Below are 227,048 nucleotides of genomic sequence, written 5' to 3'. Positions count from 1 at the left end.
GAAAGAAGAACCAAAAAACCCCAAAGTTAGCAGAAGGAAAGAAATCATAAAGATCAGATCAGAAATGAAGGAAACAATAGCAAAGGTCAATAAAACTAAAAGCTGGTTCTTTGAGAAGATAAACAAAATTGATAGACCATTAGCCAGACTCATCAAGAAGATAAGAGAGAAACTCAAATCAACAGAATTAGAAATGAAATAGGAGAACAACTGACACAGCAGAAATCCAAAGGATCATGAAAGATTACTACAAGCAACTATATGCCAATAAAATGTACAACCTGGAAGAAATGGACAAATTCTTAGAAAAGTACAACTTTCTGAGACTGAACCAAGAAGAAATAGAAAATATTAACAGACCAATCATAGACACTGAAATTGAAACTGTGATTAAAAATCTTCCAACAAACAAAAGCCCAGGACCAGACGGCTTCACAGGTGAATTCTATCAAACATTTAGAGAAGAGCTAACACCTATCCTTCTGAAACTCTTCCAAAATATAGCAGAGGGAGGAACACTCCCAAACTCATTCTAAGAGGCCACCATCACCCTGATACCAAAACCAGACAAAGATGTCACAAAGAAAGAAAACTACAGGCCAATATCACTGATGAGCATAGATGCAAAAATCCTCAACAAAATACTAGCAAACAGAATCCAACAGCACATTAAAAGGATCATCCACCATGATCAAGTGGGGTTTATCCCAGGAATGCAAGGATTCTTTAATATATGCAAATCAATGTGATACACCATATTAACAAACTGAAGGATAAAAACCATATGATAGGGCTTCCCCGGTGATGCAGTGGTTGACAGTCCACCTGCTGATGCAGGGGACACGGGTTCGTGCCCCGGTCCAGGAGGATCCCACATGCTATGGAGCAGCTAGGCCCATGAGTCATGGCCGCTGAGCCTGCGCGTCCGGAGCCTGAGAGGCCCACGTACCGCAAAAAAAAAAAAAAAAAAAAAAAAAAAGATAATCTCAATAGATGCAGAAAAAGCTTTTGACAAAATTCAACACCAATTTATGATAAAAACTCTCCAGAAAGTAGGCATAGAGGAAACTTACCTCAACATAATAAAGGCCATATATGACAAACCCACAGCCAACATCGTCCTCAATGGTGAAAAACTGAAACCATTTCTTCTAAGATCAGATACAAGACAAGGGTGCCCACTCTCACCACTCGTATTCAACATAGTTTTGGAAGTTTTAGCCACAGCAATCAGAGAAGAAAAAGAAATAAAAGGAATCCAAATCGGAAAAGAAGAGGTAAAACTGTCACTGTTTGCAGATGACATGATACTATACATAGAGAATCCTAAAGATGCTACCAGAAAACTACTAGAGCTAATCAATGAATTTGATAAAGTAGCAGGATACAAAATTAATGCACAGAAATCTCTTGCATTCCTATACACTAATGATGAAAAATCTGAAAGTGAAATTAAGGAAACACTCCCATTTACCATTGCAACAAAAAGAATAAAATAGCTTGGAATAAACCTACCTAAGGAGACAAAAGACCTGTATGCAGAAAACTATGACACTGATGAAAGAAATTAAAGATGATACAAATAGATGGAGAGATATACCATGTTCTTGGATTGGAAGAATCAACATTGTGAAAATGACTCTACTACCCAAAACAATCTACAGATTCAATGCAATCCCTATCAAACTACCACAAGCATTTTTTACAGTACTAGAACAAAAAATTTCACAATTTGTATGGAAACACAAAAGACCCTGAATAGCCAAGGCAATGTTAAGAAAGAAAAACGGAGCTGGAGGAATCAGGCTCCCTGACTTCAGACTATACTACAAAGCTACAGTAATCAAGACAGTATGGTACAAAAACAGAAATATAGATCAATGGAACAGGATAGAAAGCCCAGAGATAAACCCATGCATATATGGTCACCTCATCTTTGATAAAGAAGGTGAGAATATACAATACAATGGAGAAAAGACAGCCTCTTCAATAAGTGGTGCTGGGAAAACTGGACAGCTACATGTAAAAGAATGAAATTAGAACACTTCCTAACACCATACACAAAAATAAAATCAAAATGGATTAAAGACCTAAATGTAAGGCCAGACACTATAAAACTCTTAGAGGAAAACATAGGCAGAAGAGCCTATGAAATAAACCACAGCAAGATCCTTTTTGACCCACCTCCTAGAGAAATGGAAATAAAAACAAAAATAAACAAATGGGACCTAATGAAACTTCAAAGCTTTTGCACAGCAAAGGAAACCATAAACAAGACGAAAAGGCAACCCTCAGAATGGGAGAAAATATTTGCAAACAAAGCAACTGACAAAGGATTAATCTCTAAAATATACAAGCAACTCATGCAGCTCAATGTCAAAGAAACAAACACCCAATCCAAAAATAGGTGGAAGACCTTAATAAACATTTCTCCAAAGAAGATATACGGATTGCCAACAAACACACGAAAGGATGCTCAACATCACTAATCATTAGAGAAATGCAAATCAAAACCACAATGAGGTATCACCTCTGATCAGTCAGAGTGGCCATCATCAAAAAATCTACAAACAATAAACACTGGAGAGGGTGTGGAGAAAAGGGAACCCTCTTGCACTGTTGGTGGGAATGTAAATTAATACAGCCACTATGGAGAACAGTATGGCGGTTCCTTAAAAATCTAAAAGTAGAATTACCATATGACCCAGCAATCCCACTACTGGGCATATATCCTGAGAAAACCATAATTCAAAAAGAGTCATCTACCACAATGTTCATTGCAGCTCTATTTACAATAGCCAGGACATAGAAGCAACTAAGTGTCCATCGACAGATGAATGGATAAAGAAGATGTGGCACATATATACAATGGAATATTACTCAGCCATAAAAAGAAACAAAATGGAGTTATTTGTAGTGAGGTGGATGGACCTAGAGTCTGTCATACAGAGTGAAGCAAGTCAGAAAGAGAAAAACAAATACTGTATGCTAACACATATATAGAGAATTAAAAAAATGGTTCTGATGAACCTAGGGGCAGGGCAGGAATAAAGACACAGATGTAGAGAATAGACTTGAGGACATGGGGAGGGGAAGGGTAAGCTGGGACAAAGTGAGAGTAGCAATGACATACATACACTACCAAATGTAAAATAGATAGCTAGTGGGAAGCAGCCGCATAGCATAGGGAGATCAGCTAGGTGCTTTGTGACCACCTAGAGGGGTGGGATATGGAGGATGGGAGGGAGATGCAAGAGGGAGGGGGTAAGAGGATATATGTATACATACAGCTGATTCACTTTGTTGTACAGCAGAGACTAATACAACATTATAAAGCAATTATACTCCAATAAAAATGTTAAAAAAAAAAAAAAGAAAAGTCCTTAAACTCCTAAGCTCTGGCCTTGACCCGTCGTCCAACCAGACTGAGGGGGCATGCTTGCCCCGTTTCAGAGCCCAAGCCATGTGAGACCTCAATGACTTAACCTGTCGGGAGAATGTCTTTGTTTTCCTGATTGTCCTGCAACCTTGGTTGAGGCACTCTGGCCTGTTTGTTCATCAGTAAAATGGTGGAGCTGCCCATTCCTTCTCACAAGCTCAGGTGCCTGCTCCACATGGGATGGGGATGAGACCATAGAGAAAACCATGCTTTTGCAACTAAACAGTGATGTGTCCTGTCTATTCCAACAATAGGTTAGATGTCCATCTTCTCACCTGGCCTCAAGTTCCCTGCATTCTTTTTTTTTAACATAAATTTATTTATTTATTTATTTATTGGCTGCATTGGGTCTTAGTTGCTGTGCGTGGGCTTTCTCTAGTTGCAGAGAGCGGGGCCCACTCTTTGTTGTGGTGCGCAGGTTTCTCATTGCAGTGGCCTCTCTTGTTGTGGAGCACAGGCTCTAGGTGTGCAGGCTTCAGTAGTTGTGTCTTGCGGTCTCTAGAGCGCAGGCTCAGTATTTGTGGTGCACAGGCTTAGTTGCTCCATGGCATGTGGGATCTTCCCGGACCAGGGCTCGAACCCGTGTCCCTTGCATTGGCAGGCGGATCTTTAACCACTGCGCCACCAGGGAAGTCCCCAAACCCATGCTCTTTCCTCTACACCATGCTGCCTAATGTGAGATTTTGGGAGGGACAGCAAACACAGTTCCTCTCTCCTTGACCCTATCCCCGGGGGCCCCAGGATCCTGCTGCAGGGAGGCACATACTTACACCAACCCTCCTCCAGAGGCCCTGAGCTCCCCTGCTGTGCTGACTCAGTGACTCTGCTCAGCTCAACCTGGCCTGTGAGCATTTGAATCCCCAGGGCTGCTGCCCACTGTTCACTGCTCCATAACCAGGTGGTGCCCAGCCCAGGGCCCCAAGGTCCAGCCACCAGAAGGGAGTTGTGTTTGGTACTCACCTGCTCACTGCGGAGGGTTCTAAATCTGCAACTCAGGTAACTGGGAAACAAGTGACTGGGACTTACCAACCCCAGGTTGCTGGGGCCAAGTGCCTGCTGAACCCGGGTGCTAGGCTGGGTTGGACTCTGCCCACCATCAGCAAAACCACATTACCCAGGAGGCTTAGAGGACAGATGTTCTGGCTAACTGGATTTGCCAGATATCTTAAGGCTGATTGGCAATGCCTTTTAATGCCTGGCTTTAATAGCAAAAAATTAGAAAGACCAAAATGTCCAGCAATAGGATACTTGAATATGTAAGTTGTTCGTTTAATGGAATACTATGAAGTCATTCCAAATGTTACAAAAAAAGTTCAGCAACTGGAGAAATTGTTATATATATATTTTTTAATTTTATGTATGTATGTATGTATGTATTTATTTGGCTGCGTTGGGTCTTCATTGCTGCTTGCTGGCTTTCTCTAGCTGTGGCGAGCAGGGGCTACTCTTTGTTGCGGTGCTCAGTCTTCTCACTGCAGTGGCTTCTCTTGTTGTGGAGCACGGGCTCTAGGAGCGTGGGCTTCAGTAGTTGTGGCACACGGGCTCAGCAGTTGTGGCTCGTGGGCTCCAGAGCACAGGCTCAGTATTTGTGGCGCACGGGCTTAGTTGCTCCCTGGCATGTGGGATATTCCAGGACCAGGGCTTGAACCCGTGTCCCCTGCATTGGCAGGCAGATTCTTAACCACTGTGCACCAGGAAAGTCCAGAAATTGTTATATTAAGTGAAAAAGTTTCGTAACAGTAGGACAGAATTAGCCCTTGTTTGTAAATTTTTATTTTTTTAATTTTTTTTATTTTTTGCGGGATCTTAGTTCCCTGACCAGGGATTGAACCTGGGCCACAGCAGTGAAAGTGCCGAGTCCTAACCACTGGACCACCAGCGAATTCCCGAAAAGTATTTCTTGTATATAGATATAATAGGAAAAACATGAGAAGACACTAAAATGTTAACCATGCTATCTTTGGGTGTTAGGATGACAGATGACCTCTTAAACATAGATTTTCTTTTGCTGAAAAGATGGTACATTTATATGCTTCGAATTCAAATAGTGCAGAACCTTGTAAAGTAAAAGTAAGTATCCCTCCCATCCCTGTCTCCTAGTCACCCAGTCTCTCCCTGCAGGCAACCTGTGGGGTGCTGTTTCCTATATATCTTTCCAGATATTTTATGCACATAAAGTATATTTTCCCCTTCCCATTTTATGCGAAAGAGAGCACGTCTACACCTTACCCCCAATACTTAGCAGCTTAACACATTTCTTGTCTCAGTTTCTGTGGGTGGGAAATCCAGGTGCAGCTTAGCTGGGTATTCTGTCTCCACACCTCTCATAGGCTGCAGTCCAGGTGTCAGACAAGAAATGTGTTAAGCCAGGTTTTGGGGTGATTATTACCCAGCAATAGATAACTAATATAGACATGTAGGCTATCTCCAGTCTTTTGCTATGATAATATTACATTTGCTTGTTAATATTGTGTTTTTCTGTTTTCTTATTGCATTACACACCCATAATCAGGTCTACTCTGCCCACAGAGGATGGTATCTTCCTGTCATTCCTTGCTCAGAGAAATCAACAGATATTGAGCACCTACTGTGTGTCTATGATACATTTCAGTAGTTTCCAATTACCTATGGAATAAAGCCCCACCCCTTGGCCTGTCATTGAATACCTGCCATATTAGGACTTTCCTTTTTTTTTTTTTTTTTGCGGTACGTGGGCCTCTCACTGTTGTGGCCTCTCCCGTTGCGGAGCACAGGCTCCGGACGTGCAGGCTCAGCGGCCATGGCTCACGGGCCCAGCCGCTCCGCGGCATGTGGGATCTTCCCGGACCGGGGCACGAACCTGCGTCCCCTGCATCAGCAGGCAGACTCTCAACCACTGCCCCACCAGGGAAGCCCCCATATTAGGACTTTCTTAATCCACATGGAGGGAATGGGAACTTCCATGTATTAGGCGGGTCTTAGGTGCCAGCCCTGTCAGCAGCAGCACTCAAGATCAACCTGATTGGGCTGTGCTCCACAACGGGAGAGGCCACAACAGTGAGAGGCCTGCGTACCGCAAAAAAAAAAAAAAAAAAAAAAAAAGATCAACCTGATTAAAAGCACGGATGCTAGAGCCAGGCTGCCTCGGTTCCAACTTAGCAGCTATGTGACTTTGGGCAAATTACATAATCTCACTGTGCTTCAGTCTCATCACTTGTAAAACAGGGATGAGTATCTATCTCATAGGGCTATTGTGACAATGAAATGAATCTTTAAAAATTATTTATTTATTTATTTTGGCCGCACGGCATGCAGGATCTTAGTTCTCCGACCAGGGATCGAACCCGTGCCACCTGTAGTGAGGACGAGGAGTCTTAACCACTGGACCGCCTGAAATGAATTTTGTGTTAAGTGCATAGAACAGTGCCTTGCGCAGAGTAAGCAGCACATAAGCAACAGTTGCTGTCCACATACAGGGAAAGTGAGGCCCCAAGGAGCAGGTTAAGTGACCTCCCAAGGCCATACAGCCATTAAATCTGTCCACTTTTTTAAAAAAATGTTGGCTGCATTGCGTCTTCGTTGCTGTTCCCGGGCTTTCTCTAGTTGCGGCAAGCAGGGGCTACTCTTCATTGCGGTACGCAGGCTTCTCATTGCGGTGGCTTCTCTTGCTGCGGAGCACAGGCTCTAGGCGCTCGGGCTTCAGTAGCTGTGGTGCTCGGGCTCAATAGCTGTGGTGCAGGGGCTCAGCTGCTCCGTCGCATGTTGGATCTTCCTGGACCAGGGTTCGATCCCGTGTCCCCTGCATTAGCAGGAGGATTCTCCTTTTCAAAATTTTTAAAATTTTTTGCTGCGTTGGGTCCTCTTTGCTGCACGCGGGCTTTTCTCTGGTTGCGGCGAGCAGGGGCTACTGTTCATTGCGATGCGCAGGCTTCTCATTTTGGTGGTTTCTCTTGTTGCAGAGCATGGGCTCTAGGCGCACGGGCTTCAGTAGTTGTGGCACATAGGCTCAGTAGTTGTGGCGCTGGCTCAGTTGCTACACGGCATGTGGGATCTTCCCGGACCAGGGCTCGAACCCGTGTCCCCTGCACTGGCAGGCGGATTCTTAACCATGCGCGACCAGGGAGGTCCCTGTCCAGACTCTCTTCTCACACTGACTCCATCTCCAGTGCCCTTCACTCACCTCTTCTATTAGTTATCTATTGCTGCCTAATGATATTGCCATCATCTTGGCAGCTTGAAACACATTTACTAACTCAGTTTCCGGGGGTTAGGAGTCTGGGCACAGCTTGGCTGGGTCCTCTGTAAGGCTGCACTCAGTGTTGGCAAGCGGGGCTCATCTGAGGATCAACTGAGTAAGGCTCTGCTTCCCAGCTCAGGTGGTATTGGTAGCATCCGGTTTCGTGCAGACCGCTGCCCTAAGAGCTTCAGCTATTTGTTGGCTATCGGCAGAGGCTACTTTTGCCACCTTGACGCTGTGACCCTCGGATTAGGGCAACTCACACAACATGGCAGCTGGTTTCTTTAAAGCAAGACAGATGTTGCAATGCTGTCATTTAATCATGGAAACAACTTGCTGTAGTCCGCCTGCCGCCGCAATGTGTCCAAGACCTCCTGCTGTACAGACAGCAGCTCAGGTCTCAAAATCCCCAAACCCAACACCCATCTCTTACCCCCACCCCACCAATTTGGAAGCTCCAGTCAAGGGTGTAAGTGAAGAGATGCCTGGTTTGGTACTGGGAGTTTTCCTGGGGACCCTGGTCCCATAGCTGGGATTCCAGTTGGTGATGGAGAGCACCAGACTATCCCCTGCCTGCCAGAGACCCCTCAAGGGGCTTTTCAGGTTAGATTTTTTGACTGCTGTTTCTTCATCAGCTGCCTTATCAGCACCGTTATGAGTAATGGTTCTGGATACGTACCTGATTCTACATCAAGGTGATTAAGGTCAAATTATAGGCACCTGCTAATGCTTCATATGGCTCATCTGAGTGACACCTGGCTTAAGGAGCCTGTGGTGACACATTTACCAGTAGAGAACCTAGATCAAAGCCCAGGTCTGTCTGCAGGACGCAAGGGCTTACCTTCAATGGTATATGCTTCTGGTTAAGGGTCTCCTCTAACTCTAAGCTTCCTCTTTCCTAACCTCTAAGCACTTATAAAGAAGATGGGGAGTTATGGGAAGCAGACACAAGGAGGTTTACTACTCCTGAGAATCCCTTGATGCAATTTCCTTTTCCGTATTCAAAGGACATGAGGATCCTCAATTCCAATGTTCTTCGTCCTCCCTTACACAGTTTATTAGCCAGAGCGGCCATTTCTATAACAACAATAATGCAGCTTTCTTACAGAACCCACAGACATGACAAGCACCAAGGCCTTTCTCTTATTTTTTGGCCTCTGTGTGCCCAGACACCCTTACTATTTAGGAAGATGCTTCTATGGGGAGGTCTTGGTGGGAGGCAGGACTCTCCTCCCACATTAGAATGCAAGGAGCCCAGAATGTCCCAGAATGGCAGAAAGACTGTCTCTTCTATGTGGAAGGGAAATTGCTGGCTGCCTCAGGGCAACAGGGCCAAATTCCCCTATTTTGGCCCGGTTGCCTTAGGGCAACGGGCCAAATTCCCCTATTTTGGCCAATCTGTCACCGTGGACGCAGACTTTTAAGTCTGGACAAACGCTCAGTGGTGAGAGGTGGCTGAGGCATCCTGGAGGGTTTAGCAGCCATGCCGCCAAAAACACTTCCATCTTTGACGTACACTGACAGAGTAGAAATATTTATTTTTTATCTTAGAAATCTGGTCCCACAAAGGGGCCAACACTTTTTTTCAGTTCATCATCTTTACCCTTCAAAAAAAGAAATCTTTCAATCAAGAGGTAACGTATGTCGATAAAAGCAATTTTAGAAGTGTGCTCAGATAAAATTATTTCTTATAAAATTATTTCTCATAAACCAGGCAACCCTAGACTTCCAGTTGCTTCAGAACTCTTTGTCTGTCATGTACAGTCCCTGAAGGAGAAAAGAAAGAGGTTGTCTGCAGACAAGGCACTTCAGAGACCACCCAGGAGAAAACCCAAGTCCGCCAGGAACTGCACTGTGAGCTCAGAGGGCTACCAGCGAACGGAAAGGCCAAAGCCCCACCTCCATGAGAACAGCTGCCACGCTCCAGCCCAAACACTGTCGCACCTGGTTTCCAGCGCCTGCCCGGCCTGGCAAACACGGAAACCAGGCCCCACAGCCGAGATGAACACTGACTGCTTCCTGGGGCTCGGAGCAGCTCCTGTGACTGACAGTGAGGAATGCTTTCAGAGGCTCCTGCGGGCGCAGACTACAGAAGCAAGCCTTTTGCAAAGACAATGAGTTAGTGCAGATCAGCATGTTAGCAAAGCAAGTATCAAAAAAATCTTAAAAGTCTGGTTAATACTCTTGCTTTCCCTCCTGATTATCTGTTCAAGCTGCAGCCTATAAACCTGCCAGAAATCAGGAAGGAATCCCTCCTCTTAAGGCACCTGACTGGAATGGCTACAGCCAATGGGAGTGAGGAAAGCCCCCCTCCAGACACTGATCACGTGACACCTGTAACCCCCCCCCCCGCCCCGAGAAGGGCTGATCTGAATCCAGGCAGCACACTCGACCCCTTCTTTTGCTTCAGGGGCTTGTGTTTAACACGAGTCTTCGCGATGGAAGAAGTCTCAGAGTCTCTCTCGTGTCAAGAGGACAGACAGGGATAGGGATCCTGGAACTCTTCTCCTGTGTTCTGGCTGCACACTCAAATCCCAGGAAACAGCGTGACATGGTGCCAACTTACTGCCTAACACGCCCAGTCTGTCAGGAGAGTTCAGGCAAGGAAGAGGAGAGGAGAGAGTCACGCTCCAAACAGAGGCTGGCCAGGGAGTGCTTCATCCTCCTTCCTTCCACCCAGATGAGGCAGCTCCTTTCCAGAAGTTGTATGATGAAAAAGAGTTGTGCTCAGGTCAGAACTGGACCCAGCCCGTGCCTGGCTGAGGCTGGCTGGAGGTCGACCTGGAAAGGTTAGATAGGGAGGGGTGGGAGATTTCAGATATACGAAAATACAAAGCAGATAAAATGTGACTTCTTTCTGGGCAGAAAGAGCTCCAGAAGGCCAGTCCCCGAATGTTCTAGAACAGGGGTCAGCAAACTACAGCCCAGGACTAGACCAAATCTAGTACTCTGCCTGTTTTAGTAGGTAAAGTTTCATTTGTACAGAGCCATGCTCATTCATTTATATACTGTCTGTGGCTGCTTTTGAGCTACAAGAACAGTGCTGAGTAGCTGGAACAGAGACCACATGGTCTGCGTAGTCTAAACTATTTGCTTCCTGGTCCTTTATAGAAAATGTGTGCTGACTCCTGTCCTAGAGCTTGTCCACATAAACAACTGTGTCACTAGTATTTAGCATCTCTTCACCCTGATGCCAAGTAAAGGCTTGAAATTTTAAGGAAGCAGAAAAGGCAAGAGACCCTGCCTCAGAGGTCCCATGACAATGGGCCAAGGCCAGAACCCAGGTTAACTCTCAGCCCAGTATCCTAGGGTAGCTGCAGGGGAGGAGGGGAAGAGGGAGGTACTGGTGAACAAGCCAAAGCACTTGGTGAGGTGGTTTAAAGACCAGAAAGAGTTGCAGAAGGTGGCTCCAGGCCACCCAGCAGTGGACACCAGCAAAAAGCCTTCCCGGAGAGAAACATGCCTCCCAAAGTGGGCACTCTGGGGCTCTGTCCTCTGGCTGGCCGGAAAGTGTCTGAACCAGAGCTGTTGCTCCCAGGTTGTTGAGAGAAACAGCCTTGGCCCCCAGTCCCCCACAGAGAATGTGACCGTCCTCACCCTGTGGATTTGGTGAAGTCTCCCCAGATGTCGGCGGTGGCAGTAGCGGCAGGCTTGGGCTGTGGCCAGGACACAGTGGCACCTCCTATTGATGTCCCCAAGTCCGAAGGGAAGGGAGAGAAGAGAAGGAGACAGAGGAGTCAGAGACCTCCCCTCCTGGTTGTCTCAGTGACCCCGAAATCAGACTCAAGATTCCAGGTGGCTGAGAAAGACATACGCAGAGAGACGTGCTTTGGGGCAACAAAACACCTACAAGCAGCCTCATTTCCACTGTCTTCTTACGAGCCCTTGAGGGGCTCCTAGAGACAGAGCAGAAGGCCACATACCCGGTGGAGGGGAGGGGTACCAGCAAGGGCGAGTCACACACCGTCACCTGTACCTGAGGCTGACCTCGTTTCAACCGTTTATGTTGGAAACCTGTTTAAAATTTACCATCTCCCGCCCTGACCTCTTGGATGGAGAATGCCCACCAAAACCACAAGGTCATCTTCCTATAAAGTCCTCAGTCCAGAGTCTGCATCAACAAGCTGAGACAATTCTATGCCAGACAAGTACCAAGTCCTGGGAGCCAAACTGGTTAGGGGCTGGGGAGCGCCTTCCAGAAGTAACAAAGAAGTGGGCATCTGTGTGTATCTCTCTTTTTTTTTTTTTAAAGTGTGTGTGTGCACAGTATTTTGGGGAGCTGAGGGCTGCACTGTAGGCTTTTGGCCTTTGGACCTCTCCCACTATTATACTTGATCCCTCAATTTCTCTTGTTATATTGCCAGTTTATACTTTTTACTGAATATGTGAACTAGTTTCTACCATTTTACTTTGTATTTTCTGTTTACCTTGCTTAATTTCTTTTCTAATTTTCCCACTTTTCATAAGAATGATAAAGTTTAATTTGTTCCTTTCAGCTTTTTTTTTCATCCCTGGGCTGTTCTGGAAGCTACAGATAGCACTGACAGTCTTTCCACATCTACTGCTTAGAATGCCTAAGCTTCTACCATTTTTAGTTATACAGCCGTGTGTATCTCTTCACTGGAGTGGGTGGCATGACGGGGCAGCAGTACCTGCTTCTGTCTTTCTGGCACCTCCCCCAGTGCTGCCAGCTGTCCCTTCTGAAGGCCCTGTGCCTGCCATCCTCCCCCTTCCCACCAATTTTCTATGTCTAGGGACTTCCCTGGCGGTCCAGTGGTTAAGACTCCACGCTTCCACTGCAGGGGGTGCAGGTTCGATCCTCGTCAGGGAACTAAGATCCTGCATGCCGCGTGGTGTGGCAAAAAAAAAAAAAAAAAATTTTTTTTTTTTTTTTGCTATGTATAATGTGCTCTGGGCTGGGAAACCAGATAAAACTAGGGCCCTCCACAGTTGAGTTTTGCAGTTCACCAAGTGCTTAAGGGACACTGTCTCATTTGAACCTCATCACAGTCACTGGAGGAAGACAGGCCAGGACCCGCTGTTTGACTTTATGCAGGTTACTTAAGTCTCAGTTTCCTTATCTCTAAAATAGACAGTAACAGTGACTACTTCATAACACTGACAGGTCTGAGGATTAAATAAGTTAATACATGTGGAAGGCTTAGAACAGGCCCAGCAAACAGTGACGATAACGACAACATCACTGAGATGAGAGCTAACATTCAGCGAGCGCTTACAATGTTCCAGGCGTTGTTCTGAGTGCTGTACGTGGACTGGCTCATTGGATCCGCACAAGAAACCTGTACTGTAGGGATCATTACTACCCCCACCCTACAGATAAGAAAATTGAGGAACAAAGTAGTAGGCAATTTTCTGAATTTGAACTCAGCTAGTCTGATTTTGGAACATAGAGTAAGTGCCCAAAAAATGTTAGCTCTTCACAACTCTCATTACCTGACACCATTTTGTTCGTGAACATGCCAACTGCCTGTCTTACACATTAAAACATAAGGCCTTGAGAGCAAGGACTTGGGCTGTGCCTGTAGTACCAAAAGGGCCTCAAACACTACCTGGCACATAGCAGGAACTCCATACTGGCCATTAAAAATGCACCAGCAGGGCTTCCCTGGTGGCGCAGTGGTTGAGAGTCCACCTGACGATGCAGGGGACACGGGTTCGTGCCCCAGTCCGGGAAGATCCCACATGCCGCTAAGCGGCTGGGCCCGTGAGCCATGGCCGCTGAGCCTGCGCATCCGGAGCCTGTGCTCCGCAACGGGAGAGGCCACGACAGTGAGAGGCCCGCGTACCGCAAAAAAAAAAAAAAAAGAAAAAGCACCAGCAATGGAGGGCCGGCCTAAGACAGTGGCTCTCAGACCTTAGTGAGCACACAAATAACGTTAAGTGTGCAGAGTCCTGCCCCTGTCCCTGGTGATGCCAAGGCAGGTGGTCCTGTGACCTCACTCTGAGAATAACTGCTAGGGTCCAGGCAGGGGTGCTCCCTGACTGCTACTCCTGCCACCCTCCTAGATTAAGGTATTCCCCACAGGGCTGAGGTTTGAAGCCTGACCTCCAGATAGGGGAGCCAATGTCCATGACCCTTAAAAGGGAAAGAAAGCAGGCTTCTTGTCTGGATCCTGCCCCCCATTCCCCCAAGATGTTGGTGAGAGCTGTGTGGAGAAAGTGGGCTGGTGACAGTCACCCAGCCTGGGGAAGGCCAGGAGCATCAAGCCGGGCTGGGCAGGCAGGGCGGGGACGTTGAAGGACTGGGCTGGCATCCCAGCACTGCCAGTGGCTGGCACTAGGCACTAACTTCTGGAATCCTAGGGTCTCTAAAAGGCATTCCCTACACCCTGGAACAAGCACCAGTGCAGCCTGCTGGGGGAGCTGCCTCTCAGCTTTCCAGCACCCAACAGCCTCACTGAGGAGCGTGCTTCAAACTAAATCTCCAATTTTATTTCCCACCACTCACCTTGGAACACTTATGCTGCCTTCATCTCCCTAAACACACCCAGTGTTTTAAACATTAAAAGTCTAAGCCTTATTCACGCTCTTCTTCTGTCTGGAATGGCAAGTGTCCCCAGCCCCAATCTTCTTCCTTCAAGGTCCAGTTCAATGCCACCTCTTCCATGAAGCCTCCCCAGATCACGCTGGCTGGTAGTTAGTCTGGTCCCCATACGTCTGGTCTCTGTGCCCATGACTCCTCTCTCCTATTACACTGAGCTCCCTGTGAGCAGAGACCATGTCTCCATCACTTAACTCACTCACTCAATGAGCAGCCTCTGAGAACCAGGAACCCACATGCTGATGATTTCACAGCAACAAATGAGTTGTAGCCCCTGCCCATCAAGGGGGACAGACGCCCTGAAGGGGTAAGTGGTGGGAAGAGAGGAAGCCCTTACCTAGTGTGGACAGGACCAGCTTTGTGGCACCCACCTTCCAGTTTGTCACACACGGGTACTAAGTGTGACCAGTGTGAGCGAAGGAGGGAAAGCCATGGGGCCCCAGCTGCCAGAGAGGAAGAAGAAGCCAAAGGTGCAGGTTTAGCACCAAGAACAGTCACCCTCGAGCACTGACCTGAACTGGGAGCAACTGCTGGCTGGACGATGGATGCCGCCACAGACAACTGCTCCCCAGGGGGAGGGATCAGGGTGGAGGTTTTCCCCCCTGGGGGAGGGGGAAGCAGGCTCAGTCCTCCTGTGCTGGCGGGCCGGGCTCGGGGAGTCCCAGCTGCTCCTTCCTTCTTCTTCATGTTCTAAAGAGAGGGGAGGAATGCGAATCAGTCAGTTCTGCTGGAGTGCCTCTGCGATCAGAAAACTTCAAGAGGAGGCCCAAGGTGACCCCTGGGCCCCAAACGTCTGTATCACCAAAAGATGGTCAAGAGTCATCCATCCAACACTCCATTGTTATGGGGTGTATTCAATGCATCACAATTCTAAAGCTATCACAAATGCTTTTAATTTAAAAACTCAGCACCCGACTTAAACATCAGGGAAATGCAAATCAAACTACAATGATATACCATTACACACCCACCAGTACGGCTAAGATGTAGCATATCAAGCACTGACAAGGGTATGGAGCAACCAGAACACTCATATTCTGCTGGTGGAAGTGTAACCAGAGAAAACCACGTTGAAAAACTGAAAGAATCTTTAAAGCTGAACGTATGAACTGACGCCCCTGCCATTCCACTCCTACATGGACCCAAAAGAAATGCATACACATGTGCACCAAAAGACACACATTTGAACATTCACAGCAGCACTACTTGCAATAGCCCCAAAATGGAAACTACCTAAATGTCCACCATCAGTTAAATGGGTAGATATTGGGATACATTCTCATAACAGAGCATGTCACAACGAGAATAAAGCAACTACACAAAACAATATGGGAGCTCTCACATATACTACACTGAGTAAAGGAAAGGAGTCATACACAAAAGGGTATGAAGTGTATGAGTCAATTAATAAAACATTGAAAACAAAACCTAGGGTGTTCAAAGTCAGCATAGTGGCCACTCCATCCTGTGGGAGAGAGCGGGAGAGGGGCTTCCAGAGTGCTGATAATCGTCCACTTTCTTGATCTGGGGGCTAGTTTGTAGGGGTAAACCCGGTTTTTAAAAATTCACTGAGTTCTGCATTTATAATGTGTGTACTTTTCTGTACGCATATTATATACTTCGACAAAACATTTAAAAAAGTAAAACAAAAACCTGAACACCCAGGTGAACCAGAAACCAGAGCAGCTCAAAGGTGAAGACAACGTGGTTCCCACCTCATCAGGAGAGCAGCAGCTTAATCACGTGCTGAGACCACAGCCTGAAGGCAAAAGCCCTCAAAGACCTGGGCGTGAGCCCCGCTGTGCCAGTTATTTCTAGCTCTACGACCCTGGGCAAGACCCTCAAGCTCTCTAAACCTCAATTTCCCCACCTATAAAAGGGGAGGATGTTTAATTCACATGAGAAGTACCTAAAAACACTACCTGGCACACAGCTGATGCTCATTAAATGTTAGTTTCCTCCCAGCAAGATAGAGATTCACATCCCCAACAGTTCACTGGACATGACCTGGATTTTCTCTTAAGGGCCAGCTGGCCAACTTCAAGGGTCCCAAACCATCACCAGCATGAAGCAGAAAAGAGGAGAAAGAGATAGTAAGTAAAGAGGAAGAGCGTTATTTTAGGGTTACAAACTTTCTTCAGAAAACAAATCCACAGGGTCCTTGGTTCCCCCGAATCACTCATCTCCACCCCCATAGCCAGGTAAAGGCCAAGTCTTGGCTGTCCAGCCCAGCTCGACCTTTCCCTCTTCTCAACAGGAGCTAACGGGGGAAAGCCAGATGTAGGGCAGCTCAGGACAAGACACAGGGAGCCAGGACAACACCACCAGCAGAAGCTGCCCATGACTCCCAGCGCCCACCCTTGAGGCTTTCCTGCCCAGAGTGCTACCAAATCTTCTTTCCTCAAGGCTCAGACCAAGACACAGCTTGGGATGAGCACACTGACCCCCCACCCCACCCCGGCCCCCAAAAGCCAGGACAGAAACACCAGCTCTGGCAGCAAGTGACCGATGTTCCTCAAAGCAGAGGCTTGGCACATGCCGTTCCCTCTGCTTGAACCACCCTTTGACCCCTCTTCCCTTGCTTACAGGTCGCTTCTGCAAGGCAGCCTTCCTTGGCTCCCCCTAACTCTGGACGGCATGCTCCTCATCTAGAAGCTCACGGCACTGAAGACACCCCTAGGTGGTAGAACCATCCCGCCATGTGGTAATCACACCCAGACTCCCCCCATCTCAGCTCAACTCAGAGCTCTATGACAGCAGAGCCCTTTCGTTCGCCCCCAGCACAGTACCTGGCACTGGGCAGCTGCTCAATAAACATGTGCTGAACTGTGAGAAAAGAGTGATGGGCTCTGCACTGGGCTTGGTGTGGTGGCCGTGACAGCCAAGTGAGGGTGGGACTCACTGCAATGTTGAGCTTGATGGTCTGGCCCTCCTTGAAGCTTAGGTCCAATTTGGGACCTTGATCTGGGTTCTCGGCTTGTTTTGCAAATTCACACTGCTGTTTCACCCACCTGGGGAGAGAACAGGAAGGAGAAGGTGAGGAAGAGGCGAGCTGCCCTGCACTCATGCACTCACTTCATTCATACCTGCCACCAGTCCAGGACGAGGCTTTTACTGCAGCAGCAGGGTAGAAACTGAGAGCAGCTTGGGAGTTAGGTGTGAATTTAAATCCTAGTTCTGACGCATAAGCAGCTGCATGCACATCAGTTTCCCCATCAGCAAAATGGGATGACAACTCTCTATGCCTTAAAGACTGCTATGAAAATCATGAGGTCACTTATGTAGAGAGTCCTAACACTGGCCTTTAGGAAATCTGAGAACCTGGCCATCTCCTCCTCAGCATGTGGCATGAAGACTAAAACAAGTTCTCCACATACCTCCCAGGGGCTTAAAAAGTAGATGGTGAGACAGGACAAGTGCCCAGAAAGTACTGAAAACAACCAGAAAGGTCTCCTACCTTCCATACAGCACCCCTCTTAGGAGCCACCCGAAGCAGAGAAGAGCTAGAGGGGCCCACGAGAGCAGCTGCACACACCCCGCAGCCAGAGGTGGAGGCCTGCAGATGGCCGGGGAGAAGTCTTTCCTGCCCATTTAGCTTCAGAAAGGACCACGAGGGTGTGTGCTGAGTGGCCTGGGAATCCGAGCACTGCTTATCACAGCATGGAGGGACAGGCCCAGAAAGGCCAAAGGAGCCTGACAAGGACTCTGGCCACTCAGGGGCCTGATGAGGGAAGAGATGTGACACCTCAAAGGCTGGGCCAGCTGACTGGGGTGGCAGAGATGCACCTCGGGTAAAGGAAATGACTTCAAAGCAGAGATGAGGACTGGCAGAGCGCAGAGAAGGTGACCTGCCCCAAAGGAGAAGTGAGTTTTCCTGAGGCTCTGCTGGCAGACATACCACACACAACCACCTGGCTATCCTAACCTGGGAGACCATTCTGTCCGGGGAAAGAGGGAGGAGGCATGAGTATGTGTCTCCTGGAACCACTCACTTGAAATGGTCCTGCAAGGCAACATTGAAGTCAAAGGCATCACCTCGGTCCCCGAAGCCAATTCCAATAAACGCCCGTCGCCCTGGGGGACAACACACGATCAATCCCACTTCCCAGAGGCAGAGAAAACCCTTCTCAGAGGAAGAAGCTCCAAGTCCCATGCGTACCGTTGCCATCTTCGATGCGGATAACGAAGTACCTGCTGGAATCCATCACGCTCTCCACAGCTGTGCCTGGAAACTGATCCACTGGGGCCTGAGCAAAGAGCTCCCCTGAAAGCATAAGGGAGGGTGAGCCTTGAGCACCCCCCAGACTGTTTCTATCACACGACTGGGGCCTTTTCCTGAGAGGCAGATGGGCAAACCTGACTCTGGGTTTCAAGTCAAATCCACTTTGGCCGAAGGGAAAACAGAGGAATATAACCAAGGAGAGGTTTATGTCAGAGGTGGCTTACAGGTCAGATCCAGCTCACAGTTTCAGCATTTTCAATTTAACTGCCAAACGCTTCAAAATCAGATTACTTGTAAAATAATCCAGATGTCTGGCTTCTCTTAAAATCAAAAGCTCTAGCAACGCTGGGCCTCCATTTCTACATGAGAACGATGGGCTGGAGCTGCTGGCCACTCATTCCACCTGCCTCAGCCATTCACAGCCACGGCCCGTACCCCCAGGCCCTGGCTCAGGTAGATCACACCTTCAAAAAAGACCTGGTGCCTGAGGCAGGCCTCTAGAGGAGCAGGTGAACCCAGTGGAAAGCGGGGAGGGTTTTTGCACTCACAGAAGAATCTGAGTGGATTTAATCTAATCTCAGGCCAAAAGAGCGACTGCTTTTAAAAGGAGCTCTTGTGAAATACATCCCCTTATTAACGACGGCTCTCCAGGGTGCAGTGCAGCACACACCTTCTGTGAACATTTACGACTGGCATCATTTTTGCGTGTGCTGATCTCAGTTGATGTTATATTTAACCAATAGTTTCTACTAAATCCTATGGTTCAGAGGTGACTGTGTAATTAAGGCTGAACTGAATCCAAATCGGTGGCCTGAGTTTGTAGCTTCTTGTTAATTCCTCTGCCCTCTCTAGTTTGGTACCTGGGGACTGGGATTCACCTGGATGCCTTCAGCCTAGAGCAGTGATTCTCCACCATGGCTGATTTGTCCCTCCCTTCCACCAAGGGACATCTGGCAATATGTGGTGACATTTTTTTTTGCCACAGCTTGGGGGGTGCTACTGGCATCTAGTAGGTAGAGGCCAGGGATGGTGCTAAATATCTTAAGTGTGACTTAGACCACAACACGCAGCTGGCCCCAAATGTCACTAGTGCTGAGGCTGAGACACTCCGGCCTGGAGTGACTGGAAAGTGAGAGACGAACACGACCCAGTGGGCATGACCTCAAGCCAAGAGCATCCTGGGGTGGGTCCTGCAGGTGAGGCTCAGCTTTGAGCAGTGGCTGGGACACCAGGTGTGTACCTTAAAGGCAGTTCCCAAGGCCCCTAGAGAACAGGTGTTGCCATTCCCTTGTGACACCACCTGGGACATCCCAGCAACTCTGACAGCCAGAGTTCTCTGGCCTAGCCACAGCAGCTGTCCCTTCAAACTCCTCTGCCACCAACGCTCAGTCACGCTCAAAACAAATCAGTGCTTTGGGTCACCTTGCAGTTCACAAAGCATTCGGATAAATATGTGCTCACTTTATATTTCCAACAACCCTGTGAAGTAGGAGCTAATGTGATCCCCATGTCACCAAAAAGGAGGCCAAGGTGCCAAAGGTCACGTGGCTTGCCCGAGGTCCCACAGTTCAGACAAAAGTGATGCAGATCTGAGAAGAGGCAGCCAGTTTTGCCTATGAATCTTTGCATTTTATCTGCCCCACAAGGAAAATCTCTACATGTTAGAAAAAATAAATGACCGAACGCGGGGGCATCTGACTGAGCAAGCCCTGCGCCCGATTCCTGCTCTGGCTGTGGGGCTGGCACTATTCCAGGCCATGGTGCCCTCCACAGCTCACCCAGAGGCCCCGGTGGTGCAGGACTTCAGAGGGATTTCACCGAAGGTGAGAACTGCCAGCTGCCCCAGCCCAGCCCAGCTTGGCTTGTCCTCTCACCACAAAAAGAGCTGAGAAGGACAGTTTCCAGTTCTTTCAGTTAATGGGTGTGGTCAGTCTGGGAAGTTACCATTTGGTCGATAAGCAGAATTCCTGATTAAGACCCGAGCTCAGCAGCAGAGGGCTATGGGTCTTCACTCGGCTTATCTTCCAGGCAAGCTCCAGAGCTTCCTACTTGGGACCAACCTGCAGGTCTTCTCTCCCTGGGCTCCAAAATTAGTATTTTCTTAAGGATGCCCAAAAGAACAGCTGCTTGACAGGAAATACTTCCTTTTAAACTAAAAGCTGGGGGAATGGAAGCGGCTTGTAAGCATACCCGGGCCTTTGATTTCCAGGACAGGGTGCCATGATCCCTGAGTGGCTTGGCCAGGCCCGGGCTGCCCATCCCTTCACAAAGTGGGAGGTACGGTACCATGCAGACCTCCCTTGCCTTTACCTGAGGTCCTGTCCTCCAGCTTGATGTAGGCCACCTGCCCTTTTGCAGTGATCCGCAGCCGGCCACTCCATGATGGCTGGTCCAGCTGCCATTCCGCAGCCCTAAAGGGACAAAAACCATTGCGCCTCTGCCAGAGGTTCCTGCTCCACTACTCCGATGCTGGGGGTGGGAATGGGAAGGGCATGTGGGCTGCTTGCTCCAGACCAAGGGTTGACAAACTTTTTGAGAGAAGAGCCATACGATCTCTGTCCCAACTACTCACTCTGCTGCTGCAGAGGGAAAGTAGTCATGGTGCATGCGCATGTGGGCGCTTTAATTATTTTAACCAAATATTTTCTACTGAGCATGGCAATATTTCAGTGAAACTTTATGGACAATCTGAATTTCATACCATTTTCACATTATGGAATATTCTTTCAAATTTTCCCCAATCACTTAAAAATGTAAAAACCATTCTTAGCTTGTGAGCCAAACAAAAACACAGTGGGTTGAAGTTGGCCAACCCCAGTTCCAGATTATAGAGACTGTCTCTGAAGTAGGATTCCAGTTTTCTTTCTGTAGAGAAAACAGCTACCAGGGCCCATGGTTTGTCTATGACACTGCTAGGCTGCAGTGGTCAGAGCAATCATTTGGGGCCACTGAGACCATCTCGAAGGAAAAGGAGAGAGGGGAGCAATCATCAGTAGGAGAGCAACAGGACATGTGGGATAAGTGAATGAGCATTCAAGAAATATATTCTCAAAGGTAGCCTAAGAAGAAATAAACCCAGGAAACCACGGACTTATCACAATGGCCTCTTTTGGCTCTTTTAAAGTATTAACTTCATATTTTAGTTCTAAGAAGCAGCTCAGTAAAACCCCCCAAAAGCAAAAACCTTGGGTGTTTCCAAGAGGCTTTTCTTGGAAGTCCCTTAGCATATGCCAGGACTTGGAGAGACACCATTAACTGTGGACGCAGACTGTTTTGAAGGCCACACAAATGCAGACTCTCGATTCACAAGTCAGCTGACTCAGTTTCAGTTCCTCTTATTCGGGCAGGAGGCCTTAGACTCAAGATAAGCAGAGTTCTGAGGCTGAAGTTCAGGGATTGGCAGTTTCCTCTATGCCAAGCTAGCCAGCCCTAACACTTGGTAACCTCGATCTCCTGGGACCAAGAGGGACCAAACTCATCCTACTGAAGGGGATGGGGGCGGATGATCACCTCTGGTTTGATGGTCCATCTCCAGTCTGACGACAGAAAGCAAAATGCTTTTTGTTATTATTACTATTGTTGCTTTCATATTATTTTAAAATTATGTCATGGATGTAGCAGGTGTTCAGTAAAGTATTTGTTCACTAGAGAATCAGCTATAAGGGCTTCCCTGGTGGCATAGTGATTGAGTCCGCCTGCCAAGGCAAGGGACACGGGTTCGAGCCCTGGTCCGGGAAGATCCCACATGCCGTGTAGCAACTGAGCCCGTGCGCCACAACTACTGATCCTGCACTCTAGAGCCCGCGAGCCACAATTACCGAGCCCACGTGCCACAACTACTGAAGCCGCATGCCTAGAGCCTGTGCTCCGCAACAAGTCACTTCAATGAGAGGCCCGCTCGCCACAACTAGAGAAAGCCCGCGTGCAGCAACGAAGACCCAACGCAGCCAAAAATTAACTAATAAATTTAAAAAAAGAAAAGAAAAGAAAATCAGCTATAAGCCCACATTAACACAACTGGAAAGTAACAAGAGGCCAGGTATGTGGACACTCCACCATTCTTGTGGTGCAGGCCAATCCTGTATTTCCAACTAACTTGGACAAACATTGCTTTCAAGAGCCCCCCCACCCCCAGTGGCACAAACAGCCATAGGCCAGGTTGTCTGTGTCAGGTACATCTTATTTTCTTTTAATATTTTTCTTCTTTTGACACATGGTGACAAAATGCAAACAGTACAAAGAGATATCAAGTCAAAGGAAGTCTCCTTCCAATCCCCATTTTCCTCTGGTGGGGTAGTTTCCTGTGTTCCCTTCTACACACTCTACGTTTACAAACACGGGTATCTATTTCTCTCAGGTGAACACTTCACCAGCGAAGTACGGATGGATGCTTCCCAACTGCCACAGGCTGTGATAAGAACTGCAGTTCGTGCCAAGGAAGCTGGGCAGGGAGGGGTCCCTGGGCTTTCAACATCAGCTTAAAACTACCCGGGACGGGTTCTTCTGACCGATTCTGGGCTCCCTTTCTTCCCCTCGGGGATTTCTGCCAGTGACAGAGTGCCTTTCCCGAAGGCTTTTCAAGGATCCCTTCAAGGCCATCGGTTAGCTCTGAAAAATACAGGTCTGTGACACCACCACTCCTGACCACGTTTAGGGTCCCTGGCAGCCCGCTCGGCGCCAGATTCGGCTTTCACGCCTTCCCCGCTGCCGGGAGCCCCATGCGTCAGACTGAGAAAGGCGAAAGTCTGGGTCCCCCTCCCAGCTCTGGCCTCGAACTGGAAGAAACCGCAGCATTACCTCCCCCCGCCCCCCGCCCCTCGCGCGTCAACTGGCAGGGCCGTCCTCAGCTCCCACAGTGGGCGTGTCGGGGGCGACAGGGAAGGGGTTAGGTGGTGGCTAGCCTGGCCCAGCGGCGGGTGGTCACCTGTAACCACGGTTGGTGGCCCGCGGCGGGATGCGGTAGACGTGGACCTCTGGCTTGACACAGAGAACCGACTCGTACTCGCCTCCCTCCATCTCGACGCCCGGAGCCCGCCGGACTTCCGGCTCCTTCCCCGCCGGACTTCCGGCTCCTTCCCCGCCCCGCGCGACTCTATGACCCATGTCAGGCTAGAGCGGCAGCTCGCGGGCCTCGGCCGCGCATCGCTCACGCGCCCTCTGCTGGAGGCTCTGGCTCAAGAAATGCGGCGGACGGACCTAGGAGCCAATTTGATGCGGAGGGGAGTAGGGTTGTCTGGGGGCTTTCTCTTCCACAAGGTCTCGCGGGCCGCAAAGAAAACTTTAATACAGATCCCACTGCAATCCGTTGTCTGGTTGTGGGTCATCCCCATCGCCTCAACACTTACACCTGGTGTCCAGTTGGCTGAGATTTAAAGCTGTAGCTACCTAGACAGCTCAGCCTGACACCTCACTCTCCTCCAGCCTCCGCTTCCCTCTGCTTTTCCTGAATGTCCTGCCATCTCCTGACTCGTAAGCCGCAACTGAGGCTTTTCCTCCTAGAGAAATCCTTACCAGCTAAATGCGATGTCCCTACCCTGCCACCCTTATCCTTACCCACTGTGGGCCCAGGGCCCCTGTTGCCTAGACTCAGCAAAAGGTTGTATTCAAAGAAGCAAAGTTTAGTAATAACATAAATAATTTTAAAAGTATCCCAGTCTTAACTTGTATTTCTCACAGAATCTTATAGGAGTTACAATGTCTAACCAGAGTCAAATTCTCAGAATCTCTTCTCCTCCTCTACCATTCTCTCATTCATTACACAAATATTTAATTCAGTGCTTACAATGTGCCAGGTCCTCTGTGGGGCACAGCTGATCCCAAATTCACTGATTTACTGAATGATCCCAAACTTTCTCCACCCCCTTCTTCCCTCTCCTCTCTCTCTCCTTTCACTCACTCTTTATAAGCTCTTTATTATAGGATTGATCTACCCTCTTAAAGTTAAAAAAAATTATTGTGGTAAAATATACATAACATAAACTTAACCATTTTAACCATTTTAAGTGTACAATTCAGTGAAATGAACTACATTCACCACTATGTATTTCTAGAACTTTTCATCATCCCAGACCCTATACCCATTAAGCATTAACACCCCATTTCCTGCTACCCACCCCCGCCCCTGGTAATCTCTATTCTACTTTCTGTATATGAATTTACCTATTCCAGGTACCTCATATAAGTGGAATCATACAGAATTTTCTCTGTGTCTGCTTATTTCACTTAGTAAAATGTTTTCAAGGTTCATCCATGTCATAGCCTGTATCATAATTTCATTCCTTTTAATGGCTAAATGATATTCCATTGTATGGTGTAAAAAAATTAATAAACAGAAACTGCAATTAAATAGGAGACCAGAATGGGGAGCTCTTACACCCTGGGATGATAGCAGAGCCCAACAGGAAGAAGAAAGACTCCTTTTCTGGCAAGAATTCAGCCAATGAAAAGCCATGAACTCTTTGTTTACTGTATCCTTCTTTTTCCCAACTTCCTTTCCCCCTCTATAAAAGAGTTCTGCTTCCCTTGCCCTGAGGGAACTTGCACATGGCTGGCCATTGTTGCAGACTCTGAGTTGCAATTCTCTGCTGATCTCACGTAAACCCATCTTTGCTGGAGAAATTCTGGCGGTCTATTTATTTCAGGTCAACAATGGATACACCACATTTTATCCATTCATCTGCTGATGGACATTTGGGTTGTTTCCACCTTTTGACAATTGTGAATAATGCTGCTGTGGATTACTGGTGAATAATACCTGTTCAAGTCCTTGTTTTCAATTGTCTTGAGTATATATCTAGAAGTGGACTTGCTGACCCATATGGTAATTCTATGTGTAGCTTTTTGAGGAACTACCAAACTGTTTTCCACAGCAGCTGCATTTTCCATTTCCACCCGCAAGGGTCCCAGTTTTCCACATCCTTGCCAATACTTATATTCCATTTCCTTTGATAATAGCCATCCCAGTGGGTATGAAGTTAACCTCTCTTTACGTGAATTGATTTAACTTCTAATTTCAACTTTGCTCCTTACTCTGATTCTGCACAGCAAAGAAGAAATTGAGAAGTGAGATTTCTTCCTCCTAGTTCTTTGTTCCTATCTCATTTTCCTAAAGTCCTGGAGTGGCAGAGACAGAATTCCCCTTAGAAGCTGGAGGGGAGAGATGTTGACATGGGAGGGGAGGGCACACTCCCACACTGACAATCTTGTCCCCTCACATTCTCATCATTCTGTTTACATGTCTGCTCTCCCACTAGACTGCAAGCTTCTTCTTTGTTTCTTAAAGGTTTTTTATTTTATTTTTTGTGGACCATTTTAAAAGTCTTTATTGAACTTGTTATAACGTTGCTTCTGTTTTATGTTTTGGTCTTTTGGCCACGAGGCATGTGGGATCCTAGCTTCCCGACCAGGGATCGAACCTACACCCCCTGCATTGAAAGGCAAAGTCGCAACCACTGGACCGCCAGGGAAGTCCCTAGACTGCAAGCTTCTTGGATGCAGGACCCTGTCCCTGCCTTTGTGAACCCCTGTATTCAGCAGCACAGGGTCTGGTACAGAGTAAGTGCTCAGTGAATGAATGGGTAAATGAGTGTGTGTGTGTGTGTGTGTGTGTGTATGTGTGTGTGTGTTCATTTGGTTACATCCCAAAGCCAAGGGGCAATTTGGGAATGAGGCACTGTGTTTCCTCTTTCACACTGTCTTTGCATAAGTATGTGCTGCACAACAGCAGGGGAAAATAGGGTATCCCAGGAGTAAAGCACCTGGACCCTTTGAGTTGGAGAAAATTTCAGCTGGGAGAGCATCTAGGACCAGCTCTAAAGAGCTAAACTTTGGGATAGCATCCCCCATCAGCACTAAGTTCCATCACTTCCTCTCTGGAAGCCAAGCAGTGTGAAGGTGGCCCACGGTGACTTTTTTTTTTTTTTTTAATTTATGGCTGTGTTGGGTCTTCGTTGCTGTGCACGGGCTTTCTCTAGTTGCGGCGAGCCGGGGGCTGCTCTTCGTTGCGGTGCGCGGGCTTCTCATTGCCGTGGCTTCTCTTGTTGCGGAGCACCGGCTCTAGCTGCATGGGCTTCAGTAGTTGTGGCACATGGGCTCAGTAGTTGTGGCTCGCGGGCTCCAGGGTGCAGGCTCAGTAGTTGTGATGCACGGGCTTAGTTGCTCCATGGCATGTGGGATCTTCCCGGACCAGGGCTTGAATCTGTGTCCCCTGTCTTGGCAGGTGGATTCTCAACCACTGAGTCACCAGGGAAGCCCACGGTGACTGTTAGGGCCTCCCCATGAAGCTGCCCCTGGTAGGACACCTTCCTCTCATGAATCTGGAAGGGAATGCTCACTCCGTGCCAGGGGGCAGCCAGGCTTTACAATGCGTTCAGAGCACTTCCTGTTCAGTTCAGTCTAACAAAGATGGGCGTTGAACATCGACTATAGGCCAGGTGCTGAGTGATGGGACCACAGAGATGAGGCCCACCCAGCTCCTGCCTTCATGGAGCTAACGGAGAGGAGGAGACAGAGAGAAACGTGGAGTGAAAAGTGCTATGATGGAAGAAACCACAGGTGTGGGAGCGAAGAGAAGAGAGACCCCACTCAGCCTGGGGGCAGTCAGGGAAGGCTCTCTGGAAGAGGTTACCTTGACACAATAATCCCTGTGAAGTAAGCAGAGCAAGGATTGTTATCCTCATTGTGTAGTGGAGCCACTGAAACGGTGACCAGCCCAGGGAAACCACACTGTCCTCTAGCTGCAGGAGGTCAGACAGTCCCTTGCCTTACCCTCAAATCCCAGCCACGTGGCTAAACATGCCTGAAATGCATTTCTAAGGCTCTGCTGCCGAGAATAATTGGGCCTACTGGCTACTCGCAGGTTAAAGACGTTGTTTGCCGAATGAATTCAATTCAACCCAACAGGCAGAGTATAGGCTCAGACAGAGCCCATCTCACGTGGCAGGAGACGACAGCGGTGCAAAATCTCGCTGTGATTCATCCAGGTGCTTTCTGGTAGGTCCAGGGCCAAGGTGGGGGTTTGAGATGAGCAGTTTCCTGGATGGCTTTGTGAAATATATATGATAGGTCACTTATCATCTTTCCCTGCTGTATTTTCCTGCCATCATAGATATTTCTAAGCGAAGGGGAAACAACTTATAAAAGGGCACTCGATAACACAACAACCTTGAAAAAAGAAAAACGTTGGGAGATTCACACGTCCCAATTTCAATACTTACTACAAAGGGACAGTAATCAAGACAGTATAGTACTGGTACAAGGATAGACCATAGATCAATGGACTAGAACTGAGAATAAACCCTTACATTTATAGCCACTTGACTTTCCATAAGTGTGCCAAGACAATTTGATTGAGAAAGAATAGTCTTTTCAACAAATGGTGCTGGAATGAGATATCCACATTCCACATGCAAAAGAATGAAGTTGGACCCCTATCTCACACCATGTACAAAAATTCATTCAAAATGGCTATAGACCTAAATGTATGAGCTAAAACTATACAACTCTTAGAAGAAAACATAGAGAAAAATCTTTATGACCTTGGATTTATGTTATAATAAAAAGAATCTAATAGATTCTTAGATATGACACTAAAAGCACAAGCAACAAAAGGGAAAAATAGATAAATGGGACTTTAACAAAATTAAAAGCTTTGTGCTTCAAAGGACAAAAAATTGAAAGTACAATTCACATAATGTGAGAAAAATTTTGCAAATTACATATGTGAAAAGAGACTTGCATCTAGAATATACAAAGAGTTCTTACCATTCAATAATAAAAAGACAAATGACACAATTTATAAATGGACAATGAACCTGAATAGATATTTTTCCAAAGAATATACACAAATAGCCAATAAGCACATGAAAAGATGCCCAACATCATTAGCCATCAGGGAAATGCAAATCAAAACCACAATGAGCTATCACTTTATACCCACACCCACTAGAATGACTAGAATAAAATAAAAAAGACATAGTAAGTGTTGGTGAGGATGTGGAAAAATTGGAACCCTCATACATTGCTGGTGGGAATGTAAAATGATGCAGCCACTTCAGAAAACAGTATGGCAATTACTCAGGGGACTAAACACAGAGTTACCATATAACCCAGCAATTCCATTCCTAGGTATACACCCAAGAGAAATGAAAATATATCTTCACACAAAAATTTGTACACAAATGTTCATAACAGCATTATGCATAATCCAAAAAAGTAGAAACAACCCAAATGTTTATCAACTGATGAACAGATGTACAAAATGGGGAATTCCCTGGTGGCCTAGTGGTTTGAATTCTGGGCTTTCACTGCCACGGCTCAGGTTTAATCCCTGGTTGGGGAACTGAGACCCCGCAAGGTGCACGGTGCGGCCAAAGGAAAAAAAATGTAGTATATTGGCCATAAGAAGAATGAAGGGCTGATACAAGCTACAACACGGATGAACCTTGAAAACATCTGCCAAGTGAAAGCCAGTCACCAAGGACCACATATTGTATGATTCCATTTAAATGAAATGTCCAGAATAGGCAAGTCTGTAGGAACAGAAAGATTAGTGGTTGCCTACGGCTAGGGGTGGGGTGGGAGGACTGAGGTGATGGCTAAGGGGTGTGGGGCTTCTTTTGGGGGTGATGAAAATATTCTAAAATTGGAGTGAGGATTGTCCAATTCTGTGAATATACTAAAAGCCATTGAATTGTACACTTTAAGTGGATGAGTGGTACAATACGTGAATTAAATCTCAATGAAGTTGTGAGGAAGAAAGTGCCCTGAAAGGGGGACAGAGTCTATATTGGCCACCCCCCCCCAACTCTATCCTCAGATCCCATGCCTTTCTGCTAGGGTTGGGGCTTCCCCTTCTCATCTAGATTCTCACAGAGGTTGTAAGCTCCAGATGGGGATGGAGAGGGGGCTGGATCCCCTCTGGAGCCTCTGCCCCCTTAAAACTCCGGCTTGTGGAATACTGGGGCCTGAGAATTCTGAGGCTGAGACTGCGCTTTCTGAGGTGGAGACAATGCGGGGCGTGTTTGAGGGGTCTGGGAGGGGGGCAGATTTCCCCCAGATGGGTCATCTACCTCTGGGGCAGGAAGGCTCAGAGGAAAGGGGAAGGCTTAGGGAGCCCTAATGGGAGAGAAGGGAGGAACTCCAAGGAAAGAGAGAGGGGCTCGGTCACAGAGCTGACCTCTCTGTGCCAGGTGAGAGCCTAGGTCCTTTGGGAGGCTGGAGCTGCACCTGGAGTGGGGGTCACCTGGGAGCGGAGGCTTGTTTGCATTGTGGGGATACAGGCCCAGAGGGTAGGACTGGAGGGTAGGCAAGGTTGGGAGGAAAGGAGAAGGGAGAGGGGATTCGGGTCAGCAGCTGTTAAGGGCACCTCCCCTGTGCCCCTGGTAAACTGTGAGAGCCACCGGACCCCCAGTGTATCCCCAAGGCCTGATGTCACGTGTCTGTTAAACAATTGGTGATTGCATGGGTGAGTGAGGGAATGAATTAAGCTTCTTTGGAGGCAAGATAATATGGTGAGATAAGCAGTCTTGGGAGTCACACAGGCCTGGGTTTGAAGCCGGTTCCTCTGCAGATTTGCTGTGTGGTATTGGACAAGACTCTGGGCTACCCTGAGCCTCAGTTTCCGTATCTTTAAAACAGGGCTGAACCCACTGACCTCAAGGACAGGGTGGTTAGAATACCGTTGGCAAACGTGCCCAGCAAATAGAAGGTTCCTCCATGGATGGTGGCCGGCCTGTCATGATTTAAAGTGGAAGAAGCAACATCAAGATCCTCAAGGTCTCACTGAGGGGGTAGGGTTTACCCTTAGAAACCAGTTAACAGTGAAGAGAGGTCCGTGGCGTCTCTGTAGAAAGGGTGTTGATGTTGCCTCAAAGGAATTCAGAGGCCGGAGAGAAGGCTAAGGTGGTTGGAAGCTTGGAGAAGAGGTGGGAGCTTGAAGGATGGGGTGGGAGGTGCTGGAGAAAGAGAGAGAAGTGGGAAGCGAGCAGAGAGGCTGGGGGATCTGCAGGGTTAGGATCGCAGGAGTCTGCCCAGATTATAACAGAATGTTTGTGTAGGGTATGGCAGTACAGCCAAATAGGAGGTTGGATAGGAGAAGCAAAAGTAGAGACCCTAGGGCCTCCCTGGTTGCTCAGTGGTTGAGAATCTGCCTGCCAATGCAGGGGACACGGGTTCGATCCCTGGTCCGGGAAGATCCCACATGCCGCGGAGCAACGAAGCCTGTGCACCATAACTACTGAACCTGTGCTCTAGAGCCCGTGAGCCACAACTACTGAGCCCATGTGCTGCAACTACTGAAGCCTGCGCGCCTAGAGCCCCTGTTCTGCAACAAGACAAGCAACCACAATGAGAAACCCACGCACTGCAACAAAGAGTAGCTCCCGCTCACCGCAACTAGAGAAAGCGTGCATGCAGCAGCGAAGACCCAACACAGCCAAAAATAAATAAATAAAATAAATAAATTTATTTAAAAAAAAAAGTAGAGACCCTAAGAAAGGCTTTAGAAAGGGATGTGTCCAGGGCAGGGTCAAGATGCTTTGGTGAACTACCTATTGCCATTGGTGACTTTAGGGCCCCCAAGACAGACGTCCCCCACTCCTATTCCTTAGCTCCAAGAAGAACGGAATTTTCCTCTATAGCAGCAGCAGCCGTGACACTCTTGGGCTCTCTTTATTTTTGTTTTGTTTTGTTTTTGGCTGCGCCGTGCATCACGCGGGATCTTACTTCCCCGACCAGGGACTGAACCCGTGCCCCTTGCAGTGGAATCGCTGAGTCCTAACCACTGGACCACCAGGGAATTCCCTCTTGGGCTCTCTTTAAAATGCATCTTAGGATATTAAGGGCTCTGAGAAATCCTGCAGGAAAGAGCCTATTTCATTTTAACTCAGCACTTTCCGGACACATTTGGCCTCAGAACCCCCTTTTTTTGTGGTGTACCTCATGGGACAAATATCCCCAAGAACACCTGTTAGGAAATGCTGCTGTAGGGAAAAGTGTGTGGGTTTTGGGACCCAGTAGGCCATGGTTTGATTCCTGCTCTGTGACCTATTTAGTGTTGGACCTCGGGCAAGTCACTTTGTTTCCCAGAGCCTCCTTTTCCCCAGAGTCATTGTGAGAATTGGGGAAAATATGTGGGTAAAGCATGTGGCTAGCTCTCTGGTCTTGCTGCATGCCTCTCCTGTGCCAGGCCTGGTCCTACCTCTTCCCCTGAGCCAGGCTCTCTGCATGACAGACTCCACGTGGGCTGCTGAAGAGGTAGTTAGGTAATGGGCTTGGTGGAACTTTGATTGGATGTCTTTTCTGGGAGCACAGCATTTGATGCTCCTCACTTGGTACCCTCGTTGGCCCTGGCACCATGGGCAACAGAAACGCCCAGATGTACGTGGGGTGTAGGATCAAGGCTCCAGAGGCCCAGCCAAGTCCTGGCCTGAGGACTGCCAGCAACAGGGCTGGTGTTGAGCCATCAGAAGTCAGCCAGGTAGGGACCTACATCTCTACTCCCAGCAGCCACCTTTCCTTTCCCCTGCCCAGGTTTCCTTCCCTCCCCAGCTGCTTTAATTAAGCCTCTATTACAAGTGGCACAAAGCTCAATTCAAACTGGATTGGTCAGGAATGAGAACACATCAGCTTGCGTAACTGACAAATCTACCTGTAGACTTCAGGTATGGCTGGATCAAGGTGCTCAATGAGTGTCTCTTGGCTCTGCCTTCCTCTGCGGCATTCCCAGGCAGGCTCTCTCTGCAAAGTGGCAAGAATTGCCCTGGCCACTCCAGGCTTAAATCTTCCCATCTTACATCCTCTGGCTTAGCATTCCCAACAGGAGGAGAGCCTCTTTGCAATAGTTGAAGAAAGTCTCTGGTATCAGTGTCACTGGCCCAAGTTGTAGTCATATGTTTAGCCCTGAACCAGTCACCATGGCAGGGCAGAGTGGCCTGGATCTCTTAGTATAATGGAACCAGAGGTGGTACTCAGCTGGCTCCGCCGAGCCACATGGGCCAAATGGAAACAGGAAGTTTCCCATAAAAGAATGTTGGCTTTGTTACCAAAAGAGAGGCTAGCTGGGTGAGCAAAACAAGAATTGCCTACTTACTTCCATGGCCTTTAGCCTCCCCATCCCTTCTATCCTTTATTCCCCTGACAGCTGCTCAAAGCTTCCATCCATGACCCTCCTCATCCCCTGGCCTGCAACCTAAGCTCTCATTACTCTTCTTGGCCTCTTTCCATCAAAAAAAAAATTTTTTTTTAAGTGCCAAGTGGCATGAATTGAAGAGCACAGAGAAGAGCTTCCTTTCTGTGTCCCCAGAGCCAAAAATGTCACCATAAAAAAAGTCACCACTCCCTTGGATTAAGTATCACCCTCTCCCTGTAGCCTCTGTTATAAATCATGGCTTCTCCTAGGCCCCTGGAGAGGGCCTGAAATGGGGGTCTTGGAAGGAGGCTGGGGTAAACATTCAGGGCTTCCTTTACCTGCCCATTTATTTTTCCAATGCGCATAGTCAGAGGGTCTCAGTGCCACCACTTAACCAGCTGTATGACCTTGGGCATGTCACTGCAGCCCTTTGAGCCTCATGGGCTCATGTGTGTCATGTTGAGGATTAACTGGGTTAAGTCCCTGGAGGCACCTGACACTGGCCCTGCCCCGTGGTAGATGCCCTTAGTGTTGGCTCACAACTTGTATTATCAACTGATTGAGCCAGGTTGCCTGGAGTTTGCTGACTCAGGCAAGGCTTGGAGCTGCCTCTAAGTCACTGACTCAAGGTCACCCCACTAGAGAGTGATGGGCATCAAAACCCAGCTCCAGAGCCTGAGCTCTGAAGTAGCGGAAATTGTGGAAGCCTCTCTCAGAACTTGTGAGGGTCTTGAAGTCCCCCAGGGCACTCTGTCAAGTTGTCCTCAGTGGCATCCCCTTGGCCCAGGTACTACTCTGGACTCCAGGTTCACGCTGGAGCCATAGGTGCTGACCGAGCCTCTCTCCCCCTGCCCCTTGTCTCCTCCTTGCCTCTCTCCAATGTCTTCCCCAGTTAGGCATGGGATCTCCCCGTCCCTGAGGCCAGGACGATGCCAGAGAGTGGGAGAATCCCTCCAGAATGGGCCAACACTTGAGCCAGTGCCATGGGCATCTTCGTTCTAGGTTGTGTGTACAGATGCTGAAGGGATAGACAGTGGGAAGCAGCCCTCATCAGAACCAGGAGAGCCAGAGGACGGGCCCAGACACAGAGAGGCATCAGAGGAGGGGTCTCCAGAGCTCAGCACCCAGGAGCTGATGCCTCCGGGAGGGCCAAGGTGAGCCGGGGGCTTCCCAGAGAGCAGCTCCAGGAGAGAATCCCCTGTGACTCACCTGGTGGTGGGGGAGAGGAGGGACAACTTCCAGGCTAAGGTGGATCCACCCAGTCACAGCCCCTGTACTTCTCTTTCATAGCACGAATCACACTAAATAATTATTCATGTTGACCTTTTGTCTGAGCTCCCCCACTAGACCACAAACTTCTGTGATGTGTCTTGTTCAAGGGGCATTTATGTCTTGTTTAACCTCACATCCCTCATGCCGGAGACTCTGGCTGTAGCAGATGCGCAATAAATACGTATTCACTGAATTCATAGAAGAATGAACAAAAGAGAGGCTGCGAGACACAGAAACACACATTTATGTGGAATTTTTGTTATTACTTTCTAAATATTGTATATATCTTTAAGCTTGCCTACAGTGAGAATATATTCTTTTTAAAAAGAGAAAATGGAGAGAGAGCCAGAGAGAGGCAAAGTGAAAGACTTGGGAGACTGGTCAGCTTATCATTTAAATTTGATTATAACCAAAAACCTCTAAATAATCTCTTCTACACGATAAGTCAAAGCCAGGTGTCAGCACCCCTGAGACGCGCTGTGCAACGTGCTGGTGGAAATAGAAACCATTTCCACACATCTGCTTACACAACTTGGCAATTTGTTTAAACTGCTTTAAAACTGTCTTTACCCTCATCTGTTTCTAGAAATATCTAGGAAATAAGTGCATATTCAGGCAAAGTTTTATGCACAAAGATTTCCACATTATTTTAAATGCTAAAAAACTGGAGACACCAGTGTGCACTAAATGCTCACAATAGGGGGATGGTTAAGTAAATTATGATTATCTATAAAATAGAGAATTTTAGGGGACTTCCCTGGCGGTCCAGCAGTTAAGACTCCATGCTTCCACTGAAGGGGGCGCAGGTTCAATCCCTGTTCAGGGAACTAAGATCCCACATGCCACACAGTGTGGCCAAAAAGTGAAAAAACGAGAGAGAGAATTTTATACTTTCATTAAAAAGCATGCTTATGAGAGATTTTTGGCATTGGAAAAATTTAGATTATACTGTTAATTGAAAAAAGATTGCAAAATTGTATTCGCAATATAACTAGGTAAAATTATGTAATTATTGAAGATGGTATTTAAATTAATCCCCATTAAAAATATGTATGTATATCCTTAGGAAGAAGCCTGCAGGAAATACTCCAGAATATTAAAGTGAGATCAGATAGGTGCAGATTCAAATCCGGACCTGTCAACTTCAGCTTAATGACCCAAGGCTCAAGTCTTCCGACCTCTCTGAATCTCAGTTCTCCCTGATCTTTCTTTTTTTTTTTTCTAAAAAGCAATAAGTAATAATAAAAATATTAAATCCTAACTCTCTTAAACATTGACCTCAAAGTGTCTGTGATTGGGGGAATTCACGTTAGTCCTTTATTCCTTCTCCTAGGCATTAAGTATGTACCTATGGTGTGCCGAGCCCTGTGCGGGTGTTCTGGGAACTACGAAGAAATATAAGAATGTAAAACTCTGCCCCAGTTTGGGAGCTGAGGTGTCCCTTTGTCTGTTCTCCCCAAGATGAAGCAGTCATCTTTGGCCCCCCAGGAAGGGCCCGGGGAGCTGCAAGCAGGCCAGGATCAGGCCACGCCAGGAAGTGAGCTGGAGCTGTCCCTGCAGCACAGGAAAGGCTGCAGCAGCAGAGCTCATGGAAGGAGACCGAGGACCAACAGGGGAGCCAGCAGAACCTAGGGACTGTGGAGGGTCAGTTCCCTGAGAGCCGCCAGGTAATGTCCATGGAGTCTGGGGCAGGAGGGTATGGAATGACTGACCCACAGGGGAGGTGAGGGAGCAGGGAATTGTTGGAGGAGATGGGGGGCTCTGTGTAAAATTAAAATCGGGACATGCTGGGTTTAACAAAGCTCAGACAGCTTTTCATGAAGATGGCGCCGAAGGCAAAGAAGGAAGCCCCTGCCCCTCCTGAAGCCAAAGCCAAAGCAAAGCCTTTGAAGGCCAAGAAAGCAGTGTGGAAAGGCGTCCATAGCCACACACACACACAAAAGAAGATCCGGACGTCACTCACCTTCCGATGGCCCAAAACACTGCGGCTCAGGAGGCAGCCCAGATATCCTCAGAAGAGCCCCCTAGGAGAAACAAGCTTGACCACTGTGCCACCATCAAGGTCCCCTCACCACCGAGTCAGACGTGAAGAAAATAGAAGACGACAAGGGACTTCCCTTCCTTGTCGGAGTGGCGGAGTGGTTAAGAATCCGCCTGCCAATGCAGGGGACACGGGTTCGAGCCCTGGTCCCACATGCTGTGGAGCAACTAAGCCTGTGTGCCACAACTCTACTGAAGCTCGCACGCCTAGAGCCTGAGTTCTGCTACAAGAGAAGCCACCACAGTGAAAAGCCTGCGCGCCGCAACGAAGAGTAGCCCCTGCTCACCACAAGTAGAGAAAGCCTGCACGCAGCAACGAAGACCCAACACAGCCAAAAATAAATAAATAAAAAGAAAACAAAAGAAAGGAAAATAGAAGACAACACACTGGTGTTCATTGCAGATGTCAAGGCCAACAAGCACCAGTTTAAACAGGCTGTGAAGAAGCTCTATGACATTGACGTGGCTAAGGTCCACACCCTGATCAGGCCTGATGGAGAAAAGAAGGCATATGTTTGACTGGCTCCTGACTATGATGCTTTAGATGTTGCCAACAACATTGGGATCATCTATACTGAGTCCAGCTGGCCAATTCTCAATATAAAAGTTTTCACTATAAAACAACAAAAACAAAGCTCAATTTTTTTTTTTTAATGCTAGGGTATTCTAGCATCTGTTTCTTAGCTGCTGAGCGCTATGGCACCCTGCAAGATGTGGTTAGTTAGAGTATGGTGCCCTTTCCAAACTTATTTGACTGTAAAATATCTTTTAATTTATTTCTATTTTAAGATTTAAGGTTTTTTTTGTTTTTTTTTTAAACAGCTTCAGTAAGGTATAATTGACATACACTTGTGCATACTTCAAGTATACAATTTGATGTTTTGGACACATGTGTATACCCACGAAACCATCACCACAATCAAGAAAACAAACACATCTATCACCCCCCAAAATTTTCTGTGCCCCTTTGTCATCTCTCTTCCCATTCACCCCCAGCCTCAGGCAAACACTGATCTGCATTCTGTCGCTATAAATTTGTTTGTATTTCCCAAAATTTTCCATAAATAGAAACATACAGTATCCACTCTTTTAGTCTGGCGTCTTTAAATTATCATGATTATTTTGAGAGTCAGCTATGTTATTGTGTGGATGAATGCTTTATTCTTTTTATTGCTGAGTAATATTCCATTGTATGGATATGTCACAATTTCTTGTCCTACTATATAGCAGAGGGAACTATATTCAATATCTTGTGATAAACCATATAGGAAAAGAGTATGAAAAGGAATGTTTATATATGTATAACTGAATCACTTTGCTGTACAGTGGAAATAAACAAAAACCAGTTTCTTCATTCTTTCATCTATTGATGGACATTTGGTTTGTTTCAACTTTTTGACTACTACAAATAAGACAGACAGAAACATTCATGTCTATATGTACATGTACTTTCATTTCTCTTGGGCAAATAAATGCCTAGGAGTAGAATGGGCCATATGGTATTTGTATGTTTAACTTATTAAGAAACTGCCAAACTTTTCTCCAAGGTGGTTGTACCATTTTACATTCCCATCAGCAATGTATGAGAATTCCACTTGTTCCACATCCTCCCCAAAACTTGGTATGGTCAGTTTTTAATTTTAAGCATTCTAACAGGTGTATAGTTGAATCTCACTGTGGTCTTTATTTTCATTTTCCTAATGACTAATCATGTCAAGCATCTTTTCATGCGCTTATGGGCCATTTGTATATCTTTGGAGAAATGTCTATTCAAATACTTTGCCCATCATTTTAATTGAATTAGTCAATTTATAGTTGAGTTGTAAGAGCACTTCATATATTCTGGATACGAGACTGTTATCAGATCTATGATTTACAAATTTTTTCTTCCATTCTATGGATTGTCATTTCACTTTCTGACCTTTTTTTTTTACAAAACTGGGTTGTTTTTTTATTCTTGAGTCTTGAGAATTCTTATATATTCTGAATACAAGTCCTTTATAATATATGTTAATTTGTAAATGTTTTTTCCCAGTCTGGGAGCTGTCTTTTCCATTCTCTTTTTTTTTTTTTTTGCAGTACGCGGACCTCTAACTGTTGTGGCCTCTCCCGTTGCGGAGCACAGGCTCCGGACGCACAGGCTCAGCGGCCATGGCTCACGGGCCCAGCTGCTCCGCGGCACGTGGGATCCTCCCGGACCGGGGCACGAACCCGTGTCCCCTGCATCGGCAGGCGGACTCTCAACCACTGTGCCACCAGGGAAGCCCCTCCATTCTCTTAACAGTGACTTTCAACGAACAGAAGTTCTTAATTTTAATGAAGTCTAATTGATCAGCTTTTTCTTTATGGCTGTGCTTTTGGTATTATTTCTTAGAAATCTTTACTCAACCTGAAGTCACATAGGATTTTCTCCGATGTTTTCTTTGAGAAGTTTTATTGTTTTAGGTTTAACATTTAGGGTTATGATCCACCTTGAGTTAATATTTTGCATACGGTCTGAGTGATGGATTGAGGTTCATTTTTTGCATATGGCTGTCCAACCATCCCAGCACCATTTGTTGAAGACTATCCTTTCTCTGCTGAGTGTGCACCTTTGTCGAAAATCACTTGACCACATACGTGTGGGTCTCTCTACTTTGTTTCATTCATCTATTTGTCTATCCTTATTCCAACACCACACTGTCTTGATTATAGCAACTTACTAAAGTCTTGAAATCAGTTAGTGTAAAAATCCCCTTTGTAGGGAGTGCCGTGAAGGACTCTTGTTCTTTGAAACATCCCTTGGGAAATCCCATTTAAAGAGGATCATCTCACTTTCTCCAGGCTCCCATTCCACCTGCACAGAGAAGCCTGGATTATGACTTTGGGCAGGCCCTGCCTCCTCTGGGCCTCAGTGTCCTCATCCCTCAAAATGAGGGAAAGTGGGCAACCTTCTAGGGGTGCTGGGAGAACTCAGTAAGATAATGCTTGCAGTGTTTGCTTGAGTAAGGGTTTGATAGCTGGTCTCTGGGTGAGTGTTGAGGGTCACCTGAGAGCCAGGATGGGGCTTGCCATCTTGATGTCCTTGTCCTTGGCAGGACCCAGAGTGTCAGCCCTTCCCAGGTCACCTGGCCGCCAATGAGTCAGACATAGCGCAGCCAACAGAGCCCTGTTGCACCTTGGGCAGCCGTGGACAGCAACTGGGGGACAAGCTCCCCAAGGAAGTGGACACCCCACCCATCAGGCCACAGGGTGCTCTGCCAGATCCTGGCTCAGGGGAACATGAGGACAGTCCCCAGGAAGCAATGTCCCTAATGCCCACGGCAACTCTGGAGGAAAAGACAGCCCACTCTTCCCCACCATCTATGCCAAGACCTAACACATCCAAAGAAAGGTAAGGCATCCTCTGATGGCCCCCCACTCCACTCCCTGACCCCAACAAGACTGCTCTTCTGCTAAGCTACAGGGGAGGTGAATTCTAGTCCTGACCGCTCCTGATATGATGTAGAACTTGGTCAAGTCATGCCCCGCTGGGCCTCCATTTCCCCATCTGTATAGTAGCTCTAATACCAGAATTCTTTGTTCCATGGGCCTATTCTTCAAGAGCCACCTCCCCACAGGGGATGTGAGGGTACGAGGAGCCTGTCTGGGATTAGAAGGCCAGGGGAACTAAGCTGGGGCGCTGGACCTGAGTGTCCTGGGGGCTGAGAGAAGGGGCAAGCCTTGAGCCGAGCCCCTCCCTCACCTGGGAGTTCCTCCCTTGTTTAGGGACAAGGCTGTGGAGATCTAGGCAGCACTGGGCCTGTAAGTAGAGCCACAGTGGGGATGGGGACACGGTGGGCTGGGGATCAGGAGGATGAAGGGGGCAGAGGCAGAAATGGGACAGTATTTGGAGTCAAACTGGGGAAGGTGTGAGTGTGTGCCTGTGTGTTTGCATGAGTGTGCACATGTATGTGCATGCGTGTACATGTTTGCACATGTGCATGTGTGTGCATCTTGGGTGGGGGTCAAGGAGGCTCTTACACTCTAGAGTCCTTGGATTCACCCCAGGTCGTGGCTTTTTCCACATCAGCACGGATTTCTTCCACCCATTTGCTCTCAGTCACAGCACACAACCCAAAGCTTCCCTGAACACCTGGGAGGCTCCCATCCCCCTCCCAGCCATCTCCACCTCTGCCAACTCTGCCACTTCCTGGTTCTTTGATTTGACTGGGCAACCTGTGAATATACAGTCATCGTCTGCTTGGTGGAATGGTAGGTTGGAAAAAGAGAAATCAAAAGAGCCTTTAGGGAGTATAATCTACAAAAATATTGAACCACTATGTTGTATACTTGAAACTAATATAATATTGTAAATCAACTATACTTCAATTTAAAAAAAGAGGCTTTAGGTTTGGGGCCTGAGCAACAAGTGGTGTCATTAACCAAGGTGGTGACACTGGGGAAGGAGCAGACAGGAAGAACCTAAGGTTCTGCTTTGGTCATGTTCTAGACACCCAAGAAGAAATGCCAGGAGGACGTCTGGAGTTAGGAAGGACAGAGAAGTCAGGATGGGAGATGTAAATGTGAAAAAAATGGGGATAACATCTAGGAGAGTGAATATAGAGCAGGAAGGCATCTGAGGACAAATCACTGGGTCTCTACCACATTTAGAAATGGAGGGGCTTCCCTGGTGGCGCAGTGGTTAAGAATCTGCCTGCCAATGCAGGGGACACAGGTTCAAGCCCTGGTCCGGGAAGATCCCACATGCTATGGAGTAACTAAGCCCGTGTGCCACAACTGCTGAGCCTGTGCCCTAGAGCCCGTGAGCCACAACTACTGAAGCCCATGCGCCACAACTACTGAAGCCTGTGCGCCTAGAGCCTGTGCTCCGCAATAAGAGAAGCCACCGCAATGAGGAGGCTGCGCATGGCAACGAAGAGTAGCCCCCGCTCGCCACAACTAGACAAAGCCCACGTGCAGCAACGAAGACCCAATGCAGCCAAAAATAAATAAATAACTAAAAAAGAAATGGAGCGAGAGCAAGGAATAGCCAGCGAAGGAGGCTGCCGAATACTCAGGGAGGGAACCAGCCGGTGAGAGAGTGGGAGTCTGGTGAAGAAGGCATTTCCAGAGGGGTGGAGTGGTCATCTGGGTCTATCACCGCTCAGTGGTAGGCTCTGAGGAGGGCAGAGATCTGACCACCGCCTTGCAAGAGTCTAGTTGGGGCGTGGTGGCAGAAGCCGGACTGCAGATAGGAGGAAAGTGGAGATGGAGTACAGCCAAATCTTTCAAGGAATTTTGCTCTAAAGGAAGAGCAGAGAACTGGGATGGTAGTTGGAAGGCTTTGTACTGTCGGGAGAGTTTTTTCTTTTAAAGACGGAAGATAATACAGCATGTTTCCATGCTGAGGGGAATCATCTGGCGGAGAGGGTAGTGCTGATACTTTAGGAAAAGCGGGTGTGTGGTGAGAGCTACGTCTTTGAACGGGAGAAAGGGCTGGGCTGGAGCCTGCGTGGCGTGGCCTGGTTGGAGGTGGGCAGGGGACAGCTCATCCCTCTAATGGGACGGATGCAGGAGGTGCTGCATTTGCTGAATGAATGAGTGGGAATTTATTGAGTGCCTACCACAAGCTGGCTGCTGGGTCAATATGGATAAAAGAGGCAGATGAAGTCCTGCCCTCTGGAAACTTACTTCTGGTCAGGCAGGCAAACAACAGGCACGGACAGGGCCGTTGCAAATTGTGTTGATTGCAGTGAAGCAAATAAACAAGTGGTGAGACGGGGAGTAACTCGCTCAAGACCACAGCTCAGAGAGCCAGGAGCGGGCAGAGCCCAGGTCAGGGGTTGGGAGGACACGGGGGAGGAGCCCAGTAGGTTGCAGGGGAGAGGTGGGCCTCCCCAGGGGCCCAGAGAGGGAGGGGCAGGGTGAGGATCCGCTGCAGAGTGGGTGGCTGGGAGAAGTTTTGTGAGACAATCTGGCTGGCCGGAGGCCTCCCAAATCCCCTCCCCAGTCCCGTCCCCAGGAGGCGAGGGACATCGGCGAGAGGAGGGAGATGGACCATACCCAGAAACAGCCTCAGGAGCCCGCAGGGGCCACGGGGGCCCAGAACCTTGGCAACCCCCGGCCAGGCTTCATGAAGTGCTTGTTGGAGGTGGAAGAGGAGAAGGCCACGCATTGGAGGGTCACCAAGGCCTGCACGCTGCCAAACTGGAAGTCCCCCAGGACCCTGACCCCCGTGCCCGTCTCTGCCCCGGTTGGCAACTCAGCCCCAACCCTGCCTCAGACCCCTGCCTCGGCTCCTGCCATGGCCCCATGCTGGGCCGACCGCCAGCCCCTGGGCCACTTCCTGCCTCCACGGGAGCCCCAGCTTCAGTGCCCGTCACGGTCCTGCCGGTCCCTGCATCAGACCTGGGCTGGAGGACATAACTTTTGCACCACAGCGGGGAGAGGAGCCTGAACTACCCCAAGGCACAGGAGGAGCCACCCCAGAAAGGGTGCCTGGGGTCAGGGCCTGGTCCCAGGGCCCCTGGCTACTCTCTTCCAGATTCTTGTCCCTGTCACTGCACCTGTCTGTTCCCTCCCATGTGTCCCCCCTCCATTTCCCCTCACTTCTGTCTCCTCTCTGTCTTTCCCAGCTCTTGATCTTACATATCTAGTCCCCTTTTTCATTGCCAACCCCCTTTTTCTTTCTAACCCCCTAGACTCCCCATACCTCTGCCTTGCTCCTCCTCTGGGTCACTCGTAGACTCTCCTGACCTCTTAAAGCCTCCCCTGGGGTTCCTCCCATGACCCCCTCTGCCCGGCTTCCCATCACCCGCCCCTAGCTTTTGGTGCAGGGCCGGGGTGGGTGGCCGGATGTGTGCCCTTTGCCCAGGCTCTGTCCTCTGCAGGCAGGAGCTGGAAGAACACTGCCTCCTGAAGGTGTGTCAGACCTGGGAGGAGAGGTCGGAAGAGCACCTCACACCGAAGCAAGAGGAAGGTGAGGGCGGGCCTGGTCAGGGGAGCCCCTTGCGGGGCAGGCAGAACCCTCAGTCCTTGGGTTTATAAGCCCAGGGTGAGGGACAGGGTTGCTGATCATGCTGCTGCCCTGCTACTTACCCCAGCCCTGCATTTGGCTAGTGGGGTAGGAGGCTGACCCAAACTCTCACACACCTCTGGGTCGGGGAGCCACAATCCTGCTGGGTCCTCTCACTTGGGGCCCAGTTCTCTTCCCTGTTCCAGAGCCACCTGTCTGAATGAATGGAGCAAGCCCTGCAAAGTTCTTTCATTTTTGGAGACGTTTGTGCCTACCCCAACCCAAGCCCATGCTATTGGTCCTCTGCAGAGGCCACCTGGATGGGACGCAGGGCTCTAGAGCCTCCACCTGTCCTAGACCATCCCTCACCATTTAACAAGACCGCCCGCCCTGGACATGTTACCGAACCAAACTGGGGTCTGCTTGTCCACGCGCAGTAAAGTCAATCTACTGACACCGGGTTGTGGTGAAGGAGAGGGCAGCGTTTATTGCAGGCTCCAAGCAAGGAGTCCAGGCAGCTAGCGCTTAAAAGGCCCAAACTCCCTGATGGCTTTCAGGGAAAGGTGTTTAAAGAGAGGGTGAGAGACAGGGTTGTGGAGTGCGTGATCAGCTCACGGACATTCTTCTGATTGGTTGGTGGTGAGGTAATCGAGAGTTGACATTATCAACCTGGTTCCAACCGGTCTGGGGTCTATGTGCTCGTGGTCAGCATACAGTTAACTTCTTCCACTTGGTAGGGGTTTCAGTATCTGCAAAACAGCTCAAAGGACATGATTCAGAATATTATCTATAGCCCTTGAGGAGGAACTAAATGTCCTTGACTTTGTTTAATGTCTGAACTATTATTATTTTGCCTTGTTTGACTGTTTTCCTTTCTTTCTGCATTTTCTCACTTCTCTGATTAAATCCATTCTTTGGAACTTGGGGAAGGCCTAGGAGGCTAAAGTTTTTCTACAAACAAGAAGAGGCAGGCAGAGGACATGGGAGGTGGGGGGGGGGTCTGTCCCAGGAAGGCCCCATAGGGTCCTGCTCAGTTACACACAGGTCCCCATTTTCCACTGCATCCCACCTCCACCAAAAAATGTAAAAGTTCTGAACATCCACCCTGGGCAAGGCACTGTGCCCTTTGCTCCCCATCGTCTTTGGGGTTGGGCCCCGTGATTCCACCTACCTGCGCTTTGAGGAGTGATTACCGCTTCCTCTGGGCTCTGGAGATGGCCTAATCAGCCATCCACATCCACTGCCAACCCAGCCACACCTGGCTCTGGCCCTGGATGAGGAGGTGTGTGCCCTCCTTCCACCCTCTGCTCTTCCCCAAAGTCTGGGCCCCAGGCAGGGCCAGAGCGGCCCCTTCTTCTGCCTTCCCAGAATGCACTCTCTGGCTCCCTAGGACGCCATCCTTGAAGTTCACTCCTTTTAGCATTAAAAGTCTCTAGTCATTTTTGGAGGGGCTTTTCTAGGTCCAGCGCCCACTGCCCCATCTTCTTGAGCTGAGTTCATGGACAATGTGCCACTTTGGCTTAGAGACTCAGCATTCTCCCCAAGGCTCAGCCCTGTCTGGAGAGGAAAGAGCTGGCTACCTGCTCTGATGGTCCAAACCACCCTGCATTGGGGATGATCTTACCACTTTTGAGAGCTGTTCAGTTTTCCTTTTTCAGCGTGCCTGCCTGTGGCAGCTCACCACTTAGTCCAACCCTAATCCCAGCCCTACCTCTTCCCCACATTTCAGTTCTGTTCATCAGAGACTTACTGAGTCTGCAATATGCCAAGCAGTGAGTTAATACAACCTCTCTGGGAGGGTGTACTGTTGTTCTGTCCATCCTACAGATAAGAAAATTGAGGCCCAGAGAAGCACAGTGACTTGCCCATGGCAACTATATTAGCTTGCTCAGGCTGCCATAATGAAGTACCGCAAACTGAGTGGCTTAAAATTTATCTTCTCTTAGTTCTGGAGGCTAGAAGTCCAAGATCAGGGTGTTGGTATGTTTGGTTTCTTCTGAGGCCTCTCTCCTTGGCTTGCAGACATCTGACTTCTCCCTGTAACCTCATATGGTCTTTCCTCTGTGCATACGCATCCCTGGTGTCTCTTGTGTGCCCAAGTTTCCTCTTAAGGACACCAGTTAGGTTGGACTAGGGGCCACCCCAGTGGCCTCATTTTAACTTAATCACCTCCTTAAAGGCCCTATCTCCAAACATCATCACATTCTAAGGTATAGGGGTGGGGTGGTATTAGGGTTTCAACATATGAGTTTAGGCGGCAGGCACAATTTAGCTCGTAACAGCAACCCAGCTTCTTAGTAAATGGTAGAGCCAGTCTTATCACTAGGTCTGTTGATTCTAACCTGGATTTTGCTGTGGGCCGTGAAACCAGACACCACACATGTTATGACCAGGACACGACTTTTCTATCAATTGGTGCTGTTCTGGGACTTTCTCAGCATTGTTCCTGGTCCTCTGCTCTGGTCCAGAGAAACGAAGCTGTCTTAGAGGCTATGTCTATCCAGATAAGTAACTGCAGAGCCCCAAAGCCAAGGCACAGACTCAGAGTCAGAAAGATCTATCTGGTCCTCTAACCTCTGAGCCTCAGTTTCCCCATCTTTACCAGGGAATAAGCATTCTACTCTTACCAGGCTGTTGTAGGAATTAAATGAGAACATGGCTATAAAGAGCTGAGCACAGTGCCTGGCACATAGCAGGGGTGCCCTAAAGTGGGCATGTTCTGGTGCAAGGTGAAGGCAGCAAACTAGCTTAGCTTTTGCCACACCAGCTGAGCCCTTGGTCTGATCTTGTACTAGAGAGTGAAGTGAGTCAATGGGCCCACACCCCTCCACTTTCACTCTTCGTTAAGTTTGTCCCTCCACTCAGCCATGGTGATAGAGAAGGCTGGACAGGGGGTGGTTGGAGCGGATGGGATGAATGGTAGAAACATAACCCCACTGCCCACCCCAGCCTTCCGCAGCTACTTTTGAGATCTCCAGTGGTCATGGCGAGGTGGATGCACAGAGGCTGGAGAACATCCTGCTCCTCGTGGGCATGTTCCTGATGCCGGCCCAGGTGGAGGATGCCCTGAGGAGTGCTGATATCGATGGTGAGTTGGGGGAGGCTTCATCCTGAACCCCAGGCAGGGTCAGGTTCATGGGCAGCATGAACAGGGCTCTGCGCTTACAGGGTCCTGACTTTGGTTTAATGCTCTGCTGTTACAGTCTAGAAATTCTTGATAATTTTTGAAAGAGGGGCCCTATTCTGCATTTGCATTTTGAACTGGGCCCCACAAAGGATGTAGCTGGTCCTGGCCCCAAAGTTAGGGCTCCCTGAATACCTACTCAGTGCCAGATTCTGGGGACCCAGAGATGACCAAGACTTATTTCCTGACCTAAGATGTAGGTGATCTCTGAGATCACTCCTTCCAGAGCTTTGTGTGTGCTTCATCGGACATTCCTCCATGACTTGCTCACTCATTTTACCAGCTGTATGACCTTGGACAAATCACTGAAGTTCACCAAGTCTCAGTTTCCCCACCTGTAAAATGGGGCTTACAGCAATACCCATCTCACTGGGCTGTTAAAATAATTAAATGAGATAATCCAGGCAAAGCATAGAGCACAACACTTGGTGCAAAGCATGCATCCGGGAGACATTAACTGCTGGTATTATTCATTCACTAAATATTTATTAACTGCCTACTGTATATCCATTCCTGTGCTGGGCACTGGGAATAAAGACATATGTAAGACCTATGAGACCTGCCCTCGAGGTGCTCACACAGTCAATGACACAGAAGGAAGAGTTGCCAAAGGAAGCAGCGCTTAAGGTGGCTTGGAGGAAGGGATCAGGAAGGAAGGCTTCCTGGAGGAGGTGATGCCTGAGCCAAATTGTGAAAGATGAAGCTGGAGTTAGGCAGGGAGAGAGGAAGGAAGAAGGGCATTGCTGGTGGCAGAAATAACCTGGACAAAGGGAATAGGGCACAGGGTGAGAAGCATCACATGTGGTTTGGTTGGCTAGATGCAGGGAACACAGCGGAGCTGTAGGGGGACTGGGCTCCTGACTTCTGAGTGTCAGCTCTGCTTCCTCCATCACTGCCTGAGCGTGAATCCTCAGACACAAGCTAAGAATTGACCTCAGCTCGGCCCCTACATGACCCCAGGCAACAGCCTACTTTTGTCTATGCCTCAGGTCTCATCTGTGACATGGGGATAAGAGTATTAGGCGACCCCCCCACCTCCTCCCCCCCCACCCCCCCACAAGGGTGGCTTTAAGAATTAGAGACCACTCATCAATTTGTCAAGTAGTTCAGAGAACATTTGCTAAGCACCTCTCTGTTTTAAGCCCTGAAGACACAGTGCAGAACAAAACAGCCAGTTCCTGTCTCCCAGAGCTTCAGTTAAATCCCAGATCTTATGAGTGTGTGGTTCAAGTACAAGGGTTCTATGACAGTGTCCATCAGGGGGTCTGACCTGCACTGGTCTGACTTCCCTAAGGAAGTGATGGTCAAGGGGGAGCATTAAGTGAAAGAGTTGGAGGGAATTCCTTGGCAGTCCAGCAGTTAGGACTCCGCGTTTTCGACTCTGCGTTTTCACTGCCGGGGCCCGGGTTCAATCCCTGGTTGGGGAACTAAGATCCTGCACGGCCACAAAAAACAAACAAACAAAAACAAGCAAACAAACAAAGAGTTGGAGGGTGGTGGAGAGAAGTCTAGGAAGAGGAAGCAGCATACGCAAAGGCCCGCAACAGGGAAGAATGTGGCCCCTGGAGGGAGAGCAGGTTAGCGCTGGGGAGTTTGGTGCCAGGTGAGGCTGGAGACAGGTAACGGGGAGGTCTAGCAGGACTCTGAAGGCCGAAGTGGGAAAACTGTAGGTACAAATATGTTCTCATGCAGAGACTAGCACACTGTAATAAGAGTTGCTGGCATTTAATGAGCGTGTATTATATGCATGGCCCTATTCTGAGCACGTTGCTTCAACTTCTCTCCCATGAGAAAGGTGTTATGGTCATCCTCACCCTATAGATGAGAAAACTAGGGCTTAGGGGGGGTTAAGAGACTTTGCCAAGGTCACAAAGATAGTAAGTGGTACACCTATGACATGAACCCAGTCTGCTGCTTCCAGGAACTCCTGGGAGCTTCTAACCCAGGAGATTTTAATTTTCACCTTCTACTTTCCTGTGTGCACCACGGTCTCTGCATTGAATATGCGTTACTTTTATAATCAAACCCAATGAGTAAATGCTAATAACCGCGCCTGGGTCGCAATGCCCGAGCCCGCTGTGAAAGGCCCCGGCCACCCTGTATTCTTCTGGCCTCCACAGGAGACGGCCACGTGAACTTCAAAGACTTCTTGGCCGTGATGACAGACACCAAGTGCTTCTTCTGCTCTGTGGGTGAGCAGGGGTGAGCCCAGGGCACTCAGAGCTGCGGGGAGGGACTAGGTGGCTGCCGGGGCCGTTAGGCATCCAGGGCTGTTAAGTGGTAACGGCAGCCACCATCCCATGCCCCCAGAAGAGAAGGCCCTGACGGACATGGCTCCCCCAAACCCCTGCACTCTGCTCTTTGAGATCCTGTCCCTGCTGGTGGAGATGCTGGCCTTACCTGAGGCAGCCTTAGAGGAGATCACCAGGTGAGTAGGACTGGCTGTTGGGAGTGGAGGGTTGCAGACACAGAAATGGCACCTGGCATTTTGGCAGCTGAGGACTTTTGATAATTAGGACTCTTAGTTGCCAGTGAAACCCACATAAAACTGGCTTACACAACAGGGGAATGTATTGGCTCACATCACTGCTCAGGGCCTCAGGAATGGCTGGATCTAGGAGACCAGATGATACCATTCAGGCTTTCCCTCTCCTGCTCATCTCTGCATTAGCTTCAAGCTCAGCGAGGCTCTTCCCACAGTGGGAAGGATGGCAACCGGCAGCCTCTACTCTACTCATACCCTCCTTGTTTTGCAACCTCATCAGCAAGAGGAATACCTTCTTGCAGTACTCATACAGCAGTCCCAGAAAGGGAATGTGATAGGGCCTGTCTAGGGCTAGAGAACACGAGGTGGAAGCCTCCCCGTGTTGCCAGAGTGGGCTGGTGGGTGGTTAGTGGTTCACCTAAGGAAGAGACGGCTGTGTACAAAAACAACACGAACATTCGAGGGCTAGAAGCAGAGGGTCAAGGCAGAATGGCCCACCTGGTCTCTCTTGCAGCACACAGAAGCTTGTCCCTATCGCTCAGAAAGTTGGATCATTTTTTCCTGCCACAGACCAGGCTTTTTCGGCAGGGGCCAGAGGAGGGGGAATGATTGCAGGCTGTTCCACTAAAACCAACTTAGCAAACCCCAAAGACAAGAGATCTTTCTTCCTCCCAGCATCTATAAATCACTAAACATATATAACTCTGAAGACGACAAATGTATGATTTTAAAAGCAATAAAACAAATTCCCAGGTATCAATTTCTCCAGTTTAAAAACAGATAATTCCAGTAATCTTGAAGCCCCTGTGTGCCCTACCCCAATCACAAAATACTTTCTCCCTAACAAGAACCAACCCTTATTCCTTGGCTTTTTGTTTTAAAATTTCACTGCTTATTTTTTCCCGTATCGTTTATTGAAAATGTCATACATATGGCAAAGTTAAAAGAATTTTACAGTGAACATTTATATACCCACCACCTAGATTCTACTGTTGCCATTTTGCCATACTTCTTTTGCCATGCTTCTATCCCTCTATCTGTTCACCGATCTATATTATTTTTTATTCATTTCAAAGTAAATGATAGTTATTTCCCTCTAAATACTTCAGCATACATGGCATTAGCTAATGATCAATATTTGTATAGAGCTTCCCCCCCCCCGGCATATTGTGAGGTATAATGTACATTCAGTGAAATGCACAGATCTTAAGTGTATCATTGAATGAGTCTCAACCCATGCCCACACCCCAGTAACCTGAACCCCTTTCAAGATATACAGAACTTTACCATCATTCCAGAAAGTGCCCTCATGACCCTTGCCAGTTGGTCCCTGAACCGCCCCCCCCCCCACCCAGAGGCAATCACTCTTCTAATTTTTTTTTCCATTACAGAGTGGTTTTGCCTGACAACTTCATATAAATAGAAACAAACCGTATATAGTCATTAGTGTCTAGCTTCATTCACTCAGCATAATGCTTTTGAGATTCATCCATGTTGCTGTGGGCAGCAACAGTCCACTCCTCATTACTGTATCCCATTGGATGAATATATCACAGTCACCGTTCGTTCATCCATCCTTTCATGGGTAGATTTCTGAGCTGTTTTCAGTTTGGGGTTATAATGAATAAAGCTGCTATTAACATTTTTGTACAAGTCTTTGTGTGGACATATATTTTGTTACTTGGGTAAATACCCAGAAATGGAATTGCTGGGTCATAGGATAGGTGTATTTTACTTACAAGAAACTGCCAGACTTTTCTTATCTAAGTGATTCTGCCATTTTACACTCACATCAACAATGTACGAGAGTTCCAGTTGCTCCACATCTTGTGCAAATCCATACTGTCAGTCTTGCTAGTTTCAGTCAGTCTGGTGGATATGCAGTGGCACTTTTTTTAAAAAAATAAATTTTATTTACTTATTTATTTTGGCTGCGTTGGGTCTTCGTTGCTGCGCACGGGCTTTCTCTAGTTGTGGCGAACGGGAGCTACCCTTTGTTGACGTGTGCGGGCTTCTCATTGCAGTGGCTTCTCTTGTGCAGAGCACGGGCTCTAGGCACACGGCCTTCAGTAGCTATGGCATGTGGCCTCAGTAGTTGTGGCACACGGGCCCTAGAGCACAGGCTCAGTAGTTGTGGCGCATGGGCTTAGTTGCTCCACGGCATGTGGGATCTTCCCGGACCAGGGCTCGAACCCGTGTCTCCTGCATGGGCAGGCAGATTCTTAATCACTGCGCCACCAGGGAAGCCCTGCAGTGGCACTTTAAAATTTTGACTCACACTTGTTTGTATTCCTGAATACTTATTGTTTAGCTTTCCATATTTTTTACCTCTATCAGAGTGGACTCATACTATAAGTCCTCTGTTACTTGCCTTTTCTTCTCAGTGTTATGTATTTGTGACTCATCCATGTTCTTATGCATAGCTGTAGATCATTTATCATTTTCACTGCAACATACTGTTATCTGGTATGACTACATCACAATATATGTATTTGTTCTGAGATGGACATTAGGTCTATGTTCAGTTTCCAGCCATGGTAGCAACAGTGTTAATATTCTGTATATGTCTCCAGGATACCTGGGCAAGAGTTTCTCCAGAGCAGCAGTTTAAAAAGTTTTTGGTCTAGGAAACTGTCAATACTTTTATATATGAACTTAAAACTGAGAGATCTAAAAAATATCTATTATTTAATGAAGATAACCCCATTACGTTAATAGAAAAAAACATTTTAAATGAAAAAATGATGACATTTTCCAAAACAAACAAACAAGAAAGTTAATGAGAAGAATGGCATTGCTTTACAATATTGAGAATCTCTTCAGTGTCTGGCATAAAAGAAGTTGGCTGGATTTTCCTATATGCTTCTGCATTCAATCTGTTGCAATCTGTTGTTTTGGTTGAAGTATATGAAGAAATCCGGCCTCACACGAATATGTAATTGGAAAAAGTATTTTAATAGCCTTTTCATTTAATATCTCACATATCATGGAGGTATTTTTCTTTGATAGTACACCAAACTTGACGAGCAGTAGTGTCTTAAAAGTTGGTTGCAATATGGAATCTGATGCCATATCTGTGAACTGTTCGTTGTACTCTTTTATTAAAAAAATATTTATTTATTTGGTTGCATGGGGTGTCAGTTGCGGCCGGCAGGCTCCTCGGTTGCAGCTCCAGGGCTCCTTAGTTGTGGCAGGCGAACTCTTAGTTGCAGCATGCATGTGGGATCTAGTTCCCTGACCAGGGATTGAACCTGGGCCCCCTACATTGGGAGCACGGAGTCCTATCCACTGCACCGCCAGGGAAGTAGCCTCGTTGTACTCTTTTAAATAAAAATCTATTGGTCTGTTTTGTAGTTTAAATGGATCTTTTCCCATGAATGGCTTTTGTAACATGCATTGTTCATTTAGAACATATTGCGTATCTTCTAAATGTTGACACATTTCATTGTAGTTATTCTATATATTATATGTATAATTATTAATATCACTCCTAATGTCAGAAAAGTCTTTAGGGAATTCCCTGACGGTCCAGTGGTTAGGACTTGGTGCTCTCACTCCCGGGGCCCAAGTTGGATCCTTGGTTGGGGAACTAAGATTCCACAAGCCACGTGGCATGGCCAAAAATAAATAAATAAATAAAATAAAGTCATCCTTGCTTTAAAAAAAAAAGTTTTTAAATATTAGAAGTGTTGTGAGGCTACAGTTCACTCATTTTGACTGTTATAAACTATTCTGTGTATGAACATGCATATGATACATACTTATTATAATGGATTTTTTAAAGTTTTATTTATTATTTATATTATTTTGGCTGCACTGGGTCTTCATTGTGGCACGTGGGCACTCAGGCTCTTTGTGGCGGTGCACGGGCTCTCTAGTTGCAGTGTGTGGGCTCTAGAGCACTTGGGCTTAGTTACAGTTATGTGGGGATCTGAGTTCCCTGACCAGGGATCGAACCCGGGCCCCCTGCATGGGGAGCTCAGAGTCTTAACCACTGGACCACCAGGAAAGTCCCATGATAATGGATTTGCTTTCCCAAATTCTAATTTTTTACTTGAAAGCTTTAATTTTGTCATAGGTAACAAATGCTGTCAGTTGTTTTCCTTGAAAGGATGGGCTAACTTCATCCATTTTCGAGAAAATATCTGCCAAAATACGCAAGGCTGCATAACCATAGTTTGTCCTTTTTTCAAGTAAAAAATGACATTTAGTGTGTAGGGGAGGTAAAATTTTCCTTTACCCTCTTAGAGCTTCCAGCTGGGACTGATGTAAGACAGACTAACAGGAGAAAAGCATACAAGTTTAACTTACATGCACATGGGAGCCCTGACAAGAGTAATGAAGACCAAAGAACTGACAAGCCCGAGGGGCTTGCATACAAGGTTGAAAAAAAAGAGCAGCAACTGTAGAAAACTAACTAAAATATATGGGCAGGGGCTTCCCTGGTGACGCAGTGGTTAAGAATCTGCCTGCCAATACAGGGGACACGGGTTCGAGCCCTGGTCCGGGAAGATCCCACATGGTGTGGAGCAACTAAGCCCATGCACCACAACTACTGAGCCTGCACTCTAGAGCCCATGAGCCACAACTACTGAGCCTGTGTGCCACAACTACTGAAGCCCACGCGCCCAGAGCCTGTGCTGTGCAACAAGCGAAGCCACTGCAATAAGAAGCCCGCACACTGCAACGAGGCGTAGCCCCCGCTCGCTGCAACTAGAGAAAGCCCGTGCGCAGCAAAGAAGACCCAGTGCAGTTTAAAAAAAAAAAAGTATATATATACATATATATACACATATATATATATATATGCAGAATGAGAGAGATAAGAGTTATTTTAACCATGTCTGTTTGTACAGAGTTCTCTTGGCCTGGACTCTTCTTTTTTTTTCCCTTTGGCCACACCACATGTATACACTGGCCCTCAGCAGTGAAAACACGGAGTCCTAACCGTTGGACCGCCGCGAAATTCCCTCTTCCTCTCTTGTGATAAGAATGTTTCTTCCTCCTGGTTCAGGGAGGGCAGCTTTCACCTGGGAATTTTGTCTCCTGCTTTTAGAAAGAAAAAGTCAGTGGACCCTTCTTGCATCTATTGTTTTTCAAGTGCCTTGAACTCAAAATAATCAACATGCCGAAGTGGCACATATTGGGGTGGCATGTCCTAAACTCCTTCATTTCCTCCATCTGGCACTTCCCTAGAAGTTTCATCTATTAAAAGCTGAGTTGGTGGCCGTGGAGAAAAAGTCGGGTTAGAAGTTGCAAAGAGATCTGTGAAAGGGGGATGAACACAGATCGGAACAAGCAGAAAAGAACAAATCTAAGCACATGATCCCGTATTGCCCTGGATCCGTCTCTTAGTCCTGAGAACAGGTCAGTTCAGTGACAGTCGGAGCTCACTTTAGGAGGCAATGGTATAGGTGGGAGTAGGGCACCCACCTAACTTAGGCCTTTATATGGTGAGCTGCTAGCAAGCATTTAATGAGGGGCATTTCTTTGGAAACAAAAGAGAAACAGAGGTTAATGGTTAGAATAAATTGTAAACTCAGTTTTTGAGGCCAGAGGGCAGTTAATTGTGAGATTCTTACATGTCAGTCTCAAAGCATCTTTAGATGGTGGAGGGACTTCCCTGGCGGTCCAGTGGTTGAAACTCTGCGCTTCCACTGCAGGGGGCACGGGTTCGATCCCTGGTTGGGGAACTCGGATACCGCATGCCACACAGTGGCCAAAAGAGAAAAAAAAAAAAAAAGGTGGAGTGAGGCTACCTCGTGGCTCTCTGATGAATTTTCTGGCTTGCAGTTTGAATGTCTTTGGTGACGGCACTGGGTGTTCCAGTGAGCAGACAGCAGCAGGCATACAGGGTTGTTATACGTGATCTGTTGCAGTGATTTTTTCTTATTGAAGTTTATATTAAGTTGCTTTAGCTTGCAGGGCATTGGGAAAAGGGCAGTCCTAGTTTTCAGTGATGCCAGGTCAGGAGGGTGGAGGGAAACTAGAAATGTTGATTACTAGAAACGTTTATTCACTTTGTGAATACACAAAGTGGCAGGAGGAGCCAGTTTATAAAGAAGACAAAAAGCTCAAAGTGAACTGTTCAACAACCTACAAAGGTGTGTTATAGTTTTTATTGAAACAAAGAATTTTTCTCTCCACAATCAGTTCCATTTTTATCAAATAAAGACTAATTTGTCTGTATTTTTTTGTTATTGAAGTGTAGTTGATTTACAATGTTGTGTTAGTTTCAGGTGTACAGCAAAGTGATTCAGGTCTATATATATACTAATATATATATTACTGTGTGTATATATATATTAGTGTGTGTGTGTGTGTATATATATATATATATATATATATATATATATATATATCACTTTCTTTGTGGACAAATCAGGCAAGTATCAGAAATCACAAAGAGTTCCCTAGTGGCCTAGTGGTTAGGATTTGGCGCTTTCACTGTGGAGGCCTGGGTTCAATTCCTGGTCCAGGAACCATCCCACAAGCTGCACAGCACGGACAAAATTAAAAAAGAAAAAAAGAAATCACAGAGGCAAAGAACCTAGAAAGTTAAATGTATGGCTCTCTCCATTCTTTTTTACTTTTAATTTACTGTCATGGTTGACATACATCAAACAATGCACTTTAACTGGGCATTTTGTTCTTAGGTTGAATTCATAGCATTATAATGTTAAACATCTGGTAGAGATAACATATGCTTGTTTGACTAGTCTTAATTTATATAAGCTTTTTTCCCTTTCTTTAAGCCAATTAGATACAGCTCTCTTACAAGTTAATTTTTATCAATACCATCTGGAGTAGAAAAACATTACCTACATATTATTTATATATATATATATATATGTATATATGTATGTATGTATACATAAACATGCAAGACCCAATGCAGCAAAAATAAATACATTAAAAAAATAAATAAATCTATTAAAAAAAAAGGAACTCGTTTCATTTCTGGTGGGAATGCAAAATGGTACAGCCACTTTGGAAGACAGTTTGGTGGTTTTTTTTTTTAATTCATTAATTAATTTCTTTTTGTCTGCATTGGGTCTTCGTCGCTGGGTCTTCGTTGCTGCGCATGGGCTTTCTCTACTTGCGGTGTGCGGGCTTCTCATTGCGGTGGCTTCTCTTGTTGTGGGGATTGGGCTCTAGGCACGTGGGTTTCAGTAGTTGTGGCATGCAGGCAGAGCACAGGCTCAGTAGTTGTGGCGCACAGGCTTAGTTGCTCTGCGGCATGTGGGATCTTCCCAGACCAGGGATCGAACCCGTGTCCCCTGCACTGGCAGGTGGATTCTTAACCACTGTACCATCAGGGAAGTTCCAGTTTGGTGGTTTCTTACAAAACTAAACAAACTCTTACGATATGATCCAGCAATTGTGCTCCTTGGTATTTACCCAAAAGAACTGAAAATTAACTGTGCTACACCTACACAGTGGAATATTCAGCACTAATAAGAGCCATCAAACCATGAAAAGACAGAGGAAACTTAAATGCATATTGCTACATGAAAAAAACTGATCTGAAAAGGCTACATATTTTACAGTTCCAACTATGTGACATTCTGGAAAAGACAAAACAATGGAGACAGTAAAAAGATCCGTTCTTACTGGAGTGAGGGGAGAGGGAGGGAAGTAGAGCACAGATTTTTAGAGCAATGGAACTATTCTGTATTACCATAATGGTAGATACGTGTCATTTCACATTTGTCACAACTCATACAATGTACAACACTATGAGTGAACCCTAAGGTAAACTATGGCCTTATGGTAATAATGATACGTCAGTGTAAGTTCATAAGTTTTAACAAATGTACCACTCTGGTGGGGGATGTTGATCATGGGGGAGTCTGTGGGTGTGTGTGTGTGGGGGGAGGGCAGCGGGTATATGGGAACTCTCTGTACTTTCCACTCAATTTTCTGTGAATCTAAAAAAGTCTATCAAAAAAAATCTTAGTTAAGAAAAAGAAATACACTATAAATAGAAGGTCCCTGCACCCAAATTAATTGACCATATACACTTGGGTTTACCTCTGGATTCTTTATTCTCTTCCTGTGTCTATATTTCTGCAAATACTACATAGGTCTTGATTACTACAGCTTTATAGTAAGTATTCAAATCAGGTAGAGTAAGTCCTCCAACTTGTTCTTTTTCAAAGAGTTCTAGATCCTGTTCTATTCTAGGTCCTTTGCATTTCTATATAAATTTTAGAATCAGTTTGTCAATCTCTATAAAAGAGCCTGCTGGTATTTTGTTGGGATTGCATTGAATCTATATGTTCATTTTGGGAGAAATGACATCTTAATAATAACAAGTCTTTCAGTCCATGAACATGGTATAACTCTTCACTTATTTAGGTCTCTAATTTCCAGCAAGATTTTGTAGTTTTCAAGATATAGATCTTTTACGTATTTTGTTGAATATATCCATAAGTAGTGATAAGGTGCTGAGAGTTTAGACCTCTGCAAAGCATGAGAGTTCATGGTTAAGAAGTTTAAAAAAAATATATATATATATATATATCCATAAATATTTAATATTTTATACTGTTGTAGATGTTTCCATTTTCCTATTGCTCACTGCTGGTATTATAGAAGTATAGTTTATTGTTTTATATTGATCTTGTATCCTATGACCTTGCTAAATTCACTTATTAGTGCTGGTAGCTTTTTATAGTAATTTCTTAAGATTTTTACACACACAATGATGTCATCTGTGAATAAAGACAGCTTTACTTCTTCCTTTCCAATCCATGAGCATTTATTCCTTTCTCTTGTTTTATTGCACTGGCTAAGACCTTAAGTAAAACAAAAGCAATGACAGCAAACATTTTTGCCTTGCTCCTGATCATGGGGGAAGCAATCAATCTTTCGCCATTAAGCTTGATTTTAGCTGTAGGATTTTCATAGATACTTTTATCATGTTGAGGAAGTTCCTTTCTATTTCTAGTTTGCTGAGAGTTTTTATTATGAATGGGAGTTGAATTTTGTCAAATGCTTTTTCTGCATCTTGAGATGATTTTAAGGTTTTTCTCTTACATTCTGTTAATATAGTAGATAAAACTGATTTTTCAATGTAAACTAACTGCATTCTTTGGAAAAACTCCACTTAGTTGTAATGTATTATCCTTTTAATATATTACTGGATTCAACCTGCTATTTTGTTAAGAATTTTGGCACCTATGTTCAAAGGAGATATTGGTCGTTAACTTGCTTTTTGGGTGATATCTAGTGTTCCTGTTAGTATAATGCTGGCATCATAAAATGAGTTATGTGTTCTCATGTCCTGAAAGAGTTCATGAAATCTTGGTATTCAGTCTCCTCTAAAGGTTTGATAGAACTTACAGTGAAGCCGCTTGGACCTTGTTTTCTTTGTGGGGAGGTTTTTTTGTTTGTTTGTTTTGTTTTAATTGAAGTATAGTTGATTTACAATGCTTCAGGTGTACAGCAAAGTGATTCAGTTACATATATACATATATTCTTTTTCAGATTCTTTTCCATTATAGGTTATTACAAGATATTGAATATATTTCCCTGTGCTATACAGGTCCTTGTTGTTTATCTATTTTCTATATAGTAGTGTGTATATTTTAACCCAAACTTCTAATTTATCACCCCCCCCCACTTACCCCTTTGGTACCAATTAGTTTGTTTTCTATGTCTGTGAGTTTATTTCTATTTTGTAAGTTCATTTATACCATTTTTTTATTTTCCACATATAGGTGATATCATATATTTTCTTTTCTCTGACTTCACTTAGTATGATAATCTCTAGGTCCATCCATGTTGCTGCAAAAGGCATTATTTCATTCTTTTTTTATTCCATTTTATATTTTATCATCTTTATCCAGTCATCTGTTGATGGACATTTGGGTTGCTTCCATGTCTTGGCTATTGTAAATAGTTCTGCTATGAACATTGGAGTGCATGTATCTTTTTAAACTAGAATTTTCATCTTTTCCAGATATATGCCCAGGAGTGGGATTGCTAGATCATATGGTAACTCTATTTTTAGTTTTCAAAAGAACCTCCATACTGTCTTTCATAGTGGCTTGCACCAATTTACATTCCCACCAATAACGTAGGAGGGTTCCCTTTTCTCCACACCCTCTCCAGGCTTTCTCTTTCTTCTTGAGTATTTTTGGCAGTTACTTCTACATAATATGGATGTACTACAATATTTTGGTTAATGATTTTTAGACTTGTATCTACTGACTTCCTGTTATGGTAAGAATTTAGCTGTCTGATACAACTATCCCCTCAGCTTCTCCTTCCCCATTCAAATATATTATCATTTTTTTACTAAATGTTTGGGGTTTCTAATATTATGGCTACACAATTATTCACAGCTGGGCATTTTTTATATAATGATTTCATTTCCTTTCTTGTTTTTTCATTTCCTAAAAGTTGACAATTGCCTTTTTTTTTCTTTGTATTCACTGACAATTCTTGTACCTTCCTAGAGCTTCTTTTTCTTGGAGGCATTTTCTAAATAATTCCATTCTTCTCATTTTTGGATTAATTTCTTCTTAGGCATGCTGAAGAGCCGTCATCTTGGGAGTCTGTTGTCATCCTAGAAATTCTTTCTTCCTTTCCTCTGATTGGAATTCTGTCTACTGGATCACATGTCTTACTTTTCCTTGGTTTGCTTACTCTTTCTTGGTTTGCTTACTCTTCATTTGATTTGCTTAAAAAAAAAAAATAATGGGAGCAGGTTTCACCAGTAGCTTTTTGGGGTTAGAAAGGCAGTAATTCAGCGACAGGTATGGGAATGCCAGCCCTTGAAATTTCTGTCTTTTAAGCTATAGTGATCCAATCTAAACTGGTTGTCCTCTATAGCAGTTGCACTGCCATTGTGGGATCTCCCTTCACCATCTTCCTTTGTCTTTCTCCTGTGTTAGATCTCTTATTTTCTGTATGTATATCTTCCTTTTCTTTTTGGTTTATGCCCTCATTTTGGAAGAACATGCCCTCCAGTACCTTCTTGAGAAAGGATGAATGGGATGCAAGAGTTTTGAGATTTTGTATGTCTACAAAAGTGTTTATTCTACCATCACACTTACTGAATAGTTTAGCTAGGTACAGAATTCTAGATTAGTGTATTCATTAAGGAATAGACCCCAATGTACTATAGTTCAAACAATATAGTTTATTTCTTTCATATTGATGGCTTGGAGGAAGCAGGCAGGAAGGCAAGGTTGCTCAAGCACCCAGTTTCTTTCCCACTTATTCTTCCACCATTCCCTAGGTCAATCCTAAGCCAATTTACCAGCAACACATCTAAATTCAAGCCCACAAGAAGGGGAAGGAGAGGAAGTAGAGAGCAAGCAATTTCCTTTAAAATTGCGACTGAGAAAGTTGCACACACTCTGCTCATGTCCTGTTGGCCCCTGTGGGGTGAAGTTATTTTCTAGTCCATCTTTTTACTCAGGATGTTGCCTTTTCAGGTTCTAATTTTACACAGGGGTCTAGATCCAATCTCCATTTGAGGGCTCTGGTATTCATTTTCTATTTTCTCTGTGTGAAGCTCAGTAAAACCCAAAATTCCAGGCTTCAGGGATAGGCAGAGGCCCTAGCAGAACCACCCGCTTAAGCCCTAAGGGCTTCCTAACACTCTGAGTAGCATGCCTAGCCTTCATCACTGCCTACAAAGTCCCAGGTAGTCTGGCCCTCCCATCTTGCTGCCCATTTCTACCCCCTTCTCCCTCACACACAAGCTCTAGCCCCTCTCGGTTCCTAGAGCTCACCAAGCTCTTTCGCACCTCCTGGCCTTTTCACAAACCATTCCCTCTGCCTGAAAGAGGCTTCTTCCCGATATCCACTTAGCTTGCTTCCTCCCCTCATTTTGCTCAAATGCTACCACCTCGAGACTTTCAGACTACTGTGGACAAAATAGCTCATCACTACCTCCTACTCAGCTTTTACTTTCTCTCAGAACACCCATCACTCCCCACATGGTACCATAATTTATTTACTTGTTCATGGCCCAACTCTCCCACTAGATATGTGCCTAGGTAGTTGATTTAGAAAGTGATACCAGGGAGCAGAAGTGAGGGAAGGGACATGAACACAAAAGGAGGAGGAGCCAATACAGTGATGTGCCACTGAGGCAGCCGTCCCCAGGATCTTCTGAGACTGAATGGTGGCTCAGAACCGTCAGGGGAAGAGACAGGAGCCTGTATACCTCAGCTGCTGGTTCCTTTGTCAAGGGTGCCCCACACAGGTGTTTAACTCCCCTGCACTTCTGGGGCGCACATGTGTCAGAGAGGCTCTGGAGCAAGCAGCAAGAGGTAAGACCTGAGGTGAGACTGTGCCAGGTTGTCCCTGTGCAGAGCTGGTTGAGGCCCATGTAGAAGTGGTTGCTGTGACAGTGGCTGGAGTAAGAGGTGGGGCTGAGAGATGACACAAGGACCTTATATGAATATCTCCTGCACTGCTCTTTCCCAAGCATTTAGGTGAGTGTCCAGCATACAGTAAACACTCAATAAATATTTGAATGAATGAATGAATGGTGCTGCAGTCTAGTGGGGAAAAGGCAAGTAGTGATGAGTTAAGAATATTAAGTGGGCTGTGATAGGGTTAAGTACAAGTTGTCAGGGGGACTATAGCGGGAGCCTAACTCGTCTATTGGAGGAGAGAGGACTTTCTGGAAGAGATGGCCCTTAAGCTGCAATCTGGAAGATGAGGAGGAGTTAACTGTACAGCTGGCTTACAAAGCACTTGACACCTAAGTAAAAATACCAGTGATAGACATCATGGGCAACATTTACTAAGCTCTTTCCTTGAGTCAATTTGCTGAGTGCTTAATGGGTCTTGTTATTTAATCTTTGTTTTTAACCCTATAAAAACGTTGACTGATCTGCTTAGAGGAGTCAAGTGACTTCCAATGACTGGTAGAGATAACCATTTCCCCCCACTTTACATAGGGGTGACTGAGACCCAGAGCAGGGCAGTGACTTGCCCACAGTCACAGGAAGTTAATGGTTGAGCCAGGACTAAAACCCAGACCTCTTGTGGCCCTGCTCCTGAGCTGGCCAGACAGAACAGGGGCTCAGAAGAGTGAGGGAGGAAGAGGGTGAATTAAACACGGCTGGGCTGAGCTGGGTGGCACTGCCTCCCCAGCTATTACCAGAAGAAGCTGAAGGAAGGCACCTGTAAGGCCTGAGAGATGGAACCGGCCATTGGCCGGCTGCAGTCCCAGAAGCTTCCCTACAACCCACAGCAGGCAGACACCTTGGAAGTCCCAGAACGAAGAGCCATCAGGATCCTGAGCCAGCTGATGCAGCAGAACTATGGTGAGGGCCCTGGGTGCCCACACAGCCAGGCCCAGGAGCTGAGACATGGTTTCCCACTTTGGACTTAACTGTGTGCCATCAGCCAGCTGGCTGATGATCACCACCCATCTCCAGCCTTCTGCACACTCTTTCCCCTGAGCCTTAGCCCTGAGCACAGGTTGGTCCCAAGAGCCTGGACTGAGAAGCAAGAGTGCTTAGCAATCCCACCTCATCATTTACTGAGCACCCTCTGGGGTCACTCACTATGCTAAGCCCTTTGCAGACATGCTAGAATTTAATCCTCATAATCACATATTTACCCCACGTATTCACGATGAGAAAACTGAAGTTTAAGCAACTTGCCCAAGATCCCACAGCTAGCATGTGTCAGAAAGGGGAGTTTATACCCAGCTCTGACTCCAAAACCTGTGCTCTTTTCTCTGGGCAAGGTTACCTTCCCATAATAGTAGACTTCTACTGTGTGCCAAGTGATGGGCTAGAAGCTTTCTAGAGTCTTCAGAGTGTCTTCTGCCAGGACTCATCCCAAAGACATGTGCTCCTTTTTAAGCAGGTATTAGCCCTTACACTGTTCTCAGCATTTAGCTGAGTACTTTGCATATATTACCCCTTTAATCCTCATCATTAACTCTGAGGCGGATGCCACCATCAACTCCAGCTTATGCAGAAGCTCAGAGAGGTAAAGTTACTTGCCCAAACCCACCCAGGTCGTTATGTGGCAAAGCTGGGATTTCACATGGGTCTGCCTGCCTCCCAGGACTGGACGTGCTCTGAAACATTCCCCTCTCCTGCCTCTTCCACCTTTGCCAGCTGCCAACCTGCAAAGCTCCTATGCCCAGGTGCCTTGCATCCCGCTCTGCCCACGGCTGGACAAGAATACGGTCCGCCGGAAGCAGGGCAGCCACTACATGCTGGAGCTGTGTACCCCCACCGGCCTGGGCCCTGACACCCGTAGCCTCTTCTTCCAGACTGGATCTCAAGGAAGCAGGTGGGTACCCAGAGGGCAGGGACCGCAGCCCAGGCCCATCCACCTCCTTCCTTATGAAGTCCCTGGCCTAACCCAAGTGAAATCCATCCTTCCAAGAGATGCCTCAGAGACTGTTGTTCCAAGGAGGAAAAAGGGGGAAAGGATGGAAGGGGGAAGAAACTAACCTTTGAGAGTCTGTGTCCCAGGTAGATTGTTCCTAAGTCAGGGTACTTACGCCTTTCTGTGCCCGGGACTCGGTAGCACTACCTGCCTTTCTCATGCAGGGGGTTTAAGTCCTTTGCCTGAGTCTGATTCCATGTTAGGAGTAGTAGGAAACAGGCTTAGCAGCTGGGTGGAGGGAAGCTTCCCCGGCAGCAGTCCTCTTCCAGGCATCCTGGGATAAAAGAACACTGGACTTGGAATCAGGCCTCTGAGCCCGACTGCTGGCCCCATCACCTCCCTGGGAAGGACTCCTCTCCCCTTGGGCACATGGGGTGGCTCACTTCCTCCCACCCCTCTCCCCAGGGAACCCAGCTCTGACAGCCAAAAGTGGCTCAGTTCTGTGCCGGCTCAAACCCACTGACCCTGCGGAGTCCTGACTCTGGGCAGCTGTTCAGGGCCTGCAGATGGACGGGTCATCAGGCAGGGACTGCTGCTGGATTTTGCTTTTGTGGTCTGGTAAGCTAATAAACAACAAGAACCTCAGCCTCTGTGCCTGGTGCCAGGGAAGGCCCCAGGTTTTCACCCTTCCACTCGGCTCTCAGAGCGGAGGGCCTCAGCCTCCCTCAGGCTTCGGAGCCCCTGAAGCAAGACTTGCCTCAAAACCTTGCCGAGGGTCAGGAGTCCTGCTAGAGGCGGCCCTGGGTTCAAAGTCTTGACCTCCTGTGCACTCTCAAAGCACAGAACTGGGACTATTCTCAGATGGGTGCCTCCACGCCTTGGACTAGGAGTCCCATAAGGGCAGGAATTCTCTTTCCCACTTGCTCGAAGGGAATGGTGAACATAAGGGAAGTACCTGGGAAAGACCCTGGCCCCTAAAACGGACAGACCCTGTGGAAGGGCAGGAGGGGCCTCAGCCATGCTCTCACAAACAGAGGGCCAGGACCCAGGGGTGCCCTTCCCTTGGAGCCTAAGCATGTGGGTCCGTGGCCCCAATCCATACACCACCCCAGTCCTATTACTCAAAGAGAGAGCCCCTCCCTAGGACTGAGCAGAGATAGCTTCCCAGTGGTTAAACAAGCAGCCACAGCAAGAGGTTAGGAGGCCAGAAACTGAAATGAGGACAAGGTTCCGACAAGTTTAAAACATGTATTTAAAATACAATTTATAAAATGCTTAATCTGCCGACTCAGGAGCCCGCAGTGCGGGGTGGGGTAGGGTGGGCAGCTACCCGCTAGACCAGCAGAGCAGGACTGCAGGGGTGCGGCCCTCCCTCCCATGCCCTTCTGTTCGGATACCCAAGGGGCCCATATGCACCCCTGGGATCACATGGCCGAAAACAGGACCCCAGAGGTTTCCAGAGCCTCTGCCTACCAGGGAGGCTGGGGCAGCCCTGCCGGCCCATCCCTGAGCAGAGCATCCCCAGACGGGGCAGAGCAGGGTACGGCTGGGCTGGGCAGGGCAGGGTGAGGCAGTGGGCTCTGGAAGGGGCTGATGGTAGCAGATAGGGTGTTGCCTCCTGCCTGCAGGTGGGGAGCACCCTGATTGAGTGGGCGGAGAAGGGTTGGTCACCAGGCCCAGACCCCCAGCTCCTTTGGTTATAGGCTGACATCAGAGTAGTGGCTCATGGGAAGCGGTTAGCTGGAAGGTCTGAGGCCTGGCTCACGGAGTCAGGGAGGAGCTGGGGGAAGGGGACAGTACCATGAAGGCAGATAAAGGGGCAGCAGCCTCAGGTGTCTGCCCCCAACTCCCCTGGGGTTTTCCAAGCCAAAGCCTGCAGCTTACTTTTAAAAAATTTAAAAAAAAAAAAGCACTTAATGAAAGTTAGACAACTACCCCCCACAAAAAAACCCCAAAACAACCACAAACACACACACAAAATCCAAACCGTTCTCTCATCTCCCCTCCCACCTCCCCCCAACACGATAGTTTCCTGTTTTCATTTCTTTCTCTTTAAAATTGTGCCTGTCACCTCTCCATCTGGGAAGCCAGGACATGACCGCTGGTGGGTGGTGGCAGGCACACAGCGGGCAGAGCCCCATCTTTGGCTGGAGGGAGGTGGGAGCATCAGTCCCTACTACATCCTTGATCCACAGACACCCATCAGCCAGGCTTCCCTTGGCTCCCACTAGAGGAGGGGAGCAAGAACAGGTGGTCCCAACAGCTGAGCAATCAGCACTTCTGGCCTTCCCACCTGGCCTACCTCTGTACCTTCTCCAACTGAAAAGGACAGGCTCACCTGGGGCCAGAAACCACTATCACATGAGGGATGGACACTATCCGTTCAGAATGCGGAAACTTGGTCAGGGCGGTGGAACTGTAAAGACAGCAGCAACCTTCTCCCTTGCCCACTCCTGGAGGTCATTTCCCCTCAGAACACTGTTCTGCAGGTTCTTACTGACTGAAGCTTTGTTCCAGCTCTGCTCACGGACAATATCCTGGCTTCAAACAGTTATAAGCCTGTGCTATGGACTAGTTACTGACTTAACCGACAGCTGACCTTTCCTCCTAATGGGAAGATGTAGTGGGCCAAGGCTTGCTGGGCCCGGCTGACATCCCCACAGGGCAAGGCTGAGAGCCAGCAAACCAAAGGTGGAGCGAGCCTCCAAGACCTAGCTTGCCACCTTGGCCACCACGAGCTGCCCTGATCACAAATGTCACACCAACCACTCCAAAATTCATCTGCTGAGCAAGGAGGCCATCTGGCTGGCTGAGGGACATAAGGCGAAGTGCAACGGAAGAGATCGGACAGCCTGAGAGGGGCCAGATTGTACACACACAGCTGCTCTGGGCTGGGCCCCCTAAGCCTCTTCCACCTCGAAGAGCCAAAGCGAATCTCCAGGCTCCAAAGACAGAGGGGAAACTGCCTTCATTCCAGGCCCTTGCTCTGGAAAAAGGAGTCGAGGGTAACCTAGGCCTATGGGGAACCAGTCTGTCATTACCAATCTTTGCAATGCACAGCTTGTCTTTCCCCAAATGTTATTCAGAATGGTCTGCTCCCAAGGTAGTGATTTCACAAGGGAAATGTACCGGGTAGAGTTACCGAGCTGATGCCATCAACAGTGATGGCGCTCCACAGACCCTTGAGAGTTCTAAGCCTTGCTGGAGTGGGAAGACCCACCTACCTTCTGACCACACTCGGCAGGAGGCTCAGAGTCCTGGAGTCAGACTCTCTCCTGGCTTTCCTTGTGCTGACAGCAAAATACTGAGCAAGGCTCGCAGCCTCACTCCTAAAGCCCGGGAGTGCAGCCTCACTCCCTGCCCTCTTCTAGAAGTAGTAAGCCCGGCTGGTAGGGAACCACCCTGAGGGGTTTTGGAAGGGAAAGTCTGTTCACTTTCCCTGTCTCCCAAAATACTAAAGGTGAGGGGTTGGCACCCTCCCCAGGCTCTCTGAGCCTATAGAGCTGGCCCAGTCTCCAGGTAGGGCCCAGATGCTCTGGGACTTAGCTGGGGGGAGGGAGGTATAGGCATGGGGTGCTCATCTGTCCTGGGCTGCAGAGCCCTGCCCCTTTTCTCGGCGGCAGTAGGAATACAGAAGCTAAGCTCACCAAAATCCTATTGGTTAATGTTTCTAGTGGATTGCCCAGAAACATTTTTAAGTAGACTACCAAACTACCCTTTCTTAATTAAAAATTCATTAAACTGCTAAAACCCCTCCCATGTACTTTGTTTTGCAAATCAAATATTTGTATAAACAAACAAAAATAGGAAGGAAAGAAAAAAAAAAAAGAAAGGATATTTTCAAATGGAACTTGCTTTTAAGTGATGAAGACATGCACTTGAGGGTGGGTGGATGTGAGTTCTCATTTGTGTTTTGAAATCCCAAATTAATGAACATGATAAACTGTTATTGCTGGCACTGGCTTCACCCCAAGCGGCCAAGTGGCACTGTCTGACTCTACTCTGAGTCCTTGGTGGGTCCTCCCAACCCTCCTCTAACCCCCACCTTTTCCCTTTCCATTGACTTGGGACAGCCCTTGTAGAAGTGCCAATCACAGTGGGAAGGGGGGGAAGGGAGGTCACAGTGCATGGGGTTCAAGGTCACAGTGGGCGGAGCAAAGGGGATCACAGTGCACGTAAGTCAGGTCGTTCCCTCTGCTCAAGTCCAGCTGTCTGCCACGGCAGTGCGACCCGCAGCGGACGACCCAGGAGGTGGTGACGGCGGTGGCGGCGGCATCCTTCCCTGCCCGCGTTTATCTGCGCTGTTTGAAGCCTTGTGATCCATCAGGACCCAAAGGCTGTCTGATCACATTGTTAGGTTGCCTGCTGTCTTCGGGTTGGGAGATCCTGGTTGGCCTGAAGGGAAGAAGATCAGAGTGAGGCCTGAAAAAGGGTATAAAAGAGACCCCCAAATCTTAAAATCAACCAATTCTGCACCTGGGGCAGAAGTCACAGTGGCTATTAGCCAACGCTGGCTCTCTGAGCCTGCTTCTTTGGCAACCAGACTCAGTGCAGCTCCAAGCTGGGAAGCCCCTGAGAGCAGGTGGGGTGGACGGTCCATGTTCACCTCTAGCACCTGCAGCACTCTTCCCCACAGGTTGGTTCGCCATCATTCACCGGAGGCAGAGGAAGTGCTCCAGGGCCCATCCTCTACAGAGGCAGTGACCATGGATAGCATATCTTCCACAGAACTTCATGGCACAGACTACCCAGAGGTCCGGCCAAGGTAAACACCTCTAACCAAGAGCTCACCAGAGTGACCTGGCACCCGCCACCGCTGCTCTCCTGCTTCTCTCCAGATCATGGGATTAATGGTTGACTCATATTACTGTGGAAAACTAAAAGAAAATAGACTTTTTCTACTTTGCCAAATGAAGGCTTACAGGAGAGATAACAGAAGTCCATCAAAATAATGAAGGCGTAGAAATAAGGTACAGATTAGCACTTCAAGTCCCAGAATACTCCTTCCAAGGAGGAGTCTCAAAGTTAGAAAGAGGCTGTTTCAACAAATACTGCTTTACCAGGAGATGACAAACTTACATAATACAACCTCTAGGACTGCAAAGAAAAAAAATGCCAGGAATAAAAAAGAATTTAGAAAATTCACAGAAACATCACATTGGCCCATTATAAGACCCAAAAGATAACATCCAGAACCCACTTATTTAATTGCACAACAAATGGATGAGGCAGGTACGATCATTATCCCATTTTTCAGAGTAGGCTACGAGGGCACAGAGGGGTTAAGTAGGTCTAGGTTAAGCAGAAGTTAAGTGGCAGAGGGGGACTTTCCCTCTGTGGCGCAGTGGTTAAGAATCCACCTGTCAAAGCAGGGGACACAGGTTCGAGACCTGGTCCGGGAAGATCCCACATGCCGCAGAGCAACTAAGCCCGTGCACCACAACTACTGAGCCTGCGCTCTAGAGCCCTTGAGCCACAACTGAGCCCACGTGCCACAACTACTGAAGCCCACATGCCTAGAGTCTGTGCTCCGCAACAAAGAGAAGCCGCTGCGATGAGAAGCCCACGCACCGCAATTAAGAGTGGCCCCCACTCACCACAACTAGAGAAAGCCCGCGGGTGGCAATGAAGACCCAACGCAGCCAATAAATGAATAAATAAATAAATAAATAAATAAATTTATATTAAAAAAAAAAAAAAAAAAAAAAGAGGGCTTCCCTGGTGGCGCAGTGGTTGGGAGTCTGCCTGCCGATGCAGGGGACACGGGTTTGTGCCCCGGTCCGGGAGGATCCCACATGCCACAGAGCGGCTGGGCCCGTGAGCCATGCCCGCTGAGCCTGCGCGTCCGGAGCCTGTGCTCCGCAACGGGAGAGGCCACAACAGTGAGAGGCCCGTGTACTGCAAAAAAAAAAAAAGAAGTTAAGTGGCAGAGATGGGCTCAAACTGGCTGATTTTGACTCAAAGTCCATGCCTTTACCCTGTATGCCACACTGCCCCCTGGTGCCTACAGAGGCAGCATGCCAGCAAAGCTTTCAGAGCAGTCCCGGAGCCAGTGCACACAACAAACCAGCTGTACCAGCCGGGGTGGGCAGCTGTAGCCACGATGGTTCCAGCCCTGGTTCTGCCTGCTTTTCACTACTCTGCAGGCAGCCCGGCCACTCTCCTCCTCCTCCTCCTCCTCCTCCTCAAGGTGGCCTGGTGGAGTGGTCAGGTCTGGCTGGCAGGTCACCCCTGCCAGCTACACTCACCGGTCGAGGATGGGTTTCTCTTGCTCCTCCTCGGGGCTGGCGCTGCCCAGGATCCGCTTCCGGGCCTCCGCGTACTCTGCCTCCCGCTGCGCTAGGGACTTGACGGGAAGGGCTGGCCTGCTGGTGGAGTTGGGGCTGCTGACCACACCGTTGCTGGTGGGCCTCTTGAGGATGCGAATCTGTGGAGGGGGCCCCGTGGGAAGGCTATCGTCCTGAATCACAATGGGCACTTTGGGAGGAGATTTGGATTTCCTGCTGACAAAGAGCAAACACAGCTTCACAAGTCCTATCCTTGACTACAGAGGCCCCATCCATGTCCCACACCCACCCCTCGCCACTTTTCTCTCCCTCCCCCTCCTAATTCTATTCGTTATTCTCTGGCCTCTGACCAGACATCAGAATTCTCACTCTTCAAGAAGGGTTTCTCGAAAGAGCAACCTTGCCTATTAACCTCACGCAGCCCACAGGTCTGCTCCTCAGACCGAACCCCAGGCAAGCGGGGCAGGAACACCAGCTCATTCTGGGACTTCTATCCCCGTGTTCGTCAAAGTCACATCAACCACTGTCGGGCCCCTGCGGCAAAACACCTCTTGTCCAGGATCCAGTGGCCTCAGTTAAAACCCCAGCTTCCCTACACAGACCAGCGTGTAACAGGCCGGTGCGGCGGGAGCCCCTTAGCTTGGGGATCAGCAAAGTGTTCACTCCCAGTCAAGGTCCCACAACATATGCTCAGACCAAACACTCCAGCTCCGCCGTCCCTGCCTGGCATCAAGACAGGATTTACCAAACTGCCTCAGCCTCTGGTGAGTGTCCTGTGCCTCCCAGAGACAAGCTACTCCAGACACTGGATGGCCTCTTCAGAAGAGCTTCTGAGCAGAGACCTCTCCCTCACCAGGGCTCTCCGGTCTGCTGGACGCGGCGGGGCTGGGGTCAAGGACGACCCTGGAAACAGTGCTTGGCAGTGCTCAAAGGAAAAGCACTGTCCAAGGCTGGTAGATGTGCACATCGGGCAATGTGTCCACAAGGGGTGGAGGAAAACGACACAGGAAGGGAAAGAAACAAAAGCCACAGGAGAACAAGGGATCCAGGCAGGAACGGCCACCCCTCGACAGCCACAGAGACCCTCCCCAGAGCAGTCAACTAGCTTCTCTTCAGAACCAAACAGCGCTCAGGGGCCTGTTTTCAGAGCCTTGGTTGTCAGGAGGAGTAGGTACTGGAGGGCCGCTGCCGGGGGGCTGGAACAAGTCTTGGGCGGGACAGGACAGCATGGCCAGGGGACTGTAACCAGGCGCTAGTGTGGTTGCTGAGATGAGCAGACAGACAAGGAGCCAGCACTTGGATCACAGAGGCAGCGAGCCAGGAAAGTCAGCGGACGGGCAGGGCACCCCCAGTTCCCTGGGGATGACTGTGCAGCCCATCAAGCAAGTCCAGAGAGGCCCTCCCCGCCTCCTCCCTGCCGCCTGTCCCTGCGGGAAGCTGACAGGTTACCAGGGCAAAGGCAGACTGCTGAAGTCAACTTTCACCTGCTTTGGAAACCCACTTCCTCTGCTGCCTGGGTGGGGGAAAAAAGCTATCCTTAAAGGTCTTGAAGAATTCCCAAGAATCTTTTCTTCCAGGATACCCTCGTAATGCGCCAAGTCACCAAGTCACAGAGGGCCCAGGGAAATCATCTGTCCAAACTCCTTGTGTCACAGAGAGAGAAAGTGATGTCAAGAAAGGGAAACAACTTGCTCCAAACCTCAGAGTCAGGCCTCAAGCCCAAGCCTTCTGACTTGTCACCTCCCACCTCACACAGGGTGCCCACTAAGACAAGAGGCAGGTGCAACACTCCAGCCTCACTGCCAAAGCCGCAAGCCACCGTGTCCCTAAGGGAAGGGTTCGCTGCCCAGGAGCCTGACCTGCCTGTATCTAACGGCCAGCTGGAGAACACCACTGACTGCCCAGCTCTCACGGCAGAGAGCATGAGCCCTCAGACCAGACAGCAGCCTTACCTCTCCTTTTGTGTGATCTTCAGTTTTTTTTCCAACCGTCTGTCTATTTCCTAGAGGAAAAAAATGTATATAAAAAGTGGAAAAAAAATCTCTCTCAAATAAAAACTTACGCCTTTATTTTCAGAGCTAAGGGCAGTGTCCTTTCTGATCAGGGACATTACTGTGTCCTTTGAAGTAACGGATGCAGCCCTCCCTTTATGAGACTCCAGGATTTGGGGTCCTGACTCCCTGCAGGTTCATCTCCCTCCATCCCCGTGGCTGCGGTGAGAGTTCTAGACCTCATCATTCAGCTGGGTTCTTTGCATGGCCTCCAACTGGTCTCCTGGTCACCAATCAGTCCTTCACAGAGCCACTCGTATCAACTTTCTAAACGTAAGTCTGACTGTGTCACTTCCCCACTTAAAACACTTCAACTGCTTGCCGGATCCAGTACAAGCTCCTAAGCATGCCTCGCCCACACATTCCCTTAGCTTCTGTTCCTGTGCTACACCACAGCAAAACCGAACGGTGGCAACCCCCAGAACCCAGCATGCTGATCTGCCTGCCTGCAATCTCCGCCTCCTTGCAAACTCCCATTTATCCTGCAAAACCCAGCCTGAATGTCCACCCTTCTTTCTGAAGTCTTCTTTGATCCCACACAGTTAATCACCTGCTCCTCAGACATAAGCTCCCCCTTTTACATTCCTTCATGATCATATGTGTCACATTTCTTTTTTTCTTTTTTTCTTTTTTTTTCCGGTACGCGGGCCTCTCACTGTTGTGGCCTCTCCTGTTGCGGAGCACAGGCTCCGGACACGCAGGCTCAGCAGCCATGGCTCACGGGCCCAGCCGCTCCATGGCATGTGGGATCTTCCAGGACCGGGGCACGAACCCGCGTCCGCTGCATTGGCAGGCGGACTCTCAACCACTGCTCCACCAGGGAAGCCCTGTGTCACATATTTTATGATCTATTTTTCTTACTCGTATGGACTTGAACTCTGTGAGTAGCACCTAGCAAAAGGCCTAGAACAAAACAGAAGCCTAACATCTGTGGAACTGGATGGAAGTCAGAGTCCTCAGGCACTCAGCACCAGGAATTCCTCCACAGCCTCGTGTACGAGCCTCCATGCATGGGACAGGGAAGCTGTGCACAGAGCACAGCCCAAACCTCCAGGCTCCTTGGCTGTCCCACTGCTTTTTCTTAAAAAACGTTCCACCAGCCAGCAAGGGGAAGACCATCCAGCTACTGGATTATGCAAAATTATGTATTTCTCTGGAGAGTAGATCTATAACAGTGGTTCTCAACCAGGGGTGACTTTGCCCACCAGTACGTGTGGCAACGTCTGGAGACATTTTTAGTTGTCATTACTGGAAGGGAGCTGCTACTGGCATCTAGTGGGTGGAGTCCACGGATGCCACTAAAATCCTACAATGCACAGAATAGCCCCACAGCAAAGAATTATCTAGCCCCAAATGTCAACAGTGACAAGGCTGAGAAACCCTGACTTATAAGATGGATGGGATTTTCAAAGGAGTCTGTTACTTGCAAAATGTTAAGAATGACTACCTTAGTAAAAAGTTTCTGAAATTTGCTGAGTTCCATCTCAGAGCCCAGCGTGTAGCTAGTTTTCACAAACGCTCTGTATTTCCTGTGCAGTTCAAGCTGGTTAACCATATTATTCAAATCTTCTACATTCTTACTGATTTGTTTGATCTATGGAGTACAGAAAGAATCAAGAATTATTCCTTCTAGTACATTAAAGTTTATCACTGTGAAGTAATCTTCTTTACCTTAAACTCTATTATTTCACATTAATAAAACTATGCCAGTTTTTTTTTTTTTTTTTTTTGGTTAGTATCCCCTGGAATATGTTTTCCTCTCTTACTTCTTGTCTCTCCATGTCCTTATTTTTGTTTCCTGTAAGCAAGATGAAACTAGCCTAACCATATGAAGCTGAATTTTAAATCGAGTCTGACACTCACACTCATTATGACTGATGCTGAGTTGTGTTTAAAATTTTTTGTTTTTTATGAAAGACCCAAAGTATATTTAGGCAAGCACAACAAACTGTATTCTGAGGCACCATCAACTCTCTGGAGGGGGTAGGAAGCCGCAAGAACAAAAACCTCTCACTCAAGCATGGAACACAAGTTGGCACCCAATGGCTGTTTAATGACTGAATAGAAATGGTGCACGGAGGCTAAGAGAATGACCTAGATGTTTTCTGTGAACAGAGAGACATGCACTCAAAGAGAATCTATGCCACAGCACAGTCAGTAATGTAATTTTTCTAAATTTTTGGATTAATAACAGTGTTACTGCCTGAGTAAATACTATGTTTCACATTAGTCTAATGCCCACTACCTTTTATGGGCTTTTCACAAACAATGTGTAGTTTTAAAATTCCACACTATCATTCTGCTCCAATCTGAAGATGAGACTTCCTATTCAAGTTTCTGCATCATAAATGCAAGGTTTCACATCTGTGGGATTTAGGTGTCTTCAAATGGTCAAAATCAAGTGCCTCCACAGGTGGGCAAGTAACCAAACTCCATATGCAGGCAGCACAGTGAGGGGGTGAGGGGCTGTGAGGCACCAAAGAACACTCGTTCCCCCTACAGACAGGCAGCCAAGCCCTGGACAACAGGGCCAGAGCTGCTATTTTAGGAGATTTTTATGGGAAAGCTCTAAATTTTTAAACGTCATTACATGAACTCTGGCTTTCCTATCTCCTTAAGGGCCAAATAAGACATAAGAGGCAAATGGGCCTAACACGTTAGCTGATTTTTAAAAACACTGTGGAAAAATACACATTACAGTGGCTGAATTTGAGAGGTCCCATCCGGGTTTCCTCTCAGGAAGGCAAACTGCTTCCTTCTTTCTCTAGGGCCTTAGGGAAGACGGGGAATCTGCCCAAGCCCAGCAAATACAGCTCGGGTGGAAAGGAGCCCTTCAAGAGGGCATACGGACTATAATGCTTAATGTAGCTGTTAATACAATCCCAAACACTCATTTTCTGGCACACCAACCCTGTCTGATAAACAAAGTAGCTTGTATCCGTCTCTGTCGGATGAGGGCAAGTTGCTCAGGGAGGTGAAGGAACTTAGCCAAGGTCACAAGGTGGACATCATGGAGGCAGCCCTAGAACTACGGCCTCTGGAGACCCTGCCTCACCCCCAGGGGGGCTCAAACCCTTGGAAACGCTGCTCGAGTCATTAGATATCGACCCCCTCTTCCGTACAGCCCCTGAATCCTACACAGCTCCCTGGCACCCCAATAACTAATACTCTCATCAATTTCCATCGCGTCAGACAGGATGGTTTATCAGAGTTGAAGAATTCTTCCGTCAGATGAGAGGACAAGATATGAACCCAACAGCTCTGGTGGAAAGCGGGTCCTGGCCGTCTCCAGATGGCCAGCTGTACACCAGCATGCTCAGAGCCGTCCCAGCAGGGGAGGGGTGTTCTGCCAGCAGCTGGAGAGGGCACTGCATCTCACTCTGGAGTCTGTCCAGGTATCACGAGTCAGTCCATTCTCTCCTTGGACAAGGCTTTGCAATCAATCTGCCTTCAGACTCATGCTCTGAAGAGCTGGACCAAGTGGAAACTTTCCTACAGGGTGCACTACAAGGAGAATGCTTGTCTCCTCCAGAGATGCAATAGCCCAGAGGAATTAAACAGGCCTCAGAATGTGTGAGGAAGCGTCTAGATGTGGGCCCCAACAAAGAATCTAGTTATCTAAGGGCACCTTCTCTTTTTAAAAGGATGCACAGAGGCCCGGCCCAAGGTCAAGGCTCCTGTGTTAGAGGACCAAGGACTTCTGTGTTAGTGAAAGAAACCCATAAGCTCATCACTTTATAACTCAGCTCTGAGTGAGGAAGCGTCACAGGGGCACAAGGCAAGTTTTAGGGGATAAGCAATCAGAGGGGAGGTGCTAAGAAAGTTTGATTTCCTATGGCTTCTCCTTCCAGAAAAGCTCTTTATTGTTTGTCAAGTAGCACTGAAGAGACTCCAGAAGATGATGCTCTCTGCTAAGTGGGGTGGCCTCCTCTCTTTGGGTCAAAATTCTAAACAAAAGATCTCTTGTTACCAAGCGCAGGTATCTCTTCTCCTGTGGAGCTACCCCTCTGCAAAAATGAGGTACATCCTTCTTGGTCTGAGAGAACAAGCGAAACCATAAAGAAAGCAAGCATGGGGGCAGGAGGTCATGAAGAGCCACAGTGGGGAGCGAGGTGGTTCTGGACGGGCTCGTCCTCATGGGAGGCAGAGGGGAGGCCACAGCCACAGCCACCGGGTGAGCGACACAAGACATCAACATCTGCAAATTCAGCTCACCCAGGGAAGCAGCACAGCTTCACTGGCTGCCGAGGACCTTAGTCTTGCAATGATTATGCTCATGTGAACCTCCAGCAGAGAGCCGGGAATGGAAGCATGGGAGGGGAGGAGACGCCCCAAACAGCCTAGGCCGTGACCCAGGCACAACCTTCAAAAGGAGCAGTGGCAACAAAGAGGACCAGGATGTATGTGCAAGGGCAGGCAGACTACAGTGAGAGCCTCACTCTTGTAACACTGAGAGGTGCACGAGAAAGGAAAAAGGAAAAGTGAGAAGGTAAGAGGTGAGGAGAAAAAGGCAGAAGAGATAAACAGATAGGTTATTCTGGGCGTTGGTGCAAAGTACAGCAAGTACAGCACCACTACAGCTTACTGTCCCAAAAAACAGACTTTATCAGCTCACCTAGGGAGGGTGAAGCTGACTCATACTAGCCACACTCGCAGGAGACAGAGTGAACAAACCCAAATCCTGATCTGTTACACCAGGGGGTGTGGGAGGAGGTGTCCTGTCCCTTCTGGAGCCTGACCTCCGGCTACCAGCTCCCCAGGGCCCCCACCACACCGTGTCCTGCTCCACCACAGCACCCCTCTCTCTGATAACCCAAATCCTCTGGTCGCCATTGCAGCCAACGCAACTCCAAAGAATCCAAGTAATCTTGTATTGAATGGAGGTCTAAGAGGTCTTGGCTCTGAGTTAGGAAATACCATCTTTTTATCAGCAACAGTTACTATTTAAGTGACTTTTCCGGACAATTTGCCTCTCTTTGTCAGTTTCCATTGCAGAAGAGGATCTTTTCTGATTTTCCTCTCCGATTCAAGGAATAACGACTGGTCTTGGGCTCCCTGTGAACCACTATGCCCCACAGGCTCATCTGGTCTCGTCCAGCTATCCCAAATTGGGGAGCACATATCTACAAGCAGACCACTGGGGGGATCTGAAGAGATAGGAGTCCTGAAAGTACAAGTGTTTCTCTCAGAACCAGAGCCTGACAGGTCCTGATGAAAAGCAAAGAGAAGACGCTGTCAAGGAGCTGATGGTGAGACCACCTTCCAAGTACGTTCTGGCTCCCGAACTCCCACCATAGCAGGAAGTGCCCAAGCGGGGCCTAATCTCTTTAAGTTTTGGGCAGGACATCAGCACCCATTCCCCTGGCTAAAAGACAGCCTGTGTCAGGGCCTCCTGGAGAGCAGCCTCCCCAGAAAGGTGCCTGTGTCTCCATACCACACACAAGGATGGAATTCTGGCTCCTTCCACGAGGGCCTCAATTTCATTCAGGAATAAAGCAAAAAGAATTCATGGGGAGAACCAGCAAAATCTGGTCTAAAACCAGATAAGAAGGTCTCTGTAACTTTTAAAGTACACCACTGGTCATTTCAAGTACAGATGTGCAATCCATAGAGACTTTTCCAAACAACCTTCATATCAACGTGTGTAACTCTGTGCTTCCTCCCTGCCTTGTTTCTCGACATCAGTGGCATGGCAGTGACACTGTCCTGCCCCAGTGGGGTTGGCCGTCTCCAATGCTTCTGCTTGTTCTACCTCCCCCGACTAACTCCAGGGAGGGAAGCACCCGAAGTCATACCACCCCAGGTTTGATTTTACAGTGATGCTTCAGGATTACTGTCAAGTTCAGAAAATCAACTCAACTCCTAAGCAAACATGATCGGGTTAATTCAGAAAAAGCAAAAGGCAGAAATCAGAAGTTGAGAGACAAAGAAGACCTGTGGGGGCACAGCTAGGCCATCAGCTGCCTTTTTAATACAGACGCAGGTTAGTCTGTTTGAAGGTTCCATTTCCCGCAAAACATTCCTCCTTCCTCTGTTCCTCCCACAGCAAGGAAAACATTCCACTTTAATTACGTGGGCCACTGTAGGGCACAGGATATAGTTCTAAAGCTCCCTCCCTAAGGAAGTCTACGCTTTGTTAATGTATCTCAAGGCCATTTTCTTTTTGCTTTACTGTGATAAAAAAAAAGCTGGAGACAAGCATTTATGGAAAACCTACTACAAAGTAGGAGATGTGCTAGAAGCTGGAAACCCAGAGATGAGTAAGGCAATCCCCGCTGATGAGGAGAGCCTAGCCAGGTGGGAGAAGACAGATAAACCACAGTTGCCATGTTGGTTGTATCAACAGTGTTTTGGAAAGAGAAATGAAGGGGGGACGAGCCTGCCATGATAAGTCAGGGAAAGCTGCAGAAACTTAAAGGACTAGAGTTATAAGGAGAAGAGAAGGGGCACAAAAAAGTTGGGGAGAAAGAATGAAAACATGAATAGAGGGAAAGAAAAAAGGAACCCCAAATATGATACTTCTTAAATGGAGATATTCAAATCTAGAAAGGTATTTGATAATGGACCCATCTCTTTTAAAAAATCTAGGCTTGGAAAACCATCTGAGATTACTTTAGCTGCAGTCAGCAATGGTTCGTATTATTTGGGGACTTCCCTGGTGGCACAGTGGTTAAGAACCCACCTGCCAATGTAGGGTACATGGGTTCAAGCCCTGGTCCAGGAAGATCCCACATGCCACGGAGCAACTAAGCCCATGAGCCACAACTACTGAGCCTGTGCTGTAGAGCCCTCAAGCCACAACTACTGAGCCCACATGCCACAACTACTGAAGCCCGTGTGCCTAGAGCCTGTGCTCTGCAACAAGAGAGGCCCGCGCACCGCAACAAAGAGTAGCCCCCGCTCGCCACAACTAGAGAAATCCCGCGTGCAGCAATGAAGACCCAAAGCAGCCAAAAAAACCCCCCAGAAAAACAAAACATATTTGGTATCAACACTACTCAAAAAGCTACTGCACGGGCTTCCCTGGTGGCGCAGTGGTTGAGAGTCCGCCTGCCGATGCAGGGGACACGGGTTTGTGCTCCGGTCCGGGAAGATCCCACATGCCGCGGAGCGGCTGGGCCCGTGAGCCATGGCCGCTGAGCCTGTGCGTCCGGAGCCTGTGCTCCGCAACGGGAGAGGCCACAACAGTGAGAGGCCCACGTACCACAAAAAAAAAAAAAAAAAAAGGCTACTGCATAAAATTAGTTGTAACTCCTAGGGCCAGCAAGATATGAACTGGAAGAACTTAGGCACACCAGAAAACCACGAAGGGCTTTGGGGTGGTACGCTGTAAAGATCAAACAATTCGTACTTGCTCGTAAGGAACAACCACTTCCTGCTTTCTTTTCCAAGTTCGCTACAGCTTTCTGGACCTCTCTGCGCCCGCCCAGGAAGAGGGAATCCTTTGGGCACACTCTCTCTTCTGCACTAGATCCAGCTATACCACTCAGTGCAGTGGTGACCGCCACGTGTGGCTGGTAAGCACGTGACACGTGGCCATTCCAAACTGAGATGTGCTTTAAGTGCCAAATACATAGCAAACTTCCCAGACTTAGTACAAAAAAAAAAGTGTAAAATAGCTCATTAATATATCTTCAATATTTAGATGTTGACATGATACTACTTTGTATATACTGGATTAAATTAAAAATATTAAAATTAACCTCACTTGTTTCTTTATACTTTTCAAATGTGGCTTCTAGAAAATTTTACATTACCTATGTGGCTTGCATGATACTTCTGTTGGACAACACTGCTTTAGATCTAACCTTAGAATAAGATGTGCCTCTGTTGTACATTTCATCTGTCGGCAACTAGTGACTGAGTGCCTTAAGGACCCAAGAGGCATGGTGTGTATTGATGTGCAAGACCTACTTTGGTGGGTCCTATTTGTCATGTCGGCATAACAGCAACTAGCACTCATCCAGCACCCAATGTTTGGCTCAGGCCCTGCTCTGGGTAACATTCACCACCTCACTTCAATCCAGCTCTCTAAGCCCCACTGTCCCACTGAAACTGTTCTTGTCGAAGCTGCCAAAGACATGCAGTCATTGGCCAGAATCACTGGTAAATTCCAAATCTTCACTTGGCTGCGTTGGGTCTTCATTGCTGCACGCAGGTTTTCTCTGGTTGCGGCGAGTGGGGGCTACTCTTCGTTGCAGTGAGCGGGCTTCTCATTTCGGTGGCTTCTCTTGTTGTGGAGCACGGGCTCTAGGCACACGGGCTTCAGTAGTTGCAGCACACGGACTCACTAGTTGTGGCTCACGGGCTCTAGAGCACAGGCTCAGTCGTTGTGGCGCACGGGCTTAGCTGCTCCGCGGCATGTGGGATCTTCCTGGACCAGGGCTCGAACCCGTTTCCCCTGCATTGGCAGGAGGATTCTTAACCACTGTGCCACCAGGGAAGTCCATTAATCAGTTGAAGTAAGCTTTTATATATAGAATGCATAAAGCATTTTCTTTATTCAGTCTCCAGACACTACTTTCCTGGTAGTTCCCTCTCACATTCCATATTTGATTTCTCCTATAACAAGATAGGTTCTTTTTCCTCTCCTGATCCCTTGAGGTTGGAGAGTTTGCCCCTTCTGTATCCAAGCTGGCTTATTAAGTGATCTCATCTAGTTCCACAGCTTTAAAACCATTGATACACAACTGCCAACTTGACATTCCCACCTGGATTTCAAAAGGTACCTCAACCTTTTGTGTCCAAAACCCAACTCTTGATTTTACCCAATCACCCAAATCTTCTCCTCCCACATTCCCTTTACCCACCCCATTTCAGCAATTCCAGTCTTCTAGGGATCAGGCCAAAGACTCTGCACTCTTCTCGATGCCTCCTTCACACCCACATCAGCAAATCTTGTTGGTTCTATTTTCAAAATGTACTGTGAATTTTCTCAACACTTCTGCTTCTGTGACCACCCTGGTCCAAGTTACCAACAGCCCCTGAATGGTCAGTTGTAACAGCATCCTAATTAGTCTCTGTGCTTCCATTCTTGCCCCTGCAGTTTATTTTACACACAGCAGCCAAAACTACCTTTTTAAAAACCAAGTTAACTTCTGTTTAACACCCTCACATGGCTTCCTATTTCAAGGTGATCTCCACCATGGCCTCCTATTCTCTACTGCATCTAGCTCCCTGCTACCTCTGACCTCATCTCTTGCCACTTTCTCTTTCATCCATTCCTACTAGATAAAACAAGCCTTAGAGCCTTTGCACTTGCATTCCCTCTGCCTGCAAGGTACTTCTGCAGCTTCTACCTGGCTTGCTCTCTCAGCCTATCTTTATTTGAGAGGCCTTCTCTGACCATTTTTAAGAAAAGGTACTCCTGGGGAATTCCCTGGTGGTCCAGTGGTTAGGACTCCATGCTTGCACTGCCGAGGGTCCGGTTTCAATCCCTAGTTTGGGAACTAAGATCCCGCAAGCCGCACAGCGCAGCCAAATTTAAAAAAAATAAAAATAAAAAAATAAATAATAAAAAACAAAAAAGGTACTCCTGCCAGTCACTTTCTATGCTCCTTTATTTGCTTCATTTTTCTTCATTGTGTGTGTGTGTATAAGATATTATTATCATTTATTGTCCATCTTTCTGCACTAGAAAGTAAGCTTTATGAGAGCAGAAACTTCATTCACTACAGTTGTCCGGAGTGCCTAAAACAGTACCCAACACATAAATCAAGGAACAATCCTATGAAACAAGATTTTAGCAATATATCCCCATTTTACAAATGATTTACAAACCAATTCAGAGGCGGTTATGTAACCTGACCATGGTTCCACAGCTACTATGGGGTGGAGCCAGAATATAAACTGGGTCTATCCGGATCCAAAGGCAGTGACACTCTCCATGTTCCAAATAAAATCTAAGGCTGCCTTAAGCACTTCACAGTAGTGGTGGTGGGAGCGCACTCTGCAAACACTTGCCACAGGTATGTGTAAGGAAGGCACCAGGTCCTTCCTTCACCACCCTAATCCTCACCACAACTCAAGCGATGTACAGCACCCCTGCTGCACGCTCAGAGGTTAACTGACTTGCCTAAGGCTACGCAACTAGTAAGTGAGAGAACTGAACCCTAAACCTCAAGAGGAGGAAGCAAAAAGGTTCAGGAGTGTGGCTGGTGTGTGGCCGCAGGACCTAAGAAGTAGAATAAAGACTGACAGGGATCACCAACCTGCCTGCCTGCGCACCCCAAGCCAGGTGAGTGCAAGCCCACAGTTCCCGAGGAAGGACTACAGCAGAGCTCAATTCCAAAGTCCAGATCTTAAATCTAAGAAGTGCCCCAAAGGAACAAATTTCCAGAACAGGCCTAGCAATTTAGATGTATCCCTCAGAAACTCTGTAACTTGCCATCTTGAGACGATGTATTATTCTGCTTCGAGTGCCTCTTCAGAGGGTCTCCATGGGGGAGGGAATCCACAGTCCCTTACCTTAAAGGAGTGGAACAGGCAGGGGTGGGAGTAGCGGTGGTGAGCCCAACCCCTGGAATAAAACAGGAAGCAGAGTCTAATGGGGGTCCCCTTTCTCCATGTTTATTATTGCTTTCTCCTTTCCCTTTTCATACAACACTAAGCAATACAACTCTTAGAGTAAACAACATACAAATTAGTCCTCTGGGGCACCAAGAAAGAGACCCCTCAGCCAGTCCTGTCGCACCCTAATGGGAGAGAGGCCACACTGTCAATGGCTGGAGAGCAGCCCTCACACTCAGAGCAACAACACGCTCTGCCCCAGCATCGTCTTTGAGTGACGCTTTATTTACTCAGTGCTTTGTTTAACTCTCATCACCAGGCAAGGCAGATTTTATTCATCTAATTTTACAAATGAGGAAAACGAAGCTGAAAGGTAGTGATGAAATAAAAATTATTTTAAGACAAAACAGGAAAAATTTAAACACAAAAGATTCCTCTGCCCCTTTGGGCCCCCTCCCTCCCCCTCTAGTGTGCATTGTGCACCTGTATTATGCATTAACCACACCTTCCCAACGGCAGAAATACCTGCTGAACGGTAAAGATCCACTTTTCTTCTGGTGTCGGCTATGCACCTCCTTAGTAGATACCATTCCTTTCTCAATCCTGTAAGGAGTCAGAATGACCTACCACTTGCCTTGTACATGCAGACATCTTTGGTGAACTTTATGTACAAGGCCAATATATCAGTTTCCTTAAACACAGTGATTGGTGCAGAACAGACTGGTCGGACAACCTGGGGAGATACTGGGCTGCACCTAATGCAAGTTCTCAGCTTAAATACTTACTTATGACCTTATTAACGTTACTAGCTCTATTACTTGTATTCTATCTGTTTTACAAGATTATAATTTTTTGCACTACCAAGTGTATGACTGAGACTCCAATAAAATTAATGATGACTAGGTCACTTGAAACAATTGACCAGATATACAGTTCTGTAAGATCAATGACTGTAATAGTCTAACCCTAGATATTGGAAGAAGCAACAAGAGGGAACCATTTCCAGGACCATAACAGACTAGTAAGTCAGGTGGTCCAGAAGCTTTTGGTTACTGTTAACAGGGCCTAGTCGAATAATAGCACATTAAGGGGCCTATCAACAAAATCCTCACCTGACCTGGGAATGAGCATTCCTAGTGCCATGGGGCAAATTGGTCAGGAAACGCCTCCCAAACCTTGGTTGAAATTAAGACCGAAAGGGAAGGGATTGTACAATAAAGAATGTTGCTCACCATCCAGTTCTACAAGAATCAAGCCATTAGCCACTGCAGTCACTGACCTACAATACACCTGAAAAGAATTCAGGGTGAAGATCAGGATGAGGCATTTTGTGCTCTGGGAAAACTGGCAGAAATGGCCCTCAGATATTTTCAGGAGCAAATTTTATGGACCCAGTTTCTCACATCTTCCCATACTTAGAAAGCACTAAAACCATTAACTGAGATTACCTGTTCCTCGTGGATAGCAGTAACCTTCTACCAAGGTGTGTGCTTGAAGTACATGCACCCCTTCGCCAAAATCACACATCTACTGGCCTCTCCCTTTACCTCTTCGGAACTGTTCTCAGAGCTCTCTGAGAGACTGTCTCCGGGTTATAATCCTCAGGTTGGCTAGAATAAAATTTTCCATTTCTTTCTTAGACTGACTATTGATTAATTTTTTCATTGACAGTAGGTAATGACTTGCCCCAAAATCAGACATGGCACTTGAACCCTTAGCCTAGACTTCTGACTTCTCCTGCCGTGGATGGTGGAAGTGCGTCATTGACTGGCAGAGGCAACCTATTCTTTCTTGCTACCTTTTAGAATGAAGACAGCAAGTCTCCTCTCCCAAAGGAAACATTAGGCAAACAGACTGGGGGACGGAGCAAAGTCGCTATTACCACCCCCCAACACCAGGTTTTATTCAAACACCCAAGGGCGCCTTCACCAAAGGCTAGTTAGAATCACACACTCAGGAGGGGCAGCAAACAATGCCTCCAGGGCCAAGTCAATCAATAAAACAGGCAGGACAAAACACAACAGGTAACACAATACATAGGTAGGTAATATGCGGTGGGGACTATGGAAGAGAGGAGATGAGAGGAATCAAGACCCAGGTAAAGGCATTCAGATTCAATATTTAAAAAACCATGTGCACCCCCAAAAAGTCTATAGGTCGAATACCCGAGGGCTGGCAGTGTGAAGTACAGATAAAGGGATCCTAAGATGGCAGAGATGTTCAATCTTCTCAAGAGATCTGAGCAAAAATTATTTACATTCTCTCTCTCTCTGCTTGGCTAGATGTTAAAAAGTTATTTCCCATTTATAATCAAGATTTCAGGGAATTCCCTGGCAGTCCAGTGGTTAGGATACCGCACTTTCACTGCCAAGGGCCCGGGTTCAATCTGTGGTTCAGGAACTAAGATCCTGCAAGCTGCGTAGTGCGGCCAGAAAAAAAAAAAAGATTAAAAGAAACCTTTCAACCAGCGTATCACTTGCAGTCACTGTTCTTAGTATTAACAGCTAACAGCAGCATTGGCCTTCTGGCTCTTGAGCACCGAGTTCAAGTTTCTCAGATACACAAAATTTATTAGCTCCTCATCCAGAAGCAGGAGGTCAATCCTAGGCAAAACAAATACAATACTTCAAAGGAACTAGCAACTAAGCACCCTAAAGCACTGAACTAGTTAAATATCTGCCAAGAAGCAAAGGTAAACAAACTGTCCAAAAAGATCCCTAAGTGTAGGCTCAGGATGCCAAAAGCCTCGGCTGAGACGGACCATGTGACTTCCTCTCCTGGACACTAGGAATGATAGTACCTACACTTCACGAGGTCACTGAAACAGAATGGGGTAATGAACGTAAAAAGGCACTCCACCTGCCCAGTAATGAGCTCTCAAGATGCTGTCTAAGAAGCCCTTTCAGAAAGGCCAGTGGGATTTGGGAGTTCACAGGTTTATAGGCAGTGTTCATTTACCACCGAGATGTGCAACTAGGTAGCAGAAACAGAACTGACAGCTGAAGGGTCGCGCATGCTTTTATAAGCCAAGAAGGCCAGAGCATGAGGGCTGGTAATTTGGCTCTCGACATCTATAAAGAGTAACGACAGTCCTGACCTTTTCAGACTCGAGTCATAACTGTCCTGTACAATCTCATCTAAGGATCACACCCCTGAAGAATGCAGCTTTTTCAAAAAATCTTTTTTTGGCCACGCCACACGGCACGCAGGATCATAGATCCTCAACCAGGGATCAAACCCACATCCTCTGTGTTGGGAGCATGAAGTCAACCACTGGACCGCCAGAGAAGTCCCAAAGAATGCAATTTTAACTGTACATATTTATTATTCCTTTTAGAAAGGAATGACTATTTCCTGTGTTCATTTTATAAGGAAAAGCGTTTTGGGTTTGGGGAGTGGATAACTTACCGTGAGGGACATTTTAAAATCTCTTACCCTCAGGGATAAGACTCTTTATGTACACACTGACCGCTGTTAGGATTTGTTGCTAATTTCTGTGGTGGCTGGTTTTAACCTTTATCTTGCATAGAGCTGAGCTGGATGTTAAGGAGAAGGATGCTTGGCGGAGGCTAGCATAGTTTAAAAAACCCTTGGGAAGAGAAATCTCTATAGCTACCACTTAAAAAAAAAAAACATTTCATTCTGTATTTTGGCCACAGATAGAAGTAGCTAAACTCAATCTTCTCCTAGGAAACCAACAAGTCAGTAGTTGTCTTGACAGGAAAAAATTTCTATTTCCGTGGAAAGTGTGCAGGAAAGAACCCACTCCACCTTGTGAACCCACTCCACCTTGTGAACTGATACAGCCAGAAACTGACATGAACTGTGGGAGGCCCACTACAGTGTAAAGGGAGAAACTGGAAAGAAAGGGCTGGCCCCAAGAATTCTTTTGAGTCACCAGATCTAGACAACAGTGTCTTTTCTCTTGGAGGATTTTACCAAAAGCTTTAGAAAGACACACAATTCTGTCCTGTTGTAGAAGGAAAAGCAACTTTCCGAATTCCAACCCACAGCACCATGGCAGTTCTCTTGTACACCCTGAGCATGCTGGGAACAAGACCCCCATGCAGCCTCAAAGAAAAGAGCTGAGCAGTTACGAGTGAAAAGCTTTCTCCAGAGTCCCAGGGACAGACGGCTCAGCACAATCATGTCTAAACTAACTGCTTTATAGAAAGTCCCTTCTGAAGACATCAGTGCCTAGAACTCCATCTTTCCAAAAGGACCAGAAATAGCTTAGAAATGGTTCCTTTGGGCATGGTACACCTACATTTGTGCTGATAGCACAAATCTTAAATGCCTTCTTTACTGTAAGGACAGACGTAAGGAAATCAGCATCAGGTAGCCCCAAAATAGCTAGTATTTGCCCACTATCCACAGCCACTGTACACCTTCTGTGATGACAGCAATTACAGGTAGCACTGAAGACCCCAAAGTGAGGTGGCAGCCACACTTCAGGGAGAATGGCCTCTTCTCTAAAGAAAGATAAGCAAATCAAAGCTCTTATCTCTTAAATTAAAAACTATGTCACTACTCTGCTTAAAAAAAAAAAAAAAAAAAAAAAAAGCCTCCAAAGCTCCTTTCTGCTTTCAGGACAAAGTCCAAGCTCCCCAGAACCAAGTACAAGGAGGCTCTTCCTGATCTGGCCCCTGCATACCTCTCCGCATACCTCTCGGGCCTCATCTCTTTCCACTCAGTCCTGCCAACATCCTGCCCTCCAGCCAGAAGGAAATACTTGTAGCTCTCCCAATGCTGCATACTCTGCTCTCACTGCCTCCTTGCCTATGTGTGCATTTGTCCTCCATTCTACCTGCCCCTCTCAGACCTACTACTGCTTAATTCAACTGGTCCTTCAAATCCTATCACCTTTTCTACAAGACTGTCTCTGATCCCAGCCACGGTACCCTGTCTGTGCCTCTTTCAAAGAAAGTGCTGCCCCACTTGACGCCTCCACTGGACTGTGCTGTGCCTAGTACCTGGAATACAGCAGGTATTCCATGTTTACTGACACCTTACTAGAGACTTATATACCATGCAGTACTGCTGAAGGGCTAATGTTTAGATGACTAGCTCAATGAGGGTAGAAAGTAAACATAATTTAAATTCTTAATCCAGAAGACCAGTGTCCTTTAACTTACGCAAGATGCATTTCTTTCCAATTAGCTACACGACTTGCCCTTGCGAAAAAGAATAAAACGCAACTTTTGAGATGCAAGGAAATTTAAAAGGTTGCCAACACTTTATAATAAATACCAGTCCAATTCCATTTATGTACCATCTGTCTTCCCCTAGGACTGGGTTAGCTCATTACCAACAAGATGGACTAGGTCATATCTTTTTTGTGTGTCTAGACAACAAGTGAATATAAAGCTTCAAACTATCAGAAATTTGAACCTGAGTCCATTAACCAGCTTTTAAGAAAGCTTTGATTTTAAACTTTTTCCCTTCTCCCTTTTCTTTTTCCTCCTCTAAATTCTACCCCACGCTTACACAGTAATAATTAACCAGGACCAGATATCTGAAGACTGTAACCTCTGATAACATCACTGATGCACAAGTCTAAGCTGTTTTCAGAACAAGATGACCTTTGCAGGCTCCACCTCCAGACCACCAGGTCACAGACCACTGGGCAGGAGGCACATAGACCACAGACAGCCTGGCTCCTGGAACTATGATTAAGAAATGTCACAAGAGCATGATTAACCACCAGCTTCCCCTCTCTTTCCCCTTTAAAAGATCCTGACTAGGGAATTCCCTGGAGGTCCAGCGGTTAGGGTGGTTAGGGCTCCATGCTCTCAAGCTGAGAGCCCGGGTTCAATCCCTGGTGAGGGAACTAAGATCCCACAAGCTGTGCGGCTCAGCCAAAAAACCCAAAAAACCAAAAAACAACAAAAACAGAAACAAAACAAAAAACCAACTCTTAACTCAAAGACCAGTTGGAGTGCATCTGAGACTTGTCTCCCACTTCCTTGCTTGGCACCTTGCAATAAAATCCTTACTCTGCGGCAAACACCTTACTTTGCTGTGCCCTGGGCACGTGAGCCCTTCTCGCCTTTTCAACTTGAGCAAACTGCTGATCTGATTTCGGGGGGAGTAAGGATTACAAAATACTGTACACTATTTGTCCCTTGAGATGTGCTTAACACAAGGACACAATTTAGAGTGTGAATCAACATTAACTCAATTCTACATTTTCATTTCTCCCAAAGGCAGCATATTTTTAAAGAAGCATTTCCTCAATGGAATGTAAGTTACATTTTTGAACTGTCCTTTTTTTGAGGATGTAACTCCTTGGGAGCACAGGTAAAGGGACTATTTTATATCAGGTAAGTGTTCACCATATTAACTAAAAGCAAAAAGCACTGTATTTACAGAATATTTGAGGTGTTTCTCAAAGTCAGTCTTCGCCTGAAGGACACAATAGAACTTGATAATGAGTGTTCTGAAAATACAAAGGAAACAATGACCTCACATGTACTGACAAATAAGAAAAAAATTCTAGCATGATGGCAAAATTCTTTTGTGGTGTTGGAGGACAGGATCACCAAAAGCCTCTACTTTCAAGGATAAGAACTGCCTCTAAATTATATAAAGTTTAAATGCTCACTTTTAGAATTAGTCAACCCCATTTGCTAGTCTTGCTATCCTGGTGTTTCATTTTTTTGCAAGGGGTTGTGTATGTGTAATTTAACACTCATTACCATATATCAGTTGAGAGACAGGGTAACCTGAAGCTAAGACTTTTACGTATGCAACCGGGTACGTCTGAAAGACGCTGTATAGTTAGTTGGTTTCCCAGTGATATGGACACTATGCTTCATCCCCTCCTTCTAAAGTGCACATTTACAAGACCCTTTGTGAAATTCGCAAAGGGAATCAAATTCAAGAGAATCTTCAAATATAAGCCCAAAACAAACATATTAAAAATGAAAGTTAATGCCCAACTCCCAAATTTTCCATAGGTCCCCAGGTGGGAGACAGCAAAATGCTAGAGAAAGAACCCAGCTTTGGAGTCAGGTCAAAATCCCAGCTTCCCAATTACTATCTGTGTGCCTTGAGCAAGAGAGGTTACTCCCTAAACCTCAGTTTCCTTATTTACTAAAGGAAGGTAATACATCTACGGGTTATTTCAATTAAATAAAAGCTATATAAGGGAACTTGCATTTTGGCAGTACTGCTCATGTCAATGAAACAAGGTTTGGGTTCTATTTCTGTACCTGGCACTTTTAAAGGGTTTTAGTAAAGTACAGTACAAAGAATACTGGACGAGCACCAGAAAGATCTAAGCTAAATCTTACATCTCTGGTGTTTATTCAGCTATAAAATGCAGGAGTGTGCTAGCTGATCACTAAGCAGCTTACTAGTTGTGAAAAACTAAAGCAATCCTCAATTTCTGAACCCTATCTTCATTTTTGTTTATTTTCTTATTCCTTAACATGAGAAACTCATGTCCCTTTGAAACATGTGAGGAAAAACAAAGAAAGGACAAGATGCTCAAGAAACTTCTCATTCGAGTCATATTCAAACTGTAGGCCAAGCTTTTTTTGCAGGGAGCAGCATGAGGGGTTCTGAATGATTCACTCACATTCGTGGTAGGCAATAAACGCCCCTACCGGAGACTGTAAATTCTCTGGCACAAAGTCACTGCTAAGCACGCTGTCTAGCACAGAGCAGACACTCCAAAATGCTTGTTGAATGAATAAATACCTAGCTGACACCTGTTGCTCGCTATAAAATCTTTCGATTGCTCTCCTTACTCAAGTCAAAATCCAAGAAAGATGGTCGGCACATATAAGAGCTGTACCGAATACCTTCTGAACGAATTAATTCTTCAAATCCTCAATTATGCTAAGTGAGAAACAAAGACCTTGAGAGAAACGCTGAACCACCACCGGGAAAAACTTCAACGCCAAAGGTTCAACATTAAGGAAATGTTAAGGGAGAGGATCCGTTTCTCGGCCTCTTCAAGCGTTGACAAGCACCCTTAAAGGCGCTTGGGGGGAAAACCCCAGCTCCTGTTGTTCTACCCCGGTACACTCGGCTCTCCACGCCCTACTCCCGACACACAAACCTTCACGGTGGATGTCACTCGAGCCAGCACTGAACAGACACGAACACGGGGAGGACAAAAAGACATCTCCCCACCTTCACAAGGGTCACCATAGAACCACATACTCTGAAATGACCAAATTAAACACGAACCTAATGGTACTGGCTATTCGGCTTAAGAAAAACTAATTTCCTATAGCTTGTGGAGGTAAACAAAACTCCAAAAACCAAAGTCGAACGGTCCATTTTCCCCCCTCCTCTCCCAGGAATGCGCCTACTTTACAAACCGCACCCCTCCCCCCTCGACCCCGGCGATCACACTTCGAGACCCTTCCCCGGTGCTCAGATCGTTGGGTGGGCCTCGGGGACAGAGGCTGCCCGCTGGGCTTTCGGTTTACGGCGGGGTTCCCAGGAGACGAGCCTAACGCGGGCTCTCAAGAGTAAAATTGAAAGAGGAAAAAAACCCCAGACTCGCCCACCGTGGCGTATGGCGCAAAGCAGTGGGGGATTTTAGCAGAGTTGAGGGGTCCAGAAATGACTCAATTTCCTCTTCCTGCTCTTCTGCGGAGCCGGGCTTGCCGCCCCAGGTCCGCGCACCCCCTCCCCACATGGTGTGTCTCTCCTCTTCAAAGCACATGAACTTTAAAATGGTGCTTTGGGCGGGGGGAGGGCCGACTGGGAAAGGATCAAAGGAGCTTGGGGCGGGTTAGAGGGCGCCTGGAAAACAGGCCCTGGGGGGCGGGTGTGACGCCCCGGGTGACGTGCACATCGCTAAGGGGGTGGTGGGTGAAAGGAGGCGCACCGGGCAAAGGGGTGGAGGAAGAAATGGAACGCGGCCCCTTTAAGAGGCCTTCACGGCGCTCAGGGGCCGGAGGCCTCTCCTTCGCCCCCGGCCCGGCGTGCGGGGCCTTTCCTCGGGGACAACTATCCCCAGACCCACTCCCCGGAGGCTTCCCTCACGCCAGGTCCCGCCCGGCCCAGCCCCGGGGCGGCGGCTCCTCCTTACCCCGCTGTCTGCCGCCTCCTCCCAGCTCTCAGCGACCTCCTCATCTTCCATCTTACTCGCCGCTTTCCCTCCTCCTCCACCCCCTCTCCGCGCCTGCGCCCTGAGGCGCGTCTCCGTCGCGGGCGCCAGCGCGCAAGGCTTTGCTCAATGAGCCCCGCCCCCTGCCAAGCCCGGAAGAGGCTCCACTCCAAGGCCCAAGATCATTCAGGAAGCCATCTTGGGAGAGGGCAGAGAAATCAGAAAGTTGCCATTTTTCTTAAGGGCAACGTGATTTTTCTCTCTCCCCCTCCCCCTCCCCCGCCCTCCCTCTCTCTCTCAGCGGGAGTCCCTAGAACCATCTTTTCTAAGGGCAAACAATTACATTTTTTTAAGTCGTAGGTTTTTTTTTTTTTTTTTTTTTGCGGTACACGGGCCTCTCACTGTTGTGGCCTATCCCGCTGCGGAGCACAGGCTCCGGACGTGCAGGCTCAGCGGCCATGGCTCACGGGCCCAGCCGCTCCGCGACATGTGGGATCTTCCCGGACCGGGGCACGAACCCGTATCCCCTGCATCGGCAGGCGGACTCTCAACCACTGCGCCACCAGGGAAGCCCTAGGTCGTAGTTTTCATAAACTGCAGATTATGCTTTTTCAAAATTCTGAAAACATTTTTATACTTCCACAAAGTAGAACAGGAGATAAAACATTGACTAGCTTAAACTGGCTTTGACTCCTTAAATAGGTTATTGATTAATCAAGCCTTGAGGGTTTTTTTTATAGACATTATTGCGCATGTGCAAGGCCGGAACCCACGTTTCCAGGATGACCCCGGAACCAAGAATCTTCAGTCTGGGGAACTCAAACAGTAGAAATGTTGCCATCGGACCCCTTAACCAGCTGAAGCAAGAAGTCCTTCAGTAAGGAAAATCCGGCTTCCATCTGCCATAGTACCTTGTTTACCATATATGGACTGCTTTGAAAACTAGCCAATCAGCTTGTGCCAAGTTTGAAATTTCCCTAACCCTTTAAATTTTGCCCCAAACCCTGGCTGGGGGAGACAGATTTGAGCCCTGCCTCCTGTCTCCTTGCCGGTCGACCTCGCAATAAAGCTTTTTCTTTTCTCAAAAGCTGGTGCCATAGTATTGGCTTCTATGCGCGCCAGTCGGTGAGCCCTTGCTCGGTGAGAATTTCTGGCGATCGCAAACGAACTAAGCTCCTGTGATCGCCTGGCTGAGGCACTGTAGCCCCCGGCTGGGTGTAGGCCCTCGTCACCGACCCTGAGTGGCCACCTAGACCCGATTTGTCTAGAGGCTCGGCTGTCGGGTTCCTGCTTCCCGCAGCAACTGCGCTCCAGGCTCCTCCGCGCTACTTTCACTTTTGGGGAAAGAAACATCTGGATCTTTTGGGTGAGTAACCTCATTAAAACGCGCTTGTGCCTAAATTGTCTAATAACAATTATTAGACAATAATTGTCTAATCAGGATTGTGGGTTAGAGTCCCACTCTAAGGGAGACAGTATGAAAGGTTCAATCCGTGGTCGGGGAACTAAGATCCCACAAGCCGCACAGCGCGGCCAAAAAAAAAGTTATAGCCACCGAGGTACTCAAAAGATCCGGTTAGAATCCCAGGCCTTTGAATTTCTTTGTCTATGTCTGACTGTTTTGTTTGTTAGGAATTGGCTAATAGGGTTAACTATTGGATGACCACAGAAAAACTTTATTGAATCTGTTTTATGTCATTTTGCTGTGGTCATCCTGAGAAAAAAACCCTTCCAAGATGGGGAATGATAACAGCGTACCAGACGGCACTCCCTTGAAAAGTGTTCTTTGAGGTTGGTCAGTGTTTACCTATAATGATGAAAGAGGTATGAAAAAAAAGAAAATGATTTTCTTTTGTAACACTGCCTGGCCCAAATATCTACTGGAGTCAGGGGAAAAATGGCCCCCAAATGGGTCTTTGAACTATAATACTGTTATACAGTTAGACTCGTTTTGTAAGAGAAAAAAAATGGGACGAAATCCCATATGTAGACTCATTTATGTCTTTATATAAGAGGAGAAATATGCATAAGGCATTTATTGATAAAATGATGGGTCAGAGGGAAGAACCTCACAAAAAACCTGTTTTACCTGAGTCAAAGTCTAATGACGATCCAGTCCCTCCGTCTGCACCTTTTGCAGTAGCCCGACCTGGGCACTTCCTTCGGTAGCCCCTCCCTCAGCACCTCTTGTGGTTCCCACAAATCCTGAAGGGGATCTTCCTGCAGGCAGTGCCAAGGCTTTTACCAATCCTGCTAGGGCTGCTGGTCCGGCTCTGTACTCGCCCTTAGCAGATGGTCACAAAGGAACGGTCTACCCTCCCTGTACCCTCCAGGGTATTCAGTTTGGCCCAGGGAACATTCTACTGTAGGCGGGACAATTTCCGTTAAGGCAGGTCCCAGCAGGCTTGGATGACCAAGGCCAATCCAGAGCACTTGGAATCATGCATCATCGTTTATCAGTCATAGATTTACTTAATTATAAAGCTAAAATGCCATCTTATCAAGATGCTCCTAGGAATATGGAGAACTCTTTACATATATTTTTGCTGTTTTTCCTCCTAACTGGGCTGACATACAGACCCTCATGTGTATCCTCCTCAGTCCGGAGGAACGCAGCATGATATTAGCGAAGGCCTTCCAGGAAGCCGAAAGGCTTCATGAATTAAAACCAAATAATCCAATCAGAGCTCCAGGAAAGCAGGAACTGAACCAGAATGGGATCCCCGTGACCCAGGGGATCAAGCAAGGCTGAATCATTATAAAGATTGTTTAATAACTGGACTGCAAAAAGGGGCAAACAGCTTCAAGAGGGTCCAGAATGTACAGCAAGGGCCTTAGGAGGGCCCATTCACCTTCCTTGAAAGGCTTTATGAGGCTTTCCAAAAATATACTGATATTGATCCAGAACACCCAGATAACATGGGACTGGTCAATTTAAACTTTATCAGTCAGAGTGCCCCAGATATAAGAAAAAAACTAGAACGACTGGAAGGGGGATCATGGACACCAATGTCTCAGTTGGTCCAGATTGCTTTTGAAGTGTTCAAAGGCCGATATGAAATTTGGGAAAAGCAGGAGCAATGCATCGAGCAATGCATGGTGAGGCAGGTTGCTCTGCTCAGCTGTAACCAGTCAAGACCCAGCAGGACGTATGCAGGAGAGAACAAACGACCACGGGTAAGACCCTGGGGACCTCCAAAACCTAGCGGGAAAGGCCATCCATCTGTTGGGCCACAACAGTGTGCCTTTTGTAAACAGGAAGGGCACTGGAAAAGGGAGTGTCCCAAAAACAGACAGCGCCCCCTCTCCCCCAAGATAACATCCATTACTGGTGTATCTGGGGAAGTCTCTCAGAAACCTTTTCTACAATGGCTTGAATGTCATGTAGAGAAAACACATGTAAAGTACAGCTTTGTGTATGTGCCTGGATGTCATAGTCCCTCATCAGGGCAAGAGGTACTAACAAATTTAAATGACCAAGTGGGTTTCTCAGCAGAAAAAGTAGACACCAAAGTACTCCCAGGTCAAGACTGCGCCCTCCAAGCTGCGCCATTACAATTGGGAGACAAGCCTCAACCAGATGTCCCTGAAGAAATTCTTCAAAAGGTAAGAGCAGAAGTTTGGGCTGACAGGACACCAGGAAGAGCCAAGACAGCTGACCCAGTAGTAGTAAAACTCCATCCAGGTGCCCATGCTCCAAAGTTAAAGCAATCCCCTTTAAAGAGGCACCCAAAGGAAGGTATAAAGCCTCTGATAAACACTTTTTTAAAATGCCAATTAATCTGACCTTGTCAGTCCCCATATAACACTCCCATCCTGCCAGTACAAAAACCTGGGACTGGAGATTATCGTTTTGTACAGGATTTGAGAGCTGTCCACCAAATTGTAGAGGATGTACATTCGGTGATGCCAAATCCTTATACTTTGCTTACAACTTTATCTGGAGACTTTTGCTGGTTTACAGTTCTGAACTTAAAAGATGCCTTTTATTGCATACCCCTAAGTCCTGAGTCCCAGGAACTGTTTGCCTTTGAGTGGAATGATCCAGAGACTAATATAAAACAGCAGTATTGCCGGACTGTACTTCCACAAGGATTTAAAAATGCCCCCACCGGGCTTCCCTGGTGGCGCAGTGGTTGAGAGTCCGCCTGCCGATGCAGGGGAAACGGGTTCGTGCCCCCGTCTGGGAGGATCCCACATGCCGCGGAGCGGCTGGGCCCGTGGGCCATGGCCGCTGGGCCTGTGCGTCCGGAGCCTGTGCTCCGCAACGGGAGAGGCCACAGCAGTGAGAGGCCCACATACCGCAAAAAAAAAAAAAAAAAAAAAATGCCCCCACCATCTTTGTGGAGGCCTTAGCCAAGGACTTAAAGGATCTCCAAATAAATGAAGGAATCTTACTCCAGTATGTGGGTGATATACTTACTAGTGCTAGTATAACTAAGGAAGCTTCAGACCAAAATACAATCCTCACTTTAAACTTTTTGGCAGACTGGGGATATAAAATCCCCAAGGGAAAGGCACAAATTTCTCAACCAGCTGTAAAATATCTAGGAATTGAGTTATCAAAAGGAGAAAGAAACTTGCCAGATCGAAGGGAAGCACCCACCACCAGAAAGCAATTGAGAAGATTCTTAGGAATGGCTGGGTTTTGTCGTATTTGGATTCCTGACTTCGGACTTGTAGTCAAACCTCTACATGAGGCTCTCAAAGAAATGCCAATGAGCCATTAAGCTGGACTGCATGAGTCATTCCGTACCATCAAGGAGAAAATTTCAACAGCCCCAGCACTTGGTCTCCCAGACATTAGAAAGTTATTTGATCTTTTTGTGCATGAAAGACAGAGCATGAGTCTTTGGAGTGCTAACTCAAAATTTAAATACTGCCAGAAGGCCAGTAGCTTACTTTTCCAAACAATTGGATGTTGTAACTCAAGGATGGCCAGTTTGCCTCCGGGCTGTGGCTGCAACCTGTGACCTTTTACAAGAAGCTGAAAAATTTACCCTGGGTTGTCCTACCACTATGCACACCCCACATGGTGTGCAACTTTTACTCGAACAAAAGGGCCGATCTTGGCTTACTTTGGGGAGACTGGGCAAATACCAGGCCATACTATTTGACAACCCAAAGGTAACATTGTATCTGCTTTAAACCCAGCCACTCTGCTCCCCAGAAGAACCTGTTCACGATTGTACATGAAAAACAGAAGAACCTGTCCATGATTGTATACGAAAAATTGAAGAAGAGTATTCTAGCAGACCTGACCTGCCTGATCAGCCTTCAGAGAATCCAGATACGGAAATGTTTGCAGTCGGGAACAGCCTCGTGGATCGTGGACTCCGAAAAGCTGGATATGCAGTAGCAACTCATCAGGAGGTCGTAGAAGCAGAAGACCTCCCTCCAGGTACATCTGTCCAGAAGGCAGAGCTTGTAGCCCTCAGGAGAGCCCTGCATCTTGGAGCTAAGAAAAAGGTGACCATTCATACTGCTTCTAAGTATGCCTTCTCTGTCATGCATGCACATGGGGCCATGTGGAAAAAGAGAGGTCAACCAACATCTGGAAAGAAAAAAATTAAACATGCAGAGGAGATACTGACCTTATTAAACTCTGTTTTAATGCCAGAAGAAGTAGCCATAGTACATTGCCCACACCAAAAGACTGATAGCTGTATAGCTAAAGGAAATAATTTGGCTGAACATGTAGCAAAACAGGGGACCAGAGCCAAACACCCTAGCACTCATTCAAAGTGTGGACCTGTCCCTGTTTAAGCCTCAGTATTCAGAAATGGATCTAGAGAGAGATGATGAATGGGGATTTCACGCTGACTCTTGAGACATAGATGGTGATCAGTACCAAACAAACAAAGAAGGCTGGATATATAATGAACAGGGATTAGTGCTTACACCCCAACATTTAATGGAAAGAATTATTACTCATCTACATCAAGGAACCCATTACGGGAAGGATGCAACCTATCATTGGCTACAAAAGTTTATTGTTAGTCCATAAATGCAAAGGACCATCCAAAAGGTAATACAAAATTGCCTGATTTGCACCAGAAACAATCCTAAAGCTGGGCCACCTCCAATATTCAAAGGGGTGCAAACCCGAGGGACAGAACCAAGAAATGCCTGGCAAATAGACTTTACTGTTATGCCAAGAGCCATGGGACATTATAGATATTTGCTGGTATTTGTGGACACCTTCACAGGATGGGTCAAAGCTTTTCTGTGCTGGAGAGAGAAAGCTTCCTAGGTAAAAAGGCCTTACGAAAAGAAATTAGCCCTCATTTTGGGTTGCCTCTTTCAATTCAAAGTGACAGTGGAGGAGCTTTCATAGCCAAGGTAACTCAAGGGGTATCTGGGGCCCTCGGACTACAACAGAAGTTACATGCTTCGTGGAGCCCTCATGACTGAAATGATGAATCATACCTTAAAAGAGACAATCACCGAAGTATGTCAAGAAACCAACTTCACTTGAGATAATGTCTTAACAGTTGTCCTGCCGAGGGTAAGAGTAGCCCCTAGAAGCAAGCACCACCACTTGAGCCCTTATGAAATGTTAATGAGAGACCCTTCCTTAAGACTAAGTATTATTGCTGTCTTGAAAGTGATCTCCTTGTAAAAGAATTAGATACTATAAAATGTGTACGGTCTCTTGGTGCTATCTTATTTTCTGTATATAGATATGCCTGTAGCCAATTAACATTTCCCGCAGACATTCCTGTGCACTGCATAAGCCCAGGGAATTGGGTCCTTCTCAAACTTGGAAAAATTACTGCCCTGAGGATCAACTGCAACCCAAGTGGACTGGAGCCTATGAAGTCCTCCTGGTTACACATTCTTCAGTAGAGCTAAAAGGAGTTAAACCTTGGATACACTCCTCCGGAGTAAAAATAGTACCCATTTCTAACCAGCACCCCATTGTCCCCTTTACAACTCCCAAACAGGGCACGCTCTCCATGGACAGGAGGAAGCAGGAGGACCCAACCTTCCTAACACCAGAGGGGCCTGGAAACCCACTACTGATTTCTCGGCCCCTAATTACACTTGTGAACCCTTAACTGAACTTAAGTTACTTTTCAAATAGAAACAGGACAGATAAGTCTCCACCTGGTCAGGAAGAGAAGAGGACATCTCGAAAGTAGACAGCTCCGCCCAGAAGTCTGGACCAGGCCGATATAAATCCAAATTCAGTCACTAAGAATGTTAAAAATAACATGTTTTCACTGGTTCCCAAAGAATATGGTCTGTTTTTGGAGGACTGTTAAAATTAGGAATCATAGTTCTGTGTATCATGGGGTTAATCTTTTTACTCACCAAATTTTTTACTTATTGTCTATCTCATATATTTAAAAAGGCCTCCCCCACTCACATGTTGATTGCCCAAGACTTAAGCATTCAAAGTGGGACTCAAAGTGAATATTTACAATCAAGTGCAAAAACAATTTTATTCCTCTTATAAAAATCTATGCCCCTTCTCAGCAGGAAGCAGCTAGAGCAGTCATCACCCTATTTCCCTTAAGATTGAGGAATGTACAAAGTAAAAAGGGGGGAATAAAACAGCACATAAAACATTGACCTGCTTATCCTGGTTTTGTCTCCTTAAATAGGTTGTTGACTAATCAAACCTTGAGTTATTTTACAGAGACAGCACTCCCATGTGCAAGGCAGGAACCCATGTCTCCAGGATGACCCCAGAACCAAGAATCTTCAGTCTGCAGAACTCAAACAATAGACATGTTGCCACTGGAGCCCTTTACCAAGCAAGAAGTTCTTCAAAAAGAAAAATCCAGCTTCCAGCTGCCCAAATAGCTTGATTCCAATCAGCTTCTGACCGTCAACACTAGCCAATAAGCTTGTGCCAAGTTTGAAATTCCCCTAACTTCTTACATTTTGCCCTGAACACTGGACAGGGAGACAGATTTGAGCCCTGCCTCCTGTCGGTTGACTCACAATAAAATGCTTTCTTTTCTCAAAAGCTGGTGCCATAGTATTCGCTTCTATGTGTGTTAGACAGTGAGCCCTTGCTTGGTAACAAAAGGATGAAAAATATCCGCTGGTGCATAAAACATTTTATTATTTCTATCTGGTAGAGTGAAAATGATTACAGTATTTCTGGCTCATAAAGCAGTATTCCAAGCAACTATTAACACTAGTTTATATCCTCTAGCTTGAGGTGAAAACATTAGTTGTTTTATCAACATTAGTTGATAAAATTGTACCTGAGCTGGATGACCAGAACTGCTGAAGTTTTCCTGAGTCTTTAATGACAGATACGTACATTAACTTCGAAACTTACTTTATGTGTCTTCCTAAACAGTGTTCTTTTTTTTTTCTTACAGTATAGAATTGGAGACCCTGGACTTTAAAGTTCAACTTTGGACACTTCCAACTTTTTTTTTTTTTTTTTGCGGTACGCGGGCCTCTCATGTTGTGGCCTCTCCCATTGCGGAGCACAGGCTCAGTGGCCATGGCTCACGGGCCCAGCCGCTCCAGGACGTGTGGGATCTTCCCAGACCGGGGCACGAACCCGCGTCCCCTGCATTGGCAGGCGGACTCTCAGCTACTGCGCCACCAGGGAAGCCCTGGACACTTCCAACTTTAACATGCTGTGTGATCTTATGGAAGTTGCTTAGGATTTCTGTGCCTCAGTTTCAGTTTCCCCAAGTGTAAAAAAAGATAATAATAATAGCTCCTTCAAAGGTAGATTGTAAGGATTAAATGAGTTACTCTGCTAAAAAGCTTAGGAAAATGCTTAACCCATAGTAAGAGTTCTAAAGATTAGCTATTATCATTATGGAGGTGTCTTGCCTACCTTAAGAAGACTTATAATTCTCACTTCTCTAGTTATCCGTTTTTCCCCAAAACACAAAAGCAGGAGGAAAAGCAAACACCTTGTGTTTTTATTCTCACTGACATGTTCCTGTAGGCCTCTCAGTATTAAAACCATATCATTCAGTAGTGTTGCATTTGGCTGCTATAATCAAGTTATCTGACTTAGAATGGGTTTTTTGAATGGGTTTCTTCTTGTGTTATTAGCATGCCATTAATCTTTCTTTTTTTAAATTTATTTTTTGGGGGCTTCCCTGGTGGCGCAATGGTTGAGAGTCCGCCTGCCGATGCAGGGGACACGGGTTCGTGCCCTGGTCCGGGAAGATCCCACATGCTGCGGAGCGGCTGGGCCCGTGAGCCATGGCCACTGAGCCTGGGCATCCGGAGCCTGTGCTCCGCAACGGGAGAGGCCACAACAGTGAGAGGCCCGCGTACCGCAAAAAAAAAAAAAAAAAAAAAATTTATTTTTGGCTGCATTGGGTCTTCCTTGCTGCGTGCAGGCTCTCTCTGGTTGTGGTGAGCAGGGGCTACTCTTCATTGTGGTGCGCGGGCTTCTCATTGCAGTGGCTTCTCTTGTTGTGGAGCATGGGTTCTAGGCATGTGGGCTTCAATAGTTGTGGTGCATGTGCTCTAGAGTGCAGGCTCAGTTGTTGTGGTGCATGGGCTTAGTTGCTCCGGGGCATGTGGGATCTTCCTGGATCAGGGCTCGAACCCGTGTCCCCTGCTTTGGTAGGCAGATTCTTAAGCACTGCGCCACCAGGGAAGTCCACCATTAATCTTTCTAAAGTGACAATTTCCTGTTGAGAAATGTTGCCATTTGTATTCCTAATGATTATTATAAATTGCAGTCATGTATTAACTCTTACTAGTCTTTATTTAAAGTAACATGCTTACTAATTTTCTGGTTTCATGACTTCCTGTCTCTGGAATATCGGTCATCTCTGGGTCTGTCCTCAGTCCACTGTTTTTACCTAGATGCTCATGGTGTAAGCCACCCACTGTTGGTGACTCCCAAAGTTGACTTACAGCCCTGAATTGACCTGGTGTTTCCAATGCATATAGCTAGGCTTCTTATTGGCACTTCACATGGCTATTCCACTAGCAGCTCAAATACTCTATTCTAAGATATCACTAATACCGTTAATGGCCTGACCAACTTCAAAGATGAAAGATTCTGTCTTGGGCTTCCCTGGTGGCGCAGTGGTTAAGAATTTGAGCCTGTGCTCTAGAGCCCGTGAACCATAACTACTGAGGCTGCATGCTACAATTGCTGAAGCTTGTGTGCCTAGAGCCCATGCTCTGCAACAAGAGAAGCCACTGCAATGAGAAGCCCGTTGCACTGCCCGCGCTCAACGCAACTAGAGAAAGCCTGCATGCAGCAACAAAGACCCAATGCAGCCAAAAATGAATTAATTAAATTAATTAAAAAAAAAGATTTTGTCTTGTTCACTCTCTGGAACTATATTTACTTTGAATACATCCTCCTGTGAACTCATTCTTTTAAGTAAATTATCCTAACTGAGCCTTGGCAGCAGCAAGGTGGATGAGAGCATCAATCAGTCATCACCTACATCTAGTTTTTCCTAATTGCAAGTCATGAAGTCGTTTTAGGCTTTGTAGTTGCAGTATGTTGCCAGCAGAGGGAGACAGTTTCTTGCAATTGTGTTACATTTGGCAATGAGCCTTAACAGGAATTTGTTGGGCATTTTTTTTCATTGTTTCTAATATTCTCCAATTATCTTTTTTAAATTAATTAATTAATTTATTTTTGGCTGCGTTGGGTCTTCGTTGCTGCTCGTGGGCTTTCTCTAGCTATGGCAAGCGGGGTCTACCCTTCGTTGTGATGTGCTGGCTTCTCACTGTGGTGGCTTCTCTTGGTACGGAGCACGGGTTCTAGGCACGTGGGCTTCAGTAGCTGTGGCACACAGGCTCAGGAGTTGTGGCTCGTGGGCTCTAGAGCACAGGCTCAGGAGTTGTGGCACACGGGCTTAGGTGCTCCACGGCATGTGGGATCTTCCCAGACCAGGGGTTGAACCTGTGTCCCCTGCACTGGCAGGTGGATTCTTAACCACTTCACCACCAGGGAAGTCCCATGTTGGGCATTCTTAAGACTGAATCTACTAAGAGACTAAAAAGATAGAGATCTTGGAGCTCGTTTGAGGTTGCTGCAAAGGAAATTGCTTTTCTTCCACCAAATGGATAATCAAGAGGCCAGCCCTAGTTAATCACATAGGCCTCCTGGGCAAGTCCCTTCCTCATCTGTAAAATGAGGGGATGGAACCAAGTAAGGTCTAAAATTGAGGAAGTGGTGGAAGTTTCTTTCTCCAGGGGGAGAGCCCCAAAAGTTGAGGCAGGGGCATAAACAGGCCCTGGCAGAGACCCTAAAGCATGAGTTTCTCTTTCTTGTGAAATATGTTTGTTATACCCTTCATGTTTGGGTCTTAGTGATTTGCACTCAGAACTGCAGGTACCTTTGATCTATCACGTGAAACACTCTGGTATGTGATAGGAATATAAGAGCAAAGCCCATAGTGAGAAAACTTTCCATCTGATTTCCAAGCTGGGGCTATGTAGACAGTTAAGAAATAAATGGCAACCTACCAATATTTAAAATGTACATGCCTGGGCTTCCCTGGTGGCGCAGTGGTTGAGAGTCCGCCTGCCTATGCAGGGGACACGGGTTCGTGCCCCGGTCCGGGAAGATCCCACATGCCGCGGAGCGGCTGGGCCCGTGAGCCATGGCCGCTGAGCCTGCGCGTCCGGAGCCTGTGCTCTGCAATGGGAGAGGCCACAACAGTGAGAGGCCCGCATACCGCAAAAAAAAAAAAAAAAAAAAAGTACATGCCTGTTGAGCCAGCAATTGCATTTCTAGGAAACTTCCCTGTAGATACATTGGCTCATATGCAAATAAAATTATGAGTATATTCATTGCTGCTTTGTTTATAATCACAAAAGACTGGAAACAAATGTCCATCCCTAGAGGATTCATTTTAAAAATATATGGTCCAGGGCCTCCCTGGTGGCGCAAGTGGTTGAGAGTCCGCCTGACGATGCAGGGGATACGGGTTCGTGCCCCGGTCTGGGAGGATCCCATATGCCGCGGAGCGGCTGGGCCCGTGAGCCATGGCCGCTGAGCCTGCGCGTCCGGAGCCTGCGCGTCCGGAGCCTGCGCATCCGCAACGGGAGAGACCACAACAGTGAGAGGCCCGCATACCGCAAAAAAAAAAAAAAAAAAAAAAAAATGGTCCAGCCATGCAAAGGAATAGAATGAATTGTTAACTTAGATGGTTCTAAATAAACTGACATTAAATGATCTCGAAGAACTATAGTTAAGTTTAAAAAAAAGCAAGATACAGAACAGTGTGTATAGTTTGCTGCTATTTGTAGGCTTATTTATTTATATTTGTATGTGTGTATTTGTATATGCATCTCTGGAAAGATATAAGGGACTTGTAACAGTGGTCACTTTGGTGGAGAGGCAAGGTTTACCAGGTAGCTGGGGGACTGGTAGGATGGACTTAATATTTATTATATGTCCTTTTGTACCTTTTGAATTTTGTTTTATGTATATATATTATTTATTCTAAATAAGTAAGAACATAAGAAATGAATTTCAGTAATTGATTGTTGGGATGGACTCTGGATGATACTTATGAGAGAGACCATAGCCACTCCTCTCATCCTAGCCTCATATCTTGTCCCCTTACCTCCAGTCATGTCCCAATCTGTCTTCACACTGCAGAGAGAGATTGTTCTAAAACACCATTTCATCACATATCCTCCTTGCCCCCAAATCTCCATGACCTAGGAGGTAATACCCAGTTTTCTTCCTGATAGTCCAGGCCATATATAAACTGACCTCAATCTTATGTCCTCTTGTCTGTCAGAAGCAACATTGTGTAGAGTTCAATAGCAAAGGCTTTGAGGTGAGACCACCTGGGTTCAAATCCTACCCATGACCATGAGTTGAGTCACTTAATCCCTGGGTGCTTCAGGTTCATCTTCTGTAAAATAAGCTCAACAATGGCACTTACTTAGCAGTATTTGGTACATAATAAGAGTATACAATATACATCAACTGTGATTATTATTAAAGACTTTGCTTTAATAATAATAATTTTGTGCTTATCACAATTGATAATTTTATATTGGCTTATTTACTTGTTTATTGTCTGTCTCTCCCAGTAAACTGTTGGGCTCTCCATGAGGTCAGGGACTTTGTTGTTTTATTTAATAGTATATTGCTGTACATATCACATGGCTTGGCACGTATTAGGTGCTCAATAAATATTTGACTGAATGCCCTCTTAGTTTTCAAATTCCCAGTTCATTCATTCAACAAATATTTAGCAAGTCCCTACAGGGTGCCAGTCTCTATAATTATGCGATAAAGCACTGAACAAAACAGACAAAAATCCCTGCTGTCCTTGAGCTAGGAGATTCAGGGTGGAGTGGTTTCTGTATTTGAACATGTTCTGACATAATCTAGCAGTTCCAAACCTAACTGGACATCAGAATCCCTGGGGAGCTTTAGAAGAAGTCTGAGTCAGTGTCTAAAGTGAGCCCTGCAACCTGCATTTTTTTATACGAGTAAGATTTTATTTTTGTCACTGTTAAGAGTCTGAATTTTAAACAGATTCTTGGACTCATGACTCATATCAGTTGGCTCATTCAACTTTAGTACCTATCTCACCCCCAGTAGCTTTTCCAGAACTACCACCTTCATCATGAAACTCCAGGAGTTTTCCCAATTCAAACTTGAACTTCTTCAGCATTTTTACTTTATTGTTTATTTATTTTTATTAAAAATTTTCTTATTGAAATATAGTTGATTTACAATGTGTTAATTTCAGGTGTACAGCAAAGTGATTCTGTTATATATATCTGCATTTTTACTTTTCTAACAAAGACATCATGGAGTGGATAATTAGACTGGTAAGGCTCATGTATTTTCCAATGCTGTCTGGAATCAACTTATTGACAATTTCTATCTAGTCATTTGTCTGCATCATCTTCTGGATTTGTCAGACCCGTTGGTGCTGAGAGTAAGGGGTCTTCTGAATCTGATTGTTGCATTCTTTTAGTAAAGCCAAGAGAGAATAGACAAGCAAATAACCATTGGTAGTCTTGACATCAACATGAGTTTCAATCACAGTCTGCTGTTTTCTTGACCATGGAGCTCATTTTGTCACAGGTATGATCCATGCCATGGAAATTAAGCAGTTTTTGCCCTGAACATCTTCAGTAATCAGCTTGAATTTTTTTTAATGCAACTTCATCATTCTGCAGATCAGGAAGGCTCACTTCAAAAACAACAACCCCTGAGGCCATCAGATGGAATTTTGGTTCCCAGAGGTTTGGTTTTTTTGGTTTTTTTAAAGATTTTTTTGATGTGGACTAATTTTAAAGTCTTTATTGAATTTGTTACAATATTGCTTCTGTTTATGTTTTGATTTTTGGCCATGAGGCATGTGGGATCTTAGCTCCCCAACCAGGGATCAAACCCACACCCCCTGCATTGGAAGGCAAAGTCTTAACCACTGGACTGCAAGGGATGTCCCCCCAGAGTTCTTATGACTAGTGTTTTTCCAATATTTCTTATATTGAACATAGCTGGTGCTTTCACATCATACCAATCTTTCTTAGAAAACAGATCAACCACTTTCTTCTTGGTTCCCTTTTTGCTGCTATTCATAAGGTGCTTGTTCTTGCTGACCTCCATGGTACTGCTCAGAGAGCCAAAAGGTGGAACCTGCATTTTTAAAAGGAAGTGCTCAAAAGCTGGTCCAGTGTTTCTAACATTGAGTCTACAGGGTACTTGGGGGTCGGGGTGGGGGGGGGTTCACAAGTTCTATGACAATTTTTAAGCTTGGGATTTTTAATGATACAATTTTCATATTTATTTATATTTATAATTGCCAAATTTCTCTTCTGCAGTGATATTTCCTAACTGAAAGACTTGAGTTTCTTAAATCAGTGTTTCTCATACTGGGATTCCATGAGTGTTTACCCAGGGGTCTTTGCATTTTTCAAGTTTGCGGAACACAGATCTAGTGCTTTCTAGTGTGAGGTTGACCCAAGTTTGTTCGATAGCATCTTGCCTTCCCAACTTGAGAGCAGACCTGGGTTCTAGCCCAGCCCTATGTCCTAAGAGATGTCCCAGAAGGTCCACTTTATCCCAGGGTGGTGGGCTGGCAGCTCAAGGTTGCTTCATTTTTAGGTGCAAGGGATGAAGACTGAAGCCCTTGGGCTCTGTATCTCTGGCATTTCCTTAGACCACATGCTGTGCAGGTAATTCATGGAGGTTCTCACCTACATACCAGGTTGCTCCCTTGGAAGGAGGATTTTGCTGGAACCAGTGATAGTGATACTGGAAAGTACAAGAGCTTGGGAACCGGAAGCGCCTGAGTTCAAATCCTACCTTCCCACCCCAACTCCCCAGATATGTGGCTTTGGGAAAATAACTGATATATCCCGTGCCTCAGTTTCCTCATCTGAAACATGGAGCTAGTAACAAGTCACACAATGGTTGTTACACAGTTATGGGAGGCTTCGGTTGCATAACCAAGGCACTGAGTTTCCTTCAGTTGACATCAAGAGCGATTGTGCTCATCGGGCCCTCGGGGTACAAATGAATTAATTCCTGGTCTAACATCTATCATAGACTCAAGCCGTTGGGAAAACTGCTCAGTTGTCCCTAGCAGTGCAGAGGAGGGTGAGTGCAGTTCTAATGGCGTTTGCAGGCACCCGAAGAAAGCGGGCGCGGAAGCGCGAGGTTTCCTCACTCCAGCTTGGCTCCCCCAGGCGGCGTTCCAACCTCGGAGAATCTCCCGGGGACCAGGGGGGTGGGGGCGGCGGGCCGCGGCGTGTACCTTCCCAACATGGCGCCCCCCATAGGCCGCCTGCCGCGGTCCCGCCGCACTGACGTGTGTGAGCGCGCGTGTCCTGTGTGCCGGTCCCCGGCGCATGCGCGCTCCGTGCGGTCTTCTCCCGGCCAGAGCAGCAGGAGCGGCGGTGGCGGCGGTGACGGCGGCGGAGGCGGTTGCGGCGTTAGAGTGGAGGAAGATGGCGGCTCGGAGCGGATGGGTGTCCCGCCAGCTGTGAGGAATCCCGAGTGCGGCAAGCGCGGCCTGGGGCGGAGCGCCTCTGCTCAGGTCCTATCCCCGGCTCCCTCACCTTCTTCGCCAGCGGAGCGTACCCGAGAGCGTGGCGCTGGCTGGGCCAGGTGAGGCCTCTTCCTCTCCCGGGGCCGCGGCGGGGAGCTGGCGGCTTATGCCCTTTATGCCACGGGTCCGGCGCAGGCCCTGCACCCCGCGCGGGGGTCGGTGCCAGCTAGCTTGGGGGCCTTGCTGTAGTCATTCTCGGCCTCCCCGCGTTAGGCAGGGCGGAGGAGAACCCCTTTCCAGGCAGCCCTTGGAATGGGGGCGAACCCGGCCTCTCCCCTCTAGCACGGCGGTTTTCGTCCCCTCACCGGAGCCACGAAAGGGTGTGTGACCAGGGTAAGGATGGCTTTGGGGTGTCAAATTATCTTCCACCCCACCCCCAAATCTTTAACGCCTTTTGAGAGGAGCCGGAGTTCGGTGCCCTCCAAAATTGGGGCTGCGGCGAGGGGCCAGCATCTCTGAAGCTGCAAAAGGAAGATTTTGGAATTGGCTTAAAAAATGAAACACAAGCAGCCTTTCCTACCCCTTAGATTTTTGAGGGTTCCCCCAGAGAAGTAGGAACTGCGGATCTCCTTGATTGAGATAGCAGCCCACGTTGTGACCGTGGAAGGCTTCTGGTGAGAACTGGTGCAAAGGGAACCGTGCAGGGTGGGAACCAATTTGTAAACGAAGAAAAAAACAGTCGGAAGATCTTGATAGTGTCTGGAAAGTAACTTCGGGGCTAATGAAGTCCTCTCGATCCTTTGAAACCTTTGGATTGTTAAGATTCGGAATACCCAATTGCTTTTGTCTGTTAATCTCCCGAATTTTATTAGGAAAATAAAAGCTTCATTTCTCAAGTGCCAAAGTCTTTGGACTTTTCTGTGGTGGGATTCCTATTGCTCAGCGTGAAGATTCAGACATTACCAGTTCTCGCTTGCTGGCAGGGACATTGTACTATACTTACCCTTTTTGAGAACAACTTTTGTTGTTGTGGTTCACATGCTAATTTGGAGACTTTGATTTTGTTTCTTTCAAGTAGGGAAGCCGGTTTGAAGCCTTGTGGTCTCTTCCGTGAGGAATGAAGGCTTCAGTTGCAGTTGTGCTACGGGGAATTGTTGAGGAGGTAGCATTGGCTTGGGCACACCAAATACTTTTTATAAATTAAATTTGTTTTGCCTGTGTTTAAGAATGATGACGTCATGGATTTAAAGGGACAAGGAAAATTTGAGAGGAAATAGCATCATTTAGAATTGAACATTTAAGATTCAGACTATACCTTTTACAGTGAATAGTGATGCTCTGTTTCAGATCCCTAATTTTGAGCGTATTCATGTGTATAATCTGATTGGTTTCCTTTCTGTTGTATGTTGTCATTGTATATTCTGTAACTGTTTGCTTTTGACAAGCCCAGTATGAATATATTACTTTATCTACATTGACCCATGGGTGTTTTGTCTATTTCAAAAAGCTTTTAATTGTTAAAATGACAAGTGTTTAGTTTAATAGTAGCTAATTTTTTGACCATTTTTTTCTTTTCTTAAAGCCTTTTCCATAGAGATTTGTACATTTTCTTAGTGCCTTTGCTAAGGGCATAAACCTAAACCAACAACTTCTCCATTGTAGGCCATTGGAGAGCCACTGTACATTTCAATTTGCTAATAAAGATTCATGAAATTAACGCAGTAAAACATCCTGGTGGTTTGACATTATACTTCTTGGCATAATGTGTTGCATTGTTGTGCTAAATCATCATCAGATATTGATGCAACTTCATGACATCCGTGACATCATTCACTCTCCAGCATTTTGCCTTTTGCAATTTCTTGCCTTCTCAGAGTCACAAAAAAAAGAGGATCAGGAAAAATAGCTTAGGATGCTTCTTAAATGTCTGATTTCTAGAAGAGCCTTCTCTAATACTGCTTTATATAGTTAAAACCCTTCTGTAGGACTCAGAGCTGTGTAATTGCTACCCATTGTGAAAATACTAGCAAAACCTCTAGGTTTTACAAGAATATTGAGGTACCAAGGAGAAGTTATCTCAAAGATGAACAAATACGTGATTATCTTTGTGATTTCACGGTTGTTTTAGTCTATATAAGACTAGAAGCCATTTGTTTAAATAATGCCCTTCCCATTTCACAAGATTGTTAACGTGAAACAAAAGAGTAATGTTTGTGAAAGTGCTTTGTAAAATAGAAGGTGAATGTAAGATTGATTATTCAATCACCAGTTTTACGAAAATACCTACTGAGAGCCCTCTGTGTGCTGGACATTTTGGGAAGTAGGTACTGATGATTCTAACAGCTTTTGGTCTCAAGTTGCCTGCAGTCTGGTCGGGGAGCCAGACTGAGAAACTAGTTAAATATATTATAGTGTAAGAAATGCACTGAATCCAACCAAGGGAGTCAAGGAAGGCTTCTCAGAGCCAGGATGTCTTTCCCCAACCTTTCCTGTTATTCTGCAGAAAAATATGCCTTTTGTGAGCAACCTGCTTTTTATAAAAACTTAAAAATTTTCTGTCACGAGTTCTTTTACTCTTTTATTCATTCATTGTCATGACACTTCCCACACAGTATGCCCCAGTTATGGTTTCTGCATTCTCAAAAATCCACCAGAGTCTTGGGAGAACCTTTCTGAGAGTGAGTCATATGCACAGGCAATAAACACAAACATTGCAGCTGCAATTTAAAATATCTCCGATTACTAAGTGGTGACAGCTCTAGAGTGGTGATGCTTTTATTTTTGTTTTGTAAACTGGCACGAGAAGTACTGTATGATTTGAATTTCATCCCATTCAGTTAATAAATGTTTAGTTGTCAGTCCCTTAGAATGTTGACTGTAAGTGATTATTAGTACTGTCTCTGGTCTCCCAATAATAAATAAAACAAGAAGGTCCTTCTCCTTTTGAGGTGAAGCCGACAGTTTAAGCCAGAAGTATACTAAACTATTTTATAGAATCTATTTATGTAGATTGAGGCTGCTTAGCATCTCTGATATTAAACTTCTCTTCAATGCAAGTTCCTCATCTTAGTGCTGTGGTATTTTATAATTAATTTAGCATGTTGTCACCTACATTGCAGAAATTTTATGGATTTTTGGATTGAGTGGAATCTGTAAGTGGTGCAGTATTGAACCCATACCATCTGTATCTTAACATGAGTGCTTTAAGGTAGTGGTTGACAAGAAAGTGAAGGTGATGTGTTTGTTCATTCTTCTATATTGTGACAGTTTGTCACATGTAGAAAGATACAACCTACAGACAAGTCATTTTAAAATTGCCCAGTATGAAGCTCATAACACTACAGCTTATTTTTAAAATTGTTTCTTCTGGGCTTCCCTGGTGGTGCAGTGGTTGAGAGTCCGCCTGCCAATGCAGGGGACACGGGTTCGTGCCCCGGTCTGGGAAGATCCCACATGCCGCGGAGCGGCTGGACCCGTGAGCCATGGCCGCTGAGCCTGCGCGTCCGGAGCGGAGAGGCCACAACAGTGAGAGGCCCGCATACCGCAAAAAAAAAAAAAAAAAAAAATGTTTCTTGTGACATTCTTCTAAATGTCTTGTAAAATTAGTGGTACTCTTGTATAGCTTAATTTTGCACTTACTTACTCATGCATGTATTGGAAAGCAAATTTGCTTTGAATTCTGATTCTTCCTGTATTAAGTTTCTATTTTTTAATTTCTAAAGTTTTCTCCTAGGCTTTTTATTTAATTTTTTCTAGTGTTGCTGTTCTGTTTTGCTTCAAAGGTGGAAGTATCTTGTGGTCCTTTGATGCTTGTTTATATATATAAATCTGATAAATGTACAGATACTATATAAAGCAATAGTTACTTGTAAAATTTTACGACTCTGGACAGTAACTTAGCTTAAATAGTAACATATTTTCTCTTGTCTCCTAGTAATACATAGATTTCAGGTAGTTCATTTAATTTCTTTTTTTTTTTTTCCTAGCTGTGTTGGGTCTTCGTTGCTGCGCCCCGGCTTTCTCTAGTTGCGGCGAGCAGGGGCTACTCTTCGTTGTGTTGTGCGGGCTTCTCATTGCAGTGGCTTCTCTTTGTTGCGGAGCACGGGCTCTAGGTGCGCGGGCTTCAGTAGCTGTGGCACGGGGGCTCTAGAGGGCAGGCTCAGTAGTTGTGGCACACGGGCTTAGTTGCTCCGCGGCATGTGGGATCTTCCCCGACCGGGGCTCGAACCCGTGTCCCCTGCACTGTCAGACGGATTCTTAACCCCTGCACCACCAGGGAAGTCCCAGTTCATTTAATTTATATAAAGGCAAGCAAGTTCCAGTTTTAGCTACTAATATTCCCTTAGAATATTTAACATTTAGGATACTTTTATTTCAGCTATTTTAAGGAATTCACTGGTATGGCATACTCTTCCAAATTTGTGTTTCCTTTATTATTCTCATCTTAAATGTTTGATTCATGTTACTATCTAGAGAACAAGAATTTTTTTTCCAGAGTGAACCTCTTGGTGCATTGTTTGGAGGAAGATTGATGTTAATTATAAATTGATCAATACAGTTTTACTAAATGTTGCCTCTCCCATCTGCTGGTTTTTCAGATGCAAATCAAGGGAAAATGGAATTTATCCTTCTGTTTCAGTATTTATTTTTAAAGCTTTTTTGCTAGTAGTCTTGCTGTGTTTTGCCAGAAAGCGACAGTGTCTTGTCTTTTCTTGGTTGATCCAGCAGTGTTATGTTTGCAGTCTGTTCTGCAGGACTGCTGTCTTAGCTTTTGCTTTGAGATACTTAGATAGATCCTTCAGTCTAGTGAGAAGCAAGCAAGCTGCTGTCTTCCTTATTACTGAATCTGAAGTTTTACTTTCCTGTGGGTCCTTCACATTTTGATTTGTCTGTCTTCCTTACGTCCCCCCACCTTTTTGTTTTTTTTCCAGTAAATGCAGTTCTCTCTTCCAAGTGTGTTTCATAAATCATAATGGAATTTTGGAATATAATTCCCCATAGAGCTGCAGAATGATGTGTGCGTTAGAATTTCACATTTTATTTAACTTATAAGTAACAATGGTAATGAATCTTGAAGACATTATGGTAGGTGAAATAAGCCACAAAAGAACAAATATTGTATGATTACACTTGTATGAGGTACCTAGAATAGTCTAATTCATAGAGAAAGTAGAGTGGTAGTTGCCAGGGGCTGAGGAGAGGAGGGAAAGGGGAGTTACCTTTTAATGGATATGGAGTTTTAGTTTGGGACCAAAGTTCTGAAGATGGATGGTGGTGATGGTCGCACAACAATGTGAATGTACTTGATGCCACTGAACTGCATATTTGAAAATGGTTAAAATGGCAATTTTTATGTCAAGGTATATATTAACACACACACAGAGGAAGCTTAATGGTTTACATGTGCTCTGTGGGCTGGCTTGATAATTATTTATTTCAGTATAGTTATTAAGATCATAGGCTTTGACCCCAGGTAGACCCAGGCCCCTACCCTAGTTCTGTTACTTTCCTTGGGTATGCACCTTAGGTTCTCTAAGCCTCAGTTTTTTCATCTATAAAATGAGGATGATGCCCACGTTTTGGGACAGTTAAATGTGGGAATACGTGTGAACTTCTCAGCACATTGCCTAGCATATAGTAAACACTTAAATATTAAACATTATTATTACATTGTTTTATGGAACATTAAAACTGGGACAAGGGGAACTTGTCTCCTGGCTTCCTCATAGCATAGTCCAATGGCATACTTGTCCTGAATGCAGACATACCTGTAGCAGGAATACATGTTTTCTGGCGTCCCCTGTGCTTCCCTTTCTGTATTTGATTGGAGAACTGGGCTTATTCATGTCTTCATTTGATACTACTGCCCTTATGTCTCTTAAATCCATCTAGATGCGATCTTTCTTTTATGCCTCTTGGTTTTCCAGGGACTTCATAGAGCATATCCTCAAACTCAGCTGTCCACATGTTCACAACTGAGTCCATTGTTTCACCTCTTACCTCCCTTAACATAAAAACCTTTACTAACCAAGTTCCCTTCTCAATATTCCCATCTCTGTAGATAGAATACTTTTATTCTGGTCTGATAGACCATGAAACTGGGAGTCATTTGTTAATACCCTTTTTTTTAAAAAAAAATCTTTTGTGTCCTGCCATGTAGATCTGTATTATCGTCCTCAGTATCCCTTAGGTTTCCCTGCTCCTCGTTATACTTGCTGACATGACTCTAGACCAGGCTTTTATGAGCTGAGGGCAGACTGAAGTATTGCTGTAGTTCTTAACTAGTCTTGTTGCCAGGACTCTGCTACTTACTAGTTGTATGACCTCAGCCTCCCTCATCTTCAGAATGGGAGTTACAATTCCTACTGCATGACATACGCGTGCAATATTTAACTAAGTGTCTAACATATGGTAAACACTGCATAAGAAGTATTTGCTGTTATTTGAGTTTTTCTTCTTGGTAATTTTTGGAAATGATTAAGATTGAAGTGACAGTATTATAACAGACCAATCTTAAGGGACTACGGTCTGAATGTTTCCCCTCTGATCGGGAACCTATGGTAACTCATTACTGCCTACTCCCTTACTTATCTTTGAAGCTCTCCATTTGGCCCTCATTGTACCTTTCCAGCCTTATTTTACATGATACCCATCATGCAGTCTGTTCAAGCCAGACTAGTCTCACTGCCTCTCATGTATATCATGTTCATTTTTATAACTGGAATATTCATTTTCCTAGGTAGGAGGCATATTTTTCATTAACTACTCTGTCCAGCTCTGTAGAGTATCTCCTGTGTGCTCCACCACTTAACCACTGTTGCCCTTGCACAATTAGGTGAAAGTTAATATCCAAAAAGAAAATTACTGTGCTAATTAATTCCTGCCAAATACTTAAAAGGGATATATCATGCAGTATAATTCACATGTAATATTTTTAGTGTCTTATATGCACATTTAGTACTTACATATTAGGCACTCAAATATTCATTCAGTGTATGCGTTTGATTCTTATGGGCTGATGTTCTTCATGGGCTTTCTGAGGCATTGCATGATCTTAAGTGTCTGTTGAGTCTTTTTTGCCTTTTTGTTCATTGGTCCATTCCTTCAAAAAACATGTATTGAATGCTGTGTGCTAGGCATGGTTCAAGATATTAGGGTTACAGTGGACAAAATAGGCAAGGGCTCTGATTTCCAGGATCTTACATTCGAGAATGAAGAAGGCAGTTAATGAATGAATGAAACTTCAGACAGTAATAAATACTACAAAGAAAATAAAAGAGAGTTAGCTAAAAGGAAAGACTAGTTGAGATTGGTTTAGAGAAGGCCTCAGTGAGAAGGTGATATTCAGGCTGAAAGACACAAGGCAGAATGTTTAATGCTAAGTTTTGGGGACTTAAGGAACAGCTAGCGCAAAGGTCTAAAGTACGAACCAGGATCTAGTTGGGATTCTCAAATTGCATTTGGCTGTTGTTTAGTTTTTGCTTCATAATCTAAAATAGCCTCCTCCCCTTCCCCCCGTTTTTTTTTTTTTTTTCACTCAATGACACTGACTTTTTGAAGAGACCATTCTGGTTCTCTGGTAGACACTTCCACATTCATGATTTGTCTTACTATTTCCTTGTGTCAGTTAATTCCTCCCTTTATCACCTTTTAAGATAATTGACAATTTGCAATCCTTTGTGATAACTTGTGTATTCAAATTGTGTCACACTTGATGTCAGCTTTTGCCATTATAATGATGCTGAATTTGATCACTTGGTTAATGTGCAAGTCCTAGATCTTTCCATTGCAAAGGTTTCCCTTTACATGGATCAAGTAATCTGTGGGTAGCAATTTAATACAACACAATTACTCTGTTCCATCTTTCACCTGTTGGTTTTAACGTCCCTCAGAGATCCTTGCCTGAATCAGTTGTTTCATTGGAGGTTGCAAAAGGATGATTGTTACTGTTGTATTCCTTCCACATTTATTAGCTGGCTAATAAATGAGAATCAACTGAGAATTAACTACTAAACGTCTCTCCTAATAAGGCAGGGTGTTTTGTTTTGTTTAATTCTTTGCTTTTCATTGTAAATTTTGAAGAATTTACAATGAAGAATTGGTCACCTCAGTGGTAGCAAATGAGTTTCTTTTCTATTTTCTGTATCATTGTAGGCACGTGAATTTTTATGTATTCATTATTTTACAGTTAGTTACAGCCATTAGTCTCTTTAACGCAGAACTTTCACCGGTATGAGTGTCTTCAAGCTAGTGTTGTGTCCTTTTGATGTGCCCCGTGTGCCCTTTGGTGTTTGGGTTGTTTTCTCTTGCAAGATTTTCTAGGTGCACCTTGTACTCTCTCTGTTCTTGACCCGAAATCAGTCATTTTTCTAGGAAGACCTAGTTACTTTTACAGAGAATGCCATTAGAAACCAAGATCTGAGTGCTAGGAATGCTCATTGCTTAGTGGGTCTTCATTATTTCTAGGTCCTTTCAATGGCAGAGATAGAAAATATGTTTTTTAGAAATCAAAACTTCATATTGATATTTCCAATTTAATTTGAATCTTTACAGGGTTCTTTTCTTTAGATTTTTTTTTTTTTTTGCGGTACGCGGGCCTCTCACTGTTGTGGCCTCTCCCGTTGTGGAGCACAGGCTCCGGACGTGCAGGCTCAGCGGCCGTGGCTCACGGGTCCAGCCGCTCCGTGGCATGTGGGATCTTCCCGGACCGGGGCACGAACCCGTGTCCCCTGCATCGGCAGGCAGACTCTCAACCACTGCACCACCAGGGAAGCCCTTCTTTAGATTTTATATTTGTCTCTCCTTAAACTGAAAATCTTATTTTTTAGTACTGTTCACGTTTATTTGTTCTATACTACAGTATACATAACTTTTATTTTTATTTAAAATTATTTATTTATTTATTTGGCTGTGTCGGGTCTTTGTTGCAGCATGCGGGATCTTCGTTGCTGCGCACGGGATCTTAGTTGCAACATGCGGGATCTAGTTCCCTGACCAGGCAATGAACCTCGGCCCCCGTGCACTGGGAGCGTGGAGTCTTAATCACTGGACTACCAGGGAAGCCCCCATACGTAACTTTTAAAAATATAGTCTTCAGGGCTTCCCTGGTGGCGCAGTGGTTGGGAGTCCGCCTGCTGATGCCGGCGATGTGGGTTCGTGTCCCGGTCCGGGAAGATCCCACATGCCGTGGAGTGGCTGGGCCCGTGAGCCATGGCCGCTGAGCCTGCGCGTCCGGAGCCTGTGCTCCGCAATGGGAGAGGCCACAACAGTGAGAGGCCCGCGTACCACCGAAAAAAAAAAATATATATATATATAGTCTTCATGTTGTTACTAACAAAATTACTGAGGTAAATTTAAAATTTATTTGCCATTCTTTTTTTACCCTTAGAACATTCTGTCAACATCCAGTCAAGAAAATGGAAAACATACTAGATAGTTCAAATATAGGAGATTTAATATAGGTTACAAGACTGAGAGAGCGAAATAGAGTAGTGCAGGGTGACTTAGAGATTAATAACTAGGCTGAAATTGGGACTTTCCTGGTGGTCCAGTGGCTAAGACTCCATGCTGCCAATGCAGGGGGCCCAGGTTCGGTCCCTGGTCAGGGAACTAGATCCCACAAGCAGGCCACAACTAAGAGTTTGCATGCTGCAACTAAAGATTCTGCCCGCTGCAACAAAGATCCTGCATGCCACAACTAAGACCTGACACAACCAAGTAAACAAATAAATATTAAAAAATTAATAAAGTAACTAGGGCGAAACTATTACCTCAAGAGTTGGGAACAAAAGGGATAGATGGTATTACCAAACCTTTTAAAGAAAATGGAGAGGGGGTCACCCACGACCTCGAGCACTGCTGCCACTTTCAGATCTGGGACCAAGAGGGGGAGGTGCCAAGATAGGCCACATGGCTGGTGCTTGGATCATCCTCTTTCTAATTTTTATTAGTTTCTGGTTTATCCTTACAGTGTTTCTCTTTGCAAAAATAAACAAATATCTACATATATTCTTTTTTATCCTTTCTTATACAAAAGATTGCCGTATTATATACACTGTTCAGCATTTCTTTTCACTTAATATATCCTAGAGATTATGCCTTATTGGAACAGAGGTAATCCCTAGTCATATTCACAGCTTCATTGTGTGGATGTGCCAGATTTGTTCAACTAGTCACTTTTTGATGGGAATCAGTAAGTAATGCTTTACACACTGATCTTTTAAAAATAGATTTTGGTGGGAATTCCCTTGCGGTCCAGTAGTTAGGACTCGGCACTTTCACTGCTGAGGGCCTGGATTCAGTCCCTGGTTGGGGAACTAAGATCCCACAAGCCATGTGGCGTGGGCAAAAAAAAAAAAAAAAAAAAAAAAAAAACCCTACTTTAAAGTAGATTTTGGTATGTGTGTTAGAAAGAGCATTGAGCTGATAACAGGTTCTGTTTTGCCACTAAATACATGACCTTAAGGAAGTCACCTACGTTTTCGGACTTCAGTTTCCTCATTTGTAGAATAAGGGTTAAATTGCTCCATAATCTCTAAGATGTCCTGCTATAATATTTTATATTTTTCTGAGAGTTTTATTAGCCATATTTTAAACCTATTGCTCAGTAAAGTATGTAAAGCATAGGAAAACTATAAATGAGAATATAAGGTTAAGTTTTAGAAGTACTACTGAGGGTTTTCTAAACTTGAATCTGCTCAGGTACTTGTTAAAAAAATTAAGATTCCTGGACCCATCCCTGTTTTCTGAAACAGTCTCTAGGAAGTGTACCTACTAGGTGATTTTTTTTTTTTTTTTTAATGATCAAGCTTGTGAAACAAGATTTACTTCATGTGCATATGTTATTGTCCTTTAGGTTTCCTGAGGATAGGAAGTAGTCAGGACATTATTTACCCTTCATGAATTCCTTTGCTCTGATCACCACCAGAAGAAATATCAGTAGAAATGAAAATTTCCATTCTCTTACAGCATCTTGTCAAAATGTACTATGTTTTTTGCAGAATATTTTTGTGTCAGTGAGGTTGCTGGTTCTATATGCAAACTGAGAGATTTGATAGGAATACCGTACAATTGTAGAGTGATTTGAACTCTGCTTCCTGAAACACTGTTTTCACCATGCTTCTCATTTGCTCACATTTAGTGAATTCCTTCCTAGAGACTTCAGAACATACTGGGTTCCAGTTCTGGTTCCTTTTCTTTTTACAAAGCTGGCTAATTGTGGGCAAATGAATTTATCTGGGCCTCATAATCTTCATCTGTAAAACATAACTGATAATATGTCCCTTACAGAATTGAGGTAGGGTTAAATGAGGTAAGGCGCTTGGCACAAACTCTTAATACCTGTTGATTCCCCTTCCTCTCAGCTAGTCTTGACACCAGCTGCATTTTAATGATTTCTTAAGAAGTTGGTACTCAGAGTCCATGGACTGGCAGCATTGGCATCACCAGGGTTAGAGTGCAGAATGTCAGGTCCCACTCCAGGCCCACTGAATCTGAGTCTGTAGTTTGAGTTGCACATTAAAATTTGAGAAGCATTGGAACCGTAAGAGATTGTCTTTTTGTCTGAGTTCCTAATGATTTCGTTGTTCTTTTTACCTTTGGCAGGTTGGTTTTGCTGTGCACTATTAGCTAAGGCTATTTTAGATCAAATATGTGAGCACATGTTCAGAATAAAAGTTCACCTGCAGAAGTATTTACGTATTATTATTAAATACTATTAAAAGTTAGGTTTAGGGCTTCCCTGGTGGCGCAGTGGTTGAGAGTCCGCCTGCCGATGCAGGGGACACGGGTTCGTGCCCGGGTCCGGGAAGGTCCCACATGCCACGGAGCGGCTGGGCCCGTGAGCTATGGCCACTGAGCCTGCGCGTCCGGAGCCTGTGCTCCGCAACGGGAGAGGCCACAACAGTGAGGGGCCTGCGTACGGCAAAAAAAAAAAAAAAAGTTAGGTTTAGGTAGATTTTTTTTTTTTAATTATTTATTTATTTATTTATTTATTTTTGGGTGTGTTGGGTCTTCGTTTCTGTGAGAGGGCTTTCTCTAGTTGCAGCGAGCAGGGGCCACTCTTCATCACAGTGTGCGGGCCTCTCATTATCGTGGCCTCTCTTGTTGTGGAGCACAGGCTCCAGACACGCAGGCTCAGTAGTTGTGGCTCACGGGCCTAGTTGCTCTGCGGCATGTGGGATCTTCCCAGACCAGTGCTCGAACCCGTGTCCCCTGCATTGGTAGGCAGATTCTCAACCACTGCGCCACCAGGGAAGCCCTAGGTAGATTTTTTTATAGTGAGAAATTCAGAAGAGTGCATACAATATGTGCAGTGTAAAGAATCATTATAAGCAAACATCTGTGGAACCGCCATCCAGGTCAAGTGATAGAATATTGCCAGTGCCTCAGAGGTACTTCCAGTGTACCCCTCTTTGATTACAACCATTTCCTGTCTTAGAAGTAACTACTGCTTTGTCTCATGATAATTTCCTTGCTTTTCTTGATAGTTATCACCTATGTGTGTATCTAAACAGTAGTTTAGTTTTGCCTGTTTGTCAACTTTACATAAATGGAATCATACTTCGTGTATTTTTTTGTTGTCTTCTTCTGGTCAATATTAGAGATGTATCCATTTATTGTATAGAGTTTCTTTTTAAAGTAGTAGAGCACAAAAAAATGCTGGCAAGTTTTGAATAATTTTAGCTGTAGTATTAAACCTTGATTTTTTTTAAAGAAAATAAACATTAATTCAAAAAGATATATGCACCTCAATGTTCATAGCAGCATTATTTATGACAGCCAAGATATGAAAGCAACCTAAGTGTTCATCAGTGGATGAATGGATAAAGAAGATGTGGTACACACACACACACACACACACACACACACACTGTAATACTACCCAGCCATAAAAACGAATGAAATTTTGCCATTTGTGACAACACGGATGGACTTGGAGGGTATTATGCTTAGTGAAATAAGAGTATTGTCCACCTCCTTTTAGCAGCTACTTAAGATTATGGTTGTGTCATAATATGTTTGTCTACTCCCCTGTGAATGGACATTTGGCTTGTTTCTATTTATTTTTTAAATTTGCTGTTAAAACAGTGCTGCATAGAACACCTTTTTTGCAATTGTGCCAAGGTTTACTTCAGACATATTTATAGAACTAGAATGTCTGAGTCATCTGGCCTGTGCATTTAAAATGTTGATAGATAACACTTTAAAAAAGATGTTAACAGGTATGGTTTAGTTTTTCTTGACAGTCCTCAGCTTGATCGGAAATTTTGAATTATTTTTATATTAAAATTTATCTTTATTCCTTTGTCATTGATCCATTCTATTCATTTACCCATTGTCTACTACTTGCTAGTTGCTGAAGGCAGTATATATATGAATTAGACATACTTGCTGAGAAAGATGTGTACTTGATTATATATGGTAGAAAGTGAGAGGGAAATATAAAGGGAATTCAGAAAAAGAGATTCCTTCTAGTTGGAGAAATCAGGGAATGTTTTCCACAGTAGGTGGTGCTTGAGCTAGCCTCGAAGGATGGGTAGATTTGCACGTAGGAAATTGTTTCCCAAACAGAGAGCAGCAAGGACAAAGGATTTTAGAGGTAGGAAGGAAGAGGCTCTACTGAGATTCAATTTGGCTGAATGATAGAGGACTAGACTGCAGTAGGGAGAGATACACAGAAAGAGAGCTTAGACCCAGATAGTGTTGACTTTAAAATGATATACCAGCTGTGGAAGACAGTTCTTCAAAAAATTAAACAAGGGACTTCCCTGGTGGCGCAGCGGTTAAGAATCGACCTGCCAACGCAGGGGACACGGGTTCGAACGTTGGTCTGGGAAGATCCCACATGCCTCGGAGCAGCTGGACCCGTGCACCACACCTACTGAGCCTGCGCTCTAGAGCCCGCGAGCCACAACTACTGAAGCCTGCGCGCCTAGAGCCCATGCTCCGCAACAAGAGAAGCCACTGCAATGAGAAGCCCACGCACTGCAACGAAGAGTAGCCCCCGCTTGCCACAACTAGAGAAAGCCTGCGCACAGCAACAAAAACCCAACGCAGCCGAAGATTAAAAAAAAATAAAAATAAAGAGTTACCGTATGATCTAGCAGTTCCATTTCTAGGTGTCTATCCAAAAGAATTGAGAGCAAGAACTGAAACAGATATTTGTATATCAGTGTTCATAGTAACATATTCACAGTAGTCAAAAGGTGAAAACAGCAAATGTCCATCAATTGATGAAGGGATGGAATGGAATAAAATGTGGTATATACATACAATGAAATATTATTCAGCCTTCAAAAAGAATGAAATTCTGACACATGCTACAACATGGATGAAGCTAGAAGATGTTATGTTAATAAGTAAAATAAACCAGACACAGAATGACAAATGTTTTATGATTCCACTTACATGAGATACCTAGAGAGTAGTCCAATTCATAGAGACAGAAAGTAGAATAGTAGTTACCGGGAGCTGAGGGGAATTAGTTTGGTTTTTTTGTTTGTTTGTTTTTTGCAGTACGCGGGCCTCTCTGTTGTGGCCTCTCCCATTGCAGAGCACAGGCTCCGGACGCGCAGGCTCAGCGGCCATGGCTCACGGGCCCAGCCGCTCCGCGGCATGTGTGATCCTCCCAGACCGGGGCACGAACCCGTGTCCCCTGCATCAGTAGGCGGGCTCTCAACCACGGCGCCACCAGGGAAGCCCAGTATTTTTTTTTTTAATGTGACTTTATTTGGAAATAGGGTCTTTTTAAAAAATTTTATTTATTTTTGGTTGCACTGGGTCCTAGCTGCTGCGCGTGGGCTTTCTCCAGTTGCCTCGAGCGGGGCTACTCTTCCTTGCGGTGCACGGGCTTCTCATTGTGGTGGCTTCTCTTGTTGTAGAGCACAGGCTCTAGGCGCGTGGGCTTCAGTAGTTGTGGCACGCGGCTTCAGTAGCTGTGGCACGTGGGCTCAGTAGTTGTGGCTCGCAGGCTCTAGAGCGCAGGCTCAGTAGTTGTGGTGCACGGGCTTAGTTGCTCCGCAACATGTGGGATCTTCCCGGACCAGGGCTCGAACCCGTGTCCCCTGCATTAGCAGGTGGATTCTTAACCACTGTGCCACCAGGGAAGCCCGGGAGGTAGTATTTAATGGGTATGGAGTTTCCATTTGGGATGATGAAAAAGTTCTGGAGATGGATAATGCCATTGAAATGTATACTTTATTTATTTATTTATTTTTTGTGGTACGCGGGCCTCTCACTGTTGTGGCCTCTCCCACTGTGGAGCACAGGCTCCAGACGCGCAGGCCCAGCGGCCATGGCTCACGGGCCCAGCCGCTCCGCGGCATGTGGGATCCTCCCGGACCGGGGCACGAACCCGTGTCCCCTGCATCGGCAGGCAGACCCTCAACCACTGCACCACCAGGGAAGCCCCGAAATGTATACTTTAAAATGATTAGAATGTTAAGTTTTATGTGTATTTTACTACAATAAAAAATAAACACAAAAAAATGCAACGTTAAAGACCTTGAATATTAAAGAATTGGCACTGAGGACTCAATGTTCTAGATTTGCACCATGAAGGTCAATCCTGAATCGAAATAAAGGATAGATTGGGGAAGGAAGGAGTAAGCAGTGGGAAAACCAGCTAATTCTCTTCATTGCAGTAGTTTAGTTAAGAGATGATTTTGGCCTTTAGCGTAGCAGTGAGGTAATTGGAAGGAAGAGATAATATGAGAGAAATCTGTCAACTAATTAGATGTGAGAGGAAAGAGAAAAGGAAAAATAAAAGGGGACTTCTAGGTTTTGAGTCAGGTAAATGGAAGGAAGGAAGATAAGCGGGTAGCTGGGAAAATGTTCAATAGGAATTTGGTGTCAGCTGTCTAGAAGGCAATTGAAAATAAGATGCAGAGAGGTAGTTCAGGAATATCAGGCCTAGAATTTTGGAGTGATTAATTTGTCCATCTGTCTGTCCATCCATCCATCTTTTTGAGCAAATGTTTCATTGAATTTGCCTTATACCAGGCAAAGAACATGGACACATCAGTCTGTATCCTCAAGGATCTCACAGTCTAGCAAGTTGCTGTCTTAGTAGTCATATTTGAAACCATGTGATTCTCTAAGGAGAAAATGTAGCAAGGGCAAAGAAGGCAAAAATGGAATTTTGGGGTCCACCTCAACATTTGAGGTATCAAAGGAGAAAGGAACCTCAAAATGAGGGGACAGAGAGATAGTAGACAGCAAGGGGAACATATATAGTCATCAAGAAGTAAACTGAATTTGAGGAATCAAAATAGTGCTAAGATGAAGTTGGAAAATTTCAGAAATTTCTTTAAAATGAATTTGAAGTTTTGCTATTTTTATTTTGTCCATGGGAGTGATGACAGTGTAATCTTGTTTCCTTTTTCTCTTTGCCATTTTTTATATTTTTTGATCCATAACTGATTGAGATAGAATTACATTAGTGTGCCAGTCAGCTGTGCTTTCAGCTTTGGATTTCTGCTGTTATCAGCAGAAATTCCCACTTGGAACTTTTGTCCTTAGTTTTTACCTATAAATAAAATATTGTCGGGACTTCCCTGGTGGCGCAGTGGTTAAGAATCTGCCTCCCATTGTAGGGGGACATGGGTTCGATCCCTGGTTGGGAAAGATCCCACATGCCACGGAGCAACAAAGCCTGTGCACCACAGCTACTGAGCCTGTGTTCTAGAGCCCGCGAGCCACAACTACTGAAGCGTGCACACCTAGAGCCCATGTTCTGCAACAAGAGAAGCCACTGCAATGAGAAGACCGCATGCCGCAACTAAGAGTAGCCCCTGCTCACTACAACTAGAGAAAGCCTGCGTGCAGCAATGAAGACCCAGTGCAGCCAAAAATAAATAATTAATTTTAAAAAAATAAAAAAATAAAATAATATATGGTCTTCCTTCAATCTAAATTGGCCTAGCTCATAATATACTTCTTTTTTATTGTGGTAAAATATACATAACATAAAATTAACCATTTTAGCCGTTTTTAAGTGTATAGTGGCATTAAGTGTATTCACATTTAAAAAAACTTTTTTAAAATTTTTAATTAATTTGTTTATTTTTGGCTGCGTTGGGTCTTTGTTGCTGTGCGCGGGCTTTCTCTAGTTGCAGTGAGTGGGGGCTATTCTTTGTTGCAGTGCCCGGGCTTCTCATTGTGGTGGCTTCTCTTGTTGCGGAGCACGGGCTTTAGGCACGTGGGCTTCAGTAGTTGCAGCACACGGACTCAGTAGTTGCGTCACGCGGGCCCTAGGGCATATGGACTTCAGTAGTTGCAGCACATGGGCTCAGTAGCTGTGGCGCATGGGCTCTAGGGCGCACTGGCTTCAGTAGTTGTGGCTCATGAGCTCTAGAGTGCAGGCTCAGTATCTGTGGCACATAGGCTTAGTTGCTCTACAGCATGTGGGATCTTCTCAGACCAGGGATCGAACCTGTGTCCCCTGAATTAACAGGTGGATTCTTAACCACTGCGCCATCAGGGAAGACCCACATTTTTTATGTAATAATAATACCTTTCTTTATTCTTACTGCTTTTTAAATCAAACCTCTTTCCTAACAAGTTTTCATCTTTCCCACATAGAAAATTGATTCTGTTTATTTAATTTCACTATAATATTTAACTTATTTAATTTGAAGTACCTAGTAGGTTGATTCAAGAATGATACTTCATATGTGGTAAATATACACAATGGAATACTACTCAGCCATAAAAAGGAATGAAATGTTGCCATTTGTAACAACATGGATGTACTTGGAGGGTATTCTGCTTAGTGAAATAAGTCAGAGAGAGAAAGACAAATACTGTATATCACTTATATGTGGGATCTAAAAAAATAAAGCAAACTAGTGAATATAACAAAAAAACAGACTCACAGTTATTGAGAACAACCTAGTGGTTACCGGGGGGAGAGAGAGGGGGGAAGGGGAAAGGGACAAGATAGAGGTAAGGGATTAAGCAGTACAAACTACTATGTATAAAATAAATAATCTACAGGGATATATTGTACAGCAAATTGTACAGGAAATATAGGCAGTATTTTATAATAACTATAAATGGAGTATAACCTTTAAAAAGTGTGAATCACTATGTCGTACATCTGAAACTTATATTATACATCAACCATACCTCAATAAAATTTTTAAAAAATACTTCATTTTCCTTGTTTCTTTGAAAAAAGAAATATAATGTTTTATATTTTATACCATATTATACAGAAGAATAGTTTTGGGGCAATACATTTTTTTAATCTTTCAACTAGCTTTATCAAGTTTCCTTTTCCCATATTTGTTTCAGAATTTTATTTTATTTATTTATTTTTGGCTACGTTGGGTCTTCATTGCTGCGCGCACTTTCTCTAGTTGCCGCGAGCAGGGGCTACTCTTTGTTGCGGTGCTCGGGCTTATTGTGGTGGCTTCTCTTGTTGCAGAGCATGGGCTCTAGGTGTGCGGGCTTCAGTAGGTATGGTGCGCAGGCTCAGTAGTTGTGGCTCATGGACTTAGTTCCCCCAAAGCATGTGGTATCTTCCCAGACCAGGGCTCGAACCCATGTCCCCTGCATTGGCAAGCGGATTCTTAACCACTGGGCCACCAGGGGAGCCCCAGAATTTTTTTTTTTTTTAAAGAAAATATAGGACACAGGTAGTAGTTGAAACCCTATGTATTCCCCTTCCAATCCCAATTGTCTTTATCTCTCTCTAAAATAACCATAATGAATTAGGTATTTATCATTCCCATGCATGTTTGTATATTTTACTATATATTCATGTATTCATAATACTATAGTATATAGTGAATGTATTGTTATGCAAGTATTGATATAAATGACAGTTTTAAGTTTAAAATGAGCAATATTGCACAAATTGCATTCTGTTTTACAAAGTAATTTTTGTGAATGTGAAAAGTGAGTTGGTGGAGCATGTTGTTTTTACTAACATATGTAACTTTTTTTTTTTTTTTTTAACTAATGACTTCCCTTACATTTAAGGTCTAAGGGTAATGTAACTTGCTTTAAACTGAAAGTATGTGGTTTCTTAAGATTAATTTATTTTATTTTTGGCTGAGTTGGGTCTTTGTTGCTGCGTGCGGACTTTCTCTAGTTGCGGCGAGCGGGGGCTACTCTTCGTTGCGGTGCGTGGGCTTCTCATTGTGGTGGTTTCTCTTGTTGTGGAGCACGGGCTCTATGCGTGCGGGGTTCAGTAGTTGTGGCTCACGGGCTCCAGAGTGCAGGCTCAGTAGCTGTGGTGCATGGGCTTAGTTGCTCCGCAGCATGTGGGATCTTCCCAGACCAGGGCTCAAACCAGTGTCCCCTGCATTGGCAGACGGATTCTTAACCACTGCGCCACCAGGGAAGTCCTGAAAGTATGTATTTTATGAAATGTATATTTAATGAATATATTTATTTCAATATATTAACTTTTTAAATTAGTTTAATGAAAAAGCGTATCCATTATTACTTCAAGTGGTTTCTGGACAACCACTTTTGCCAGACCAGCAGAGGGGGCTCAGCAGTGTACAAAACTGCCAGTGTCTATTCTGACTGGGAAAGTTTTGCAAATTTAGTTCAGAATATAGAAGTAGAATAAATAGAAGAGTCTTGGTGATTCCATGTCTGCATATAAATGACTACATCTCAATTATTACAAATTTGATATCAGTATCACTGCAAGTGAATGTTATTAATAGTAAAATTCTTGTGTAACATCTAAATCTTCAATGCTCTTTCTCCTCCCTCCTCACCCCCTGCACTTATATGTGTGTGTGATTTCACCCCCTGCACCTATATATGTGTGTGAGATTTTGCATTTCTTTCTAAATTAGTTTCTGGTAGGCAGCAAACATTTGTAGAATTTGGTGCAATTGTTTTGTTCGAATTCTGAAAATTAATTTTTTCCTTCAGTTTTTTTAAGTTTACAGATAGCTTCTTGTTCTGGCCATAACACTATGTAAATAGGAAGTAATAACGAAGGTAATTAATTATGCTAATCTGCTGTTACAGTTAAGAAGCCTTTATAAAATTAAAATAAATACTTAGAAATATAACCATAGGCTTCCCTTAAGTACTTCTGCATTTCATAAAACTTGGTATAAACAACTTGTGGGTAAGCTGATCTTAAAGGAAAGTTTTCTTTAAAGTTGTTAGGCTTCCTAAATTGGAATACTTTAGTCTAGAAGTCAACTATGGAGGGAAATAAGAGAGAAGAATATTTCTTCTCTTCTAGTGTAATATAAGCAGATGAGCATTAGTATAAGTAAATTGCATAGGTTTAATTACTTTATCAGTAAATATAGTTTCTATACTAATTCTCTGTAGAGGATCATAATTAGAAACTTATTTGAAATGTGAAAGAAAATATTTATTTATATACAGCGTTCTGTTCCACTCAGAAGGCAGGAATAGGAATATTATTTGTACAAAGTAACAGTAACAAACTCTTCTATCAGAATGAAACTAGAGATTATAAAATCATTTGGAAGTCAAGACATAGATACTTTTTACATGATGAAAAATAGTTTCAGGAAATTTTAAAGATAACAGCATGAGATTTGTAATTGTGGGATGATTACTTGTCATTAAAAGGTATAAAATACATACATATGTAGTATTATTTCTGTGTATGCCTTGTGTGTATAAAGACATCTCCAGTGTTCTCTGACTGAAGGATTATGCTCATTGGAAACCCAAATCAAGTGAAACTGATCATGAAAGACTATTTTATGTCCCTTTGGACCTGTAGTATGTGGTACTGCTTTCCAGTGGAAATTTCTTTGCTAGGCTTAGAACTGCTGGTATAAGTGATTGTAAAGTGCATATTTTTCTTTGAATAATTTTTGCCTCGTTGTGTAACAATATGAGGACACACTGTTTTGCTAACCAGTGGGAAATAAAGCTAAATATGTTTACATCTTTGTGCTTATTAAAAACATTGATTCATTCAATTTATTGTTTCAGAATATACAACTGCTTTTCTCAAAGGAAACTTTAATAAGCATGTCTTCTGGTAGAAAATTGGTATATATGGTAAAACAAATGTATTTGCACTACTGGCTTGTTTAAAATGTTCTATTAATATTGGTACTATAACCATTAACTTCTGCAAATAGAATATAAAACAAAATGCAAGGAATATTTGAATATTTACTATATGCGTTACACTTTTCCGAGAGTTTACATGTGTTAAAGCATTTAATTTTCACAAAGCCTCTATGAGATGGGTATTATTATTACCCACATTTTATAGATAAGGAAACTAAGGCTTTTTAAAGAAACTCTAAAATATTGCTTTTTTTTTTTTCTGGCCGTACCACGTGGCATATGGAGCTTCCCCGACTAGGGATGGAACCTGTGCCCCCTGAAGTGGAAGCTCAGAGCCCTAACCACTGGACCACCAGGGAATTCCCAGTAGTAGCCTTTTTTTCTTTTTTTTTTTTTTTTGCGATACGCAGGCCTCTCACTATTGTGGCCTCTCCCGTTGTGGAGCACAGGCTCCGGACGCGCAGGCTCAGTGGCCATGGCTCACGGGCCCAGCCGCTCTGCGGCATGTGGGATCTTCCTGGACCGGGACACAAACCCGTGTCCCCTGCATCGGCGGGCAGACTCTCAACCACTGCGCCACCAGGGAAGCCCAAGTGGTATACTTTTTATAGCTCTTTTAATGTCCTTGTCTTCTAGTTCCATCTGCCATTTCAGGGTTTTGGTTTGGGTGTCTGACTTTTGTTGTCTTTCTTTTTTTTATATATAAATTTATTTTATTTATTTATTTTTGGCTGCCTTAGGTCTTCGTTGCTGCATGCGGGCTTTCTCTAGTTGCGGCGATCAGGGGCTGCTCTTCGTTGTGGTGGGGGGGCTTCTCATTGTGGTGGCTTCTCTTGTTGCAGAGCACAGGCTTTAGGCACGCAGGCTTCAGTAGTTGTGGCGGGTGGGCTCAGTAGTTGCGGCGCACAGGTTCAGTAGTTGTGCATGGGCTTAGTTGCTCCGTGGCATGTGGGGTCTTCCTGGACCAGGGCTTGAACCCGTATCCCCTGCATTGGCAGGTGGATTCTTAACCATTGCGCCACCAGGGTAGCCCCTTGTTGTCTTTTTTTTTTTGCTGTACGCAGGCCTCTCACTGTTGTGGCCTCTCCCGTTACGGAGCACAGGCTCTGGACGCGTAGCCTCAGTGGCCATGGCTCACGGTCCCAGCCGCTCCGCGGCATGTGGGATCTTCCCAGACCGGGGCACGAACCCGTGTCCCCTGCATCGGCAGGCGGACTCCCAACCACTGCACCACCAGGGTAGCCCTATGGGCTTCTTTTAAAGAATATTTAGAAACTAACAAAACATTGTAAATCAACTATATTTCTATGAAATTTTTTAAAAAAGAATATTTAAAGGCAGCTGTTTAGGATAGACCATTCAGTTGACCTTTGGCTCCAAGGACAAAATCTCACCATCACATTATTCTTTCTACCTGGAATTTAATATTATAAGCTTTCTTTGAATACATTTGTATTTTGCACAGTCTTCACTTATTTTTATAAAAATGGTACAAAATACTGCATTTTGACATTTCTTGTTTTTTTTTTAAACCAGACAATTGATACAGTATGCAGAATCAGCTTCCCTGAGCTTATAGCAAATTTAAAGGAAGTCAAAGATAGAAATTAGTTTCCCTGACTCCACCCTTTTAAATGTGGACTCTTAAATTTGAATTAGGGTATTAAAAAGACTTTCAGCCATCATGGTATCCATCTGAATACAATATGATACAACACATATAAAAGGGCAGTTGGCATTGGCAATTTTCACTTGTTCCTGGACGCTGTATCTTACGGCATATCGTCTGCCTAAAAGCAAAGTTCTGGCTGTGCATGTTGCATCTTGATTGGCTTTTGTGCTCTTGCCTTTGTCTGGACTTTATTGGAAACTGCAACAATATGTGAAATATGGGTTTTAATTAGGCAAGTTGTTAATGAGCAGAGTTGTAACTTGTGAAGTGGTGAAAAGTAGAAACTATCTGTATTATTTATCTAATGTTGCTTAGGTCTTATAGGCCACCTAACTCAGCAGATATTTATACAACTCTAAGATAATGAAGATACTGTACAAAATGAATAGAAGGCCAGAAGCGTACTTAATTGGCTGGAGGGGATGGGAGAATCCCCTCCAAAAGAAAGAACTCAAATAATGAATAGGAATTTGCCATACTGGCAAGTAGGAGAAGGGATTTGAGGAAGAGAGGTGGCCAGCAAGAGCAAAGACCAGAGATGGGGAAAGAGTTTAGGTTATTTCAGGAACAAGTAGCTCAAAATGACTGGTATATTTATTTTATATTACCTGGTAATTTCATTCATTTTATTAAAATGTTCATATTTTTGATGGGAAGAATTAAACCAAATAAGATATATTTTCCAGGGTTCAGGAGGGTTAACTATTTACTTTCTGTCCAGGTGACATTCTATCAGAATTTCTTCCATTAAATCTTTTCATCTATTCCATAAATGTTCTTTTTTTGGAGAGAAATACATGTATTTGATCTCATTCAATAGTAATAATAGCAATCTACTTTCCTGCTATGTTGGAGAAATTTTAAAGTTTTAACCTATAAATGCAATATTATTTTTAAGTATAAGCAGAGCTCTCGGTATGTGAGGTTAAATTTACTGAAGATGGCAGTGACATTTTGATATCATTTGTTTCCTTCTCCCTCCCTATATCTGCTTATCATCCCAGAATCAATCAATTTATCAGTAACTTTTGGGGGGAAGCAAAGGCATTCCCAAATCAGTGGATCTTTTCTAAGGAAAAAATATGCTGCATCAGGCGTGACTAAATATTAAAAATGAGGAGATATAACCAGTAACTAATTCTATGTATTTCCTCTAAGTCCTTTATTTATTTATATTTTAATGGGTTTGCCTGATTTCTTTTCTTTTTTTTGGCTGCGGGGAGGCGTGTGGGATCTTAGTTGCCTGACCAGGGATCGAACCCACACCCCCTGCAGTGGAAGCACATAGTCTTAATCACTGGACCGCCAGGGCAGTCCCCCCTCGAAGTCCTTGAAAATGTTAGTTTATTTATTACTTCCTACGTACTTCTGTTGACATTTTCGTTATGGGGTGTTTTAGAGGGAAGGTGTCTTAGCTCAGGCTACCATAACAAAATACCATAGGATAGTTGGCTTGAACAACAGAAGTTTATTTCTCACAGTTCTGAAGACTGGCAAGTCGAAGATCAAGGTGCTGGCAAAGCAGTTGTCATTCTGAGGCTTCTTCTTTTCGTTTGTACGTAGCTGCCATCTTCTTGAACACTCACGCTCACACAACTGCTTTGGGGAAAGAGAGTGAGCAAGCTCTTTGGTGTCTCTTCTTATAAGGGCACTCATCCCATTATAATGGCCCTACCCTCATGACTTCACCTAACCCTAATTATCTCCCAAATGCTCCATCTCCAAATAACCATTACATTGAGGTTAGGACTTTAGCATATGAATTTGAGGGGGGACACAAACATTCAGTCTGTAACAGATGGTAATAAGAGTTCCTCATCAGTATTTTATGTTTTTATCACTTCAGGACTATTCCCAACGGAAATGAATAGAAGATCTTAAGAGTTTGCTTAATAATGTGATCAAAATTGAGCTTCGGAAAATCCTCTCAGAGGGGTCAATTGAGGCCTTGCCTCCTTAATACTGATATGCTTTTGTCATACAGCTCTTTTACTATCTATATTTTGAGTTTTTATTTGCACAGAAGCTGAATATATATTAATAAATGTTGATAGCTCACTTCAGCAAAGGGAAGAATAGTTTGTAAGCAAGGCTGTTGTGATTTAGTTATTTAATTCTTAAGTCAGCTACTTAAACTAGCAGTCTAGTTCTGGGTGTGCAAATGTAAAGGAACGCTTGCGGGGGTAAACAAATGGGCAGTCATATGACAGTTGGAAGTGAGGTCTTGGGTGCCATCTTGATGCCTTGTAATGGAAAGTACTGGTTGGTTTTCATTTCTTTATTTTTAACCTTCATTTCCCCATTGTGAGTTTCCTGGCATAGATATACATGAAAGTTTTATTTGCCCGAGGTATAAAGAGTGAAGTTACGCAGCAGCCTTCTGGTTGAAATTATTTTCTAGCTCTCTCAGCCTTAGCGCCATCTTCTGAGAAACGTCGCACTCTGAGAGTCAAGTGGAGGAAGCAGTGAATAGGCACAAAAGAAGAAAGATGAGTCAGAGGTCCAGATAAACCGCTAGCTAGTGCAGCATGGAAGCCACAGGAGCAGAAACAAGGAAAACCAGAGGCCAGGGACACTGGTGCAAATTGTTGGATTGCATGCCTAACATCTAGAACTTGTCTCAGTGGATCTAGAGCATCCATTGCCATCTGGTTGCCTCCACCACATTTTTTTAAAAAATATTTATTTATTTATTTATTTATTTATGGCTGTGTTGGGTCTTCGTTTCTGTGCGAGGGCTTTCTCTAGTTGTGGCAAGTGGGGGCCACTCTTCATCGCAGTGCGCGGGCCTCTCACTATCGTGGCCTCTCTTGTTGCGGAGCACAGGCTCCAGACGCGCAGGCTCAGTAGCTGTGGCTCACGGGCCCAGCTGCTCCGCGGCATGTGGGATCCTCCCAGACCAGGGCTTGAACCCATGTCCCCCGCACTAACAGGCAGACTCTCAACCACTGCACCACCAGGGAAGCCCCCCTCCACCACATTTGAGAGGCCCTTCTTGCTCATACCAAATCAGTCCCCTTTGGTCCTTTATCCTGGACCTGTGACATTCTGGACTAGTTCTGTTCTCAGTGTGGTTGAATATAACACATGTACAATAAATCATCTCTTTTGTTGTCTTAGCTGAAGAAAAAAAAAAGAAAAATTATTTTCTATCCACTGTAAAACTAGCTTAGTATCAACCTACATTGTATGCGCATAAGAATTTTACCTAAGTGGAGACAAATTAGGAAGATGAGGGAAATTAAGCCACACCTACTGGAAGGGGGAGAATCTACATGAATCATTTGGAAATTTGCAAGGGAGATTTCTCTCCCCTCTTCTTTTTTTTCCCCGCCCCTTTTTCAATCATTTATATTAGTATGAACTCATGGATATTTATTTTGTGCTCAAATTGTTTCAGCGTTGGCCATCAGGAGGTCTTTCATTTGTCTCTCATGTTGTTTTGATATAATCCCATAAATGTTTTGTTTTTGTATCACATCCTTGCTTTCTGGCACTACAAAATTATTCAGGCTCATTGTGTATAGTTCCTAGTCCTAGTTCTGCCATTCCACCAAGCAGCCGTTGTTCCTTTTATTGGAAAATGGTATTAGAAATCAAGATCAGGGGACTTCCCTGGTGGTGCAGTAGTTAAGAACCCTCCTGCCAATGCAGGGGACCCGGGTTCAAGCCCTGGTCCAGGAAGATCCCACATGCCTTGGAGCAACTAAGCCCATGTGCCACAACTACTGAGCTTGCGCTCTAGAGCCCGTGAGCCACAACTACTGAGCCCATGTGCCACAACTACTGAAGTCCACATGCCTAGAGCCCCTGCTCTGCAACAAGATAAGCAACCACAATAAGAAGCCCGTGCACCGCAATAAAGAGTAGCCCCCGCTCACCACAACTAGAGAAAGCCCGCACGCAGCAACGAAGACCCAATGCAGCCCCCCCCCAAAAAAAAATCAGGATCTGGGTGCTAGATATACTTATTGCTACTGGGGGTGTTGTTGCTTCTAGGCCCTCTCAGCTGACAGTGCAAGGATATATATGTGTGTATACTAACCCCTGTATATATATACATCTGTAAATATTTCTATATGTAACCATCTATATTATATTGTATCTCTACTCTGATCTATTACCACATGATCATTCTACACTCCTTCCCTCACTTGTCTGTAAATTCCCACTCCAACACAGTGAGAAGCTTAGCTCCTGCCATCCACCATTCATCTACTAATTGTTCAGCTTCATTATACATACATAGGTATATTAGAATTAACTGTGTTTCTGTGGGAAACGAGTTCAAGTAGAGTCTAGTGCTTACATGCAGTTCCTTTTGCATTTAGTGTTACAGATGCCACTCATGTGATCAGCAACTTTTCGTCCACTCATGACTGTTTTATATATTTGTAATACAGTTAGATTCTTTAGTCATAGTCTCACTCCTTCCTAATAAGTTTTTTAAGAATTTGCATACATTAAGACTCTGTGCTGTAAAATTCTGTGGGCTTTGACAAATGTGGGTTGGGATAGTAAGTTTTACTTGAATTTTTAAATGCTTTTAAAAATGGTTTGGCCAAAACTTTAAGTCCCACTTCTAAATTGCTATGATTCTTTTTTTTTTTTCTTTTTTTGGCTCCACTGTGCGGCATGCGGGATCCTAGTTCCCTGACCAGGGATCGAACCTGCGTCCCCTGCAGTAGAAGCGAGGAGTCTCAACTATTGGACCACCAGGGAAGTCCCAGTGCTATTATTCCAATGCTTATCATTCTTTGTGGCCTCCCTTTAATGTTTTTCTTTTGGGACTTAGCACTATTAAAAGTTGGCAGTTGGTCTTCCCTGGTGGCGCAGTGGTTGAGAGTCCGCCTGCCGATGCAAGGGATGCGGGTTCATGCCCCGGTCCGGGAGGATCCCACGTGCCGCGGAGTGGCTGGGCCCGTGAGCCATGGCCGCTGAGCCTGCGCATCCGGAGCCTGTGCTCCACAGCGGGAGAGGCCACAACAGTGAGAGGCCTGCGTACTGCAAAAAAAAAAAAAAAAAAAAAAAAGTTGGCAGTTTGGGGCAAGGGAGTGGGGGCTTACTTATTGGTTTGTTTTTTCAGCTAGGCCCTTGGCAACATGCAGATTTCCATAAAGGATTAGTATGTCTTCAAAAATTCCAGGCGTCTTAGAATCTGTGATTGAATGATGGCAGTTATTTGTAATCTGTCATAGAATAATATCCTGGCATTTTCCCCCGATCATTTTAAAGTGTCATCCCTATTGTTCATTTTACAGTTTTATACTTAGTTGACTCATTTGGTTAGCAAGGAGTTCAGGTGCAGCAAGTAGTTCAGGATTTACTTTTATTTCAGTAGCTTCATCAGTGAAGAAAAACCTATTTTATATTGTACTGCCAACTAAGGCAAACTGTCTGAGTAGATGTGCTTTTGGTCACAAGGAGGGCCATGTGAAAGAATGGTCTGATAAGAGTTCTTCAACACTAAATGCTTCAGGAGTACACTTGGCAACCCAGAAGTGAGTCACTAACATTAAGCTCTTCAGTAAGGGACCTTGTGATCGTCATTCATTTAAAAAGTATTTATATTGGTAAGGTAACTACTAATGTGCTAGATGTACAAAGATGAATATGACTTAGTCTCTGCTCTCAAGGCGTGTACAGTGTAGTGGGGAAGAAAGGAATCTAGTGGAGAAGAAGCAGGTCATAGACATGGGGGCTGTGTAAGTGAACAGACTTTTTGGTGACATCTGTTGGAGATTAGAAGAGGTTAGTTGGCTCATCATAAATTGAAAGTTTTCAGAACAAATAAAACTTGTTCAAGGGCATTTACCCATTGCTTAGATGACATCCGTGTAGCTCACCTCTATGTTTTGTCACTAGTCTAAGTTTAAATTGTATGGTAATAAAAGCTATAGCTGATTCTGGCTAGTGAGACTAACTCAAGTAGTCCTATTACAAAAGAAATGGAATCAGTGGACAGAAAGGTCTCACAAAGAAAACTCCAGGGACTTCCTTGGTGGCACAGTGGTTAAGAATCCATCTGCCAATATAGGGGACACGAGTTCAAGCCCTGGTCCGGGAAGATCCCACATGCCGCGGAACAACTAAGCCTGTGGGCTACAACTACTGAGCCTGCGCTCTAGAGCCCGTGAGCCACAACTACTGAGCCCGTGTGCCACAACTGCTGAAGCCCGTGTGCCTAGAGCTGGTGCTCCTCAACAAGAGAAGCCACCACAATGAGAAGCCTGCACACCGCAACGAAGAGAAAGCCCCACTTGCCGCAACTAGAGAAAGCCCGCGTGCAGCAACGAAGACTCAACGCAGCCAAAAAATAATTAATAAATAAATAAACTTTCTTTAAAAAAAGGAAAACTCCAGGCCTATATAGATTTGCAAGCAATTTCTGCCAAATAGTCAAGGAACAGATAATTCCAGTTTTATGTAAACTCTTCCAGAGAATGGGGGCGAAAGGAACAGTCCCCAAATCAGTTTATGAAATTAGCATGATTTTGATTCCAAAACCAGGAATGGACAGTACCCCGGTCCGGACAGTTCCCCGGTCCGGACAGTTCCCCGGTCCGGGAAGATCCCAAATGCCGTGGAGCGGCTGGGCCCGTGAGCCATGGCCGCTGAGCCTGCACATCCGGAGCCTGTGCTCCGCAACGGAAGAGGCCACAACAGTGAGAGGCCCGCGTACCGAAAAAAAAAAAAAAAAAAAAAAAAAAATATATATATATATATATAAAATAAACTGTGGCCTAATTCAGTTTATCTGAGGAATGCAAGCTTGTTTTAACATTAGAAAATCAATTAGTAGGGTGGTCCAGTGATGGTCCTATGGTTAATTAAGACTGTACGCTCCCAATGCAGGGGGCCCGGGTTCCAATCCCTGATCAGGGAACTAGATCCTGCATGCTGCAACTAATCCCGCATGTTACAACTAAGGCCCCGCGTGCCGCAACTAAGATCCAACACAGCCAAATAAATAAATAAACAGTTTTAAAAAATCAATTAATATAACTTATTTCACCAATAGACTAACAGGAAACGATATTTTAATAATTGAGCAAAAGCATTTGATACACTTTTAAAGCCCCTTTATGATTTTAAAATCAAGTCAAATTAAAATCACTTTTTGCATACACTGCAGGTGGGAGTGTAAATTGGAGGTCACTTTGAAAGACAGTTTGACATTATCTAGTAAAGATGTATAACCTACACCCAGCAATTTCACTCCTAAATATGTACTCTAAACGTTGTTTTTCAGCCTGTGGCTTGCAGCCCATTAGAATGAAGACAGTTTAGTGGCATTTGACCAACCATTTTCTTAACTGATAAATACAATAGAAAATATGAGTGTACTTTACTGTAAGGGTATTATTTTGTGAAACTTATTCCTAGCTATGTATCTGTGTATGTGTGGGTAGACTGATTTGTGAGGTAAAATGTATTTTCTTATTGTGGTTGCTATTAAAATTTGAAAGCCAGTATTCTAGAGAAGCTAAAAAATGCTCATTATTTCATAAGAGCAAAACATTGGAAACAACTGATTTCATTCAACAAGGATAAGTTATGACTGATTCATACAACAAGGTTTTACACTGCAGTGAAAGTGAACTGCAGCTACGTTTAACAACTAAGCAGTGTATTGCTTAGGAATATATATGTATATTTTTTGTTAAAAATTCTTTTTTTTTAAATTTTTTAAAAATGTATTTTATTTATTTATTTTTGGCTACATTGGGTCTTCGTTGCTGCATGTGGGCTTTCTCTAGTTGCGGCGAGCAGGGGCTACTCATTGCGGTGGCTTCTCTTGTTGCAGAGCGCGGGCTCTAGGTGCACGGGCTTCAGTAGTTGTGGCGTGTGGGCTCAGTAGTTGTGGCACACAGGCTTAGTTGCTCCACCGCATGTGGGATCTTCCCGGACTAGGGCTTGAACCCGTGTCCCCTGCATTGGCAGGAGGATTCTTAACCACTGCACCACCAGGGAAGTCCTATGCAGTTTTTAAAAATTGTGGTAAATTTACATAACATGAAGTTTACCATTTTAATCATTTTTAATTGTACAGTTAAGTGGCATTGAGTACATTCACATTATTGTGCAACCATCACCATTATTCATCCCAGAATGTTTTTATCTTCCCTGACTGAAACTCCATACACATTGAACAATAATTCCCTGTTCTCCCCACCCTCTAGCTCCCCTGGCAACCACCATTCTACTTTGCTGTATAACTTGAGTACTCTAGGTACCTCACATAATCGGAATCATGTGGTACTTATCCTTTCATGTCTGGCTTGTTTCACTTAGCATAATGTCTTCAGGCTTCTCCTTGTAGCATGTGTCAGAATTTCCTTCCTGTTTAAGGCTAAATAATATTCTGTTACGTGTGTATACTACATTTTGTTTATCCGTTATCCACTGATAGACATTTGAGTTGTTTCTACCTTTTTGCTGTTGTGAACAGCGCTGCTATGAACATGGGTATACAGATACCTGTTTGAGTCCCTGCTTTCAGTTCTTTTGGGTATATACCCAGGAGTGAAGTTGTTGGATCATATGGTAATTCTGACTCATTTTTTGAGAAATTGTCATACTGTTTCCCACCGTGGCTGTACCTCTCTATGGTTTTGTCTGTATGATATATCAATATTTGGCTGTTAAAAATAAATTTTAAAAAGGCAAAGCCTCCTTCTTTCCCTCCTCAGAGGTGCTGCTCCTAACTTTGATGTGTGTCTTTCTAGATCATTTTTCTATGCATATATATATATAGATATAGATACCTATGTGGATATACAATTTTGATTTGTTCCTTTGTTGTTGTCGTTGAACTGGCTGTGAAAGAGTTGTTCAGGTGCTCCCTTAAAAATAAAAATACCTGGGGTACAACCCCCCAGAGATTTTGATTAGGTTGGCTTCAATGGGCTTAGGAATCTGAATTTTAATAGTTCTCAGACAATTCTGATGGGCAGCCATTGGTTTATTATTTAACATAAGTGGTATTATATTAATCATATTATTTTGCAGTTTTTGGAGATCTTTTCATGTCAATATATGCTGGCATACCCACATTTTAAAAAACGACTGCTTTAAATTCTATAGCTTAGATATAGCTTAATTTACATAGCCATTCTTCCATTAATGGACTTTTATTTTCCTCTTTGGCTGCACTACGCAGCATGCAGAACTTCCCCAACCAGAGATTAAACCCGTGCCGCCTGCAGTGGAAGAGCTACGTCTTAACCACTGGACCACCAGGGAAGTCCTATTAATGGACTTTTAGGTAGTTGCAAGTTTTTGTCATTACAGAGAAGATGCAACAAACCTCCACTAGTGCACATGTATAGATGTTTGTGTTGGAAAGATGCCTGAAAATTAACTTGCCGAGTCAAACGGCAAGTCAATACCACCAAATCCAATACATTACTGAAATTTTCCTTCTTCTGTATGAACTTTTTCTTCTTCTGAAGAAGGAAATACTTATATAGTTGACCCTTGAGCAACAAGTGTGAACTGCACAGGACCACTTATACAGGGATTTTCTTTTTCCAGTAGTAAATACTACAATAGTACACCATCTGGGGGTGGATATGGAGGAACCGCGTATAAGGAGGGCTGTTATTGGGTTGGCCAAAAAGTTCGTTGGGCGTTTCCGTAAGATGGCTATAGTAGCACTTAGTTGTCTTTAACTTGATTAAAAACAATTTTGTTAGATTGTATTGTGACAGCTGTCATATCAGTGTGCACTTTTAAAAAAACCCATCAAAATTAGTGAATTTTTGTGTAGCCATTTTAATATTGAAGAATGGAGAAAAAAAGCAACATTTTCGGCATATTGTGCTTTATTATCTCAAGAAAGGTAAAAACGCAACTGAAACTCACAAAAAGATTTGTGCAGTGTATGGAGAAGGTGCTGTGACTGATCGAATGCGTCAAAAGTGGTTTGTGAAGTTTCATGCTGGAGATTTCTCGCTGGACGATGCTCCACGGTCCGGTAGACCAGTTGAAGTTGATAGCGATCAAATCGAGACATTAATTGAGAACAATCAACGTTATAGCATGCAGGAGATAGCCGACATGCTCAAAATATCCAAATCAAGTGCTGAAAATCATTTGCACTAGCTTGGTTATGTTGATCGCTTTGATGTTTGGGTTCCATATAAGTTAGGTGAAGAAAACCTTCTTGTGATTCTCTACTTAAACGTAACAAAAACGTTCTGTTTTTAAAACAAATTGTGACGGGCGATGAAAAGTGGATACTGTACAATAATGTGGAACAGAAGAGATCATGGGGCAAGTGAAATGAGCTTCCACCAAGCACACCAAAGGCTGGTCTTCATCCAAAGAAGGTGATGTTGGGACTTCCTTGGTGGCACAGTGGTTAAGAATCCACCTGCCAATGCAGGGGACACAGGTTCGAGCCCTGGTCTGGGAAGATCCCACATGCTGCGGAGCAGCTGGGCCCGTGCACCACAACTACTGAGCCTGCGCTCTAGAGCCCGTGAGCCATAACTACTGAAGCCGGCGCACCTAGAGCCCATGCTCCGCAACAAAGGGAAGCCCCTGCTTGCTGCAACTGGAGAAAGCCCGCACGCAGCAACGAAGACCCAATGCAGCCAAAAATAAATAAATAAATTTATTTTTAAAAACCCAAAAAACAAAGAAGGCGATGCTGTGTATATGTTGGGATTGGAAGGAAGTCCTCTATTATGAGCTGTTTCCTGAAAGCAAATGATTAATTCCAACAAGTACTGCTCCCAGTTAGACCAACCAAAAGCAGCAGTTGTCGAAAAGCGTCTGGAATTAGTCAACAGAAAATGCATTATCTTCCATCAGGATAATGCAAGACTGCATGTTTCTTTGATGACCAGGCAAAAACTGTTACAGCTTGGCTGGGAAGTTCTGATTCATCCACCACATTCACCAGAAATTGCACCTTTAGATTTCCATTTATTTCCATCTTTACAAAATTCTCTTAATGGGAAAAAATTCAATTCCCTGGAAGACTGTAAAAGGCACCTGGAACAGTTCTTTGCTCAAAAAGATAAAAAGTTTTGGGAAGATGGAATTATGAAGTTGCCTGAAAAATGGCAGAAGGTAGTGGGACAAAATGGTGAATACATTGTTCCGTAAAGTTCTTGGTGAAAATGAAAAATGTGTCTTTTATTTTTACTTAAAAACTGAAGGAACTTTTTGGCCAACCCAATAGTTATATGCAGATTTCAACTGAGTGGAGGAGGGTAGACACCCCTAATTCCCGCCTTGTTCAAGGATCAGCTATACAAGAAGTTCTGTGCAATAGCAGAAATACTTGTATATGTTGATATATTTAAAAGAAACTTAAAATCAATTGCTGTTTTTTAATTATGGGGAAAATATTCATTTAATGATACAGAGCTGATTATGCAAAGTAAAATGAATTTGATTTTTTAAAAACTATTCCTTCTGGGAATTCCCTGGCGGTCCAGTGGTTAGGACACTGCATTTCCACTGCACGGGCCACGGGTTTGATCCCTGGTCTGGGAACTAAGATCCTTCAAGTTGCATGGCGTGGCCAAAAATAATAGTAATAAAATAAAACTTAAAAAAAATGTCTTCCTTCCATTGAAATAGATCTGCAGTGGATGACTGAACTAGAAAGATGTTAGCCCTTCTTAAAACTGAAACCATGAAGTGATGATTGCTTTAACTATCCTTAACTCAGGGGAGACTTTTGTTTTCCTCTGGAAAAAGACTTTCTTCTGGATTTTGAAGAGTTTTCTAACTTAGATCATTTTGGAATGAGGTTTGGACTTGTTCCTTTTTTTCCTTTCTCTTTTTTCTTTTTTAATGTGTCATAACATCTTATGTTTTAAACTTTAGCTTCCATGGGGAGTTTTGAAACTGTGGTTTGACTGTAATATCCCTAATAACAGTAATAAAATTTGATATATTCCATTGCAGTTTAAAAGAAAAAAAGGTGCTACAGTTAAGTCTTGTTAAAAATACAGACCTTAAGAATTTAGTGGGGGAAACACATGATTAAAAAAGCATTATAAATTCACCAGCCAATGAAACAAAAGAGCAGCTAAGCTATTTTTGAAAGAAATCAGGTTACATTCATCTTTCATGCATTCTTGCCAGTAGCCATCATTGTCTCTCTTTTTCTAGCATTTGGAAATGGTTTCCCAGCATGCTGGGAGTTTTAATTTAAATTAGCCTTTAAAAAATTTCAGAGTGTATAACTTGTTTAAGTTGTGGAATTTTTTTTCACAAAGTAAATAAGTAGAAAAATGAAATAGCCTGACATAGTAGTGAAATAGTAGTCCCAAAAATATTGGTTCAGGTTCATATTGTCTTGAGGGTTTGTGCATGCGTGTGTTTATAAGGTTTCCTTTCTTGGAAGGAAAAGCCTTTATTCAGAGATTATGATCTTCCAACTTGTTCAGGTTTTTAAACGTCCTTTTATGAAACTATGATGATATTAGATGGTAGGATTTGTGGGTGTGGGTAGGTAGGGTTTTTTTGGGTTTTTTTCCTGCCTTATTTGGGAAAATAAAAAGTTGTCGACCCTATGTCAGTTCAAGAAAACTTGCTGGTCTGTGAAATTCAGAGGTCTGGGAACCATTGTGATAGAACCTTTCCCCAAAAGGCTAAGAGAATCCTGATATGCAGTGGTTTTGCATACTCCTCCCTTGTTTTCAGAATGAGGGTACATAATGGCAGAAAAATCAGAACATCTTAAAAATAGTAATGACTTGGGACTTCCCTGGTGGCGCAGTGGTTAAGACTCCACGCTCCCCATGCAGGGGGCCCGGGTTCCATTCCTGGTCAAGGAACTACATCCCAGATGCATGCTACAACTAAGAGTTCGCATGCCGCAACTGGGGAGCCCATGTGCCGCAAAGAAGGAGCCAGCGAGCTGCAACTGAGAAGCCCATGTGCCGCAACTAAGACCCAGTGCAACCAAATAAATAAATAAATATTTTTTAAAAATAGTAATGATTTGCTTAAGTACTATACATTTAATTTATTTTTAATTTTTTTGGTTGCACCGCGCAGCTTACAGGATCTTAGTTCCCTGACCAGGGATCAAACCCGTGCCCCCTGCAGTGGAAGCATGGAGTCTTAACCACTGGGCTGCCAGGGAAGTCCCTTATGCCCCATTTTTACCCTCTAGTTTTATTTGTCTTTAACCATCTGAAATCTGTGATTTTATTATTTTTCATTTAAATTTATGATACGAAGTTTCTGTTTTTTTCAATCAGAATATCTAGAAATGAACATTTACCTTTTGTTGACTCGAAAATGAATTCATAAAGCTTTGTTTGCTTATTCATTCAGCAGCCTTTTGCTGAGTGTGTACATGAATGCAAGAAATAGAATTATTTTCTTTTGTGCCCTAAGGGGAGAGGAGGCAGACAGACAACAGTATAGTAATTGCTAGTATGAAGGCAGGTACTTAGTATTGTAGAAGCACAGAGGGAGAGGTAGGTGTGCTTTGAGCATTTCTGCAGCCTGGTGCAGTCAATTTTGAGTTAACACAGTTTACTACTGTTACAGTGTGGTTATTTGCCTCTTTTGCATTTTCTTACTTTCCTAAATAATTATTTTCAAGAGGAAAATAATTTCCAAGCCTAGAAAATTGCACCTTTTCTCTAACTCTCCTCTGATTTGTCCTACACTTCAAATGAAAGCCTTTTGTTTAAAATCACTGTTACAGTTAAATTATTATCATTATTTTTTATAAATTTATTTATTTGTTTATTTTTGGCTACATTGGGTCTTTGTTGATGTGCGCAGACTTTCTCTAGTTGCAGCGAGTGGGGGCTACTCTTCATTATGGTGCGTGGGCTTCTCATTGAGGTGGCTTCCCTGGTTGTGGAGCATGGGCTCTAGGCGCATGGGCTTCAGTAGTTGTGGCACGCGGGCCCAGTAGTTGTGGCGCACGGGCTTAGTTGCTCCGCGGCATGTGGGATCTTCCCGGACCAGGGCTCGAACCCGTGTCCCCTGCATTGGCAGGCAGATTCTTAACCACTGCGCCACCAGGGAAGTCCTACAGTTAAATTACTACAATTAGAATTACGCTATACTTTGTATATTATTACTGTCTTCTCTTAAAATCTAAAAATTCAAGCTCTCACGAAATATAAATTTGAGTGTTAAAGTTTTGTTATACTTTTTTCATTTTGTACCACATGAAACATTTTGCTGAACCTAGAGTATATGGTTCTCCATATGGAATTTTCAGAACCTAGAATATCTTCATTGATGATTGAAACCAGTATATTTTTCTCAACCGTTTATACTTAGTAAAATCCTTTGGCTGCTACATATGAATATGGGGAATGGCCCTGAGAACTGGACGTTTCTGCTACTATTCTGTAACAGTCATAAAATGCTTTCATTTAACATCAGCCATTGCAAAGAATAATAAGAAAGTATACTGTTGGGTAGTTTGGGAAAATACTTTATTTTTCTGTTTCATTAAAGGGACTCTTACTTGGATAACACAGAGATGAGTTAACCATTTAAAAAGAACAAACGTCACTGCAGCAGATATCTGTTATTAAATTTGGAATGCTTTCTAGAAACAGCTCTCTGAATTTACTTGTCAAAATAGCTCACAGTTTGCTAATAGCAACAGTAGTTATGCCAAATTATTCTATTTCTAGACTTTTTTTTATATCAAAACATTGACTGTCAGGAACTAAGTAGTCTCCAGATTATGAGCTTCTGTTAATGTAGATAAAATAAGTAGTTTGTACATGTGGTAAAATGCCCATAGACTAAAAAAGTTTTTGCCCTTTAAAAAAATTTTTTTTTCTCATTCTTTTAAAATTTATTTTATTTTTGGCTGCGTTGGGTCTTTGTCGCTGCACGGGCTTTCTCTAGTTGCAGCGAGCAGGGGCTACTCTTTGTTGCAGTACACAGGCTTCTCATTGCGGTGGCTTCTCTTGTTGTGGAGCATGGGCTCTAGGCACACGGGCTTCAGTAGTTGTGACACGTGGGCTCGGTAGTTATGTTGCATGGGCTTAGTTGCTCCATGGCATGTGGGATCTTCCCAGATCAGGACTCGAACCCATGACCCTGCATTGGCAGGCGGATTCTTAACCACTGCGCCACCAGGGAAACCCAGTTTTTGCCCTTTTGTCCTAAAAGTAATTCTGTAAGTGGCAAAGAATATCGTGCAGGAGACAATAACTTGAAAATCTTTCATCTTTCCACCTTCCCCCATTTCATTCTCTGGGATGCTACCTATTCTTCAAAGCGAAAATGCTTGCTTCTGTGTTACTTCCTTCTCATACTAGTTGGAAGCCATCTCTTCCTTTCCTGAACTGCTAGAGCTTCTTGTTTGGTACCACAGTCTGTCCTGTGCTGGTATTCTTTATGTGTCTTTGGCACTTACTGGGTTAATCTCTTTAAGAGGAAATAGTGGCATGTCTTCTTTTTGTAACTCCCATGAGATCTAAGCACAGTATTTTCACATATAGCAAATGTTCCATTGGTATTTATTGAGGGCATGAAGTAAGGTAGAAATTTATATTTTACCATTTTTTCACTTGTTGTAACTTATTCATTTGACCTAGTACAATGATGATAATAATGGTGGTATATTAATAAGAAGAAGACTTATTATCATCTTAGATTGGATCATATTGTGGTCTGTAAATCTTCATTCAACAGTATTTTCTATTTTCAAGGATAGTATTTAATACTTAGCTCACAGGACTTCCCTGGTGGCACAGTGGATAAGACTCCACGCTCCTAATGCAGGGGGCCCGGGTTTGATCCCTGGTCAGGGAACTAGATCCCATGTGCATGCCATAACTAAGAGTTTACATGCCACAACTAAGGAGCTCGCGGGCCACAACTAAGGAGCCTGCGAGCTGCAACTAAGGAGCCCACCTGCCACAATGAAGACCCAGCACAACCAAATAAATAAATAAATATTTTAAAAAAATACTTAGCTCCCATTAGTGTGGCTGGGGTGGGTAACTTCATGAGTTCATAATGATGTCTGTGCAGGGTTGCTACTTTGCCCCTGAAGCTTGAGAGGCCCTCATGCTGACGGATGACTGTGGGTGCTTTCCATTCAATCCAGCTACGCATTCTTTAGTTAAGTCTCAGTGCTTTTTCTTAACATCATCATTAAGGTTCTTCCTTAATTGCATTTTTTAACCTTTTGAAATTGTGAAGAATAAGCTTGATTGTATTTTAAATGTTCAATTTCCTTTCAGGTAAGTGAAGTGTATTCTGATTTTCTTGAGAAAAGAAAATGTGTTTACTCCAAGAGGATTGTCAGATGTCTAGTTGTGTAGAAATCAAAGGTACAATTGGTCAAATATTGTACTAGGCAGTGATTGTTACATGGATAACAAAGTAGTTTCATTCCCTTCTTGAATTTCTTTGAATCGATTTTAACCCTTCACAAGTTAATCTGTTTCCTCCAATAGGTTCAGAGGAGTTTGTTGCCATCTGCTGTCTTTACAGAATCTTTATGAAGTAGGTGGGGAACTTTCATTAGGGATAGAGAGATTTTCCTGTCTTAACTGTGTGACTTAGCCTGGGTAACAGATCATTATTGTTAGAAACAGTAGCCGGATCTCCCAGTCTCAAAGTCTTAACCTTAATTTAAACCCCAGAAGGGCAAAATATTTGGGTTTTAAAAATTGGTTTGTATTTAGTTGGATATAGTGTAGTAGTTTTTCAAAGGAAAAGGTACAGCTGGGCCAAATAAATGGTTTCTCTTCAGTACCATCCCTCTTGACCCAGCAAAGGGTCATTGGGTATGGCTCAGGAGTCTGGCAGCAGACTCTCAGGCCAGTGTACACCTTTTGGCATGAAAAAGTGAAAAACTGTTTCAAAGTGTCTCTATATCCTCCGGGAGTATGAGTGATGATTTCATTACCTAATCATGGACATGAAAATGAAGGGCTGTGCAAATTGGTGCAGGGCACGTAATTACAGAGGATTTGCATCTGAGCCCATACCTGTGTGTTCTCATTGGAATCTGTGCTCAAAGCCAAGTTAGTCAAACATGCCCTCAGGGGCATGAGGTTTGCTGCTTTTATGGACAGTGAAATGGTTGAACGATGAGAATTGCTTAAAACTTGGAATTACAAAAGTGTGAGTCCCTTTATTTAAGCTTGCTAATTGTACTTTGAGAAGGTTTGGAAAGAGTAAGAAGTTGTTTTATTGAGCCAAACAGGTTTATTTTGCTTGGGAAAAAATAGTAATATAAATAACCTTTTGCAGCCTTCATTGATTCAGTTTGTTCAGAAGCAGACCCTCAGCTCACAGTCTGTCAAGATGTGTAAGGGAGCAGTTGTATTTCACATGCTATATTTAATTCAAATGTGAAAGATGCAGGAGAACTCAAGGAATCTGTTTCTTTGGACTCTTTTCCTTGGTGAATTTCAGAGCTGAGTGAGGGTTAAATATATGAGAAAGTCAATAAATAAAGGAATATAGTCAATGGGAGATGAAAAATGATAACTTGCAGGGGAAAGAGTAAGAAGGATTGTGGGAAGTGATATTTTTTCCAGTAGAAAAAGGCACTTTTGTGGGAGAGGGGCCAGAAAAATTCTAATTATTGTTTTCTGTTTCATGTAACTGTACTCTTTTTTAAAAGATTAGAAATTTTATATTGGAGTATATTTGATTAACAATGTTGTGTTAGTTTCAGGTGTACAGCATAGTGATTCAGTTATACATATAAATGTGTCTATTCTTTTTCAAATTCTTTTCCCATTTAGGTTATTACAGAATATTGAGCAGAGTTCCCTGACAGTAGGTCCTTGTTGGTTATCTGTTTTAAATATAGCAGTGTGTACATGTCAGTCCCAAAATCCCAATCTATCCCTCCTCCCCCCTCCCCCCATAACCATAAATTCATTCTCTAAGTCTGTGAGTCTGTTTCTGTTTTGTAAATAAGTTCATTTGTATCATTATTTTTAAGATTCCACATGCAAGCGATATCATATGATATTTGTCTTTCTCTGTCTGACCTACTTCACTTAGTATGATAATCTCCAGGTCCATCCATGTTGCTGCAAATGGCATAATTTCATTCTTTTTAATGGCTGAGTAGTATTCCATTGTATATGTGTACCACATCTTCTTTATCCATTCATCTGTCAATGGACATTTAGGTTGTTTCCATGTCTTGGCTATTGTAAACAGTGCTGCAGTGAACACTGGGGTGCATGTATCCTTTCGAACCATGTTTTTCTCTGGATATATGCCCAGGAGTGGGATTGCTGGATCATATGGTAGCTCTATTTTTAGTTTTTTAAGGAACCTTCATACTGTTCTCCATAGGCTGTACCAATTTACATTCCCACCAGCAGTGTAGGAGGGTTCACTTTTCTCCACACCCTCTTCAGCATTTATTGTTTGTAGATATGTTTGTTTGGCTGTGCCGTGCAGCTTGCAGGAACTTAGTTCCCTGACCAGGGATTGAACCCAGGCCCTGGACAGTGAAAGCATGGAGTTCTAACCACTGGACCACCAGGGGATTCCCTATAGATTTTTTTCTTAATGATGGCCATTCTGACTGTTGTGAAGTGACATCTCACTGTAGTTTTGATTTGCATTTCTCTGATAATTAGAGATGTTGAGCATCTTTTCATGTGCCTCTTGGCCATCTGTATGTCTTCTTTGAAGAAATATCTATTTAGGTCTTTTGCCCTTATTTTGATTGGGTTGTTTGATTTTTTGCTATTGAGCCTCATGAGCTATTTGTAGATTTTGGAGAGAGACTAATCTCTTGTTGGTTGCATAGTTTGCAAATATTTTCTCCCATTCTGTGGGTTGTCTTTTCATTTTGTTTATGGTTTCCTTTGCTGTGCAAAAGCTTTTGAGTTTAATTAGGTCCCATTTGTTTATTTTTGTTTTTATTTCCATTATTCTAGGAGATGGCTCAAAAAAGATATTGCTGTGATTTATGTCAAAGAGTGTTCTGCCTGTGTTTTCCTCTAAGAGTTTTATAGTATCCCGTCTTATATTTAGGTCTTTAATCCATTTTGAGTTTATTTTTGTGTATGGTGTTAAAGAATGTTCTAATTTCATTGTTTTACATATAGCTGTCCAGTTTTCCCAGCACCATTTATTGAAGAGACTGTCTTTCCTCCATTGTATAGTCTTGCCTCTTTTGTCGTTGATTAATTGACCATAGGTGTGTGGGTTTATTTCTGGGCTTTCTATCCTGTTCCATTGATCTATATTTCTGTTTTTGTGCCAGCACCATAGTGTTTTGATGACTGTAGCTTTGTGGTATAGTCTGAAGTCAGGGAGCCTGATTCCTCCAGCTCCATTTTTCTTTCTCAGGATTGCTTTGGTTATTCAGGGTCTTTTGTTACTCCATACAAAATTTAAGATTTTTTGTTCTAGTTCTGTGAAAAATGCCATTGGTAATTTGATAGGGATTGCACTGAATCTGTAGATTGCCTTGGGTAATATAGTCATTTTGATATGTAACTGTTCTCTTTAGGGTAGGAGTTAGGGCTAGAAATGGAAAGGCCTATCCTCTAGCAAGTTAAGCACGTGGAAAAACAGTTCACTGAAAGTAGGGCAGATGTGGCTAACTAGGATTTTTTATTTATTTATTTATTTATTTTGCGTTACATGGGCCTCTCACTGTTGTGGCCTCTCCCGTTGCGGAGCACAGGCTCCGGACGCGCAGGCTCAGCGGCCATGGCTCACGGGCCCAGCCGCTCTGCGGCATGTGGGATCCTCCCAGACTGGGGCACGAACCCGCGTCCCCTGCATCGGCAGGCGGACTCTCAACCACTGCGCCACCAATGAGGCCCTAGGATTTTTTATTTAACACAATTTATAGTGAACCTATCACAATACTTCTCTACTTTTGAGGAATGGAGGGAATTGCTGCTGCCCTCCCTCTGCCACCACCACTCTCCCCCAACTAGGGGGACTTAGGCTACTCCCCTACCTTTTTATTTTTGGCTGCGTTGGGTCTTCGTTGCTGCACATGGGCTTTCTTTAGTTGCAGCGAGTGGAGGCTACTCTTCGTTGTGGTGCATGGGCTTCTCATTGCAATGGGTTCTCTTGTTGCAGAGCACGGGCTCTAGGCACACAGGCTTCAGTAGTTACAGCACGCAGGCTCAGTAGTTGTGGCACGCAGGCCCTAGAGTGTGTAGGCTTCAGTAGTTATGGCACGTGGGCTCAGTAGTTGTGGCTCACAGGCTCTAGAGTGCAGGCTCAGTAGTTGTGGCACATGGGCTTAGTTGCTCCGTGGCATGTGGGATCTTCCTGGACCAGGGCTCAAACCTGTGTCCCCTGCATTGGCAGGCAGGTTCTTAACCAGTGTGCCACCAAGGATGTCCCTCCCCTACTTCTAATTAGCCACCAGTTGTTCATCATCATCAAGATTCTAGCTGCCACTTTGCTAGGATACATTGCAGTATCATGAGCTAATTTTGTAGATAAATTATGTTGGGAGCAGTTTCATGAGTTTTGAGTCATGTTTTTCTTAATGTGATCATTCTTCCAGTTTTTAAGATGCTGTACATAATTAGTATGTGAATTACAGGAGTGGTAGAGATGAGGTTGGAGGTTTCTTTTCTTTGTTTTCCTCGCACCACCACCCCCCTCACCTTTTGGAACATTTCAGATCTTTCTCAAGGCCCCAAAGTATATTTCAGGGTCACTCTTCTCTTCCTGTTATTTCTTATCCTTCTCATTAGTGCTGGAGGGAATGCTGGAAATTTGTAAGGTGGATGGCATAGTGAATGGTCAGGGTAGGTGTGTATGGTCAAGGGAATAGATGTATTAAAAAATTATAAAAGGAACTCAGATGCCCCTTCAAGAAATGACTTGCTGCCCATTTGTAAGGAATGTAGCAAAAGAAAGCTGTCAGTCCTTTCAGGGTCTGCCACAGCATTGGAAACAAGGTCATGCCCTTCTCAGGGCAGGCAGTGGTGGTGAGCAGAGCAGTGATCTAAGAGCCTCACCTTCTTGCCCAGCACTGGAGTCCTCTGCTGGCCATTCTCCTCCCGAGCTCTCTGTTGGACAGGCTTCGTCAGATCTGCCTCATGGTCTGATGGCTCCTCCTGCTAAATCCTATTCTTTTCTTCTCATAAGAGTTCTCCCCATTAAACCTTTTTCATTCCTAATTTTATTTTAGCATCTGCTTCCTCTAGAATCTAACCTGTGACACACTTCTTACATAAATCACCCTGTTTCCTTCATTTTACTGTTTTTACCTCAGGCTTTGCACGAAACATCACTGGTGTGGTATAAATGAATTGTCTGCCTCTGTGTATGTTTTATTTATTTATTTATTTATTTATTTATTTATTTATTTTTGGCTGTGCTGGGTTTTTGTTGCTGCGTGCGGCTTTCTCTAGTTGCAGTGAGCGGGGGCTACTCTTCATTGTGGTGTGCGGGCTTCTCATTGTGGTGGCTTCTCTTGTTGCAGAGCATGGGCTCTAGACGCGGGCTCAGTAGTTGTGGCTCATGGGCTCTAGAGCGCAGGCTCAGTAGCTGTGGTGCACGGGCTTAGTTGCTCCGCGGCATGTGGGATCTTCCCAGACCAGGGCTCGAACCTATGTCCCCTACATTGGCAGGCGGATTCCTAACCACTGCGCCACCAGGGAAATCCCTCTGTGTGTGTTTTAACTTGTGCTCTTCCTAGAAAATTCAGGGAATACAGGTAGCACAAAGACATTTAAAAATACCCATAATATATTTTTTTAAATTAACCTCCACTAGAGGTAACTGTTAATAGTGGCTTATTTTGTTAAACTTTAGAGAAGTGTGTTAAGTGTTCACCTGGGTGAATTTTTCACAAACTGAACACATCTGTGTAACCATCACCCAATCAGGAAGCTTTACCACTACCCCAGGAGCCTCCCAGTCGTTACCTTTGGTAACCGCTATCCTCACTTGCAACAACATAAATTACTTTTGCCTAGTTTTGAACTTGATATAAGCATGGTCATGTAGTATGTACTGTTTTGTCTTCTTTGCTCAGTATTATGTTTAAGAGATTTACCCATGTGTGTATCTGTGGTTCCTTGCTGTATAGTATTCTGTTGTGTGAATGTACCACAATCTACCTGTTCTTTTGGTGGTGGGCATTTGTATTATTTCCAGTTTTTCACTCCTTGGATCTGTTATGATGTTTTCTAGTATAAATATTGCCTTGTGTTTGGTATTATAGCTAGTTAAGCCTGTTATTGAAATATTTATTATCCTCTTAAGTGAATTACCTTGTATAGAAGCTAAAAAAACCTGTCATTTCTTATTCCCATATCCTCAGAATATTCTTTTTACTCTTTTAGGACCCACAGTTTTTTCTTCTACATTTGAGGTCTTGAATTATATTACTGGCCAAGGGAAGCTAGTTGCTGTTCCCTTTGCTGTCTGCCAATCAGATCCTTGAGTTAGAGGAGTTGTTGAGAACAAGTTTTTTGGTTTTATGGTTATACCAGAACTCGGCTGTCACTCTGGTTTTCAGTGGAGAGAAAAAATACCATCAGAAGCCTTTAGGGATTTATTAGATATTTGGGATGGCCTTGGTATTTGAGCTGTACTTGATAAATTAAGGTGGCTCACAGCTGGTGTGGGAAAGTGCTAAAGGACAGATTTCAGATTGAGCATCTAAAAGAAATCATGAACAGCTTGGATGCCTTGCCTGAGTTATTTCAGAACTTCAGACAGTGTATACTGATGTTTGTTTCTTTCCCACTGTAGCTGTCAAGTGGAATGTCATGGCCAGCTCCTCGGACAGTGAAGATGATAGTTTCATGGCTGTGGACCAAGAAGAAACTGTGCTGGAAGGGACAATGGAGCAAGATGAGGAGCCCCACCCAGTACTGGAGGTTGAGGAGACTAGACATAATAGGTCCATGTCTGAGCTGCCAGAAGAGGTTTTGGAGTATATCCTGTCCTTTCTTTCACCATACCAAGAACACAAAACTGCAGCCCTTGTCTGCAAACAGTGGTACCGACTTATTAAAGGTACTGTGGAAAGTGGAAAGTTTTATTTATTTATTTAAAATTTGTTTGAATGATTTATTTTTACCTCCCAATTTCATTTTCTCTTTTCTCCCTTAAATTTTTTGTGGTTCTAAAATTTAGTGTTAGACGATTAGCACTGTACATTTTTCTTTTCTCTTTATCCTGCCTAATTTTATGAACAGCTTGAATATTATAGTATTTAATCCAATTTCCAGTTTTAAAATGAGGATTCTTTTTCTGCATATTCTTGGAGTTGATCTGGTAAGTTGTATTGTTCTTGAATAGGTAGAGTAGGGATGGATATGGATTGACAGTAATAGCTCACCTTCATATAACTCTTACCATTGTCAGGACTATTATAACTGCTTTACAATCCTCATAGCGAACTATGAATAGCTTAAAGTCACTAATTGTGGCAGATGTGGGATTATGAAAGCATTTACTGCTTGATTTTATCTCTAAACAGCACAGGCCCTATGTATGTCTTTTACTTTTTAAATGAGTTTCTCTTTTTTTTTCCCCCTCCATTTTCTAATCAAGATTTCAACTTTGGCTAAATGTTGAGGTCACTAGTTGTGCTGTAGTTTTAATTAATAGCAGTTATTTGGTTTCACTCCATTTTAGGTGGAAAGGGCCCATTTTTTGAATGAAGATGACCGAGCCAGTTGAATAATCTTTGATCAAAGCAAGGGTTGTATCAATTTTTTCTTTCCTGTTGGGGACAAGGCAGCCAGAGATACGAGAGAGAAAAACCTTTAGATCGGAATCAGTCTTAAAATCTTTTCCTCAAATCATAGTGATTCTCTGAGGATTAGGGTCCCTGTCATTCGTCCAAAGTCCAGCCTAGAGGGCTAATGAGGACCAGCTGTGTTGAAACTGATTGCTGGGTCCTGCGCTCATCTGCTCACAACTGATGACACTGGTATGCACAGCCTGCTTCTGTTTGCAGAGTTAATGGACTCCTCAGGAGACATTGCCTCCTTACACTGTGGAAGTAGATGGTTTTACCTCTAAAATAGAGGTGGAGAATCACAGACGAGGGGTGGTGATCTAATCAAATATATGAATTTATTCTTAGGTTTTATTTGGCATTCTTATCATTTTGATCTTTCTTTAAGAGAGAAGAACCTTAACCTAGTACTCGCAGTCTTAGATCTTCTGGGGGAAGTCACTGCCAAGACAGCTTTTTTTCCCCTCGATCATTACGTGTCTGTCTTTTATTCATTACTGCCTTACCTCATTTCAACATTTGCAAATCTGTATTACTTCACCAGTGCATAGTTGGCAGTATGGTCACACGTTAAAAATGGGCATGTCTTTTTTTTTTCTTTTTTTAAGCATCTTTATTGGGGTATAATTGCTTTACAATGGTGTGTTAGTTTCTGCTTTATAAGAAAGTGAATCAGCTATACATACACATATATCCCCATATCTCCTCCCTCTTGTGTCTCCCTCCCACCCTCCCTATCCCACCCCTCTAGTTGGTCACAAAGCACTGAGCTGATCTCCGTTTGCTATGGGGCTGCTTCCCACTAGCTATCTGTTTTACATTTGGTAGTGTATATATGTCCATGCCACTCTCTCACTTCATCCCAGCTTACCCTTCCCACTCCCCCGTGTCCTCAAGTCCATTCTCTACATATGCGTCTTTATTCCACTCCTGCCACCAGGTTCTTCAGAACCAAAAAATGGCCATGTCTTTTTTTTTTTTTTTTTTTTTTTTTTTTTTTGCTGTACGTGGACCTCTCACTGTTGTGGCCTCTCCCGTTGCGGAGCACAGGCTCCAGACGCGCAGGCTCAGCAGCCATGGCTCACGGGCCCAGCCACTCTGCAGCATGTGGGACCTTCCTGGACGGGGGCACGAACCTGTGTCCCCTGCATCGGCAGGCGGACTCTCAACCACTGCGCCACCAGGGAAGCCCGGCCATGTCTTTTTAATATTCCATTTCTTAACTGTGAGTTCAACCAAGGGATAATGATCATCATTAGAAAACATGTTCTGTTATCCTGCTTAAGGATCCACTAAGGTAGCATAAATTCAAGAATGATATACTCTTTCAAAATATAAATAATTGGGACTTCCCTGGTGGTGCAGTGGTTAAGAATCTGCCTGCCAATGCAGGGGACACGGGTTCGATCCCTGGTCCGTGAAGATCCCACATGGCGCAGAGCAACTAAGCCCATGCACCACAACTACTGAGCCTGCGCTCTAGAGCCCGCGAGCCACAACTACTGAGCCCACGTACCACAACTACTGAAGCCCACGCGCCTAGAGCCTGTGCTCCGCAACAAGAGAAGCCACCACAATGAGAAGCCCTTGCACCGCAACGAAGAGTAGCCCCTGCTCACCACAACTAGAGAAAGCCCACACGCAACAATGAAGACCTAACACAGCCAAAAATAAATAAATTTATTTTAAAAATTATATATATATATAATTGGTTGTACTCTTCATTCAAAATATTTCTCTTTGAAATAAGAAAGTAATTTCATGTGTTGGGAAAGCAGATTGTTCCAGAGGTATAAAGCTCGCACTTTTTTAAAAAATAGACTTTACTTCTTTAGAGTGGTTTAAAGTTCACAGCAAAACTGAGCAGGTTCCTAGATTTCCCGTATACCCCTGTCCCCAGACATGCACAGCCTCCCCTACTTTCAACATCCCTCACCAGAGCGGTACATTTCTTACAATTGATGATCATACATTGATACATCGTTGTCACCCAAAGTCTTTAGTTTACATAGGGTGTACATTCTGTGAGTTTGGACATATATATAATGACATGTATCCAGCATTATAGTAAAAACTCTGATTTTTTTTAAAAACAGCTTTCCTTAGTTATAAATTCATCATTTCATAATCCACTGTCAGCTAATTATTACTCCTTGTTTAAGATGGAGAATACTTGGTTGCCGTGGTCTAACCATAGATATTTACTGAACAGCTGTTATATTCCAGAGACTGTTTTACCACACTTTTTCTCACAAAACTAAATTATCTCCCAGCCCCTTTGCTTTGGAGTAAATAGCACCAACTATTTTGATGTGTTGCCTCATGACACGATGTAAAGGGGAGCAGATTTTAAGTGTGAGCTGATTTTGTAACCTTGAGGGAGTCACTTAACCTTGGTAAAATGAAAGGATTAGATCTTCCAGTTTTGAAATTCTGTGATTCTGTTTTCTGTCTTTGAATGAAAAAATCAAAGAAATTTGGAGTTCCTCAAAGAAACATATGTCTTATAAAAGTGATAAGAATTAATAGCTGCAGTTTTAATAATTTGATTTACAAGTGAAGAGTCCAGGCTGAAGCTTTTGTTATTTTTGTCTTTAGGTGTAGCCCACCAGTGTTATCATGGTTTCATAAAGGCTGTCCAGGAAGGAAACATTCAGTGGGAGAGTCGGACTTACCCTTATCCTGGAACCCCAATCACTCAGCGGTTCTCACACAGTAAGTATTTACTGTGAAAGCAGATCCCATCCTGCCTGTGGTCGTGTTTCCAAAAGCTATTTTGGAGGCTTGTATTTTGTCTGACTTCTTAATGAAGAAAATATTAAATAAGGGTTTATATTAATTTTACAATCAGAATTAGGGAAGAGCATGAGCCTAAATATATTGTAGGCACTGTGATATAATTTTATATTCTGCTTTTTCATTGGATTTTTGTAGTATCTCTACTCCAAAGAGGTCAAGGTGTTATGCTTAGGTTTTTAAACATTTGACATCATGTAAGAGGAAAACAAAGGAAAGGCATACGTGAGGGTTTTTCTGGGATCCTGCTTAGGGAGTAGCCAGAGCTTAGCACTAATTTTTGCAATAACTCTTTATCTTAACATAGTGTATGTTCAGCAAACACTGAATTTGACTAGGGTCACACAAAAATTTTGAACATGAAGGATATTGTTTATAAAATACAAATTTAAGTAGTAAAATTATAAATAAAATGTTTTGGCAAATAGACAATTTAGAGTTTTTGACTTCTAGACTTTTTTTTTAGGATTTTTTAAAAAATTTTTATTTATTTATTTTTGGCTGCGTTGGTCTTTGTTGTGGTGCGTGGGCTTCTCTTGTTGTGGAGCATGGCCTCTAGGCACACAGGCTTCAGTAGTTGTGGTATGTTGGCTGAGTAGTTGTGGCTCGAGGGCTCTAGAGTACAGGCTCAGTAGTTGTGGTGCACGGGCTTAGTTGCTCCGCGGCATGTGGGATCTTCCCGAACCAGGACTTGAACCCATGTCCCCAGCATTGGCAGGCAGATTCTTAACCACTGTGCCACCAGGGAAACCCTGACTTTTTCTAGAGTTAACTCTCCATTTTAATTGATTTTTGTAGATGCCATTTTATTCTTTTTTTTTTTTTGGCTGTACCCACGCCTTGCAGGATCTTAGCTCCCCCACCAGGGGTTCAACCCAGGCCCCGGCAGTGAGAGCACCGAGTCCTAACCACAGGACCACCAGGGAATTCCTGATACCATTTTATTCTGTTAGTGATTTATATCCCTCCATCAAAGTGAGACTGAGATGTGATCTATCTTAGGCCACAAAAGCTGTATTTATTAATGGTTTTACATAAAGAAAGTTCATTGAGAGGAGAGGGAAGCCTCTTAGAAAGTTCTCAGAATTGCTGCTTTAGTTATATTACTTCTGTATTCAGAAACCTTCAGGACTTCCCTGGTGGCACAGTGGTTAAGAATCCGCCTGCCAATGCAGGGGACACGGGTTTGATCCCTGGTCCGGGAAGATCCCACATGCCGTGGAGCAACTAAGCCTGTGCGCCACAGATACTGAGCCTGTGCTCTAGAGCCTGCGAGCCACAGCTGCTGAGCCCATGTGCCACAACTACTGAAGCCTGCACACCCACAGCCCATGCTCCATAACAGGAGGAGCCACTGCAATGAGAAGCCCGTGCACTGTAATGAAGAGTAGCCCCCGCTCGCCGCAACTAGAGAAAGGCCACGTGCAGCGACAAAGACTCAACGCAGCCAAAAACAAATTAATTTTAAAAAAAGAAAAAAAGAAACCTTCAGTGTCTATTTAGTGCCTACAAGATAAAAACTTAGTCTTATATTTAAAACCCTCTTTAAGTTGACTTATTTCTAAATTACCACTTCATCTCCCAACTTTTCCCAAGAGCTTTCCTCTTTCAAGTTGTCACTTTGCTGTACTTGATTCTTCCTCTCTAGAGTATTCCCATCCACTTAGCTGAAGCCTGCTTCTCCTTGAAAACTCGGTTGAAGTTCTAGCTCCTTTGGGAAACCTTTTCTCAACTCTCTAGCCCACAAAAAAATTTTTCCTGTTCTGAGCTTATGTCTGGAATACTAATTTGGCACTTAACTCACATTGTCTTTCATTGTTAACTTGTATGTTTGTGTCTTTTTTTTTTTTTTTTTTTTTTTTTGCGGTACGCCATCCTCTCACTGTTGTGGCCTCTCCCGTTGCGGAGCACAGGCTCCAGACGCGCAGGCTCAGTGACCATGGCTCACGGGCCCAGCCGCTCCGCGGCAGGTGGGATCTTCCCAGACCAGGGCACGAACCCATGTCCCCTGCATCGGCAGGCGTACTCTCAACCACTGCGCCACCAGGGAAGCCCTGTTGGTGGGCTTTGATACTTGTTTTTGCTTAAATTTTTTTTTTCATTTCCTTACTTGGTATTTTCATTTCCTTACTTGATATCCAAGAAAAGGTGTCTCATTGTCTTTCGTTGTCTCTTTCGGTCTGTCTCTTTATTGTTTTCTTCCATCAGTCTCTACATGCTATCTAACTGGCAAACTGAAGAGGATTATTACAGGGAATGGGCAGTTTTCAAAATAGGTTGAAAACAAGGCATTCCTTTAATTTTTTTCCTTAGCTCCTTCAACTTCCATCTCTGTATTTCTCCCTTTAGCTCTATTTTATTCCTTATGCCTAACTCATGTGGAGCTTGAGATCCACATTTCCAGTTCTTTGCTCATACTGCCACAGAGATTCACAGATGTTTCATATTTAGTGAGCCAAAAGTAGAATTCAGTAGTTTTCCCCCCAATTTTGTCCTTTCTCTAATTTAGTTAATAGCATTATCATTCTTTCAATTATACAAGCTTGAAATCTTGGATTAATCCTCAATTCTTCTCCCTCCCTCAACAACAAAAGTCAAATCTTGTTGATTCTGTTCTATCTCTGCAATCTCTCTCATATCTTTCCTTTTACCACGCCCCCCATTACTCACACTTATGACTTAATCATTCCATCTTTCCTAAATCTTTTCTTTCTTTCTGTTTTTTTTTTTTGGCTGTGGCATGTGGGATCTTAGTTCCCCAGCCAGGGATCGAACCCGTGCCCCCTGCAGTGGAAGCGTGGAGTTTTAACCACTGGACCACCAGGGAAGTCCCCCTAAGTTTTTTCTAAACAATCTTCTTGCCTTTCTTCTCTCTTCTTCTGAACCTGGTCTAGACACTTGGCAGCCATCTCCAAAACTGGGGACAGTGCCACCTCGTAGGGCATCTGGAAATGTGTAAGGCCATTGTTTATTGTCTTGACTGGAAAGTACTACAAGCAGGTAGTAGGCAAGGACCTACTTGGGTTGCTAAATGTCGTGCAGTGAATGGGACGGTCCTGCACACAAAGAATTGACTTGCTCAAAATGACAGGAGCTCCTGTCGGGAAAAACTGCAAATCTGAACCATAAAACCAGCCTTGTCACTCCTCTGCCCAAAAGCCTGAGCCTTTTTGCACTGCATGTAGAAGTTTCCACCCCACCTGGCATTCACCAAGCCTACCTTTTCAGCCTCACTGACTCACTGCTGCATCCTTACACAGCCAGGCTCTACCCACACGAGATTCCTTGTTTGTCTTAAACTTCCCTACCTCATGGCTTTGCTTCGATGCCCTGATTTCATTTTCCTTTCCCCTCCCATTCCTCTTTCGCCCCTAGACTTGTTCGCCCCATGTTAATTGATTGAAAATGTCCTGACCTCTAAAACCCATCTTGGAGACAAAGCCAAAAGCCACCTTCTTTCACACTACTCTCAAATTCCCCACCGTGGAGATTAAGCTCTTCTCTTTTTCTGCTTATACTCGTTTAATACACTCTTCATACCTTCTTCTTAATGTTTATTACCATCTGTCTTTTACCATAATTATCTGTGTAAGAGAGGCTGCATGCAAAGGAAGAACTTTAGACTTGGGAAGCAAATTCCTTGGCTCCTCTAACCGATAATTTCCTCATCTGTAAAATGCATATGATAAATTCTGTTTGTGCCACAGGGTTGCTAGGAAATTTAATTGAGGAGACACTTGTAAAAATATATTTTAACCTGTAAAATTGTAGGACGATGATGATGTCTTCTCCACAAGATTGTTATCTACTTGAGGACAGTCAGGCTCCATGTCTTAGACATCTGTGCACCTTTCACAACACTAGGTTCATAGTTGACATCTATTAATTCTGTGGAATTGTATAACAAAGATACGAGCAATAGAGCTTCTTTCTTATGTAAAAGTCTGGGACAAAAAAATGCAGGGAAAGTAAAATGAAGCCAGTTCTCTTGGTTATTTGATGAGTGTGTGCATGGCCAATCATGCAATCCTTGATTAAGGTAGAATGTCCCTTTCAGATTGACATAGGGGTCTGTTGAATCCCCAGCATTATGTTTTGAAAAACCTTTTAGTGTTTAGGCTCCAAATATGGTCAGGTCATTCCATACACTTGCTAATCTTGCTCCTGCAATAGCCAGCAGGCCCAGACTGGATAACCAGCCTTTCTTATTCCATAGTTACATAATTACAGGCCTTATCAAGTATGTCCTGGCTTGTAGATGTGAGACACATGACAGCATAGTCTCTAAGCATGGGATAAATGCCTCAGGACCTTTCCCTGGAGACAAGTGAGGGAACAAGAGAAATTTAACCTCTGGAAGTGCAAAAATTAGAGTTCAGTGAACATTAATCTAGTGACTACCAGGCACCATGGAAAATATGAAACAACTGGAAGACCTTGAACTTCAGAGGAATATAATATAGTAGGCTTTGCTTGTTGTGAGTGTAACTGTGCATATTTGACTTGTCTTCGAGTAGGGATTATTAGATTTTAACTTGAGGTATGTGACTTGCAATAGTTGTTCATGGAGCAGTCAAGCACATTTCAGAAAGCTTGAAGAGATCTAGCAGTTGGAATAATCACATTCTCAATGTTATTTCTTAGCAGAGTAGTCATACCGTACTACGAACGGTAACTTTTGTATAGCACATTCCAGTGGTCTAGATATTCTGAAAGGAGAATGTTCTGTTTGGGTGGAGAACTTTGGTAAAAGGAAGTATTTACTTGAGCAGTGGTATTTGCTTAAATTCTTAATTTTTTCTGAAAGGCTCATTGAACTTGGGTCCCCAACCCCCACCCAGACCAACATGTACGCATCTTAAATAAAAATAGGCAAACAGAGTTCAGTAGGATGCTTAAAATATTTGAGTGTATTATTGATGGCTGTTTCTCATTCCCATTATATCTGAGTTCTAAACATAGCTGCCTAAATTGACTCCCTTCCTCTCCAAGCTTTGTTGGTAATGACTGCTGGATATTGAAACTACAGTGTGTGAAACTTGTCATTCCAGTCCCATTAGCTTTGCATAGGGTTTGGGCTGTACCTTCCTCTTCCAGAAACCTTTGTTTGCTCAAAGAGAAGCAGGAAAATGCCAATTGCCTTATTTTAGTATAGGATTAAAATACACGTGGTAAGGACCTCATGGGGCCCAGCTGCTGGCTAGGTTTTCAGTCCAAATAGAGAAGAAGAATGTTTGCTACCTCTTTGAAAAATAAAGGCGCTGTGCTTTTTTGCTACATGAAGGAAGCAGCTGCCAAGAGTTGATCTTTGAGGAATAGTGGGACATAAATGAGCTACTGACTGTTTTAGTTATGAAATCATGGATTTGTCTTATTAAACATTGTTATAATGAACATCAGTTAAGGTTTCAGAAGCCAGAGGACATTGCTAATTTCTGTTCTGGGGTTATGGATTATCAGGTGGAAGAGAATGTTCTTTTATGCCAGGCACCAGTCAGTTCAATTCAGAATTGCCCCAGTTTGTTGGAGTAGCTAGTTCAAAAAGGTATGTATGAGAAGACCAATATACCTGAAGCTCACCTCCTTTAGTGGAGATTAAAGTGTGGCTTCAGTAATTATCCTTTTTGTTTGTTTAATGTCATCTAACTTGATCCTTTGTTATTTGCAGTTCTCAACAAACCTGAAACATGAGCAGTGGACTTATATGGGGTTTTGCTTCTTTTTTTTTTTTCTTCTTCTTTTTCCTTTGGGCAATGCTGCTTGCATGATTGAACTTGGGCCATGGCAGTGAAAGCACAGAGTCCTAACCACTGGACTGCCAGGGAATTCCCAGGATTTTACTTCTTAATAGACTTTCTTATTGGGATGTTAATTAAAAAACTGATTTAGATATGGATTAGAAGTTATTTTCAAAGGCAAAGAAAGTCAGTAGGAAAAAAAGGGGGATGGGGGAATTACTTGGCAGTCCAGTAGTTAGGACTCGGTGCTTTCACTGTGGGGGCCCGAATTCGATCCCTGGTCAGGGAGCTAAGATCCCGCAAGCCTCAGGGCACAACCCCCCCCAAAAAAAGGAAGAAAGTCAGTGGAAAGTGTAAGATCATTTAAACCTTCATACACCATTGTAGCATGTTTGAGTTCTGGGAGTAATTAAGTATTTTTGCAGATGTGAGCCTGTTGATGATTAAATGGTATTTCATTTCTCCACATCTCTAGTTTCTTTAATTTCTTTGTTAATTTGAAAAGTCTGTAGCTCTGTTATTGCACAGCATCAGAGGTCAGATTTTTTTTCCTTTAATTTTATTTACTTATTTATTTTTGGCTGCTTTGGGTCTTTGTTGCTGTGCGCTGGCTTCCTCTAGTTGCGGCGAGCAGTGACTACTCTTCATTGCGGTGTGCAGGCTTCTCATTACGGTGGCTTCTCTTGTTGCAGAGCACGGGCTCTAGGCGCGCGGTTTCAGTAGTTGTGGCTCAGGGATTCTAGAACTCAGGCTCAGTAGTTGTGGTGCACGGGCTTAGTTGCTCCGCCGCATGTGGGAACTTCCTGGACCAGGGATCAAACCCATGTCCCCTGCATTGGCAGGTGGATTCTTAACCACTGTGCCCCCAGGAAAGTCCCAGATGTTTTGGTTTTACTCCTTCCACTGGCTGAGATTACTGGGTGTAAGTGACTGAACACATTGCTTTTATTATCTCTTAACTCATCCAGTTTTTGGACTTGGCTTTCCTAGTGTAGAGAGTCCTTAAAGGCATATCAAGTGGGCTGAGTTAAGAAAAAATAAAAAAGGAGGGTTATTCCCAGAGCTAGTATATATCACAGAGGTAATTATAGCAGTGATGTTTCCCTTTTTCTGAACTTAAATAGTGGTGCCAGAGTTCAGAAGAGATCTTAGAAACCGTGGTGTGCTAAACTGAACAAGACCTACAGATAAACTAGATGATCACTGAAGCCATGCACTAGTGGGTTGAATCTCTGAATTTCTTTTCCCTTTCCCCTTTCTTTTATGTGACGCTTAACTGTTTTAGCCTAGTTTCACATTGAGAGGTCTGTTTTTCCCAGTGGTATGCATGAAATGAAGTTTTGCTCAGCCCTTTTCCTGAAATACAAGATGGTAAATGCAGGACTGGAAGGAGCATGGTCATCTTTTCCAAAGGACAGAGGCTAAATGAACTTTCCAATGAGAAGCAAGGTGGCAGAGCTTAGCTTTCATGTCTCCTGTCTAGACTCTGGCTCTGGTCTTTCTGGTTTTAGGGGAACAGCCCCTCTCACAGTCATTGACTCTTTTCTTCGGAATAGTACTCATTGGTGAGGTGTATATAGTCACCTAATTAAAAAGGCTTTTCTTAGAGACCTTGGTGCTTTTTAACTGTTACTTACTGCATTGGTTTTCTATTCAGCACCAACCAGTCGGCCTTGGTGGCTTTTGGATACACACCTAGGAGCTTGATGACTTTCATGTTTTTTCTCTCAGTTGTTTGGGGACCATACTACTTCTGAGATCGCCGAGCTACATTGGTTCTGTATGTGTGGTTACTTTATGGCATGGATTAAAATTGTTTTCTTTTCTTTTGAAATTTTAATTTTTATTTATTTATTTATACATACAGCAGGTTCTTAAAATTGTTTTCTGTCATTCTCTTTCATATAAAGTCTTGTTATTGTTTTGTGCCTCATGTTTCATTTGAAAGCAAAAGCAATAAGAGGAGGACGGGTGGAGAGAAATGGGAGGACAGAGTACGTCTGTTAGCGCCATCTTCGCCTAGCCCTAGATGATAATAATGCAGATTTAGATTAATTATGCAGCTGTGCTGAAATTTCACTCATTGAACACCCTTAATCTGAATTCTTGTGTTCTCTTGCTAGAATTATATTGTCTTATTTAATGATATCATTGTCAGTTTGCTTAGTGTGCTCAGAAATAACATAACATTTCCATAGCTTTTCTCTGGTCCTTATTTTAAAGGTTAATGTGATATTGATCAACCTGAAGACAGGAGGCTGGTTATAGAAAGGTTGATACCTGGGAACAACAGCGGAATGTGTGAAATAATTGATCTTTGAAAGATATGGGCTACAGTTAAGGTTTCGAGTGGCTTCAGAATTAGACATCAGTTATTCATTTATTGTTTTCTTTCTAGGTGCGTGCTATTATGATGCTAATCAGTCTATGTATGTGTTTGGAGGCTGTACCCAGAGCAGCTGCAATGCTGCCTTCAATGACCTCTGGAGACTTGACCTAAATAGCAAAGAGTGGATCCGACCTTTGGCTTCAGGTAAGAGAGAAAATGCTGATCTTTGCTTCCTTATCAGGTAACCCCCTTTGTCTGGAAACTCTACCTGATCCTTTAGGTGTTGGTCTCAAGAACAGATTACTGGGGCCCCAGATCCTTTGTCAAATCTGCTTGTAAATGCTAAGAGTAATATGCTTGTGTAAGGGCTTTGAATTTTTTTTTAATTATACTTTATCATTAGTATTGGTACCCTGCCAAAATTGCTATACTACTGTGTGAATTCATTTGTGTGGTTTTCTGAAGTACTTGTACAGGTGCGATATGTTCTTTGGTATGAAGTTGAAGTAAGAGCAGAAGCACAGTCGTGAGAACTGTAGTTGACTGACAGAAGCTCTTGTCCCAGGGCTAAGATCTCTGAATATCTTGTTGTTGCCAGCTCAGGTATTTGGGGAGTGTATGGAACATGCCTCTGCTGGTTACTTTTAACAGCTCAGGAGTGTGGGAAGATTCCACAGTAGGTACATTCCTGCACAGTCCCACTATGCCAAAATTCTGGCAGAAAGAAACTAGATTATTTTCTCTTTTGACCTAAGCTTTCTTGGGGAAGAAACACACACACACACACACACACACACACACACTCACACACACACACACACACACAGTTTTTGCACTCACGAGGCGGGACAGTTTGAAAAGGCACAGTTATAAGATTGGAGGGGCTGGTGTGATGGAGAAATAGAGTCCACTGAGTATAAAGTATTCTGCTAGATGTGTTGGCAAGCTCTTCCCAAACATTCTTCATTGGCTTTTCAAGGTTGGAATTCACTCTAGGACTAAGGAGACTTGGGTATCCCTTGGGCAGATTCCGTACTTATTTAGGTCTTGATTTACTTTGGTTACTAAACAGAAGACAACATGGTGTATTAGAAAGGTCACTGGACTAAGTGAGGACACGTGAGTTTCATTTCCTGGCAAAATCACCAATTCTCCATGTAACTATGAACAAGTTACCATATCTTTCTGGGAGAAATACGGAGGAGGAGCAGAAGATGCTGTTTTTAAATGGGTCGGGAAAGCTGATTTATGTTTCGTTTATTTCTGTAATGACTACTGTGAATGTCTAGGCCAGGGGCTTAAAATCGTTTCATGAGAAGAAGCTACATTTTGCTTCCCCAAAACTGTAAGTTCCTGTTTCTTTCCTCTGCAATAGGCAAATATATAGAAGGGAGGAGCATACTGACAGTGGATAGTCAGAAGTGGGGCTGGGTTTTGTACAGATGAAATTCTTTTAAATTATTGGAAAGATAAAGAGATGTTAATCATTAAAATTTTTTGAAGATTAGTATTATTTTAGAGCCTTTAGAATTTTGTACTTTGGAGCATTTCCTTTTCTAGCACTTTGTCCTTTATTGTACTTAATGCAATATTGATTAAAATCTAGAATCACAGATTCTAAAATGCAGAGGGTCTTTTTGGCTTAAACATCCAACTGCCCTTGTACTTGTTGTCCAGGCCCCATTTCAGAGTAGCTTTCATGTTCCAGTCACAAAATACAAATACTGCCTTTCTCTGTTTTGTAACCAAGCTTTATGCCTTTGATAATTTGGCATGGGTGTTGCTCTTTCTTGTAGACATGGAGCTCTGGACCTTCATAGCCTGTTGGCATCTACTTTGCTTATTTTTCCTTATTTCTCCCTCTAAGATAGACATGGGATGTTTTGTTGTTGTTACTAACTACTAAGTTTAAAGGCAATGCTTTGAAATCCCCAAGGTAGAAGTATCAGAGAAATAACTGACTTTGTAATTCAGATTCTACAACGGATCTGATTTTTTTTAATTATTATTATTATTATTATTATTTTTAGCTGGGTCGGGTCTTAGTTGCAGCACGTGAGATCTTTTCACTGCGGTGCAGTATCTTCGTTGTGGTGCACAGGCTTCTCTATAGTTGTGGCGTGCAGGCTTCTCTCTAGTTGTGGTGCGCAGGCTCCAGAGTGCACGGTCTCTCTAGTTGCAGCACGGGCTTAGTAGGCCTGCGGCACGTGGGATCTTAGTTCCCCGACCAGGGATCGAAACAGCGTCCCCTGCACTGAAAGACGGATTCTTAACCACTGCACCACCAGGGAAGTCCCCGGGATCTGAATTTTTTAAAAATACAATGTTACCCAAGTCTTAAGTTTCTCAATAAAGAAAAAAATTGCCATTAAAAACAAAAAACAATGTTAGACTGTTCCATTTTATAAAATATATTAGCTCCTGAATGTTTAAAAGTAATTTTCTAACAAAACGTCTCAAAGAATCTAGTTTCTGCTTCCCTCTAATCTACAATTAGAGCCTAGTTTTAGAGGGGTGGAAACTGAGCTTCTTGCATGTCTACTTTAAAAAAAAAAAACCCACAGTAATTTAATAAAGAGTCCTGTGAGATTCTCATTTAGGCAGAAATCCCATGGGAAGATTGCCTGGGGAAATGTTTCTATACGCTGTCATGAGTCGCAACCAAAATTACTTCCTAACTGAAACATCAGTGAGTCTTTCTGAATAAAACACAGTTGTTGGGATGTCTTGGTGTGCCTGACTCACCCATTTTAGTGCATGGTGGTGGGTAAGTTAGATGGTAGCTGAGGGGAGGGTGCTACCCCCACCCTTTGGTACCAGATGTGACGTCTTCTAGCATTTAATTATTTGCAAGTGATGGGTATCTAGGGTGATAGGTTTTTTTTGTTTTTTGTTTTTTTTTTTTTTTTTGCAGTACGCGGGCCTCTCACTGTTGTGGCCTCTCCCGTTGCGGAGCACAGGCTCCGGACGCGCAGGCTCAGAGGCCATGGCTCACGGGCCCAGCCGCTCCGCGGCATATGGGATCCTCCCAGACTGGGGCACGAACCCGTGTCCCCTGCATCGGCAGGCGGACTCTCAACCACTGCGCCACCAGGGAAGCCTAGGGTGATAGTTTTAACAGTGCTCAGTCTTCAAAAGTGTAGCTCTTTGGAAAAGAGCATCAAAAAACAGTGGAACAGTTTGGGTTAAGAGCAGAATCTTGATAAAAGAATGCTACTGTATCAGGTATCTTTTTACATGTGTATTTGGTTTTATTACAGATGAGACTGGAGCATCTCATTTTGGTTGGTGTTGTAGCATAGGCTGCCATAACAAAATACACAAAGTCTGGGGGGCTTTAACAACAGAAACTTATTTCTCACAATTCTGGAGGCTAGGAGTCTGAGAGCAGGGTGCTGGTGAAGGCTCTATTCATGGCTTTCAGAGAGCTAGTGAGCTTGCTGTGTCCTTACATGGCAAAGAGTGAGTTCTGATATCCCTTCCTCTTTTTATAAAAGTATCTAAACCTAATTATCTCCCAAAGCTCCCATCTCCATATGCCATCACACTGAGATTAGGACTTCAACATGTGAATTTTGGGAGGACAGAATTTAGTCCATAGCAGTTGGAATTAATGTGATTTGCCAATGAAACCTTGTCTTGCATTCCTTTTGAAATGATAGAAGGAGGGAGCATCTGGAGGGAGTGTGGTGGTGATTGAGTGCTGGAATGACAGCTCTTACAGCTGAGAGAGACCTACAGTACTTCTCCGACATTTCGGAGTTACGTGAGTTACTGCCTCCTCCCTTTTACATGAGGGTAGGTGACCCCTACCCTCATGGAGCTTATACTGTAATGGGGAAGAAAAAAAAACAGTTATGAAGGAAATGAGGAATGAGATACAGAATAAGAGGGGGAGATCTACTTTAAACAGAAGACGACCTTTTTTTGCTGAGATATGAAAGATGCAGAGTGGAAGGAAGTGATAATGGCATATACAAAGAAGAGGACATATTGGAGGAACTGAAAACAGAGCTTTGTGGATGTAGCATAATGAGCAAGGGGTAGAGTGGCACAGATGGAGTTGAGGTGTAGATGGAAGCCAAATCATTCACAGACCATAGTCTGTGAGATCTTGAGATTTTAAACAAAGGAATATTATGATCCTGTTTACATTTGTAGGAACACTTTTGCTGCTATTTAGGAAATGGATTAAAGAAGGCAAGAAAATAAAGCAGAGAGAACAGGTAGGAGGCTATCAGAATAGTACAGGTGAGAGACTGTGTTGGCTTGGACTAGAGTCCTAACAGTGGAGATAAAGAGAAGTGAATGAATTTGAGCTGAATTTTTGTGTTAAAAATGAGGGGACTTCTTGATGGATTGGATATGGGAGGGTGAGAGGGTCAATCAAGGCTAACTTATGTTTCAGGTTTGTTCACTTAGGTAGGTAGTGGGGCCATTTGCTGAAATGGAGAAGAAACATTTGGAAGAGGTGTTTTTTTTTTTTTACCTCTTTAAACATTTAAGTGGTGGTATCAAGTAATTAGCTGTTATGGGGAGTTTGGCATTTCAAATAGAGGACTTGACTTTTCTTAAATGACAGTACAGTCCTTTTGCTTAATTAATTCTTCTCTCATCCTTCATTTGTTCATTCAACAAATATTTATGGATTGCCTACTCTGTGCCTGGTATTGTTTTAGATGCTGGGGATACATGACTGAATAAAACAGACAAAAAATCCTACTGGAGATTAAATTCAAATGAGGGAAGACATATTTAAAATGACAGGTACAGGGCTTTCCTGGTGGCGCAGTGGTTAAGAATCCACCTGCCAACACAGAGGACACAGGTTCATGCCCTGGTCCAGGAGGATCCCACATGCCGCAGAGCAACTAAGCCCGTGTGCCACAACTACTGAGCCTGCCCTCTAGAGCCCGTGTGCCACAACTACTGGAGCCCGTGTGCCCCAGCTACTGAAGCCCGCATGCCTAGAGCCCGTGCTCCGCAATAAGAGAAGCCACTGCAATGAGAAGCCCTCGCACCACAAAGAAGAGTAGCCTCCGCTTGCCAAAACTAGAGAAAGCCCGCATGCAGCAACAAAGACCCAATGCAGCCAAAAATAAATAAAAATAAAAATAAATAGATTTTAAAAATGAAATAAAATGACAGGTACCTAATATAATATATTAGAAGATGATTAATGCTATTGAAGCAAAACTATAGCATAGTAAAGGGGATGAGGAATAGGGGAGATTATAACTAGGGGGATCACGGTAGACCTCATGGAGAAGGTGACATCAGAACAAAGACTTGATGGGTACAAGAAGTGAACCATGAGGATATCTAAGGAAAGAACATTCCAAAGAATAACCAGTGCAAGGGTTCAGAGGTGAGAGTGTGCTTGGGACAGTCAAGGGGTAATGAGAATGCTGTGTGGCTGGAACAGAGTGAACAAAGGAGACTGTACTAGGAGAGGTTGGACAAATAATGGAGGAGAGGGTGTCCTACATATAAGGCTTTCTGGCTGTTATAAGGACTTCGTGGACTTTGTCATATTCTTTGAGTGAAGTGGCTGATGATTTAGGTTGCTGAGAAGACTGTCAGATGGCAAGTGTAGAAGCGAGGAGATCAGTTAAGAAATGGTAGCAATAGTCTAGGCAAGAAATTATGGTGATTTGGACTAGGGTGTTAGCAGAAAGATAAAAATTGGATGCATTGGATAGAGCCCACGGTTTGGATATGGAGTGTGAAAGAGAGGAGTCAAGGATGGCTGTAAGGATTTTTAGCCTGGGCACTTGAAGGAATAGAGTTGCCGTTCACTGAGATGAGTAAGACTGTGGGTGGCCAGGGTTGGCAAAGTGCAGGAGAGATGAGAGATTCAGTTTGAAGCATGTTAAGTTTGAAATGCACATTAGGACATCCAGGTAGAAAAAGGTGTGTGTCTGGAGTTCAGGGGAGAAATGCAGGCTAGAGATTTTTGTGTAGATAGCCAAATGGGAGTCATGTAGATGGATTTAAAGCCGTGAGACTGGATGAGATTACCAAGGGAGTAAGTGAAGATAGAGAGTCTAAGTCTGGGAGACTCCACCATTTGGAAATCAGGGAGGAGGGGGAAATGGCAAAATACTAGAAAAAGAGCAAGGTTGGGGGAGGGCGGTGGTATGAGAAAACCAGGGGAATGTGGCATCTTGGAAGCTACCATACTTGCACGTGTTTCCAGAAGAGGAGGAAATAGTCAGCCGTGTCATATTCAGCTAAGAGGTCAAGTCATATAATGACTGAGAACTGACTTTGAATTTAATAAAGAGTATTTTCAATGAGAGGTAAGGGTGAAGCCTACTTGGAATGGTTTTTTTTTTTTTTTTTTTTTTTTTTTGCGGTATGCGGGCCTCTCACTGTTGTGGCCTCCCCCGTTGCGGAGCACAGGCTCCGGACGCGCAGGCTCCGGACGCACAGGCTCAGCGGCCATGGCTCACGGGCCCAGCCGCTCCGCGGCATATGGGATCCTCCCAGACCGGGGCACGAACCCGTATCCCCTGCATCGGCAGGCGGACTCTCAACCACTTGCGCCACCAGGGAGGCCCTGGAATGGTTTTAAGAGAATGGGAAGAGAGGAGTTGAAGATAGTTAAGTATGAGCAATACATTAATTTTTTTAAAAGAGTGTTACTATAAAGGAGAGCAGGGAAGTGAGGTGCTAAGTAGAGATGAATGTAGAATTGAGAGTTGTGGCCTCTCCTGTTGCGGAGCACAGGCTCCGGATGCACAGGCTCAGCAGCCATGGCTCACGGGCCCACCCGCTCCGCGGCATGTGGAATCTTCCCGGACCGAGGCGCGAACCCGTGTCCCCTGCATCGGCAGGCGGACTGTCAACCACTGTGTCACCAGGGAAGCCATGTTTTTTTTTTTTTTTTTTTAAGGTGGCAGATATAACATGTCTATTTGCCGATGGGAATGATCTTCTAGAGGGAGGAATTGATTTGGATAAAAAGGAAGAACTAATTGCTAGGACAGTGTCTTCAAATAGTGACAAAGGCAGAATCTACTATACAGGTGGAGGGCTTGACTGTGGATAGGAACACTGACCCTTTATCCAAAGGAACAAGAAGGAATATCAGATTACGGATGCTGGTGGATGGGTAGGTGTGGGAACTGGTGGAAGTTCTCTACTGATTGCTTCATCACTCAGATAAAATAATTAAGAATGGAACAGAACAGAAGCCCTTGGAAATCTTGGCTGGTGATTATGAATGTACAGTTATATTCATTGTAGTCTTTGCCAGGCGGTTCTAGGAAGTTGAGTGTTTCGACTTCTGGTATTGTACTAAGGTAACACCTTCACTCTTAGTTTTGTTTGACTCAGCCTGTGTTCAATTCCCAAAGCAAATGAGCAGTTCTTGGGACAGGTACTTCAAACGACTAATGTTTGGGGCTTCCCTGGTGGCGCAGTGGTTGAGAGTCCGCCTGCCGATGCAGGGGACACGGGTTCGTGCCCTGGTCTGGGAAGATCCCACATGCCACGGAGCGGCTAGGCCCGTGAGCCATGGCCGCTGAGCCTGCGTGTCTGGAGCCTGAGCTCCGCAACGGGAGAGGCCACAGCAGTGAGAGGTCCGCGTACCACAAAAAAAAAAAAAAAGACTAATGTTTGAACCCCTCTTTCTAAAATACCCTTTATTCAAACCGAAGCTAATTTTGGCGTCTGTTTAATATATAATGTCATATAAGTCACAGCCTTTTTTTTTTTTTTTTTTTTTTTTTTGCGGTATGCGGGCCTCTCACTGCTGTGGCCTCCCCCGTCGCGGAGCACAGGCTCCGGACGCGCAGGCTCCGGACGCGCAGGCTCAGCGGCCATGGCTCACGGGCCCAGCCGCTCCGCGGCATATGGGATCCTCCCAGACCGGGGCACGAACCCGTATCCCCTGCATCGGCAGGCGGACTCTCAACCACTTGCGCCACCAGGGAGGCCCTGGGTTATTTATTTATTTTTTTGCGGTGCGCGGGTTTCTCACTGTTGTGGCCTCGGGGCACGAACCCGTGCCCCATGCATATGCGGGCGGACTCTCAACCACTGCGCCACCAGGGAAGCCTACAGCCTTTTTTGGTTACTTTAAATCAAGGTAGAAATTTTCAAGTAGAAATTTTTACATTTAATATTGGACTGTTGTGATTTTTAGAATGTATTAAACATTAGCTCACACCCATTTACAAAAGGGGAACAAATTTCAGTTTTAAAATTCTCCATAGTTATGAGAGTCTATAAATTTTGGGAGAGCCTATAAATGTTAGGTAAAGATTTAAAGCTTAGCCTGTCAACTCTAGTCCTGGAGCACAGTTGATTTTCCTACCACATCCTTCCCGTAGAATCTTCTTTCCCAAGAATTTTTTTTTTCGCCTTTCTAGTTTCTTCCCTTTTAGTCACGCGTGGAGTTCTAAGTGATGGATTGTTGTTCAGGCCCTTTGTATTAGAAAAACATATCAAGGTCCGAGACACACGTACTAGATGCCTATTCTAATCTTGGCCTTGCTACTTCTGAGCTACTTGCTTTTGAAGTTAATCACGTCTGCATTTTCTGGGCCTCGATTTCCTTCACTGTATAAAGAGGAAAAGATAAGACCACTGTTCCTAAAACTACACAGCAAATCACCTGGGAAACTTACTAAAAATATAGATTCCTCAGCCTCATAACAGTCACTCACCTGTTATCAAGGGATTGGGGATAGAGTGGCAGATCTGCATTTTAAAAAAGAAAATGTCCCAGTTGATTTTAAACCTAGCCAAATTTGGAAACCCTGGATCACTGCGAAATCTTCTTGCTTTCTTACCGTGCAAACTGTGACCTCACTTTGTTGTCACAGTCTATTAGGTGGGTGTGTGCCAAACTGGACTCCCTAACTGTTAAGAATGGCCGCTCTGTGCTCTCTTAGCTGCTTCTTTGTAGAACTAGCTACCTGTTACCCTAGTTAGGAATAGCCTACTTTCTGAGGAAATGATTATGGAGAAAGGTTTTGGGTGTTGGTTGCCCCAGACTCTTCATACATAACTACCTAACTTTCAAACCAACCCAACTAGGTTGGCACTACTATTATCCCCATTTTGCAGGTGAGGAAACTGAAGCTCAGAGAATCACCTAATAATTTACCTAAGATCACACAGCCAATAAGTGACGGAGCAGTGATTGAAACGCAAGATTTTGTCTCTAGAGTCTGTGTTTTTTTCTACTATGACATGCTGTGAGTAGTTTTATTTTATTCTATAGTTTGCTAGTTTCACATTATCAATTTTACTTTTTAAATGGACTTTTAAATTTTAGAATAGAACAGAGTTCCCACAACCAGTTTTCCATGTTGTTAACATCTAGTCATAATAGTACATTTATGACAATTAATGAACCAATATTGATACATTATTATTAACTGAAGTCCATACTTTATTCACATTTCCTTATTTTTTTATTCTGATGTTCTTTTTCTGTTCCAAGATCTCATCCAGTTCACATTACATTTAGTCTTCATGTCTCCTTAGGTTCCTCTTGGCTATGACAGTTTCCCAGACTTCCTTGTTTGTTGATCTTGACAGTTTTAGGGGTATTTTGTGGACTATCGTTCAGTTGTGGTTTGTCTGGTGTTTTTCTTATGGTTAGACTAGAGTTATGGATTTGGGGGAAGAAGACCATAGTGGTATAGTGGCCTTTTCATCACATCCCGTCAAGGGTACATACTGTCAACATGATTTATCACTGTTGATGTCACCCTTATCACCTGGCTGAGATAGTGTTTATTAGATTTCTCCACTATAATAATTATTCTTTTTTTTCCCTCCTTTTAAAATTCTTTTTTAAAGTTTGTTTATTTTCCTGTGATTCTCTTTTCTTTATTTATAGTTGCCCTTGGTCCTTGACATTCAGTTTGAGGGGGAATAACTAAGCTCTCTGGCCATTATGTCTATCATCAGAGTCAGGAAAGGATGATGAGCAGAGGGTATGTCAGCAAAGAAACCTTTTCGCAGCTTAGAGAATTTTAAAATATCAACATGATTTGCCTTTTTTAATTTTTTGGTGGGAAGCAGGAGGATGCTGAAGACAGAATCTCTCTTTTATTATGACTTAACCCGATCAAGATCCTTCCAGCTATCCAGAGTCAGAAGCTCTGTTGGAAATAATTTTCTTTCCTTAGGACAATTCCCCAAGAGAAAAACCACATCTTACAAAATCACTGAGTAATCCTGCAGAAAGTCTACTTTTGGAGTCAGGGGCAGGAAAAAGAAAGAGTATTGGTCATATCAGATGTTTATAGGAAGGCCCAGAATATCCTCAGAAGCTGAAAAGTGCTAGAACTATCCAGAAATAACTGCCCAGAGTGTCACTGTTTCTCTTCTGTGTAAATGATACCTTAAAAATGATACTCATAGGGTTCTTGGATCCATTGATGAAGCTTTCTGTTCTGTGTCTAGTGGAAAAGCTTACTCTTAGGTTTTCTACTGCCCTTTCCTGAGCCTGTGGTAATATCACCTGGAAAGAAGGGAGTCTGGGACTGATACCTGGCACCAGGTATAACCAAAACAGCTGACGGAAAAATCTGTTCTGGAGAAGATCACCCAGTCCTTCCCTTGCCTTAGGTCCCAAATGTCAATGCTGACATTGAAATAGCTGGATGTGGAATTTTTTAGAATAAAATGTATTAGTGTACTTATGGGCTTTAGATTCTGCTTTTTAGCGTTGTTTTGCATCTAAACACTTTAGACATTTGTTAAAAAAAATCACCATTATATGTAAATGTGTTCTGTGAATACCTGTCTATGGAGAAGGGGGAGAAATGGTTGCTTATCAACTGGTAAATATTAGACTGTGTAGCAAGAGGACACTGTTGCATGCCTTCAAGCTTCTCTTCTGTCATAAAAACAAATCATTGATCTCATTGTTTTAATATTTTCTTTGTGAAGGAGAAGTCCCAGTTCGTTCTTACCTACAGATCTTTTCTTGATTACCAGTTGTATTGATTACCAAAATGTATTAAAATCTGTCCTTAGTTTATCTCTTCCATGTTGGAAATTCTATATCCTTTAACTTTATTCATTTGGTCCAACTCATGAGCCTTTTCTGTCCTTTCTTAAAACCTTCTAATTTTTTTTCTTATTTTAGATAGAAGTTCAGAGTGTCATTGAGAATAAGCAGTGACTTTCTTTAGAATTCTGAGCTTTCATATCTACACATGTGTTCATGTCTGCCTACTATCTTGACAAGCCATTTTTGGTTGCTCTTGGATTCCTTGTGCAGTAAAACTCTCAGACCATCTAGTGTTTCTGTTTATTGTCAGGTATCCACATAATTCCCTACCCCACACCCCACCCCGGGCAAGAGCACTTCATTTTGTATGATTTATTAATGTTGTGTCCTGAATGAAATTTTAGAAAGCTAGTCCTGTATGGGGGAACACAAAAGGTATTGTCCTTGTGTTGTTTCTAACTTCTCCTTCCCCATGAATGACCCTGTTGGTTTCTAGTACACTCAGCAGTACAGTGTACCAACTCGTGCCCAGTGCACATTGTTTGGCTGTTTACAATCCAGGATCAGGCCAATTTCTCAAGTTTTCCAACTCTCTTAACCTTGAGGAGATTTTGTACAGAATCTACAGGGTGCTCTTCCCAGGTGGGTGAGAGTTGTGTTTGGTCATTTATTAACTTAAAAATATCAGCCTGAATTCTGGGAAACTACTTTATCCTTTCAAAACTCAGAAGCTACCTCTCATCTCTTCTTTGGGAGATGAACTCTTGAGCTATACTTTAATTGACTCTACTTATCAAACAAGTAGTACCCCTGATTATTTTCTCTTTTCCATAGTTCTCTTGAAAGTGATTATGGGCTATGGATTTTATATGTGGTTTGTTGGCTTTTACACTGTGTTCCTTTCTTGCTTTCTCTTCCCAGTTAGTAAACTTTCTGAAATCCCATTGCCCAGTCTTAAAATGTTTGTTGCTATTTGATTTATATGTATATATGAGTTATAGAGTGGTTAGATATTAAATGAGGAATGTGTTCTTAAAGACCTCACATAATGAATTTTAATTCTGACAATGGATTGCTGGTATTTCTGTTTACTGGTGAAAGTAGTGGGTGATGCCATGTGACAACAGTGTAACATGCTTTAACATTAGCTTTGGCATTAGCCATTTTTTCTTTCTTAACAATACATTTATTAAGACAGTTTACATATAGGAAAATGAACAAATCTTAAGTGTATAACTCAAAGACTTTTTAACATATGTATACAGCCATGTGATGATCACCTAGATCAAGATACAAAATACTGCTATCACTTCAGAAAGCTCCCTTGTGCCCCTTTCCTGTCAGTACCACTCCCCACAGAGGTAACCACTATTCTGACTTCCAAGAGATTTTTTTGAGATTCATCTTGGTTTTTTTTTTAAGATTCATCCATGCGGTTGCATCTGTCAGTGGTTTATTCCTTTTCATTGCTGTCAGTATTCCATAACATGAATATACCACTTTTTTTTGAACCCATTCTCCTGTTGATGGATACTTGGGTTATTTCCACTTTGAATATAGCTGCAGTCAACATTCTTACATAAATTTGTTTGTGGACATATGCACTCATTTCTTACTTAAGACCTACTTGTCAACTTTAAAGAATATTCTAGGGGGCTTCCCTGGTGGCACAGTGGTTAAGAACCCGCTTGCCAGTGCAGGGGACAAGGGTTCGAGCCCTGGTCCAGGAGAATTCCACATGCCACGGAGCAACTAAGCCTGAGCGCCACAACTACTGAGCCTGAGCTCTAGAGCTCACAAGCCACAAGTACTGAGCCTGTGCACCACAACCACTGAAGCCCACGCACCTAGAGCCCGTGCTCTGCAACAAGAGAAGCCACCGCAATGAGAAGCCCGTGCACCATAATGAAGAGTAGCCCCCGCCCGCCTCAACTAGAGAAAGCCCGCATGCAGCAACAAAGACCCAACGCAGCCAAAAATAAATAAATAAAAGAATATTCTAGACACACTAAGTACCCAGAGAGTTCTCTCCTCACTTAGTCTTGCTGTAAGTAGGAGGATATAGTGATATAACTAAGTATTTTAGAGGTTTGAAGAGAAAAGACCACTCAGCTAGTAATTAAAGGTACACTCATTATTAGGGCCTCATGACCTCAAGTGATGGGAGGAAGGCTAGTTGGTGGTAGTACCATTAAGAGCATGGTTTTTGTGCCGAGAAAACACAGGTTTGCATCTGATCTCTTCAGGCTAAGGTTGCTTAGTAACTGGATGACCTTAGACAGGTTGTTTAACATTTCATTTGCCTCACCTATAAGGTAGACATGGTAATACCTACATTTCATAACTTTTGTTCAGATTATATACAATACACCTTTATATGTATACTGAAGTCCTAGCTAAGGAGTGTAGAGAGTGGTCATAAGTTATCCTCGAGTTCCCAAAGCTTGAAAAGTGCATTCATTCCTTTGTTCATTTTCATGCCTCTGTTTATTGAGTATTTATGCCCAGTGCTGTTGTAAGTCCTGCAGATATAGATGTGAACAAGCAGCAAGATCTATAAGACAATAAACAAATCAATACGAAGAAAATACAAAGAACTAAGAAGAAAATAACTGGTGGTGCAAGAAAGTAGATGGAGATGTTTAAATAAGTTATAAAATGTATATAGAGCCAGGACTTATATGGATGGGTAGGTTTTTAAAAGAAATATGACTTATGAGGAGAAAAGTAGTAAACTAATGAAATAGGATTCTGTTCACAATTTGTTGCCTTTTTTTTTTTCTTGGCCCTGCCATTTGGCTTGCGGGATCTTAGTTCCCCAACCAGGGATTGAACCCCGGCCCTGGCAGTGAAAGCGCCAAGTCCTAACCACTGGACTACCACAGAATTCCCTGTTACAAGTTATTTTTAAGACTAGTTGTTTTGTTTTGTTTTTAAATTTATTTTTGGCTGAGTTGGATCTTCGTTGTGGTGCACGGGCTTCTCATCTCGGTGGCTTCTCTTGTTGTGGAGCACAGGCTCTAGGCATGCGGGCTTCAGTAGTTGAGGCTCACGGGCTCTAGAGCGCAGGCTCACAAGTTGCGGCGCGTGGGCTTAGTTGCTCCGTGGCATGTGGGATCTTCCCGGACCAGGACGGGAACCCGTGTCCCCTGCCCTGGCAGGCGGATTCTTAACTGCTGCGCCACCAGGGAAGCCCAAGACTAGTTGTTTAAAGATTATGTGATTTTGCTTAAAATAACTCTGACATATTTGAATCTCCATCTCCATTTTTTTGTTTTCGTAGTAGGAAGGCACCCAGGGCCCAGATACCGTAGTGCTAATCGCTATGAGGAAGGCATAGGATGTTACTTAAGTGACTACTTTTAATTCTTTGTTGAGTTAGCTCCTTCCTGCTTCATGGACCCGTTCCTGGTTAATCCTCTTTATGAGTTGGTGATTTCTCCATGTCTCCTCTAGCCCTATGCAATCCTGGAACAGCCTGGATCTCTGGTGGTCTTGGGAGATGGGAATGAGTGCAGAGCCAGTGGGTTCCCCTAGGAAAGGAAGGAATCCTTTCTGTTTGTTTATAAAGTTCAGATCCTGGGATTTTTCCAGAATACATGCTTTTCTAAGGTGGGTACACATTCTCTCCTGGTGGAGAGAAGAGTGGGGAAATTTGCATAGCACAAATCTGGGTAAACTTTAGTCCTCTAAGGAAGAGAATAAATAAGGTTCTACCATATTTCAGTTTAGCTCTCTCCTGCCTGACTAGGATTTTCCTGTTTTGTTACCAGGCCAGAAACTTTATGACTCGCAACATTGTTTTCACTTCTAAACAGAACCACTTAAAAGGGCACCTGCCCCCCCAACCCTGAGAACTGCAATTAACAAATTACCAGATTAGACTCAGACTCTGGACCTCATCTCCTTCCCCAGAAATTGAATCAAATGACTACTTAACATGGTAACAAGGAACTGTTACTGGTTTTCATGTTGTTAGTTTTTAACTGATAAGTGCTGCCTTATTTATCAGGTGGTCTTTCATGTGGGTTTGTTTAGAAGTGAAAACTGCCAACAGGGAATTTCTTTTTGTTCATGCCTATGGCCTATATAGTTATACAGGATCTAAAAGTTTCTCATGCCTATTACAAAAGTTCCTCTTGTTTTGGATGTTCTGTAAATGACCCAGGGAGTGATGTTTTTAAAGATATGGGTATAATTGTAATAATGGAAATGTGTGCCCTGAAGCCTGAGATCCAGGCAAGCTTCCTCTAATATTAGTGAGTTGTTTTGATATCAATCAGTAACTTTCTGACCATGTTGCAACTGAGGAAAAAAATAGGAAAAGGAAAAAAAAATTGGAGTGTGAGGGGAACACCTAAAGAAGTGTTTGGCCTTTCCCCTGCTGAAAGGCACATTGATACCTCCAGGGTAGGTTGTGATGAACTGGAGCCAGGTCTCATCCCAGCCCACAAGGGATCCATAACTATTCGGCTTCCTTGGATGGGTTCAGTTCTGCAAACATTTTCATGAGAACTAGTTCCTGTTCTCTAGGATAATATAATAATATAATCTTATCGGGAGATTCTAAATGGATAATTTCAGCACTGTACTGAATGCTCAGATTGAGGTTAGATAAAGGATGTCCCTCTCCATTCACCCCTCCCTCCCCTAGGAGGGTCTTTAGCTCAGCATGGGAAGGAATGTGCTGGTCCTGAAGAAAGCCATGTCTAGAAGAACTTAGTTCTTTTGCATCCAGTACCATGTCCTTGGTGACTAACTTAAGTCCCTATTTTAGAATTAAAGAGCCCCGTTGGCTAGAATCAAGTCTTGGAAAGCAGGAGTTCAGGGGTTCTGGAGTGACTTTGCCAAAGAGTAACTTTATATTTATCTCCTACCTTTGTTCTTTAAAATAGGCATTATAGTTTTGTATCTTCCCTGGGCCTGTAAATAATTGAGGAGACTCAACATAATTATTATTGGCCACATTGAAGTTAAATTGGAAACATTTTCATTAGCTGAAGAGAAACTGGTATGTGTTCCAGATAGAACCTCTGTGGTCCTGGCTGCATACTTTGGAGACCATTCTGAATAGTTACTAGTCTTCAAGGTGTTTACAGTGCCCAAGACAGACTTTATACTCATGAATTGTGTTCTTCTCAGTTTTCCTTTTGTCTCCCAATTCCTCAAGTCATAAAACCATGAAACATGCTTTTCTTGTTCTGATTACAAAGTATTACCTATAAAGTCAAACCAGTTTAGAGATGTAAGCAGTTAAATTATAACTCCAGTAGTTTTTCTTTAAAGGGTCTCTTCCGTCCTAAGTTGTAAGTGCCAGCCTATCTTCTTGTGCCCTGTAGGTTTTCTGATTGCAGATGCTAATGTGGTGTCTGGGAAATACCTCTCCAAATTATTCTTCTCTTGACCTCTGACTCTTGCTATCAAGGTCAGTCACTTCACACACTACCATAATGACAGTTCTGTCACACCAAGGGCTTGGTCCACTTCCCAAGACCCAGCTTGGGTCCTATCAGCAAAACTCATCTTCCCCAACGCCCTCCCCCACCCCCCACACCAACTCAGGCTCCTCACTACCACAGAAGAGTACCCACAGAAGAGAAACTGTGAGGTAGGGTTGTTGGTTAATCTGGCCTATCTGGTCTTATTTTGCCCTCAAGGCCAGTTTTGTGTGGGATGGATGAGTGTACCTCATTTGGAGCTGCGAGTGAATGCCTTTCATTGGACCTACCCTGAGAAAGTGAGTGCAAGTGAAGAGTTGTTAATATGAGATGGAGAGTATGACCTGAAACCTCAGTCCCATTATTCATTCTTTAATGTCCCCTTTGGCATCATTACTACAAAATAGTAATTATTTGAAAGCATCCAGGGAAAAGTTTTTGACTTCCAGTTAGGAAGCAATTTAGACCCCCTTTTTAAAAAAGCAAATCACACACCAAAGCATTCTGTACCTCCATGAGCGAAGTGGAGATTTTTTTGTCCAGTACTTTTCTTCTGGATTAATTGGCATGCTAGTGAGGCTCCCTTGGTAAAATTTTTCATGCTCATAGTTTTCTTGTTTTCAAACTTTACCTCTTGTAAGTACCTAATTCCTAGTATTAGATCTTTCTATTTTCAGAGTCATGGAGAACTATTAGCAAGTCACTTATGTTGCTGTAAATAAGTCTTAAAGTGACTTGTCTGAAAGCAGTAGGTGGAACATTTTTTCTCCACTTATTTATTTTGCAGAGTGTAGGTTCAGTAACATGTAGATGAGGATGACCAAGGAAATACTTGTGTATTGAAAATGTTAAAGTAGTTCCTTTTAGCACCCCTTTAATCAAAGCACTTGGCAGGGAAAACCCACTTTGGACCCATGTTCATATAGTCATAAACAGAGTGTATGTACAGAAGAAGTCTGGATAGATTCAGTGTTAAGGAAAATCATATAAACTGGGGAAAAAGTCAAAAGGCTGACCACATGCCCTTTTAATGTCATCTTTGAGCATTTTCTAACAGGTTCACCCAAGGATTATTTAAGTCTGCAACATGGTTCTCAAAGTCTAGTCCCCAGACATCAGCATCACCTGGGAACTTGTTAGAAATGCAACTTCATGGACCCTACCCCATACCTGCTAAATAGGAAACTCAGAAATGTGTACCAGCAATCTGTGTTGTAACAAGTCCTTCAGCTACTTCTGATACAACTGAAGTTTGAGAACTACAGCTCGAGGGGAATGGTAACTATAACATCTGAATAGTAAACCAATAATATTAATAAATAATGCTCACAGTATGGAGAAGTAAAAGTAGCTTTTTAGTCATGCATAAAATACAGGCACCCTCAATTAGAATGGGTGCTTGTTTTATCTTGTGTCAAACAATCGCGCTTCTCTTCTAGTACTAGGGTCTACGTGAGTAGCCACCACAGTTGTGGGAAAGTGGCATAGAAACTAAACCAGAATTTGGCATCGCTTCACTGTTTTACCATCGTCTTTGCAAAAGTAAACGAGAATGCCTTGTAATTCTACCACTGTCTTTCGTATGTGAAAATTTCTTCTGATTTCATAGGAGTCTTGGGAAACATGTGAGCCAGTTAGTGATTTTAGGGAATGTTAGTTCTGTGTATAGGGTGCCTATCTGATTATCCAGTTTCCCACAGATGCCTTTTTGGTTTGTGCCTTGTTTTGAAACTTGCTCCATTGATCATATCTCCTGTGTGATCAGAGGCCTTTGGTGTTTGGGGAAAGAAGCCGGTGAGGATAACCATCAGCTCTGGGAGGAACGAGCTTAAGTAACATGTCTGTCCAAGTCTGACACGGGCATATTTGGTCCTGTGGTGCTTGATGAGAACCGACTTGGGAGTGACACCCTTTCTAACTCCACTTCTGTGATACAATGATATTTAGACTGTCTAGAGCACCAGTGACCTCATATTTTGAAGGCAGGCCGAGAAAGGTCCTAATGAGTAGAAAACCTCCATTTATAAGTTTTCTTGAAGGAAGGGTATTTATTTCATCGTATGTCGCCATGATGATGATGGGCCTTTTAACTGTGGAAGGTCTTGTTGTCAGACTGCCCTGTACTGTACAAGATTTCCAGTGACTCATTCCCTCTCTAATGTCATAGGTGGGTGTGTTAAACAACCATGTGATTTCATTCTAGCTACTGTATGGAATGAATTGCTTGCACATAGGTGCAGTTCTTCAAAGTTTAGGACCTGATATTTTATCTAGGGATAGTCCATATAAAAGTTACTTTCCTTGCCCAATAATGTATGGTCATTTTGTTTGTTTGCTTGTTTTTTAATAAAGTTTGTAAATGCTACTCTTTACATAGCTTGCTTTTCTTGGAACTTTAAAACAGCAAATAAAGGTATGTAATTTGAAAATGAGTTTTCTTGTTTTTCTAAGAATTCTGGTAAAGATATTGTTTGCTTTCCAGAACTCGGATAAATAGACTGTTTATTCTTTTAAGATATAGAAATTGCCAAAATTCATTGACCTCTGCAGTCTCTGATCTCACCATAAATTTAATTCATTTCATTTGTGGACCTTGCGTTAAGATAATTGGGAGGGGATTTGAAGACCCTTTGCTTTAAACAAATTCAAAATAGGAAATATGTAAATTTAAAAAATGATAAAATTAGGGGCTCTTGGCAAAGGCTTTATAATATTGATTTCTTCAAGTAACAAGAATTTTAAAGTATCGAATTTGCAACAAATAATGTAAGCATTACATGCATGATTGGTCACAGAAAATTTGACACACCAGTATCTTTGACCTCTTGTTGCTGAACCAACTGTACAGAGGTTGTATGTTGAATTCTGTGCCCTCCCTCCCCCCTGCTTCATTTGTTCTTGTAGGGTAATTTTTTCCCCACTTTCCTTATAAATTGAGATGGAGAAGTACAATTTAACTTTTCAGTATGACTCTATATAGCTGTCAAGATAGTATGATGCTAAAATTAAAGCTTCCATATGTGACATAAAACAGACCTTGGAAATTTTGGATGAAGGGATTCTCCTACTTCTTTGGTTAAGAAGTAGAGGGAAATTTTTTGGCTTTCTTAAAGGTCAAGATATTTGAGAAGTCATTTCAGAAAGCCCTTATTTAAGATAATTCTTAAGGATTGATTTATCATTGTCACTGGTCCCAGTTTACCTTTCTTTGGAGAGCCTGGAGAACAAATAAAGGGTCTTGTCTATATTAGAGGTAGAGTGTGACCCGGAGCCTTGTGGAGAAAAAGAGATCCTAAGAATAGCCTTCTGTTCAATTTACTTATCTCTCTGTCTGTTCTAGGTCTGTGGCTTTAATTAATTAAGATTTAAGTTGTAGGGCTTCCCTGGTGGCGCAGTGGTTGAGAGTCCGCCTGCCAATGCACGGGACGCGGGTTTGTTCCCCGGTCCGGGCAGATCCCACATGCCACGGAGTGGCTGGGCCCGTGAGCCGTGGCCGCTGAGCCTGCGTGTCCGGAGCCTGTGCTCCGCAACGGCAGAGGCCACAACAGTGAGAGGCCCGCATACCGCAAAATAAATAAATTTAAATAAATAAAATTAAATAAATAAAATTAAATAAAATTAAATTTTAAAAAAGATTTAGGTTGTAAATCAACTATATTTCAATTTAAAAATTTTTAATACAAAGGAACTTTTAAAAAAAGATTTAGGAAAGAACTTTTTCAGCTTTGAAACACTCAGACCTTTTGAGGTGCCTGACTTGTTTGTGGTAACTACTCAGAAGGAATGTATCTGTGTGCATGAAGAACAATCTAGAGAATGAGTATAAGCGATGCCTCGGTATTCTCATCTGTAAAATGGAAATAAAGGAACTTCTCTGGTGGTCCAGTGGTTAAGACTCCACACTTGCACTGCAGTGGGCACGGGTTTGATCCCTGGTCTGGGAACTAAGATCCCACATGTTGTGTGGTATGGCCAAAAAAAAACCCAACAACATAAAATGGAGGTAAAACTAGAGTTTTGGAAGGATTAAATTACTTAATACATGCAGAGTACTTAGAAATGTGCTTAGCATATAATAAATGCTCGGTAAATATTAGTCATTATCATTAGTAGCAGTAGTAATAGGTTTTTTTTAAGTCTTTTAACTTTATTTTTTATTAATTAATTTTATTTTTGTTTGCGTTTGGGTCTTTGTTGCTGCACACAGGCTTTCTCTAGTTGCAGCAAGTGGGGCCTACTCTTCATTGTGGTGCACGGGTTTCTCATTGCAGTGGCTTCTCTTGTTGCAGAGCATGGGCTCTAGGCGCACAGGCTTCTGTAGTTGTGGCACGCGGTCTTCAGTAGTTGTGGCACATGGGCTCAGTAGTTGTGGCACACGGGCTTAGTTGCTCTGCGGCATGTGGCAGCTTTCTGGACCAGGGCTCAAACCCGTGTCCCCTGCATTGGCAGGAGAATTCACCGCACCACCAGGGAAGTCCCAGTAATAGTTATAAGTAGCAGTAATTGTAATTTCTCTTAAAAGTCGGTCAGGTCACCCATCCATCCCTACCACCTTCCCCATACCGTGTGAACATAGGCATAGAATTTATAAAGTTAAAATCCTTTGTCTAAAGTAGTACTGTCTCTGTAATGATGGAAATGTTGTGTATCTGTACTTTCCAATTCAGTAGTCACTAGCACATGTGGCTAAATGGTGACTGTGTTGGGCATGCAGGTCTAAAGTATGGTCTTTACTTGGGTTTGATTTTATATATTGTTATGTTTTACAAACAGTCTTTTTGATTCTGTGACTAGTTTTTCCCCTTAAGAGATATGTATTCTTATACTACATTTGTAATCTCTTTACACCCAGCAGTGGTAAACATTGGTTTGCCTTGCCTTATAAAGTATTGGTAATTTATTTCAAAAGATATTATAGGAAATACATAGTACACATGAAAGAGCAAACCCTAACTAGTCTTATCATGTTAACCATTGGTTTTTGTTTCCAAATCATAATTCAGTATATTTGAGTTACCTTTCTGGGACTCGGGATGACCTCCTTTTCATATCATGTAGCATCAGTTATAATTTCATTTCTATTGTACTTTCTTGAGCTAAATAGTTACTCTGCCAGGAATACTCTAATCATATTGTAGTAGTTAAATATGTCCACCAGTTCAGTTCTGTTCTCATAAACTTTGTGCCATGTAGAAAGCACTACTATCAGATGTCTGTGGCCAATTGACGTGGTATTAACGTCGTATTAATTTGCTTTAGCAGTGATAATAACAATACCAGGCACTGTCCTAAATGCATTATGTGATTTAAGTCATTTAATTTTCACAACCACTCTTTTATATGGATATTCCTTGATCTATTTAAACACTGCAAATAAGCATCCTTGTTTCTTTTCTTTTTTCATTTGCCCAGCTATCTTATCTTGTTAGATTAATCCCTAGAAATGGAATTTCTGATTCAAAGCATATGCACTTAAACTTTTTTGATACAAACTGCTCATTTTAAGTTAAAAATCCCATTTTTGTTTGTTTCCATGTTTTGCTTATTGGGGGAACCTTGGTATGCTGCTTCACTTTTCTGTGGGGAGAGGGTGCACCTCGCAGCTTGCGGGATCTTAGTTCAACGACCAGGGATAGAACCTGGGCCCTCGGCAGTGAAAGCACGGAATCCTAACCACTGGACCACCAGGGAATTCTCTGCTTCTTCACTTTATACACTCAATTTAAAAGCTGGGATCTCCAGTATCTCAAATTCAAATCCAAATTTTAGTCTGGAAAGTTTTTAAGCTACTACTCTGCTGAAGTCTGTTACATATTTTATTAGCTTTTTCCAACTTTTTCACAGTACTTAGGGGTTCCAAAGTAGGGGCAAGAACTTGAAGCTTTGTTTGGTATTTCACAAATTAAATCATTTTGGGGTAACACTAGCGTTTTAACTTGACTGTTGTATCAGTTAGGCTTTCTAGTTGGGCTAGGAGGCTTCCTCCTAGGAGAGCAAAAGTTCTTAACCAGAAATCATGAGATTGTATGAAAGACAACATATCATGAGTAGCCCCCTTAGTCGTGATTCCTGTGAGATATGAGGATAGCAAGAACTGACTCATGGAATACTTCACCTAGTGTCTCAGGAAGAACCATTCCTAGAGAAGACTTGTTTCTGTGTTCAGATCCTGCTCTGGATTGATGTGTGTTCTATTAGAAAAGTATTCAAAATATCTGATGCTCACTCCACATTCTGAGTGCTGGTACCTTCCTAGTAAATCATGTTGTTACTCTTTTTTTTTTTTCAACCACACCACGAGGCTTGTGGGATCTTAGTTCCCTGACCAGGAGTTAAACCCAGGCCCTCAGCAATGAGAGCACAGAGTCCTAACCACTAAACTTCCAGGGACTTCCCTCATGTTGTTACTCTTAAGTTGCATCCCAGGGAAGACAGTCCTCTTCTCAACCTCAGGACTGTGTAATCGACACCATTAAAGCAGTCTGAGCAGAGCTTTTGAAACTGTGTTCCCATACCCCTTGCTGAAGGGGGAGGCCAAGTTATCCACTGAAATTGGAGCACCTCAACAGCTATCATGTTAATATACTGCTGGGATTCTTTCTGCTTAAGATTTCCTTTGAAAAATAGATCCTATAGCTTTAACAACAACAAAAATTCTTTTTAATATTCCAGTATTAGTAAATACTGAATGAGACAAATTACTTTGGTCTTGAGCAAACTAAAGGTGGCAGGTAGAGTAAGGGATTGGGAGAAATAGCTATTGTTTCGAAGACAAGAAGCTCTGAAAAATGATGCTCCTGTGGGACATTTGTTAGCCGTAAAGTTTTCCAGCATAAGCCAAATTTCTATTGTTTTGAAATTTGGTCATCATAGCTCAGAGGTCCAGCCTGGAGGGCCTTAGTAGCCACTCTTGGCTGCAGTTTCATTGGAATGCTTTCATATAAAGCCTTGAAAGTCTGCTTCCATTGTGCTAGTGAGGCCCATAGCTAGGGGCCCAAAGTTCACTATGTTAACATTTGATTTATAGGACAAATGAGAACTGCATTCTGCCTCCTTTTTTTTTTTTTTTTAACCTATGTTTGTTAGCAGCAGTTATTTTTAAGTTGTATCTAGCCTCTATATATACTCCTCTCCGGATCCTTTACATGCTTTCCTTTGTGATCTCTGTTAAGCTTATTGAAGGGACGGACAGGAGAGTCAACATTTATTGAGTACCTGCTATGTGCCCAGCACTGTGCTAGGTGCTTTGAATATACTGTTTAATACTCAAAGCAACCTTATGAGATATATACTCTCATCCCTAATTTCAGGTGAACAAACTAAGCCTGAGAGAGACTAAGTAACTTTCCTCTAATTCAGGTTTCTTTACTTCAGTTATAAAAGACGTATAAATTGGTGATGATTTTCTCTCAGACCTGCAAACCCAGTTTTGTCTCCTCCTCTCCCTTATGCTTTGTAGAATTGGTTCCTGTTTTGCCAGTCTTCCAGGAAAAGGTGATCTATAGACAGCCTACTTATGGCTTTTTGTGAGGCCCTGAATCCTAACCATGCTGTTATTGACTTCTCCCAGGGTCCTATCCTTCCCCCAAAGCTGGCGCAACTCTGGTTGTATACAAGGACCTGCTGGTGCTGTTTGGTGGTTGGACACGGCCAAGCCCTTACCCCCTACACCAACCAGAGAGGTTCTTTGATGAAATACATACTTACTCACCCTCTAAAAACTGGTAAGCCACAAAGATAAGATCCTTTCAATCTGGAGTAGAAGGTTTAAAATGTTTGGATTCCTTATCTTTTTTCGTGTGTCCAGGAATCTCTTTGAGAATTTGACGAAAGCTTTGGACTCTTTTCCCAGAAAAACAAAATTTTTACACATGCACAGATTTTGCCTACGGTTTCAGAGGGTTTATAGGACCCCCTTAAAACTTGAAGTTAAGAACGCTTATTCTGAAGAGAAAATGTAGAAGACATTTATTCCTCTTCCAAGAAAAATGAATGAGACAGTTGAAGAATAGAGAGCTCTTCAGCTTTGGTTACTGATTCCCCAGGAGTGCTATGGATCCAGATGATTCTTTACTCCACGCTTTGTCCCCAAGACTGACTCCCAGTTGTTTTACAAACTTGTCTTTTTTAAATGACAGTAACCTCTGTTCCTTGTAATGGACTACTTCCTACAGGGCTCTTGGCAGCCGCTACTGATCAGATCAGGCCTCTAGGAAGAAATAGCAGGTGGTGTTCCTTCAGCAAACTAGGCCGTAGCAGCTAAGGAACCATAATGGAATCCCTTGTCATTGTTTTCTCATCACTCTACCTCCAAGCCATACACATTGAGAAGTTGAAAGTGTATATAACGTTAGCAGATTCGTAGAAAAGGCATAAATACCTTGTGACATCCTCCATTTATTATCCTAACAGTTTCTCTACTGAAGGTGATAGGATTGTCATTTTAAATGGATGCCTGCTTAACTGTTTTCCACCTTAAACATGTAGGATCAGAAGCAGAGGGGCTGACTTCTTGGCTTCCTCCTGTCTTTTTATATTAGGTGGAACTGCATTGTGACAACCCATGGCCCACCTCCCATGGCTGGGCATTCTTCTTGTGTGATAGACGATAAAATGATCGTCTTTGGTGGCTCCCTAGGATCCCGGCAAATGTAAGTCTATTTGGTTTGCTCGCTATCAACCTGAACGTAAATACTCCTGGAAAAGTAAACTAGGTCAGAAAAGTAAACTAGTCAGGGTCAGTATTCCTGAGCATGGTTCTAATTAATCCAATAATTATCTCACCCCCTAGTATTCCATTTTTTTATTCTAGTCATAGACCAATATGTTGAAAAACTTGCTCCATAGAATCAGGGCTATGTAGAATCTCTGTTTTGTTTGATATGTGGTTCAGTTCAGTGGGATAAGTTCTGATGGGGCCTCCACCTTCTCTGTTTCTACCTGTGCCTACAGAAGGCCGCCCTCTAAGAAGCAGAGTACTTTTCCTTCTTCTCCTTTATGGCCCAGCTCGTGACCCTTGGGGCTTTAGAGAAGGAGAGAGGTAGATTGACAGGACAGGTGGAAACGGTTCACTCTCCAAATAGGATGGATTGAGGGAATGGGTAGGAGCAAGAAAACCGTGTCAGGCCTGACATCCTCTGTGAGGTGGTTCTCCCTGCCCACTGTCCTCCACCTCTGGCCACGACTGGCCAGCTCAGGCCAGACCCGGAGCAGTCTGTCTGAATCACTATGTATCTGCTTTGGCATTAGGAGCAGTAGTGGTTGTTTCCTCTGTGCTTTGAAATGGAAGTTGATGAGCTGTCAGCAGTAAAACCATTCCAGATCCAACCCTATTCCCCCTTAGGGTACTTTCCATCTTCTTATTTTAAAACAGTATGGAGGAGACAATGTGAGCTCTACCCTCCAGATGAGAGGGTTTAAGGCTTAAGGTATTGGAGCTCTTACTCCTGTGTTTCTGTGTGTGAATAAGTGACCATAGAGAGGGGACCATAAAATAGAGACTGCTATTTAGGAGTCTATCCTTGCCATACTGGTCCCTTGAGGGTTGGAGATGCCAATTTGTCCTTGATAAAAGTGCAGCTTTCATGAGCCATGGTGAAATTACCTTTTGTAGCCAAAGTCAATAAATCTTTATCTCCTGGACAATGGTAGAACTGCCTTTTGAATAATTTTTTTCTCTTCCTTGTGGGTTTTGCCTTTGAAGGACTGTATCATGACTAGTATCTATTTCCTGCTATCACCAATTAATTAACTCTAGCTTTGGGTATTATTGTTTGGCTACAGACATGACTCAACTGAGGCCTTATGGGTCACTGGACAGAGCAAAGGTTTGAAGGTCTCCTTTCCAGGGAAAGGAGGGGAAGAAAAATATAGTTGAGCGCTGACTATGAGCATGGCACTTTGCGGGGCATCCTTATGAATGTAACTTCATTTATATCAGTTCTTGTGGGCCCTGAGAGCTCCCAACTGCTTCATTCTTTTGTCCTTGTCTTATAGGAGCAATGATGTCTGGGTCCTTGACCTCGAGCAGTGGGCGTGGTCCAAGCCGAACATCTCCGGCCCTAGTCCTCATCCTCGAGGTGGCCAATCTCAGGTGCTCAGAAATTAAAATAACTATTCAGCAAACACTGTAGCATCTTTCAGTTAGGACAGGAGAGGGAGGAGGGAGTCAGGTAAGATGCCAACATACAGAAGCCAAGGAGAATTTATCATTCTTTTTGGCTGGTATTTATTTTTCAACTTCTAATGGGTTATAATTATTTTTGTTGGCTTTATATTATGCCTCTCCTGAAAGCATTTACTTTGCTTTTTTATTTTTCAAGAGAACCCTGCATTTTATGTGGTTGGCACTCTCATGTTAATAATGTTTGATCAACAAAGAATCCATTCAGGTGAATCATCAGTAATTTGTTTACAAGGATCAGAATTGACATGGTTTGGGTAATGGAGATCTTATGGTAAATAGAATACTCTCATTTGGAAGCTGAGTAGACTATTTTCATTTACCACTGAAGTATAGGAAGCTCAGATGCCTGTGTCTTTGTAGGTTTATTTTAAATTTCTTCCTCTCCCCAGATTGTCATAGATGATGCAACTATTTTAATCCTTGGAGGGTGTGGCGGTCCCAATGCTGTGAGTATTGCTGGTATGGCGTTCCCATGCACATGCTGCTAAGTATTCAAAACTTGCTTCCCCTGTCTCATCTTGTAAAAGTGTACAAGGCCATTTCTGTAGCATTTTCATTTAGAAAATACCTTTTCCACTTTGGGTATATAGCCTTTGTATTTTCTGGCCTTCTTCTCCACTCTCTTTTTGCGGGGGGAAGCTTTTCATCAGAGACATTCGTCTATTGAATATTCCTGTCTAAAGTCTTCCTAACTCCCACTTAGTCTTTGGGCTATAAGTTTTGCTGCTGTCATTTTTTCAAGGAGGGATGGGACAGAAAAGCAGATGGATAATGGCCAGAGTTCACATGGAATTTATTTAAGAATGCAGATTCAGGGCTTCCCTGGTGGCACAGTGGTTGAGAATCCGCCTGCCAATGCAGGGGACATGGGTTCGTGCCCTGGTCTGGGAAGATCCCACATGCTGTGGAGCAGCTGGGCCCGTGAGCCATGGCCGCTGAGCCTGCGCGTCCGGAGCCTGTGCTCCTCAACGGGAGAGGCCACAACAGTGTGAGGCCCGCGTACCGCAAAAAAAAAAAAAAAAAAAAAAGAATGCAGATTCAGACATTCTGGATATGTATTATCTACCCTTTCATCAGTGTACACACACACACATACACACACATAAAACCACAGGCAAAATTCAAAACCACTTAAAATTGATTCATGGGGTCACAAGTACAATTTCACATGCCAGGCCAGTGGTAATATATGAATGAATGAATGGCTAGAGATTTTGCTATTCTTTCTGAAGAATTCACACACTCTATGACAGACAGCACAACTTTGAGATTCCAGCTCTGTGTGTGTATGTGTTTTGTAACATGTACCACACCTGAGTCCTGTTGTTGGTGCTTCTCTTACAGCTGTTCAAGGATGCTTGGTTGTTGCACATGCACTCAGGTCCCTGGGCCTGGCAACCACTCAAGGTAGAAAATGAAGACCATGGGGCCCCAGAACTGTGGTGCCATCCAGCTTGCCGAGTAAGTAGGGAACTGACAGGCCAGCAGAAGGAGAGGTCCTAAACTCTAAAGCCAAATTAACTCATCAGATTTCCAAGCAACTTTGTATGGAAATTGAAAACCCCTTGATGTCACAAAAGAGGTGGACATTGACCATAGCTTTTTGGGTATTTCTCACATACATGAGCCACTAGATGGAAAAACTTAACATGGGCCCCACTTATCCTTTAAGCCCCAGCTTTAAGCATCTCTTTGTCTCTAAAACTTGCCCCAGGGTCCCCCAAACAAATACTTGATTCCTTCCTCCACTCTACCCCTATTCTGTAGAGATAATTCAAATGGTAGCACATGTCTCCCTGTAGCAACAAATTGTTCCCATCTATCCCCACATCGAGCCTAGAGGGCAGACTGCATTCTTTTCATCTCTACCTCTCAGGTACCTACAAAACACGTGGCACATCCCAGATGCTCATGACAAAATGTTTGATGGTTAAATGGATGATAAGAACTGAGCACAGGTTTTTTGTCTTCCAGGTAGGGCAGTGTGTGGTGGTCTTCAGCCAGGCTCCTAGTGGGCGAGCCCCACTCAGCCCCAGTTTGAACTCCCGCCCATCACCTATCAGTGCCACTCCTCCAGCCCTAGTTCCCGAACCTCGAGAATACCGCTCTCAGTCTCCGGTAAGGAGTATGGATGAAGCTCCTTGTGTTAACGGCCGCTGGGGAACACTGAGGCCCAGAGCGCAAAGACAGACCCCCTCAAGTTCCCGAGAAGGAAGCCTTTCCCCAGCCAGAGGCGATGGCTCTCCCATCCTCAATGGTGGGAATTTATCTCCAGGATCAGCAGCTGTAGGTGGCTCTTCCTTGGACAGTCCTGTACAGGCTATATCTCCTAGCACTCCATCCACCACTGAAGGATATGACCTAAAAATGGGACTTTCTTTGGCCCCCCGACGAGGGTCACTACCAGATCAGAAAGATCTAAGATTAGGGTCAATGGATCTGAACTGGGATCCGAAACCTGCTTCCAGTAGCAGTCATATGGATGGTGTGGACAACAGAACAGTTGGGGGAAGTTTGAGACACCCTCCTGAACAGACAAATGGTGTGCATACCCCACCGCATGTGGCCAGTGCCCTTGCAGGAGCCGTTTCCCCAGGTGCCCTGCGTCGGAGCCTAGAAGCCATCAAAGCAATGTCGTCCAAAGGCCCCCCAGCCTCCGCAGCACTAAGTCCTCCTCTGGGGTCTTCTCCAGGCTCCCCTGGGAGCCAGAACCTGAGCAGTGGAGAAACAGTGCCCGTTCCCCGCCCAGGGCCTGCCCAAGGAGATGGACATTCCTTACCTCCCATTGCCCGGCGCCTGGGCCATCACCCTCCACAGTCCCTAAATGTTGGCAAACCCTTGTACCAGAGTATGAACTGCAAGCCCATGCAGATGTATGTGCTGGACATTAAAGACACCAAGGAGAAGGGTCGAGTCAAATGGAAAGTATTTAATAGCAGTTCTGTGGTTGGACCTCCCGAAACCAGCCTGCATACAGTGGTACAAGGCAGGGGTGAACTCATCATATTTGGAGGACTCATGGACAAGAAGCAGAATGTGAAGTACTATCCAAAAACAAACGCCTTGTACTTTGTGCGAGCAAAGAGATAATATGTTCTAAAACCCTGTCCCTTCCTGTGGCTTTTAATTTGGAGTTTTCCAGCGTGCAAGCATTTGGACTGAGAATTGAGGAAACAAAGGACAAAATTGCTCTCATAAACCAAACCCCAATTCCCAACCTCACTCACTCCAGGCTGGGATCAAATCTTCATAAAGAAAAGAATTATATAAATATATATTATATAGCCAACTCTGTTTACAAAGAGGGAGAGATCTCCGTCCTGGTTCAGATAAAATTGTTGCTGTGTTTTAGCAGAGGCTGTGCTGCCTTTTTCTACTTTGCTGATAACTAGACCAAGAATTTAGGGAATAGATTAATACCAGAACCTTACTAAAGAAACTGAAGAGCCACCTGTAAATCTTATTTGGCCTTCTTAGAGTTAGAAAAAGAAAGGGCATGTGTAAGATGCACGACTAGAGGTTTCAGATTCCCATGCTTCAGGGGCTGGCAGGGTAAAAGTAACCTGTAGAAAACTGTTCTTCTCCCCGCCCTGCCCCGCCCGCAGAGGACCTGTGAAAACTTCTCTTTGCAGTAATGCCCTATGCCTGGCCCTATTCTGCTCTTTGTGACTGAGGAAGGTTACCCAACAAGGGATTTTGTTCCACGTTTGTGTGCCGGGATCATCGTGAAACAAAGTTTATGCAGAAACACCTAGTGTCCATTGGTCTTTGCTCTCTCCATGTTTCAGAAAACATTCTGGTGTCTGATTGTGGAATTTTCTGACAATCATATTTCGTTGCAGTTGCCAAAACCCACATTTGTTCTCTTTTTCTTTCCCTTAAAACCTGATCCTCAGAGGCTGCCTTTTCTATTTATAGGCTGCTTTTCTTCCCTCCTTCCTCCCTTCCTCCTTCCCTCCGCACCCCTCCCTCCCTCCCTCCCTCCCTCTTTTTCTTTAATATGTGGATTTTTTTTAAGCCCTAAAACCTTTCGCACTTTCTTTTATTAAGCTTGGGTGCCCAGAGAAATCTCTCAGAAATATTTCTGGAATCCTTTTTCTGGTGTCACTAGGGGACCCGTAGGGAATTCTGAGATGCCAGTATCATGAGAAATCCTTGAAGCATCAAAAGATACTGTTTTACCTCATGGGCTTCTTTTTATTCCCAAAGCACATTGGACACACCCATCCATGTTTATAGAATGTGGAAATTGATCTTGGGAGAGAATCCCAATAACAATTCCTTCTAGAAATGATTTTTGTCCTTGTTTATGACATGCATTTTTCTGCCTGGCTGTTGACTGGTGATTGGGTTGAGTATCATGTGCTTGGCCTCTTTGATGCATGGCTGACCTTGGGAGCAGCTCCTTCTTTGTCACTGTCATGTTTACCTGTCACCCAAACAAGGCTTGGGTTTTTACTTTCATGTCATTTCTGAGATAAGGTATAACCAACCAGAGCATTTTTTTTGGTTGGCACAGGAGATTACAAGTTACCAGTGTCTAAACCATGGCCTGGACATAGGAGACATTGGCACCACTTAAATGTGGATTATTTTGGTGATTTCTTATCAATAGAAAGAGGATTTTTATTTTGCCTTTAGGGTTTAAATTTCAAAACACTGCATTTCTCATCCGCACACTCCCCTTTTTCTTGTTAGCATTTCCCAAGCGCAAGCCTGCTACAGCTGGCCCTGGGTCCTGGCTCTCAGCCAGCTCTTAGCAGTCTGTCTGATAAGTCTGTTTTCTCCTGTTAACGTCATGTTAAATCCTTTCCCCTAGCCATTAGCTCTACAATGTGGTCTTGGTGGGAAAGCGCCCCTGGTGCCAAGCCCAGGAAAGGGCCAGCTCATGGGGAGGGGTATGTGTTCCAGAAACTGCTCTATGTGCTCTCTTAGATGAGGAAACTACCATGTGCCTACTTACTGTGGTGTCCAACTGCTCAGAGCTCAGCACTTAGCTTTCCAGACTCTCTGCTCTGGGCCTGTTGCCAGTCCTTCTTTGGCAAAGACTGTTTGATCACGCGGGGGTCCTTATTCACAAGAGAAAGCTAGCCTAGAAGATCAGCAATTTTGGCATCATTGCTATTGCTGAACCTTGTTTATGACATTGCATTTGTGCATGGACAGTGCCTCCAAACTCAGTTCCTACTTCAATATAAAGTATTAGGAAGGCTGAAAGTTCAGAATCTCAACTTTGTAATCTTTCCTTTTGTCCTGTGGCCTTCCTAAGCCAGCTGTTAACTTGTTGATTCCTTCTACTTTCCCCAAGTAGGCAGGCAACAGAGATGATGATTCTCTTAGAAAGTAACCTGGCTCCTCGGAACTCCATGGCATCCCAGGATTACCTGCGCCACTTGGAACCAGACTGTCTGTTTACAGCTCTTTAAGGAAAACCTGCCTCTTCCGCACCTGGTGGTGTTGGTCCTGGTGGCTCCTGGGCGTTGTGGCCGTGCATCTTGGGAGAGTGACTCAATATAGTCAAGGTGATTGTCTCCTCGGGCCCTTGTGAAGCCACCCCATGCAGTGGAACTTCAGGCGTCTCAGCTGAGGTGACCCTTTCCACAGCGCCATGGATGCTTCAGTCAGATCAGATTTAACCACAACTCTGGTTTTGACATGATGCCAATTTTGTCTTAAAATTCACTGAGGAAAATGAGACAAAATATTTTTTTAAACCCTCAGGAGCACCTAAAGTAAACATTTATCCATATTTAAGTATTTAAAATACATTTTGTTTCTACTTGAAGCTTTAACCCCCTTCCATTCCTGCAAGTGTGCCTTTGAGAGCCCCCATGTCACATTGACTCCACTGGCCACCTCACTGATGTCGTGCGAATTTTAGTCTCTTCCCATCCTCTTGAACAGAGCTTGCTGTTTTCTCATTTTGCAGGCTGTGCAGCAGAGAGGGTTCTGTACTTTTGCTCATATTTCTGCCCTGCTGCTACACTTCAGTGGTGGGTTCCGCAAACCACCACCACCCACCCACCGCTCCCACCATACATTTGGAAGCACACATTTGGTATCAAAACAAGCTTAAATTTTAGTTGTAAGGCAATACTGGGCTTACTCTCCTCCCGGCCCTCTAGAGATTGATTTCATTTTAATGTTTGAGTTTTCTATCAAGAGCTGAAACCAAGAACTATCCTAGGAACTGTGTCCAAACTCTTTAAAATAGAAGAAGAGGAAGAAGAAAGAAAAGCAACTGAAGTCTTGACTTTGGAGGACAGAAAGCCACCAGCTGATGGAGAACAAAGGGATGCTTCCTTTTCCTTTCACTTTATTTTTCTGGATTTCCTTCTGCTTTGCTTCTTCAGAGTGACATTCCTGGTTGGTTTGTCTGTCCTTGTCCTTGTAGTGATCCTGGTATGGTGATGTGCTCTGCTTTGCATTATCTGTGGTCTCTTACCAGCGCACAAGTCAGTGGGGAGGATCTGAACACACCCAGGGGCAAGGAAGCCGAACTTCAAAGCCTGTACCCCATGCAGCCTCCCCATGAACTGCAGAAGGCATGTTCTGCATGGTCACCAGTAAGTGGCTCCCTCCACCATGTTCATTGTCAAATGAAAGCAACCCTTAGGCATTGGCTCCACTGTACTCTCTCTCCTCGCTCTGCTCCCTTCCCACCAACCAGGGTTCATGTCAGTGCCCACCTGTTGTGCCCTGAGGAAGCTGGTGCTCTGAGTGATGTTTCCCATACGGCTCAGGGGTCCTGGGTGGCTTGCCCTGAGATGATCGTTTTAGGCACATAACAGTGTAGGAATGAAAAGTGGATTTGATTTCATTGATATTTAAATCTCTGTCGATTTTATTTTTCGTTTATGTTTTCCCCAATGACTTTTTAGCAGTTTAACAAATAAAACAAAATGGATAGAATTGTCTTAACTGTTTTATTAGTATGAAAGAAGGCAAGCAAGCTGTGATGAAAAGCAATTGGAGATTGAAGTTGGAAGCAAGGTAGTTGGAAAGATACTCCTCCTCTAGGAGGTTGCCCGTCCCTGAGGACGTCATTTAATAAAGCAGCTCTCTCCATCATGCTTGAAGGACTCAGTGTTTCAGAGCCTCAGTACCACCCTGCATTGGAGACCCAAGAGAGGTGATGAACTTGGAGCAGAGGCCCAGGGACCAGGATGACATCTACGCCGTCACTGTCCTCCTAAGCAAAGATGAGGACACAGGGCCTCCGGGTCTTGAAACAGCATAGCAAATGGGGGTTCAGAACACAGGCCTGAGCCCTATAGGCCTGTGGCTAATTCTGCCTTCTGCTATTTACTACTTAATCTTGGATACAAGTTTCCTATCTATAAATATAGTTTCTATTTTATAGGATCATGAGGATTAATTAAAGTTGTATATGAAGAGCACCAGCACAGTGCCTGGCACATAATAAATGCTTAATAAATGGTGGCTGTTATTTATAATTAGGCCTTGAAAATACGTGATCTTGAATGAAAGTGCTGGGCAATGTGTGTAAATTGTTAGGAGCATGGCCATACTAAAGATTATGCATGTCTACAGTTGTCTGAGTCGTCTTTTACATGTCACCATGAGAACCTCTGAGGCTTTTGCCTCGAGAGCAGTACGTAGCAGCTGCTGCCATCAATCAGGTCAGAGTGGTCTCAGTAGTTTCGTCTCCCTTTGGACTTTATTCTTTGGTTTGCCCGTTGAATTCAGCCTCTAGCTCGTGAAGGATTCGCCTGGATTCAAAGGCACACTTAGGAGTCCCTCCCATCAAGCCTCTTAGATAGCCTCATCCACCAGAGGGCAGAGAGCAGAAGCAAGAAGAACTACAATCCTGCAGCCTGTGGAACAAAAACCACATTCACAGAGAAGATGAAAAGGCAGAGGGCTATGTACCAGATGAAGGAACAAGATAAAACCCCAGAAAAACAACTAAATGAAGTGGAGATAGGCAACCTTCCAGAAAAAGAATTCAGAATAATGGTAGTGAAGATGATCCAGGACCTTGGAAAAACAACAGAGGCAAAGATCGAGCAGGTGCAAGAAATGTTTAACAAAGACCTAGAAGAATTAAAGAACAAACAAACAGAGATGAACAATACAATAACTGAAATGAAAACTACACTGGAAGGAATCAATAGCAGAATAACTGAGGCAGAAGAACGGATAAGTGACCTGGAAGACAGAATGGTGGAATTCACTGCTGCGGAACAGAATAAAGGAAAAAGAATGAAAAGAGATGAAGACAGCCTAAGAGACCTCTGGGACAACATTAAATGCAAAGATGTTCACATTATAGGAGTCCCAGAAGGAGAAGAGAGAAAGGACCAGAGAAAATATTTGAAGAGATTATATAGTCGAAAACTTCCCTAACATGGGAAAGGAAATAGCCACCCAAGTCCAGGAAGCACAGCGAGTCCCATACAGGATAAACCCAAGGAAAAACACGCTGAGACACATAGTAATCAAATTGACAAAAATTAAAGAGAAAGTAAAACTATTGAAAGCAGCGAGGGAAAAACAAAAAATAACATACAAGGGAACTCCCATAAGGTTAACAGCTGATTTCTCAGCAGAAACTCTACAAGCCAGAAGGGAGTGGCATGATATACTTAAAGTGATGAAAGGGAAGAACCCACAACCAAGATTACCCGGCAAGGATCTCATTCAGATTCGGTGGAGAAATCAAAAGCTTTAGAGACAAGCAAAAGCTAAGAGAATTCACCACCACCAAACCAGCTCTACAACAAATGCTAAAGGAACTTAGAGCTCTAAGTGGGAAACACAAGAGAAGAAAAGGATCTACAAAAACAAACCCAAAACAATTAAGAAAATGGTCATAGGAACATACATATCGATAATTACCTTAAACGTGAATGGATTAAATGCTCCAACCAAAAGACACAGGCTTGCTGAATGGATACAAAAACAAGATCCATATATATGCTGTCTACAAGAGACCCACTTCAGACTTATTTCTAAGTGGTAGAATTATAGCTAATTTTAGTATTTTTTGCTTATGTATATTCTGTAGTAACCACAGGTGTTTCTTGTGCAATAGATATATTAATTAATTAATATTTTTAAAAAAAACATTCAAAAGAAGTCAGATTCCATCAGATTTAGGTCAATTTCCTGTGTCTCCTACATTTAAAGGATGAAGAGAAGGACAGCAGTTTTCACGTAGGTAATAAAAAAAAAGAAAAGAAAAGGCACACTTAGTATCATTTGGGGGCTGATGACATGAGTCTGCCCACCCGTGTGGGAGCCTAGGAGGAGGGTGGGGGAGCTACAGCCCTGAAGCCACTTGCTGAGTATGTGCCAGTTTCTTATACCCCTGGGTCTTTGCGCCAAGCACCGTTACGTTCTTTTCATTCAGTGCATACTGAATGTTGACCTTATCCCAGGCTCAGGTGCTGTAAGCCTGCAGGTCTCATCCTGTCTGCACAGTTGTGTTTCCCAAGCTGCAAGATGAAACTTTTCCATTTCTAACAACATGTGGTCTGATTCTCTCTGTTCTGTTTACTGTACTTTGAGGCATATAGCAAACTAGACCATGGTGTGAGGAAGGGTCTGGGGACAGAGGGCCCATGTGCTGGCAGGTACTGATTTGGTGGTGGTAGGGATAGAAGGATTGTTTTGGATGCTTCCACAGTTGCCCTTGCAGAAGGGTTGGGCTTGCTCCTTATGGCTCTGTTGTGCTAAACAAGGTCCAGTAGGTAGAAGCTCTAGAGAAGGCTCATTGGGAAGAACTTTGTACCGTCAGAGCTCTACGTAAATGAGTGGAACCAGGGTAGTATCACTGGAGGAATTCAAGCATTGCCTGGATAGTCAGACTAAGGGATGTTGTAGAGGAGGTGATGTTCGGTGGGTAGGGTGCCAGCAGTGATTGGTGGTCCGGGAAGACCCCACAGGCCCAGCCTGCAGGATGGGTCAGTCCCATAAGGCTCCCTGACAGCTTCCTAACTCAGTCCGTCTGTGCCAGGGGCCATGCTCCTAACTACTGAGGAGCAGGCTTCTGCTCTGGAAGGGTCAGAGTATGAAGACAGCAGTGTGATTGACCCCACGTCAGAGGACGTGTGGAGCAGAGAGGAGGGAACTTGCCAACTTGAGGAGAAACCTTAATGTCAAGGAGATGACAGCGCAGAGAAGAGCCACGACTCAACCCCAGGCCTTCCAGGAGTTGGCAGCCACTGCCTTCCCGTGCAGTCCCAGCACAGTACTCCCTGGCCACTTCCCTGGGTACTGAAGGGCCAGAGGCCTGTGTACATTTGGGTCTGAATCACAGCACCTAGCCAGAGAAAGGGCAATGCCGCACTGTCCTGTCCGCTTCCCGCATCTCTACAGCTCTCCTCCAGCTGGCCCTGTGGGGAAGCAGTGCAGGAATCACTGACTCCAACAAGGAGACAAAGGCCTTGCACGTGCTATTACTACCCTGAGCTGGCTCCTCAGCCCCAGACTTCGCCTCACATCCCCCGCATCCGGGGAACCTGGGAAAGACCAGGCTGTGAGTATCCTCAGGTCCAGGTAGTACAGGAGGCATCACCTTGAAATCCTGCAGGCTGTTCTGCTTGTAGTGTCACCACAGGTGACTGGAGTTTACCCTTCTTACCTCTTCCAGGAAGAGGGGAGCATCTCCAGCTAGTCTGCCTTCTGCTCTCAATGGCCGTAACTATCCCCTTCTCCCTACAATATACCATTCACAAAAGCAGTCCAGCATTCTTGTGGATTCTTTAGGAGGTAATGGTTTCACTATTGATAGAAGTATTCAAGCAGAGACTGGTAACTTGTATAGGAGGAGATGACAGAGATGGTTTACGCATCAGATCAAGAATGAGACCAAGGGGCCTCTGTGCGCCCTTTCAATTCTTGAGACGAGGTTCTGTGGACTTAGAACTTCCCAGGGAGTCCGCAGGACAGGGACATAGGCACAGACTTTGGACCAGGAAAGACCTCGGTTCAAAAGCTGTTCCTGTCTCATTGAGCTGGGGCAAGTCATCCCACTTCTCTGAGCCTCAGCTAAAACGGTTATGATGCTGCTGGCTTCACAGGTTACAGTTCAGCTGGAACCAGCAATAATTGCTAGTCTATGGCATGGGTGTGATTCCTCAAAAGACCACCTGGGGGCACCCTGTGAAAGGCTTCAAGTCCTCCTTGACACTCTTGTCAAGGAAAGTGTCGAGAAGGAAACTAAATGGGCTAGAAGAGAAAATTGCCCATTTCTCCTCCACCTCTGTTGGTAAAGCCTGGGGAGGACCCCTTCTCTGGCCTCTTCCACGCTTCTGAGCACCATCCCGAAGCTGGCCGGCCTGCCCTCTCTGCTCCAGCCCCCGGCTGTGGGAAAGCCAGTGTTTTGCCCATGGGGTTGGGCTCTGGGCCCGGGCCCTGTCAGTATGCACAAAGCTGAGCTGAAGTTTTAAATGCCTAAGGGGCCTGGTGGAGTGTGCCGTGCCCCTACCAGGGAGCCTGTCTGCCCACCTACTGCAGGGAAGAGAAGGAGGGATGAGGGCCAGGCCTTGTCAGACAGAAGCCTGGGAGGAAGAAGGAAGCTCCTGCTCTGGGGCCCTGGGGCCTGGGCTTCTGCTCACTCCTTGGCAAGGCTGGGAGGGTCCAGGACTGCCCTGGGGATCACTCATTCTCAGCACACGTTCCCTGAACGTGGACTGACCCCTGAGGCACTGGGCACAGATAAATCAAAAAGAGGCTTGCCCCTGGAGGAGTTCACAACCTCATCACACACCAGGGAGTGTCACCTTGGCTGAACAAAGACTACAAATCCTGAGCTTCTGAGGCCAAAAGACAGTCCAGTTATGTCATACCAAAAGATGAGAAGGTGAAGTCAGTAGAACAACCAACATAGCCAGCAGGGGGCAGGACGGTGGAGAAGCCGGAGAACTAGGAAATTGTTCTTGTCCTGGCCTCATCCTGCTAAACTGAGGCAGAGAGCAGATAAGGACCGAGCCTTTCTGGGAGATCCCAGGTCGGGGGGGCCCAGGCCTGGCCTCTGGCAGGCAGTAATGCAGAATGTGCAGGGCTACAGGCCTCAGACTGGGAAGACAGACTCCCTGTGCTCCAGGAAGGGTGAGAGAAGCTGTGGGGAGTCTGGCATGTCCAGAGGAGCCGGCATTCAGGGCTGAGGACAATGCAGAGTGACCAGAGGTCATCCCCTCCGATGTAGCAGGGACAGAAGCTCATGACCAGGATCCACAGTGGGAGGAGAGAACATCTGTGACAGAGGCCAGCATGGATGAGGCCATGGCAAAGGTACAGAGGAGAGCTCTCTCTGGAGCAGGAGGCCCACAAAGGCCCAGGAGGGATGACATCTGAGGGCTGTGTACCCCACCCGCACTCCACCATGCTTCCCTGGCACTTGGATAAGTGCCTCCCCGCCACCCCACTGAACACGAGCCCCGGGGCCAGAGGAGGGGGGGGATGAAAAGGAACAGCCTTGTGAAGACTGAGTGTTTAAGCTGTATGAGGAATCACTGAACTTAAGTTTGCCAGGAAATTGCTGGATTAAAATGTCTGCATAGCAGAGACATTAAATTGAGTCCGAGGAAACAAAGCTGTATTTCTTAAATGTCTGAATCAGTGGAGGTAAAAACTTGTACTTGCTCCAAATAGGAGAGGAGTCAGATGAAGTGCTTGGGATCCACAAGAACCAAGGATGAGAGGGATTCTGGCAAGTGCTGGAGGAAGGAAAGAAAAGGGTCTTCCAGTAGAGGGAGCAGCCTGTGCGAAGGCACAGAGACCTGGCTGTGACTGGCCCTTCCAGAGCCTCGAGGTCAGTGTGACGAGTGGACAGAATTGGAGAGTGAATTGGAGATGGGGGACGAGAGGCGGAGCCCAGGAATGGGCACCCGGACCCAGACAGTGGCAACAACAAGAGATGAGAAACGGGAGAAAAATCAGCCTCTGGTGGCCAGCTGGATCTGGAGGTGGAGAGGGAGGTGTCTGGCCAGCGTGGATTCCTGCATTAAGCAGATATATAGTACCCACTGTAAGGGGGCACTTCCAGGCCCTGCCCCTGCCCCGTGGAACTTCCATGTCAGTGGAGGGTCAGGAGAAGGGACAGACAAATGTGTAAACAACTAAGCAAGATGATTCCAGGGCTTCCCTGGTGGCGCAGTGGTTGGGAGTCCGCCTGCCGATGCAGGGGATGCGGGCTCGTGCCCCGGTCCGGGAGGATCCCGCGTGCCGCGGAGCGGCTGGGCCCGTGAGCCATGGCCGCTGAGCCTGCGCGTCCGGAGCCTGTGCTCCGCAGTGGGGAGAGGCCACAACAGTGAGGCCTGCGTACTGCGAAAAAAAAAAAAAAAAAAGATTATTCCAGATGAATACTATGAAGAAAATAAAAATGGGATGTGACAGAATGTGATGGGGTCGGGCTCATCAGAGTGTCCTTTCTGAGGTGACATTTCAGCTGAGACGTGAATGTAAGAAACAGCAGCCATGCGAAGTTGGGGGGAAGAGCATTCCATGCAGAGAGAACAACAGGAAGAAAGGCCCTGGGGTTGGTGTGAACTTGACAAGTTCAAGGAGGAGAAGCAAGGCCAGTGTGGCTGGAGTGTCGAGTAGGGGCAGAGTGCACAGGTGGGCCTTGTAGGCCGTGGTGAGGGAGGGGTGTGGACAGCAGGTGCAGTGGGAGGCTGTTAGAGGGTTCTAAGCAGGGGATTGACCCGAGGCTGTCCAGGTCGAGGACACCAGCCTTGCCACCAAGCACAAACCTGTCACATCCCAGCCCAAAAAGAACTCCCTGGGGATGATTTGGCAGCTCCAGCCCCGAATCCTGTATTTAAAGGTGTTCTGGACATTTTCTTTTTTTTTTTTCTTTTCTTTTTTTTTTTATTAGTCTCTGCTTTACAACAAAGTGAATCAGTCATACATATACATCTGTTCCCACATCCCCTCCCTCCTGCGTCTCCCTCCCTCCCACCCTCCCCATCCCACCCCTCCAGGCGGCCACAAAGCACTGAGCTGATCCCCCCGTGCCACGCGGCCACCCCCCACCATCCATCCACCCCACGCCCGGCAGTGTATACACGTCCATGCCTCTCCCCCGCCCCGTCACAGCCCCCCCCCCATATCCCCAAGCCCACCCCCGGTAGGTCTCTGTCTCTATTCCTGTTTTACCCCTAAGTTCTTCATGACATTTTTTTTCTTAAATTCCATATATATGTGTTAGCATACAGTATTTGTCTTTCTCTTTCTGACTTACTTAATCTGGACATTTTCAATCTGCCGACTAGAATCCTCTCTACCCTGCTGCCCTGCCTACCAGTCTCTGCCAGAATGTGGACTACACAAGGGCAAGCCTTGTATCTCTTTCACTGTTGTCTTCCCAGTGAGTGCCCATAAATATCTGACAAATACATGTCCTCATCCACTCGTGCCTGGAATGTTTGCCCTGCTTCCTAACGGGTCGTTCAAGCCATTCTTCATGTTGTAGCCATAGCCAGGCAATCAGTCAACACATTTTTATTAAGTTTTTACTATATTTCAGACATATTCTAAGTAATAGGGATTATTATGGGCAGAATTATGTCTCCCGCACCCTGGAAAAAGTTCATATGTTGAAGTTCTAACCGCCAGTACCTCAGAATGTGATATTTAGAAATAAGTTTTTGTTTGTTTGTTTTTTTGGCCACACGGCGACATGCAGGATCTTAGTCCCCCAACCAGGGATCAAACCCACACCCCATGCAGTAAAAGGGCAGAGTCTTAACGACTGGGCTGCCAGGGAAGTCCTGGAGATAAGGTCTTTACGGAGGTGATTAAAGTAAAATGAGATCATTAAGGGTGGGCCCTAAACCAGTAGGACTGGTGTCATTATAAGAAGAGGAAATTGGACAGGGACTTAACACGGAGGGAAGGCGGTGTGAAGACACTGGGAGAAGATGGTTACCGACAAGACAAAGAGAGAGGCCTGGAATGGATCCTTCCCTCTCAGCCCTCCAAGGCAGGGGTCCCCAACCCCCAGGCCACAGACTGGTACCGGTCCATGGCCTGTTAGGAACCGGGCCACACAGCAGGAGGTGAGTGGCGGGTGAGTGAGCGAAGCTTCATCTGTATTTACAGCCGCTCCCCATCGCTCACATTTCCGCCTGAGCTCCACCTCCTGTCAGCATTATGGTGAGTTGGATAATTATTTCATTATATATTACAACATAATAATAATAGAAATAAAGTGCACAATAAACGTAATGCGCTTGAATAATCCTGAAACCATCCCCTCCTCCCACCGTCCGTGGAAAAATTGTCTTCCACGAAACTGGCCCCTGGTGCCAGAATGGTTGGGGACCACCGTGCCAAGAAACTGACCCTGCCAGCACCTTAATCACAGATATTTAACCTCCAGAACTGAGAAAATACATTTCTGTTGTTTAAGCCACCCTGTCTGTGGCACTTTGTTACTGCAGCTCTAGGAAATTAATACAGGGATATAACAGAACAAAAAGACAAGGCCCCTATCCTAGCTTATGTCCTAGGTGAGGGAGACAGACAGTACGTTTTAAAATTTCAGGATCAAGAAAGGACAATGTGAAAGTGAGCCAGGGGTGCGCGGGCATATCCTTGAGTGTAGAGGAGGAAGGCTTCTGTGCAGGAGACCTGAGCCAGGGAGCAGTCATCCATGTGAGGCACTGGGGTGGTGCAGGGGGCTCCCGGGGTGGGGTGCAACGCAGAGGCCCTAAGTGGGAACAGGAAAAGGCCAGAGTCGCTGGAGTGCGGTAGGCCAGGGGAAGAGGGTGGCAGTTGAAATGAAAGCGAGAGGTGGTCAGGGGCCAGTCACGGAAGGCCTGGAAGGCATGGAGTCTGGATTTTATTCTGAGCGCAGTGAAAACTACTGGAAGACTGTAATCATGGGTGTGATAGTAGTGGATTTATGTTGCAAAAAGATCACTCTGGTGCCTGTGTGGCGTCCCTGAGGGCAAGCAGGGAAGCCCTGAAGGAAGCAGCTGTAGCATCCGAGCAAGAGATGGAAACATGAAGCCGATGGTGTCCCTTCTCCACTTACACTCCCTGGGCGCCCCACCCACCCCCACCCCTGCCCTCCAGGTCCTCAGGTTTCTGTGTGTGTCTGCCCTCCTGGGCCACCTGCGTCCCTGCCTTGACAGATCTTCCTCTCAAGGCCTTGTGGAGCCTTGTCCAGGAGGTGCTGCATCTGGGGAGAAGACCAAACCATGAAAAAACGAGTGGATTAATCCGAAGGTTCTACACTAGAAGGGCCTTTAGATGGATGGCCCACCCGTTTCACTTGAGACCCAAAGAGGAGATCCTTATGGGGACACACAATTTAGTGGTCAAAGAGGCACAGGAGAGAGGAACTCACTAGGCCATGTTCACAGCATCCTTCTGAAACACAATTCCAACCACCCTACTCCCAGGCTGCAACCCCCGACTGGCTTCCTGTCCCGAGCAGTGGTGACCATGCTCAGGGAGGTCTTCGGGCCTTGTTTCAGACTGAATTGCGTCACCCCCACCGCGTGTTAAAGCCTTAACCCCCAATGCGACTTATTTGGAGGTGGGGCCTTTAAGGAGGTAATTAAGGTTAAATGAGGTCATAAGTGTGGGGCCTTAACCCAATATTACTGGTGTCCTTATGAAAAGAGGAGGAGACACCAAGGGTGTGTGTGAGCAGAGAAAAGGCCCTGTGAGGCCGCAGCTGCCTGCAAACCAGGAAGAAGGTCTTCACCAGAAACCAACCCTGCTGGCACCTTGATTTTGGACTTCCAGCTGCCAGAACTGTGAGAAGACATTTTCTGTTGTTTACACCACCCTGTCTGTGGTACCCAAGCCGACTGATGCAGAGCCCAGCTTCTGAACTGCCCAGTGCTCTTGTTAAGTGTTCAGGCTCACAGACCCATCCGACCCCCTGAAGCAGAATCCCTGGGGGGCGGGGCCCGAGAATCCATGTTTTGAACAGGCTCCTGACGCCCACTGAAGTGTCTTCTCCATGAGCTCCTGAGGGCAGTGAAGACTGATCCCCCCAACCCTCCGGCCACTAGCTCCTCTGACCGCCAGCCTCCCTCTCTGTGCCCAAGAGGACTTCACATGTTGTCTGGCCTCCAGGTTAACTAGCAAGCTCACTCTGTCGAGTTGCCCCCTTTCCTCACACTCTCCCTGAGCCCTCCACAAGCCAAGCCCGGGCAGGGCTGGATGTGAAGTCTGGAAACCCAGAGATAAATCAGATCTGAGGCCTGTGACTGAGGCACCCGGGGTCCACGGTGTGAATTCCACACAGCTGTGATGAACCCCAACTCTGGCAGATGCGCTAGGAACTGCAGGAAGGGGAACTGAGTGACCTGGGAGTACAGGCAATGGTTTCAAGCTGCAGAATCCTGTAGGAATGGTTATTAATTTGTTGTATTTCTGCCTAGCTGCAGTGCAAGCAAGTTGCGGGCAAGTGCCCTGTCCCCTCTACCCCCTTGGGGCCTCATAATGGACCTCAATGATTTGTGGGTTCATGGCCCTCTGGCTGCTTTCAGCTTTACTAGGAATGGCCCTCCTAGTGGCTGGGGTCAAAGTTTTAAAAACACAAGACCCAGTCTGGCAGAACAGAGACATCCTTCAGAGTCCAGGAACCCTAGGTTCTGAGCCTAGTTTTCCCACTGACCACCTGTATGGCGTGACTTCAGACAATCCCGTTGTCTCTGAGTTTCCTCGTAAAAGAAAAGAAGAAGAATATTTACTCCACAAGTTTGTTTATAGAAGTAAACAAGCTAACCTCTGTAAAGTCCCCACTCTCTGGCACTTAGTTGGCCTGCAATAAAAGTTAACTTATAGAGGACTTCCCTGGTGGCAGAGTGGTTAAGAATCTGCCTGCCAATGCAGGCGACATGGGTTCGAGCCCTGGTCCGGGAAGATCCCACATGCCGCATAGCAACTGAGACCATGCGCCACAACTACGGAGCCTCCGCTCTAGAGCTCACGAGCCACAACTACTGAGCGCGCGTGCCTAGAGCCTGTGCTCCGCAACAAGAGAAGCCACCGCAGTGAGAAGCCTGCGCATTGCAACAAAGAGTAGCTCTTGCTCGCCGCAACTAGAGAAACCCTGCATGCAGCAACGAAGACCCAACGCAGCCAAAAAAAAAAAAAAAAAAGTGTAATAGACAACCTGTCAGTAATGACCCACTTTGCGTCCTGTCCAACTAATGGGCAATTACTGAGCACCCATCTTCTGGGTAACAGGCCTGATGCCCAGTGTTGGAAATCTTCAGGGTAACAGGCCTGGTGCCCAGTGTTGGAACAGTGGAGAAGGGCTCATGGCCTCAGTGCTGAAATGTCAGCTCCAGGAGGGCAGGGACTTCTTGTTGCCATTGTATTCCCAGCAGCTGGAACAGGCCAGGCATACAGTAGGCGCTCAGTTATTTGTTGAATGAGTGACATCAATAAATGAGTGACTGGAGAGCCTCTGACTCATTTTTAAGACCTTGAGCAAGTCCGTTGACATCTCTCAGCAGCTTTTTCCCCATCTGTGAAGCCGGTGGTGTTTAATTCATATCGAGTTCCTGCCGAGCAGGAATAAGTAACAACAATAATAAGTAAACTTATTGAGCACTGCTATGGACCAGGCAGTGTTGTAAAGAACTCTAGGAGGTAATAGGGCCTCCCTGGTGGCGCAGTGGTTAAGAGTCCGCCTGCCGATGCAGGGGATGCGGGTTCGTGCCCCGGTCTGAGAGGATCCCATATGCCGCGGAGCTGCTGGGCCCGTGAGCCATGGCCGCTGGGCCTGCGCATCCGGAGCCTGTGCTCCGCAACGGGAGAGGCCACAACAGTGAGAGGCCCGCATACCGCAAAAAGAAAAAAAAAAAAAAAAAAAGAACTCTAGGAGGTAATAGTATTTTACCTCCACTTTATGGAAGAGGAAACTGAGGAGCAAAGAGGCAGGGAAGGCTCCTGGAGAAGGGGGATTTGATCAAGTTTTGGAGGAAAGACGGGCTGAGATTGAGCAATGTGAAGAGGATCCATGGCCCAGAGGGCAAGTCCCTGTCCAGGGTGTCTCTGAGCCGGGGTGGCTGTACACATAGGACCTACGTGGAACCCGGCAGTCCAACCCCGCCCCCCGCGTCTCCATGACAACAGCCTCTGCACATGCGCCTCAAGCACCGGCGCCTGGGCTGGCTTGAGCCGAAGCCGGACGCAAGCAGGGCGGAAGCTGGCCCCGGCGGGCTGAGCGGCGGGAACGCTGGGCGGGCTTTTAAAGGGCCGGTCTCCACTCGGGCCCATTCGCCCGCGGGGACTGCTGATGGTGAGGGCTGGGTGGTCCTGGGAGTCAGGATCCAGGAGGCAGAGGAGAAGCAGGTCTGTGTGACTCCCCCCCACCCCGCCCCCGGAGGTGACAAGGGAACTAGGGACTGTGTAAATGCCCTCTGGGGCAATAATGGGATGGCTGTCCCCCAGGGAGCAATACGGAGGAGAAAGGACTATGGAATTGCACCTTCTGGGTGATAAGAGGGGGACGGGGGTGTGTAACCCCTCAGGATGTTGAAAGGGAGCTTGGATTCCAAAAATGTTAATCGTAATAATGAGAAGGTTGGGGCTCCATAGTTGCTCCATCCTCCAAGGAGGGAGCTGGGGCTCCAGGGGAGAGTCCGAGGGCAGGTTAAGAGGCCTCACAGGTACAGCTTAGAACAGTTACCCTCTCCCATCTCCTACTCTCAGCATTCTACCATCTCCCCTCCCCGTCAGGTTGCCCAGCCATGGCCAGACTACCCGCCCCAGGCTCAGTGATTGTCCCAGACTGGCACGAGAGCGCCGAGGGCAAGGAGTACCTGGCCTGTATCCTGCGCAAGAACCGCCGGCGGGTGTTTGGTAAGTGCCCCCCTCCCCCAGCCTGTCACCTGCCACTCCCTGGGGAGAATAGTGTCCCCTGTGGTGGGGGCGTGGAGCAGAGAAGCAGGGCAGTTGAGGGCCTTCTCCACTGCACTCCTCAACCTTGGGGACCCCAGAAGCCCTATCCTGGGGTCCCCACCCCCAAACCTCCTTAGCGTTAATTCTGTCATCAGAGCCATGGAAACAGCCAAAACCCTGCCAGGAACCACTGTCACCAGAGAGGCTGTTGATTGAGGCCTCACCTGGTGGCAGGCCCTCTGCTGGGCACTTTATACAATGGACTCCAATTTAACCTTCTCAACAGCACGTTGCAGACTTGTCCAAGATCCCCTAGTGAGTAGAGACAAGCCTCTTCCATATCCTGCTGTCTCCAGGATAAGACACTCATGTTCCCCAGGATGAAGCTAACTCACCCAGGCAAGGTCAGCTGACAGGCCAGCAGAGGGGCCTGGCATCGGCTGCAGGAGTCCAGCTCTGGCCAGGAGAGACAAAACACCAGAAGGCTTAAGACCAGAGAGTGACAGGCAACCCACAATTTAGGACTTTCAGGTCCTACACCTATAGATGGATCATAGTTTAGACTTTATTTTTTGCAAGTTTTAAATTAAAACATTCAGGACGGTCCAGTGGTTAGAACTCGGCAGTTTCACTTCTGTGGGCCTGGGTTCAGTCTCTGGTCAGGGAACTAAGATCCCACACGCTGCATGGTGGGATCAAAAAAAAAAGAATAAATAAACATTCATAAATATCTCACTGTATTGATTCTAAGGAGTTTATATTAGTTAAGAATACTTTTGCTGATATTTCTCCACTGAGGAGAGAATTAGGAAAAACCTTTCTTTTACCTGTGGGAAATCTAGGATATGTGATAGTATTAATAAAAACCATCTCAGGGAATTCCCTGGTAGTCCAGTGGTTAGGACTCAGTGCTTTCACTGCCGGGTCCTGGGTTCGATCCCTGGTCGGGGAACTAAGATCCCGCAAGCCGTGTGGTGCAGCAAAAAATAAAATAAAATAATGAAAATCATCTCATGCATCCAACTTTTTTTGAAAAATGGTGTTATTTGGAGTAGGCACTGGCCCAGTTCACAGAGCACAGGTGTCCCCAGCAGAGCTTCTCCTCCGGGGATGCTGCTTGTATCCCAGGCCTCTGTCATGAGTGCTGTATAGGGAATGGTTGGTTGGCACTGAAAAAGCCCTAAGAGATGAGGTTGTACAGCCAAGGTATGATGGGCCAAGTGCACGTTGACTCCCGGACCCCACCTGGATCCCTCCTTGCCCCAGGGCTGCTCGAGCGACCAGTGCTGCCCCCGCCTGTGGCCATTGACACCGCCCGCTACAAGATCTTTGTGTCTGGGAAGAGTGGTGTGGGCAAGACAGCGCTGGTGGCCAAGCTGGCTGGCCTGGAGGTGCCCGTGGTGCACCACGAGACCACTGGTGAGTCCCTCCGAGGAGGCCTTCCCTGGGGTGGAGAAAAGACTCGCCCTGGACCACATAAGCTGGGATTTGTAACCAGCCTTACCATTTACTCTGCAACCTTGGAAAGTCACTTCCCCTCTCTGAGCCTACATTGGCTCCTTTGTCCAAAAGGGATAATAGTACCAACCCCTTGGGGTTGTGGTGGGGTTGGTACTAGCGATAGTTGTGGTAACATGCCTAGCATCAAGCTGGCACAGGGTAGGTGCTCAGAAAACACCAATCTTCCTTTCTTGTTTCCTTCCACTGGATGCTGATTGACCATCATGTTGCAATATCTGAGAGTATTCCGGAACCTTTGGCTTCCCCGGTGCACAAGAGGGAAACTACTTTGTCATGGCTAGGGCTAGGGCTGCCTCTCCCTGGTAGACTGGAGGCTCCTCTGGGGCAGGGCAGTTTCCCCCATCGGACTGAGAATGCTCCCACGTCAGGGGCTATGCCTTCCCCATCAGACTGAGGACCCATTAAGGTAGGGACGTATCTCTTCTTCCTGTTCCTTCTGGGCCCCCTGCTCCTCTCCACCTCCGCCTCTCCCATGCTGAGTGACTGACCCCGGCCTCCCCAGGCATCCAGACCACCGTGGTATTTTGGCCGGCCAAGCTGCAGGCCAGCGACCGTGTTGTCATGTTCCGCTTTGAGTTCTGGGACTGCGGGGAGTCTGCGCTCAAAAAGTTTGATCACATGCTGCCGGTGAGCAGGAAGGTGGGCCTGGGTGGGTCCAGGAGGGGCTGGTTGCCTGAGGTGGGCTTCTGAGTACAGCCATCTGAGCCTGGCCTGCCTGGTCTGCAGGAGCCAGAAGTGGGCATGAATGGACTGAGGATGCTGCCCGGGCTGGGAGAGCTCTGTCCTGGGACCAGCCACTCCCTGCTCTGGGCCTCAGTTTCCCAGTCTGTGAAAGGAGGGATGGTGCTGAGACTTCTCAGGGCCCTGCAGCCGATAGGTTCTGGTTACAAGCCTCGCATCAGCCTCTAATCAGCCTCTCTATCCCCAGGCTTGCCAGGAGAACACAGATGCTTTCCTCTTCCTCTTCTCCTTCACTGACCGTGCCTCCTTTGAAGACCTCCCTGGACAGCTGGCCCGAGTAGCAGGCGAGGCCCCTGGTGTGGTCAGGATGGTCATCGGCTCCAAGTATCCTTTGGATGCCCCCCAGGACTGTCAGAGGCCACACTTGGCAAGGCACGGAGCAAGGGTGTCGGGCAGCCTGCCTCTGCCCAGCTATGGGGTCCAGCCCCATGGGCTTTATCTTAAAGGCTGCAACAGGGCCTCCCCCAGACCCTGGGTGTGGGGGGCAAGGGAGGAGGGAGAAGGCTGGGTTTGATGGAGTGGTTAGCAGAGGTGCCCAGACAGGCTCCTTGACCCTCCTCCAGATTTGACCAGTATATGCACACAGACGTGCCTGAGCGTGACCTCACAGCCTTCCGGCAGGCCTGGGAGCTGCCCCTCCTGCGGGTAAAGAGTGTGCCAGGGCGACGGCTGGCAGATGGACGCACGCTGGATGGGCGGGCTGGGCTGGCCGACATTGCCCATGTGCTCAATGGCCTGGCAGAGCAGTTGTGGCACCAGGACCAGGTGGCAGCTGGCCTGCTCCCCAACCCGCCAGAGGACCCCCCCAGCTGAGGGGTGGTGGCATGATGAGTGGGCACTCCCCACCCTCAGGTGACCCAGAGCAGGACCCAGGGCCCAAGGCTTGGACAGGAATATTGATCTCATCCCGAGGACTGGCCGGAGGGTCCTAGTCAGGGAGAATGGTGGCCTGAGAAGGCTCCCGGCCCCAGAGCACTTTCCTTGTGGAATTCTTGGCAGTGAAATGGGGCACAAGGCTCTGTAGGGCAGCCATCTGAGGGCATCTGGCTGTCCTCTGGCCTCCTCCCTCCACCCTAGGAGTCTGGGTTTCTGGAAACTGAGGAACTGTATGCGCAAGGCCTGAGGTCTCAAGCATCTCCCCAGCCTCCCCCTGCCCTTCCCCCTTCTGCAGCAACCATGGAGTGTGACTGGGGAGGCGGGGTGCCTCAGCTGGGCCCTGGACCTCAAGTGACTTCAGTCAGAGCCTGTACGTGTTAGTTGAGGTAATACCATCTTTTGTACCAGGTAAACCCTGAACTCTCAGTGGCTTAACTTAATAGAAGTTTTTTTCTTTCTGTGTCTCACGTCAGGTGGAGGTGAAGGTGGGTGTGGAGGCTCTGCTCTATACACTGATTCAGAGACCCAGGCTCTGACATCTTCAATGAGTTTCTTCCCAGTTTGTCCTGGGGCATCAACATCCAGTCAGCAGACGGGATGAGTGCAGGTGGAAGGTCCCCCAGCAGGTTTCTATGGACCTGGCCTAGGACAGTGTGCCTCATTTCTGCCCACATTCCATTGGCCAGCACCTAGTCACATGGTCACACAGAGCAGCGGGGGAAGTTGGGAAATGTAGTCCACCTGTGTGTCCAGGAGGCAAGCACCTCACTCTGGAATTCCTTTTTTTGACCATGAAGCTGTCAAGCTATGCTTAGGACAGGGGCCCTGCCAGCCTGGGGGAACCAGAAAGTATCACTGGGCAGGGACTGGGCCAGGTGGGAGGTCAGGGCGTGAGCTGGCAGGAGGCCAGCAAGGACAGGAGCAGGAAGGTGAGTGACCTTGCCCCATCAGCCAGACACTAGTGAATGCGGGCTAGAGTTGCAGGCACCTGCGGGCAGGTGCCTACAAAGCCGACCTTTATACTTTCTTTCCCTCCCCGGTGACACCCTCTCCAGCCCCATAGATGGACCCCTGGGCAGAGAGCCGGCCTGAGTCTGACCCAGCTGGAAGGGCCCTGGATGCCCAGGTCAGCCAGCTGACCCTCAGAGCCCCCTCTCGAGAAAGCAGCTCTGAACACTCCACACTCACACGCATGATCGTGTGCGCACACACACCAGTACTTGCCCTAAAACGCTGCCCCGCTTCTCCCTCCTGGCACACACAGGAGGCTCCTGCATGCTCTCCCTGGCTTACGCTCCTACGCTTACTGATGGCCTGCATGGCACTGCTTGTCAGTCTGGCCACCCTGTGCACTGCCTGTAAGTTTGTCAACCTTTCCAGGGTCTAAAGCATTGATTTTAGCACCTTCTTACCCCCAACTCAGGGTCAGAGCTGAGACCTGAGCTTAGCCCATGTCCCAGAGGAGGAATGTTGCTGGGCAGGACCCAGGCCTCACAGCCTGCACAGCCCACTGGCTGAATCCTGCTCCCGGGCCACAGAGTGTCCCACTGCTGCCTTCAGCTCTGCTTTGGCCCATTTCCCTCTGGTCTTAGCTCCAGTAGACCTTACCCACCAGGCAGAGCAAGGCAGGACCCAGCAAAGGTGGCCTCTGGGCTGGAATGTGACCTTCCAGCTATGGATACCCGTGTGTGTTGTGGGCGCCAGCTACCCCACATCCCAGCCAGTTATCTCAGGCCTTAAAGCTTCAGCATCCTTCTTGGGCGCCAGCTCAGCCAAGAGCCAGAGGTTGCTCTGGAGAAATAACTTAGATCCTCCCCACAGCAGAGCAGGGCACTGGTTGGCACGGGTTAGCACTGCTCCAGTCAGAGAATTGACCCCTTACCCACTTTCACCCCAAACCAAGAGGTAAACAATTCCCTTCTCCCTGAGTAAGAACAAAGTGGGGACCACAACGGTGCTAAGACTTGGAGCCGGCCACCTGCCATCCCAGCACTGCTTTCTCAGCCCCTCAGAGCCCAGGCCCAGTGCCACTTTAGTATTTCGTAGGCTACCCCCTTAGAGGCCTCCACCGAAGTGCAGAGAACTGGAAGCACGAGGGAGGAGGGAGCTGCAGAGCCATAATTCTCCTAATAGCTGGTGGCTATCCCCGCAGAGTGGACTCTGGGCAGGGTCGTGGAAAGCAAATGAGAAGAGAATGTGTGTGCACACACACACGGACTCAGGCCGGCTTTGTGGGCCTGGCACCTGAGTAGTCCACAGGGCTCTGCACTGGGGGGCCCACACCTGGTTTAATGCTCTGCTGTTGCCATCTTGAAATCCTTAATAATTTTTCAATAGTTTTCCACTGGACACCACCAGTCACGTGGTAGGTCCTGCACAGGAGAGGGTCCAGACTCCAGATAAAGTTCCTCTCTCAGGGCCTTGGAGACAGAGGCCATTCTGTGGCGTGTCCGGAGGCCACCGGAAGTCGGGGAGTTGCCTTCTCCCCATTTTGGTGCCAGAAATTCCACCGTTAGGTTAAGCCTTACAACAGCTCAAAGGCAAATACCCTGCTGCTCCCTTTGTGGGCCCTGAGACTACCTGGAGGGAAGGGGTGGTGACTGTGCCCCCAGGATGGTTCAAGGGTGAGCCCTGACTTAGAGGGGATCCTTGGGAAGAGGGTAGCCATGTTTGCTCCCCCGGCCCCTGGAGCCCACAGACTTCAGGGCCTTAGAGGGAAGCTGGTGGGAGGAGGAGGGACTAGCTTCTCCAGGGGTGGGGGTGTGTATGTGCTGCAGCCCAGCCCTGGTGCTGTTTGTCAGGACATCCCAGACCCCTCTTCTTCCCTCCCCAAGCCCCTTTCCTACAGAGGGGGAGTGCTATGGACCGAATGGTTGTGTCCCCCCAAGATGGGTACACTGAAATCCTAGTCCACAGCATGATGGTGTTAGGGGCCTTTGGGAGCGGATTCGGTCATGAGGACAGAGCCTCATGAATGGGGTTAGTGCTCTAATAAGAGAGACCCCACAGAGCTCCCTAGCCCCTTCCACCATCTGAGGACACAGAGGAAAAGTGCTGGCTGTGAACAAGGAAGAGGGCCCTCTCCAGAACTGGACAGTGATGATGACTTGATCTTGGACTCCCAGCCTCCAGAGCCATGGGAAATAAATTTCTGTTGTTCGTAAGCTACCCGGTTTGTGGGTTTTTGTTATAGCAGTCCAATGGACTAAGATAGGGAGGCTGAGGCCAGAGAGGGTCAGGCGTTTCTCCAAGGCTGCAGAGCCATGGAGCAGCCCTGATGCTCTTAGCCCTCTGTACCCCTCTCCCCTGGACTGTCCCTTCCCCTCATCCCCCAATGGTGTCTTCTGGGTCCAGCCCCTCACATGAGCCCACCTGGTCTTGCTTTTCCAAGCAGAAGCCTGGGGCTGCCTGTAGGAGGGGAAATACGGTACTGGTGCCTCGCTCCCTCCTCCCTCTCCTCTTTCTCTCCTTCCCGCATCCTTCCCAGGCCACAGTGAGCTGGTAAGTGAAGCTACTGCCTGCTGCCAGCCACCAGCCAAGCCTGGCCTTGTGGACAACAAGGAGAACCCCAGGCAAGTTGCCTGCTCCCAGGATGAGGAAGGGGATGCAGGAAGCCAGATCTGCAAAGGCTGCTGGGCAGGCCTCCAGAGACTTGGGTGAGTCCAGAATGGGGGTGGGACTCCCTGGTGCTGCCCTGGATCTCCTTACTCCCAGGGCAGCCTGGTGCCAGCCATGACACCACCCCCGGCCTCCACCCCGTGCCATGAAACACACTTGGGGGAGCAGTGCCCAGAGGGTGGCATGGGGCTCAGGGCCCAAGACAAGTCAGAGCTGTGTGGAGGCAAATCCCCAGAGGCCCAAGCTGGGAGTAAGGGGGTGGGGGGGCCCCTCCCTCCCTGTGACCTCAGACCTAGAGGCTGGGCCAGTGGGGGCGAGGTGAAGTGGGGAGAGTTGGTGTTCAATTCTATTCTAGAAAGAAGGGGTGTTTCCTGGGAGCAAAGGGGACCGACTGAGGCTTGGGACCGTGGTCCAGAAGGAAGGTGAAGAACTGTGACTTTGGATTGTTCACTGTAATTCCTTTGTGTCATCTGTAAAATGGAGATAACAAGAGCACACACTCACTTCTTCTGAGTTGTAACAAGTAAATGCGTGTAAAATATTTAGCACTGGGCCAGGCACTGAATTACGGGCCCAGCAAAGGTTGGCTACTGTCTTTGTCGCTGTTGTTACTAATGGTAGTGGTGGTGTTTCTGGGGCTGAGAGCGAGTGGAGAAGAGGGAGCAGGGTCGCAGATCGCGCCGACAGCGCCTCCATTGTTGCGCTTTATATTTAGCCAGAGGTGGGCGGGCGGGTGCGCGGAAGCGGGGGCGGCCCAGCTGGGCTGGTGGAGAAGTTCCTGGCACCTGCACCTGCGCCGGGGTCCTCTCACCCGCACTCCGGTCCTGTTGAGCCCAGGACGGCGATGGCGCCGAGGACAAGGACCGGAGGACGACCGTCTCTGCGCGTCCCGCGGCAGCATTTGTGTCCCAGACTCCGGAGGCAACTTTTTCCGCGACTGGAAAACCGAAATCGGTGAGACTGGGGCTAGACAGGACTCTTACCCCCACTTCACCGCTTCACTCAGGCAGCCAGAGTAGCCAACCCACAGTCCCTCTCTTACAGGGAGGAAAGAAAGGTCTTACCTCCGCGAGGAATCCCGTGGCATCTCTGGTCGCTTTCTTGCAATGGGCAGTTCCTCCTTTGAGCTAAGCCCAGTCGCTCTTGCTGTGGCGCGAACTGTTTCCTTTTTTTTTTTTTTAATTTATTTATTTGGCTGTGCCGGGACTTAATTGTGACACGCGGACCTTCGTTGCCTCCTGCGGGATCTTTAGTTGCGACATGCGGTATCGAACCCGCGTCCCCTGCATTGGGAGCGCGGAGTCTTAACCACTGACCGCTAGGGAAGTCCCACGAACTATTTCCTTTAATTTGGGCTTTAGTGGGATTGATAAACCCAGCCCCCAACTCCCCACCCAGGGTGGAAGTGGGGTAGGGTGGGGCAGACCGTTCCTAACTGCCCTCCTGCCCCCGCGATGGGACAGACTTCCTGCTCGTGAGGGAGGAGAAGCTGCGACCCCCGCGGCAGGCGTGGTGGCAGCGACTCCTGCAGCGGAGCTGGCGCGATAAGTTCCAGAGGAACCTGCGCGCGGCCGGGCTGCTCCTGGAGGAGGTGAGCGCGGCGGGGACGGGCTGCGCAGGTTCAGTCCCCGAGGCAGAGCGCGGGCTCCCCTAACGAGCCCTGTGACCTGCGCAAGCGACTTCAGCACCTCATCTGTAAAATAGGCTTTACCGTAGCGTCAGCCCCATGGAGGGGCTGTGATGATTAAACTGGCGAGCGTGCAAAGCGCTCAGCCCAGGGCCTGCACATTGGAGGTGCTCAATAAATGGGAACCAGCAGCCACTACTGTATGACGCCGGCCTACTCAGCGTCTATCTCCACGTTTGTAAAATGAGGGTGCTAGTTCCCCCCCTCGTTTGAATTTCAAACGAGGAAACGCAAATCAAAGCTCTTTTGAAGGCGGCCAAGGGCCCGCGCGCGCAGAACGGGAACTGTCACTCCCAGGCTGGATCATGAGAGGAGAGGCACCGGGCTCTGGCCCATCCGGAGACCCCGGCCCCCCAAGGAGTAGTGTCTCGCCAAGCGCCGCGCCCTCGCCGTGTACTTCGCCAAGCTGTGCGCTCTGGGAGCTGCTGGCGGAGGAACTGAGCCTGCGCGTGCCGCTGTAGGTGGGAGGGACGGGCCGGGGCGAGGTCAGCCCGGGGGCGGAGTCTTCCCAGGTACCGGCGACCCTGCCCTGGTCCCGCAGGCCCGACGTGACTCGGACGGGGTGGGGGGAGCTACTGCGGCGCCTTCGCCTTCTGCAACCTCTGCAGCAACACGTGCCCAATAAGCCGCTTGACTTTCCGCCGCTCCAAGCTGGACTTGTCTCGGGTGGGCGGGGCCTCCCGCAGAGGGGAGGGGCGCCAGCCGCAGGCTTAGCGAAATCGAGGCTCCGTTGCTCCTCCTTGGTTTGTCAGTGAGGCAACTCCTATTTAACTCACTTTAGGTCTCAGGCTTGTCCTTTCCGCAGCCTGGGGTTCAGGGAGCCCGAGCGGCTCCCCGTCCCTGATTCCCACCCGTTCAATGCCCCTCAGATGCTCACCTGGCTGCAAAACACCCAGCCCAGGCTGAGCTTTGTGGGGAGAAGGGCTTTCCGGTTTTAGCAGCTGGCACTTTTTTAAAAATTAATTAATTTATTTTACTTATTTATTTTTGGCCGCGTTGGGTCTTCGTTGCTGCACGCGGGCTTTCTCTAGCAGCCGCCAGCGGGGGCTACTCTCCGTTGCGGTGCGTGGGCTTCTCATTGCGGTGGCTTCTTTTGTTGTGGAGCACGGGCTCTAGGCGCGCGGGCTTCAGTGGTTGTGGCTCGCGGGCTCAGTAGATGTGGCTCGCGGGCTCTAGAGCGCAGGCTCAGTAGTTGTGGCGCACGGGCTTAATTGCTCCACGGCATGTGGGATCTTCCCCGGCCAGGGATCCAACCCGTGTCCCGTGCATGTGGCAGGTGGATTCTTAACCACTGTGCCACCAGGGAAGTCCAGCTGGCACGTTTTATCCCTGCGTCCCCAGCCTAGAGACTGCGCTCCCATCGTGTTAGGTCTCGCATTCGGCGGAGGGTTCAGCTTCTGACCCCTGCTCTGCTCACAGATTCCTGGGCAGGGCTTCCCATGACTCCTACTTCTCCAGCACCCAGAGGCACTAAGTGCTGAGACAACTGCCTGGGGAGGGTCCAGCTGGGACCTTACGGGGGCGGAGTTGATGCCAGAATTCTTTCTGGCAGGTGGCAGAGATCCTGGCCCGAACAATCTATGGGAAACAGAAACGTGCAGAGATGGTCATGGCCTGTCTGCTGACCGAGGGAGTCTACACTGCAGCCTTCCCACTGCATGAGGTAGAGATGACACAAACCCAGCTTTCTTCCACTGCAGGGGCATCAGGAGAAAATTCTGGGACTTCCCTGCAGCCCTCCCGCCTTTCCTCTCCCTAGGGCCCCTGTGATCTGCCCGGATACCAGGTGCCTGGTGCAGACCTCAACCCTCGACAATTGCTCTATTCATACGGGGCCTGCTGGGGGTGCTGGCAAAAGTATCAGCCCCTGCACCACATACAGGAGGACTTTGGGGACAAGGCAGCTATCTACTTTGCCTGGTTGGTGCATCTGGTGTTGGGGGTGAGGGCTGGGAGCTGGGGTTCAGTACAGAGATGGAGGCTCATGAGCATTCTGTCCCCCCGCATTCTGTCACCTACACAGCCTGGCTGCTGACTGCTGCTCTTGTGGGTACCCTGGTCTTTACCTCTGGCCTAGTTACCATGGGCACAAATGTACCAGCGTGATGACTGGGGGTGCTGGGGGGATGAGCTGCATGGGCTGGGTCAGCTGGCTGGTTGAGGATAGACCCTCCCAGGATGGGGTCCCCTTTGCTCGTAGGGAGGAGATCTGTGCGAGCAGGAGTTCCTTCCTCATGTGCTCACTCTGTGATACTTGTGCCACATGGAATATTTCCGAGATCTGCCCCATGGCCAAGGTGAGCCAGGGAAGACAGCAAGGGAATGGGTAGGTGTTTGGGACCCAGCACCTTGGGCCTAGCTGCTGGGAAGGCAGTGTGCCCTCTCTCCCTCCTTTGCAGCTGGGCTATCTCTTTGACCATCTGGGAACTGTGTTCTTTAGCATCTTCATGTCCTTCTGGGCCATGGCCTTCCTGGAGCACTGGAAGCACAAGAGTACCACCTTGGCCCACCACTGGGACTGCAGTGACTTCCAGGAAGAGGAGGTGACACCCAGCTCAGCCCTCCAGGCCCAGAACTCTGCTTCCTGCAGTTCTCAGAGGCCATAAGGCATGCTGGGAACAGCTCAGACTCTGGAGTCCAGCATCCCAGGATCCAAATCTGGCTCTTCCCTACAATTTTCCTGGGTCACTTTTCCACCCTCCCCTGACATCAGGATGATATAAGGTTTGGTGAACTTAAATACTAGAGGCATTTAGAGGCTCAAAGAGAAACTCTTCCTGAAACAGGGAAGAAGGAGAGAAGCGTTCCACTCACCTACCCATCTAGCCATCCACCTATCCATCCAAACATCTAATCATTGATGCTGAATCTGTTTGCTTTTCTCCATCTCCACTGCCACCCTCACTTTCCCCACCCCCTAGCCCCAGTCCAAACCACAATTCTGTCTTACCTGAACCCCCGCAGTAGCCTCCCCATATATCTCCCTGCTCTTATGTTTGCCCCCATTCAATCCATTCCCAGCTGCCAGGGCAATCTTTTGAAGATACAAATCACATCCTGAATTATCCTACTCAAAGCGTTCTAGTGGGTTCTCATATGCACTTGGAAAACTATCCAAGCCCCTCACAGCAGCCCACAACCCTGTGTGATCTGGCTTCTGCCTAGTTCTCCTCCACTACCTCCACTGGCTCCTTGCTGTTTCTTGAATAGGACGGGGTTATTTCCACCCCTGAGCCTTGGCACTGGCTGTTCTCTGCTAGAATCTTCTTCCAGACTTTATATGGCCTACTTTTTGTCATTCATATCTTGACTTAAATATCACCCTTTTAAAGAGGACTTTCTTGGGAATTCCCTGATGGCCAGTGGTTAGGACTCCGCACTCTCACTGCCAAGGGCCTGGGTTCAATCCCTGGTCGGGGAACTAAAACCCCACAAGCTGCGAGGGGGTGGCCAAAATAAATAAATAAATAAAAATAAAGAGGCCTTCCTTGATCACCCAATCTAAAGAGTCTCCCTATCACTGTTTTAATCTCATCACAGCATTTATCACTACATTGTCTTGTTTATTGTTTTTTGTCTGTCCTCTGCCACTAGAACGTGAGCTCCAGAGACCTTGTGTGTGATGTTGCTGTCTCTCTAGGGCCCAGAACAGTCCCTAGCATATAGAAAGTGCTCATTAAACATTTGATGGGTGAATCTATGAATCACAAATCTATCTCTCCACCTATCCATCTGTCCAGATATCCATAATGTAATCCATCCAACAGTTAGGGTTGAGAAGAAGATAGAAACCAGACTAGTTATTTCAACAGAGAGGATTTAATATAAGGTATTGATTGGTTAAACAGGTTCTGGAGGGCTGAAAAAGCAGGAAGGAAAAACGGAAGTAACAAAGTCATTGTGAATGGCACCTCTTAGAGCAGTGAATTATACAACTCACGTGATTCAAAGAGTGGCCCTGCCTCTGCACACAGTCTCCTCCCCAACCCCTGCAATACTTCCCCTTCATTTTCCCATTACTTAGCACCTGTTTATCTTTTAGGGCCCAGCTAAAATGTCATTTCCTCTGAGTGATCATCCCTGAAGACCAGTTTTCCTTCATAGGAGTTATTCACAAGTACATATTTGTGTTCATTTATCTAATGTCCGTCTCCCCAACTAGACTGTAAACTCTGTTAGGACTTAGATTTTGTCCAGTTTGTTCATCATGTCATATCCAGTATCTACTGCAGAGTGTATGTGGTCAGTTAATAGTTATTGAATAACTAATACATTATCTACTCATCCACCCATCCATCCATCTACCCATCCACCCTCATGTCCATCATCCATCCAACCACACCCTCATGTCCTCCTCCACCTAGCCATCCATCCATACATCCATCCATCTGCCCATCTACCCACACATTTGTGCACCCACTTATAGAGATTTGCCTGTCTAGTTTGCCCACCCACCTGTCCACCTACTGCCACCCGTCCTTCAGACTACCCAGCCCTCTCCCACATGTGCATCCATTTGTTGTTTACTTCTCTGTCTACTCACCCACCCATCCATCCATCCATCCATCCATCCATCCACAGGCTCTTAGCCAGGCCCTAGGGAAAAAAGGCCCTGCAGATACAAAAATGAATCAGACCTCATTCCTGCATTTCCAGAGCTCCCTGTGCAAACAGGAAAAGGCAGGAGGCTTCCCTCACCCCAGGGTCATGACACCCAGACCCTTGGGCCCTGGGATGTACATTTCTGTTGCCCCCTCTGATAGGAGTGCCCACATCCAGAGTTTGCTGCCCTGGCCCCACAGATGGCCCAGAACCCAGTGACAGGCCTGAAGGAGCCCTACTTCCCACCCCACACCCATCTTCCCCGCCTACTCACCAGCTCTGCAGCCATCCTCATCACGGTGAGGGGGCGTTGGGCCCTTGCTCTGGAAGAACTGTGCCCTCCAGGGTGGGCTGGTGCCCTGGTGGACCTGCCTTCCAGCTCTGACAGCTCTCCCTGCTGGCCCCCAGCTCTGTGTGGTGATGATTTTCCTGGTGTCCGTCATCATTTACTGTGGCATCATCAGCATTGCAATGTTCCACACGGCCAACTCTGTGCTCATGACCCAAGTGAGTGCCCCTTGGAGCAATGGAGGGTGGGACCACTGTTCCAGATTCTGGGCACAACGGGGGCATCCTCAAGTTCCTTCTGCCTCTCCACATGGCTGGGATCAAGGTGATGGCCATCACTCTGCCTAGGCTGGTAACGTTGCCAACATCAGCAGCACTGTGCTCTACCTGGTACTGATCCTCCTCCTGGGCCAGGTCTATACCTCACTGGCTGAGCAGCTCACCAGTTGGGATGAGTAAGGGCAGGGGATTGCAGGGGTGTCCTGGCATCACTTGGGAACTGTGAGCCCTGAGGCAGGGCTCCCTGCATCTCAGAGCCTGCAGCTCCCACCTTGGTGTCTCCAGCCTGCTCAGCCATCCTCAGGTGAAGGTGGCCAGGGGGGCATGGTCAGCCTTAGGGGAAGGTGGACTGGGGACAGAAGCATATGAGCTGACCCAGTGGGCTGGGCCTGCGCCCTTACACTCAATAAAACTCTGACCAGCTCTGCCTTTTGCCCAGAGATGCACAGAGCCCGGACCCTCCATGAAGATGCCTTCACTTTTAAAGTCTTCATCTTCCAGTTTGTCAATTTCTACTCCTCTCCTTTCTTTTTTTGTTTTTCTTGGCCACGCCACACAGCATGTGGGATCTTCCCCAACCAGGGATAGAACCCATGCCCCCTGCACTGGGAGTGCAGAGTCTTAACCACTGGACCGCCAGGGAAGTCCATCTACTCCTCTCCCTTCTTTGTGGCATTCTTCAAAGGCAGGTGAGGACTCCCCCACCCACCCCCACCAAGGCTGTCGACTCTCAAATGATTTGCCAGCAGAGTGGCAGCATCCTTGAGCCTCTAGATTTGTCTCTACCAAGGTCTTGACCTTGAAGTTGGTCCTTGATTTCCCTGGACTTCAATTTTTTTAAAAAATTTATTTATTTATTTATTTATTTTGGTTGTGCTGGGCTGGGTCTTAGTTGCGGCAGGCAGGCTCCTTAGTTGTAGCATGTGAACTCTTAGTTGTGGCATGCATGTGGGATCTAGTTCCCTGACCAGGGATCGAACCTGGGCCCCCTGCATTGGGAGCGTGGAGTCTGAACTGCTGCCCCACCAAGGAAATCCCTGGGCTTCAATTTTCTCAACTGTAATATTCCAGTGCATCATTGGGTAAATGTGAAACTCTAACACCTGCATTCATTCATTCACTCAACCTCCCATTGCTGACATTTGGCTTCATCACCATCTTTGTGGTAGCCTTTCCACTGAGCAGTCTGGACTGGATGCTGGGGACACAGAAATGAACCAGAGCTGGGCCTTCCCTCTAGGAGCATCCAGTTTTTAACAAGGATGGGTCAGGAGTCCTCAAGGGCTAGACTCCCAGGAGGTGGTGTTACTGTGTAATTGCCATTGTCATTTGGCAGGAATGGGAGGGAGAATCACCAAAAGAACCACCCCTCCCCCCACCAGCAGCATGACTCCCTCTTCCCGGGCCAGAAATACCCAATTGACTTCTCATGGGTTGAGCAGTAGATATGGGCCATGGTCCCAACAGGCCTTGGGAACATAGCCTAGTTGGGGGCAGTGGGACAAGGCCTCCCAGAAGCCCAGTCACCAGAGTTATCTCTCAGTGGGTGGGCAGGGAGAGAGGTCAGCCTCAGCGTGGAGTTTAGCTGTGGCCTGGCTCCAGAAGGGGAGGTCACATTGCCAACAGATGCGGTGGGTCTACAGGTTTGTGGGATACCCTGGTGAGCATGGCAGGCTGCTTGGCATGTGGAACGAGGACGTGAGCATCCTTAGAGAGCCAGCTCTTGAGGGACGGTGGGGGGCATCACACCCTCAGGTCTGCCAGGGCAGGATCTGCCTCTGGGGCCTCCAAGGAGTAGGGGGCCAGCCCCTAAGCCCTGAGTAAGGTGCTGTGTGTCTGCCAATCACAGCGAGCCTGGAGGCTGACTTCTCGAGCTTGCTCAACAGCTCTTCATCATCACAGTGGGCAAACAGCTGGTCAGCAACGTGCAGGAGTTCCTTGTGCTGTGAGTGCAGGGGATGATATGGGGGTTGGGCCTAGTCAGGCTGGGGCAGGGGGCCTTTATGAGAGCACAGCAGAAACCGCCCCCCACCATGGGGCTCAGGACCCCGGAACATCAGTCCTAGTTCTGCTTCCTGTAAGCTCTGGCTTTGCTTCTCTCTAAGCCTCAGTTTGCTCACCTGTACAATGGGGACAATAATACCTCTCCAAGAGAGTTGAGTGGATTAAATGATATGCTGAACAGGAAAGAGGAGGGCTTTCTATTAGCATTTTAGATCGGGGAAGGGCTTTCAGAGACCGAGAATGGCCATGTAGGAAGCACAGAGTTTAAGAGCCCTGGACTCTGGAGTCTAACAAACAGGACTTGAGCTCTGGTTGCACCATTTACAACTTGGGGAGCCTTGGGCCAGGACTCTGAGTCTCCATTTCCTCATCTGTAAAGTGTGAATAATCATGGTGCCTATCTTTAAGGGAGTGGGAGGATAGAAATGGCATTGTCTGGTCCCAGGAAGCTGAAGACCCGGTGGCAGAAGAGACACCTGGCTGGGCTGCAGGACACCTAGATCAGGCAGGAGCAGCGGCGCTGGGAGGAGAACTATGAGCTCATTGAGGTCAAGGGCCAGTTTGATGAATACCTGGAGATGGGTGAGCAGTGGCCCAGCAGTACCAGGCCCAGCAGGGTTCCTGGGGGCCTGGCCCAGCAGGGGAGGTGACCCCAGGCCTGACAGCCCCCAACTCCAGTGCTGCAGTCTAGGTTCATCACCATCTTCGTGGCAGCCTTCCCACCGGCACTCCTGTTTGCTCTGCTCAACCACTGGGTGGAGATCCGACCGGACACCCAGAAGTTCTGTGCGAGTACTGACGGCTGGTGGCTGAGTGGACCCGGCTGCTCCTGCTTGAAGCCATTGCCTACCTTTCTGTCATCGTGAATGTGAGGAGAGGGGGGTAAGGTGGGAAATACAGGGTCAGAGGGGGAAATGAAGATCAGAGACTGGGAGGAGGCTCGGGAATAGGGAAATGGGGGCTGAGGCTGGAAATCAGGGTGAGAGATTGGGAAATAGGGGCAGAAGGCTAGGATCCTCGGGCACAGGCT

General features: G+C 45.4%; 6 protein-coding genes and 2 pseudogenes across 15 annotated transcripts; 5 read left to right on the top strand and 3 right to left on the bottom strand.

The window, feature by feature from the left end:
• Nucleotides 1-6,683: 6,683 nt before the first annotated feature.
• Nucleotides 6,684-23,478, bottom strand: NECAP2 (NECAP endocytosis associated 2). Its single transcript, XM_060089031.1, has 8 exons — nt 23,364-23,478; nt 20,750-20,850; nt 18,377-18,481; nt 18,210-18,291; nt 17,120-17,228; nt 14,730-14,907; nt 11,253-11,337; nt 6,684-10,436 (listed from the first exon to the last, which is right to left on the bottom strand). The coding sequence occupies exons 1-8, from the start codon at nt 23,453-23,455 to the stop codon at nt 10,388-10,390; spliced, it is 801 nt and encodes a 266-aa protein (XP_059945014.1). The 5' UTR covers nt 23,456-23,478; the 3' UTR covers nt 6,684-10,387.
• Nucleotides 23,479-35,662: 12,184 nt separating this feature from the next.
• Nucleotides 35,663-36,398, top strand: LOC132477664 (large ribosomal subunit protein uL23-like; annotated as a pseudogene).
• A 5,010-nt stretch (nt 36,399-41,408) lies between these two features.
• Nucleotides 41,409-63,369, top strand: SPATA21 (spermatogenesis associated 21). The gene is given in 11 exon segments (XM_060118386.1): nt 41,409-41,417; nt 41,863-42,157; nt 42,160-42,334; nt 42,731-42,819; nt 45,805-45,818; nt 45,820-45,943; nt 48,160-48,231; nt 48,350-48,467; nt 61,650-61,822; nt 62,630-62,807; nt 63,312-63,369. Coding segments are annotated over 11 exon segments (1,305 nt in total).
• Nucleotides 63,370-64,074: 705 nt separating this feature from the next.
• On the bottom strand, nt 64,075-90,854 carry SZRD1 (SUZ RNA binding domain containing 1). 4 transcript variants are annotated; one of them, XM_060089028.1, is made up of 4 exons: nt 90,746-90,849; nt 71,086-71,135; nt 69,095-69,349; nt 64,075-67,241 (listed from the first exon to the last, which is right to left on the bottom strand). In XM_060089028.1, the coding sequence occupies exons 1-4, from the start codon at nt 90,794-90,796 to the stop codon at nt 67,139-67,141; spliced, it is 459 nt and encodes a 152-aa protein (XP_059945011.1). In that variant the 5' UTR covers nt 90,797-90,849; the 3' UTR covers nt 64,075-67,138. The 4 variants fall into 4 exon arrangements, with proteins under 4 accessions (XP_059945011.1, XP_059945012.1, XP_059945013.1 ...); XM_060089029.1 differs by having other exon boundaries at nt 69,095-69,346; XM_060089030.1 differs by lacking the exon at nt 71,086-71,135 and having other exon boundaries at nt 90,746-90,854.
• Nucleotides 90,855-91,549: 695 nt separating this feature from the next.
• LOC132483597 (uncharacterized) lies at nt 91,550-98,741 on the top strand. 6 transcript variants are annotated; one of them, XR_009531088.1, is made up of 4 exons: nt 91,553-92,129; nt 94,257-94,369; nt 95,918-96,164; nt 98,409-98,741. XR_009531088.1 is itself a non-coding variant. In XM_060089024.1 (2 exons), exons 1-2 carry the CDS (start codon nt 93,683-93,685, stop codon nt 98,496-98,498), a joined length of 777 nt encoding a protein of 258 aa, XP_059945007.1. In that variant the 5' UTR covers nt 92,136-93,682; the 3' UTR covers nt 98,499-98,741. The 6 variants fall into 6 exon arrangements, 2 of the variants coding, with proteins under 2 accessions (XP_059945007.1, XP_059945008.1); XR_009531086.1 differs by having other exon boundaries at nt 91,550-92,129; nt 94,257-96,164; XR_009531087.1 differs by lacking the exon at nt 95,918-96,164 and having other exon boundaries at nt 91,571-92,129; nt 94,260-94,369.
• Nucleotides 98,742-104,223: 5,482 nt separating this feature from the next.
• Nucleotides 104,224-105,317, bottom strand: LOC132477656 (small ribosomal subunit protein eS1-like; annotated as a pseudogene).
• Nucleotides 105,318-106,588: 1,271 nt separating this feature from the next.
• FBXO42 (F-box protein 42) lies at nt 106,589-198,106 on the top strand. Its single transcript, XM_060089023.1, has 10 exons — nt 106,589-106,820; nt 152,093-152,359; nt 155,688-155,804; nt 164,022-164,156; nt 187,942-188,095; nt 188,912-189,022; nt 190,368-190,464; nt 190,947-191,003; nt 191,902-192,018; nt 192,532-198,106. Exons 2-10 carry the CDS (start codon nt 152,110-152,112, stop codon nt 193,645-193,647), a joined length of 2,154 nt encoding a protein of 717 aa, XP_059945006.1. The 5' UTR covers nt 106,589-106,820; nt 152,093-152,109; the 3' UTR covers nt 193,648-198,106.
• An 11,578-nt stretch (nt 198,107-209,684) lies between these two features.
• Nucleotides 209,685-216,699, top strand: CPLANE2 (ciliogenesis and planar polarity effector complex subunit 2). 2 transcript variants are annotated; one of them, XM_060089022.1, is made up of 6 exons: nt 209,685-209,853; nt 210,241-210,363; nt 211,669-211,821; nt 212,426-212,550; nt 212,852-212,988; nt 215,878-216,699. In XM_060089022.1, exons 2-6 carry the CDS (start codon nt 210,252-210,254, stop codon nt 216,059-216,061), a joined length of 711 nt encoding a protein of 236 aa, XP_059945005.1. In that variant the 5' UTR covers nt 209,685-209,853; nt 210,241-210,251; the 3' UTR covers nt 216,062-216,699. The 2 variants fall into 2 exon arrangements, with proteins under 2 accessions (XP_059945005.1, XP_059945004.1); XM_060089021.1 differs by having other exon boundaries at nt 213,228-215,965.
• The last annotated feature ends 10,349 nt before the right edge of the window (nt 216,700-227,048 follow it).

This window comes from Mesoplodon densirostris, chromosome 2 (genome assembly GCF_025265405.1).
Source record: "Mesoplodon densirostris isolate mMesDen1 chromosome 2, mMesDen1 primary haplotype, whole genome shotgun sequence".
Classification (NCBI taxonomy): Eukaryota; Metazoa; Chordata; class Mammalia; order Artiodactyla; family Ziphiidae; genus Mesoplodon; species Mesoplodon densirostris.
This window is presented reverse-complemented; position numbering and strand designations above follow the sequence as displayed.

Bases quoted from the DNA above. Each gene is read 5' to 3' on its own strand.
- SZRD1 (XM_060089027.1), bottom strand. From the start codon at position 90,349: ATGTGGGGAGGGGGTGCGCGGACCTGGGGCGGCAAGCCCGGCTCCGCA. The intron at 69,347-90,218 runs GTGGGCGAGTCT...CTTTGTCAGCAG, and splicing joins GCTTTGCGCCATACGCCACG to GAAATCCAAATCTCCTCCCA. The intron at 67,242-69,094 runs GTGAGTGTAGCT...TCTTCCCTTCAG, and splicing joins GAGAAACCCATCCTCGACCG to GCCAACCAGGATCTCCCAAC.
- FBXO42 (XM_060089023.1), top strand. From the start codon at position 152,110: ATGGCCAGCTCCTCGGACAGTGAAGATGATAGTTTCATGGCTGTGGAC. The intron at 164,157-187,941 runs GTAAGAGAGAAA...GACTTCTCCCAG, and splicing joins GATCCGACCTTTGGCTTCAG to GGTCCTATCCTTCCCCCAAA. The intron at 190,465-190,946 runs GTGCTCAGAAAT...TCCTCTCCCCAG, and splicing joins CTCGAGGTGGCCAATCTCAG to ATTGTCATAGATGATGCAAC.
- CPLANE2 (XM_060089021.1), top strand. From the start codon at position 210,252: ATGGCCAGACTACCCGCCCCAGGCTCAGTGATTGTCCCAGACTGGCAC. The intron at 211,822-212,425 runs GTGAGTCCCTCC...CGGCCTCCCCAG, and splicing joins GGTGCACCACGAGACCACTG to GCATCCAGACCACCGTGGTA. The intron at 212,551-212,851 runs GTGAGCAGGAAG...CTCTATCCCCAG, and splicing joins AGTTTGATCACATGCTGCCG to GCTTGCCAGGAGAACACAGA.
- NECAP2 (XM_060089031.1), bottom strand. From the start codon at position 23,455: ATGGAGGGAGGCGAGTACGAGTCGGTTCTCTGTGTCAAGCCAGAGGTC. The intron at 18,482-20,749 runs GTAAAGGCAAGG...TTATGCTTTCAG, and splicing joins GCTGGAGGACAGGACCTCAG to GGGAGCTCTTTGCTCAGGCC. The intron at 10,437-11,252 runs GTGAGGACGGTC...TAACCTTTCCAG, and splicing joins GACTTCACCAAATCCACAGG to GTCGACCTCCAGCCAGCCTC.
- LOC132483597 (XM_060089024.1), top strand. From the start codon at position 93,683: ATGGGACTGGTCAATTTAAACTTTATCAGTCAGAGTGCCCCAGATATA. The intron at 94,370-98,408 runs GTAAGAGCAGAA...GTTATTTTACAG, and splicing joins CTGAAGAAATTCTTCAAAAG to AGACAGCACTCCCATGTGCA.